This window comes from Aythya fuligula, chromosome 2, assembly GCF_009819795.1.
Source record: "Aythya fuligula isolate bAytFul2 chromosome 2, bAytFul2.pri, whole genome shotgun sequence".
NCBI classification, from domain to species: domain Eukaryota; kingdom Metazoa; phylum Chordata; class Aves; order Anseriformes; family Anatidae; genus Aythya; species Aythya fuligula.
The window spans coordinates 140,178,976-140,467,333 of NC_045560.1; the positions used below are offsets into that span (position 1 = coordinate 140,178,976).

The following is a 288,358-nucleotide window of genomic DNA, read 5'->3' on the forward strand; positions in this document are numbered from 1 at the left end:
CACTACTGCTTGGTGTCTTAATGACATCAGTGAGGGGACAGAGTACAATCTTAGCAAGTTTGTGGGCAGTGGTCAGCAGTGGGCTAAAGGGCAGTACAGCAGCCTAGGGACCTGAGAGAAATAGACTGACAGGAACATCACAAAAGTTCAGCAAAAGCAAATGCAAGGTCTTGCCTGTGGGATGGAATAACCCTTTGTAACAGAGTGGGCTGGGAGCAGACTGTCTGGGAAGCAGTGCTGTAGAAAGGGATCTGTGAATCCTGGGGAACAGCAATTCGAGCATGAGCCAGCGGTGTGCCCTTGCAGCAAAGAAAGTGACCCACATCCCTCAGCTTCATGAGTAAGAGCACAGGCAGCAGGTCAGGGAAATGATCCTTCCTCTCCATTTGGCATTTAGAAGACTGACTGTGCAGTACTGTGTCCAGTTCTGGGCTGCCCACTACAGGAAGGGTGTCAACATATGGAGACCAAACAAGGTGGTCAGGGGCTGCAACACATGGCATACAAGGTGAGGCTGAGAGAGCTGGATCAGCTCAGCCTTACGAAGAGATGGCAACGAGACTGCAGTGCTATGACCAAATACCTGGATGGTAGATACAGAGGAGATGGAGCCAGACTTGAAGGTTCACAGTGACAGGATAAGGGGCAGTGAACACAAGTAATATGGAATATTCCCATTAGGTATTAGCAAAAATGTTTATACAATGATAATGGTGAAGTACTGGAACTCATTGCCCAGTGAGGTCATGGAGGTATTCAGGACTCAGCTGGAAATATCCCTGAGCAACCTGATGTGATTAGACCTGATTTGAGCTAAGGATTGGACTAGGCAGTTCCTTCCAACCTATATTACTCTTATATACTATAATATATATATATATTTGTTATATAAAAGTTGGCAATTCTTTTTGTTCATATAATAGGATTTTTGAAATTCATACTAATCACACTCCAGGAAATTTCTTATTCATATTAATGGTTTCTTTCTGAAAAAAAAAAAAAAAAAAAAAAAAAAGTGACTAATTTACTAAGATGGTCATTCAACAAACTAAGCACCAAAATGCAATTTAGATGTAAATTTATATGTCCATGTTCAGACCAGCAATTCATGATGGCCTTGTTTAGTTGATTTAAGGCACCTGAATTTCACTCAGGCAGATGAATTCCCCTTTCAGAGACGGGGGCTTTTAGATATTGCTCTATGAAATAGCACTATAGCTAAGTCATTTGTTCAGTAACCACCCTAACAGCCAAGTTTAAGCCGTACCAGTAGGAGTTGTTCTTAGATTTCTTAACCTTTATCTTTGTGTTTTGTTATTAATACTTACAATGTTTTGTGTTTGTTTTGCTAATCTATTCTTGTTTCCGTAAAACAGCCAGGTATTCTATGAAGCTGCACTGGAAGGTATTTTACTAATGTTCAGGATTTTAAAATCAAGGTCCTGAATTGCCTGGTCTAAAAATCTCTTTCTTCTCGTCCAGGTCAACAGAAACAGCCTGTGCAGAGAAGTGAATTCATAAATGTGAATCACGCTTCCCCCCATCATGTTTGGCACCAGGAGGTTAGTCCTTACCTTCATTATGCTTTTCATCCCCAAAACAATAGTATAGCTGATGGGACTCTAACCTCAAAATTTACCTGTTCTAAATGTCTTGTTATATAAAATATGTGAGCTGGATATATATATATATATATATATATATATTTTTTTTTTTTCTATTATATTGGTTGGTTTTTCTTTGCTATACAAATCTGGTCTGCTTTAATTGGCAAGTATGTGGCATAAAGGCCATGTAGCACACAGGCAAGCAGCACCCTGTGCCATTATGGGTCACAGCAAGACTGCCAAAGAAGACACTGTGCTAGTGTTGGAGGGCATCCCTTCTGTTTTCTGGGTAGAGAAATAATACTGGGATCACAAAGCACTGGTTTCACATACATTATTTTCAGGAGTCCATATTGAATACAAGATAACCTCCATCTTTTATTCAGTGCCAGTTTATGTCATATCCCAAATGTCTCAAAAATCAACAGTTTTGAATCTGTGCTGTCTACATCCTGCACTCTTTGAGTGCTTCTTTTAAGCCTCATGTGGTGTAGTTCTGCTCCTGTATCCATAAGCAGACAGCATGGCCTTGCTTTCTGCATGGTTCCTGCAGCCCAAGTTGTGGTGGCACACTGAGCCACCTTTCTAAGTTATCATTTTCTGCACCTATGGGTATTCCACAGGCGAGTCCAATTTTTCCACAGAACAGACATACTCTAGGTCATCCACCCTCTGTGTGAACTCCCTGATTTTTATGCTTGTTGGAAGGCTTTTAGTTTTTTTATACAAGCTTATTTGCATCTCTGCTAGTGAAGGGCTTTGACATTTGTGCCCCTTGTAGCATGGCAGCCAAGTGAAACCTGTGTAGCAGCAGAGTACCTTTCATCTTGTACCCATAGAAATAGCTCATCTTTTCTGAACTGTTGGAAAGGGTGGAGGCTGGCTTGCTGCTAAGAAGCAGCATGTATGAAGTAGCATCTTGCATGCCTGTGGGAATTAGGGGTGGCAAAGAGGAACTTGGTTTTCTGAGGCTTCATCTCCCACTCCAGCTTCAGAGTGAGCTGCAGCCCTGCCTGAGTCCGGGCCCTAGCAGCGGGCTGCCTGGGACTTCTGGTCCCCTGTGCTCCTGCAAATGCTGCTCACAGGTCAGCAAATTCAACCTGCTACTTCGTGTCTGTCTGAAGCACTACTGACTTCTGGTTCTGGACAATGTTACCTTAAATATTATCTGCAAATGAAAGATATTTTTTGAGTAACTTCAGGAAGGGCAACTTTGATCTTATTTGGATGAATACAGAGTATGCTGTTTTGGGAGTATGTTGTGTTTAAGGTAACTTTCTGAGGGTACAGTAACAGGATTGTGAACTTCCCACTTGAAGATTTGATTGTTTGACACTGAGGAGTATTAATGCTCAAGTTAATCAAAGACATTCTGCTAAGTGAAATAAATTATATTATAGTGAGCTGGCTCAGTTATTTTTGCCACTGTTCAATACTAATCTATAATCATAGAATCATTAAGGTTGGAAAAGACCTCTAATATATGTGGTCCAACTGTCCCCCTCCCATCAGTATTGCCCACTAAAGCATGTCCCAAAGTACCACATCTACCCTTTCCTTAAACACCTCCAGGAATGGTGACTCCACCACTTCCATGGTCAATTTGTTCCAATGTATAAGAACTCTTTCAGGACTAATTTTTTTTTTTTTTTTTAATCTCATGATTGTTTCTTAATTGTCTCTGTATCTCAACATTATAAGGAAATGGCAGAAGGAAGAATTGTCTAATTGGTAGCCTTGAAATTTGATTATTTATCTTTTTTTTTTTTTTCTCCCAGACATTTCTCTCCTGATTACTATGCAAATGAAAATTCCTCTTGTAGAATAATACAAAAAATGGAAAATTCCATTTCATGTCTGCAAACAAGAGTTTTTATAATCTGGGAAATGGAAGTTCTCTGCCTGTTTATGTAAAACTGTACTATGTTTTGCTACTTCTCACTTTACTCAGACTGTTTTGAACCACTTATAAATAGAAGGTTTCCTGCTTCCAAGAGTGAAAAAGGCAGAGCACATTCCATAATAATAGGCTCCTATGTGCAAACTGAGAAATTATGTCAAATATTCTTGAGATTGGTATCATATTTTTATTAGGTAGTGATTGAGTACTTGTCAGATATTTTGTTCTCAGAATTGCAGTGCACTTTGAATTTATTTTGCACAGATAACAGTTAATTGTGAATAAGAAAAGCTTGAGTTTTCATTGATCACTTTTCAAAGTTATAAGCTCATGCAAATAGACTGCCCAAAATTGAGAATTTTTTAAAATCTTGATTTGATACGTTAATTCTCTTCCAAAAAAGAAAGTGTATTTACTTGGAAACATCATTAAGTACTAAGCTATTTTTTGTAGGAAAAATGATTGAAGGTTTATTTTCTTCTAAAATACATTTTGAATTAGTTCTAATAATATACTGCCAATTATAATCTTTACAAAACATTTAATAAAATTACATAACTGACTCAAAGACTGAACTGTCTCCTGCCACCAGATTGTTTGAAGTTGTCAGGTGTGTAGTAGTGGCCCAGGTCCTTTTTGTTTTTACCTTTTTACATGTTTTTATGTTTAATTATGTTATTATTTTTTTTTACGTTTAAATGTTTTTACATTTTACGTGTAACTTTATATTCAGTTAATAGACCTTTTTGAATTGACTGAATAATGAAGTCGATAAAAGTAACTGTACTATCAGAACTACTTTGATAAAATTTTTGTGAGGAAGATATTTCTGAACTGCTTCATAAGAAGCTGTATTGTCAATGTGAACTGATGGTGCCTACTGAGAGGTGCATTCCTCTTGATTTCAGTTTAATTTGAGATTTCATCCTGTGCTTTTAAATGCTGAACTGTTGTGATTTTCCTCTGTTGTTTTATATTCTGCTCTCATCTTTTTCTCTATTGTGGTAATTTTTCTCAAATTAATTAGATCTGCAATAGTCACCAGCATGGAAATAGCAGAGGTCAATATGCATACTAGTGAGTTTCTGATGTAATATATTACTCATGTTGTGTACTCATTTTTGTCTTGGAAGAGTGACTGTCTTCCTGTGGAAGGAAAAAGTATGCAAAGGACTGGAAGGTACTTTTATTTTGTAGGAACCTACCTTATGTGTGACAGAAATGAAATTTGCTCTGCAAAGAGATAGGCCCCGAATTATCACATGCTCAGGATTTGCAGTAGACATTGGCTGACTATCAACCTGAAACTGGCATCATGATTTTCAGGGGTACTATGGTTATACACATTCTTCAGTTTGGAAACCTTATGCTGTAAAAGTCAATTAAATTATGATGAAAAGATTTGGAACGACACATCAGCTTTTTAGTCACTGTCATCAGTTACTGACTCTGTATTCTTGTATCTGGTGTTCTGGTTAGAAAGTCAAGGAAACAGTGGTCACTTACGAGCTCCCGATAAGACCTGCATGCAGTGTTTTCAAGATAATATAAGCCTATTTCTTTTTACCCCTTGGCTAATTATTTTGTCCTGTTCAAATATGACCTAGAGAAAGGCAATGTTTGCATATGTTTTCTAAATTCTGTCAATGTTTTTCAATTGGCATTAATCTTAAACCATTCCTGTGTTTGTTCTGATACCTTTGGCCGGTTCTAAAACACGGCAGTGGATGGCCAGTTAACTCTGGCCATTTCTGTACAGAGCTTGTGCCAAAGAGTAGGTGTCAGACAGTGCTTTTCATTGGGATTTTTAAGTGTACAGAAGTAATTATCTGCTTTGGCCTAAATTCACACAGTACTTTTATGCCCTTTTTATTTTTAATTGGAAGTGGTATTACTTGAATAAAGCTATAGCATGCTTTACTTCTACTCTGTTACAGAATTAACTTTGTTACTGCTAAAATTTGTTACAGAAGTGGATTGCAAATATCTATTGACGTGGACTCTCTTTAAGTTTGCTACCATTTCCCAAATACCACCCTCAAATATTTTGCACTGTTTTATTGCTTCGAGGCTTGGAGGCTGAATAATGGAAAATGATAAGGCAGCTGAGGGACTTGGTTTCTAATTTAACCAGAGCAAAGACAGTCTAGTATACAGATGTATATAGGGCAACAGTATGTGAGACACCCTATTTTGACTGTTTCTTTGTTCTCAAGTTTTATCTCTTTTGCAAATCTAGCCATCATATCTAGCCTGTACTATGCTTAACATTTATTAATGTTTATTATGCTTACTGTATCACATAACACTTCAGATGGGGTAACACAAGCCTTCAGTGCATATATATATATGGCTTCTCCACTGCAGAATTCATCCTTTCAACATGGAGTGCTTCTCTCTCTTCTGTTAGCTCACAGCTTCCCTCAGCAGCATTTGTTCCAGCTGGGGATAAACAAGAAGGAGTAGAAATGGAACTGAGCAGGTTGATCCTGTTATGAATGGTTGCTTGCTCACATCAGACAGTGTCAGGGGAAGACTTTTTTTCTTCACCTGCAGTGTTCACACTAACCCAGTGCCAACTGATCTAGGATGTATTTCTTGACAACCATGTATGCTTGTAGCTCCAGAACTTAACCATAAGCAGTGTTTCCTCTTTCAAGTCTTTCGTCTGCTTAGTTTTCTTCTTTCCATTGGATTTATTATTTGACACACACTACTTTCTCTGATCGCTTTCTGTTCAGTTTTGTTTTTTTCTGTTTCTACCTTATCTGAGCATCTGCTGTACATCTGCCTCTTGCATTCAGTTCACACACTTGGACTAATTTCACCAGAATTGTTAGTGACCTCTATGTCAGTCCATCCAGGACCTGGGTCTTTGTAACGTGGTACCTGCTTTAAATATGCAGTTCTAGAAAACGTGTCCTTTGTTAGCTTTCCTTTAGTCTCACTTCTCTGAACTGAGTTTTGATCTTTTCTGTTTTCTATGATAATTGTGAAACTAAACCCCAATGTAGCAATGTTTAGGTAATGAAGCAGTTAGATGAAAAAAATTGGATTTACAGTGATCCACAAAAAATATTTCAGAAGAGTTTATACATGTATGTGGTAGGCTGAGCTCAGCCAACCAACTGCACAGACGCTTGCTCATTCCTTGTTCCCATTGTATGGGGGGAGAAGAGAAGGAAAGTGAGAGGACTCAAGGACTGAGATAGCTTAACAAGTGAAGCAAAAGTATGCACAAGAAATTCATTCATTTCTTCCCACTGGCAGACAGATGTTTACCACTTTCTGGAAAGCATGGCCTCAGCATATTACTTCAGAAGACAAATTCCATAACCATGAGTGTCCCCACTTCCTTCTCCTTTTTGTTGACTTTTATTGCTGAGCACAGCATTACTTGGGTTTGGAGTATCCCTTTGGTCAGTTTGTGTCAGCTGTCCTGGCTGTGTCCTCCCAGTTCCTTGCTCACCCCCAGGCTATTTGCTGGGGAGGGAAAGGCAGAGTGAGAAAAAGAGAAAGCCTTGATGCTGTGCAAGCACAGTTTAGCAATAGCCAAAACATTGATGTGTTATCAACAGGGTTTTAATCACAAATCCAGAAGACAGCACCATGCGGGCTGCTGTGAAGAAAATAAACTTTATAGTGGCCAAACCCAGTACAATGTAAAAAGTTCAGTCAGTGTTCATGGAGCTTAAACACCAACAAAAGTTTTGGTTTCCTATATATACAAATAAAACCACACACACACACACACACACACACAAAAAAAAAAGCTATTTTGGGCAGCTTTTAAAATTAAAAAGCTGCAACCCCAATTACACATTGTTTATGAATATTTGGATATAATCTGTTTTACAAATGAAAATACAAAAGAAGATTAAGTCTCTTTAATCTTAAATGGTTAACTTTTTCTCAGTTATATCTTTACAGAAGTCTGTTATCATAAGACTTTGCCTTGCCTTGTCTGGAGCCTTTCAAAGACATATACATGAGTTAGCCAACCAACTTCACATGTTTCTTTTTGCCACAGTAAATCATCTTCATTTCTGCAATGACTTTGTGCAGTAGCTGTAATACCCAGAATTATTTAATTCTGCTGTTGAATTTCTTTGATATATCTTGGAGTTTTTGTGAGAGTGTCTGATTACTGCCTGCATATTCTATAATTACAGGATTACACTTACACTTCAGTTATAATATTAATATTATGAGTTTATTCTTCAAAAGTGGCTGACACTTGAAATTACAAGTGAACCTAACATCTCAGTAACTGTTTTTTTTTGCCCTTTTTTTATTGGAATGCCAGAGTGCTTATTCACTTCTCCAGTGAAGTGAATTAATGCAATTCTCCTGCAATTAATTTGTGAGCAAAACTGCAGACACCTTTCTTGTGATTTCAGTTCCCTTATGCTTTAGAAGATTTAGGAGGCAAAGAGGTTCTGAGCAAGACCTTTAAGACACGTAGTATATGTGGCTGGGCACTTCGGTATACAGGGATGTACCGTTATACCCATTATACCTCTGTTTCTTTTACCTCTGCTGAAGAGCCAAACCTTGGCATTAACAAAGTCAGTTGAATTCTGTTGCTCTTGTAAAAGTAAGGATCTCACTAGAATTTTCTAAAAACTGCTGTACAAAATGTATGTATAACTCTAAGATACACTTTGAATTAAATGACCACAAGGAAAGATGTGCTTATGCCCCCGTTCAGTCCTTTTCTTGCACAGGAAAGCAAGAAGATATTTCTCACATAAATTTTTTCTCATGCTCAGATTTCACAGTGAACTTGGGCCTCTTTGCCCTTCAGATATTTCCAGCTCTTGCTGTCTTTCCAGTCTTAGTAGAACTGCTCCTCTCAGATTCTGGCTGTAAAAATAACTGGGATTTCTCTCATTTTCAGGAAATGAAATCTGTAGGTTAGAGGATTATCAGTGCTGCTGTGCATGAAACCTAGTCTCAATTTAAAACCGCTTGTGTTTAATTTCAACTTAAATGTGAAAGCTACACATACAATGATCAGCACCTAAGAGAGATAAGGGGCATCAGCTAGACTCTGCTGTATTTTTCACATATAGGAGTAGCTACACTGGTAGTTAAGAGTGCTTCTTCTCTCATGTGTTGTTTGCCAGATACCTACCTGAAGCCTTCTGTTAGTCTTCCAAAGCAGAGCTGGTACAAAATAATGATGTCTTAAAGACTTTTTCAAATGGTCCTGGCAATTACACAATTTCTTAGATGTTTCCCTTCCTAAAGTCCTGCCCATAGTCATAACACTGTATCAGAGGCTTTTGCTTTTTTCCCTGTATCTTTATTTGCTAACAAAAAATCAGACATCCTGATAAAAACCAAACCTCATTTCATGATGTGATATGTCTACATCCTGCCTGTATGTGTAAAGCCCTGGGGTTAAATTTTCAAAGTGGTGAATAGTAGATATCCTCACAAATCCTTTTGTCTGCTAATGGGATTTGTTCATGCTGGTCCCTGACACCTTTTTAAACGCTCGTATTAGTGATTTATTTTATTATGGTGTTCTAGAAGCCACTTGGTAAAGCATGCTCTCATCCTGTGTTCAGCTACACGGACCGGTCTGAGGGAACAGGATCAGCTAAGTGGCTGTGTCTGCTCTGTGTTGCTGCAGATAGTGGTCATAGGTTGTTGGCTCTGTATTTATGTGGTCATAAATTGCCTGTTTTGCTGACACTCTAAAGTAAATGAAGGAAAGCATCAGCACTGCTGGCTTTCTGGCAAAAAGCCTAAGAGTGACTTGGTATCCTTGTGTGTCTAGCTAATACCACTTCGATGGAAAGTTTTAATTAAGTGCATGTCTCTGCATGCAGAGTAGAAATCAAAGGCACTTGGGAAAAAGAAAGTGTATCTGCTCCAGACTCATTGAGGAGTAATTCGGTGAGAGCACTAAATGACTTTCAATTAATTGGAAAGTATTTTTTTTAATTTTGCCAGAAAGTACATGAAAATCAGTCTGAAGGGAAGACTATAAAATTAGTCTCTCGATCAAATCCATTCGTTCCATACTTGTTGGAAGATGTCATGGTAGTACAGGTCAGAGTTAGGGATTGTGAAACTAATCTGATATGGTGGATTTAATTAGATCCCTAATTGCAATTATCAGAAGAACACTGGAAGCTGGCTTACCGAAGGTAATTATTTTTTGTTTGTAATTTCTGTAATGATTTCCAAACTTAAAATATCCAAAAATTCAATGTTAATACATATATAAATTTTATAGCAAATCTTCTATAACTAGGTAGATAGTTTAAAATTCCAGCTGTTAAAATTAAATTTATTAGATGGAAAATTTAGCTCTGTTCCCTGGTTTCCTGGTTACAGGAAAGAAAATTCACTCAGTTCTTTTCAGACTGTCCAGAAGGACAGCTCTTTATGAAAAGAACAATGCTGAAGAGCAGGGATTATTCATTTACCAATAGATATGATGCATGATTAATTCTGGATAATGTTTGGTATATGGTTCATTGTTCTGCCTGCAATATAGCAAAGTGAAAACAGCCAGCCCTGCACCCAGATATGTACAGGACATGTTATATTTTATGGTATTTGCCTTGCACTGTAATGTTTTTATGGACTCAAAACGTAGCATGCATTCTGCCATTTTATCCATTTTAACCAATGTAGAAAACCTATTTTATTATTCACTCAATTTTGCTTCCTGAGGAAATGGATGGGGACATGAGGGGCTAGGGATGTCTGCTCAGTCTTTGCTTCTGTCCTTATTTCATCCTCCATCTTTAATATAACTCTCAGATATTCCTTGCATTAAATAACCACAATAAAAGAACAACACTGGTGACTTAAGCCTTATCGTGGTGAATTTTTTGTTCCATTGTATGACAAGTGACTGGGCAGCTCCTTCTATTCATCTTTCTTTAAATGCATATCCTCCTGTGAACTGCTCTGTCAGATGAAACCTTTGCTCATCCCCAAAGCCACGTTTTGTTTGTTTGCTATTTTCTGAACACAGCATTATGGGTTTGATTTCCTAGTATCTTTCTCTGTTTTGCTGGTGTTTATGAAAAAGTGAATCTGAAGCTGGAATAGATAAGGCTGTTTTCTTAGCATGAATTATCAGATGCCATTTGAAATGTCTACAGCAGATGGGGGAGTCTCATGGGAAGGGGAGAAATAAATGCAACAGATGCATTATAAGAGCAAAAAAGCTATTTGTGAGAGTAGTTCCAAGAACAGAAGATGCCATCAAAAGGTTATTTACCTTTTGGCAAATAATTGCATTTTGCCTAACTTTTTCTAATCTGAGAGATGAGAAATAGTTTGGCATTTATTATCAGAAACTGGTTATAAACAGAGTTATCTTGTCTCTCTGGGTATTATGGAGCAATGCTAGATGCCTCCACTGCTCAGGACAAAGAAAGGCAAAGAAATGAATCAGTATGGACCACATGTAGGAAAGGACTCGAGAGCAAACTCCAGAATACCAAACCCAAATTATTTGAGAGTATTCCAATAAAAGTAATGAAAGCTGTGGCTTAAGACCTTTGCTGTTATTTTAAAATTTGTGTAAGAAGATTTTCCTTTCGGGACTTTACACTAAATTAGAACAGCGGTCCTAGAGAGAAGAGGCATGAGGAACAACAAGTCCCCTGTTGGACTTCCCTCCTTCATTGCCCAGGTTTTCCTGCAGCTCCTGGGGCAGTGCATAGGCAGGCTCTGGAGTCACAGAGTCACAGAATGGCTGAGGTTGGAAGGACCTCTGAAGATCATCCAGTCCAACCCCCTGCCGAGCAGGATCACCTAGAGCAGCACATAGCGCAGGATGGCCTCCAGGCGGGAGGCTGCTGCTCCATGCTGTGATGGCTCTGTCCTGCTGCCCGTCATCGCTCATTTCTCTCTCAGGGTTGTTCTTGGCCTCTCTCCAAGAGGATGCAGGGCTGGATCGACCCTCGGCCTGATCCAGTATGGATGCGCTTGTGTGTGTTAAGAGGATACCGGGCTAGACAGCAGATAAGGAGTAAGCCTGATTATGCAGGGGAGGCTATTTAGGAGAGGGGGATAAAGCAGAGCGGCTAGGCCTGCAGAGCACATAGGACAGCCCAGGGGGGAGTTATGAAATTTAGGTATCAGTTTCTCCTGCATGCGTTGTAACTCAGGGCTGGGATGCTGGAAATCTGGCTAAAGGCAGCATCCACAGCCTGATGCTCCCAGGCTGCTGATGGCACAGAGAAGCTGAGGAACAAGGCTCACAGGTGTCCTGTGCTTACCACTCCCTCGTGAAAATCCAGCACAGCATTCCTCTTAATTGTAAGCATGTTTAGTCCCGTTGCTGGGGACCTGACACTCTCCAAAGAGCTAAAGAAATTGGCATTTGTGACACTTGAGAGCTGGGCAGTTTTGATTTGTGTTATAACACTCAGTTTCACTCATTTAGCAGACAGGACTATTGCATTAAAGATTCACATCTTGTTAGGGTGTGTGCGGGGTTTGCCACAAGCTCTAAAGGCCACAATAGTTCCTTCCTCCAGGAGAAGGCAATAAAGGAAAGATTTGAGATTTGATACTTCTGAAGTTAGAAATGGAGCTGAAGCAAACTAAATTAAGAAAAATGGCAAAACAATGAAACCAAAGTTCCAAACACCAAAGAGTGCTCCTTCTTTGACTGTGAGTCCTGTCAGTTTCTTTATAAATAAACAGTTTGCTCTTCTAAACTGATGGGTGATGACTCAATAGCTCACCTTTCTTATTGTGTATTTTAGATATACAGACATCAGCATTTCTAAATCTGTGCTCTTTAGAGAAAAATAAGGCTTTAAACATCATCAGACATAGCCTGCCTTTCATCTGGTCGTTTACTTGCTTTGACTGGTGAATATAACTTTCTGAGCTCTATGTTTTGTTTTTGAACCTACTTGCCTACCTACATAACTTTCTTTATGCAGAGATTGTAATTTTCATTTTACCTTAACTACCATTAACTTGACACTACCATCGCTTGGGTATCCTGTGCTTTGCCCAGTGCTTATTGCCATAAGGCTGCGATTCAGCTCTGCTCCTAGTCTCAGGTAATGTGAAAGAAAGGTAGGAAAGCACGTGGTTGTGTTCTTGTAGAGACTGAAAAGGATAAAGCTTGTGGGCCCTCCCCTGTGAGGAGCCACTGCAGTACCTGGATGCTGCCTTTCAAAGGAGAGTGTGACTTTTGCAAGTGGAGCAAAACTGTAGCTTCCTGACAGACATACCTACAAATAAATACTGTTTGTTTGTTTGTTTGTTTTTTTTTTTTTCCAGTCGTTCAGATGTGTTATGCAAAGCAGCAGCAACAAAAAGGATAACAAGATGCCCCATACTGTGATGATGTCTGCCCGTAGGAGATCCACATACAAGCTTGTCTTGCAGCAGCTGGATTTTTGCCTGGGCTATCAGAAGCATATTTGTGCCATCAGAAACAGCTGTGTGCTATTTTTCGCATTCCTGGCACCCATGTTTTCTTCTGCCAGAGCTGCCCTTTGGGCCATGCCCCTCTGCAGTGTGGCTTATGCCAGTGGAGACCCAGAGCCCCTGAACTGAGTAAAGGGCTTCTGCATGCATCATCTTTAACATAAACATAGTGTTGCGTTGTCTGAATTGATTCCTGGTTCATAAAGCTGGCATTTAACTGACTTCAGTTAACCATCAATGTCCTCTGCAGAGTTAGTCCAGCTTTCATGTTTTAATAACTGTGAACAGCAGGGAGCCTCAGGTAGACTCCTTTCAAGGTAGATTTATTAGGGCAAAAAAAAGATCATTAGCTGCTAGTGATGGATTGTTTCTCAGTAAGAGAAAAGCAAATTCAAACATGCTTTGAACTGCAGTGTAGGCTTGTTGCGATGACAAAGGGAATAGGTGAGCCTTGGTATCCTGCTTATCCATTTAACTTATGATATTAAAAAAATCTTTGAAGACCGCAAGGTGTTGGAAATATACTGTCCTGTCCACTAACGAGCAATAGAATTAATGAGAAATCTCAAAACTCCCTCAGTGTCCACCTACTTACACTATACTTATCTGAACTTTATCTAATTCTTTTCAAAGTGACGTGTGGATTTGGTGTCAGGATAGAAATCCTGGACATCCAGTTACCACCCGTTTCAGTTGTTCAGTCACTCATGCTGAGTGATAAGCGCTAATGAAATTTGGGTACCTATTATGCTTTATGATGAGCATATAATGAGATGATCTCTGCCTTGCTGTTTTCTACTCTAGTCTGTAGGTAAAATTCATAATGCCAGGATGAGAAAAGATTTGTAATAGCCATTAATTTGTTGGAGAAGTTTTTGTAGAAAAGAGAAAATACTGTGGCAATATCCTCTCATGTATGAAAGTGCAGTGGTGGTAATGGTACAAGGTTGGCTTGTCCATAAAGTTACCTGTTTTCCTAAATTTCTTTCAGGTCACATGGGACGTAGTGATTGCCTCCTACAATCTCACTGCCCTTCTCATTGCCCGATAAGGGTTCTTCTCAGAGACAGTTCTGGCAGCAGCTTCTGCATAGGTTTATTATTCTGCATTGGTTTATTAAATGAGAGTTTGTATTTAATCAAAGTTTACAGGAAGAAGACTGCTCCTGTGGTAAAGCACATATTTCTGTGGCTTCTACTTACTGTTTGTGTCGGCATCCTGAACAACATGTGTTTGTTTGAAAAAGTGAGTAGTCTTCCTTTAGGAAAAAAAAAAAATAAAAAATTGTCATTTGCTGTGTCTTATTTACCAGAAGCACTCCCTTGTGTATCACTTCAGATAGATAAAAGACTCATGAGCTGCCTGTGGCTCTATAGTTCTTGTCCTGTGACATTTTCTCACATACATGTATTCACAGCATATATGAACACTAAGAGTTTAGTCTTAGTCTTTGTGACTGGCAATGACTAAGGCATATGCAATTTTAATCTCAGAAAAATCAATCATGTGCTTCCTTTAATAATGGAAGTTACTTAAGTCTAGCTAATATGATTTTTTTTTTTTTAATTAACTAGTGAGTTGAACATTTTCATGTGAAGAATTCGAACTTAGCCCTACTAACCATGTTTAATATAAAAGAATGCAGGTGTTGACATTTGATTATGAAAGAGCTGGCATACTTAATGATACCTGAATAATAATATATATATATATTTGTTTTAGGCTTCTTTTACTCACATATGTCTTTAGATTCTCTAAAGTACATCTTGTGAAAGTTTCTGAAAGCCATTTTATAGGAAGAGACTGTCTTAAAAGAAATCTTTATTATCAGTTAATGTGTTTTACCAAAATTCTGTGCATATTCTTAATACTGACTTTAGGCATCATAACATATTACCAAAGGATTTGGCAGATATTTTGTTCAGTAAAGGCCATTAATTCAGAATAAATGATCTTCTAGATAACAAGAGATTAAGCTTTCTACAGGGATCTCTTGATGAAATCCTATGGTCTTTGTTGTTCATAATGGACATGGATTTAACCATCGCTCTTCCTCTTTTGTTTTGGCTGTTATTTTAGTCTGTGAACATAGAAGAGTTGACTTGGCAGAATATTGTATTTTATTTTTTAATTACATTGAAAATCCAAATGAAATCTCATCTGTTTACCTAATTCACCCAATATGATGTGCTAGTAGGAGGGAAACGCTGTTAACCACAAGCTGTGTGAAGCTCTTGCTGCAGACATTTTAACCTGTAGCTCTCTGCATCCTGTTATGTTGCTGCTATTTCATAGGCCCAGCAACTCCTGTGCAGCTGTATCCAAAATGAGGATTTGAAATGGGGTGAAGTCATAGAACCACTGAAGTAGGCTCCTACTGGAGTTAGTTTTGGCCTTGTCCCAACCGGTGGCTGAAACCCTTTGCATTTCTCCCTCTGTCTCTCTGTGCAAACCTCTCAACAGGATTAAAGTAGTATAAGGAAAGGACTGTAGAGAAAAGCTATGGTTCTGGAAAGGTGTTTGAATTCATAATCTGATCAGTGAATGCCTTCTCACTAGTAGCTTCCTAGGATGCTTAAATCATCTCAAAAACCGTAGGCATATCTGTTCTAATGTATGTGGTGTCAGGATTCACATTATGATTGAAACAAAGTTAAGGAGGTTGTAGATCTCATAGTTTCTGAATTGCTTATGACAGATGAATGTTTCATGTTACATATATATATATCAATTTAATTTACATAGTTGCATCGCTTCCTCACCACACAGACATTAGGAAGAGTTTGCACCATCCGTTTGATCAAATAACTCATAATAATACTTGGATTGATGCCTCTATAAGGTAGATAATACAATATTATTGTAAATTACATTGTTAGGACTTGGAAGCATATAAATAATCAGGATGTTGATTTAAGGTTTCATCCAGAATGCATCACGCCAGGAGACCAATCAGCCCTGCACCCTGCAACTTTCAGTTATGGATTACTGCTTCAGGCAGCTGCATATGGATTTTTTTTTTTGTTTGTTTATGTCTGGCAGACCCAAACATGCCAGACTTGCTGTACTTTCATGGCAGGCAAATGTACTGCTTTCAGAATTCCAACAGTGGTAGGATTTCTGCATGGAGCACGGAAATAAATATGGATTTAGCATTAACAGTTTAGGAGCTGGTAATCCTAACATTGCTTTCTGCAGGGATGTTCTGTAAAACATCCCTGTTTGGGCTGACAGGTTGAGTAGTAATTCTGCTTGACTAGTAAGAACTGGTGGGTTAACACCACCCCATGGGTTAAGGATCTGGATAAAAGCATGTGTATATTTTCTGTGCACAAGGCATGGTAAATAGATATTTTGAACAGGTAAGCAACTCTAGTCAAGGAATGTTTGGTAGCTTCTGCAGATGAAAAGCATTATTTATTTTTGTCTTTGTCTATGGTAATAGTAGGTAACTAAAACACAATCTGCTTCTTCCTCAGAATAATTAATTCATCCATCTTTTTTAGCTGTAAATTTATAATGATCTACTGCCTTGTGTGTTCAGAAGTCATTACTGGGTGCCTGATGAGTGTTAGCAGTGCTGGATATTTAACATTTGCAGGCTGTGCTTCTAAAAATCGTAGTCTTCTGCTTCATTCATGGCAAGAGCATTTTTGTGCCTGGTGTTTGTGATCTTGTTTCAGAAATGCTTTGTATTCCAGAGTGTCACTTAATGTGTGCTTTAAATATGTAATGTGAAAGTTTAAGTCATTTACCAATTCATACATGATTTTGAGGTGTTTTAAAAATTTAACAGAACAAGAATATAATGCAATATCCAAAGCATTTGGAAGAAGAAGTTAAAAAAAAAAAAAAAAAAAAAAAAGAAAAGAAAAAAAAAAAAAAGCTAGTTTTCAGATAGAAGCTTTAGGAATCGTCTGGAACCAAAATAACAGCTCACCTCTGGCAAAAGGGGTAGGAAGGGAGGGAGGTTCTGTCTTCTCCCTCTCTTGCTCAGCTCTGCTCCCTCTGCATCTCTTTCCACTTCAGTAAGTGTCAGAGCTTTCCAGGTGATTGCGTGGCAGGTGGATCTGATGCCTGAAAGCAGCAGAAGACTGGCTTGGGGGAGTAACATCTTTTGCTACGGCAGTGAGTTACACAGGCTGACATCCAGCATCAGAGCTTGTGCAGGCACGGTGGCTGGTAGGAAGGAGGGGAACAGGAAGGGACCACCAGATTTTTTGGGGTTTGGATTCGGAATTGCTCTCTTCTCTATGCTGGCATAATTTAATCTCCCATTTTAAATACAGACCCCATTTTCTGTTGCTTCTGCTACTGTATAATTTGCATATATATATAGGTGTTTTCAATAATACTACATATTACTATTTTTTTTCACAGAGAGGATGTTCAAAAATATTCCAAACTAAAATGAATTTTGTGTTGAAACTGATGTAACCATGATAACTGATGTTAATTCGGTATATGCAGTTGTTTCATTCTGTACATACCTGAGTATTAGCATGTTGAGTCAGAAACTGGGGCTGTTGCACATAAATTAGGTATGCCAGGTAGCAGAAGTTTGAAGGTGTGCAGAAATTAATAAAAATGCAGTATGTTGCACAAGGGCATTGCTTAAGGCTGATTTGTTTCCTGTAACGGGTATGAAAATCCCCTTGAGACAGGTACAAGTTATTCACGGTGAGAGTTCTCTGACATTTCAAAGGGGACCGTGACACTGAAACAAATTGTATGTCCCTGCGCTGCATTTTTATAAAAGGCATTTGTGTATTTGAAAGCAGTATCCAGAAAGATCTAAACATACACATTTTGATAGGATTTGGGAATATAAGGGGATATGAAATGCATATTGTTTGGGATCATCACCTTTAAAATCTAATGGCTCTGCTTGGAATATAAATTTAACAGAAAAATCAATTTTTAGTAGGACAACTAGAAAGTGATTGTCAGACATGGCATTTATACCACTGGCCCCAAAATGTAATTATTCCCTAGAACTGTAAGGAATTGAATTTTCCCTGTGTCCCCGCCCATGGCAGGGGGGTTGGAACTAGATGGGCTTTGAGGTCCCTTCCAACCCAAACCATTCTGTGATTCTCTGAAACCAAGGGCAGAAATGCTACAGTGCCCACTAAATTGGTCAGAAATCGACACTGATTTGGTAATGGTATGGAAGGAAATCAGTTGGTACTAATGGGAGAAACTGGTTCTTCTGGCTCCAGTTTGTCAATGCCTTTCTTGTACTGGGGAGCTCAAAACACTGGATCCAGTACTTTGATGCAGTCTCACTACTGCTGAGCAGAGGGAAATAATGGCTTGTTTTGATCTGCTGGCAATATCCTTCCTTGGAGATACTCAAGAGTATCTTACTCAAGTAAGTCCCTGTCTTGTCCTGACTTACACAGTTAGATATTTAGATCTGTTTTCAAATTTGGCCTTGTGTTGAGCAAGGGGTTAGAGCAGGTAAGTGCCAAAGTTACCTTCATGCCTATATTGTTCTGCAATTCTACAATTACATGCCATAATTCTGAACAATTTTGTATAACAGCACTCTTAGGAGTTGCTAGTAATAATGCTCTATCTTGGTATACAGTTAATGTGTCCTAAACCTTTTTTATTTTAAACTTTATGCTCATTCTAGAGCAACAAGTAGTCTTCTTTGAGGCCTAACTCCATGTAAGCCTTAGCCTATATAGCCAGTATTTTTTCAAGATACTGGAAATGCTATGCTTGTTGTGATGGTGGGAGACGGAAGGTATGCTGTACTGTGTTTCAGCATTCCAGTCTTGAAGAAAAAGCAGGCCTGGCTGACTTATTGGAAAGGCTTCTTTGATGGACAGAGGTGCAATTTTCCCAAGCTTAGAAATAATTTTAAAATTGCAGAGACAGAAACTTGGTACCGAAGGTCCTCAAAACTGTTTATACGGAGTTAGTGTTTTTGTCCAGAATCCTAGTCAATGGGCTGGTGGTGGTGTTTCTCTTTCCCCTTTCCTTCTTTCCCTTTCTCCTTCTCCTTCCCCTTCCCCTTCACCCTAGTGGAGTCAACAGAAACAGATTTATCTCAGTTTTGGTAAGTCTTCCTGCCCACTGTAGTAAAATAGACAGAGTCTGCTGAAGAGAAATACAGGTGGCAGAGGTATGGCCATCAAAGTCTTCCTGGCCGTAGTTCATATGCTAACTCCAGAATGAACTGAGGTTGCAACCTAGACCCTTTCTCCTATCAGCACACAGATGTTTGGGTCTTCAGCCAGCAGCTCCATATCCTCGTTTGCTACTTGACACAGAGATGATGTAAAGCTTATTAAATGTATCTTCGGTGTCTGGAAAAAAAGGAACTAAATAGGTTGTAATTTAAATCAAGTCTAAGTAATAAAGATAACATTGCCCATTGGGTTCCAGCCTCACAGATCACACAAGGAAGTCTATTCTTGCAGAGCTAAGTGTATACCAAACGTACACTGATACCAAAACGGATTATCAGCCTACTCTCTGGACAGCATCAGTCTGTTTTATCAGATTTCGGGTGTATTGCCCCCAAATCTGATGATCTGATTAAATTGCTGGTCAAAACATAATAGCATTTGCTCTGCAGAGAGTGGACTCAGCCCCAGTTGCTGCCCCATGATTCAATTTCTGTAGCACTTGCTACACTGACTGAATTGTGTTCTATTAAGTAAACTGGAAACCTCAATGAAAATTAAGTATTTATAAAGATGTATATACATCTTTTGATGGGATCCAGCAAATGTGTTCCTTTGTCACTGGAAAGAAGTGCTTAGGATGCAGGGGGAATCAGTATTACCATTGGAAGGTCACTGCTGCAGGTTCCTAAGTGCATGTTCTTGTGATGGCAGGTGAAGAACCCGGAACTCAGTACTGTTGGGTATCCTTACTGATATTCCCTCACAGATCTTTATTCTGCTGCTCAGCCTAAAATGTCAGTAAAAGCCTCCATTCTTTCTGGATTTGGAGAAAACGGGATTCCATTTTGTATTATCTGTCTATGTAACAAAAAGCAGTGCAGAATTTGAGTTCTGTTTTCAAAATACCTGACTACAGCCAGTTGTTCTAGAAGGTTCAACGAGATAATGGAAAATGCTGAAAAATAATTTTAATGTGCATAATAAAATCCTTCGTAATGACTTGTCTTCTGGAAGCACATTTGAAGAATCAAGTGAAGAATAATGCTAAGCCCATAGAATCTAATGTGAAAGTGTCGGCAATGATCACGCTGATCAATGGAGCTTCAAAGTGCTGTTCACATTAGAGGGAATTAATGGATTTAATCAGAGTAACAGGAAACATTTTTGGGAAAACAAAACAAAAAAAACACCCTTCCTCAAATAGAACTCAATAAAATACAAGGATTTGTCTTTTATTTGTACTTTTTCCCTTTGTGAATTTACAGATATTGTGCCTGCCTGTAGTAATAGTCTCTAAGTTTTATGATTTCACAGATGTTATACAGTGCTTCATAAAACTCTTCACAATTAGAGAGGGAAACGGTGTTTCTAAATCCTGATTTTATTTGGGAAAAGTTCACTTTGGGAAACAAGAGGTAAGAAGAAAGGGGCTTCCAAATTCACAAGGGTGCCAGACCCCGTGCTTGGATGTGGGCTTGCAGTTTTGTTCCAATTCCGCTCCAGCTCCTGGTTATCACTCCCTAAGCTCTTCTGGAAAAAGAGATTTAACCCAAGATCTTTTACAGCTGAGATGATGGGCAGAATGGTCAGCTAAGCTGGCAGGTCTTGGGGCTGTAACCCTCTGACCCAGCACAGGTGGGAAGAGAAAGTATTACATCCTTATTGTCTAAACTTACATCCATACAGCCCTGTAAAAAAAACAGTGCAGCAGCAGGGGTCTGAGTTGAGTGGTGCTGTGCAGTTATAATGCTGAACTTGAAATTGTTCTCATAGCTGTTGTGGCGAAGCTTACTGTGCTGTAGTGATTTACACTGACGTCAGCGTACAAAAGCAGTTGATCTATTTAAATGCTCCAGGTCCAGCGTCTCCAGCACTGGTATAAAAGGCATCGCAACATATGCATGAATGTCAAGTGCCTCTCTCCTACATTTTCTGTCACTTTTCTGTCACTTGACAACCTCTCTTTAGCCATTCTGGGGTTCTGTCCTGCTTTAAGAAAAACCACTCACAAAAGTGAGAGCATTTTTTTTGTGCTGTTCTTGCTCTGAATAGGAGTGTTGTTTTCCTCCTTATGTTTCAGGGCTCTCGCTGTGGGCCCTGCAAGAAGTACTTACTAATTCAAAGGGAGTACTGAAACCTGGGTGGTCAATAAATCTCCTTCCAAAGAGCAAGAGGAGTAGGTTATATGTATGTAATGAGGTCAAATGTTGTTAAATGAAGATTTGCTTTAAAAATACAATCCTTTGTCAAAATTCTTCTAACTTAATATTTCGACCATGATTCTACAAATGCAAATTCGTTCTTTAAGGGAACTTCTAGTCCTGCTGTCAGACCTTTCTTGTTGCACAAACAGCAATGTAAAATGATGCAAAGACTCAAAATGTTGTCAGGAATCTGGTAAGCTTTCTTTCTGCTCCCTGTAATCTTTTGGGACTAGACTTACTCCTTTATATTAAAAATATATCTGCGTCAACAGCAGGAACAGATTGCAAGCTAGACAAAAGACTGCTGTTCATCAGATCCATGTTCTCTCAGCTGCCAGCTGTCTTTGCAGAACTTCAAGTCTTGCTGTGGTCACATGTAGGAATGGGCTTGACTAGGAATAAAGGCTGTGTCCTGGGCATATTCGAGCTTTTTAGTGGGAATTTGAGATTTGGGGGGGCAATTGAGGGGGAAAAAATATTTCTCTATTCATGCATGTCTAATTTATGAAAGAGCTGATCTTCAAAACATTTTATAAAGATGAATGCTCATAAATCATAAATCTCCTTTTGATTAAATAAATTCACTTAATTTGCTCGGACACAAATACACTTGAAGAGATAAAGCAGATAAAATATGTAACACCCTGTTGTGCATTGGAGATCAGGAATACCAGAGAAGCCTGGCATAGCATGTCTGTGATACTAGCCAAAATTGTCTCAGCAATACATGTTGTCAGCAGGATCCAGAAGAGATACAGCATCTCTGTACTTAGTATGTGGCAGGAGAGGGAGAAGAGAGAATCTATTTGATCCCCCTGAAAATGATGCAGGTATCACCTGTCTTTATTTCCTCCCGAGTCCTTATTTCATCATGAACTTGAGTACCAACTGGAAAACTTGTTGTTCTGTGATTACTGCCTATGTTACTGATTATTGCTTGATTATTGCCTATGTTCAGATTTGAAAAACAACACTGCTCATTAAAAAGATAAAACTCCCTTTATTTTCATGAGCACATCTGCTGGTCCTGAAAGCCGTGAGTATGGGTTTTTGTTTCGTTTGGGTATGGTATTAACAGCTGTGAGAAATAGCAAGCAGATTTCTTGTCCCCTTTAATGAGAACAAATTCAAATGAAGAACCTGATTCTGTCCTGTTCTTGACCTGTCCTGTTACTGTCCCGTAATCTTTCAACTCCCGTGGATATAAGTAGTTACATTTATGACTATAAATGTAGGGTGTGGGTGTGTATTTAACATGGCTGCAATAAAAGATAACTTGACAACTGACACCAGGGCAGAACTTGACCTGCAAAATCCCAATTACTAATTCATGAGTAAGCATTGAACCCGGCTTTCAGCTTGCAGCTCAAGTGTTCTAGCAATGAGAAGCATCCTTATGTTTGGGAAAGAAAAAAGTAGAATCTGTAAATCACTGAAAATCTAGCAAGCATGGAAACTCATACTGACAGAAGAACCACGTTGTATTATTAACTGTGAATTCCTTTTAATTTTTAGATGATAGATTGCCAAAATGTATCAAACACAATTGCACATTAATAGTGTGCTAAGTTCTGTCCTTAGGTATAAAGGCAATAGTGGACAAAGTATTGAACCCAAAGGAGCTAAGAATTGCAGCCTTGTGGTAATTAACTGATGTTAAAGAATATGAAGACATTCCATTTCCCAGACTCTCAAGTGGAAGGACCAGGGATGAAAGTATCCATCCCCTAAGCTGTGTTGGAGGCTCAATGTCCTCTCTCATCGCTTTCCAGGCAGGCTCAGAGGTTTTAGCTTGAACAGGAAAGAACAAGTTTTTTTTTTTTGTTAGACTCAGCTGTGGAGAGATGGGTTTAAAAGAAAGATGGGGACTTAGTGAGAGGAACTCAAAAACGGCTTGCCTCCTGCTAGCTAGAGGAAGGAGAAACCATATAGGATTATCTGGAGTATTTCAGGTGACTGGCTCTTCCAAGTTTTTGGAGGATAGTAAGCAACCTTTGAAGACAGGACTGTCAGCTGGCTGTGGCTTGGTTTCCATTTCCAGTGTGATAAAGCCACTTCTTACGTAGCAAAGCTCTATGAAAGCTGTAAATCCCGGTCCTGTTGGTACCTGCTTGCTAACAGTGACCAGTAACTCCACATTACATCCTCTCTGCCCTCTAAGGAGGGAAAGGATGGGGTCTGTGGCCACATGCTCTTGGAGGCACAAGTGAGTGGTGCTACATAGGTGTAGATGACAGAAATACTGCGTTTGTTCTGCAGCACTGACCTTCTGCTGAGGTTAGATGGGCTTATTTGCCAATAAATAATGTGTTACAAGTGCAGTGCTGCTATTTGTCATACAGTGATGATAAATAATAATGATATTATGTATATGTAATAAAAAATACAAAAATAATAATGGTTAGCATATGATAAAGTGTGGAAGATGTCTCAAGACTTTTATGTACATAAGGTGGTGTTATTTAATGTAGCTGTCAATACTAGATTCTTGTGATTGTGTTATACACTATGTAAAAGAAATAAGCAATGTATTGAGCGCAAGATACCTAGCCCTTCATATTGTACAGAAATCAGTAACCCAGTAAATGGCAAATAGACTTTAGTTATCTCCTTATATTTCCCTTTTTTTCTAGAAGCCAGACCTTTATACTTTTGCTTCTCTTATCCCAAAGAGAGGTATTATATATATATTTTTTTTCTTTTCCTCTAAAGACTTTCTCTTTGCATGATTAATATGTCCCTTGCATACTGTGAGGAGGGAATCTCTCCTTATCTCTGAGATCCATGCCAACTGCCCATCGTTTGCTGTCCAAACTAACCTAAGGACTATTTGTTTTTGCAGCAAAAAAAAATCATGCTGGCTCTGCACTCGGTTTCTTGATGTTTTAGAAACCGTTTCAGGCTCTTCTTAATATTTAGACAAACTAATAGGTTTGTTTTTTGTGGTGTTGCTGTTGACATTTCCTAAGGGAAAGATGTTAACTTATCAGTGCAGGCATGTTATAATGGAATGGTTCTTTGCTTGTGCTCCTGGCACAAATTGCTCTTAACTGATTTTTTTCTGAAAGTAATGGAATTGTGATAAGTTATGTGAGTTGGAGTAAATGTGAATGAGTCCTGGCTATTCTGGGGAGTGTAAATAGCTGCTAAACACCTTAGTGTTTTGCTTCTTGCAGATAAAACAAGCAGAAGGTGCAGATTTATTGTGTGCACCAGAGCTGTGATGCTGCACAAACATCTACAGTGCAGAGCGGGAAGAAGGTTCGTGAGGAGCATTGGTAACTGGCTGAGCCTGTAGCTCAACCAGCAAGAATTGGTCAGTTAGAGGCTTGTCCAATTTTGCAGCTGGTAGCCATGAAGAACAATCATGTAGCAGAACTTGCCCTTATACGTGTAGTGCGTGCCCCAAGGGCACTGTAGGTTAGACACAGATTGATGTTATTGTAAGCTTGCTTTTTTAAGCCATGCATTTGAACCTGTGCACTGCCGTGTCTTTAATATCTGGTCAGCAAGAACAGCATGTAATTGCATTAGCAATTAACACAGGACTAGCCATGCAGAGAATTTATTTAATGTTTTATGTGTGACTGTTTTGAAGACTTGAGGCAGGTTGGATTTTGTTCTGGAATGAGGCTTTTACATGCAACCACACAGGCAGTTTAGCCCATGGTCTGTATGAAATTAAAAATTAAAAAAAAAAAAAAAGGAAGAAAAAAAAAAAAAGGAAGAAAAAAAAAAAAACATGGTTTCTGTGGTTTTCTACAAGAATCAGCTACAGCTTACGATCTTTTAGCAATGCAGTATCATTTGCCGACTGGTTGCTGTGTACTGCAGCAATGGAACAAGTTTTCCTCAGAATGCATTCCTGTTTTAGGTTTTTGCAATTGGAAAAAAAATCTGTTTGTGGGGTTATCCTAACCACAGCTGTTATATCCTCTGTGTTTTCAGTGAAATTGTAGAAAATCTTGTTTGCAACCTGGTCTGCAGCAGCATTTTGGCCATGTTGTTTGTTACATTTCTCAGCCCCTAGGCGGGCAGAGGCTTGGTGAGAGGCAGTCTTTGTTGGGCTGCGGCTGTTTCTCTGCCTTGAAAAAGAACAAAAACTGTCAGGAAGAAAGATATTCATCCTAAGGGTAGACTCCAGTTACATTAAACAGAATAGCAGCCACTTGGAGATGGGACTGGAAGGCAGCCAAAAGGACACTGTGAAATTTTTCAATAGTCTGTCCCTATGTCTGTCTTCCAGTGATCGACAGAGAATGTAATTTCAACCTTCAAACTATTCACTATAACCAAAAGGAAGTGAATGCTGTTCAGACTCTATTTTAAACAGTGCTGTAACCTAGATGAGAAGATGCTCAAGTGTTGTTCTACTATTGCAGTAAATCATTGCAGATATTAGTACTTAGTAGCCTAAGTAAATTGTCTTCCTGACTGTCTTGTATATGCTTTGTAAATAAAAAAAAATATCCTTGACCAGTGGATCTAACTTAATTTCTGTGAATATCGTGATTAAGGGTTTCTCAGATGGTCATTGCTGCTTGTGGTGTCAGATGGAGGCGGACAGCCTGGAGTTGCCAAGTGAAGTCATGTTTTGAGGTGTTAGTGTGGTTACAAGATCCACAGGCCTTACTTGTAATGTCTGCAAATGGGTTTAAGTATATGCTGTAATTGCTTTTTTAAAATCTCTTAGATTTATGTATGTAAAGACAGATGGCCTGTGACTTACTGCAAGATCAGTCTCATGAATCTCCAGTAATTTGATGTGTTCCTTTGCAGTAATCTCTATTCCTGCCTACAGAGACATTTCTGTGGTCTCCTCACCTTGTACGTGAGGCATAACCCATTGAACCCAGTGGTGTTACAGGGGCTTTATCTCAGCGGAAGGGAGATCAGGGCCAGGTCTGTTACCATGTAGTTTCAGGCACTGCTGTTCTCTCTCCAGTGGGACCTGTAGGTAGGTCTTCTGAGGGAGAGGAGGAAGAGATGAGCCCTTTTTACTTTTCATTTGAGTGAAAGCAAGTGATAACAAGGATACATACATACATATATATATATATATATATATATATATATATATATAAAACCAACAAAAACCAAAACCTAGATTGTTTCTTAATAAAAGATTAATTTCTATTGTCAAAGTATTTGAGATCTTCTCTGTTGAATGTATTCTTACATTTGTTTAGTGCACTGTTTGTGTTTTCTATCTTGTAGAAATATATAGTTTCATTTGTAATACCATATAAAAAAAAGGTAACACCCCCCACCCCTTCTTTGTAGATGTACCAGTGGCATAATAGTTGCTTCAGTAAATAGGAAAGCAAAGAGGAGTGAGGTTCCTTCTGAATATGTTGTGGATGTAAAGAAGGAAAGACGACATTCAGCTTCAGGAAGGTGAGCGAGCTGTGGATTCAGGAATTGAAAATCATAGGTACAGTAGCTGCAAATAAAGGTTCAGTTACCGCTAAATAGTCCTTTCTCAAAACTTTCGGTGTATTTTATTCTCAATCTTTCACAACGTAAGCTGCTGGGATTTACAGGTAGGCAACAAATTACAGAGAAGGTAATTGTAAATTAGGTAAGGTAAATTTGGGCAGTACATCTGCCCAAAGCCTCATGCTCCCGCCTAGCCCACGGACAATCCCTGAAAGTGCCAGTAAGTATGGCACTTAATGTGATATATATGGGGTGTTGCACCAACGTAGAGTCATGGCTGAAGTCCCCAGCTACCACAGCTTGTAATTATGAAGAGCAGCAGTTATCACCGTGAGTAGTCCATTAGCTTCAACAGAAGCTGTGTCGGTGCATTCAAGTGTAAAATATGTCCTTCCATTTTTTCATTAAATGTAGGTAGGGCTGCATTCTGTGGTGCTACAAATCTGCAGATTTATGATGTGTTGGCAGATGAAGTCCTCTTCAGGCCAGGTAGTTTTGCCAAACATGTAACAAATTTTGCTGGGTAGATAGAGCCATTTACTACCCAGCTTTAATTTGGTATTTGGTAAAGGTGCTAGAATCTCATGTTCTGGCTCAGGCTTCTCTCTTTCATTGTCCTTGTGCAGTCTGTTGCTTTAAATATCTATGAGATGAAAATAATGACAAAAAACTTCTGCAGCATGGTTAGTACATCGTGGTAGTGGGGGGCTCCTGGGCATCACTGTTGGCAGCGTCTGTCCCCAGGGATCCTTCAGGAAGGACTCAGGTGGAGCAGATGAATGAACTATCCGTAAAGTTTTTGTGTATAACTCCTTTCTGAAAACATTTAGTTGGTTATAAATACTTTGCTTTCCTTTTTATTTTCCTTCCTGTGCAAATTAAGTAATTAAAGAGGGCCAATGAAAAGATTGAGTGAATAAAGGGAGGAAGTGATCAGGATAGAAGTGAAAGAAGTGGTGGGAGTATGAGTAAATGAATGATAACAAGGGAAGGAGCTGAGAAAAAAAATGGAGTTACACGTGTATAGAGAAACAGTTTGATGGCTCTAGGAAAATGAATAGATTCTGGATTATAGATTTAGGAAGGAGGCAGCATGACAGAAATTAAAATGTTTTAAATATGACAAAAACTTTCCAAGTGTGTTACATCATAATTATAGTTTCTTCTAAAGCATTTAAGCATAGCAAATCAAATTGAAGCAAAAATAGGAGAAGGAAAAGTTGATAGACTGTGGAATAATGTAGAAGGTGGTCAGGGAAGGAAGAAGAACAGGCTGCTGAGTTTGCCAGGTCACTGCTTAGGGCCCGAAAAGTTTTCAGACTGCTCCAGAAATATATATATTTCTTTTGAGAAAGGGGACAGCTGTTAGCATACCAGAAAAAGAAAGGGCTGCTTGTACCTTTGAAATTTCAGTAGGTGGTTTCTCCAAGGTTTTTCAGGCCCAAGGCTGCATACTCCTTGTAGACCAGGGGCTCTGGCCTCCTGAACATTTAAAAATCTTCTCTATTGCTTAGCTTATTTGTTTATAATGCTTCATCACTTCTATTGAAATATTATTGATCTTATTTGAAAGAAACTTCAAACATTTTAGATAATTCTAAAACCATCCTTAGTTTCTCTTCAGTCAAAGTTGGACTAGATAATAGTTGCCTTAGTATCACACGGTACCACTGTGATGCAACCTGCTTGGGTAGGAGAACACAAACAGCAACCCATAACAGAAGTCCTGCAAGGTCTTGCTGTGGAGACACAGTAGCACTTTTTGCAGGCGTATCATAAAGCCAACAATAAGTAGGTGCAATGCTTCCCAGAGTCAGAATCATAGAACCTATATGAGATGTCTGGGATGCCACTTAGAAGTCATCCCGCAAGCCTTCATACCTTATCCGATGAAAGCAGGAATTAAGGAGTTGCTTAGCACCTGACTCTCTTAAATTGTCTCTGCCTATCCCAAGCTGCTGAAACTATTTCCTCTGACACTTTGAATAATTCTGTAATATGTTTAGTAGATACCGCTTGTCCTTGATTTAGTGAGAATGCTTTCCTAAACTGAAACTCTGACGTTATACTCTCAAAACTGTATTTTTTTTTCCTTACAAGCGCAAGATTAATCTCCATGTTAGGCTTTTCTGGTTCTTAAATTTGTCTCCTGTCTGTAGCGATTTTCTCATTAATGTCTACTTTACACTATTTTGTGGTTCAATGTAAGTGGTATTTTAGTTAGAATGGCAAAAAATCCAGTGTGAAAAAGCTGATGCAATCATATGCCAAAAACCAACCACTTATTTCATTAGAAGCTTGTTTTGCCTTTTTCTAGAGGCAGTCTAATTTCAATCAGTAGTATTAAGAAAAGACAATAGAATAAGAATATAGGTCACTAATTACCTCATATACTCAGGGTAATATCAGTGGTATTGTCTGTCATGCACTATGGAAACGTGTGCCTGGTTGCCTTTATGCTGTGTTTGTATAGTGTTAGTTTCACAATAATTGTTTAATGTGGATGATCCTTATGCAGTGTTCAGGTTTTCAAAACAGCATATCTGTCTAATCCTCTGCTTCTGTCTGATCAGCTATGCCAATATATAAAATGCACATCTGGTTAGTGAATATTTTGTTGCCTGGGTCTGCTCTTCAATGCCAGTAGAGATAGCTGACCTATGTCTTTACAGGGAAAGCAAAGTCATGCTGGTTCTTGACGTTCACGATGTAGAGGAGGTCAGTGGGGAATATCCACAATGATATGTTTGTTTGAATCACCAGGAAATGGAACAGCAGGAAAAGGATAAGGTATAGAAAACACTGAGCAGCATTTGAAAAAATAATATAACATTCATACGACATTATATAAGGCAAAACATTGATTTAAAAGAATTTCAAAGGTGATGGATGATTTTATGCCTACCAAAATATATGCCTTTTTTTTTTTTTTTAGCACAAACTAATTTGTGGAAGTAATGCCAGAGGCCAAAGGACTAGTTGAGTTCAAAAAGTGTTTTGCATTCACTCAGTGGTAATGAAACACAATTTTGTTAAGATAGGATGTTTTTTTTTTTTTTAATTTTATTTAAGGAATTCTAGAAAAATCCTCATTGCTCAGGGAATGAAACTGCTGGCCAACTGTAATCTGGAGGAAACTTCCCTTGGGTTCTGCTCATTAGTGTTGGCCTAGTGTTGGCCACTTGTCCATAATGGGACCCCTATTCTCATCTTGGATTTCTAGTCTTTTTTTTTTGTTAGTGTTTTAATTCTCTGTGTATGATGGAACTAAATCTGGATACACAACTCATGACAAAAAAAAAAAAAAAAGTGGGAATACTGTGAAATATTATTCTAAAAGCTTTGTCTTCTGCCAAAGTTACTTCTAAGGTCATGGTCAAGCAAAGAAGAGAGTGCAGACCCCACAGCTAGGGTCCACCACTCCATTCACTTCATTCACTTCAGCTCTGCAGTGAAGGAAAGCATATTAGATGAAGGTCTAATGGGTCACACTGGCTGGCATTGCATCCCCCATAATAATGGACCACAGTCAAGTCACAATGATTCATATTTCTGTGTGGTGCTTATGTCCAAATAAACTAAAATTCACTCACAAAATTGTGATGTGTTGCTCTTATTGCCTCTGTTGTGTTTGTTGTTGTTGTTGTTGTAGTTTCCCTTGGAGCATGCTGAGGGTGTGGCTTTTTATTTCAACATAAAACTACTTTGTCTGCCAAGAGAATGGTTTTCTTTTTTTTTTTTTTTCCCCTAATTACTTTTGTAATGTCATTAAACAATAGCTAAATGTTTGCTTTGCTGTACTAATGAAAAGCCACGTTTCAATGTTGAAGTGCTGCTTTATCACTGGTTACTGCATCTCTATCTCCATTATCTATTCATTTTTAAAATATCAATTCTTCTACTGTGTTGCTTTTACACATCTAAATGGATCAATAATACCATGAGGCTGAGTGGGCTTGTACCAGTCTTCTCCATTTCTTTTGTAAAAAAATTATTGGCTTTTAAACTGTCTTTCAGGGCATTGTAATAGCCTCTTATGATATATTCCAAAAAAATAAGAGCCTAGACTTTTAAGACTATTCCAAACAGGCATTAAAACAGATTGTCAGATTACTGTTCACTTGAAATGATCATAGTGATAGAGGCTTGAAAAGAAAATTTGCATACATTTTCCAAACAAAAAAGAAAAAGACAAGCTTGATATCGCTGTATCAAATATGCTGAAGGGTCTTTCATTCATTGTCGTACGCCTTCTTTTGGCCTGCTGGGGTAGGATGATAAGTCGTGCTGGACTCAGTGTTCTAGGTTCATATTTCCTTTTTTCATGTTAAACTTTTAAGCATGAAAATTCTCAGCTGGTGAGAGGATACTTGAATTGATCTGCTTGTTTGATGGTTGCAAACAAATGGTTACTTCAAAGGATGATTTAGAGCTATGCACTGTAATGAAACTACATTCAAGCAGTCAGAAAATTCTTGGATTAAATGTAAAGATAACGTCACTTCGGAAGAGTTTAATGCCTGATGCACTGCTATTGAGTCTTAAATTCACCGTGTAATAGAAAAACAAATAATATAGAAAAAATATATAGAAAAAAGAATAACGAGAGGAAGAGCTGCATTGCCTCCTGTAAGCCAGCTAACAGAGAAATTCTTCATCCTTCCCCACATTTTATACCTGGACTTAAAATACTCACATACGAAATATAGAAGTCATCAAATATTCTGTATACAAGACAGAATTCAAAATTTTCTGAGGGACATTCCTCAGAATGTATTGTTGAGTATAGGATAGGAAGGTATAGGATAGGACGTGAAAACTGATAAACTGGTGAGAATTTGAAAGGGGAATGTGAAGAAGATGGATTAGCAAGTTATGGAGGTGATACACAGGAGAGGGTTTTGATCCATGAGAGCATAGTAATGCTTCTCTGTGATTATGGCCAGAGGATACTGAATGTATATACTCTCCATATAGTCCCCACCTGTGCTTCACATGCGTCACTCAGTGCTTTTAAATAGTTACCCGGAGTTGACAGTGCGCTTTCTGGTCATAGTATTAGATTCTCATTTTTACGGTTACATGAGCTTCATGCTCCAAAAAGTTTTTGCTCCAACTCCAAAAGTTTTTGTGTAATACAGGGATGGAACTCGTTTTTCTGTGTAGAGGAAGGTTCATTGAATATATCTTAAAAAAAAAAGTAATGACTGGAAGAGAAAAAAAAAAGATTCCCAGGAGAAATTGCTGGGACATCTAGATTGATAAAGAAGCTCCTATTTTTTTTTAAGCACTGAATGTCATCCTGTAAAATTTCAGGGAATTTTGCTGCTGGTGTTAGCAGAAGGAGGTTCAATGCCTCGGTGATCTCTTTACTAATTAACATTAGTGTTAGGAATTATCTTCTTCTTTTAGCTGGAGCTCATTCTTTCTCCTGTGTTCTTTATCACAGTTTATGAGAGCAGAGAGGCACAGAAAAGATTATTAAGTCTGTTCCTCTGCCACTTAAAACTGTTACCATGTGCTATCTTTATAACAATTGCTTAAATGCCCCTCTCTGTCATCCTCCATTTCTAAGACTTCCAGCATGAAAATATAAAATAGTTCGAAGGGAATGCACAAACATATTAAGGGAAGCTTTTTTTCTCCTCCATATCTCCCAGAAGCCAGCCTCACTTCTGAAGCAGGAGCAGTACGATAATGTATCGCAGGCTTGTTATATTAATTACTCTACAATATATCACAAACTGCAAAGTTCTTGTTCTGCAATAAGGCTACCAGTTGTAACGACGCCATGAGGAGATTTAATAGCATTCATGCAGAACCTACTTTGTCATTGCTTTATAGTACGTGAGATAACAGTTCAATAAATATTCTGGGCCAGCCTAGATGAATTGAACATTGAGCATGAAATTTATAATAGTTCTCTGGTTTCTTGCCAAAGGTGTTGGGCACATACTGCATATTTGCAACCCCTGCATGATCAGGGTTTGTTTTTTGTTCCTTAGACAAAGGAGATAATCGTGTTGCTGCATTAACTGTATGTTGACAAATTACATGTATTTTGGCACAATTATTACCTTTGTTGGAGACAAGTTTGAAACCAACAAACATGTGACCATTTGTTAGTCATAGAATATGATTTATTAGAATAACTGGAATATGTTACAAACTTAAGTGTTCCAACTTCAAAGGAAACTGCACATTTAGGCGATTCTATAATATTTTCTCAAAGCCGAGCTAAGCTGATCCCACATGACAGCAGTCTTAATGAGGCTCAATAAACAGTACAGTTTGTAACCTCAGGCCAACTGCCGAGCAGAAGCTGAGAGCAGCGCTACAGCTTTGGTGAACCCATTACTGTGAAAGATGCTGGATCCTAGAGCAGCCTGAGTCACTCATTGCACAAGAGATGAAGCTCCAGTAAATACAAATGAATATCCAAGATGACGGGTGACAACTTTGTGCATACGTGATTTTCTCTGATTTGACAGTGCCTTGAGATGGTCTTAAGGCATGCGGCTTACTAGCAGCCATTTACATTTTTAGCCGTTGAAGCTTCTGTTTCCTTGCAGACATTAATATTTGCAGCTTGTGGATCCATGTAAGCCTTAAAAATTTCCTTTGCTTTCTTTTTGGGCCTATTTCTCAGTTTCTCAAGATGTAGAACAACCTCTGTAAATTGCTAATATATTCAATAATGCTGAAATGTGTATGTTATTTCTGCCAAGTTATACTTATTTTCATTACATTCTTCTGAAGGTTAATTGAAATAGGAGCTTGCATCAGTCACTCAATGACAAGAAAGTCATCTTGAGCCATATCTCATCTGGAGCCATATCTTAAGCCCCATTCCAGGCCCATTCGTTCCTTTAAGTTGAAAACAAAGAGCAAATTACTCTACCTTGGTTTTTGATTTTGCAACTCCTGTAATTTTTCCTTTCCCTTTTAAAAAACATTTATTTTAAATAAAAATCTTGAATTTGTTGTTTAATTTGGAGGCTTAGGTACAAAGGAAAAATTATAATCACTTGCTGGAGTCAGGGATAATATTATCACGTGCTCCCTCCTCTAGCTGTAATGGAATACGAACTGGCTGACATTCTGTGGTATCTTGGGTAGAAATCACTAGAAGTACTGAATTATCATTAATTTCCCATGCGACTGCCTATTGAGGTATGTGATATGATTATCAACTCCTTCCATTTCTTGTTTTGCTTAGATTAAAAATTGAGTATGTTGAAACTCCCAGCCTTTTCCAGCGTGGAAGAAAGTATTCTGGGATTTTGACCCCCAGACAATTCGAGGCCAGTTTAACTCCACAGTCACCTTCTGAGCCTCACCTTCCCTGGTCCCACTGCGAGTTGTTCCCTAGCCCTGGGGCCTGATCGCAGCACAGGTGCTGGCCTGGAGCTCTGGGGGGGGGTCCTGCAGAAGCAGCCTGCACCCCCTGAACAAGGTAAAGAAGTTGGTATTGTACAACAAAGTAGGTAGAGGATTGTTTACAATGGTATGAATAACATAATGTGCTGGACTGTTTATTCATATTTTACTGGAAAAACAAAACAAAACAAAACAAAACAAAACATTTAACTATGTATCCCAAGTTTCTTAAATACATTTTGCCTGTCAGCTTTACGAAGTTGCTGAACCAAGTGGTTAACTGTGAATTAAACACTTATAACAGGTTTACCATTTATGCTTTTGATCTTCAACCTAGTAAGATGGCAGAAAAAGATGTTAAAGTAATACAGAGCTCATACAAAAAGATTATGCAATCAGATGCCATTCCTCATTTAGTGCTGTTAAATTACAGAATGGCAACAACAAAGCATAAGTTGTCATCTGCTGACATTTAATTCAGTGGAAAACAGGAAGGATGCACTGTTAGAAAGTGGTATCAGAATCCCTAGGGAATTGCAGAGATACAGAGAGACAGATAAACACAGCAAAAATCAATATGGTTTGTGTCCTGGGCAATGTCACCACTTCACAAAATGACACAGTTTGTTTTTACGGCTGGGAATGATGTCCTTAAATAGTGCTGGTATTGCAGGGAATGGTCTGGTGACCACGCCGTATCATTACTCAGACTGTGAAGGGCCCAACCACAGTTCATTTAATCACTGTAAGAAGGGAAGTGAATGATCCTGGTACGTTGTTTTTCTTTAGAAGGTGTCAGACATGCCACAGTTCAGACTGAGATGTCAGAGCCAAGTCACAGAGTGCAAACAGAGCTTGGTAGGTGAAACGTTTGGAGATCCAGGCAGCAGCGTCAATAACCTTGAGATTAAACTAATTGGTTATTGGTATTTAACAACTGGTTATTGGTACTGTAAGAGCCTGTTCATCATTATTTTTGTAGGAACATAGTAAAGGTTCCCTTCCAAAGGAGACCAGCATGAAAGTAGTTGTGTTACATAGAAGCAGTTGTCTAGTGCCATGTGCTGTGTGTCTCTGCTGGGTTACAGTGCAGATACTGAAGGAAGAAAGGTGTGGTCATCTTCCTTGCCTGTGACAAACCAGAGGTTTTATAGGCCCTACACGTAACTTGGGGAAATTTATTTCTTTGGAGTAAGGCTGTGTGCTTGAGGTCTCTAACTGCTAAACCATGAGTGACTTATGAGTATCTGTGTTGCCTTTTCTTTGATAAGTCTGCAGCTGTCTTTGTCACATGAATGTGAAGATGTGGCTTTGTGAAGGTTGAAATGATCTTGCATTCTAAAGAAATCAGCACTGGATGGTTGGTCCAGTGCTGCTGGTTCTTCCCTCAGGATTACGTGATCACTGGCCCTGGGAAACAAGCAGGGAGCTGGACAAAACTCCAGAACTGTAGTTGTTCCTCACTGCAGGCAACCAGCTTATTTATTGAGTCAGAATGTACTATTGTTCCCTATCTCTGTAGAAGTTTAAAAGAACAAAAGGCTAAAATGGCCTACAAATCCGTAAGTCAATATCTCATGAGACATAGTCAGCAGCTCCAATTTGCCTGTTGTACCTTGCAGTGCATTCCTGCTGCTGTGATGGCAAATCAAGGGGTGCAGTAACTGTGTTGTGACTGGAGATGGATGAGACACATGCCATAGTCCGTGCCAGCCCTCCCTCGGACATTTTATTACAGAGAAGGAGAAGCTCTCTCTCCTCCCCTCAAGTTTGTGGTGCCTGGGACGGATTTTGGGTGGGTGGGGGAAATGTCTTGGTCAGGGTCTCATTGCTCTGCACATGTGACAGTCGCAAACTCACTTCTGCATACTTCAGTTACTGAAAATTACATTCCAGTTTCCTAACTTCAGGCCACTGTGTTTCTGATTGAGTGCTGTAATACTTGTGATCCAAGCACTATTTTTTTTTTCCCCCAAAACAATATTCAAGCACTAGCAAATTGTTTCCATGCCCATTTAAGCTTCTTCTTTGTTCTGAATAACAGAGAATCAGTACCATAATCTGCTCTCTCTTTTTTTTTTTTCTCAGATTAGTTTTGCTGTTTGATTGATACACTTATTAGAAAGTAATTCGTGAATGAAAGGTGGGGGCAGTGATATTCTGGAAAAATGTATCTACTTGCAGTTTGTGCTGGTTACATTTTTCTTGTTAGTAGGTCTTTTTGGCTTGAATAAATATCCTAAGCTACCACAAATCAGCAGCTGGGTCAAAAATTAGGGGTATTTTGTTAAATTGTCACTTGACTCTTTGTTATCATCATTATTATTTTGGTTACATACTCAGAACAAGTGGTTGTTACATAGTACAGCTGTTGTTCTGCTGCTGGTTTTTTTTTTTTTTTTTTTTTTTTTTTTTAATAAAAATGTCTAGCTATTTAGATCTTGATTTATACATGCAATAAGTGACAGACAGCTTTTACTTGTTGGTAACCACGGAACTTCAGAATCAGTTTGGATACTTGGAATTATTTTTAACATTGGAGGTTCCTTTTTAGCCACAAGGTAGAGGATGCTCACGTGGCATCTCCGGAGTGCAGGAGAGCCAAACTCGGAGCATTGCACCCAGAAGATGTAAGACCAGCACTGTTCATGGAAGGCAACACCACCCTGTTACAAACAAGAGCAATTTCAAATTGAACTTGCTGAGAATCCTGTCTAGGGTTTTTGCCTTAATTTAAATTTACTTTTGGAGTACTGGTGGGAAAGCCTATTTTATTCATGGATAATAATGGCTTCATCAGAAACATTCAGTCCGATCATCAATTGTTAATTAAATTTCCAATTATTTCTAATAAGAATATAAAAAAGAAAAATGTCAAAGTAAAACCCCCTGTCATATTTTATTAAACAAGTAGACCCTCTAATTTTCATGTTTCTGCAAGAGCTATAAAAATGTCACTTCAAATTAGATAGCAGTTTATTGATGGTATGTGGAGGAAAGTAACCATTTCATTCCTTTTGTCTTAATACCACCATCTCCAGCTGCATCTAAACGTCTTGATTAGCATTTCTCCTGCAGCTAAAGCAAAGCCTTTATCACCAGTCTCGGCACAGAGAGCCGATTTAGATTTAGGATTCAGAATTCCTTATGCACGAGAATTCATAACTGAGTCAGTGCAAGATTTCCTCTGCAGGAGGGAAAAGGTTCTTTTGCCCTGTCTGGGCAAGGAGAGAAGGAGCCGGGTGATGGAGGCAGCTCCAGCACAGCCAGCCTGTGGCTCCAACGTGGAACAGTTTGTCAGAGCCTTGCAAAGCCTCATCTGAGGAGTGTTGTGAGAGGTAATGTTCCACTAAAACCTGAAATAAAGAGCAGGGAGCAAGTGTAATAGAATAGTTCAGCTAGAAGGGAACTGCAGAGACCATGGAGACCACTGGCCTGACCACTGAAGGCCCAAACACCACTTGAAGCATGTTTGTGAGGGCACTGTCAAAAGGTCTCCTGAACACTGATCGGCCACCTCACTAGGAAGCCTCTTCCAAGGTGGCAGCTGTTGTACCTGCAAAGAGTTTAATTAATTAATTTATTTTTGAAGAGGAACTGAAGTTTTTTATATTTTATTTGAGGTTTTAAAATTGTTTTCTGTCTAAGTAATGGCTGTTGACAGGCAGCAGAGTAGCAGGAACAGCATGGCTAGAGGAGAGGGCAGCTTAGTGTGCAATGCATTTGTTACTCCTCAGTTTTCTGTTGCGAACCCGTAAGTTATCATCAATAATGGGTGGGAATGCTGTCAGCCTGTGCCAGAGGCCAGCAGAAGCTTAGACTAAAGCAGCTGCTGCTATGAGAGCCTCTAAGATGTGGAGACAGTGGAGATGAAGTGGCATTGAAACAACATTGGCATTACCTGAAGACCATGAGGTATACACTGTAAACATTTAATGTACGATGACATGGAAACAACAGAAGCTCTTCTTAATTGTGCTGGTGAGATGGGTGACGGAGCCCTGGCACAGGCTGCCAAGAGGCTGTGGGGTCTCCTCCTTGGAGCCCTTCAGCAGCCGCCTGGACATGGTGCTGGGCACCCTGCTCTGGGTGTCCCTGCTTGGGCACGGGTGGCACCGGGTGGCTCCAGAGGGCCCTGCTGGCCTCAACCACTCTGGGATTCTATGAAATAAAGGCATGTATCACAGGCAAGGGGATTTTACTAATACTACTAACAATCATTGCTGGAGCTCTCAAGATTCACTTGATGGCAGTGGAAGGGGTGAGGTGAGGCAGAGCTGACCACAACAAGCCCAGGAACAAGCACAGCTACAGCAGTCAGGAAATGAGCAGCAGTAGCCAACAGAAGTGATGTAAAATGTGGGACAGGTTAGACATTTCAGTGCTGGCTTTATTGCCTGTTTTCCAACAGTGAAAGCTCCTGTGGACAGCCATTCCCTTCTCCCCTGCCAAACAACAGAATCTTTGGTGCTAGCAAAAGCCAAAGCTGCCACATTCCTTTATAAACGTCCTTCTTGACAGACATGGGCTTGGGGGAAAAAGCAAAACCAAGGAGCTGGTAGCTGGTAAGGTGAAACAGTGTCACTGATAACACAAGTTACAAGATACAAGCTGTCCTCAAAAGTTCTGAGTCAGATACCTTCTCTGACTTCTATTATTAAAAATGTTGTTATTGTCATATATGCAGATTTGGGTTTTAAAGGTTAAAAATAAGCAGTAATACAGGAGCAGGTGCAGCAGTGGCAGGAAATATAAGCCACTTTGTGAATTCAATACATATTTTATGTTTCAATAGCATCTCTTGGCAATAGGAAGATCAAGACTGTGGGGAGCTGAAGAAGAGTGCAACGGAGTTTAGTGTCATCCAGACCTCATATTTTGTACAAGATATTGGGTATTCTGTTGAAGTGTATACACTTAAATATGTCAATTGTAGTTATTCCATGATATATGAAAGGACAGAGAAACTGTTTTGAAATAGGCTCCTTTTAGCACACTCGCTGTCAGGTTGTTTTTTTGCAGCAGTACCCTAAAAATACGTTGAGCTGTTGTAGTGAGCTTCATAAAGGTACATGGGGATATCATTTGAGTAAGAAGCCCTGCATGTGTTCTGGCAGGAAGGTGTTAAGGTGCTTAATGACCGCCGTTGCACACTGCTAATTTGGACTGGTATTTTTAGTTGTACTCCCAGTAGGAACGGCACTGGGTTTTTGACAGCATCTCACCGGCAGCTGTGACTGCTGGCTCCCAGGGGAAAGGGGCACTACAGAACAGCCACCCCATAGCTAAGCTTGATGCTTGCTTTACCTCTGATAAACCCAATTTTCAATTACATAAATTTTTCCAGAGACAAAACAACCTCTGAAAACTGCACAACCTGTTCTTTCCTCTGAGAAATTTGGTGGCTGTTCAGGCGAAGGGATTCTGGAGTTAATTTAAAGCTGTTTTTATAAATCTTAGCATATGTCCTACCAGCCGTAACCTACACATTCTTGATTGGTGTTATCTTGCTAGTCGTGATTGAAGATTGTGGTGTTTTTCTCCATCTCTTTTCCTTCTGTTTTTATATTGTTGGGTTGGGAAATGGGAAAGGTACTTCACAGGAACATTGCATTGCACAAAGAAGAATGGGACTTAAAAGGATATATTTTTAATTTTTCTAGGTTATTTTTCGTACTAAGATAATGCCATGGTAAACTATTTGCATATAAAAATGTCATGTGGAATAATTCTGCAGATCTCTAGTAATAAAGATATAAAGAATCAGGGAAAAAATGTAATTTCTGACACCAGAAATCGCATTTTTGTGAAACATTATATCTATAGGATGAAAAGAAAGCTATTTTTGGTATTCATAACCAGAATCGCTTGCCTGTGAGTGGCTGTGAAATAGTCCTGTTAGGCATACAAGGGTTCTTAAAGAGCAATTCTCAGAGTTTCTAACAAAAGACTTTGCTCATTTTGAATATCTGAGTTTCAGATAGACAGAGCCATTGTGATAAGTGCTGCTGTATGGCCTGCGGTGTCTAGCCTGTATGCTGTGTAGAGAGGAGGACCGCTGTGATGTATTGGTAGTGGATTGCTAGTGACATGCAGAGTACATGCTGGGATTGTTTTGAAAAGTGCATAGGTTTTTTTTTTTTTTTTTTTTTTTTTTTTTTTTTTTTTACTGTGGTTTTGTTTTTAAAGCAACCAGTTTGTTTTGGGAGCAGTGAGGATACTCAATTTTTAAAGCATGATTTCAGGAGTCGTTATCAGTGGTACTGGGGCATTTTGTAATTGCATTTTTAGGGGAGGTGTGTTTTGAGCAACTAAAATACCCCCCAAATTGAGCACTATATTAATTTTTCTCCTGTAGTCTTTGTCATAAAAAATGCTTATACCACATCTCTGTTAGACAGTACAGTTTGGATATTAGCCTGTTTTCAGCGTCTACGGCATTGCATGACTTTTATTTCCAAAAAGTGCCCCCACTGGGGGCAGGTGTGGGGTATGACATACCCGCAGCAATGTGAAAGATGGCATGCTGTGTGCTGCTGGGAGGCAAAAGACAGAGTAAACAGTGGCTGGATGGTCTCAGAGGGCTGAACTGTGTATGGAAGAGCTGGAAGCTTTGAGCTAGATCACAGGTAGGTCACGAATTTCTGCACAGCTCTCCTCTAAAAATATTTTCTAGACCGGAAAGCACATGTGTTTTGCTTCAGACCTTTCTAACTCCTGCTGTGTTCAGTGCATCTTGCTTGATGAAAGCAGACCAGAAGCCACTGGGTGAAGAAACCAGGCTCCTTTCTGCGGGGACACATTCTGTGGAGGCACTCTAGGACAGGTGAATGTGCCGGGCAAACTCTGGGATTGTTCCGAAAAGTGCATGTTTTTGGAACACAGTGGGAATCTTCTCGGATAATGCATGCAGGCTGCTGCCAGAGATTGGGTGTTCAAAGACCGTGGGAGGCTAGAGGAGAGCGGGATGGGGGTGTCCTCAGTTTGGGGCTGCATGATAGCAATTTGTGCAAGTAGTCTATGGAGCCAAGAATTTCCTCAGCAAAAGCACCCTTTATTCATTTTGGGTTTTGCCTACATTTGTGCTTTGCAATAAAGGGTAATTTGTGTCATCTGTGGATACCAAGAGCCTTTGGGTTTGGTGACACCTGTTTGATTTCCCTTCCCTGCCTCCAGTATAGGCAGACATATGGCAGTACCACATTGCAATACATGATTTTACTAAATGACAGTGCTTATGATCTGGTGACAGCCATTTATCACAAACACAGCACCACCAGGGAGGCACATTTGCTGGAGGGGAGGCCGGGCAGGCTGCCAGTGGGTCACCCCTTGGTAGGCTTGGTGGTGGTGGCCAGCATCAGCCCACATCCAGCGGTCACCCAGCAAGCAACCCCCTGGCATGGGGTCTGGATCAGCACATGCAAAGGCAGGCACAGGCATGGCTGCAAGGCCACTGCAGCACAGCTCACCCCTGCTGGAGGTAAGTTATTCCAAATTTTAATTTCCCTTTCTGTCAGGAAATTTAATCATTTTAAGGTTTCATTCGTCTAAGTTTCATTTACAGCTGTTGAATCTTATGCCTTTGTTTGCAAGACTGGAAAGTCATTTCCCTCTAAGCGTTTTCCATATGTAATCATATAAATTCGATGACAGTTCACCTGTCATCCTTCCCTTATGAGCTGAATAGATTGAACTTCTTTAATTTAGCATTACAAGACCTTTTCTTTTAGCTGCAGGATTACTTTTGTTCTCCTTCAAAGTTTTCAGGAAGGAAGTGGAAAAAAAATTATCATCAGAAATGTTGTTCTAATCTGGTCGTGATTTAATTCAACCAGCAGATATATGAAAAGGATTTAACTTCTTTTACTCCAGAGTTGGACCAAGACCTTTATTAGACGGCAGACATGGCTTTAGATAACCAAGTCTGTCTTCAAGCCTTTGAGCCACATTATCTTGGAGTAGAAAAAAAAAAAAAAAGGAAAAAAAATGCAAGTGACAAAACTTCTTTCAAAAAACCCATGTTGACTGGCATTAATTAGTTTTCTTGCATCTAATTATTTGTCACTGTGATGACAACACTGAAAAAAAATCTTTAGAGACCCTATTTTTTTCTGTGGATTGCAAGAATACCTTTAAATATCAGTAAATACTGTCACATTTTAATGTTGAGGAAAGATTTTGAAGTAGCTTACTTCTAAATAGGAAGATTTACAGTCAGTTTTAAAGTGTGGGAAGGGAAGGGACCTTTTAGCCTATGCTTCTCTAGAGCAATTGTTTATGTTGCTAGCAAAACATTTGAGCAAAGTACTGTCAGACCTGATGCAATGTGCTCGTTCCTGTATTAGAGGTACTGTACAGAAAGCCTCTGTGGATGGATGGCGGGGGCTGGAAAGATGAGTTGGTGACTTTGACAGAATTACACAATAAAATTTATTGTTAACAAGAAATCAGATTCCTTAGTGCATGGCATTCAGTGACACATCTCTTCACATCCAGTTTGCTCAGTGATTCCTGGGCACTGTCACTGCCCTGTGCATCAAGACCCCTCTGGGGGCTGTCAGAGGAGAGGCGCTGGGCACTGCAGGGTGGTTCATTCCCAACTTTTCCACCATCTGCCTTCAGGAAATTGAGAGGGGAACGTCCCTGACCTTAGGGGTGGTTTTGCCTGAGGCTGCTGGATGATCTTTGGCAGCACCGAGCCCTGGCTCTGAGCTCTGCCTTCAGTCCCTTCTCCTCACTCCAGCTCCTGCAGTGAGCCCAAGGGAGCCTGAGCCATGAGACACTTGACAGCACATCCCTGCTGAGTACCATAAAATCAGTTAGAAAATGATAGAAATGGTAAATCAACCTCCTTATGCCCAGTGAAAACAAACCATAGAATCAAACTGGACATTTATTAATCAGAGTGAGCTGAGTACATGTCCCAGCTGCCCAGTCCTGTTGCTGGCACTGCATGTCTTGCTCTTTGGTCTGCAGGGAATGGCTAGAGGTGTTTTTTTTAACCCCCAAGATCCTTGCTAGAGGGCTGATCTCCTTCAAGGCTTACCAATTTCTGCCTTCTGCCCAGATCTCCTGGCCATGTAACTGAATTTTGATGAAAATAAACTATCTGTATTGCATAAACCCAAGTGCCCTTCCAGCTGGAGAAGGGAATTATTATCTTTGGGGTGGTCTCTTCTGCCTTTTTCTGTTGGGCACATAAGGCTGTCAGCAGGAGACCAAAATGGATTTGGGCTTTGTGCACATCTGCACTGCCCCTTGCACTTGGAGGATTTATTTTTGACTTCTCCCATTGTGCTTGGAGTGCTTTGAGTGTCATTTGCAAAATCATTACTTGAAATGGAAGAATAATACTCATACCATTTGCAGAAATGGAGTAGGGAATAAAAGCCTCGTTCAGCAAATATTGCAGATGTCATATTGTGCTAAAGAAAATAGCAAAATGTTAGGAATGGTTTTAGTTTAATTTTAAGACCGCATAAAAATTAATGGCCAGTGGACATCTGAAACCTGTGAGTATTGTGAAAAAAAAATCCTTTAATGGTCTGTATGGTCTGTAGACATTTTGAGTAAGAGAATAGATTTGTAAATAAATATCTTAAATAATATTTTATGAGCTTTTAAATTAAGTTTTGTTCTTTTAAACAAGAAGGTTAAACAAGTGCTAATGATGTTTGAGTATTAGCTTTTTACCATTTCCACTTGAAAAGGAGAAAAAAAGAAAAACCTGTCTGTATTTAAGATACTGGAACAAAATCTTTAGCCTTTGTTGTGAAAAAAAAATATTTGTTTGATATTAGAGGGACACATTCTAAAAGATATTTCAATCTCTTGTTTTATTTATTTAATTTTATTTTGAAAACTATATTATTTTCACTTGCATGTGGTGTAAATTTGCTGTGGATGATTTAGGGAACTGATCTTTGGAGCTGTTCTGTTAACACTGATGGATAAATAGGAGCCAAACAAGTAGTGGCAAAAGTTGAAGCCAAATACATTCCTCAATAAGTTATATCTTAATTGCTTTATATAATATTTCTTTTCCTTAAAGTCAGATTTTTATTATGTTAAGTGGTGGTCAGTATCCAAACAGCAACTCTGCCACCATAAAACTTCCACCCCAAAATAGAAACTTACTGTTATTAAAATACATTGTTTCTGCTGCAGTCACCATCATCATTAAATGATGCATTGAAAGAGTTTGATATTTGCAGTGCAATAGTATTTTTTAAGTTTGCATCCTTTTTTAGCATCTGAGCAAATTACTAGCCCTAGAGCACATGCCACTGTGTGAAATAATAGTTTAATTTGTGATTTTTCTCTAGTCTTTTGAGCGAAATGTAATAACCAGCAAAGATTTTGCATGATGCCTCAGTCTTTTAGCTCATCTGGAAGAAAAAAATGTGTTCTGCAGTTCACAAGTCTGACGAATATCCTTAGAAAAGGAAGTCTTTGACCGCTTTTATTGTCTGAAGGGTGTAAATATATGTAAATGAAGTCACTGCAACAATTACTGGTTTCTGGTTCTCCCAGAGGCAGCCCTGCAGGACCTGGGCAGCTGCTGCTGCTCTGCAGCACAGAGCTAGTGTCCCCTTGTAACCCTCAAGCCTTCCCTGATTTCCATATTCCTTCCGTAAATATTAATGTGGTGTCTTGTTTGAATTTTAAGAATGATTTTTTTCCCATCAGAGTAATTTTCTGTAATTAACTATGCTATTACCTATTTCTGAAAGATTTTGCTAAAAAGCCATAAATTCCATCTGGGGATATAAGACAAGGCATGTTTTCCTCATTTGGAGTGAAGACTAAGAAACGAGAGAAATTGTTATTTATTAAAATATAAATAACTTACTTAGAATTCAGACAGCAATTCCTGTCTGTTTGGAGAAGTATTTGTTTCTCCTGAGAGGGCAGCTCCTGGTGCAGTTCGATACACTGGGTGCTTGTGCCAGTCCCACTTCATCTGAGATTCGAAAGGAAACAACAGCAAGTATTTGGGCAAAATCATCTTGTAAGCGAGAAAGAACCTGCAAGATACCTGGAAACTTCCACTGCCGTGGTATCCTCCTCATTAACACTTTCAAAGAGGTAGGGGTGGTCTCATTTCATCTCTCATTGCAGCCAAAGATTTTCACCCAGTAAAGCTCCCTTTGGTGCACAGAGAAGCCAAATGCTGCAGTAGCCAAGCCTTCCTTTAGGCATTTCATCTCTTCCTTCCCTGATGGACAGCGCCACAGACCTTTTCCCTGCTTCTCTTCCCCTCTTCTTTTCTTCTTCCCAGTCAACTCTTCAGGTTGTATGTCACTCAGTGTGCAAAATCTACTGATATTTTAGTATTTATCTTCATTTGGTCTTTCTGTGCTGTTTGGATTTGGCCAATGCAATAACAACTCTTGCACCCTTAGTTAAGGTACTGATAATTTGAAGCAGAGGCAGCATCCCCATAATTCTTACCGGGGAATCTCAGGGTCTGCTTCTCTCAGGAGGCAGGTGTCTACTTTGCCTAAAATAATGCACAATCCCTAGAAGAGATTATGTGATAATCAAACTGAATATTCACAATTTCTTTTGTTTTCATAGCACTCTAGGGGCAAAATAGGTTGTAGATGACATTAGCAGTGCTTCTGGGTTTGGGGTTTATTTTGATGTGTTTTATTTTATTTATTTTTATTTTATTTTTATTTTTCTCTGTATTGTACTAAAAATCTCTAGGCACTTGTTAGTAAGGCCCTATTTTCTGAGTGAAGAACCAAATAGCACTTGACAGTTTAGAAACTAGCAGAATATGCTTTTAAAGAGGAGAAGCCATTACTCAGGCAATGAGTGATGGCAGCCAGGATGATCCTGACACAGTGTGCCCGACCTTCACAAGCATAGTGTTGGTCCAGCTGTCACAGGTTCTTCTGTCCCTGACGGCTGGGGTCTAGCAGCAGCAACAGGAGCGAGAATCAGAAGGCCTGTGTTATCTTCTGCCGTCAGAGAGTTTAAAGTGTTGTCAGGGAAAACAAAGACGGGCCTGTTTGGAAAGGAAGGGAGTTGGAGACAAACCGAGTGGGGTTCCCACTCCGTTCTGCATGTGAATGGTGTGACACGGCAGCAACAATAGCATGAATGGGAAATCTTTATTTTTAGCTATGTTACAGCAGTTCTGTTCATTATTCTGAATGTAACTGCAGGCTTCTGTATCTGTGTGGGCAGTAGGAATGCACATTGAAAGAAAATGCACATTAGGAGCAGAGCTGGAGAGGTTTTTAGCAAGAACAGGCTAACCTAGACAAACTTATTTAAAATGTACTGATTATGTATTTCTGTGAGTCTTCTCATTATAAGCCCCATTACGGTCATCTCCACTTGGGATGACGACAGCTGTCACCTTTTGTAACTCTCTCCAATTTATATTGCTGCTGTGAATAAGTTTCCACTGTGCTGAGGATTAAATCTCCTTATGTATCAGGTGTGCTAGAAATTCTGTAAGAAACAGTTATTTTATGTTTTTGCCATTCATGGTGCTTCTCAAACCTGTAACTACAGGGGAGGAATTTGGAAAGCACAAATTATAGGTCCTATGATTCCGGACAAAGCTATTAGTAAAATACTACTTCACTGGGGATGGATATTTATGATGCTACTGCTGAGGCTACTTCTCACCAGGAGAAGGTTTTTTTTTTTTTTTTCTAGAGTGCAATATCAGAAAAAATATATGCAAACTTGAAATGAGTAGTATGGTATAAAATTATTCAAAGGATATTTGCAACTATATCTCCTGCTCCTTTGGACTAGGTGTATTTCTGTGCTGTGCAGGTTTGTGTGCCCAACCAATACTTTGCTCCAGATGCCAGCTGCTGACACCTCCCCTGCTGGGCTTTGGCTTCCTCTTTTTTTCCTCCTTGTCAGTGGTCCGTTCTGTTGGCCATGGATATTTTGTCCAGCTGTTATATGTGAAATCTCAGATGACAGTTGAAATTAACATCTTTTTATCCCTTTATAATTAAACTTTTTTTTTTTTTTTTTTTTTTTAATGCACTGGGTCATGCAGCAGGCTGTGACAGAAGGCTGTAACCAGCAAAAACATTATATTTTTTTCCTTGGGGAGACCCTTTGAACATGAGAAGCTTGTAGGAGACACATGGCAACCAGCTCTGCAGAGCATCAGAGCCTCTCCTGTTCTTCAAGGACATGTCAGTTGGGCAACTCCATGAGTTACATCTGATATGTGGAGTTTTGTAGGAGGAGGGATGCTACATTACAGCAATAAAATGCATGAATTGCCAGTGTCAAAAATGAGAGGGGAGGGCAGCAGCAGAGGTTAGTGTCACATACCTCAAATCTGACAGGTTTATGTAGTACAGACATAAGGTCCAGATATAGATCTCAAGACGGAGAAGAATCCACATGCACTGCTTGATGGTGAAGTGTGGAAATACAGCCTGCGTTTCTGGAGCATCGCTCTTAACGGTTGCCTGGGCCACACGGAAGCTGTCAGAACAGCTACAGCCTTTTAACTAACAGCCTCTGAAGGAATGTCTTCATGTTTGTTTCTAAATTAATAGGGTTTAAAAGAAGACCAACAATCTGCTGTGGAGCATGCAAATAAAAAGGTGCCTACGTCAATGTCTATATGTTTCCAGCCACAGAAATGCCAGGCTGGCACAGATCTAGGATTTCTGAGTTGAGCTTTCTGAACAATGGCAATTTCATTTTGCAATGTGTTTCTGGTCTGTGCTGGAACAGATCCAAACCCTTCAAATCAGTGTCACAAGACGAAATTGTGTGAAAGTATCTGCTTTCAGATTGGAAAGATTAATTTTTTTATTTGGCATCTCCCTTTGCAAGTGACAAAAATGTACCATGAACTACAGACACCTTTCCACTGAAATCAATACATCCCCATGGAACATTTCAGCCTTGATGGAACAGCATAATTCTGTGGAAAAAAAAAAAAAAAAAAAAAAAAAAAAAAAAAAAAAAAAAAAAGAGAAAACAATCATTTTGTCAAGTTTTGATAACATCTAGTCTCTTTTCAGACCTGACTGACAATGACTTCAGGAAGTCTCAGAGCAAATGGATTAATTCAAGCTGTTTGCTTCTCTTTTTTATTTATAGGACTATTTTGCTGTAAAGATATTTTTGAAATATACCACAGCTTCCAGCCTTCTGACACAAGTATGCATCTAGCACTGCCTGCTAGGTGATACAAAAAATGATGAGCCTGGAACCAAATGTCTCACTGAAAACTAACACAAACAAAAATGTCAGTCAGGCTTACGAGTGATAGCTAGAAAAGCTAAAGGTCTCCCTAGGTGCCCTTATCATTTGTCTTTTTCTGATTTGGCAGCAGATGCTAGCAAAGTCTTTTTCCTCCTTTCTCTCAGACTGCAGACCTATGTATAGAAGAATGATTTGACAAAAGCATGCTTTAGTTCAAATGCAAACTGGGTAGTGGTACATAATTCCTAGACACAGGTGCTGTTCAGTGCTGTTCAGCCTCCAGTCCAGTGCTGTGGCTGTACAGTGCCCATGAAGAGCTGTAGACAGGCTCGTTTCCAAAGATGAAGAACACCCACCAAAAATAATCACCTATATCCTGCTACTCCCTCCCAACACACAATGTTTCTCTCTTATATGCTTACAAGGTTTGAATCAAATTTTGAAAGTCTCGTGATACAGAAATAAGTTTTTGAGTGTGTCTAGGTCAACTTTGATCTGCAGTAAATAAAAACTATATTTAGTGTTGACCAAGGGGAATACATTTTTATGACTTTCAAGATCAATAGGAGTAATATGCCACCTGACATAAAATTGCACTTGATTTAACAAAAGGCCAGTAAACCTACTCCAGTCTCAAATCCCTGCTAGGTTCCACAGAGCAGACAGCTGTCATTTGCCTTTGTTTGTGAGCTCCCACAAGACTGATTTTAACTCTTCAGCAAGTGTGGGCAGCAGCAAAAATCAGGTAAAACAATTCTTGAGACTGAATTGAGGATGACTCCTAGAAGTAATCTGAAGAAGGAAGCATGTTCCTCCAGGAACATGGGAGGGGGAACATTGGTTTTTATTAGCAAATGAGTGTTGCCTGTGCAAAGTGGAGCAGCAGACTACATCTTTCCCGCATGATATTAATGCTCTTCACTTCATGGGATCCTCCCAAAATTCTTAAGGCTTTCACTGAGATGGAGGCAGGACCAAGTACAATGTTGCAGGATAGACCTTGCTAGCAGAGGTGGATTCTGAGGAATAGAAGTAAATAATCCGTGTACATGCAATTCTATTAGCCCTTTAACTGCAGACTGTAGAACCTGTGATAGGTTTTGAAACGAACAAAGCATCTGCATACCCTTTCTCTAGATCTGTTTGAACAGAGCTACTCTCACTTAAGAGTTTCCAGCAACAGGTCTTAACATAGTCTGAACAAGGGAGATGTAGCACAGGTTACCTGAAGCCTGTGTGTTACTATGTGGATGTATTTCTATTTTCTTTGTTTATTTACAGATGTTTCTGTTACAGTCTTTCCCCTAAAGAGATAGTTATATAGGTTGAGTGGATGTTTCTCAGTCTCTGGTGGGGATTTGACTTCCTTTCAGGTGTGTACATATGAGGAAACGCTGAGCACTTGATGATGGTTTGGGGGATCAGATGCGTTGACATCCGCCATCTGTTGCACATATTATGGTCAAAATTACGTCGCAATTGATCCTTGCGTAACAGTAGGAGCAGTGCATGCTACACGCCTGTCCAACTGCTTAGTGTGCTTGTCAACTGGAAAATAAACTGCTGCTTTAATAATGCTGCATTGCCTCGTTTGAAAGTATAAGGTGATACGTGCTTGGTAAGTATTATCACATATTTAAAAGAAAGAAGAAATCATGACGAGTCATGGGCAAACTGCAATGAGCCAGTTTCATTTGTACAGAAAACATATAAAAAACTAGAAGCCTTATGTGCAAAACTACAGATTTAATGTGGCTTTCATCAGTAATGCCAACTGGGTGTGAAGTCTAGTGTAGTCTAAAAGAAAATCTTTTTTGAAGGTATGGTGGCATGTGCCGATTCTGTTGGCTGATGCGTGTGGTGCTGATCGCCGGCTGCTGAGGACAAATTCTGCGGATGTAGGTGAGGGCCAGCCCGCTCTCTCCTCCTGCTACGTGCACGCGAAGGGCCTCTGAAGGGGCTGCCCTCTCCCCATGGCTCTGCACGCCTCCTCCAGGCCCATTTTTAGGGGCAGGGAGGTGGCGAGGCTGCGGGCTCAGGGATCGGGCTCATGGCCGTGGGGCCCCGCCGCGGCCGGGGCCTACCAGTAGGGGGCGGCCCCGCTCCGCCTCATGGCGGCCTCTGCCGCCGGCTGCGGGGATGTTCGTGCTCCTGCGGCAGTTACACGTTGCCTGTTTTCGGCATAAATGCCTTAAAACGGGCTCGAGGTAGAAGAAATAACGCGGTCGGAGCGGGTGGGTGAGCGGTGGGACACCTCGTGTGTGCAGCCATGCAGCATGGAGAGCGAGGAGTTCCACCTGTGGTGGCAGGGGCTGGCCCGGGCTCTTCTGCTTTCCATGGGGAAAAAAGTGTATCTGGGATTGAGGGTTATTTTAAGTTAGTTTTTATAACTTAAATTGCTCAGTAGCATGCGTGTCACTGCCGTGGTTTAACCCAGTAGCACTGCACAGGTGCTTGCACATCATTGCCCCTCAGTGGGATAGGGGAGAGAATCAGAAAGGTAAAAGAGAAAACTTGCGACTTGGGATAAAGGCAGGTTATGAGGTAAAGCAAAAGCAAGAGAAGCAAAACGAGGAATACATTCTGTACTTACCATCGGCAGGCAGGTGTTCAGGCACTCCTAGGAAAGCAGGGCTCATCACATGTAATGGTTTCTTGGGAAGACACTATCACTCTGAACATCCCCCCCTCCCTTCCTCCTTTGACCCAGCTTTTATTGCTGAGCACGACACCACATGGCATGGGACATCCCTTTGGTCAGTCTGGGCCAGTTGTCCTGGCTGTGTCCCCTCCAGCTCCTGGTGCACCCCCAGCCTCCTTGTTGGCAGGGCAGCACGAGGAGCTGGAAAGTCCCCGGCTCTGTGTAGGTACTGCTCTACAACAATTAAAATACTGGTGTGTTACTGGCGCTATTTTCATCACAAATCCAGAACACAGCACCATACTTACTACTACAAAGGAAATTAACTCTATCCCAAACAGAACCAGTACAATCACAAAGGAGTATTTGATTATCATAGGCCTATTGATAAGAAATAGCTTGCAATTTATTGAGTGTATGCCTATTTTTTTTAAGTTGCATTTTCTCCCTTCTTAAAGTGAAAATACATTTATTTATTAGCACTGTTCTGTATATAAAATTGAATAACATTTTATTAATTTGAAGTAGATGATTAACATACTCCTGGCTTGTGCGTGTATTGCACTGGTAATAGACTGAGAGCTTAATGAAAGATTAATATCCGAGAAGTATAATCACATTGTTTCACTTGCGAATTGCTTTCAGAGGATGATGACTCTTCTTGTGAAACCACACTTTTTAAAATAAACCTTAGAAAGCAAATAAGACCTGTGTTTCAGGCATCCAAACCTACATGGTGGAAAGTTATAGCCTTACAAAGCTCTGTTCTGTGAACAGCTCTTGGTTTGAATAATTATCCAACGTTTGCTTGTTCCTCTTGGCTTGAACAAAAAGTAGAATGTTCATAAGGCAAAAATGTTTCTACTTCTCTTGAGATATCTTTTTTCCATTCCTTTCTTTGAACTCCAACTTTGTGTCATAGACATCCTATGGTGCTTTCATTTTTTTTTTTCCTCAAAATACAGCTGAAGAAAACCTATGAGAGTACTCTTTTCAGAAAAATCTTTGTAGGATTTAGATACTATGTCTGTGTTTCATACCTGCGTGTATAATTCCTGATGGTTTTACATGTTTTTTTCACAGATCTCTGTGGAGTTCTCTGGACACATCCAAATTCTTTAAGTAACTTAGAGGAAGTGTAAATTTATGTGGTTATACAATCCTTGCTTAAAGTTGCAAACAAGATTCAAAAAACAGCTGGTAATGTGCCTTAAGCCAACCACAAACACTGTTTAGCTTCAGGTGCCATTAAGAAGACTGGATTTTAAAACAACGTTTTCGGAAGGGGTTAGAAGATTTAAAAAATAAAAGAAACAAACAAACAAAAAACACATCTGGCATCACTTTTGGTATCTAGACTCAACATGAAGCCTTTAACCCTTTTTTTTTGTTTATATGGCATTCAAAACTTTAATTTTTCGGAGTGGAAAAAAATAAAATCACTGTGTTCTGCATGGTGCTTGTTCTGCTTATTGTTATATCCATTTAGAACCAGTCTTATATACTTTTTAATGACTTTGGCTCATTGGTTGTAAATTGCTATGTTTCACGGCCCATTGCTTAAGTTCCCTCAAATACTGAAAAATACATTACTAAGACCTGGCACTATGTCCAATGCAAAAGTGCAAGTTGTCAGACCAGTTCATCGGAGCTGATCTTCACATCAAGCAATGAGAACATGTAGTCACTTCAGACCAACAATAATCCCATGCACTTGGATAAACTAAATGTAAAATATTTGTTTTAATGTAACACATTTTAATGTATTTTATACTTCCAGTTCTATAACATGATAAATTTTGGGAAGTTTCTCAGTTACTTGTATTGATGCTTTGTTTTCTGTGTCTTTAGTGTTGAGAAATAGTTTCCCAAACACTCCTTGTAGGAAACTAAATAATGATTTAGTGACTGAGACAAACAGAATAAGTCTCTGCTCTGATTGCTGAACTGAGCATTTGGAAGAAATTATGCTGTTTAGAAATGTGTGTGTAACATCAAAGCCAGGATTTATTTCCACAAAATCCTATTACATTCTAGTGAGGCATCAAAGTGAAAAAAGTGCATCCGTTGCCCTCAAAACAATTTTTTTCTTTATGTGATCCATATACAAGCAGTGGAGGCATTAGGAAAGAAGATATATATGCATATCATCATATGGATGGCACAGAGCCTAGCATCTATTAGCTATAGACTGTTAATTTTAGTTAAGGTGTTCTTACTTCTGTTCATTATGGGTGTTTTCCTTTTTTCTGTCTGCTTTCCTCTGCCTTCTCCCTGTCCCAGAAAGCCAAATTTTAACTCAATGTTGCTTTATGGAGAAGGAAAATCCATGGAATATACTACATTGAAAATCAAGAAAGAAGAATACAAACAATAATATATGCTGTTTCTTCAGGTACATGTATTTGATCTTCTCCCATCCCCTAATTTTAATTTTGTCCAGAGAACTGCACGGTGCTCAGCACACAGCGCTGGATTCATTCGCACCACGCCTGTTTGGGACATAGCTGCTGTCAAGCTTCACCTTGGCTCCCCCCTCATCAACAGAGAGATTAAATCACCATCAATCACTTAAAGACAAATTAATCAGTAGGCAGGTGCTGCGACCCACCCTCCATTTCCCAACATTTAAACAAATGCACAGAGGCTAAGCTAGTCATGCCCTTTACAGGTTATAAACGTATACATGGATGACTTGATAACAAAATCCAGTTATCTCAGGAAGGATGTGAATTCCTAAAGTACAAACTTGGTATTTGGGCACTGGAAAAAAATATGCTTTTGACAGAGAAAGAAGAGTTCTCCAACATGTGTTTGCTGTAGGAAAGTATTAATTTGTATTCTCCTAAGACATGAGGGTGAAGAAGGAGAGAAAATTAATATCAGCCTGACCCATTTTTTCCATGATTCCTGGAGCAAAAGGAATTATTTACTTGGACTTATTTCTAAATAGAAATTAAATCATTTTCCCTAAGTGACTTAAATTTATTTCTAATCCTCTAACAACCTTAATCAACATGAAAATAATCAACAAATTTAAAATGTTGTTTAAAAACTATTTAAGGATTATTACTTTGATCTTATTGCCAGTAATCCAATATTACAATTCTTGATGAAGCCATTGCATAGTAAGTTTGTTTATCCAAGAGCATGTAAGCGATATACATATATATATACGTGTTTTTTTTTCAGGGAATTTTTATCTGTTTGTTGTGTTTTTCCATGATATATTTGGTCTTTCTTTTCTGGGGGCCCTTTAATACCTCCCTGAAATTCATCAGAAGTGCCCATGCTGCAGCAGTACCAGGTAGGATATCCAGCTGTGAAGGTGCTTGCACCTTTTCCTGCATGCCCTGCCCCAGATAGCAGGTAGCTGTGTGTGTCCCAGGCCCTGGTGTCATGAGCCTGTAAGCATTTGTGCCTTTCTGCAGTCGCCCTCCAGTGATAACCTGTAACTTGTCTGTGACTTATGCTCTGGGTTGGGAAGGGTGAGAGGGAGCATAAGCTGTGGTGGGGGCAGGCAGACACACCTCGGTGCTGTTGTATTGTCAGCCCTGACCCCAGGCAGAGACCTACAACAGCTGCCTGACAGGGCTCACCATCCTCAGCCCCCTTCAGGGAGTGTGAACCTGTTTGCTTTGAAGCTTTTCATGGTCACACCATGGTGGCCCCTTTGGTAAGAGAGCTCCCACTTGGTCAGAAGCGGCTGAGATCTCATCTGAGGACAGACGGCAGTACCCTGTTCTCCTGAGGATGCTGCCAGTAAGCAGAAGAGTGCAGGTGAAGCTTCCCATGACCAACTTGCCCCCTTCCCAGGAGAGACAGGCTGCTGTCCCACCTGACCCAGCATGGTGTTGGGTTATGGATATAAGAGCTGTGTGCCCTGCTGGTGTCAAGAATTTCTTTTATATGTGTAAAGGAGATGCAGTGTGGTCGTGTGAGCCAGGCTGTTTGGATGTGCTTCAGCAGACCTGGAGTGATTTATACAGAGATGTTACAGTTTTTACAGCTTCTTGGTGGCAGCAGCAGGGAGGGCCCTCTCTTCTGGTTTTCCTTGGTCTGTTCTGAGCAGGTCTCAGAGGCTGCTACAGAAGTTAGACATTGTGAGGTGGAAGAACTAGTTCTCAGTGACACTTTGGGAGGCACAGCACCAGGCTGATCAAGATGCAAAACTGAAGGGCTTTCTGCTTCCAAGGGCTGCCTTGGACATATGTTGGAGCTTTGTGCTGTTGTATTTTCCTTAGCAGCTAAGCATGACTCATGGAAACTCGACTGCAGTAACAAGTCCCTGATAGCTTCTGTGTACTCCTCAGAAGTCCTGCCCTTTAGAAATGAATGGATTGCTATTTCAATTTACTGTGGTCTCAGTATACTTCTCAGTTGTATCTGTGTTATTCTGTGTTTGTTTGGTTGTATTTTTGTAATAGAAGTACCTGCTTTAAAAGGTTGGGCATGAAACCACAATTGAGATCTATATTTCTTGTTCCTGTTTGCCTGCAATTCTCCTTCTGCTCCAAGATCAAAAGGGGAATAAATCTGAAGTTAGGTCCCTTGATAATAGCAGAATTAAGTTCTCAGTGTGACTGCAGTTTTTTGTTGAGACTGAGTTCAGAAATGTATTTGTAGAAAGATTTTCTGTTGCTGAGGTGTTGATTCAAGTTTCCTTTCTGTAGATTCCAGTTATTAAATGTTAAAATGATAGTTCTGACCTCCTCGTATCTTATGTCTTCCAGATCTTACACCTGGGGACTTAGTGGTTCCCTGGCTGGGCTCATCTGAGCACATTTCACCTAATTACTACCCTGCTAGCAGAGATGCCCCAGGCACTGGTAGCGTCTTGCTCATTCCTGTTGGCTATTTACCTTTTCAATTTTTCTTTTAGTGTCTTGAACTGGAATGTTTGAATTAAGTAATATCAAGCCTATAAGAAAAGAGTTCAAGAGAATTTTGATTAAAAAAAAAAAAAAAAAGAGGGACTTGCCTAATACTATTTTGTCTATTTGGCAAAATTCTGAGCTTTCTTTCCTTGAAAACAGGTTGTTTGGAAGGAAGAGAGGGCCTTTTCTGTATGCAAGACATGTTCTGCACATCTAGTTTTTCTCTAAAACCTGTAGATGCTACTTATTGGTCACAGAAGGGAAAGGTGGTGATGAAAACGCTCCTTAGAGTCCAGAAGCTCACTAAAGATTTTGTTTAGTTTGTAGTGGGTTAATGGCATGTCATCTGTCTCTCTGGGGGTTGTTATTTCCCCTTGTTATGCCAGAAACACTGGGAAAAAGGAACAGTAAATAAGGTGTCTATCAATCCACCCATACTTGGAAAATGAACAATTTGGATGCCCATTTGCTAATCAGCCGAAGGGAAAATTCTATACTGTATCCTGAAAAGGGCAAATCATATGCTCCATGGTGACAGAAATGGCTCTTTCAAGCAGAAATATCAAGCCTTTGGGCACTCTTATACTGTATAAATTCAGCTGTAGTGGTTTGTCAACCAGCAGATAGATCCACCCTGTGTATATGCTTGAACACTGCAAAAGACTACAAACTGTATTATTGTTACTGTTGCTACAATTCAAAATCTTAATAATGATTTTTACCATGTCACTCAAATTGATCTTTTTTAATTTCAAATGATGTTTTCCTAAGGTAGCTTGATGTTCAAAGTACTTAATTCACTTGTATTTCTATGATTTATCATACTTGTTTTGAACATGTATTCTAAAGTTGTGCTTTCCCGGGTTGTCAGCATATAGGAATATTAAAGCAAGCAAAATGAAATTACTTTGACTTGTTTTCTTGACTATTTCAGATACACAAACAATTCAGTAAACCTGAAAAGTTGGTGCAGTGCCAGCTTCATCTGTCTACACTGGTGGGGAAGATGTCCAAGCAGTTTTTCATGTTTGCTTTGGCAAGTGGTTACCAATGGAGATGGATGGTTGCTGGACATAGCGCAGTTTTGGCATTAGTTGGAGTTTTGTTTATTCAGTGTTTACCAGAAACAGGCAGAGAAGGGAGGGAAAGCTGCTCAGAGGTATGGCGTGGCCTCCCTGCAAGAGAAGAGTATGCAGGGGCTCTTCAGTTTGAGAGAGAGAAAAAATACAGAGATATGCAAAAGCCTGAACAGTGTGGAAAATGGAAGCTGATAATGTTTCTCATCGTATAATGTCTGTAGAGCATCCATTCAATGCAGCTGTCAATAGCTTTGAAACAGAGGAAGGTACTTTTTTCCCAAGCTGAATTAAATTGTGGAATTCATAGCCACAGGTTCCCATGAAGGCCAAAAGTACAGCTGAGTTGAAAAAGGGATTAAACACGGTAGTCCAGATATAATCACTTCAATCTACTCAGCAAGTTCCTAAGCTACCAATTTTCAGAAGGATACATACAGAAGGGTAACATGTTTGCCCTTTTTCTTATGCTCTTTTGGTAAGTTCCAGTTTTTGGCTACTCTTGGGGATAGGAAGCGAAGGGGAGTCTTTCTGGCCAATGCGGCAGTTCTGGTGCTGTCACAGTTGTGCTTGGTAAGTACACTGCAGATGAAACAATACTTAAATAAATAAATAAAAAGAAAACAAAATTTATCTCTTCTGATATTACAGATGCATCTGCTTAGCCAGGCTGTGCCTGCTTGCTCCCTTCTAAGGCTCTGCATGAAATTAGAGAACTCCGTGTAATATTGATAAAACTGTGCGCTTATGGTGGTAAGAAACTCAGGATTGCTGCTGATGCTCTTTGACACCGTGATTTACAGGGACTTCCTGGAGAGTAAGACTGGCATTTTTGTAGCTATTATAAATTCTGCTGTGGTTTTGACTGCTCAGCTGCAAATGCTGGATCAAAACAAGGATTTAATAGCAAATACCTATTCACATGCTGTTTTATGTGTAGAATAGCAAACTGCCAATTACTGCTCAATATCAGTGTTTGGAGATGCCAATTCTGTTGAAGATGTCAGTGCATTTAAATGTTTTGCAAGTGGACAGTAAATTCCTCTCATAGTAAGGTGTGTGCCATATGTTGCAATTTGCCTGATTTGTGGCAACAAGGTGTATAATCATACTGTTATGAAACTTGCATTGTTTTTTTCTGCTCAGGAAACTGGGGATATGTGCAGTATCCATGAGCTTTTGTGTGTTTAGTTTGAAATCAAGTTAGACATAGATTTTAAGAGTGATTCAAAGTAATATCAAAGAGATTTATTGTATTTTCCTATAGTATCTTTTACATCAGGTTTGATAATTATTCACATGGTCTCATAATACTAGAAGTTACTTCTGAATCTTGTTGCCTAAACATTTTAATGTGTTTCCTTAGCAAATGATACCCCACAGAGAGAGTAGCAGTAAAGCAGGTGTAATGTGCTCTTGTAAATGTTTGGAATTAACAGTGCGTTCTGTGCATAATGTGCCAGAAATTGTGGGAACTGAAGTAATTGCTCTTTCTAAAGTTACTAATGCCAGTTAGCCTCTGATTTAGTGTGGAGAGAAGGAGAATTGCTGGTACTGAAAAGTCTATTAAAACGTAAAAGAACATCTCATGCTTCTGAGTGATTGTTTTCATAGCATGTTCTTGCTCTTCTGTCAAGGCACTGAAAATATTGCTATCCTAAACTGGTGACTCCACTGCATTAATTTTTTTTTTTTCTTTTAAGTTCAAGATTTTTTTTTTTCAGAATTACAGAACAAACAAAACAGTAAACAAGCGAACAAAAAACTTAGGGGTGAAGAAATGCTGCTAAAATGTTGCTAAAACAGATCTGTCCAAGACTTCCATTGCAGAACAGGAGACAAAGGCCAAGGAAAGCATGATGACTCTTAACCTTTTGTTTTCCAGTTTACCTCGGTGCAGGATCTGGCCCAAATAGCTCTCTGGGCCAGACCATTTAAGTCAGCTGTGGTCAAGGGAGCTGAATGGCAGCAGGTTTTGGAGCAGATGCGTGATGGAGATGAAAGCTCAGGAATACTTAGATTTTTAGTTTTTGGTTTTGTTTTGTTGTTTTTGTTGTTGTTGTGTGTTTTTTTGTTTGTTTGTTTTTTGTTTTTCTTTACTGCTTTTAGGACGGTATGTGCATTGTAATTTATGTATTGACCTTTTTGTAAAATTTCCTATAGTTCACACCTGTGAAATGCTTTTGTATTATTATTTTTTGTATGCATTCAGACTGCAAGTGTAAAATGAGGCTTCAGCATAAGTATCTTTAATTTCCAGTTCACATTAGTGCTGTGAACAATTCTACTTATATCTGTTCTGCAGTGTCTGGCTATGAAAATTTTCATGACTGCCTTCCTTGCTTTTCTGTATTTAACTGCAGGAAGAAAAGAAGGAAAGTTAGTAAGATAGAGTTTTGTTGTTTGTTTTTTTTTTTTTTTTTTTTTTTTGTTTTTGTTTTTTTCTTCTTTTTTTATTCTGCCTAATTTAGAGTAAGAGATTGATTATTGCATATACCAGAGTTGATGTATTCATGCCCCAAGTTCTGAGAGTCACGCTTTGGGGATGGAAAGAATAAACAAGCAAAAACACTGGATAAAATCGGCTGTATTTTGGCTGCATGCCTAGTTTGTATATAAGGACAGTTTTATGTACCATTAAATTTAAAATGGCAAGCTTTTATACTTACCCCAGAATTGTGCATCTAACATAGGAAAAGTGAACCCTTTCAGTTAGTTCTCTCGAAGGGGCTACAGTGAGGTTTAAACATAAAACGGGTGCTCAGTGCTTTTGATCAGGGTCATGCCCTTCACAGTAAATGTGTAGAGAAGGAGCAGAGAAAATCTGTGAGCTTTAAGTCTCTGAGCCAGGAGTGAAGGCAGCGCTGTGCAGGACATGGACACCCAAACAGTACTCAGGGTCCTCCTGTGCCTTCCACCCCCCTGCCTCACTCAGTTGTTCAAGGAGGACGGAGCCAGGCTGTGTCCGGTGGTGCCCAGTGCCAGGACAGGAGGCCCTGGGCACAACCTGGCTCCCAGGAGGCTCCCCTGAGCACCAGGAGCCCTTCTGTGCTGTGCGGGTGACAGAGCCCTGGCACAGGCTGCCCAGAGGCTGTGGGGTCTCCTCCTTGGAGCCCTTCAGCAGCCGCCTGGACGTGGTGCTGGGCACCCTGCTCTGGGTGTCCCTGCTTGGGCACGGGTGGCACCGGGTGGCTCCAGAGGGCCCTGCTGGCCTCAGCCACTCTGGGATTTTGTGGTTCTGTGATATCAGTGTCACACATGAAGGACACTGCTTCCCACCTGATGAACAGTTAGGTATTTGTTTTCTTCCCACCACTGTTACAAAGTGCTTATATAAGGTGCTTATATAAGACATTACAGGCCTTAGAAAATGTTAGAAAGCCCAAGCCCTGTATAGTAATTAAGAAATAGACTATATGATCCTAAACAGTATTTCAGCATAGGGTAAAATGAAGCAGATAGTATTTTGGAGCTGACAATATTTTATTGTTCCGGATTCACCCTTCTGGACAAGGCTGACTTTACCAAATGCATGACTACAAGAAATCAGCACAGGATATTTACAAGAAGGAAAACTACAGCTTGGAGACAGGGATCATTTCCCAGATGCATTAGGAGAAAAAAACTCAATGTATTTTGTCATGTAAAAGTTTTAATGAGAAATTAATTCTTCCTTATTCCACGTGCTCCCTGAGACACACAGCTCCCGAAAGCCTAGGACCTCGTGTAGGTGGCACATTTTCTGAAGCCACATTTGCTTGACGGTGGCCAGAAAGTACTGCAGCATTGCTGCTTGCCTTCGGTGCCTCACCGAGTTTTTTATAGGCAGCCGTAGACTTGTGATTTTGAGTAACATGTTGGTGTGAGACAGCCTGCTGGCTGCAGGCAGAGAAGCGTGCAAACCGACCCGAATGTCTGCGCTTCACAGAGATGGAGGAAGTGTCTCAGCAAACAGCATAAAGCATGGACTTTCAGTTCTGTGCAAGGGAGGCTGTGCTTAACTCCTTTTCAGCAGGAACTATGACTAACAGTTGCCTACTTCTGGAAGGAGGGGGAGGAAGGAGACATCTTGTGATCAGTAAGATAGGAAGGTTGGATCAAGGCAAAATGGGTGGAGTGCTTGACCTTGCTTCCCCTCCTGGCTTAGCAATAGATTTTTTTGCTTGATGTTTATTTGTTTAGGTTATCTGTGCCGCTTATCTACACCATCCACAGTAGAAATGGCCTGCAAGGCAGCACTTTGTGTAAATGCAGTTTTCAGGAGAAATGTCTGCTAATCCTAGATAGCCTTTATGACTGTGACACTGGATTCATCAAGGAAAATGTCTTGCTGTCCTGTCTATCATGTGTGTTCTATAGATTCATAGAATCACAGAATGGTTTGAATTGTAAAGGACCTTACAAACCATTTAGTTCCAGCCCTCCTGACATGGGCAGGGACACCTCCCACTAGACCAGGTTGCCCAAAGCCCCATCCAGCCTGGCCTTGAACACCTTCAGGGATGGGGCATCCACAGCTTTTCTGGGCAACCTGGGCCAGTACCTTACCACCCTCTGAGTATAGAATTTCTTCCACTTAGACTCTTAATCTCTTCCACTTAGACTCTTGTCTAATCTAAACCTACTCTCTTTTAGTTTAAAGACATTCCCCCTTCTCTTGTTACTACATCCCCTGACAAATAGTCCCTAACCCAGCTTTCCTGTAGCCCCCCTTGAGGTACTAGAAGGCTGCTGTAAGATCTGCTCAGTGCCTTCTCTTCTCCAGGCTGAACAACCCCAGCTCCCTCAGTCTGTCTTTGTAGGAGAGGTGCTCCAGCCTTTCAGTCATCCTTGTGGCCTTCCTTTGGACTCACTCTAACAGGCCCATGTCCTTCTTGTGGTGGGGGCCGCAGAGCTGAATGCAAGGCTTCAGGTGGAGTCTCACGAGAGCAGAGCAGAGGGGGACAATCCCTTCCCCATACAGTGTTGTCGCCACAGAGCAGCATCACCTGGAATGTTACAGACTTGGCTGAGCAGCTGTGGTCCTGACCAGGCTCTGTGAATCCACATCTACAGACAAAGGAGCCACACTCCCAGATCTTCTCCCACTTCTCTTCTGAAGCTTGCACAGACCCCACAGCTGTGCGTGAGCTATGCGCATATATCAATGTGGTTGATGTGGTTTGGATGTCAGTAGGAATGGGCTCAGGCAAAGGCTTTTTCTGCCTTGCATTTTAGGCTTAAATTTGTCTCAGATCTCAGTTTTGAAATCTAAGAGGGGACAAAAATAAAAGCCTTTACTGAGGAGAAGGCTCTCTAAAAGGCAGATTAGTGCTAATTTTTGTAAAATTGGATTCATATTACATTGAAAACAATGCTAAGGACCAGGTATGTGTGTGGTAATTGTACCACATCTATGATGGGACATGAAACCCCTCCATATGTAACAGGAGAAAAGACACCTCACTAGATTTTTTGTGTGTGGGAAGAAAGATATCTGTCATAATGTGTAAGAAACCCAAAGTAAGCTTAGATGGAGGAGCTGACAGCTGACCTGATTAGAGAAGGGCTGACTGTAATGAAGCATGCTCCAGCAAATTAACTAGTTTGTCCAAGCTAAAGGAGTCTCAGCTGAGTTAGGTTTTAAGGAGCGATTCTTTTCTGTGATATTACCTTAAGAACAGTTCTGGAAAATACAGATTTTAACAATGAATTTATTATTAGTATCAGTGTTATGTTCACACATCTGTCTTAGATAAAGTACAAGTTAGTATCAAAATAACTGTGAAGGCTGGGGTATTATTTATGTAAAATGTTGCTAGCCCTGGTTTATATTTTCATTTTTAGACACTGGATTAGATTTTGTCAGACATCCAGATTCAGCCCCTTTTCTGTTAATAGTAACAGGTTGCAATTAATTGTCCTTCTTATCACAGGTGCAAAAGCTTCCTCCAGTTTTCTTCTGTCTTTCTAGCATTGCTTGTTCAGTCAGCCATCATCTGACTTAAGCTCATTTTAGAATATACAAATCCTTTATTTTGACAGTTGCCAATAATACTGTCAGATTAGTGTCTGTTTATTAAAACAGGCTCTTGTTTTGAAATCCCTTGGTCTCAGATGTCAGTAGATTTGTGGTATAAACAGTTCCATGTAAAAGAATTTTTGGATTGAGAAACGTTGAGGTAGTAAGACTTGCTGTCATATTTTCAGTTCGCAGCATTTTTCAGTGTCTGGTTTTGATCATCTTTTAAAGACTTAACTTTTAACATACCAAACTAAATAATGCATTATTAATACAGTGTTAGACTAGTGTATTCTTTCAGAGCAGAGCAAGAAGCATCATGAACAATTAGCATAAGGTACTAGTCCACAGTCATGTCACTGTAAAATGACCAAGGATAAATATATGGTCAGGATTTCAGGTTAGTCTTCCTAAAGGAAAGGTTAGTCAGATTTGCAGTAATGTAAGCATGACTTGCTCCAGACACAGTAGCACAAAACTGTAGACCTTTAGGATATTAACACCATTCATCTTTCTCTAGTATTGAAATACTTTAAGGTGGGAAGAAAAAAAAATAAAATCTAAGCCCCTTCAGGCAATCCTGACTCCTCTTGACTGTCAGATGTGACAAGCAAGCACTGCCATCACAGATATTTCTTTTTTAAGAGTTAGGTGTACTGGTTATCATGTAGCTCTTAAGTGTACTGTCTGGAATTCGGAGCAAAGCAAACTGATTTCCAAGTGTAATTCTCCATGACGGTGAACCAGGGAATATTCTTAAACCTGCCTCTCAAGCCTAAATAAGATCAGTGTTGCAGGAGTGAGTGCCTCTGCACCTCTGCCTCAGACACAGTGTTTAGGAAGGCTAATCAGTCGTGGAAATTTTTATTTTGGTCATGGGGCAAACAATTCAAATGAAAGTTAAGGAGGTGGTCAGGACATTGTAGGGTGGGCACCAAGCAGTGACACAGGATCAGCTACTAGCCCAGTTAGCCAGGAGCCAGCAAGTCTCCATCAGAAAATTGTTCTCTTATGAGACAGTAGCTCAAGATATTGCAGTCCTCTCTGCTGAAAGAAATGAGTCTTCATGGCCTGTTTCAGTGGGAAGGAAGACAAATTAGTTTAACACAGATTAAGAGAGCTCTGTGGTGAATTTTCACATATCAGCAGCAGAGGAGCAGCTCCCTTAAATCATTGATGCTGCTTATAGGTGAACGTTTCACTACATCCCTATGTGTGACAAGGATTGCTGTGTTGAGTACATGCTTTTTGGACTTTTTTTTTTTTTTTTTTTTTTTTTCTAAATTGAAGCAAATGCTTGCATTCTTAGTTGCATGCATTCTTTGGGATGGAGGGGACCAGAGCCTGGTTTGCAGTTTCCCATTCTCCAAGGACGTTTAGTCCCATTTAAACCAGTGGGCACTGAGTTCAGTGCCCCAAATTCCAGCTCATATGTTGTGTGTCCCGGTAGAAAACTTGCTCAAATTAAAGTAGCTTAAATATTCATATGACCCATCTTTTTAGACTAATTACAGAGAAAATGAATTAAAATACATAATCAGATCCTTGCATGAAGCACTGAAAGAAAGCCTTGCAAAAATTCCCCTGAGAAGAAGAAGTCAAGAAAGGTTTGGCATAGTGCTTTCCAGTCCCTTTAATCTTGAGAAAAAGGTCTTTTACTTATAGTGACAAAATTGTGCAAATTGTAACTAATTAATGTCTGATTAGTTTGCCTTTATTCAGCTTTTATGAAGTGGTGGGGAGGGGAGATTTAGCTCAGGATGTGCTTTGCTTTGCCTCCTTTGGTGGGGGTAAAAGAGGAAGGTTTGCAGTCGGCCCCAGGTCATCCAGTGGGTGAAAAGTATGAGGGTCTGAGAACTGTGGCATGCAGACCACTCCCATGTGCCATTAAAAACATTTTTTTCTGTCTGTCTTACCTTCTGAGGCTAGTTCAGACCATGCTGAGTATAGAACAGCAGAGACCAAGAGCAGCTGTTAGTGGATGGTATGATTGCAACCTTCTTTTTCTGGCCTTTGTACCCAACCAAGTTAAGCTGAAGAACCAGAGACACTAATGAATGTATCGCTGTGTGTGGTAGATAAATTGTGCTCCTCTAATTATACTGTCAGGACTAAGAAACAACCTTCCTCTGGGTAATTTCAGCATAATTATGGCAATCATGTAGTCCTCTCCACCACAGTTGCATGTCTTTGCTGTAAAATGGCAGTGCTGAGGTGCCATTTTTTGGGGTGTAACATCAAGACAATCCAAATCAATTTTTTTATTTGTTTAAACAATGGAAGTTTCTTTACAAACTCCCTGCTTTATATTTAAAAGATCTTTGTTAGCAAGTGTTGTGCACTGGTAAAATGATGAAGGGAAAAGCCAAGTGACTTTGATTTTAATGCTCAACTAGCTGCTCTCAGAAATTAATACATTAGCTATCAGTTCACCGCACCTTCAAAGAACAGCATTTAAACCTTCCTGACATTTTTTCTAACGTCATCCTTAACTGCAGATAATTTATAAACCTCTAAACAAGGATGACTCATCCTGCTTTTAAACTCAGTGACTTCTGTGCTGAATAAATTGTGCTAGCCGAGAAAGGAAATTCAAAGAGAGGCCGAAAATGTTTTTAGATTTATGCTGTCATCCACTACCTCAGCAAAGCCAGGCTTACGTATGTACATGCCCTAGATGTGTAATACAGTGTTTGAAGCATATGTATGTGTAAAACATTCGTCATAAGAAAGATGCATGTACCTCCAAGGAGCAGGGCTGCATTAAGCCTTGTTGGTGTTGCTGAGGTTGGTTAGCACTGTTGTACTCTCATGGTGTCATCTTCAAATCCATCACAAACAACATTGCCACTTGTGCTTGAAGATATAACTCTGCATGTAAGACATATATTGTATTATTTATATCACCTGCTCTTCAGTTTTGAAGTCACTGACAATAGGTGGTGGAACAAACTGCAAGAGCCTACTGCTGAGCACAATGAGAAATTGGAACCTGAGCATTGTTCTTAAACATGCTCCCCTGTCCAGATATGCTACAGGGTTTTTAAATATGTTTGTTACCTTTTAATTAGGCAAGTCAGGCAGAGAAGGAACTAACAATGCTGAGGAACAAAGAACTAAGACCACGCACTAACATTCACTGTAGCCAGGTAATGTATCTTCCAGTGCCTCTCTCATCAGAGCTTGAAGCTCGCTGTTAACCTGAAAGCCCTTTTCTGAGCTGTCCAGCTGGACACATGACATGAAGTGGCAGCAGATCTGTATCTACCTTTGCCTTCTCTCCCACAGCTGCCCTGAAGAACTCCAGCCTTGGGAAAGTTGTGTGGGGAGCAGCACAGAAGCACATTTTGTGTGGAGGGTTTCACTGGGTCAAACAGCATCCTGTTTAATATCCAAGATGTGTTAAAGGCTTGTGCTGTGCTGTAGTGTGTTCTTAGCAGCCTCTTCAGGTTTGAGGTGACTTGTTACATTTAGGTGTATGTAGGAAAGATAAGTAGCAGGTATTTATTAATACTTTTTAATAGGAGAAACTACTTGCAAGGTTGTAAGAATGTGAATCACCTGACCACCCAAATTCTCTGGAATTTGCTTTATTGCTAGATAAAGTACGTTCGGGTCGATACCTGAGCTCATTTCTTGCCATTTTCAAGCAGTACTTTGTAGTTTTTTCACAGTTGCTTTCATGCCATTGAGAGCTCATCACATACTGTCAGACAGAAGGCTTCTTGACTGTGTCAGACTGAGTTGTCAAGTTACTGCAGTTTCCCACAATTATTCTTTGCTTTACGTGCAATAAATATCAAAAAGAGTTTCAAAATCAGTGCATTTTGCCATCCTTTGATCTTCTCCAAAACAACACTATGTGTTGTATGTAAATGCTGTGTGTGGCAGTGTCACATACGGCCTTTGAAATCCCCAAGAAGGCAGTAAAATAAGCTGAACAAATTACCTTGTTGAGCCTGAAAGCTTGCGGCCAACCGAGCTTATGCAGGTGTGCAGAGAAGTATTTCACAGAAGTTTTGTGGGGCTTTTCCTTACCCTTTTAGGTGATCTTAGGAAGCTGCAAAGATAAAATTGGAATAGCAAGGGGAGAATAAGAAGACCTGTTTAGAAGCTGTTTCTCAAAGCTTTCAGATTTTCTAAAGAGATATGAGAAACAGATGGCCACATCCATCAACTACATTTGTCCACTTCAGGATTCTTTTTCTGCTATTAACTATGTATTCAGCAAAAGAGGTATAAAAAAACTAATAGCACTATATAGCTGGGTTGTAATGATGGAATAACAAATGAAATCTCTTTCTCTCTTTAAACAAATTTTATCAGCAGAAGTCTAAGTGGAAGAATTTCTGGAAACTTTGTGTTCAGAGAAAAATGCTGATCCTTCTCCTGTTAAATGCCAATGCAATAACACATTCTAACTTCATTAATACTTTCTGAGAAATCCAGACATTTTAGGATTATACTGCTCCAGTTAGAAGCAATTGGTTGCAGAGTAATAACTTCCATCCTGGAAATATTTCAGAGTCTGTGGGATGCTGTATTTTGTGAGCATTTTATCTAAGAGAGGTATGGTGCTGCTGGTGCAAGTTTCCCGATTTTGCCTTCCTTTGAGTACTGAAGATCCAGATTTGCTCTTTCGGAAAACAGCGGACGTATTACCACTGACAGTAGGTGGTGTGGAATAAAACTGTGCCAAATTGCGAGTCTGTGTATGTCTTGCATCATTTCTTAATTTGAGAAATCCTAGGAAATGGATTTTTATCTTAATTCTCATTTAACTTTTTATTACATCTTGTGAGATCTTTCTGTTGAAGTGTTCTTGCTAAGATAAACATTGTACATAGCTGAAAATATAGCTAGTATTTCAAAGGTACCATTCTTGCTTCCTATTTGTAATTTGGAGAGATCCACTGGGCTGTTGGAGTGCTGCATCCAGGTCTGGGGCCCCTAGCACAAAAAAGATGTGGATCTATTAGAACAGGTCCAGGGGAGGGGCATTGAGGGTGACTGAAGGGCTGGAGCACCTCTCCTATGCAGACAGGCTGAGGGAGCTGGGGTTGTTCATCCTGGAGAAGAGAAGGCCTCGGGCAGACCTTACAGCAGCCTGCCAGTGCCTAAAGGGGGCTACAGGAAAGGTGGGGAGGGACTCTGTGTCAGGGGGTGCAGTGACAGGGCAAGGGGGAATGGCTTTAAACTAAAAGAGGGTAGGTTTAGAAATATGTGGAAGAAATTCTATACTCAGAGGGTGGTAAGGTACTGGCCCAGGTTGCCCAGAGAAGCTGTGGATGCCCCATCCCTGGAGGTGCTCAAGGCCAGGCTGGATGGGGCTTTGGTCAACCTGGTCTGGTGGGAGGTGTCCCTGCTATGGCAGGGTGTTGGAATGAGACGGGCTCTAAGGACCTTTCCAAACCAAGCCATTCTGTGATATGATATTCTATGATATACATTAGTATGATTTGTTTTTTCAGTATGAAATCTGTCTTGACAAGTTGTAGATATCGAAATGATTATTTTTTTCTGTTGAAAAGCAAAACTATGGTGATTATTTTTACATTGATGAGATTCTGACCTCAGGCAACTTTTTGTGCAGAGGTAATTTGTCATTTTCAATTGACAATGAAGTCTGTTCAGGTAACCCTTCTTACCTATGGAGAATTTATTTAAAATATGGTTCTAAATTTGACCCTTGCTCACTGTTAGACCTGTCAATGATATGCGGATTGTGACAAGAAGACTAACAGGATTTTGAATGAGGGATGTTATTTCAGCAACGATGGTTTTTCCCTTTTGTTCAATACATTAAGATGGAGGTGCCTTCAGCTTGTACCCTGCAGGTTCTTGTACAGCCCTAAGGATCCAGGACTAAGGAAGCAGAAAAAACAAACAAACAAACAAAAAGGCTTATGAATTACACAAAACAGGAAAGAATTTTGCAGAGGAAATTGGACTCTAGTGCAGAATATTGCTGCTGTTGAGCACTGGATTCCCAAGAATGAAGTAGCAAGAAAACCAAAGTACTACACTTTTTTTTTTTTTTCTCTCACAGTAGCCATATGTTTCACTTTACTTCAAAACTGGCATGAGAGCTTCTGGAAGAGCCCAGATGTAATATATGGAATGGAAAACGCTGTATGTGCCAAAGCCACTAAAACAGGATGTTTTCTCCCTGACTAACCACTTTGCAGAAGTGCTTGCTGTGTTTTCCATTAGAATTGAGGAAAATAATACATCGAGAAAAATTAAATCACACACAGTGGTAATTATAAAAAGAAAATGGGCAGTGGTTACTACCAGCCACTAAAAAGAAGAAATTCAGGCTTTTTCAATAATTTCTGACTGTCACTGGACTATTTAATGCTTGATTTCTATTACTTGTATTACTTCTGCCAGTTTCTACCTCAGTGACAAACTATGAAATGAATACAGTCTTCTTTGGTTGCTTATCTCTTATATGTGAGAACTGCTAGGTTTAGGGCTTATGGAACAAATTTTAAAAATTATGCATTTGTCTCATTCTAATGTTATAAAGGTGGAATCCAGATAAGTGTTTTTTAGATAGGGGGGATGTGGAAGAAGTGAAATACACTTTTTTTGAATTTTTACTCTACCATGTGTAGTCATTCTAGATAAATGGAAGAGAAAGAATGTTAAGCAATTCTTGTAATACTGACTTTCTGTTCATAAGCAAGGAAGTAATTATGATTCGACTGGCTGTATTTCTTATTATAACAGCTTTCTCAAGAAAAGAGTTTGTAAAATGTGATAGAGTTAAACATAGTTGCTTATAACTTCGGTAACAGTCACACTGAAGTCCATCATGTGTAACTCCATGCTGAGTTGCGTAGGCTCATTTTATTGTCCCCAGAGAGAGAAAAAACAATCTCCAGGGAGTGATTCTGCTATCCTAAGTCCTGCATTGCAGTCTGGAGATGTCTCTTTTTTTTCCCCCTTAAATGGGATATCTGTAGGATGACATTTCTAGTTTCAGTTGGGCAGGATGAATGCAGACCTACTAGTGTAATACAGATTTCTCTCTTAGGCAATTTGAGCATACGGGGTACGTGTCTCCTGGTTTCAGAACAATTTATGCCTGTTGGTGGTTCCTGGGTGTGTATGCTGTGAGCAGCAGGTAAAGGAGCAGATATTGTACCAACTCTTCCCAGCCTACAAGCCTGGTGGGGCTTCTCCCATTCAGTAGTGAGCTGAAGAGACTTAGGTTGTGATGCATTGAAGCCCACGACAGGGAGTGGCATGTTTTACACATCTGAACACCTGCAGCCAGGACAAAGCAGCCCTATCATAGTGTAATTAAGCCAATTAGACTGCAGACAAAAATCTTCTTTACTCTTATGTTAGGTTTACAAAAGTCTTTCCAACAGAGGTGTTTCTGTGAAAAGCCGCTGCCAACAGAGCCGTCATTTTAAGCTTCTTCTTGGGCACCATGCCAATGGGCTGCCAGGTCCAGTTCTGTTTTTTGCTACTTTTTTTTTTTTTTGTAATGGAGTAAATTGAGAAGCAAGACGTCAATGCATGATGTAAAGCAGCAGAATGAGAAGAAAAACATCATCTGTATAATAAATTGTTGCATTTCTTTTTTTAACCTGGCCTTCTCCAGATTTTTATTAAGAAATGTTCCTGTTATGACAGTAACGATACCCTGTTTCTGTGGGAAAGGGTGTTCCCACAAGATCCTTCTGGACTGTCATATAGGAAAGACATGCAACGAGTGCAGTAGTGACAGTCTGAGCACTCCGAGCAGCCCACTGCTGCAGGCAGAATTCATCCCCGCTCACGTGCTGTTCTCTGACTGCTGATTATGCAACATTATGATGACAGGACATAAAAATGTTCCTGCGGAGAGAACAGAGGTTCGCAAAAAATTCATCAGTTCAGAGTTTTCTTTTTCTAAAGCATCCCTAAAATAGTACCAGTACATTGTAAAACTAAAGTTCTTGCAAACTTTCTTTCAGTCTGCTGCAAAGAGAAATAGGAAGAGAAATAATGTGGTAAAATAAAAGAGACAGGAGAATGGGGAGAACAAAGTCAAAAGTTATGAAGAAGTAGTCTTAAATATGTTGGAAAGAGACTGAAGAAAGCGATAATTTATTTTTCCATAAAGGGCCAGTATGATACTTGTGATTACTTAAAAACTGTGCAAAAAGCACAAAAAACTTTTAAAAGGAAGAAGCAAGGAAAAGATAGTGGGGAAAAACCACCACCACCAACAAAACACATAGAAAATGTATGATTCAAAGCATTAATTTCACGTAACCTTACATTCAACTGTATATAGCTTTTGTTCATACTTGCAGTGAAGTACAGAAGTATTTTTTCTCATGACATAAAGGTGTAGCATTAACTGTTTTGGGAATTTAAAGTACATAGACAGTATTCTTGACCAAAAGTAAACATGTTAAATAACTGGCCTGGGAGATTGTATTGGAGAGCAGAAAGGACAAGTTAGTTTAAAGAAAATCCAAAGTTTGCTCATTGCAAGCAGATGTGTCCTTACAATGTAGATGTTTGATTTAAATTTAGACTTGTGGAATCTTTCTTCAAAATAACATGATTAGCTAGCTAGGGGCACGTTTTACCTAGTGGTGCCATACGATGAATGGCCACATCAATCTCCACATATCAAAAGGTAGTAAATAAATAAACCCCCAGTTGTCCGAGCTTTCCTCGGCTAATATTTCATTTTATCCCTCATTTTGTAAAGGCAGGTGTTTTATTACTTGCCCTACTTACTGCAATGCACATTTCTGTGTTCCCAGAGAGGCCAGCCTTGGTCAGAGCAGGTCATGGCCGCAGGGGAAATGGGCCGCAATCTATGCTAGCACCACTGGCATCCAGCCTGTGAGCTCCTCTAGCTGAGCACGCTTTTCGTATTCCTGTAGAAACACAAGCCTCAGTTCCAGTGTCATGAGTGTTGTGCCAGATCAGGAAAATGGCTTTGCTTCTTTTTACAGTGGTACAAGAATTTGGACTGGACAAGAATTACAAGAAAGTAGTCTTCATGTCATCATCCCTTAGCTGCACCAAAGGAACCCATACTGAGTTGACAAGCATGATTCTCCTTTATTGCCACAACAGGATCTTAATTTCTGTTGTTTTGTTTTGTTTTTCTAGCACCTTTCTTTATTGCTGCCAGTCATGGTTTCTTATAAAGCTTTTTTAAGATGGGAGACAGCTGCTGTAATTCGGGACTAATTCTTTTAAAATCACCTTTAAAAAGCATTAAAGTCATCTTTAAAAAGCATTTAAAATAGTATTTATTTATTTATTTGTTTGTTTTACTTTTTATCATTTGCACTGAGGATTTGGGAAATATATTAGCAGAGATACATCACTTGAGGTGTATTTAAGCCTTAACCACTGCCAGTCAGGCTTTGCTTACCTTCAGTATCTGTTATCCTGCAAGGCACAAGAGGATGCATAAAGACGGAAAGCGAGAAGAAAGAATATATACAAAATAGCGGTATGTTGACCATCATAGGTACAAAAACGGGGATACTTCTGTGGTATTCCTGTCTGCTCAAAGGAATGGAAGGTCAGATATACTGACATGAGGAGCTGTGTGGTACTTGCTCTCTTTTTGAAGGTCTTTGAGGATGCAATATTACTGAGATGTCACTGCTGCCCTTCCTTGGGAGCACTTGTGGAAGCTCCAGAAATTTCAGAGTTCCTGAGTCCTCCTCTATGCCACAGTGCCAGTTCTCCTTTTGTCTTCCAACCTTAATGATTCTGTGATTCTATGAAATACGGCCCTGAGTAAGAAGGGATCAGCTAGTGTCACTCTGCAGGGTCTTTCTTTCTGGATTGTGGAAACGAACAGGCTCAAGGCTTGGGTTTACCTTTCAGCTGTGAGTGGTTGCCATGACACGAGGCTTTAGAGGACATTCCAGTGAACTGCTACTGGTTGGGAAGCTGTGGGTCAAGCATTAGGTTGGGAACACTGGAAGAGAGATTTTTGAAAAACAGTTCTGGGAAGTACAGCTCTGTGGAAATGGCTGTAAATGAAAGTGGCAGACTCTGAGTACAGACTGCTAAATAGAGTTGTCACAGCTCAGCTTTGCTACAAGCACAGTTTGGGGGGCAGTGAGGAGAGACCTGGGTGCGTATGCCCTTGTACCTCCAGACAGCTTCTGTGAGGTCATGCTCCGTGTCCTGGGCTCCCAGCTCAATTTGTGTTAATTAGCGAGACTGGAAGCTGCATGGCTAGGGGTCCTTATTTAATGTCATAGATTTCCAGCAATAAAAATGAATTTGTTACATCAGCTGTTAGGCTTCAGTCACAGAGAGACAACGTTTGCTCTAATTGCTGTGAATGTCAGTGTCCAGAGCAGCTCGGTGCCCTGATTAGCAGCCTTTATGTCGTACGGCTGGCAGCTCCTGTTTCATCCTGCCTTGTTTTACTTTTCTCCCTTTGTATTGGACAGCTACTGTGACCATGGAAGATACATGGCACTGGCAGATGCTATAGGTGTGCAGCACAGGCAGGTTTTGCACAGAAACCCTCCTGAACTCTGCTTGTTTCATTTCTGATTTCCAGGAGCCCTGCAGAATTAGCCCAGGAGCCTGCCCAGCAGGTTATGTCAGAAGCTGCCTCATAAAGATGAGTGTAATGTCGTTTGCTTTGTTTATGAACAAACTCAAATCCCAATTTCGGAGGTTAATGCTGGATTAATTATCTTGAATGCTGAAGTTAGACCCTTCATTCAGTGCAAAAAATTAAGTACTGTTTAGCTTTGTTTCAGTCTCACCAGGTGTTTCGGGGTGTTTGGTGGCTCTGAACATCAGGATGTTCCTCCAAATAGGGATACAGTTGTTTCAGTGTCAGTTCCTGCGTGCAGTGCAATCCATGGCCCGAAATAATAATTCCATTTTACCGCTCAGCATCTGGTTTCATTGTCTTTCAAAGCAGATAAATCTGCTGATGAGAAATATTTGTGCTGCAGAGAAAAGAAGACAACTTGTACTTTTTCAGTGGTCTGATTCTCAGTGTTCCTCCTGAATGCAGAGGAAACATGTCAATGTAAATAATGAGCAAAGAAGTACTGTACTTTATTGCATAACCGCTTTTTGTCTCCTGAAGTTGGAAAATACCTACCAGATCGGTATACTTGACAAAGATTTGCTTTCCAAAGTGCTGTGGATACAGCATGAGTGCTCATTTTCACAACAGGTTGATGCTAAAATTGTTGCTAAGACAAAATTAATCGGAGTGCCCACGCCTGGAATATCTCATAGTACAGCACTTTTTCTCTTACTTGCTTATTTGAGCTTCTTACATTTTAAAGTGCTATCTCCTGTCCTAGCACATGAGGAGCTGCAGCTGGAACATCTGGGATTGAGCACAGTGGGCTCACCGTGTTTCAGAGCAAGGCATGGAACTTGGTGGCTGAAGGGGAGCGGAGGGTTGTTGTTAAAGTATTAGTTGCAAGCATGGAGAAGTGAGCCCGTAGCTTTTCAGAGAGAAGGATTCTGGTGATCCAGCATGTTCTCTAGTGGAAAGCTGTGTTTAGGCATTCTTGAATTAATAGAGAGAGGTGGGTTCTGTATCAGTTTGCTGCTGTGTCCTCTCCTCTCCTCTCCTCTCCCTTATTTCTCTTCTTGTAGTTATTTCCTGTTCATTTACATTTTTTTAAAGTCCCTCAGATTCCATTTCTAGATGGAAAATTTAGACTACCAGTTAACCTTTTCCCAGCTGAAACCTTTATTTCAAGATACAGATAAGAGGCCAAAACAATTAAAATCATCCCTGAATGTCACTGTTACAGCCTTTGGAATAAATGTTTTATTATAGGAGCTGGGAACCAAATAGAAACATAAATGCTGTCTTTCTGTGTGTGTTTATGAAGCTTTGTTTTATAAGACAGTTGCCATGAGGACAGATCGCTCTTACAAGATGTTAACCATAACAAGTTTAGGTGTTGTCAATGATGCATCATTTTATGGGGTAAATAACCAAAATTCGTTCATACTTTTATATTCTTTCTTCCTATAAATGACAGCTAAATGGCAATAAATTGCCTATTTGTTTCCAAATGTCACTTTTAGCCACCTGCTTTCCGAACTTCGGAGATGCTCACTAACAGCCTGGTATTGCTTTGCCTCCCTGTGCTATTTATAGCTAATGTCAGTGCAAGAAGTTGTTTATTTCGCAAACTGGTTTTCTTCTGGGAAATCAGAGATACAGACCTCCTTTCAGAATTGACCTTCAATATTTCTAATCTACCTAGGATGAGAAAAGGAAGCATATTGCAGTTCTCTGATTTCCAAAAGGATTAAAATCCTGTTGTTCTCTAACACTGCAAAGTGTATCCGGGGGTATGTAAGGGAGCGACCTCTTTAGCAAGTTTTCTTTCAGATTGCAGTTTGGCAAGCTTGTTATCGCTGGTAAGGTTTGCGGCCGTCTACCTTCTCACAATTCCTGTGTCGAGCTGGCTCTAAGAGCTAGTTAGCACATTCAGCACCTGCTGGTGAGAGCTTAGAGCCTGAAAACAAGATGTGACTTGCAGAAAAGTACTGTCCTTGTGGGGAGGGAAGGCAACTGGCTCCAGGAGAGTTGTCATTACCCCCTGTCCTGTGTGACCTATGTGGTAGGAGGGACAGAAAATTCAATGAGGGGTAGGGAAGAGCAATTACTTAAAGATGGTCCTTCTCCATGGAGTATGTAGGGGGAAATAAACCAAACCAAAACCCTTTAGGAAAGATGTAGATCACTGATGAGTTTAAGAGCTTTGGTGAACGGAATTGGCTCTGGAAGTGGCAACATTACTTCTTTGATGCTCTTGAATCAGGAGGTAGAAGAAGGTCAAGAGACTTGCACCTGGAGGAGGAGATGTGCAGACCTTTTTTTCTTAAGTTTGAGAATCTGAATTGATGCCCATTCCTAAAACACCCAGTTTCATAGCGAGCAGGCGGTGCTAGGTGTCTGAGGTCTTAGCAGTGATCGAACACCCTCCTGATTTGGCAGTCGTGAAGGCACCAGTAGTTCCTGAGCGACAGGAGATGAGCTCTGGTGGTGAGAAACAGGCACTGACCTGAGAAAGGGCTGACGTCAGTGTCACGGCAATTGGTTGCTGAAAAAGTTGCTTAGAAAATAGATTGCTTTTTGCCAAGGGTTGCTTGGATTAGAGTGATTCTGCAGAGAAATGATTTTTGAAAGCTGCTGTAATTTCTTAATGCAGGCCTTCTTCTGCTGAGTACAGGAATATGTTAAAAAACAGCTTTTCCTTTTGGTACATGGTATCGGAAAGTACCCACAGCTTCTTAACTGAGTGAGCTTTTTGCAATGGCATTGGTGACAGCATCCCAACTGACAACAGTGTTTCTAACTTTGTGCTTTGGTTTTAAAGCTCTCTCCTCTTTTCATAGACAGTTTAATGGGAAAGAAGGTCCAGTTGGCTTACAAAGACACTTGCAGGTTAATACACTAACAGAGGGGATATAGGGGAGCAATGATCCTGTGAGATGCAACATGCAGCCAGCAATATGTTGGCTTCTTTGGGGATCTGGAGAGGCCAGGGGCATGCCTGCAGTGAGGGACTGCAGGACTTATACTTCAGGAAGCTCTGGTTCAGCATGAAGTGCGGCGTCTTCCAGGTTGAAATAATGGGAATGCTTCTCTGGAACCACCCTTAGGAGAAATGGGGAGGGAAGTGGGAGGAGTGAGAGGGCAGTTTTTGCCATATTGTGTCTCTTGTATTCTGTTGCTATCCAACAGTCATTCAGTTTTAGGATTTACCTGTATAATCATAAATCTTTCAAAATGACAGTGGAAATTCTGTCTCCTACAGACTTGTATTTTGTCATCCTAATTTTTCAGGCAGCCTGAATAAAGTGGTCATGCTGCAGAAACTAAAGCATACGGGCATATAAATAATCCGTTGCATTTTTATGTGTGTATAACACCTTGGTCTCCAGAAAGATAGAATCTGTCCTTTGGGTCCTGCTCTGCCTTGCATGCTGCTGGCACTCTATTTTTTCCTCCTGTTGCTCCAGCAGAATGGAGCAGATTCAGGTGGGGGTTCTTCAGTCAGGGCCATCAGAGGTTCAACCAGGAAAACCCTCCTAAATCTCAAGAGAGACAAAATGGGTACCCGTGTTCTGCAGTTTATTATTGCCTCAGAAGAGAAGAGAAAGAGAGGGAAGAAGAGAAGAGAAAAGAGGGGGAACTGAGGCAAGGCACACACGGCCCCCAGAATGGAGCTCTGGGGTTGGAGAAGAGTTGAAATGTCAAGCCAGGGATGTCCCAGCTCTGTAGGGCATATCTGTTGTGACAGAGCCCTGTCCTCCTGAGTGAAGGCTTCTGTCTGGGGGGAGGGAGGAGGTGGTAATTTCGAGCTGCTGCCAGGATGAAGGCTGAAGAAACATAAAGGAAGTGATGTCTTATCCAAGAGAGTTGTGTGCAGCCAGTTTAAATGGATTTTGTATCCATTATTTGTAATCCTGATTGAAATGCACAGGCTACTATGTCTGCAGTAGTTCTCCTGACATTTCTGCTCTTGGAAGCTTTCCAGGATCTGATTGATTATATTATTTCTCCATCCATCTTTACTTCTTAAAAAAATAAATAAAAATCTCTCTCCCACAGAGAAGAGTCCATGTAAAAACAGTGTTGAAATCGCTTAGCTCAATTCCACTAATTTTCTTACCTGATTTTTTCTTATGTGCTTCCTTATTCCTGTGATCATGGTGGAAGTGGAGCAATATTAATGGTGAAATATTAGAGAGAAACAAGGAGATTAAGATGGGGGGATCTCTGGGGTCCTGCCATCTGCTTGACAGGAGAAGGAGGAGGCAGCTAAGCATGGGAAGCAGGAGACTTGCTGTGTTTTTACTGAATGGTTTCATGTGGGAATGAAATTCAAAAGAAATGACAAGGTTCGGCCAGATGAAAGGCACAGCTTACTGTCTGCTGAGCTTAATTTCAAATCCCGAATCATGTGTCATTTGTGTGGCTGTGGGCACGGGGAGATGAAAAGAGATGCAGTGGGTTAACATTGCCTTTGTTTTGAAACTTTTTAGGTGCTTAGTGATACAGAGAGATGATAAATGAATTGCTGTTGTGTTTTTGCAGTTCTGATGTGCTCTGACTAAAGCTGGAAGCAGCACCTTGAATTTTTAGCTTTGTCACCTCTAGTGGGACACAGTTTTATCAATGACTGTTCCCTGAGAAGTAGTGAGTGACTAAATAGTCTGTTTGTGTGAGTGGTGAACTAAAACACTGATAAATAAGCTAGAATATCAACCATAAGAAGGTAACAAGATGGTTAAAGTGCTTCCTTTCAGTCTCCTGCAAGAAGCCTTAACATGTAAACTGAGGAATTAGTCTCAAAGAACGGTAAATCCCATTGTGCTCATGACTGGTGAACAAAATGAGAGGAGAGAGCAAATAATTGGACCAACATGTCTGTCTACAAATCTAGCCTCAAATATCTAGGAAAAGGTTTAAAATCTTACAATTTGACTGATGGTCTCATCCACAGCACAATTATGAACCTCATCTTAAAGCTTTGAAAATCCCTTCTCTGACAACCTTGGAAGCTTTATTTGTGGAAGAAGAAGCCCTCCAGGAATACAAGAGGTCATGCGATGCGTATTGAACGCATGTGTGCAAACATGTGTCTTGGCACAAAATTGATTTGTGCAGTCTCTGTCCCTGCAACCATTTAAAAAGACACTGAATTTTCCTTCTGATGTCTTGAAGATCTCAATTATGCATTTAATTGCTACCCAGAAGGCAGCGCTGGGAGGAGGGTACAGTAAACACTTGGCTGTTTTAAAATGCAATAGCTTGTTATTTCAAAAGAAGGAAACAAAGAAGGAAATCATATCATCAGATGGCAGTGGGAACTGTTTGGGAATTCTGCTTTTGGTTAGTTCTTTCCCAGGTATTGCAACTGTAGAACTTAACTGATAAGTTCTCAAACCTTTTAATTGTTTCTTAATAGTTATATCTTTGCTAGAAGCTGTATTTTAAAGAAATATATCCTGGCACTGTAGAAGATGAGAGTTCCAGTGCAGGAAACCCACAGAAGTAGCAATTTGCTGCATCACAATTTTCTCTCAAGGTACTGCTGCAGTTTCTCAGTCATTAAAATTCTGCTGTTTATGTTTGAATGGTGGGAAATCCTGAGATGGCCGAACAAAATGCAGTGAACATTTCTTTATCTTTATACTTCTAAAACATATTAAAAGTAATGCTTAGAATAATATATATATATTCTCATATATATTTTCGTGAAAGCAAGTTTAGCAAGTTCTAGGCTCACCTTGCAGCTGACCTGATCACTCTAAGACTATTGGTGAGACAGCTCTTTCTCTCCTGTTGGAAAGCATTGGGCAGCTAGGGAAAGCGCATGTTTCTCCTCATTTCTGTGCTTAAGAGTCTCAACCTTGATTTTATAAGAGACCTGCTAGCCAAAATACCTGTAATTTGCTGATATTGATTGCCAAGAGTTGTATCCCTTGGCCTAATCCTCTGTGCAAAGATTTCCTTCTCTGGGTGTGGACAGCGCTGTCTTTTGTCTCCATGCTGTTGAGCAGCTCTCTAGTTTGCTTACAGAACTGGATCCAGAAACTGAGTTTCAGTGCCTAAACAAGTGAAGACCTTGGTCTGGTGGGCATCTTCAGGAGCTGCTTAATGCACTGCCTGCTATGCCTCACAAAAAAAAAGGTGTCTGACATTTGTTTTACGTGGCAGGAGAGATGTAATTTCCCAACTTTGATAGCAATTCTCACTAAAGCTTATGACTCACTGAAGCTGAGACCAACTTTTGATGCGGACAGTGCATTTAACCTTGGCCATGTTACATTAGAGGCAGTGTCCCCCCAGAAGAAGCGAGGACGATTTTTGATGCCCAAGTCCAGAACTACCTCCTTCAAAGTCCCTTTAAAACAGCTGACAGTTCTGAATGGATTCGTCTCTGTAACTTGGAGCTCCACAGGCTCCCTCTAGATTTTAGTTTTTTCTTGGCTTGGTACTTCCCTGCCCTGTTGAAACTATGGCATTTTGCTGGGAGGAATTTAAGCTTGATTAGACCATGGAAGAGGTGCAGCTGATGCAGCTATGTGGTGAGTGAGCTGGTCACATTTAAATTTCGTTTTCAGTAATTTCCTATATTTTATCCAGTTGTTTTCTTCACATAAATTGTGTCAACCATTCTGAATTCCTGATTGTGCAATGCTGTCATTTTAATTTGGCTTCAGTTCAATGAATTCTCTTTTCATGTACTTTGGCCGTATTTTGCATTTGCTCATTTTTCTTCCATTATATGCATTTTACAGAAAATTTCTTCTTTGCTTTCCTCCTCTAAAATTTCACTCCCTTGTAAATACAAAAAATGAAAATTACCAGATTTTTTTTCCCCAGGTGGCCTATGTTTGTATGCATAAGAGATGAGATTGGTCAGTACAGGGAATAAAAAAAAGATCTGTTGTGTGGATTGCAAATGTTCCTGTATGGCTTCTGAGCCAGTAGGATTGTCTGTTACATTTTCACTTGCTGAGACAACTGGATATTAAAATAGATCTATTGACTCGGACTAACCTGCCTCCAATGAAAGATAGCTTTAAATTATATATATATTTATTTATTTATTGATGGGACTGTTTTCCTTTAGAAAAGTAGAGACTGATCTAGGTAAGGCTGTGTTTCCTGCTTAAAAAGCATATACTTCCCTTCAAAAGTATATGAGAATTGTTTGGCTTCCTTATTCTTATTAAGCTCTATGTTTATTTTGTCTATGTCTTTGTCTTTATTATGTCTGTTATTTTACCTATTTACTATTTGACATAAAAAGAATCAAAATGATAATTCATCAGAAGAATTTGTCTTTTTACTTCATCATAATAGCACCTTGAAATGATCTGGGATTATTCTGTTCCTTCTCTGCTCTGCCTGTCCCTCCACTTCCCTCCTACACATTCTTTTTCTTTAAAGTTGTATTGCTCATTCTTACTTAAAAATATACATATATATAGGTTATATTATGGGATGGAGATCTTGGTTCCTGAAAAGCTTTTTTTTTTCTTTCACATCCTGTAATTGATTTTCACACAAGGGGATTTAAAATGACACTGGCCCTATCAGCTTTTTACTGAGTTATATAATGTCTTGGCTTCTCAAAACTCTAAAAAGATGAAATACAGTCACTGCAGCACAGATGAAGAAGTCAGTTCTGATAGATAAAATACTGTCTACCCTTTTTCTACCTGTATGCTACATGCCCTGTATTTTTTATAGGAGCAGATGGCTAATTTCTACCATATTAAAATTAAAAGCTTTGTATTCTCAGAATATGTGTACTTTTATAAATTATTGAATTCTGAGCTGATTTTTTTTTCTGCAGTATATACTGCAGAATAAATTGAATGGAAGGTGGAGGAATTCAGTATTTTGTTCACCTAAATTATGAGAACTATGCTGTTCTAAATATATGTTATTTGAACACCCAATTATCTTGGAAAAGGTGTGGGACTGGATCTACAGGAGGTTGCTGTAATGATCAATACCAAGACAGACACTGGACTTGTTCATGTAATTCATATTCCTGCTGCAGAGTAGGAACAAGCTTTCTCTCTGATTTTAGGTATCTCCAAGCAAATCTTTTGCATTAGTCTGAAATATTTCTATAAAACTACAAACCCAGTATTAATCTTAGAGCCAAACTAAGTCAGTTCAATCTGGTTTTCATTTATCAAAAAATATACATTATTCTGGAGGAAAGTATTATTTTACAAAAAATTTGGAAAGCATTAAGAATTGCATAATCCAAAGGTTTACCTCTTCTGGGTTTTGACTTCAGTGGAAAGTTCATTTTTTAAGCCTAAACAATTCTGACAGTGGAAAGCTTGACCTTGACTGCATGAAACACTGGAGCTTTTGGGTGCTGTTATGAAGATGCTGTGGTGAAGGAGCTATAGCTAGCTCCTAGCTCTACCCATAGCAAGGGGTATAGCTATAGGTTTTTATGCAGCTGGGATTTGAAAGAGAGGATCCTGCCTGGCACATGGAGCTGGAGCAGGGCCATTCATGCACCCCTGCAATAGCAGGAGTGTTTGGTGCCAGTTGGCCCTTTCCCATTTGCTTTCAATGAGTGTTGGCTCCAAGCAGAGCCTGCTTCAGTTTGGATCAACAGGGGAAACTCTGAGAAACTCTACCTTTTGCCTTTTCTGTTCTGCTGAGTTTGCTACAAAGACTTACACAGGTTTTAATAGTTTTCTTTTTTGTAAGGTGAAAGAAGTTAGCCTCAAATTTACTGTTGTCTGAATGGAGTATAGAAAAATGCAGAGGGCTATTGAAATACATGTAGAGAAATAAAGGATACATGTTTTTTCTTTTTATTCTGTTGATTTATGTTCCTAAATTCTTCCTATTCCTCACATTTTTCATGTGAGTGAGACATTTTTACCTTTCCATTCAGAGGAGCAATTAGTAAGGCTTAGCCATAATATTTTGATATCCTAATGGTAACTTTTCATAGAGGATTAACCAAGGGAAAAAAAAAAAATATATATATATATATATATATATATATATATATATATCTTTAAACCCTGCCAATTCTTCATGAAAATAAGATGCAATTTACTGATTCCTATTTTGCATTTAGACTAAAAGCCTCTGATTTATATAGCAGGACTTTTAAAATCTTGACAGTTTTACTGCATGCATCTGAATTCAGCTTCCGTGTTTCAGTTTGTATGCTGTTTCCTTACAAATTCTGATCAGGTGGTTGTTTAACAATTCTGCCTTGGAGCTGAGCTCTAGTTAGACAGCTAAATGCATAAATGCCTCTAAACTCACTTGCCTCATTTAACATACTGCAGCCTCATTTGTCATCTCGGTTCTGGTTTTGATCACTTCCAGCTGTGTTTAAATCTCTCCTTGGCTTCTCTTTCTCGTTTTGTCAGACATGGGCTCCTTGTCTATTCATACCTGCCCTGCTCAGCTGCCTTGAGAGGCTGGTGTCTGATCATGGGGATCTTCACCTAGCAATGCCAGAACAGCCTTGAAGTGCTTTTTATTCTGAACCAAGGGGAAAAGAAGCCTTTGGAAAGTTATAATACAGTGCTTTTTGATCAGATTCTTTTTTAAATAATGCTATTTACTATGATGCCTATAGATTGCTAGTGTCTGGTAGTGGGTATATTGTAGTGCTTATAACAATTCTGCTCTCTGGGCTTATTGATTTGAGAATAATAATATAAAATCCTGCAGGGCACCTGTGTTCTACAGTCTCTTGTTTCTATGTTTGCCCATCTCTGTTTTGTGTCATCATGAGTGAAAAAAAATCAGGAAAAGATTGTTGCTTGTTACAGGCATAAATCTAACTGGTGGTTCAAGGGAAAGGTCACCTATTTTCTCTAGCAGGGACATGTCTTCAGGATGAAGCTGACTTACGGTTTTAGACTGTCTACTTGAATTTCAGTTTCATCACATGCTGCCTCTAAGTCCCACCTGCACAAGAAAAAGGAGAAACAAGCAGTGCTGAGGCTCATAATACCATAGCAGGTATGAATTGTAGCACAAGCAGCAGAAGCTGATCACCATTATTGCAGCTGCAGAAACATGTGTTTCAGTCTGGTCCCCAGAATCCTTCTCAGGCCCATGACAGACAGTGTTGCTACTGAAGACACAAGAGCTCAAACAACCCTGACCCAGGAGAGTTACTTAATGTACAGTAGCACAGATGCAAGACACATGCTGAGAGGAAGTGAGGAAAAAGCTGAGAGAAATTGCTTTGCTTTAGTGTTATGCAGGAATATTTTGCTTACCAGGAGCTGAGCCTTAGGACAAGGGCCTTCCCAGTCCTGCACCATCATGGGCACTCACCTACCTCTCAGGCATCAACTGTTTTGTGCTTATTAAGGCAGTGGCTGATTTCTCACAAGGGCTCTAGATGGTCTGCAACATGAATAAGAATACTGTGTAAGTGTTTTTATGGTGTAGTGGTTTGGTAGATAACTACAGAAGAATGCTAGCTGTCTCCTCTCGAATCTCAACATGTGCATGTGCCTACTGAGCCAACTGGGCCTTAGAGCCATAGAATATCCTGTTTTGGAAGGGACCCAAAAGGATCATTGAGTCAAACTCCTGGCTCCACACAGGACCACTCAAAAATCAAACTATGTGTCTGAGAGCGTTGTCCAAATGCTTCTTGAATGCCATCAGGCTTGGTGCCATGACCACTTCCCTGGGGAGCCAGCTCCAGTACCTGACCACCCTCTCAGTAAAGAACCTTTTCCTCATATACAATCTGGACTTCCCCTGTCCCAGCTCCAGGCCGTTCCCTTGGGTCCTGTTGCTGTCACCAGAAAGCAGAGCTCAGCACCTGCCCCTCTCCTCCCCTTGTGAGGAAGCTATAAGCTGCCATGAGGCTTCCCCTCAGTTTCTTCTTCAATAAGCTGAAAAAAACAAGTGACTTCATCTGCTCCTCATACATCTTCCCCTCTAGATGCTTCACCATCTTTGTAACACTCCTTTGGATATTCTATAATATTTTTATGTCCTTATGTGGTGCCCAAAATTACACAGAGTGCTCGAGGAGAGGCTGCACCACTGTAGAGCAGAGCATGACAATGACTTCCCTCTATCAGCTAGCAGTGCCATGATTGATGAACCCCAGGGTATGGGCGGCCCTTTTGGCTGCCAGGGCATGCTGTTGACTCGTACTCAACTTGCTGCCAACCAGACCCCCAGATCCCTTTCCACGGGGTTGCTCTCCAGCCTCTTGTCCCCCAGTCTTTACATATAAGCCAGAGTTGGCCCATCCCAGGTGCAGAATCCAGCACTTTATCTTGTTAAACTTCATGTGATTGGTTGTTTCTCAGCTCTAATTTGTCAAGATCTCTCTGCAAGGTCTGTCCACCCTTGAGGGAGTCAACAGCTCCTCCTTGTTTAGCGTCATATGCAAACTTACATAGTATATCTTCAAGTCCTGTATCTGAGTCATTTATGAAAGCTTTAAAGAGAACTGGTCCTAAAATGGAGCCCTGCAGAACCCTCTAGTGGCTGGCCACCATCCTGATGTAACCCCATTTACTATAACCCTTTGAGCCCAACCCACCAGCCAGCTGTTCACCCATCAAATTATGTTTTTGTCCATCACAACATCACAATATGTTTTTCTCTTTGGCCACCCATAACCGTCCTCCATAGATGCTGAAGGAGATACAGTTTTGATGTGCTGGGAGGCTGAAAAGCGTTTGCGTACCTTAATACCTGCAAATCTGATCCTTCTGATCCTTCTGTTTACTATTCAATTTCAAATTGTCAGCTGGAGATTTACATTGCACGTGTTAAAAAAAAAAAAAAAAAAAAAGTTGGATGCTGTCTCAATATGACATGCTATGTGCATTGGTCTCCTTCCCAGGACAGAGACAGCTGTGTTGTTCCCATGGTCCTACGGGTCCTAAATATGCTGCTAAGTCTGGGCTTCAGAAATAAACAGCTAGTTTATTAAGAATGAAGAGTAACACACTTCATCGTGCTGCTCTTTGTTTTAAGTTAATTGAATGGCAACACCTGTCTGAAGAAAGTTCATCTTCTGAGAAAATACTGACAAACCTGATAACTACAGCACTTGACTTCACGGTTGCTTTATTAATTACCAGCTTAAAAACAAACCCTTCGATCTATATTTAACCGAACTGTTAAACAGTTTTAAACAACTTTTTCAATATTTATTGTTACCATTAGTATGGATTTAAAATAAAAGACTCCCGTTCTCTTTTAAACTATTACCTTTCCTCATGTTAAATTTTTGCTTAATGGTGTAGAAAGAGGCTATTTATTTTTATGGTAGGAAAGACTGGAAAGTATCTTTTGTTATTTAAATATTAAATTTATAGAAATCATTTTTAATCATATGTTTGTTTGTTTGTTTTTAATCCCTACATCTTTATATAAATCTGAACTGCATAAGTACTGGACTATATGTTTATATTGTCTGTCATTCAGCTTTTTGCTGCAGCCATGTTGTCAGTGAAACGCCCACCCTATCTGCTTCAATCTCAGGCCACACAAATGTTTGTGCACCCCTACTAGCCCCAGTCCTGGAAGAGTGCACAAGATTCAGAGCACTTGCTGCAGTGTCCAGAAGGAGATCTGGTGGTGGCAACTTCTTGTGTAGTCTACAAGTGTCCTAATTCCAGTCAACAAGAAAAATCAAAGTGAATGCTGACAGGTTTTTAAAAGACAAATATTTTAAAACAGTGGAAGTCTGCTATCTAAATCTCCGGTGCCTTCCAACAGCCAGCAATATGCTTTGATCATTGTGGCACCAAAGAGCAGTGGCTTGATAACAGGGTGCCAGCAGAGAAGAAAACAGGATTACAAGGGAGGACCTGAAAGGCTGGACTAAGTTGGCTTAAAAGGCAAGGGGGCATTTCATTTGAAAAGAAAGCTGAAAAAAGAAATTGACTGTCATGATTCTTAGTTTAAAATGAAAGCTAAGAAGAGGAGAAAATTGCCCTGATGGGAATGAAGAGAGCCTTAACAGCCTTGATAAAGTTAGTAGGCATGGTCCGTTGTGAACCAACATCCAAGTAATATTTGCATAGTGTGGGATAAGTACCTCCTGCCTACAGCTGTGCTGACCTAGAAGTTACCAAGAGTGGAAATTTTTACTGTGATCACGACACATTGTTTTCTGTCCCTACAGTTAGGGTATTGTAGTCCTGTATGCCCCTATAGTAGTCCTGCATGTCCCTATAGTTAGAGCAATTAGTAGTGAAACATCAAACTTTCTCATGATGTAAAAATTTCATATTCATGAAGAGCTTTAGATTTCCTTCTTTTTATTTTTTATTTCTTTTTTCTTTTTTTCTTTTTTCTTTTACCATAGTTCATTGTGCCCAGAATAAGTTTTCTTAGGTTCAGTTTGCCCCTATCTCTGTGCTTGCCTGAGCCCTTTCCTTCCCACTGAGGGCTGCTCGTGCCCTCACTCCTGCAGTCCTTCTGCTCTTCCAACAGAGCTTCCCCAGGTTTGTGGTTGTTTGTGTGACCCAGTGGTGTATCAGGAGAAGGTTTTTATGGGCTGTGCTCAGAGGGTGCAGACATAAGGAAATGTCTTTACAACCTTTATGCTCTCGTGGGCCCAAAGCAAAAAGTTGTTAAAAACGTTCCTCCTACTACCACAGAAGTGAGAAATAAAACAGTCATGTGGGCTTTCTTTCACTTCCTTCCTTCTTTCCTTCCTTCCTTCCTTCTTTCCTTCCTTCCTTCCTTCCTTCCTTCCTTCCTTCCTTCCTTCCTTCCTTCCTTCCTTCCTTCCTTCCTTCCTTCCTTCCTTTCTTCTTTCTCTCTTTCTCTCTTTCTCTCTTTCTCTCTTGTTTGTTTTGGTTTTGTTCATTTGCTTGTTTTTATTTGGTTTAGTAGGTAGACCCAGTTCCACAATCTATTGTTCAGGTGTATGTTTCTTCTCATATAGAGGTTTGAGTAGTGTGGGTTGTTATTTATCAAATTACCTTGTGGCTTTGCTTACTTTTTGGGATGACATGACATGAAAATATAAATGCTCGAGAAAGCTTTTTCTCAATAGATGCAGTTAACAGTCTAATTTTCTAATTGCTTCTAATGAGACCTACACGTGGCTCTGGACCTCTGCCTACCATGTGGCTGAAGCATCCACATGAATATGGATCTGGATCCCTACAAGTCCATGGGTCCGGATGGGATTCATCCCCGGGTGCTGAAAGAGCTGGCGGATGTCATCGCGGAACCTCTATCGATTATTTTTCAACGATCCTGGGAATTTGGAGAGGTCCCGGTAGGCTGGAAGCTGGCAAATGTTGTGACGATTTTCAAGAAGGGTCAGAAAGAAGACCCTAGCAATTACAGGCCTGTCAGTCTCACGTCAGTGCCTGGTAAAATCATGGAGAAGTTGGTTCTCGGACTTACTGAGGCGCACCTGGGGGACAAAGCAGTCATTGGTCCCAGCCAGCATGGGTTTGTGAAGGGTAGGTCCTGCCTAACTAACCTGATTTTCTTTTATGATAAGATCACCCGTATGGTGGACCAAGGGAAACCAGCTGATGTGATTTTTTTGGACTTCAGCAAGGCTTTTGACACGGTTTCCCATAGGATCCTACTGGACAAAATGTCCACCATACAGCTAAATAAAAACATTATACGATGGGTGAGCAATTGGCTAACGGGCAGGGCCCAAAGGGTTATGGTAAATGGGGCTGTGTCAGGCTGGCGGGCGGTCACCAGTGGGGTCCCTCAAGGCTCCATTTTAGGGCCGGTACTTTTCAATATTTTTATAAACGATCTGGATGTAGGAATAGAAGGTATTTTGAGCAAGTTTGCTGATGACACCAAACTTGGAGGAGTTGTGGACTCAAATGAGGGCGTTAAGGCCTTGCAGAGGGATCTGGACAGGTTGGAGAGCTGGGCGATCACCAAGCGCATGAAGTTCAATAAGAGCAAGTGCCGGGTCCTGCACCTGGGACGGGGAAACCCTGGCTGCATGTACAGACTGGGCGATGAGACGCTGGAGAGCAGCCTAGAAGAGAGGGATCTGGGGGTCGTGATAGACAGCAAGTTGAATATGAGCCAGCAGTGTGCCCTGGCAGCCAGGAGGGCCAACCGTGTCCTGGGGTGCATCAAGCACGGCATCGCTAGTAGGTCAAGGGAGGTGATTGTCCCGCTCTACTCTGCGCTGGTGCGGCCTCACCTCGAGTACTGTGTGCAGTTCTGGGCACCACAGTATAAAAAGGACATGAAACTGTTGGAGAGTGTCCAGAGGAGGGCTACGAAGATGGTGAAAGGCCTTGAGGGGAAGACGTATGAGGAACGGCTGAGGTCACTGGGCCTGTTCAGCCTGGAGAAGAGGAGGCTGAGGGGGGACCTCATCACAGTCTACAACTTCCTCGCAAGGGGTTGTCAAGAGGCAGGAGACCTTTTCTCCATTAACACCAGTGACAGGACCCACGGGAACGGGGTTAAGCTGAGGCAGGGGAAATTTAGGCTGGACGTCAGGAGGGGGTTCTTCACAGAGAGGGTGGTTGCACACTGGAACAGGCTCCCCAGGGAAGTGGTCACTGCACCGAGCCTGTCTGAATTTAAGAAAAGATTGGACTGTGAACTTAGGCACATGGTCTGAACTTTTGGGTAGACCTGTGCGGTGTCAAGAGTTGGACTTGATGATCCTTAAGGGTCCCTTCCAACTCAGGATATTCTATGATTCTATGATTCTATGAATACAGGATAGCCTCGGGTCCTCAGTCAGCCCTGCAGGCAGTTTTAGGGGCTGTAGATAAAATGCTGATAACGACTTTGCCATGTTCCTAACCTTGGGTGGACAGAGAGCGTGCTGTTCGGGGTTAGTCTGAGCTGAATACTTAGAGTAGGATGGTCTATTGATGGGAGGGTAGGAGAATACGTTTGTTGAACTATAAAATATTCCTGTATCTTTGATGACCTTTCTCTCCCATCTGGTATAACCTTGGCTAACTGAATTTATGAATCAGAAATACAAGAACAAGACAAATATTTTTTCAAACTTTTATGGCTATTTCCCAGCAAAATTCTCTCAAGAGAAAAAAAGTGGCTTGAATACAATAAGAATATAATAAGAAAGTCAGTATGTTTTCAGTGGAAAGTGTGTTAGATAGAATAGAGTAGTTTAGCCAGAAGAGACTTCCAGAGATCATTGAGTCCCACTGCCTGACCACTTCAGGGCTAAACAAAAGTTAAAGTATATCAATGAGGGCATTAATCAAATGCCTCTTGAACATTGACAAGCATGGGGCATCATCCACCTCTCTAGGAAGTCTGTCCCAGTGTTGGACCACCTTCACAGTAAATAATTTTTGCATTATGTGCAGGCTGAACCTCCATGGTTCAGTTTTATGCTTTTTCCTGAAATAATACCATTGTGTTCTGCCTAGCAAATAATAGTTAAGAGAAAGAAAAGGAGAAGGAGAAGGAGAAGGAGAAGGAGAAGGAGAAGGAGAAGGAGAAGGAGAAGGAGAAGGAGAAGGAGAAGGAGAAGGAGAAGGAGAAGGAAATGATATCAAGCTCATTTTATACAATCTATACATTTACTGCACATTGCATTAAGGTGTTAAAATTATACTTACTATTCAAAATACTTGAATTATATATGAATTGAAAGGCCAAATCTGAATTCTCCTTTGGCTATGGTGATGAAAGATTTCTCATTTTGCCTAGCTTCTAACTTGTCTTTGACAAGTAAGGTGCTTCTGCAGAGATTTATCTGACATTATTAAATCCTGCAGAGTACTTTGAGAACCAGTTTATGTTTCCAGCAAGGAGAAATGCTAGATGTTTCATTCTCCTCAAGGAACAGCTTCTGTCCCTCTTCACTGTAACAAGCCTGTCCTTTGTGAGATGGTGTTAATTGCTTCATTTTATGAGCTGCTTTTTGTCATGTGAGGGCTTATGGAAAGATATATTATGCACAGATTGCAAATCTATGTAATATTTATTTCAAGACTAACCTATACTACAATACTATGAAAACATGGTATTTGTACAAATTGGGTAACTGAGGTGCCTCAGAATGGTGTTGTTTGGCTTGCAGTTCAAGTTTGTAGCCTTTGTCCAGTCTTGTCATTGCTCTTGACTCAGTGAAGTCAGGTGGGTGCTTCCAAAGACCTCTAGGTATTACATGTTTTTTCAGTCCTACATCTGTGTAATGTTCTTCACCAGGTTCTTAGAAAAGTGGAACAGCAATAATGCCTTCCACATGCATTCTTGTAGGCCCAGTGCCGGGTAGGACATGGATGGCTTTGGGCAAGGAGTGCCTTGAACCTCAGTGTGAGGAGCACTCTTATGGCTCTAGGAAAAGGAGAGGAGTCTCCATTTGGGAAGGACCACGAGGAGGGGTTGAGTGATTGCCTGTGAGGTGGGTGACTTCTGTCCTGGATTAACCCCGACAGTCTAGTGACAGCTCATGAAGTGTCAGTCTCTTCACTCTCTATACTGTGTCCAGTTGCTTAGGCTGAAGATGGTGGTTCTTGCCTGCTGCAGCTGGTCCCAGGACTGGTGGTCCCAGTTGGTTCCAGGCTGCCTGGCAGCCCTGTGTAACGTGAGAGAGGGGTGTCACGGTCTGACAGCACAGGTGCCCAGGTGCAGGAGGGGGTGCCACCCTGAGGATGGGGAGGATGCAGAATCACTGGTCTCCAGTTGTCTGAAACCACTCCAGCTGATGGGCTATTACACAGCCATGCCCCTGGCTGGGTGTCACTCACAGTTTATTTATTTCCTTTTCCTCTTTTACAAAATACCTTAAAAACTTACCCAATGATTTTCAGTGAAGAAATCAGGATGTTTAATCCCATGTATGTTTTGTGGAATAAAAATAATAATAAATAAATTGGTTCTATATCTTGAAAGAAGTGTTTAAGTTGTTTCACTGTTTACATTTCAAGTTGCATGAGCTACTGAGCAAGGCAGAAGAATGAGCAGATTTGTATTTTTATGTCTTAGGACAAGCGTATCCACAGTATTTTCTTTTAACATGAGCAGCAGTTGCCTGCTGTGCTGATGCTTATTTGCTGAGATGGTAGAACTACAGTGCACAAATCTGTGCTGCTGTATGAGTGTTGTAACTTCCAACCTCCTTTTCTGCCTCTTTGAGAAGTTAAAAGGCCCTTTTCCTTCCAAATTTGACTACATAAATGTATGCACGTTATGATTACATATATTGTGGCAATGCTGGGAACATTAAGTGCCCAGGGGTATTGCTGCTGACTTGTAAACAACTTGGAAAACAGTCAAGCCTAAGGTTGGACTCAAAAAGAAATGCAAATGCAATTGCCTAAATAAAAGGCTATGGATAAAGCAGCTTTTTTAATGTATAAATTACTTACAGTTAACACAGAAAACAAGAGATTTTATGATAAAGTTTAATAAATTATACAGAAAAATGCTACAAGTTTATATGGCTTCAGTGTAGGTGAGGTATTCCATGCATCTCAGAGTATGTCAAGCTGCTTTCAGACCACTGTCTCCACATTTTTGAAAACTTTGTGAATTCTGTATTTGGGGGAAAGATGACAGTAGTACAGGATTTGGTCCTGCCAGCCTGAAAACCTCATGTTAATGGTCAGAAAAATGGGATCTGGGGCTGGTTGCATAGCCTGTAACAAAGAGATTTCAGAAATAGCTCATTCTAATCAGGTGAAGTAAAGTCTTTTCTCAGTGATACAGCCTTAAAATAGTTTGGACTGTTTGAATCCAGTCCTTATATACAAGGTTGCATTGGAAATAATGCTGCAGCATTAATGAGACAAACATGAATTAAGTGGAAATTGCCATTACTTTAAACCATTATGCAAATTTTTCTGTGCAGAATATGACAGAGCTGGAAATTTCAAGACCCATGCAAATTTTACAAAAGTAGATTTGCATAAAGCATTGGAAGAGCTTTTGTGAAAATGGAACTAGTGGGAGTTATTTAAATAACAGTATAGCAGCTATTAACAAAATAGCAAGATCCAAAATAGTAATTTACTTTTCACATCTCTTCTAAAACATGTCCAGAGATAAGATATCTGTCAGCAAATAGTACAGTGTTGCAACCCACCCTCTCAAAATCCTAAAAGGAAAGATCAAGAAATTTTTATACCTGACAAAATACGCTGCCTAGTTGCTGAGCATATTATTTCCACCATGTAAAGCAGCTGTAAAATATTATACAGTCATGGTGAAGCCATATGATCTTGAGCTCTTAATCATTTCAAATGCTTACAAAGTAGAAAAATAATGATCTGTATACACTGTGACTATCTGAGTTATTGTGTATTTATCATGATTGCTGCCATCTTCTGCCCCATCATCATCATCATCACTGCCCTCTCCACTGCTGCCCTACCTCATCCTCCTGTGAATGCACATCTCCAGGACCATCTGTGGTGCATAGAGTGTGTTGAATCCTTTGCCAGCGGACTCACTAACGCTTCTCTCCCAGGCAGTGAGAATGCCTTGTCCCACTTGAGCCACAAGCGGATTCTGGATTCTCCTGCTTGGAGTAAATGGATGTAACCTGGCAGCAACCAATCTTTATGTCTTCTGTAAATGATCCTCCAAGGGTTTACCTGTAGCAGTGCTGTCATGCTCCCAGGAATAATCACAAGGTTTGTGTGCATTTTCGTAAATCTTTATTCTGTGGTGTGCCTTTGAAACCCATTAGGCACAAGCATTGTCTACAGAGCTTTGTTAAAAGGTCACATCATAAAAAATTGTTTTTCGACAGTTTGGGTATTCTTCATCTTTCCCCCTGACACCTTGTGGCAACTTGTGTTTTGGCATAGTCATTTGGTACGGAATGATGTATGGTGGTACTTTTCCTGCATGTACGGGACCACATCTCTGAGGCTGACTGGGAAGTGGAGAGAGGGTGGGCTGGGTTTGCTGTCTGGAGTTCTGGTGACTATCAACCCTTGTATTTGCATGGTAATGTTTGATACTGTGTGTAAAGGAGCAAAAAAAAGTGTTTTATATTGCTCTGCATGCTCGAATACAGATGGTGGGGGGACATTGAGAAAAATATAGCTGTTGTGCCAACACTGTTTTCTTTCCTGAAGCTAAGCTGGATGTTGCATTGTTAATAAATACCTACTGCTTTGAATTGCTCTTTGGGCTGTGTAGGTGTGAATTAAATTCTAATCTTTTCATAATGCCACCTGTGCGAAGGTCTTCTTGTTTTCTGCCATCAAATGATCTCATAAGCTGCTTGCGTTATCAGAAAGCTCTGCTGCATGGTCAATACCTACGGTAATATTTTGAAGGGCTTTTCTCTTTTCTTGTTTACTGTCAAGCATCCACTTCAGCGGTGTTGTATGTTCTAGCTGCTTTGTGTTGTTTGGTTTTGTTTCCCTCTGCAATTCGTAATGACCAATTCAGATTTGAATTGCAAGTGTGTCGCACTCAGCTGCGTGCAGTGCTTAGAGAGGAGTGGTACTCCGGGACAGTATCAGAGGCAGCGCATGTACTGAGTGGCTGTGAAACCCCTCTCTACCTTCCAGCCATCCTTGGTTCAAGGAATTTCCGAGCTGAAGGTTGCCTTTGTGTATCTGCATGCTTGATAGCCCATAATGGATGTTTCCTCCCTGACTTGTGTAATTCATTTTCGTACTGAGTGATACTCCCAGCCTGCACAATTATTGCCGTCATGCAATTATACACAGTTCAAAGAAGGACAACTGTTTGTTTATTTCAGACCTGCTGCTTGCTTTCATTTGGTGCTTCTTATATCTCCTGCTGTGAAAGTGGTGAAAAATCATTTCCTCCTGCTCGCCTGGTCCACTGCTGATGGCTGCGGAGATCCCTGCCCTGCTCCCAGCCATTGGCTCCTTCTTGCACTGAGCAGCCGCAGGCTGCTTCGTCTCTCTTTGTGAGCTTTGTGAGGAGCTGTCTCATCATCACTGCTGTTGGGTTTCTTTTCTTTTTTCTTTTTTTTTTTTTTTTCTTTTCTCTGTATCATTCTAATTCTGCCATCTTCTCTTTGCGAGGGCATGGCCAGAGCTGCAGGTGGTATTCCAGAGCATTAAACAAACCATTTTCCAGCAGACTTACAAAGCATTGCCTTCTGCTGCAAGTGTGCTGAGGGAGCCTCACATGGAAAGTGGAGCCAGTCTGGAAGAGCTGAAGCAGGCCACAGGTCCTTTACCTGATGCATTGCAATTGCCATGGCAGTCCAAAGTGCCAGCCACCTGCAAATGCAGATTTGTGTGGAGGCTGGGCAGGATAACAGGGAAAAAAAGTAACAAATAACTTGTCTCAGGCATTCTTCTGTATATGAGTTGCCAGATCTTTTCAGTGGTGTGTTGAAAACAGAGGACAAAGTTTGTGTTTTCCAGGATCAGATAAAGCCTGGCTGTTGACATTGCTTTAAATCACATTTCTTGCTAGAAAGAAATCAGATTCATAACCAGCTTTTCTGGGCACTCAAAAATACCACATGAAGAATAAGCATCACTTTTCAAATGAATGATTTTGTTTCTCCTATTAACTGTGTGGAAAAATCTCTGGAATAGTCACAGAGAGCACAGGGACTTGTTTTGTATTCAGTAGGTAAAAACAAGTTAGGCTTTCCTCCAAATCTTTGTAAGACATTTTTACTTAGAAATTCTTAAATAACAAATTGTACAGATTTCCAGCCCCTGGGATGCTTTGTATGCTTGCTTGTTTCCACCATACATAGTTTAAAAGCATTCATTTTATTTATTTATTTATTTTTCCCTTTGGATAGGACTGCCAGCCATGCTTGTTTCAAGATCTGTTTAGAGAATGATGCCTTATTTTTTCCATAATGCTTTACCAAAAAAAATCAGTTTGAAGTTATAAAAAGAAAACATGCATGGATTGCATTAGAAACCGAGGGAGTTTGTGACAGTGTCAGGACAAAATGCTAATGCTCTTAAAACCTATAGCAGACATCCCAGTAACTTCACCAGCCCCAGGATTTCTTGACTTTCCATATGTACTGACTGCCTAGAGCCCTCTGTGGTCAGTGCCTAACCACCTGACAGACTTTTTGCTTTTAGAGGGAAATGTTTAGAATCCATTCAAAGTGACCTGTCACGGGAGGTGCTGCTGGGGAGCGCGGGGAGCCAGCTGGCCAGGCAGAGGTAAAGCTGGAGCCATCTGTTGGGCTGTTCATAAGCTGTGGTGGAAAACTTTGCATGGGGAGAATGGAAAGAGAAATAAAGAGGAAGTTCAAAAGCTGGTCAGTGTATAAGTTATATCATGCAGCTTGGAGATGCACATCCCTCCTGGCTTAGCTAAATGAGCAGACCCTCTGCAATCAGGAACCGGCAGGATGCTGAGAGGCAGATCTGGGCGCTGTGCCGCTGCCGGGCAGGTCAGAGGCACCAAGGGGTGACTGTGCACAAGATCTCTGATGGCTGGAGCTACTAGGGTGTGTGACATCTGTTCTGAGGAAAATACAGGGAGATATAAATGGAGAAAATGTTTTTTAATGGGTTATTAGTAATAGTGCAGTTGAATTACGCTGATAGATGTGTGAAACGTGTGTTGTGACAGGGCTGTCTAAAAATGAGGTGCTGCTCAGCCATTAAATCAGCCATGTACCAAACAAACACTGTACCTCCAGACCCAGTCAGTAGCAGCTGAGTAATCCCTGCTATAGCCCTGTTTGAATGTCAGCCCAGGATGGGCTGTCTCAATTAATTGCCAGTAATCGGGCCTTCATACTCATTTGATGTTTCCATTGAACTTACAGATTTTGTTGTGAAGGTGCCTTAACACTGAAGTGAGACCACTGCCATACTTCACAGAAACCACCACTAGCCAAGGGGCGGCAGTAATGACCTCCTAGGGATTCCACACCTCAGAAAGACTGCAGATTTTACTTTTATTTGTTAATCATTCCCCCCCTTCCCCAGAACTTTTATAATTTAAGGATAGCTACAGAAAAAGAAATTTCTGACCTTTCTAATTCAGATCTCAGTGAAGTTAGAACTGTGCCCTTGCCACTGAATGTGCATTTCCAAGTCCTGCCCATGGAGTGCTGACTTTGAAATCCTTGCTGGCATTTTCTCTGCCGTCTGGCTGCAGCAGCGTCATTTGGGGTCACACCAAGCAATACTGCAAGACTTGTGTTGCCTGTTGTTGAAATCTTAGTTGAAGGCTGCTACGGAATACATGAAGTAAAAGATAAAAACACTTTGCACAGCATTTCTTCTATCTTATATTTGTTTTTCTACAAGACAGCCTGAAATAAATCAGGAACAGGGAATGTGATCCTGAAGCATTTCACGTTCAGATTTCTTTCTGTCAGAGAATAAATCGTGTCTCAGCCAGTGCACCTTTAAATAATAAATAAATAAATAAATAGGGCAGGGGGAAGCAAGCATAGCACAAGGCCAGTAATAAAGCAGGGTGCTGGAAAAGGGTCAGCCTTACAAAGAATTAGTTTTCCTGGCTTCAAAACATCCACAGAACTCAAGGTTTCTTTGCAAGGCATTGCAGTCCAGTGAAGATGCATTTCAAAGACAGAGTAAGTGGCTCGTTTTTCTAAAGACATTCCTATAAACTTCTGTCCTCACTTGAACCTGTGTTCAGAGTAAATAACTATTTCTTTTTGCACATTAATTTGCTATAGGCATTTGAACCCAGTCCTTCATTAATCATGTCACCTAATAAAGGTTGTGTGGTCTTTTGCTGTTCAGGTGACAGGTATTATCCCTTTATTCCTTGTTGATTCCAGAAGAACAGACACAGTATATTTGTAGCAATCTGGTATTCCCCCCAGTGCAGCAATCTATTTTATTAATTGGACTGCCCTTCAGATGGCCTTGGTGGCCAAGAAAGTGCTCATTATATTGCTGAGAATGTATATCATAATGGTATTTTTCCACTTCTACCATTTATTTCAATGTGCCTGCCGTCTGTCTTCCTCTGAGGCAGAGTATTGGCACAGGCATAGAAATACATAATGCGGAACATATGTACACTTATTGATCTTTAGGTCTCACTTGCCTTGGTTTGAAATTATGGAGGTAATAAACACTTTGTAGCTTCTTTGCACACAACATTTTTGCACAGCACGGAAGCAAGGCTCTGTAACCTACGGAAATAACAGTGGATGCTTGGGTCAGATGTAGAACATCATTTCTCAAAAACTAGTGATTTTCTTCTGCAAAGTCATCCTTTAAACCTCCAAGGGTTTCAAGTGGTAATGAATTTTATATATATATATATATATATATATATATATATATATTTTATTACGAATATGGCATATTCAACAAGGTAGCAGATTTTAACATCATAATAGAATACCAAGTTAACCAATGAGTCGATTAAAAAAATATATATTGCCTTCATTTTAGGTAAATACCTTTGATCATCTGTGATCACATGTGCTCAAATACTACTCAAAAACTTCTCAAAACAAGATTTCTAGAGTGTCATTTCAAATAACAGTTTTCTTTTTTTTCTCACACCATGTTAGTCAGAGAGTTTGCCCTGCCCAGTCTTAGTTATGGCAGAACTGTGGTGATTTAGTGATGGGACTGTATTTAAAACTTCTTCAAAGTGGGATTTGAGAGTTTTTGTGTGTCTCTGTCCTGCAGAACCCTGAGGAAGTGTTTGGGGAGCAGACGTCATTTTCCTTGACTTCAGCAAGGCTTTTGACACCATCTACCAAAATATTCTTGTATCTGAGTTATGATGTTATGTCTGGATGTGTGGACAACCAGATGGGTAAAATAAATAAATAAATAAATATGGTCAGGTTCAGAGAATAGTGGTTAATAAGTCAAATTCTGCCTGGATGCCATTAATGAGCTGAGCAGCACTGATTTCTTCTGCAGGAGAGAGTATTTCTCTTCCTCTGCCCACTGCTGTTACAGTGCACAAAGTGGCATCAGAGGTTAGTGGGAGTCTTGAATTTATGTGAGAAACAACACATTAAAATTACTACAGAGTGAGAAATGCAGTTGTAGAGCTACAACTGAATTCAGATCGTAAGTCAGCTCCTTTCTCTTGGGGCTTTCAGCAACTTTGTGCAAATGATTTAATTTCTTTGTATTCCCCTTGTCTGTGGAAATTTAAGCCAAACAAATGTAATGATAGGTTAATTGTATCAGCTCATCTTCTCTGGAATGGATTAGGGACTGATCCTACAAGCAGCTCAGCAGGCTGATCTGAGGGCAGTTCATTTGCAGCTACGTGTGAGCTGCAATAGGATGAGACGTAACTGCTGTAACTGATTTAGCAGGAGCTGAAAGGGGAAATTACTACAAGGCCTAATTTACCACTGCTATTCTTCTGTGTTGTGCTGGGACATGCATGAATTGTGTACAGTGAATATGGTGGTGTTATTCTATATTAAATAAAGCAGATTATAAAATCTAGCTGTAGAACAAAGATTAATAATACCTTACTGCCTTAAATTGTCTTTAGATTAAAGAAAAAGTCACAGTCGGTGGATATTAGTGGGCCAGGATGCAACCCAGTGGCAGCTGAAGCTCAGACTCCTCAGCCCAGTAAATCTTTGCTTGCCACTAAGGCAACAACTTCTGAGGAGGAACAGAACAACACCACGAATACCCAAAGGCGCAACACACGGAGGAGTGAGTTGAAGAGATATTACACCATCGGTGAGTTTTCTTTCACAGAAAAAATCAAATATGCTCATTAAAATCGCAGGGATTTCCTATTTACCTGTGCTTTATTTCTTTTAGTTAATTGTGTTTGGCTGTTAAGGTTTACAAATGCCCACAGCGAGCAATAAGATGTCATATCTTAATGCTGATGCCAAATTACCGTTAAGAATTAACCTGCTTTGTTTATCTTGCACAGTTTACAAGAATTCTTTCTTCAGCCTTTTTTTTTTTTTTTTTTTTTTTTTTTTTTTTTTTTTTTCCCTAAGAACAATTATTGAAGAAAACACAGAAGCAATTTGGGGAGGAATGTTATGGAAAGGATGTAATTGCCTTTGACAATCGATTGCATTAGAATTTAGGCAGAGATAATTTAGAATGCTCCTGCTTAGAAAGGATTTCCAGTTTGGAGAAGGCCTACTGAGCTTGGAGTACTTCTAGGAAAACGTAGCCAGGATTAATTAGGGGTTTCTGGATACCTTTTTCTGAATAATTTGGGTTTTTGGATATTCTCCTGAGATTTCAGTATCTACATGCTTCATAAAACTGTCTTACGCACCCTAGCAGGTGCTTCATAACTTGCTTCCCCATAAATCTTTTCAGGACTGGGCCTGACTGATTTCTTTGGTAAGATTTTTCTTCTTACCTGATTAAAACTGCACAAAGAGTGGCCTTCTAGTGTTTGTGCCTGGTACAGTAATGCTTCTGAGAGGCAGATATGCTAATGGGAGTTGTAAAAATAAGAGGGATGGATGCTAATGCTGTGCTTTGAACAGATAAAGAGTCAGCAGTTTTAAGAAAAAGAAGTTATGTATTTTAATTATGGGTTTGTTGGCTGTTGAATTACTGCAGAATAATGTGAGAATTTCATTCTGTTAAAGGTAAATATTTATGTGCCTTTAACTCATCTAAAAAGTAAAGAAAAATGTGTTGCATTAAACATTTCTCGTGTGTTACATCCGAATGCTTAAAATTGCCAATGTAGTTTCCTTCTTTAAAAACAATCTACACAACTTAATAATGAAGGATGTATTTTAAGTTGTCAATGGTTATATGTATTTGCAGTTTTTGATGTTCCTTGTTCAAAATGAGCTGTGGAATTGCCTTCCAAAAACTCATAGAAGCTTTGGCTATCTGCTTCCACTCAATCCTGTCTACCTCAACATAAACAAAAATGAGGCAAAGTGAAGTCATTGATGAGTTCATTAGCATCTTGGACATAGATTCCAAAATTATATTTAATACTCCCAGGTTTCACAGTCCTTCTTTGAAGGATATTCTATCCTATTATGTGTGAGAATAGCACCCTAAAATGGAATCCTTTATACATTAGTCTAGAATGTGTTTTCTGAGAAAGCATAGTTAAATCAGTGTACTTGAGTGATTCTTTTTTTTTATACTTTTAAATGTGCTAGGAAATACTGCTCTATGACTTTTTTTCTCATTCCTCCCAATAATCTCAAAGGCGTATCAAAGATATGCTGAGATTGTTTCATGCCTAAAGCAGGGGATGGGATGGGGGAGTTATCCTCAAGAGTAGTAATGAATGTAAAGATCCACCATATCATCAAAATGAGTTCTTAATTTAACTCAAGATTAAAGCTGTTATTGGAAAATTTACCATCAACCATTAAATGTTCTTCTGCCATCAACCAAATCCCAGTATTTGTATGGAGGCACTGACTCAGGTTTGCATTTATCTCCTTGTTAAATTTGACTTACCTGCATTTTCTGTTATGAACCTTTAAAAAATCATTGTAATGTGAACTCTACCAATATTAGAAACCTCGAGATGCTTCTAGTGATCACAGATTCTGAACACTAAATGCTCGTGAACCGATCTTGGTGTTGGAATAACAGAATGTTGCTCACACATTAGCTTAATTTGTCAAACATTGTGCAACACTTCCTTCAACAGACTTATGGAAGTGTTGATTGGACCTCTGAAGACCTCTGAAGGTTAGATAGTCTGATCTCCTGTTGGAAGTAGGATTTCAGCCAACAATAGATCAGAACAGCCAAAGCATTGTCTTGCCAAGTCTTACAAGTCTCTAGGGGTGGATATTGCATGGCGTCTCTGTGTACCCTGTTGCAGTGCTGGAACACAGACAGCGCGTCCACAAACAGCAACATTCAACAGGCAGCTTATCTGTAAACAGATGCTAACATTTGTGAACATCAGTTGTAGACCCTGGGGAAGTATAAAGGGAACAGACCGTAGAAAGTGGCCAAGCTTACATGTTTTTTTTTAAACAACATCTCCTAAGTACTGGACAAGGACCTACCCAGTATGGGAAAAAGGAAGTAAAAAGCTTGTGGGTTGAGATAAAGACAGTTTAATAGGACAGAAAAGGAAATGTAAAAATAGTAATAATAATAATAATAATAGTAGAATGTACAAAGCAAGTGATGCACAATGCAGTTGCTCACTGCCCACTAATCAATGCCCATCCCATCCCTGAGCAGTGATCCCCCCCAGCCTGACCAGAGAATCCATATTTATTGTTCAGCATGACACCGTATGGTATGGGACATCCCTTTGTCTGCTTTGGATCAGTTGTGCTGGTTCTGTCCCCTCCCAGCTTCTTGTGCACCCCCAGCCTCCCTGCTGGCAGGGCAGCATGAGGAGCTGGAAAGTCCTTGACGTAGTATAAGCACTGCTCTGCAACACAGAAACCATCAGCATGTTGTCAACATTGTTCTCATCCTAAATCCAAAACACAGCACCATACCAGCTGCTGGGAGGAAAATTAACTCCATCCTAGCTGAAATCAGGACAATATGGAACATGCCTAAATCACAAAGTGTCAGTACCAGCCAGTGTTACTTCATAGTACATAATGTTCAGATTTTACTGACAGGCAATCTGAAGAAATAAGAGTTTCTCTGTATCTTCACAAACATGTAATTATACATATTCCTGAATATTGTGAAAATGAAGGATTTCATCTTGGACAGCACAGTACTTTTATCAGATGAACATGTTTGCTGTACTGGCTAAATTGTTCTGGTATTGTCTTTGGACAGTATAATGTGAGAGAAACAATAGTTGTCTTCTTAAAGCTCCCATCAACTTCCTTGTCATTTAAGTTATGGCCTATGTGACCCCTTTGATTTAAACCTGCTTCAATTTCTTTGACGTGTCAAAAATTAATTTTAATACACAAAGTCTAAGCAAACAGTTTGTAGCTTTCTGAGTATGAAGGTAATGACACACCTGCAATGGGCAGGGAATCTGAAATAGGAAATACCAAATTCTAATGGTGTTTTGTGTACAGTTGGCTCTTAAATAGCTTAAACAAGCACATTAGACTTGTTGCTCACCTAATACAATTACACAGGGTTTTACCTTGTTTTGACCTTGTTTGCATGTTCTCTACTAAAAGCAATCAGTGTCCAAGATCAAGCAACATGAACTAATCATTACTGTGATAAATGGATTAAGAACATGTGTTGAAAATCTAATGATCTCAGATGGCTTTGCCTCTTTCATTTAAAAATTAGTATTCTGTTACATTAACCTCCAACCAAATTGTCAAATGACAGTATTAATGATAGTGACTAATGGAGCTTGAGTAAACTAATACCTGTTGTGTTTTGTGAAAAAACTCTCATTTTTCATGTTTGTTTTCAGTAACTATAATGATTTTCAAAGTACATTATAGATATAAGACCTGAGGTCAAATCTGGATATATAGAAGTTTAGTATTCATATTTATGCATGTATTTATATACATTTTTTTATGGTTTAAGATGTAAATATCAGCATATCTTTGCCTATTATACCTTTACTTCCAGGGTTGGCCTGATTTGTTAATGGCTGCCCATTGTATTTAATACATGCCAGCTGTGCAGCTTAATATTATGTGTAAAGAAATATGCAACCGGTTTTGCTTTACCAAGTTATGGAAAGAGTAAAATCAAAATTATTTATTTTTTTTTTGTTTGTTTGTTTGTTTTTGGATTTGCATGTGAAGAAAGCACTTCTCAGGTCTCTATATAAATTTCATTCTGCTTAACAGACCCACAGACACGTGGGCATTTACCTTGCACGCACATGCTTTGCAGAAGAAACTGTAGCAGCTTGTGTATGCTCTCATCTCAGTGAGCTGTTATAGCCAATTGTCTGACAGATTGTGTTTCTAAATATTCAGTAGCACCAGAGTTTGCTTCTCTCTTTCTCTTTCTTTCTCTCTCTGTCTCTCTCTGTCTTTCTCTCTTTCTTTCTTTCTCTCCTTCTTTTGTGTCACCTTATGCATACACAGATTTCCCTTGGACCTCTGGGAGTTGAATATGTATTGAGGAAGGAATATCCCGTCAATTCCAAGAAATTTTCAAATTTTATCAGCACTGCTCCTACTTGGTTCACAAGATACTGATTTTGCATTCCATCTTTCCCACAGGCAGCATCTCAGATGCTTTCCAAACTTTTTGAGTGCACTTCTAAAAAGTGGGGAACAAAATAGGTAAGAGAGGGGAGGAAGAAAAAGCAACAGGGAACAAGTTGTGTGCTTGGATGAAATGAAACAGAAAATGGAGAGTCAGTGAGGGGGAGAAATAACTCTTCCATATGGCAGGCTCAGCAGGCAGGAGGGCTCCTGCAGCTTCACTGCTGAACTGGTGTGAAGAAATTGAGTGGGAACTCCTAGATTAATAAGGCGAGTGTAGGAAAAACAGTCTGCATGGTGGCTGGTTAAAGTTTTTCAGAGAACTCTAGAAACAGTACCAAAGACACTTAAAAATAAAAACCTAAAATTAGAGTTTTTAGATGCCTCTGGCACTTAAAAATTCAGGCCAATTTATTTCTGAAGTGCTTGTTGTGGAGCAACTCCCCCAAAAGAGAAGAAGTAGGTATCTGTCTGGGTCTTCACCATTCAAAAAAGTGGGCTGGAATACTTTACAATTCCATACAATTTTATGGGTAGCTGAATTCAAAGCAATAAGGCTGTATAAGCTTACTGCCATGTCCAGGCTACAAGTAGCTCTTCCTAGCTGGTGTGCAGTTAGCACGGGTGCAGCATCACAGCTGTGTTGCTTGCAGGACCATACTGCAGGTCTCTTCATGGCCTGATGCCTAAAATATATGTTCAGCAGCTTGTTAAGGAGACTTAAGTACCTAATATTGTTGCACTATAAAGACACATGCTTGAGGTGTATTACCTGATTCCCATTTAGCCATGAATACTGTAGTGTGTAGTGCTTACATGCCTCTAGAGGATGCTGCCTGTCTACCTGGTAACCTGGGTCTTGTAATGAAAAAGGCCTCCTTTTATTCTGTTAGCTATTACAATAAACCCACAATAGGTTAGATCAATTATATAGCATTATAATGGTTGCATAAAGATTTTTTCCTGACACCAGGATTTGGGCGAAAGAAATCACAAAGCAAAACAATAGTTCAAAGTAGAAAATGTTGTTAGAGTACATGGCTGGGGGGAGGAGAAATAATGCAGCAATTTTTATTAGAACATAATTTTTTATAAAAGCTTTAATGCAAATGTTAATATGAAGACTTCTACTAGCACACCTTGTTTCAAGTAGAAGATAACTATCAACTATCTCAGGAGACATCTTGTGTTGGCATAGCCTCTATCTCCTATGGAAGGTATTGCTATTACAACTGCACACAGTGGTTCAGACAGAATGCATACACCTGTGTATGCACATGATATACAGAATGCTGACACTTGGGAAATATTAATTTCCAAGGTTCTCTTTGCTCCAGTTGTTCATTTGTTTTAAATTTATTACAAGTTCTACTTGAAAAAAATAGGAAAAGTCTTTTCTTCGTCAACCTCTCTTGCAAATGAGATTGCCAGGAATCTTAATAAAGAATGATTTTATGCTTGTTTGACATTACAATACTAGTACTCTTCTCTGCTGTAGGTATCTGTATTTATTTCTTGAATATAGACATTGCCTATTCAGAGCAGTAGAAGAATGCTGATATAAAATCAGTGTGGAAGAGAAATGAAGCGTTTGGGTTGAGCAGCTCTGAATAAATACATGTTACTTGACTAAGTCTCCAAAACAAATCAATACTAATTAATGCCAAAGTGCTAAATAGGAAAAGGCAAGAATTTCTTGTGAGTTCCCACTCTTCTGTGTGAGGGACAATGTTACAGTGGGCAGTCACTTCAAATTTAGTTGGGATTAGTTTAGTCGCTACAACTAATTTAGTACTTCAAAATGTATTGTTGTTAAAAGAAGATGAATCTTCCAAATAATGTAATGGGCTATAAATGTAAGTAATGACTTGTCACAAGGGTTGTTATTAATGCACAAAACAATATAATTGAGATTTTATACAGTGATATGAGAATCTAAAACAAAACTTTATTCAAGTGAAAAATAAGTTATAGTTCTTCCTGTTTTGAAAAGAAAAAAACAAACTGGAACTGATCAACTACTATTGATTGAATGTAACTATATATCTTACCCTTTTGATATGTGTTTTGGGTTGAGTCCAATTAGGTCATAAATTCTTGTCATGATTTGGAAGCATAAATAAATAGCATATTTGTTACATATGCAGTAGATACATTTTCTTTGTGCTTTCACATACATTCCAAGCTTCTTCCATAAATTTTGTATTTATTTTAAAATACGTCAAGGAAAACAGATAGTGTGATGAAGTGTAAATTTAGTAATAAATACTATAAACGTGGATGAATTCACACAATCTGTTGATATAAGATTCTTTGTTATGCAGTACATATTAGTACCTAATATGCCTGGACTGACTTTAGTTAGAGTCGTGATTTCTTATGTCATTTCGTATGGTGGAGCTTCATCACCCATGAATGAGCCTAGCAATGGTGGAGAGCCTTGGACCAGAGACATCAAGCTGAATCTGCTATTGGGTTCAGAACTGGAGGAGAAAATTACTGCACCTGAAAATACGTGTTTCCTTTTATCCCAGCTGAGAGTCTAATGGGGCTTATCTCATGAGACTAATTTCTATTGCAGTTGCTACATAAAAACATAGGTGGCTTCCTCTTGCCTTTGTCCTCAAAAATAAATACAAACCTTCTTTGGAGGTCAGACATTGTGTTTGTTTCTTTTTTTTAGTGCTCAAATTCCTTTCTGCTCTTAGAGATCTTACTTGGGACTCTCTTGAAATATCTTATTGCCCAGAGAAGCTGTGGATGCCCCATCCCTTAAAGTGAGGCTGGATGGGACTTTGAGCAAGCTGGTCTGGTGGGAGCTGTCCCTGCCTATGGCAGGGGGGTTGGAACTGTGTGGTCTTTAAGGTCCCTTCCAACCTAAACCGTTCTATGATTCTATGATTATACCTTTTATGGGACTCATTCTGATAATAATTCATGTGTTTACTGTAGAGAGGTTCTCCTGCAAAGAATACTCCACTTTCTTTCCAAACATATAATTGAAGGGATCTTCCTATTGTTTAGAAGTTGAATATATTTGCCTGTTCTCCTCTGCAGAACAAAATGTGGTTCATGTCTGTAGCAGCCTTCAAATTTTTCCTCTTTTTCACACAATCACCTTTCTTCTTTGGTGCTAATTCTAGCAAAGCTTGGCACGTAGGTAGGTATATTAGAGTTTGTTAGATGAGTGGAGTAGTTTGGTGCCGTAGACGCTGTAAATTTGATCTGTGTCCGCTTGCTTTCAGAGGAAGACAGATGGGAGATGAAGCTGCCAACTCTCTCTCACAGGATCCAGATGCAGATTGCACACATTTGCAGAGTCTGACACTGTCCCATTCAATGTACTTGCAAATTCCTTGTTGAATACTTGCTGCTTTTTGAGGAATATCATTCTGACTGCTTCCTTTCAAATACAATCTGAGAAACTTTTAGGAGAGGAGTCCATTTTCCAAGCACTTCATTACCTGTTTGTGAGTGATAAGGAAAAGGAAATAATTTGTGCAATGCGTGGCTAATAAGGGAAGTGGCTTTCATAGCAACAGTAACTATGCAAAGTTCTTATTCATTCACCTTTCATGAAAAATTGTGTTAGTGATTCAGATCACATAGCTACTCTGGATAAGCAAGCAAGCATTTGTTCATATCTTTGTTTTTCTTTTCTTTTTTTTTTTTTTTCCCTTTTTTTTAATGATTTAAAACTTGGAGCCATTTAAAGCCAGTTTTTAATGCCGTGTCCTTCTTTTGTCCTTTATATAGTCATGTATCTTTCGAATATAAATGAGTTCTGAGCTATAGAGACAGCATCCACCAGAAGAGTGATGTTTTCATCTCAGCACCTCCTGTTTCTTAGCATCCTGGTTTTGTTTTTAATCACATAGGTTGCTATCATATTATCTGCTAAGTCATTTTGTGCAAGATGTATTTCAGGATTTCATAATTTCCCTGCTTTACATCAGGACAAAGCTGATATCTTTTATTGTTCTATAGGCAACCTATTCAACTTACAAGGTCAGCCAATAGTACATCCTCTTGGGACACTAAAATTTGAATCTGAGGGAGAGAACTATACAGAAAGACTGATCTGACATGTAAGCTCTGGGCTAATACAGGGTGAATCACCTTCGGTCTCTCATTGGAAGTCTTCTGTATAAGGGAAAAATAACTGAAGAAAGGACCTGATTTCTCACACCTCAAATGTGCCTTGAGCACTGGTCTTTTGAGTATTGTGAAGCAGTGGAATCTTCCTTCTAGCAGCAAAAGAATGAACAAAGAAAATGAATGAATGAAAAGAAATGTGGGCTCATTGCAGAAATAGCTGGGTGATTTTGTGGTAGTAGATGCAGATAAGACTGAGGCTTTAGAGCCTGGAGAGAGGGTTCAGGGAAGACAGTAATTACTAGCAGTGGGAGAGGACTGAGTCAGAGATCACTTGAAGAAAATCTCAATCCATAGAAATTCATGGACACAATGGGATACATGCAAAGGATGCTGAAGAAGCTGGCTGAGGTTGCTGTGAGGCTGCTCTCTATCATCTTTGCAATGTCATAGATTTCATGGGAGATCTTTGATGATGGCAGAAAGTCAAATGCTACGTCTTTTGAAAGATGGCAATAAGCATTATCCAGGGAACTATAGGCTGTTCAGACTCACTTTTAGTTTCTAGGAAAATCATTGGGCAGGTCCTCTTTGAAGTTATTTCTGAACACGTGGAGGAGAAGCCCATGTGGAATAGCCACTATGCCTTTACTATGGATAAATCATGCTTGTTGAACCTTATTGCCCTCTGGGATGAAATAGTGAGATCTGTGGATGGTGGGAGACATCACAGAGGGTGCCTACCATTACTTTAGCAAATACCACATTTTGTCAGAGTCATCATCTATGGGGTATTGTAGTCTAGGTGGTTGGACCACCCGATGGTAATATAAGATTGTCATTTTATAAATAACAGCAACAAAAAAAATGTAATGAAAGGTAGCATTAATTTCTAATTTGTATGCAAAAATAAAATGTTATGTTTCAAGAAAGTTATTGGTAATGGCTTTTATTTGTGTTTTCATATAAACAAACTTTGAAATTCCAATAAGTGAATTTACCTGCAAAGTCTGAGGACTGTCCCTAGCTTCTGGCTTTCATCAGCAGAGAGTGTTCTCTTTAACCAATTATAAGAGCCCAATGTTTGCAGTCTTCAGCAAAGACTGCTAGGCTAAATTGATTTCCAGATATTTTATCTGGTAAACATTGCTATGAGAAGAAGAAATATTACCGTATCAAAGCATCTATTTTGATTATTAATATTTTATTCATTCTGAAGTAAAATGTGAGGTTCACAGACAGCTTGGTAATTCTATCTAGCTAAAAAATGCACTGAAACAGGTTATAAAAATATTTTTTTTAATTAAAAGGGAAAAAAATTAAAGTAGCTGAACTCATTATCTGTTCTTCAGATTGCCCACTCTAAATAAATAGAAATAAATGGAACATTTCAAATTTCTTGTCTTAAAATATCATAGAAGATCAGCTAGTGCAAGAGGAGTATGGTATTTCTGTTTTAGGGATCATTTCTGTTTTCCTTGTCAGTATTATTAAAGCTATGATTTCTGGGTAATAACCAGAAGCTCAAGATTACTGATAATGCCAAATGACTTGGCAAGTGTTTTTTTTTATTTGTTGCCTTAAACTTTCTCTACATCCATAAAAAAGCCTGGAGGAGTGAAGAAAATAAATAAATAAATAAATCTGGTGTGGACCAAAGCACAAGTACAGAAATACTGCAGTTTATCATTGCAGAATTGGAATTGACTTCCCTTACCTCTGAAGTTACCACTGAGATGGCAAAGCTGTCTCCCTTCCTTACAAGCAGGTTGTTTCCCTGTGAGTCTCACAGTGACCTAATCCCAGCCATACTGGGATTATACTGGGACAGGCACTACCAATGGATTAATATTTCTGGGTCCTGAATGTAAGGGATCCCAGATATCTCCATGCACATACTGGCCTTGAGACCAGCTGTTTGAAAATCTTTTTCCTCTTCTGTTATTATTATTTATTTTTTTTTAAAACTAATTTTTGTTCTTTCTTGGCTTCAGGCTTTCTCGTTAGATTACTAGATAAATCAGAATGAGACAGTCTTCAGGAGACAGAGCTGCTGGGTTAAGTTTGTCTCCAGGGCAGCTTGCTATGAAGTTCCTTATGGATTTTAAGAAACTGGCTTGTTGTTATTCTCTTCCCACCCCAGAATCCTATGGGAACTGAGTGTTGTTGCCAAAACTTGATTTTTGTGTTGGACTATGAAGAACAGTTGGATTTTATCATGAAGTTATTGTACTGATGAGTGTTCCTCAATTACAGAGCATTAGTATGCACACAGGAATATGTAAAGACGTTACAAGCATAAAACATTCAACAATGAAAGAAGTCTTTTTATAAATTTAGATACTAATTGGCCAGATATGTTCATGAAAACTAAACAGTGGCAGCAACCCCACTATATTTCCAGTGAATCTCAATAATTAATATGCTTGAGAGATTCTCTTATTCTTTTAATTTGCAGAAGATAGAATTACTGTCTCTTTCCTCTGGCAGAGGAAATATGGCAAGCATGATTTGTTCAAAGAGCTGTTGATTTGCAGTTTCTCAGCCACCTTAGCTGAACATTTTGCTTAAAAACATGTGACCACTTGGGTATGTAATTAGATGCTTTTGTTATCTACCTACAGTTTAAATTATATTGTTCCCTTTTCATTTATGTGCAAGACAGTGCTGAGATTGGTTGTTCAGTAGTTTGCCAAGATACTGATATTTATTCTCTGAATAAGTTTGAGAGAAAACAGGGCCTGTGTATAGTCATTTCTGAAAACATACAATTTAAATGTACTTAGAGAAACAAAGTTTGATGGAAAGTCTTAAACTTACTCTACAAATCAAACTTCTTTTTTTTTTATTTTTTTAAGTACTGTTATTATTTGACAAGAGGAAAGTTTTGTTTTAGTAAAACACAAGGCACAGATTGGCATAGGTCAAGACTTTCAAACCCAGCTGTTGTAGTTAACCATGTTAACCATGTGGTATTGACCACAGCTGGAATCTCAGAGAGAAACCAGGGTCACGGTGAATCCTGAGAAAATACTGAATACTCAGGGCACTGCCAGCCCTGAGCTGACAGAAAGCGATCTGATGGTGTGGCCCAAACTCAGCTCTCGTGGAAGGATGTGAATCCCACTAGGGTCACATCTACATAATCTGTGGTGAGTCTGATCTGGTATTTTTATGTGAGGGAGAACAGACTTATGCTGTCTGGCATTGATCTAAACCTATACTGATTAGTTATGTGTTTTCTTCTTGATACTTACTATGTACATTCCGGACTTGTCAGACAGAAGAGGATATAGTATCAGTTGTAAAAGACAAACCTTATTTCTTATGAGCAAAGATTTTGTTGTCTGCTTGAAAACAAACCAAGCCAGGTGACACAAGGAGTTTGGCCTTTTTTTTTTTTTTTTTTTTTAACATATTTCATTTCTCTTGAAGGGTTACAGATAAGATTGCAACTCATCACAACTAAAAAGTATGAGAATTGAGAGGGCTGATATGAGAAGACCTAACACACCATTGCTGTCTCGTGCAAGACAATGTTTTCCCATGACAAGGTCACTCTGAGAGACTGTCTTTTTAAATGAGAATGCATCCAGCACATTCTTAAGAATAACATTTCTTTATTACACTTGATTGTAACTAACCTGCCAGAAAAAAAAAAAACTTTTTCCAAAAAGCTCCACTGATAAAGGTGGTTTGGGTTCAGTTCAGTGCCTCGGAATTCATTGAACAGGATTCCTGCATTTGATGGTCTTTTAGAAGTCCCATTTCCTTCCCAATTTCACTGCTATAAATACCATCAGATTGATTTTCTTATTTAATTTGCGGAGACAAAAATGCATAACTTCATTTTCTTTTGGATAGGTTGCCAATTTCTTCCTTGAAGCATTTTTTTTTTTTTCCCTACACTGACAAGAAAAACATGCTGCAAATAAGTTCTTTTGTAATGATTTAATTTTTGTATTCCTCTGTAAGGGTTTCCTAAATGACAATTAGTGGGAACTTGCAAATGGGATTTTTAATTTTTATTTTTTTTTTTTAGTGTGAATAGTGAGTCTGCCTTAAATTAAGAAGGAACAAGAATTCTCTCTGAGAACTTGTATCTAAATTACGTAGAAAAAAACACATTTTATGTGTTTGAAATCATATGGCTGAGGGATCTGTAATTCATCTGCAAGTTTGTTTTTAATTTCACTTCAACTTGTTTGAAAGCTGAAGCAAAAAACATGAAAGCTACACGTGACTGAATTACTTATTTATTTTTAAACACAACATATTCGTTGTTGTGGATTCTCCATGAATTAAGAGCCAGATATTCTGCTGAAGAATGTTCTACTTCAATCAGAGGCCACAAGCGTTGTTGACTCAAATGACAAGGAGAAAATGAAACCCTGCTGTCACTCAGCCTAGACAATGGTGATTATGCCTCACTGCTACTACCAAGGTCTCCTTGGGTATTGGGAGAGATTTCTGATTGCAGAGGGGAAGATGTTGGATGGGAGACAGTGCAGATATGAAGTCAGCGAGACACCAATATAAAAAGTAAAAAGCAAAGAAGTAGGAGTGCAAGCAAATGAGAAAGGTGCCAAGAGAGTGAGAAGGAGAGAGCTTACAACAAAGTTCACTAGGGAAGAGCTTCAATAATGGCACAGTATACCAAAAAGCCCTGTCTCATGCAATAGTCCCATGTTCTGTTAATAAAATCAGCCAGTTCATTTCTGATTCTTGTCCTGTTGAAGATGTTGTTGTCAATTGTATTTTTGTATTAAGTTATTTTTAACTTTAAAGAACTGGAAGAGAATTTCTAGCTCATTTACTTTATGTAAATATGCTGATGAGAAATGCTTTTCTGCAACTGTATACTTGTGAAGTTCTCTTAGCATGTTTTAGGTACCCACATCCTCTCTAGTAGACTTAATATTTGCCCTTTTTCTACTGTCAGGATGACTTATGTATGAAAATGAGGTAAATATAAAGAGTAAAAATACTAAATATAATTTGACTTTGAGTTGCTAGAGATTTCAGTGAGATCATGATTTCATAACCAGTGCACATAGTATATGAATGCAAAACCATACGTAGTGATATCTAACCTCATACACTAAAGAGATGTTGGTTAACAGCACAAATGATTTGTCAATTTTGAATGTTTGTAAGCTAGCTGTAAATTAATATAGTGCCTCCATGCACTGGCAAATAATAGGTGCACAATGAGGCAAGGGTCTCATTGAACCCAGACTTGAACACCTCCAGGGACAGGGCACCCACAGTCTCTCTGGGCAATCTATTCCAGTGCCTCTGAGTGAAGAATTTCCTCTAAACTGTAATCAAAATCTCCCCCCTTTTAGTTAAAAATCATTCCCCCTTGTCCTATTACTATCTGCCCAAGTAAAAAGTTGTTCTCTATCTTTTTTTATAAGACGCCCTTTAAGTGTTGAAAAACTTCAATGAGGTGTGCCCAGAGCCTTCTCTTCTTGAGGTTAAACATCCCCAGCTCTCTCACCCTTTCTTCATAGGAGAGGTGCTCCAGCCCTTCAGTGATCACAATCTTCACCTGAACCCTTAAAACCACCTGTGGTAATACTGCAGCTTTCTTCTGATACTTACCCCATTAAAACCTCCTAGGCCTTCAGTTGCCTTATTATTTGGTTGGTTAAGGCAGAAGAATCAGAAACATGGAATGTGAGTGCAAATTGCTATTATTTATACCAACACCAGCTCTGAGGTGAAATGTAGGTATTTCTTCTTCCCCAACCACCAAGGCAGCAACACACCTGTTTGTGGAGGACTACTGTGTTTTATAGTCCAAAGACAAAGACAGTGTCCAGGTCAGTTGGCTTCTTCCATCGTCAGCCTTCCCGTGGAGGGTCCATGTAGCCCCAGGGCAACAACAGCATGATGTGGCTTCCGTGGAGCTGCCTGCTGAACACAAAATTTAGACTGTGTAACAGTGCCACCAGGTGATAGCATGGATATAGGATTTACTGCCAGCATAATTCTGCTAAGCAACTATTTGCAGACTGACTATACTGTAAAGCATAACGCATAAAGCATAAGTAAAATGCATAAAGCATAAATAATTTCTTCACTAAGCAGGTGTATATAGATCTTTGGACAAAATTAGCTTATATTTGCTGTAAGATCCATGGTAGAGGGAGTGCATATGTATGGGGGTCTTATTGTTTTTTTATTTGTTTGGTTTTGTTTTGGTGGGTTCGAGAATATTTTGATTTGCTTTGGACAATTTTTGCAATTTTTGTAGGTTTTGGGGAAGCACCTTAAGGTTATGGCAGAAGGAGCAATCTCTCTGAGCTTGTTTACTTCTTGTATATTATAAATGAAAAAATAATCAGGACAGTATTCCGATGAATATTGGTCTAATGTTATTTATGTGAATCCCCAAGGCATATGGGATAAATATATTAATCGTTACTGATGCCAGTTTGAATCCAGCTTATTTAGTATTAAGTAATGTTATTCGGAAGCACTTTAAATTTATATGTGAAATCGGCGATGATCCTGCTGGAGAGAATTCTGTAAAAAAGCTTCTCAGAATATGATCCCATCCTAGTAGAAAAAGCCATATTAATAAAAGAAGATATTTGCATCTCTGAGGAGTTCTGCTAACATTCAAGACCTTTTAGTATAATGGGAAAGTTGCTGTCATGCAGCCTACTGTCATAAACAGAAAATTAAATAAACAGGAGTCCCTAACAAGACAGAATATTCAGGAAACACTGATAAAGGTAATACAGAATGATTAACAATTTAAAACCTTTTCCTCTTTCACTATATTCATGTTTGTTGATTAAAAACTGGGTTTTCCATTAAAGTGTAATTGGAATTCATTGCTTGAAGCTGCCTGCCCCAGATGCATGTCCTAGTCAAGGAAATGCTGTGAGCTGCTGAGTTGCAACCAATGTGTTTTCCATTTAATGCTTGTACTCCCTCTGCCAGAGCTTGTGCTCTGCTAGGGTGTAAGGGTGTAAAGAAGCAGAGTAAAACTGCTCCCACTCTTTGTAGTTACTTTTCTTGTTCAAGAGAGGGAGGGAAGAAGAAATTTTATTTTATTTTTTGACTACCTTTAAATTCACAGTAAAGAACTGATGTAAGATTTCACTTAGTTTAATCTTCTATAAACTGTATAATTCCTGCTGTATACGAGGCTCCTTACTTGTCATTGTATTTCCTGTGAATTTTGGAGCAGATCTTTCTTCAGCTGAAAACTTGATTGTTTAAGGATTGTATTCATGATAAATTTTGAGAAATCTTCCTTGTTTCAGTAAACACAACTTTAATGGCATTAAACTAAAAGAGGGGAGATTTAGACTAGAGGTTAGGAGGAAAATTTTCACTCAGAGGGTGATGAGGCAGTGGCACAGGTTGCCCAGAGAAGCTGTGGATGCCCCATCCCTGGATGTGCTCAAGGCGAGGCTGGACGGGGCTTTGGGCAACCTGACCTGGTGAGAGGTGTCCCTGCCCATGGCAGGGGGGCTGGAATGAGATGGTCTCTGAGGTACTTTCCAACGCAAGCCATTCTATGAACTTGATAGAAGCATAATTTGTGAACTGTGACTTAGTCAAAGCCATTTTGGTCTGTTGAGGCTATAACAGAGCAAGCAGTTGTAATCCCACTACTGCCCATAGCGCACCGTCAGGTTCAGCCTCAGAACTGTTCAATATTGAACATCTCTTCTCAGTACGATTTCAAATTTTGTTTCAGATGATTTCGCTTCACTGATACAAGCAGGATCAATCAATTTGCCACCATGTTTCCTATCAGAACGCAACCTAAATGGCCGTTCAGATCAGTAACTCCATTTCTTTAGAAACCAAGTGCCTGTCTTCCAGTTCAGTAACGCTCTAAGTTTTGTGTGAAATACACACAAATTCCTGTTAAAGTAAACTGAGCTACTCACCTGAAACTCATATTTGGGCACAGTGGCCTGGGTTAAAGTAAATAGGTAGCTTTCTTCTGTTGTTTGAATGCTGATCCCCTTCATTTTCATAATGGCAGCAGTGCTGGTAGATAAATCACTTGTTTTGCAAGACAGATTATCTGCTCTGCTATTTTACAGTGTTCGTTGTTCCCAGTTCTAGCTCACATTTCTGATTTTACTGTCTGTGAACAACTGTATGGATATGAGAGGGCAAACTGTACTATTCAGAGAAGTAAAATTTCATGGTAAATGGCATTACTGGCAGTCAGTTTGTACTGACTGGAAATCCCATCAAAGCTTACTGAAGTTGGTAAGAAACCACACCAGCTTCAGAGATTTCATGCATGCATTGTTACCAGCTAAAATAGTTTTTTATTGCATGTGGACTTTATAATAATTAAATATGACACCAATCCAGTTATTAGTGTTTCTTAACAACAAGTGATTTAAGAGTTTTTCAAGTGTGGCAGATATTTATATACATGTATTGCTGCTGTTCTAGGGGAGGAGAGGGTAGTTAGTGCAATTCCACATCCCACAGGGAAATTAGCTGTTCCCCTCTTCAAAATAGTAATGCCTTCAAATCTGATTATCAAATTAGATTAAATGTCTTCTACTTAGCCATGCAGAATTTGGGAACACAGATAATTTAAAAACAAGAGAGCTTCATAAAACTTAAGGAGAGATACAAAAATGTGTATATACAGTACAATACATATATATACAAATATATATATGTATATACAAATGTGTATATACATATATACACAAATATGTATATACATATTTGTATATATATACAAATGTGTATATAAAGTACAATACAAATATAATCTACACTGCTACATTCAGTCATGATCTCTAGGCAAAGGTGTAAATCTGCATGAGCTCTCAGTGTTTGTAAAGTTTGCTCTGAGTTTGTTTCATCAAAGTTTTAAGCAGAATCTGATCCATCATTTCTGCAAGATGGTGTTCAGTAGGCTGTGTCGGGTAAGAGAGAAGTTGGCTTTGACTTACATAAAGGTGTTGTGTAAGGAATTTCTGTGATTCAAAGACAAGTATGGAATTACGTTGGCAGCAGGAGCAACTCAATGGCTCCCTGCCTTCCCAGCAGGGTGTGTGTGTGCACGTTGCATTGCTCATGCACAGAGAGACTGGGATGCAACTTGCATGTTTCTTCCCCCGCTTCTCACCCCAATAGATCTGCACCTACAGTGAAACAGTATGTTAGCCCCACTGAGTTCACAGTCTCAATCCAAGAAACAGATTTTCTCTTACAACTTGCATACTTTGCTAACTTAATTAGAAACATTAATTCTACTTTCTTTAGCAGTTGATCACTGTGTTGCCCAAATATTGTCCCCATCTGCTGTAGGACCCTACAAATGGTGATAATCTTCAATAATCAGGTTCTTTTTGATATCTTTTTGTGCATTGTGTTATTTTTTCTTTAAAAAAAATGAACTTGAGCAATGCTCAGGAAATAATTCAGCTAAACTACTTGGTGGTGTTAAAGCTGACCTATGAAGGATCTACTGTTTGCAGAGATAAAATGTGCTCCTTTTGGAGACCAGTGACCTCTTTTCAAATAAAAAACATGCAGTGAGAGTACCAGCTGTGAGTTTCTAATAACTTGGTGAGTCAGGATGCAATCACTGAAGTAAAAACTTCTTGGGGCACAAACTGGAGTGAAAATTTGGTTCTTGTTGCTGTGCAGAGTAAGCAAAGGCAGCAGCAAAGGCAACAAACATCCTCACTCCAGGTCTCTTGCACACAGTTCCACAGTTGTTGCACTTTGAAAGCCATCCATCCAAAACCATCTGTAGACATCTGTCCTGTGTCTACGTGTAATTGAATCAAAGAGATTTTAACTTCTGCAGTAACATAATTGTTGCAGCAAAAATACGTTCTCAAGATTTAAGTGTAAGTCTTCTGTTGCCATTCTTTGATGATTAACGATGTAAAAGTATAACTTGAGACAAGCTCTGTGTTTATCACATAAATAAATGCTGTGATTTTCTTAGCATTGATAAATATGAACAAAAACTAATCCTGTTATCTAGAAGAGGGATGTAAATGGCTCATTCCAAAGCCTAAAAATCATTCTCTGTGTTTCATTCTTAAACCTTCACCAATTTTGATTAAAAACATCTCTCTAAATACTGCACTAATGAGCATGTAATGAAGTTAACTACTGTCCTTATCATGCAAAGTTTCTCAGATATTGGACACTTACTGAGATTTGATAGCGAGGACACCTTGACATTGATAAAGTACATGATTTACTTCTGCTCTAGTTACAAGTTTTGACTGACTCAAACTAATTATAAGATAACTGTAATAAGCAATGACAATGTCCTCATGAATGCAGTGTTTTCCCAGTAGCTACAGGGAATAGTAGTGTAGCAAGAGATCAAAGTGTTAATTACTGGTGCACCTGGGACCCCACCAGTGAACCTCATGTGCTTGGTGCATTACAAGCAGGACAAAAGCCACCATCCCTGTTTCAAAGGATTGCCAGGCAGAGGTTGCTGAAGGGTGGCTTGGGGATGAGTGGCACAGAGGAGACAGTGAGAGTGCAAACACTGAGCTGGGGATGGCTCTGTGGTAGCTCGGGGCTGCACCAAAGACTGGGCTGAAGGCACCTGCCCCGCCTGCGAACATCCAGGTTTGCATGTGTCGTGGTTCCACTCGAGTGGGCAGCCGAGCTCCACCACAGCCACTCTCTCACTCCCCCTCCTCAAAGAGGAATGGGGAGAAAATATGTGAAAAGGGCTCAAAGGTTGAGATAAGGACGAGAAAATCACGCAGTAATTGTAACGGGCAAAACAGACTCAGCATAAGGAGATAGTAAGATTTATTGCTTATTACTAACAAGCTAGAGAAGTGAGAAACAAAGGAAAGAAACCAAAAGCACCTTCCCCCCAGTCCACCCTCTTCCACCTCCTCCCCCCGAGTGGCGCAGGGGAACGGGGGAATGGGGCTTATGGTCAGTCTACAGCGCTTCTTCTCTGCCTCTCCTTCTCGGTCACTCTCGTCCCCTGTGCTGTGGGGTCCCACCCACGGGATGCAGTCCTTGATGAACTGATCCAGCGTGGGCTTCCCACAGGCAGCAGCTCTTCCAGAGCTGCTCCAGATATGGGTCCATACCACGGGGTCCATTCCTCAGGAGCAAACTGCTCCAACCTGGCTCCCCCACAGGCAGCAGCTCCTGCCAGGTCACCTGCTCCTGTGTGGGCTCCTCTCCACAAGATACAGGTCCGGCCCGGAATCTGCTCTGGCAGGGGTCTTCCACAGGCGGCAGCCTCTGTTGGTGCAGGGCCACCTGCTCCACCGTGGTCTCCTCCATGGGCTGCAGCGTGGAACCCTGCTCCACCGTGGTACTCCATGGGCTGTAGGGGGACATCCTGCTTCACCATGGTCCTCACCACAGGCCACAGGGGACTTCTGCTCTGGCGCCTGGAGCACCTCTCCCCCTCCTTCTTTACTGACCTTGGCACTTGCAAGGCTGTTCCTCACTCCTCTTACTCTCCCTGCTGCTGTGTGGCGCAGCGTTTTTTTCCCTGTCTTAAATATGCTCTCACAGAGGCGCAAAGCAACATCGCTTATTGGCTCAGCTCTGGAAAACAGTGGGGCCCTTACCAAACATGTGGCAGCTTCTAGATCCTTCTAGAAACCACCTTCACAGAAACCACCCCTATGGCCCCCTGCTACCAAAACCTTGCCACGTAAACCCACTACAGCATGTACGGTGATGAACTTGGCCATGGGGATCTGAGTGCAGTCACTGAGGTTCACGATCATGCCTATGCAGCACTACAGCTCTCCTGCTTCCCCCTTGCCTTCTGTTTGCCTGCAGTGCTTTGCTATAGCATACAGGTTTACCAAAAGAGAGGAGAAAGAGCAAGAAGAGGTGCGCGCAGAGCTGCCTCCCTGCCAGGCGGGACACAGCCTACGCTTCTACAGCTCTGTGCACCAAGGGACCATGCAGCAGCTTATTGGAGTTTGGAAGTGTGCTAAAGTCCTTCCAAATGCTGAAATAACAAAAGTACTCGGGAATTAGAAGTAGCTAACTGAAGCTGGCCTACTTGGCATATCCAAGGCAGAAGCCAGTGTCCTCCAGCATGGGCATATGAGAGTCAGGAGGCAATAACTTGAAGGTTTTATACAGTATTCAGGACTAAGGAATGGATTGTAAAAGATTGTTACAAGTTTTGAGGATATTATTTTGCTCATTTTTATTTATTGATAGAAAATATCAATTAAACAGAAGAATTTCTGCTTTTTTACCTGCTTAAAACATTGAGTTATTGTGGGAAGGTAAGTTGCTTCGTCTGGATATCTAGATGCATCTGGAGTGTTTTTTTGTAGTGAGCTGAATAAGACCTTTAGTTGGCCTAAATACTGAAGTAATGAGATGGTAACTTGAACTGACAGTTTTGATGTTCTGACCTTGTAGACATTCATGATTTCTTAGGGTTTCTTTATTATTCATCTAATGTTTTTGTACTTCTCTGAAAAGTATTTAAAAATACCTGTTGTTAATATTTTGTACAACAGTGTTATGTTTCATATGAGATCTTCAAATTGGTGCAGACTAAGGAGTACGCTAGGAAAATGTTCTGCATCTGTCCTGCACTGTGAAATGACAAACAGCAATTCACTATATAATCTCATATAACATAGCCATGCAAATCTTCTAACATCATTCTTTCTTCTGAAATATTAAACTGCAGGACTTGTGACTTTTTTTCCCCGTTGTTTAATAATAATTCAGTGTTGTGATATTTTGAATTTACAGAAATACTATTTATCATTGAGAGGTCAAAAACTTCTCTGTGATTCTGTAGGGAATGTAACTGTCTTCACAACTCAACAATGAACATTACTAAAAACAAATACAAAAAAGGTAGAAGTTGGTAAAAATATTATTCCCCTTACGTGAGCTAATATGTTGCGATTATGCTACTAAGAGCTCATGGAATTAACAACATGTTATAAAGCTTTTCTGCTCTGGTCCAGCACTAATTTAGACTGGATGAGTTCTGTGGAGCAAACTGGTGATATGAAGATGGTTTCTACCGGTCAAATGTGTCATAAAAGACTGTCCCAATTAATGCTAACTACCTGCTGTAGTAGCAGTTCTAGTAGCAGCCATAGTTCAGAGGCCGAAAGGTGAAGAATCGTATAGTAAATATTAGTCTCCCACCTATGGAATGCTCGCTCCAGAGCTGTGTTTAATCTGATTTGTAAAGTGCTGGGAATACGCTTACACTGTGATAGTGTGGCCTATCTGCCATGTTAATAAAGCAAGCTCCAGTCTTCAGAGCTCCAGTCTCATGTATGTTGCAGGAAGCACGGCCAAAAGCACGACAGACACCAGTAGAGTCAGATCATGCTCCTCCAATTTATTGCCCGAATAGCCTAACTTTTATAGTGAACTTGACAGGGGCGGACAGTGTTTCACACACGATTATTGGTCAAAAGCACTCAGACAAACAACTATAAGAAAACAACCCCACCTGCAAGAAAACAACCCCCCTTGTGATTAGCGGTCATGTAGACCTAGTACTTGAGGCCAGCTGCTGGTAACAATATTTTTCTGAGTTCCTTAATTGGGCGATGTGGGAAGTATTGCCATGGGAGCTTCTCACAGTTACTCTGGCAGCTTGGTTTGCTCAACTACAGCAGGCCCTGAGATTTTCTAAGGCCTGCTTCTGGTTGCTTAAGGCAAGCTCAAATCGAACAATTGTTCCACGGGCACATGTCCACGTCCTGTATGCCAATTCCCAACACATGTATCCATCATTTCCACTACATTCAACTGCAAGTCATGGAGAAGAAGCTGCAAAACCAGTTCTCTGTGGCACAAGGAGACAGTTCAAGCAACGAAATCTGCAGATCAATTTGAAGAAGATTGCCTGTGCTGATACCTCAGAGAGATAACAGGCATAGTTGATGTTGGCCCAAAGTTTGAGTGTATAAACACCTTAAAAACAGGCAAAAACTTACACAACATGCCTTTTGTTCCCTTTTTCTAAATTCAGCTACAGTAGGTTTCACAGAAAGCATCTATGCTTTTATGAGATTGGACCTGGCGCTTAGGGACATGGTTTAGTGGGTGATGTTGGTAGGAGGGTGATGGTTGGACCAGATGATCTTGGAGGTCCCTTCCAATCTTAATGATTCTGTGATTCTATGTTTCTATGACTGTATGGTACATTAATTCATAAGTGATGCATCATTCATGCAGAGATGAATAATGGAAAGATGATTTAGAATTAAAAAAAAAAAATCTGTCATGTTTGTTACATGTATCTATGAAGCAGTCAAAGCTTGACTGGTTGGAAAAAGGTGCAGAACATGTCACTGGCTGAAAATATTTTTAGCCCTTAAAACTAACATACAAACATTCCATGTTTTTGTGAGTGATTCCTTGCTGGATGTTCTCATCCCACTTTCTCTTTTAGTTTTGTGCTTCTAATGAGATCCTTACTGTTGGCTTATGAAGTTCATATACCACAGGCAATTGCAGTAGTGAATTCTGGAAAAAAGAGAAAAAAAAAAAAAAAAAAAAGAAAAAAAACTTTTATGGTGACTGATTCTTCCTGGAATAGCATTTTAAAGGGCACAATGTGTTCAGCAAGCTTTCGCCTTGACATATTAATGCGGATGACTTTCTCAGACACAGGACAGGCATAAATCCTGCTCTTTTGACACGGCACAGCCCCTAAGCAGCATTAATGTCATATCTGCAAATACAACAGGGCCAATTTGCTAATAAAAATCGCTAGTGACATCTATCAACTGGATGGAATTAATCAGATCATTGCCGCTGTGGTAGAGAACATAATTACTCCATGGTGTGAGCTCTGGGCCCCCAGTTACATAACCAAAATGGCACTTACCCACAGAGGCTTCTTCAGATTTCGTTTGCACGCCTACATTCCTAGCTCTGCCTGATTTCTCTCCTTTCTGAGCAACGCTGTATGAATTGTGTGTCAAGCAGAGATTTGGCACTTCCAGTATGTTTTGGGGAGAGTTTATAAATACAGTGTTGTGCCTAAAATACAATGTTGTGACAGAGCTTTTCATTTGCTAAGTTTGTTTTACCATGTTAATCATTCAATTTTGTATGAGATCTTAGCAGTATAATAATTCTTACACAAGAGGAAACAATCATGTTGCAGTGTTTTAAATAAATCTATGATTTAGACTTCTAGAAACATAGTAAATAATCTGCTGTTGTCTTTCTTTCAAAATCTGCGTACAGTAGTAGTATTTTACAATGAAACATGAATTGTTGAAAGTTGTATGGCTTGAGAATCTTGCAGTTTCACTACTCAGAACTACAAGTTTTTTGTTTGTTTGTCTACAGAATAAAGTACATGAAACAAAATCAGGAAAAATGGTTTGATCAAATGATCAAATTCGTTTGATTTCTCACAGTAGTTTTATTTGGTTCTTTATTATATATTTTCTTGCATTGATAGACTGAGATGATTTTGAGCTTTCAGAGGACCATTGAACATTTTACTACTCCACTTTAGCGTAGGTGTGAGATTTTCTGTTCAAATATTGGCAAAAACAGGAGGTTCTGGAAGAACAAGGAGGAAAAAAGGAAATGAGCTTGACTCCAGAAAGCCAAGCAGCCTCTTCTGCCTGTCCAGCAAAGCAGCTGATTGAGGAGTGGGCTCCAACAGCCTGCTTTTATCTCCCAGGGAGGGGGAAGAGAGGAACCTGAGGTGTGTGGATAGTGGAGGACCTGGGTAGGAGGTGTGGCGCAAAGGCATGTGAGCAGAACCGAATGGGGCTTCTTGGGATGCAGCAGGAGCAGCCTGCCATCCTTGCCAAGCACAGCTTGGTTCTCACAGAGCCCTTTGGTATCTCTGCACTTTACTTCTCAGTGCTCCGGTTCTGGAAGACTCCGTTAGTTTGAATAGAGATGCACTCAGCTGGCTTGGATCCAGCTGAGAGAAGGCTGATGAAACTATGCATGCTGAGAAAATTTGTGGAAAAAAAATAAAAAATGATTCAGTTAGGCCTAGCAGAGCTAAGAAAATACCATTGGACTTAGCTGACTATGCATAGCCATTTGTATCTGCGTGATATCCTGTTGTCTAGCGTGCCTTGGTTTTGCAGGATATGTGACCGTGCGTAACAAGAAGTGGTCTGGTTGTCCACAGACCCTGGAAGCAATTGGAGTCTGTTGCATTTGCAGAGCGTTGCCCTGCAGTTAATCAGCTGTGCTCTCATGCACATTTATTTTTAGGCAGTTTCAGATACAGTTTAAGCTAATGGGTCTGCTGACTTCTCTTCTCCCTGGGTAAATGGAAGAACAAATTAAAATTTTTTTTTTTTTTTTTTTTTTTTTTTTTCCCAAATAAGATAGTTGGGGATATTAAAAGTATCGCCTTACTTAGGTTTTATCATGTGCATGATTGCCTTGGGCAGTAGCTTCTTTTGTCTCGTTATCTCAGTCTGTTGAAGTATTCAACTGCTGCTTTCATGTAGCCTGAATGAAGGCTGTTAGCATAGCCATTAAATTTAAGAACTGTCATTGCTTAGAGACAAGATCTAATATTGTCTAGAGATCAAAGCCTTGACTGATGGCAGCCATTAACACCATCTCACGTTAAAGATATCTTCATGTCCATGTTGTCTGTGCAGACCAGCAGATTCAATATCTTTTCAGTTAACCTATGTGATCCTGCTTCTGTATTCACCCCTGGATTGGGAAGATAGCTGAACTGTTTCATTAGCATTGTGGCTGATTTATACCAGGACTGTCAGCTGGGGCTCCACCAGCAGCACAAATGTCACTCATTCAGGCTCTGTCCTTTCATCTGCAGCAGTAAGATGCTTTGAAGTCAAGCTATGGTGTCCTGCTGTGGAGGAACAGGTGTCTATGGGCAAGGAAATGATTGAAGGATTCTCCATTATTTCTTTCTCTGTAGTTGTATATAAATATATAAAAGGCATCTCATTAAAGTCCATAGATTTAGAGTTCTTGCAGTACTGTCATCTGAGCAAACTGATTGATTGCATCCTCTGGTGGGGATGGGGCTCACTGGATGAGGGGAAAGCAGTGGACATTTTGGAGTGACCTCCAGAGGTTCTTTGTGACCTAAATTATTCTGGATTTTTCAGTTTGAATAGTCCACAGACTCTTGTGGATCCATCCAATGCTCCTAAGATGCTCATTCAGCAGCTAAAGCCTTAAATCATATACCTGAGACTTGTTCTTCACCATGATATTGATCCTGGTCCACCAGTGAAATAAAAAGCTAGCATTGTGTTTTGTCTTCAGTTGAAACAAGTTTTGCAGTGAAACAGCTATATTTAAAACCCAATTCTTCTGTCATGTCCCCATCCTACTGTTGTGATTAGAGAATACCTTGTTGTGAAAAGCTGGTTGGTCACACTGAATTTTACTGGTGAGGACTGAAAATACTCAGTCTGCTGAATAAAGACAGCAAAACTGCAGGATTTTATGGCCTGGGACAGAGGATCCCAACACCTCCTGTTTGTAAAGGTGACTGTGCTCACAGTGACAAATCCAGAGTAACTTGAAGTCCTGTGGCTGCAGAGCTGGGACAAGACGAGACTTGGTGCCTGCAGAGACTTGGTCCTGCGTGGCTAAAGGGCATGGTGCGTTGTCCATATTATTCTAACTAGAAAGCTCTCAGCACTTCCTTACATCAGTGATTTCAGTGTCAGCACTTCCTCCTTCAGAAGGGGAGAAGGAGAAGGCTTTTCAGGGCTCATGATGAAAAGAGACCTGCCACTGAGGCTGGGAGCAGTCAGATTTTAAGGAGAGGGGTATCACATACTGGAGCTATCCAGCAAACAACACACGGTATTTTGGTCTCTCTTAATGATCCTGAATCTCATCGTTCATCTCGTGTTTTCAGGTGATAACTGCAGCTGGAAAATAGCAGAACTAGTGAAGCTTTAACTAAATAATGTGGGTAAATAAAAATTAATACTAGAAAGAGAATAGCATACAACCACAATACACTCTCCCCAGGTGTTTTTTCAATAAAAAAATGTTTCTTACTCTTCCTTAATAATCTGGATTTTGAAGTTGGATTTTTACTTTATGACTTTCTTTTATCATGTTGTCTAATTTTACTCTGTTCCCAGATCTAAAGCCATCTCAAATTTTGTAGAAGAACTGAAACAGGAAAGTATGAATGCCCAGTGTTAAATAGTCCATTTAAAATTAAATACTTCGCTTCTTGTATTTCTTTTTTTAACCCCCCAAAAGACTCTCTAGAGATATGTGGCATATTAGTGCTTTTTTGTCAGGGAGGAAATGCTAACCTAGCGCATAAGAAAAACTTCTAAAAAGAGGAAGGACCAGCTCATTCCAGAAGGTTGGAGTTGTGCAAGTGAGATTTGTGCAATGTTTAAATGTTGGTTAGTGAGTTCACCTATGTTCCTTATATGTTGATTTAGATTGACTCTCAAGTGTACAGGATATAATTTGAGTATATAATGTGAAAATACGAAGTCTTTGGGGTTCCCTTCTTCATACTTTCCCAAGCAAATGAGAATCAAAAATATATATAAAAAAAGAATATTTTGGTCTATGTATAATACATGCTGTCTAGACAACCACTTTTATAAAAGGAATGTTTTCCTACATTTTTTTTTTCTTTTACCATACAGACAAAGTAGTTTTCTCCTGGGGCTAGTTGTTAAACAAGGGAACCAGGGCAGCACATGTGTAATCCCTGAAGCTGATATCACTTTGTCTGTAACTGATACTGGAGTGTAAGTAGGAAGCAGATTTTGGCATTCATTGCAGGGCTCAGTATGAATGCAGACTGATAATCATGTGCATGTAGATGGGATGCAGTCTTGTTATAAATAAAAAAGGCAGACTTGTGTCTCTTTCTGTAGACTTCTGTGCTTTAAAATATGCCAGAAATGTTTGTGACCCTATTACTTTCTGGGGGAAAGTTTGCTATCATTCAGGTGATAAATGCAAGGGCATTACTGTAGCCCTCAAACTTAATTTAAGAGGGTTTTAAGGTGCACAGACCCTGTGTTAGATCACTGCAGAGGAGTGAATAATGTCTGTTCTCTTCAAAGTTTCAGGTTGAAATCCTGACCCCAATAAAATGGATAGAAAAATTCTGTTGATTTTCAGGAAACTGGGATTTCAACTTTTGAGTTCCATCATGTGCCCATCAAAGTGAATGAGTAATGCCATTGATTAGGGTGAGATCAAGAATGAGTCACTAAACCTCTGTAGCTACTAATGGTAAGATGTAGATGATATCTTTTTAGGACCTTTTAGGGTCTTTTTCACATCAGCTTCAAAGACTTGATTATAAATGTCTATGTGAATAACCTTGGTGGAGTCAGAAGAAAACGGTTTTCTGTCCTCATGAAAGTCTAGGGCAGATAGGACAGAGTTACTACTGAGCAGAATGTGAATTTGGCGGGGTCGATGGTGGGTGTTTTTTGTTGTTGTTGTTTTCTTTTTTTAATGAGCATCAGCTGTTTACTAAAGACTAATTAGAAGAAATTTGTCAGCATTTGTGGATTTGTTCCTTTCATGATTCAAGAGGTAAGCCTGCTTTGTTCTTTCTCTCTTCCTCTCTCTCTTTAATGAAGTGTTTCTTAATACACTACTAATTAAAATCTTCTGCACCCATGTTTGATGGCAGCTAATTTGGGAGAGAGAGCCCTGCTTACTCAATCTGCCCCTGCCATGAGGACATCTTATGAATGTATTGGCCAAAAGGATCCTGAGCATGTAATGCCAAAATCGATGCATGTTCTTGCGACACATCAGACAGGGATGAAGGGTCAGTGTCCAGCATCCAGGAGGCTCCCAAAACTGAGTCCTGGTGCTCACAGCCTCGGGAGGCTCCCCCAGCTGCTGCAGTCTTTGGGCACCTGAAAGCCCCTGCTCCAAGAGGCAGAGATCTCTGGCCCAAAACTTTTCACTAAGGTGCAGAAAGGTATTTTCATGAGCATAGCAGTGCCTGCAGTTGACTCTTTTTTGCACCATAATTATGTATTTCTGCAAGGAGAAGTGAATAGTTAATTTCCAGAAAAAGATTTCTGGAGCCACAGTGGGTCTTATTTAGGTGGGTGCCTTTCTGTCTAATTAGTGTGGCTGGCTTTGCTTACAGCTGGCATGCCTTACCCAGAGGTGCTCAGACAAATAGCATGCTTTATACAGGAAAAAGATTTCTAGCCTTGATTTCATGAACTGAACCATTACTTGTATTTTGAGTGTTTACTTGTTGAAGATCTTATTTTTTGATTATTCCTGACTCGCATCCAGGAGTAGCCCAGTTGTGTTGGAGGGATTTGGTTCAGTGAAGCAAGTGAGCTTTCTGAATGTTTGTTATCCTCAGACAATGACCATCCTGGAATTTTTGCACAACAGGCAATGTGTACCCATGACAACCCAGGCTTTCCTCTACATGAATACACATCAAGTTTTGCTGCTTGAAGGCACAGTGTACTGTTAGCACGGGAAGAAAGCTGGGTTCTTCCCCCTCTGTCATTGTTTGTCTGACTGCTTCTGAAAAGTGAGAGGAGCTAGGGTCTTTTGCTTTGTAATTTGAGAGACTCAGGCCCATTCTCTGTGTTAGATGGTCACTACCAGGCTGGTGTTTCCAGTGTGCACAGGAGGTGATGAGGAGGGACATGCAGCCCCTGTGGGGCTGCCACTGCCACCTCACAGTGGTCGGATCCCTCCCAGCTCATTTAAAAAACATTGCCATGAGCTCTTTTCAAGCAGTTCTCCCATACATAAAGGTATAGATACATAAAGAAAGCAAGGGAAAATTACTTCATTTTAATTATGAATCTATGTTTCCTGATGTGCTGATACTGTTAGAGAACTGATTTAATGTAGCTCTGAGTATTTTCATTGGCTGCAGCGAAGAAATAAAAGTCTATTTTCTTTTCTTTTTGCGTGATGCAAGAGAGCTTTAGGCATTGATTTTCAAGGTAGATAAAATTGTTTTAAGCTAAGTTGGAATTTTTATTAATACCAAATAATTCCTTACTGTGCATACTCAATCTTCTCTTTTCCTGTTCAACCCCAGCCTTTAACTCAGCAAAATAACACAAATAATTACACCATTTTACAAAGCAGAGAGTGATTTTGATAACTCTGCAGTGAACTCGTGCACTGTGTGAGCCTACAAAAGCCATTTCTGCCTTGTTCCTCTGCTTTTATTTTAGTTTTAGGGAGGTAGGAGGGGGACAGAATGTTTGCTTTATATTGCAAAATTGGGAAAACAAGTCTAATACAAATAAGCAAATTAGCAGCCTAGACTACCCTCACAAAATATACACAGTTAAAGGAAAAATGTGGTGGCTCCTTTTGTACAAACTTTGTAACTCAAGATTGATACAAGAAATCCTGGAATGCTGACTGCAAGCCTACCTTTTAAATTCTTGAGAAGAATTCTAAGTTCAAGTTCAGTAAGTTGATTAAAATGGATGCTTTTGTCATACTTTTCAGTATGGACACCAAATTCCCATGTAAAGCAGGGCCTCTACTTTTCTTCATGCTTGTATACCACTGTCTATTTATTTTTCTGAGGTGGCCTCCAGAGCAGCCTGGCTCTGAGGTCTCTTCTTTCCACTGCGCTTTGGTCAAACTTCCTTCTTGGCCTGTACCCCTCCATGGGGTTGATGCCCAAGGGCTTATTTTGTCTCTCGAATATGCTGTAGATGTTAACCCAATGCGGTGAGAGAAGGTATCCATTAATTTTGCTATGTCCCTTCCCTCTTCTCTACCTGTTATAATCTCATGTCTTGTTCTCCTCCCTCCTCAGGACAAATGAGTGGGTCAGTCTGCTGTGGCTTTCTTCTCTGGCCTGGCAGCCAGACGGTTTTCTTTGTTGAAGGTGCTCTGGAGGATTAAATTTGGCTTTTGAACATGGCTTGAATTGATCATTGCTTATAAATATTATTCAGGCTAAGAGTGTCATAAGGGTTGCCTTTAACACAGATCTAATTTTAGGGAAGTGAAGTGTGAGTCGCAGGAAGAAGTTCAATGTCCATCAGCTGAGTGCAGACAAAATACTGTGGTTTCTATATTTTACAGGGAAACTTCCTTCTGCAGAAATATTCTTAGGAAAATAGGAAGAAATATCCTGGGTCAACTGTAATACTCACTACTTCTGTGTTTCTGCCTGGGCACGCTCATTTTGTTTACTGCTTCTAAAAAGCAGGGGTGTATGATTTTGGGTTTCACCTCCAGTGACATAGGTGGATGCATTAACAATACATTTGTAATGTCTAAGTGGCACTTAAAGGGAATTTAGGCAAGTCCTAGTTGGTGTGTAGTGCTATCTTGTCTGCCTCCTTAGACTACAGATGGTACCTACTTCTACAGCAAGAATAAATTTGGCAGTGAGGCAGAAGCCTAGCAGACAGTATATGTAGCTTCTCAGTTCCTCAGATAACGCAGACATGTTGTAAAAGTGTCTTGTCAAGACATCTTCTGCATGCTGCTGGCTGTTGGGTGGATCCCATTTCTTCAGCAGCTCCAGCCGTGTGGCTCATGGCCCGTTCCTCACCTCAGATGTGTGCTGAGGTGGCCACAGCCTCCATCCCTGCTGCATCCCCCGGGGGATGTGGTGGGGGCAGCTCCTTCCTCCCTGCACGTCCCTGTCACCGCCAGTGCGATGCCTGTGGCCTGGCAGGTGGCTCTGAGCACTGGTGACTCTGTGCTCAGCTGCCATTTCCTGCCATGAGCATTCCCCCTGTGAGCATCTTGCTGCCTCTGATGTAGGATCTGAAATACAGGCCGAAGGGTTTTGCTGCTGTGGCTCTCCTGAGGCATGAATAGGCACTGAAAGCAGGGTGACAGAATCATGGGTTGTGCTCACGGCGTGCTGGTTGCCATCCACTGCAGCTGTTCCCTGCCACGAGACCAATGGATAGCAGATTTCTTCCTGTGTAGATGATACCAGCTCTTTTTAAAATTACTTGTTGATAACCCCTTTGTATCTGTTAACAACTGAAGTATCTCTAATTCAGCTAGACTGTTTTGACTTCTTGCTTATCCTAAATTTTTGTAACAACTACAGGAGTAGTACTGACATGTGCTGTGGTTAAACCTTGAGGGAATATGAACACTAAATATGAAGTGAATGACTTTCCCTGTATATTTCCAGGGTTTGAACTATCTGCCCCCTCATAGCATGTCTCTCTCATGCTCTGCCAGATTGTTTCTGATGCTACTTACTGATTTGTCTGGTGATTCTTGGTTTCATTGGAGATATTGTTATTTTAAGAGAACCATATCCCTTCAGATTAGTCACTTAGAATGTGCTGGATATGTATATATTTATATGTATGTATATAAGCTGGCATTTATATTTTTAACTATCTTCACAGGCAATACAGGGGAAAAAAATGAAAAACAGTGTTTTGTAAAAGGCACAAAGAATGAATCATTACAAAAAGTTACCACTGTTTTCATTCTAGAAAGTAAATAGGTACATGAAGGCAACATAACTTACCAGAAAAATAGTACAGGTCATCATATCAGGTGATGGCTAATGCCTTCAGATTCTAGGGTAATTCTAATTAACAAAAATTGCTGAACACTTAAGGATCCAATAAGATTTCATTATCATGTATCTATCACTCATTGAAATTTCTTTATGACTACATCTTTCAAACCTCTATCCTTTGCTTCAGGTCCTATATAAATTGGCAAATCCTGGTTGGGAGCCATTGTGTTCTGGTGTCTTCTGCTTCCCTCCATTTTGCTGGGTGTCCGGGAGGTGAAGTCAGTCAGCGCAGAATCAAGCCAAAGATGTGCTTACAGCAAAAATTAGTTCACATGACCCCTATAAGAATATGAACAAAATCAAATACAAACAGGGCTAACGTACCATGAGTAGGTGACACTCTAAGCAGTATTGGCACCTCTATGTTTTAGCCAGTAAGACATGCTTCAGAAATGAAGCACCAATGTTATGCCCTCCTCCTCTTGCTGAGTCATGTTCCTCTGGACATCATCTCTACCACTTTGTAGCCATCCCTCTCAACGTGCATTTGATTGCCCTGAGCTGGTGGCTGTTCCCTACCGCTTTGTCCAGACACAGGGAAGGACAGGCCAGCTGGAGGTCACTTCTCAGGAGGCAACCAGTGTTTCAGTCCTGGCTCTTAGTGTTTGCCCTGCAGCCTGCCATACGGCAGCCAGCAGTGCATGCGATGTTACAAGGAAACTGCTGCACTGAAAATACTTGTGCCATAAATAAGAGGTTTTCTTGTGATTCTGCTGCTGCTTCTTCATGCTGAGTGAGGAATATTGAAAACTTGTTGCTGCTACACGTGCATACACAGTGAATGGCTCGCCTGAGTTTTTGTCAGGAAGCAGCTAAGACCTAGCTGAGGTGCAGGAATTGGACATGTTTTAATCCCAGGCTGATGTTAAGCTTCTTCCCTCGGACAGTATTTTAGTTGCAAAACCCAGAGTCTAGACAAAGAGTCACAAACATTTATCAGGGCTGCTCTTGTGCATAAACACTTTGCATTTTGTGGGCTAGCTGAGTTTAGGGACTTGTTTTGCTAAGAAGAGCTCACTGTGTGTCAGGAAAAAGCCTTCTAGAAACAGCTCTGTGATGTATGCTACACTGTGCAGGGCTTGGGAGCAATCTTTTCTTGTTCAGAAAAGGAAGAAAAAGCAGAACAGCACAATTTTTGTGGTGGCTTTATGCTGAAAGATGGAAAGATTAAAAAAAAAAAAAAGACAATTTGATTAAGCTAAAAAAAGAACTAAGTGGGAAATTTCAGAGATTTGAATGTAATTTATCACTCAGTCGTCGGTGGGCAGGAGAGATGTACGTTTCTCCAGCAAAACTGCAAGAAGTGGCTGTCTTTATCAAGGACCTTTCTGGCTGAAGGAAGATAATATTATGCAACTTTCATTTAAAAAGTTGAGTTATGCATTTTCTTTATTTTTAGGTATTATAGCCAATTTTAGTATTTTACAGAATGTGCCAAACACACATTATCCTTCAAAAATCTGGAAATCATTCAGTATGTGCCCACAAAAGCAGTCTGCAGCCTGCTCTGCCAACAAGTCAGCAAGTCCACTAATGGCAAATTTAATGGCCTGTGAACAAAGATCAAACGACATTGTGATTGATTTATTATTGCTGGTTTTCTAGTCTTGTTAAACAAAACAAGACAATATCAGTTCAATACTGCTAACTTCATCCTCTATTTTTGTGCTTGTGTTTCACCTGGCTCAGCATCTGTTTCATTTCCAAGGCACAAAATACATTCTTTACTAATAACTCTGTGTATATATACAAGAAAGTGTGATTTTACCTTGTATTTCATGGAAAGGAGCATTGATTTTGCTGTTCAGTGAACTTGCCTATTCATTCTAAAACATATATTCCTTCATATGATTTTTAAATCTGGAAGTTCTCATCTTTGGGTGTGCAAGACATTTTGGCTACGGCAGCCACAGGTATTGCACGATGCTTGTGGAAATTACTCAGCTATGAGGAGAGGGGAAAGGATGTTATGTTGAGTTTGTTCTCTATGTGTGCATAATTGACCATCTTTCCTCACTGCCAGCGCAGTGCTGGTGCAGACCAGGGCACTGCAGTAGCTTCAGCGGGATTCTGCCTCATCCTGTGGCCATCTGCTTGGAGTGCAGACCAGTGTGCTGGGATATTAAAGCTTCACTACCCTGAAGGACACTCGGTTCTTTGCAGAATGAGTTTTCTTACATAAAGTGAAGGTTGTTTTTTATGCCTTCAGCTCCATAGACACCTATTTGGGCATGACAAGCTCCTTTACACAGTGTATACAACCAGGAAATATATGGTGTTTGTAATAGATTAGTTTCTTGTCAAACACATTGCTGTTATTTCATATCTTGATAACAAGAATTAAGTTCAGAATATCAAAGAGTGAATAGCTAATGCATAAACCTGTAAAAGAACTCAATTTAAATGTGTTAAATTGATTGGTTTTGATATAATTGTATATCAGTACTTTCAAGCCCCAAGGCATGTGATGCATGATGGAACAAAAAACAGTTACAAAGCAAGACTCCCTGCTTTTGTGGTCCCTTCCCTTCCCTTCCCTTCCCTTCCCTTCCCTTCCCTTCCCTTCCCTTCCCTTCCCTTCCCTTCCCTTCCCTTCCCTTCCCTTCCCTTCCCTTCCCTTCCCTTCCCTTCCCTTCCCTTCCCTTCCCTTCCCTTCCCTTCCCTTCCCTTCCCTTCCCTTCCCTATGATGTTTTGTCCGAGATGGACCATGTCAATATGTTAAAGTGTTACAGATGACTATGAATTTTGGAAACACGTATGACAAAAGATAAAGGCACTGTAACTTTACATTGGATTCTACCTACAAGTCTCTTGTTCAGACCACAAAGACGATTTTAGAGAACACTTAAGTGCCTTGAGCCAGTGGTGAGGCATTCAGTAAAGAAAACATATCTTTTCCAAGCCCACTTTAAATGCAATTCACCGTTCTGTATGTGACTCATCAGCAACACCAAGATCAGCCTCCTGCCCTGTGCAGAAGCCCTGCCTTTCCCATGAGGACATGAGAACGTGTTTGTGGCAGCAACTTTTGGCTGTGCCAGCACAGGGGCTGTCCAGAGAAAACCAGGCTGTACTTTTCCATCAGCCTCCACGTGAAGATTGAAGGGAGGGGAAGAGAAGCAGTGCGATGAGTCCCAGGCCCAGCCTTGCCAAGTGTGTGTGGCCAGTTCAGAAGCATCTATTCCAGCTCAAAACCAGGCTCTTTTAGGGCTAGCTTTTGAGATAGCCCAAAGCAAGCCAAACAAACTCTTTGTGATTAATATAGTGAAAAATTGTCTCAGCCAAAACTGATTCAAGGTGAAAGACTTGGGCCATTTCATTTTTTTCCAAGAACACCCCTTTGCAGGAAAGTTGGGCAGCCCTGAGGGAGCACAGGGTGGGTCATGGCACTTTGTAGGTCACTCCATAAAAGTGACCTAAGTCACTCTCACACCCAGACTTTTATATCAAGATGCCAATGAGTATCCAATAGAGAGTACTGCAAAGGATTAGCAGTCCTGGGGACTTCGTCCCTTATGTCTGTTATGACCTTCTGCTACTGAGAGCACCCCAAATCCATGCATAGCATAATATGGATGGCCAGGGATGTGACCTTGAGGGTGCCGCTGGGTGTCTGTAATTGAACTGGTGTGGGTGAAGACACAGACATAAGAGAGAACAACAAAAAAGCTGGCGATAACTTGGAGACAGTCAAAATAACAAAAGATAGTTTATAAAGCTAGACAAAATGCTGAGGGCATGTAATCATAAATTAAATAATAGTAGATCCCCACCATCCCCCCTCCAAGAAAACTGGGAGAACAGAAAGGATCAGAACAGTAGCTACTGAGCTTTAGCTGTTCCCAGCTGGTGGCAGGCACTCAAGGGGTATTCCCAGCAGGCACACTTCAGAATAGCTGTTTGATTACCGTACACTGGGGCTTTTGATGAACCAGCCTTAGAATAATAAGGTAGCAGAGATTCAGATGACTGTGGATGTGTTTTAGAATTTAACCCTATTTTTGTAAAGTGCCTAGCATATGCTTAATTTCTATAAAGGTCACTATGATAACCATAGCTTATTCTGGGACTGCACTCAAGTTTTTCAAGAATATCGCTAGCATTTCAAAGTTTTGCACAGAGATTTTGTCTCCTACATAAAGCTATGTAGCTGTAAATTCCCCTCCCCCCCCCCAAAAAAAAAAAAAAAAAAAAAGAAGAAATTGAAATCATTATTTCCAGCACACCAGGTATTACAAAAGATTAGCACCAAAAGAGTTTAGTGCTTAAAATATTTTATTAGTATAATTAGCAACAATCTGCTACAGGAATAAAATAAAAAAGATTAAAATATGAATCATTCTGCATGAGTGTATAATAACCTCACCATAAATTATTATAATAGTCAGTTATAAATGATACCTGAAATGGCAAAGAAGGTCTTGAGGCAGAAGGAGGCTTTAATGAATTCTTGTTTAAGTTTCTTAATTACAAGTAGGAAACGTTTCTCTTCTAAATCTTCTTCATTCTTTCCCATGAGGAAGTGTTTATTTGTTCCTCAAACAACCATGATGTACTATCTATGCTTCTTTATTATGTTCCAGTATGAGTAAGTTTCCTTGAAAAATGATTGCGATGCCTGTATACATTATATTTTGGGGGCATTTCCAATCTGGGATAGTCTGGGGTAGATGGCCATCATCTAGAGGCATTTTCAATCTCTTTGGCTACTGGCAGCACGTCTCAGTCTTAGTACCATGTATTAGAAGGAATTCTTCAGAACAACAGAACTTTCAAATATGAAATCCAACTGTATGGAAATATTATCTGGAAATTCTTTTCCTAAGACAACAAGAGAATGAAAATGGCCTAGTTATAAAAGTTCAGGCAGGTCCAGCATTCTAATATACAAGTCTCAATGAGGATTTTCTTTCTCATTCCTTTGCACATCTAGGAAGTACATTTTCACTGGAGAAGTATTCAGTTTACCTTTTAAGAATTACAATGTAACTTGGGGTTTACTGAGGTATCTTTTTTGCAAAAAAAAAAAAATATAAATAAATAAATAAATAATTGCCATCTACTGAATCACCAGGAATGAGGATGTCAGCTTTATAAATATGAATTAAGGATTACATTGCTACTGGTATCACAAATATCTGTCAGTATATAGTCACTCCAGAAAAAGCAGTTTGATTGTAATGTGTAATTAGAAAAGTTGTACTTGTGCCTTTTAATTCCTCACCTGTATATAGATGTTTTCCTACAAGTCTCTATTCTTATGTTCTTCATTTTATATGCCCAGAATATTTGGATTTAATTAGGATGTCAGCAGTGCTACATTCTGTTACAGAAGGAAGTCTGAGGTCGAGTTTGAATATTGGAGTTTCGGCTAGTTAATGGAATTGATGTGCTTTCTGGAAAGTACACTAGAGATTCCCTTGAAAGCAAGCCTAAATCTAAAATTTCCAATAAAGGATGTAATTCTTGAAGCCAGAAGAAGAACAAACCTACCATCTGTGGAGCTGAAATGCAGTTTTGTGGTATTTGCAGTACACACACTAAGGTCACGAGAAGAGTCTGCATACTGTCAGAAGTCCAATGAGGGGAATCTGAGGCTGAGCTTGATGGCAAACTAGTGCTCGCCTCAGTGTTTCTCACACAGTTCCTACATTACCTGCAGCTTTTATCTTGTATTTTCGTGTAGCTCCAAGGTCTGGCCAACCTTGGAGATTAAAACATGCTTTGCTTCAACTGAATTTGTCCTGATATTCATCCCTTCACATCAGTAATGTGCCCATGAACAATTCGCTTGCAAATTTTACAGCTTTTATGCAGAATATCTCTGAATCACAGAATGGTTGAGGTTGGAAGAGACCTCTGGAGGCTGTCTAAAGCAGCTTGCCAGGACCATGTCCAGGCGGCTTCTGAAGAGCTCCAAGGAGGAGACCCCACAGCCTCTGGGCAGCCTGTGCCAGGGCTCCGTCACCCGCACAGCACAGAAGGGCTCCTGGTGTTCAGGGGGAGCCTCCTGGGTGCCAGGTTGTGCCCAGTGCTTCCTGTCCTGGCACTGGGCACCACTGAACACAACCTGGCTCTGTCGTCACTGCACCCTCCCCTCAGGGATTTACAGACAGTGATGAGATCTCCCCTGAGCCTCCTCTTCTCCAGGCTGAGCAGTCCCAGCTCCCTCAGATTCTGAATATATGTCAGGCACACCAATCCCTTCATCATCTTCATGGCTCTATGTTGGACTCTCCAATACGTCCATGTCTCTCTTGGACTGGGTGGCCCAGATTTGGACATAGTACTCCAGAGTACTTGAAAGTCATTGTTGGAACCAGAGTTACACCAGCATCACAGGGTCAGCTTGCTCTCGCTGTTTTATTATAGGTTCTGTTGCACTGTTTCATCTGTTATGGGAAAAGGATTCAATTACCTTTGTATCATCTCTAATGAAAATGACAAGTCAATTAAAATGAATACGGTGTTTTCTTTTAATGCCAACTTAAATTTGGGGCTTGGAAAGTTATCAAAAAAAGTTGCTTGTTGCTTTTATTTAAGATCATAGTTGATAGAGGGGAAAAAAACAGCTTCTGTTTTACAGTGCGCTTTCTTCTTGTAGTTCTGCATACCCTTTGCCTTCTAATGCTATGAAATATTTTGTTAACAAATTACTATTTAAAGGAAAAAAAAAAACACACAATATGATCATAGAGAAAGTAAATACATACTGTTAAACACTCTTCTTGAGAACTCATGAGTTACTTTTCATCCTGGTAAAGCAATGAAGTTAAGATTTGAAAATCTCCAAACAAAGAGAAGCTGTTGCACTCGGGCAGTTTCTGTGGACTCCTGAATGTCATTTTTCAACTACTGGCAAATACAGGCCTCATCTGTAGGCATATGGTTGTAATGCTGAACTTTAAGGGAAGTAACATCAAAAGGATCACCTGTAGACTCAGCCTACTCTGAAGAGTTCTTGTCTGGAAGGTAATAGGGAAGGGAGCAAGGAAATTAATACCCTTCTCAAAAGCCTCTTTGAAAGTTTGTGTATTTGCTTACTGACAAAATCTCGGGAAGAACATAGCTGGTATAGCTTGTGATTCGTTTCTTTATGTAGAACTGCAATTGTTATGGGATACTCCTTAAAAGACTCTGAAGTTGTATTGGGCTTAAGTGACAAGGTTTAGATTTTGGTAGCAGGGGCTGCAGGGGTGGCCTCTGTGAGCAGAGTCCAGCAGCTGTCCCATGTCAGATCAGAGACAGTTCGAGATGGCTCCAAAAGAGACCTGCTGCTGGCCAGGGCCAAGCCAGTGAGTGATGCTGGGTGGGCCTCTGGTAGAGCAGAGTTAAGAATGGGAAAAAACACCATGCAACAGCAGCTGGGAGAAAGGAGTGAGATCCAGCACTGCAGCCCCCAGGTCAGTGCAGCAGGAGGGCAGGAGGTGCTCCAGGCAGGCAGCAGCAGTTCCCCTGTGGCCTGTGCAGGGAGAGGCCCCTGGTGGAGCAGGCTGTCCCCCTGCAGCCCATGGGTCCCACATGGAGCAGATCTCCACGCTGTAGCCCGTAGAGGAGCCCCTCATGGAGCAGGTGGATGTGTCCTGGAGGGGCCTGTTTTGCTTGTGAGGATAATTGTTGAGTGATCTTCCTGTCCTTATCTCAACCTGTGAGCCCCCCCACCCCTCTGCCTTCAGGTTTCCTTTTCATCATATTTTCTTCCCCTTTCCCTTTGAGGAGGTGAGTGAGAGAGTGGTTGCGGCGGAGTTCAGCTTCCCAGCTGGGTAACACCACCACAGAACTCCAGAAAACCGTGGTGCCATGTCATTCCTGAAGGATTTACCTGTGCTGGATCAGAAATTTCTACAATAACAGACTGAAGCCAGAATTTATAAGATTCAGACCGTTAAATCGAAGTGGAGTCAGAGATGTTTGCCAGCTCCTGCCTGTGTGGCAGGAATACTTATCTGCGCCCTTTACTAAGGAAATCAGAGAGCATTCTTTCTGAAGCACAGTAAATGAGAACATTATGTCCTTAGAATACACTTAGACTTTGATAAGTGATTGCTACCTCAAAGCCAAGAGGAGAACAAATATATAACTTCTGCTTTACAAGGTGTTTGTGTGTGTTTGTGTAATACTGTCTTGTATATACAAACACCCTTCATGTTTTTACCCTCATTCTTGTCTGATTTTGGAACATACCTCATGCAGGGCTTTGGCTTCAGGGTCTTCTCCTTTTCTTCAGAAGATTAGAGACATGATTAGAATCTGAAGGCTTCATTCTTTTTGAAGCTGATTGCAAGCAATATAATTTGCTGGTCTTCGAGGAAGAAAAAATAATAAAAAAAAGAGGGATCACTAGTTAATGTATTTTGAGGACAAATGAAAGGACACTGCATAGGCCTGTACTGCATATGTGTCCCTGAATAAAATAATATGCACTTCAAGACTTTGTGACCTATACAGTAGGGCATGAAGGAAAAATGGAAACACTTCCAGAAAAATGGTATTTGATTTACTTTACCCTTTGTTTACTATGTATCCCAGTGTCCAGACCTATTACAAACTCCACACTAAATGAGATATTAGTGGAACTACTTTTTGGAGGCTGTGAAAAAAAAATAAAAATAATGCACTGTGGAAATGAGGGCAGGTGAGGTCTATGATTTTTCTCCAAGTACAGACTTTCCACTATAACATGGATTCAACTTTCTTCATTGCAGTTAGAAGGGACAGAGGATTTTTCCTTCCCACTGAGACTCAGGGGGCTTCCGAGGTTTCTCATCTGTTGTTTTAAAAGCCATGGACTGGCAGCCCCCACGGTGTGGCTTAGAGTCTCAGGGATTTCTAAGAAATTCCTTCAGACTTCATGCCTCTAACTGAAAGAAGCTTCTAGCTGGGCCTCTGTGGTCCCCACCCTTCACAGCTGGGTGGGGACCTCAGCTGGGCACTGGCTGGAACGTGACATGGCAGAAGATTTCTCAAAGTACATCTCAGCATAGCCACTTTTCCTTAGGGCTGGCATCCTGGGGTCTCTTCTCTTTGCTCATTCATTTCTCAGAGGATAAAAGAGCATCTCTTCTGAAGGCTAAAATTATTGTTGAGCATTTTTAAAGATAAAAACTTTCCGTCCAGTAAATAAATATTTTGTTAACTTTTTAAAAAAATTCTCTGCAAGGTCTGTTGCAAAGTGAGAACCATATGTATGTATGACCTGCTTGGAAATGCAGAATCCTGGATGGTTCTTCCTGAGGGGTTCTTCATTTCAAGTTCAGAGCAAGATCTGGTCTGTCTCTGATATGGCTGCAAGGAAAGATGCTCAAATGTGGAAATGACCTACAGGAAACATCTCTGGAACATCCAGAATCCTTTGTACTTTTTCAGTTCATGATCATACATGCTTATGGGTACTGGAGAGATTTCCCTGTATATTCATCCAAGCAATCTTTCCCAAAATATGGGGACAATGCTGTACTACCTGTAGGTTGAAGAGTTAGCCAGGATTACAGTCAGTTTCATGACAAAAGACGGGGAAAAAAACAAAACAAAACAAAACAACTGAGCACGGTCAGCTAAACACCACTGAGTTTTCACAGTTGAAACTGTCAAAGCCTGAGCCATGGGATGACTTGCAGGTTTGCTAAGTGCTGGTACGTACTAATTTAAGTGATGTGCTAGCATTTTTCTTTTCAGGTCGTGCTATTGTTTCCGTGTGTGACAGGTTTCTGGTAACCCATGTGGATGGAGGCTGTGACTCCCTCCACAAAGGTCAGCCCCCTGCAAGTCTCAGTGTAGGACTTCCAAAGAGGAGCAGGATCCTCTGAGAATGAGTTTGGTGCCAAGGGTCAGATCAGGGGTCTTCCTAAACATTTCTTGCAATATTGGCTGAAGGAAACTTTCAATTCAGTTTCTGTCCTTGCTTTCCAATTCCCCTGCTATTAACAAGTGCTGGTGGAAGGCAGGAGGAAGCCCCCCTTTTCCTCCTCCCTCCCTCCTTTATGGTTATGGATACTTAATTTTATCATTGCTATATTGAAACCCAGGTTGTATCTCCAGCTTTGTTTGGTTGCTGCAAAGAAAAGTAGTAGAGTCTTTGTCATAGAGTGCAAAAGTCATCATACCTACTCCTAAGTATTTTAAAATCTAAAATCTCATCTTAAAATTTAAGATGCCATGAAATGCACTATTATGGTTCATCACTGCTGAGATTTCTTCTCTGTCTTTATCTCTTTATCATTTTTGTGTTGCTATCATTTGCTCATTCTCATTCCAATAGGCATGTACTGTATCACAGCAATGCCTGAAGAGCTGTTTATGCAATGTGAACAAAAACCTGCTCCAGGGAATATGTAGCTTTAGAAGAAAACCAGAAAACACAGAGAGGAAAAAGAAAGTGTTTTCTAGGTACTCTGATGAAACAGAGTACGTGCCTGTGGTCATAGAGGAAGAGTCAAAGGCTGTACTGAGAGCTCCAATGAAGTGTGAACAATCACAGTTGGTCTTCCTGCAGGAGGTGGTATTTGTCAGGAGATCCTGACCTGCTGGTTACTCCCTCTGTGCTGTTTCCCAGAGGTCACCTTCTCCTGCTCAGGGGGTGCCATTAAAAACAGAAGTTAGGAGAGAGAATGAAGTGCCATGGGTGAATTCTTTCTTTGCACTAAGTAAAACCTTCCAAGTAAGTAATAAACATTGCGTGGACATGCTTCCTCCCTCCTTTGTCAGTAACTGTGCCAGTGCCTCCACTACCCCCTACAGGATTTCATGATATTGTGAAATCTTGTTTATAATGAGGAAACTCATGTTGTTGAAAGCACAGACGGCTAGAGAAAGTGGTCTTTTCCGTAGTTCTACTTTTTTTTTTTTTTTTTTTTTTTTTTTAACTTGAAACTCTGCATCTTTGATATTTGTGATTTCAATGCAGTGGATTTTTAGACACTGAATTTCCATGCCTCAGAGATTTGCTACATTCTCCTTTTTGCCTGTCCACTATAAGGTTTTCCTCCTTCTGCATAAGCAGATGTTTGTGAGTTGTGGGTTAGAATACACCAGGGAAAAGCTCTGGAAATAAAGTAGTTAACTGGACTTCTGGTGCCTCTCAAGGACATAGATCTGTATGCATCACAGAAGAGGAACCAGTGAGTAAACAAAAATGAAGAAACAAAATAGTAAGTCCTCCTGCTCCCCAGACTATGACAATGTTAAATACGAGCCTAAGGTCCACTGTGTGCCTGTTTGTGAGACAATCAGCCCATTCTAATAGCCCCACGCTAGTATTATTTACATACAAAATCCCCATTAATTAAATGGTTTGCCTAGGAGCAAGTAGCAAGGTATAGTTTTGAAAAGATACCCATTGGAACATTCTTTTAAACAAAGTTTGGCAAAAGGTACTATATTTAGACTTGTACTTTTCCACTGTCAAAACCTTACATCTCAAATCTCTGCAGAATACCCTCGGGGAGACACACATCTCAGTAGTAAGGAGGCAAGAAAAGGTGTGTCTGGCATTAACAAATCTTGGTCAAGTGCTTCAGTTTAATTCTCCTGTGTGCTGGGTTTGCTCTGAAAACAGTTAACAAGGAGAGGATATTTCACTGTCAGTTTTATCTTGATTAACCTTATACTAGTCAGTTTATTAATGTTTAGAAATAAAATTTTATTTTATATAAATAAAGAGTAAGAGAAGCAAATTGCAGGACTTGCAGTAATGCCAGAGGCATTCTGCTGTAAAATCTCATGGATCCCTGCTCAGTGCTTTCCAAACACCCCACTCTGTGCTCTTCAGACAACCTCCCTCTTGACCCAAAAGCAAGGCTGAGATGAAAGCATGACCTAAGAAGCCAGAAGGAACTGGCCTAAGCATCTCTTTCATTTTGACTGTGCACATTCATTAAATTCATGTGCCTTGGAGTTAAGGCATTACACCAGTGCCCTCTCTGATCAAGTACTTCTGTACTGGAGGACCATACTGGCATGATACTGCCCTTCAGAGGAATTACAAGGATATGACTCATAAAGACTCACTGGAGATTGTGCCTTCTTAGAGGTCAGCAATGCAAGATTTTTTCCTGTAAGGAATTCTTTTAGAGCATGTGAATTGTGATACCATATCCCTTGTGTGGAAAATCATGTCAAATGTGGTAAATAATTGCTTCCCTTTTAAATTTCGTCCTGCAGCACAATAGCCCTGGATTGTAATGGCAGTTGCAACCTTAAATGTTCATACTCTTTGTCGAACCTTTTTGACAGTAAAAAAGGCCACAGAACTCCTTTTCTTTCTGAACAAGTTTGTGATCAGAGCAGTTCTTAGCTTCTTTCCCCCAGCATCCCCACTGAACTAGCCAGTACACAGACCTTAATATTAAAAGTGAGGCTTATTAATATTAAAAGTGAGGCTTAGCATTTAAGCAAAGCAACCATTAGAGATGGTATCTGATACTAAGCTAATGTACACTTTCTGAAGTGTCTCTTCAATGCAGCTTCAGGCACTTTATGCATATCTATATCATCAGCTGTACCAAACTACTAGTAGTAGTTCAGAGCGGTTACAGAGGAAAAGAGACTCTTCTCATCAACACAGACATAAAAGATAAGGGAGAAAAAAAATAGTAATGCTGTTTTTAGTAGCAACCTTATTTTCAAAGGTTTTTTGTTGTTGTTTGTACACTTTCTTTTCAGTATTTTGTTCACTGGTTATGTAAAGAAAAATTCCCAAGCAGGCAGTTTGCAATTTGTTTATTGCCATACATGCAAATATCTTACTTTGTCATTTACAGTTTTCTGCTGACTTCTTGCTGTGATAGCTCGATCGGTTTTTAGAGAAATAAATGTTCTCTCCCCAGCAGTGCACGAGCTCCATCTCAGCTTGTGTGATGCCCTCTTTTCACGGAGTGCACTACATTACAGAACCAGGCCACTGAACATTCAAAAACTTAGTTTAGAGAAGTACAACAGCATTAGTTAAAATCCTTCATATGTTTTATAAAATTAAATCATGAAAGAGGAAAAATACTTCAGAGGAATGGAAATTAGCAAAGTGTAACAGAGTCGATTGCATGCTACTTTGTTGTAAGCAATGAAATAGCTCACAGGATCATTCAACTGCTAACTAATGGAAGGAGAATTTATTGTTCTTACTGATTGCTGTTTGCTGAAATTCACTTTTATTTTCCACTCCTAAATCATTACACTATCTATAACAGATAGTAAATGTAAAGAGAAGTATCTCAAATAAGCTTGGGTGTGGTTGTGTGACTGCCAATACAAAAGAAAGAAAAGAAAAGAATAAAATGATTTGGAGATCATTCCTATAGATCTATGTGCAGTTAGCCTTACACTACTGTTTGGATTTTCTTCTTGAAGGATGAGTTTTTCTGGAAAACAAGAATCAAACAAAGTGCTCTCAAACACTGGTGATAAGTCAGAACATTCTGATATTAAGGAAATCCAGCTTCCTGCCTTCAAGATGTTGATGGCAATAAGATTATTTTTATTTTTTCTTATGGAGTGCCTTTTGATGGCAGGGCTGACTGGCCAGTGTGAACCATCATTGCCTCAGATGCTCTGCTAGATGCTGCTTGATAATAAGTCCAAAAGAAGTGTTGGAGGAACATCTAATGTAGAGGGGAGGGACCTAGAATGTGGTGATCATCTGCTTGTAAGAACATTTTTGTTAAGAAACTAGAAATATTTTGGGGGAGGAAAGGACAATATTGCTGTGCAATACAAGCAACAACAGCTCTCCTTTTTAATATTTATAAGATTTGTAACCCTCAAATGATGCAAAATGCCCTGGTAAAATGCAAGAGGCATAGCAGACCACAAAATTGTGCAAGATTTTCCTATCTGCAATATGCTATGGCAGTCTGCCCTCTAAGGTCTATAATTACCTCTTTCAAAAGACTGATGTGATTGTGCAAGTCGCACACAAATTCTGTTCCTGACTAATTCTTTTCCTTTTGGGTAATAATGCTGATACTTGAAGAAACATCTTGCTAGTCAAACAAATGGAAAAGCATTTAAACAGTCAAAACACTGCTGCAGATAAGAAACATATCATAAATTGTATTTTAAAGCACAGACTATCATCCAAGCTAACCAACCAGCATTGCTGCTTTGTTGCCTGACACACCATTTCCCTGAGTCAGACTGGCTTACAAAATGGAAAGACAGCTTCCACATCCAGACCTTTTTGGTTGTACTTTGTCACGGTAGCACTTAACTACGGTGAACACAGACCATTACATTGGTCCTGAAGTCTCCATAACATCATCACTAGAGGCTTACTCTCCTGTGCTAATTCATTCAGCACAAATATTTTCTGCGCGTCTGCCAAACCACTCAGCCAGTGCCCTGCAGCAATGGCAAGCTTGTTTTGCAGGCTTACGTGCAGTCCGTGTAGGAGGGGTGGGGAATATTTACAGTACCAGCAAGTCCTTGTGGCATCCAGTCTGAATAACCTTGGAAAGGGAATGTTGTAGCTCATGCTTCCCTTATGTCATCACTCCTATTAAAAGTAATATTCAGTGCTGAGTCTGTGGAGAAATACTGATTTTTAATATGCTGGATACAGGTTCTGATTGACCTCAACATTTATGTTCACATCACTGCATGCATAAAAAGCACAATGCACCACACTTCTTAAAATCAGAGTTTTTGCTACCTTGTTTTCTACCTGCTAGCTTCAATATGTAAAGGCAAAACAATTAATTTTCATAGAAATTAAGCAAAGGCTGATAGTATACAATATCACGTTTACTACATATCTCATTTGAAACAATACTATTTTTCTGTGACTTATAAAACAAAGTACATCAGAGACTATAAGAATAGTAGCTTGAAATAAAAATTTAATGCCAGGAGAGGTGTTGAGCTTGATGTCCTTATGCAGAAATTACTGCATAATTACTGCAAACAAATTACACTGTAAAAAGCATTGGAGATTTTATGGTATTGAGGCTAAAAATTTATAAGAGGAGCATATCTTAATTTAAGAATTGCTCATTACATGTAAATTAAGCATATGTCACGTATGAGAACAAGTGGTACACTTATATTAAATATAATTATATATTTATTTAGGTTTCTGACAGTCAAATTTCACATACACAGAGGAAAATACAAATTAATGAAAAATAAAAAGTCAATCAGTCAAATAAAGAAGGACATATAGAATAGTAACGTAGAACCCTTTAATGCAGAGGTCAAGGGAAGCATGGAAGATAATAAGAATTTGAAGTATTTGTAAGTAAGTGGACATTATGCAACTACTCAATCATACCCACTTCCTTCGTCTATATTCACCTTTTAAGCAAAATCATTCCATCAGAAAGGACTTCAGCATCAGGAAGCCAGCTTTTTTTTGTTTAGGTTATGCATTGTTTGGGGCACTGGTGTGTTTTTTATGTGTATTCTAAAGACCTGAGGATAATCTCAGTGCCCAACAAGTCCAAATTATCTGCTTCCCTTCACTTTTCCTAGACTTTTGTAAACAAAAGTCAGAATAATTAGGGTATTTAAAAAAATGCTTTACTCAGAGAGTAAACTGAAAGGCAATTTCTCAAAGTGCTGAGCAATCAGAGCACCTGGGTATTGATAGTTTAACTCACAAGTGTTCATAGATGTTTGGCATAAAGTCCTCAGAAATCACTCAGTTTGGGCATAGGCACAGGTTTTTTGGAACAAAGAAACACACATGGTCGTGCTTGTAGGCTGTGCTTGGCCAAGGGAAACAAAGTAATTGATCTTAGGGCTTTGTGCTGTGTGTCAACAGTAAAATTATTCTTTCCCTCTGGTTGCATTTTAAAATATTTTAGCTCAATCCTGTACATTTTGTAGTTAGAATTTCTATGGCTTATTAGAGGACTGACTCTGACACAGGTGTAAGACTTTGGCAAGCAAATCTTGGGTATTGCTGCTGCTGAGAAGTTAGACCATGATATCTGACGATAGACTGTTTCCAGGTTCATTTTTAAAGAGATGAAATATTCTCACTGGGTTATTTTGGGCTCTTCTCAGTAACGCTCTCACTGTAATCCACTTAATCTCTCAATTGTAACAGTTCTTCCATTCCTGACGGTAACTTTGCATGAGAGTAAATCATTTGGACTACAAACAAACGAAAAATAAATAAAAAAGGATTAATTCTCCTAAAAGCCTCGAATCCTAAAGGTTCAGTTTAATTTCTTCAAAACTAAAGAATCACCTACCATACATGGAGGAGCAGTGCTATAACTCCTGTGCCAACTATTTGTATTACAGAGGGCAAAGCAGCATCTGCAGAGTCAGGGTGTGGGCAGGCTCCTCTTCCTGGCTGCCAGCAAACATGGCAGTGCAGCTGCACCAGCACAGAGGGATATTTGTTAGCTAAATCGAAAGCTGCTGTAAGATACATTCTCTGTCCTTTCAGAGTTCTTCTCATGCTGGTCTACAGCCCCTATAATATACCTAGGATGTCTGACAGAATCTGACCGTTGCTCATCAGTTCTTTATTTTTTTCCACATTTGCTTTCCTGTCTAGACCATAACTTCAGAGCCCTTAGTGCTTAGACATTTTAAAATTTCCTGTATTTGGATTATTTTCCTTGTAGGTTCCTGACTGCTATCCCATACTCTTTTTGACTCCTCTCTAAATGAAGTTACTGACATTGGCAGTGGGTGACATTCCCAATTTTCTGCATATGGCAACTGAAGAGAAGCCACACCAACTTCAGTTCACAGAATCACAGAATCACAGAGTTTTCTAGGTTGGAAGAGACCTCAAGGTCATCGAGTCCAACCTCCAACCTAACACTAACAGCCCTCCACTAAACCACATCCCTAAGCTCTACATCTAAGCGTCTTTTGAAGACTTCCAGGGATGGTGACTCCACCACTTCCCTGGGCAGCCTGTTCCAGTGCCTCACAACCCTTTCAGTGAAGAAGTTCTTCCTAACATCTAACCTAAAACTCCCCTGGCTCAACTTAAGCCCATTCCCCCTCGTCCTGTCACCAGGCACGTGGGAGAACAGGCCAACCCCCACCTCGCTACAGCCTCCCTTGAGGTACCTAAAAAGAGCGATAAGGTCACCCCTGAGCCTCCTCTTCTCCAGGCTGAACAAGCCCAGCTCCCTCAGCCGCTCCTCGTAGGACTTGTTCTCCAGGCCCCTCACCAGCTTCGTCGCCCTTCTCTGCACCCGCTCAAGCACCTCCATGTCCTTCTTGTAGCGAGGGGCCCAAAACTGAACACAGTACTCGAGGTGCGGCCTCACCAGAGCTGAGTACAGGGGGACGATCACCTCCCTAGCCCTGCTGGTCACGCTGTTCCTGATACAAGCCAGGATGCCGTTGGCCTTCTTGGCCACCTGAGCACACTGCTGGCTCATATTCAGCCGACTATCCACCATCACTCCCAGGTCCTTCTCTGCCTGGCAGCTTTCCAACCATTCCTCTCCCAGCCTGTAGCTCTGCTTGGGGTTATTGCGCCCCAGGTGCAGGACCCGGCACTTGGCCTTGTTGAACTTCATGCAGTTGACCTCAGCCCATCGGTGCAGCCTATCCAGATCCTCCTGCAGAGCTTTCCTACCCTCAAGCAGATCGACACACGCACCTAACTTGGTGTCATCTGCGAACTTACTGAGGGTGCACTCGATGCCCTCGTCCAGATCATCGATGAAGATATTAAAGAGGACCGGCCCCAGCACCGAGCCCTGGGGGACGCCACTAGTGACTGGCCTCCAACTGGACTTGGCTCCATTCACCACGACTCTTTGGGCCCGGCTATCCAGCCAGTTTCTAACCCAACGAAGCGTGCGCCAGTCCAAGCCAAGAGCAGCCAGTTTCTTGAGGAGAATGCTGTGGGAGACGGTGTCAAAAGCCTTGCTGAAGTCAAGGTAGACCACATCCACAGCCTTTCCCTCATCCACCCAGCGCGTCACTCTGTCATAGAAGGAGATCAGGTTCGTCAGGCATGACCTGCCTTTCATAAAGCCATGCTGACTGGGCCTGATCGCCTGCTTCCCCTGCAAGTGTTGCGTGATGACTCTCAGGAGGATCTGCTCCATGAGCTTCCCTGGCACTGAGGTCAAACTGACAGGCCTGTAGTTTCCCGGGTCTGCCCTCCGGCCCTTCTTGTAGATGGGCGTCACGTTTGCTAGCCGCCAGTCGATTGGGACCTCCCCCGATAGCCAGGACTGTTCACGACACTCAGGGAGAAAAATTAAGTTTTTATCCTTTGTGCTTCAAGATCTGTAGCAATTGAGGTGTCTTGTATCTCTCTGAGCCTCCAGACTGGTTCTTGTGAGCTTCCTCAGTATGTATAGGTTGCCCAACTCTGCAACATAAATGACTGAAGGAAAGAACGTGTGGAGGACCCCTCCTGGTTCCAGAGTAAGGGAACTGGGGCAGTGTTATGGCATCAGAACAGCTGGGCAGGATGAGGTCAGTGCTTTAGCTCACATCTGGCTCAGTATCCTGTTTGCCACAGTGCCCAGAAGCAGGTAATTAGAGAAAAAATACAGAAGAGAACAAGTATGGAATGACACTTTGCTGGTATTTTCTCTGAGCTTTAGGGAGTCTGTGGCATAGGGACTTCCAAAAGCCAGAGTTTGCATCTGCATTTTCATGCATGATGGTTCTTGATAGACTTTCTATGAATTTTTCTAATTACTTTCTGAATCATTCATAGTTTTGGCATATACAACATCCTGTGGTAACGAATTCTGTGATTCATTTATGTTGTATAACAAAATATTTCATTTTCTTTAAATCATCTACCAATTAATTTTATTAGGTGCCCTTCTTATTATGAGAAACAGTGGGTAGCTTTTTTATTTATTTATTTATTTATTTTTCCTGAGTTATTTTCTACTTATCTACATTGTATTTTTCTTTTGCTTTCCTAGAGGGAAGCAGCTTGACACCTGTGTTACTCTGTTCAGTACATTTTCTGGATACATTACATCCTTTTTGAGACAGGATGACCATTGGTACAATCTATATTCATGAAAAAATATATATTTGATACATATTTTTTCTAATAGTTTTTTAATATATAGTTCATATTTATTTTTCTTTTCAGGTGTCTGTTGACTGACATCTTCATAAGTCCCTTTATTGAACGGTAATAGTTCATTTAAAGTTCATCGCCATGTGTATAAATAAACATAGTTGTGCACATGGGAAAAGAAAAGGCTTTACTCTGCATTTGTCAACAGCGAATTTCAACCACCATTTTACTTATGATCTGTATTATAAAATACTTTTAATTACTTTCAGTAGATTTGACTTTCCTGCATAACTGTGTATCACCGGCAAAAACCATCACCTTTCTGTTCGCACCTCCTTGCCTAATAATCCAGTAAATTGAAAAGCATGAATCTCTGTTGGGCTACCCTGATAATTTTTCATCCTCTGTTGTGTAATCCAACCTCTTTCTTACTGTACTTTAGAGGATATTAAACGATGAGCCCTCTCATCCTACAATGTCTTTTCTTCCTTGGCAAGGGACTTCGTGAAAAGCTTTTTTGAAATATGAATATGTTGCTATCAACTGATTATTCTTATCCATATGTGTTATTGACTCCTTCAAAGAAAAGTACTAAATTTACAAAACCAGGATCTAAAACGTTTGTTAATACTTTGTTATTGTACTTATCCAGATGTCTTTTAATTCTATTGTTACAATTAAATGTCTTCACAAAGTTTGGAGTAACACCAGGGACCCTTTACTACTACCAAGTCTACCAAAGCTTTTTCTGCAAGAAAGGAAAATTACTGGGGATCTGTAACAAGTCTAAAATACTAGTTTTAGTGCAAAATTGGTTCAGGCTCCTAATAAAGATGATATTTAATTACAGCAATAAAGAATATGTCAGCACTACTGAACTTCAAAATGAACAGCTGTAATTTTAGTGCTTGAAGAGACAGATAAGAAAGAACCCAGTGGCACATTTAATACTCTATATTTAAGAAAAATTGAGCTTTTATAATCAGACAGTATTATGGAAGGTTACTAACAAAAATTAAGCAATTGCATTTTATGCAGAGTGAATCTTACTTATATGGGCCTGGTTTCCTGCAACACTATCAGCATCTCAGCACTCAATACTACTATCTCATTTCTGCACCAGTGCATTGTGCGTTGAGCCCAACTGATTAACTGGGATAGTTACTCAAATTTCTGGAACAAAAATGAGAATGTTGCACTACACTAGTTAGGGTACTCTGATACTAGATGTCACACCTTACTTCAGTGACCTTCAGCTATGAGACATATCCAGCGTGTGACTTCAACATCATATCAGCAGCAACTTAGGAGGCAAGTTCCATCAGTGCTCAAATATGTGAATTTATCCTTTTGTATTTAACAAGAAAACAGATCAAAGCTAGACAATAGATTTTTTACCCCTTCTGTTGTCAGCATCACCTTTCCATTCACTGAGGTTCATTGGCCCTGCTAAGATTCATGGCCAAAAAAGTAATCTTTATATATTTCTAGCCTTGAACTAGGCTAGAATTCATTAATATTATGAACTACAGTTGGAAGAAATAAGCTTTTGACTTCTACAAAAGAAAGCAACCTGTTTCCTTGACAAGAAGCACGCCAATAGCACTTCACATTTAACTTCTGTGAGCCAAATAACTTACCAGTTTTGAGTCTTCATCCTAAGTAAAGGTAAAAAAGTAAAAAAAAAAAAACCCTTGACAGATAATTATTACTTACCTATCAAAATAAATATGTTTCCTTGTTGTTATTTTTTTTTTTTACATAGTATATGTATACAATATTTCATCCCCAGATGAAAAAAAAAGGAAGACAGAGAGATATTCCATTAGGCATTCTGTATGAAGGCTGCAGAAGAGTCTATCTAAACAAAGAGAAGTAAGTGAATTGGAGGAAAATATAGGATCTTTAAAGCTGTGTATGTGCATAGGTTCTCAGTGGTGTATACAGCATTGCAGCTAAATGTGGCTGAATGCAAGAGAGAAAACATTGCACATGATCTCTGAGGAAAGCCATGATGGTAATCAAAGACAAGATACTAAAATGTGAGGGAGAGGAGAGTACTGTAAAGCTGAGAAATGTTAGGTGAAAAAAAATAACATATATATCTGATAGTTTCTTAATGCAGCGATAACACAGTAATGGATAGCCTTCAAATGTTTTAGCTAGCTAGAAGCAATGTATCTAATATTTCAGGATAAATTGTAGTAATTAATCCCAAAAGGACAGAATGACTAACCTCCATGGGTTTTATACATGATTTTATGGGAGCAAATGAATCAGGCATATGCTTGTGATGTGGTGCCAGTGGGGGAGGGAAGGAGAAAAAGAGCAGATGTTCCTTAAGAAGGAAGATTTAACAAGAAGGAAAAAGCAGAACTTCCTCCTAATAATCAACATACTCCTTCTTGGTTTTCATTCAAAAGGAAATTTCAGGAATGTCCCACACAGATTTATACATCTCAGGAAAAGGTATGTAAAAAAGGCTTTCACTTACTTACTCTATGTAAAGAAAAGAGTGACAACAACAAAGAAGCAGGTAGCAAAGAACGGAACAGAATTCAGACTTTTTCATCTAATCCTTAATTCTCGAATGCACTGCCTAAGCAGGAGCAAGTAAAAAAGAAAATCAGTAACTCTTATTACAAGAAGAAAATTGCAGCCAGGATCAATTGTTGCCATTAGCCTTTTATTCAGGCTCCTGGTAAATTCTGATGATATTTTTGGCCCATTTATCTCAATAACATCATTCTTCTTCAGATGGCATTCCTAGAACTGGCATTATGAGGCTGCTCATCAGCTGTTCTTAACTCTGCTTTTTCCAGGTGTCTGAGTAGAATAATTTTGTTCAGAACCATGAGAATGATCCTTCTATCTTCATGTCTGAAAGCTGCAACTAAATCTCAAAACCTAGAACTAAAAGCCAAAATCCTTTCTGAACTAGTAACTTGATTTGGTGCCAACTGAATATGATGTGAGCATGTGACAAGCAGTCAATTATGTCTTCAAACAGATAGAACCTTTTCATCACTTCAGCTACTAATGTGAGGTTTTCATCCCAAGACAGGCTTTCTAAAGTATTTGAACCTTGCTCTGAATATGTGGAATACAGATGGTCAGGAGGTGACAAGACATTGATCATAAAGCAGATATTTTTTATGTTAATGATCTGAATCAGTGATTTGGTGTGAAATCTCAGTTATATCATGATTGCTTAGTCTTCATAAATGGTATACTACAGAATGGAGCTTCTACAATGGTAAGTATCCTACCAGAGGGACATTCTATGTTATTATGAACCAATCTGGCAATGCAAAAAAAGTCTATGGCGAGTTGGAATCTGGTTCTATCATTTCTGAGCAAGTTTCTGTAACCTCCTTAGGGGGATACAGTACATTAAAAATATGATAAGTATTTAATATGATAAAAATATGATAAGCATTTAAGAGTGTTAAGGAAAGAATTGTTATAGTTGTACTGCAAAAAGGAAAAAAAAAAAAAGAGAGAAGACTGTATAGGATTCAAATACACGATGAATAATCAATTTTCTGATCTGCTTTCATAGGCAGTATTTATCTTTTGTATAAATTATGTCTGTGGAGAATGGGATTAGCTAGTAAATACTACAGTTACCAATTACATTGTCAGTGTTTTCCACACTGAGTTTCAAAACTTATGATGAAAGAACAAAATGCCAGTACGATGATGACATAAAGACAGGGACACATCTGTGCCTACTGAAAATTAACTTTGTTCCACTATTATTCTACCTATTGAGCATCATTAAACTGCATGGGTGTCTGTATATGCATGCCTGTGCATGCATATCCCTTAGGGTCTAAATTAATTTTCAGAAAATTTCCTGGACAGAACAGAATGTTCCCTTCATAATAAGCTATTATTATTATTAAATAAGTATGAACTGAAGACCTGGAGGTTATTTCATGTTTATTTGATAATGTAGACTATATATACAGCTGTGTAATTGCACTGGAAACTGAAGTTCTGCCATAAACATGGAAAAGTCACAGCAAGATATGTGTTTGTCTTCAGGGACAAATTTGAAAACCTCCATGTTTGTATCTTTGGTATTATAACAAATGCTGATATATGTTATTGTAGTGCAGAACAGATATTATAACAAATGCTGTTGTATGTTATTGTAGTGTGGAACATTTCTACATCTAAGCATCCATAATATTCCTTGGGAAAATAAGGAAAATACAGATTTAGTTTTAGAATATACATTTTAGTTACACTAATTCTGTCACTTTTTATTTTGAAAAATACTTTTAGCATAGATGAGAGTTGGATAGTGACTACAGGATATCATTTTTCAGGGAAGGTAGGTAACTGAAGGAAACAAAGGTTGTTATCTACCTAATTGCTCTAAAAAAAACAGGCCACATGCAGCTGAAAATTTGTGCTTCCAGAAGTGTCAAAAATTGTGGCATGCTTTTGAAATCTGAATTATTTTGAAAGATGAGACTACACTTATATTATGGAGTAAAATACACTCACTTTAGATTCACTTCTGTTGAGTTTCATATGCTTAATATACATTTTCAAGACTATGTCACGTGTCAGCACAGGAAACTTATTAATTCTGCCCTTTTTCTATTTCAGTAATGTCTTAGATTTGATTGTATGTTGTATTTGTATGGTGTTTCTACCTTTACTATCTAACTGAAGTTATGGCATCAAGATTTTAAAAATCTATCTAGAAAAACAAAAATTGCTTTCTCCTCAGAGGTTACTGTAATTAGTCAAAAGGATTTGTTGGGCTGTCCTAAATAGTCTGACTTGGATTAGGATAGATACCAACCTAACAAACAAAAACATAAAATTGATGTAACCGCAACCTTTATCAGAACAGACAAAGCACAAACAGGTCAGGTGTTGCAGCAGCATCTGACAGGAATGACTTGTCTTCTTTAAACTTCTTAATTTGATAAGACAAAAACTAAACACAACAAATGTTATAGTACTTAAATATTATGAAATTAAACCTAAAAGGAGCAGTGCTTAGGACTGTGTACTTTCATGTTTAAATGCATTTTAGGGGGAGACTGAGGTACCTAGGTCCAAGACAGCTATCCAAATGTTTACCTCAGCCTGGAGAAACTTAATGTGCAGTTGTCTAGACATGTTTTGTTTTTTGTTTTCTACAAAAAGAAATTAAAGATTTATTGAGCCAAGTTTCAAATACAAATAAAATAGGTGTTTGACTCAGTTTTGTACTGAGAAAGCCACTATCCTAAGAGAGGCTGTAATGGGGTCCTGTCTTTTTCAATGCTATTTCAAGAATAATCAAATACACAAGCTATACTGGAAGTATTGCAGTCCACAACAAAGGAATGCCAAAGTCCCTTGTTCCCAATGTTTATTCTGTCTTGTCCTTTCAGTGCTACATATTCTAAGGAAGAGTGATCAGCTTCAATGGCTGAGATGGAGACTCATCCCCATTTCATTCTAATCTGATAAGGAGCTGATTATGAAAAACTAAACTATATCCCTACCTGTTGAAGCCTGAGACTCCAGGTTTACCATTTCTGAAGCTATTATGTAGATGCTGGTAGCTTCCTTCTTGCTCAGTGTCTAGTCTGAGAAGAGCATGTAGCATTGTGAAACCCCATATGGACAGACACACCTAACCCACGGTTCTCAATAAAGAACCTGTTTTCATCATGCCCATTTACTCAGTGTCACCTTATCAACTTCTCCCGAGTTTATAGGGACACTGAACTTTGGAACTATTTGAACATTCTAAAAAATTGATTTGTGTAACCACTTTTGCTTCTAGAACTATGTAGTTCCATACTTCATCATTCAAACTAGTGGGTTAACAGGGAAATGTGCCTGAGAATGTGGGAGTTCTGCATGCCTCAGTTCTGGTTCCTCCTTCAGGGACCGCATATGCATTCCGCATTGTACTTGTCTTTTACTGAAATAGCATTGGAAACAGACTGCAGTCCATGATTTTCTGTCTGAAGAGTTTATCCTTTTCATTAGGAAAGAAAAAAAATAAATAAATCTTGAATTACTTGACATTAATTTTTAATGAAATCTATTTTAGTAAGAGAGAGGCAAAACTTTTATGCATGTTCTAATTCAAATCCCTATTTTAGCCACTCATTACAGGTTTTGTAACCATGTAAATGGGTAGGGTCTTGACCAGATATGGTAATTTAGAATACTTAACAAAGGCAAACAGCATCATCATAGCATCAAATGAGAGCAGGTGCCTCCAGAATGAGAAATAAAGCTTAAATGAGACATTTGGTTCAGACTGTCAAAATTACATAGTTGCATATAGGTTGCTTATATACAAATGAACACTAATTCTGACTGATTGCCAAATTACTGAAGTCAAGCTTTTCTCCTCAGAAAGCATGCATAAACCTTGTTTCTCACAAGATAAAATAGGGGTTTTGTGTTAGAGCCTAGTGTCATTTTGTCTGCAGCTTGGTAGCACTGTAAATTTGGCAAGATGAACAGCAAGAGGCCCATATCCTATACACCAGGCTTGTGAACTGTCTGAGACCCAAGGAAATTTGCACAGCATCTGCTGGCATTTTGCCTGGAATTAGTTGCTGCAATTAGCACTTATTTTCGCAAGCAACAGATCTGTCCCCAAAGAAATTATAGGTCACTACCACTTGCTGTTACACAGTTTTATCTTTCTTTTTTTCTTGTTTAAAATATTTTTATATATAATTCTATGTTCACACCTTAAAAATATTTCTTTCCTCATTGTGTTATTTTCTATTGGATCAAAACTGATCCTTGTTCTCTCTTCCCTACACCATCAGTTCTTTTAGTATGCAGCTCAAGAAGCTTTCTGCCTGCTCTCACTGTGAATCTAGTTTGGGACTTTGGAAAATGAGATCTAGCTACAAGACCAGTTGTACCTTTATTTACAGAAATAGATTAGCATACTACATTATTAGGTGTTGCATCATAAATATAAACATATTCTGTCAGACATTTCTGTAGTTAATGAAGGTATTTTTCTGCATAATACTGACACGAAGGTATCACCACTCATGCCATACTTTCACTATCACTTTGAGCTAACAAACACTGACACTGAAGATAGAGTGGCCTGCAACTTCCTCCCTCCCCTTGTTATCTTCCGGCCTCTTCTAGTTATTCTTACATTACATTATAACTTGTGATTCCACAGGTGTTTACACACAGTTGCAGGATGAAACAGATCTGGAGATCTAGCTGGTGATAATATTAACCCTGAAAAAAAAAATATTTATATATATGCTTAGTTACTTTTGACTAAACTAAAAGATACTTCTAAGTGGATCTGTTTTACTGTACAATTCATTCACTGGCCAAATGAACACTGGTGCTCACATTGTAGTGTGGTAACAAGCACAAGCAATTAAGAGCAGGTAGGACCAGCTCTTACTTTTGGAGGGCCAGTTTCAAATGATTGTTGAGCTACAGAGATACATGTTCTGTGCCAATACCACAGGCTAGAAAATAATCCTTGGGGGAAAGATCCTTTTTGCACACCTAGAGATCATATACAAACTCATTAGTCCTTTTCAGCAGAATTCTGTTATTTCTAGACATTGAGAACATAAAGATATAAAGGAGCGTTATTCTGTAAAGATGTTCAAAATCAATCTAAGTGTAAAAATTATCAAAAATACCATGGAAAATATTTATTTGATTTAGCTTAATGGCACACATTGCCTATATAATATAATAAGTCAATATATGTCATATATAACAGAGGTGCATATGTGGCTAGACCACTGGTAAACAAGCCAGCTCAGTTTCAAAAGGGCTGAGCACCACAGTTGTAAGCTTATTCCTGGTGCAAAACATAGGTGAATTTTCTTTAAAATAGAATCAACACGGAAAAAGACCAATCATAGTTTCTTCAAAGCAGACAGTAAAAACACTGAAATGAAATGAAAACTAATTACAGTGTTTAGGGCAAGACAGATCTGGTAGGCAGGATAGTTTATATACTAAACACTTGGTGGTACTTGGACCATGTAGTAACTCTGTAGTTCCTTATTTATTCATTAGTACTGGAACAGACAGATTACATGTTCATCTCTACTGGCAGGTTCTATGGTGAGGGGAAGAGGGTAGAGGGAAGGAAAGCAAATTCTGCTGCAAATTTCTTGTTTTAGTGAAAAAGTCTTATTGGGGGAAAAAAAAATAATAAAAAAGTCTTGAACATCAATATGAACATCGTTATCTCCTGAGAAAGAACTGATTTAAGTAGTAAGTAGAAGGGTTGATTTGAATGCACTATTTACATCAAGTAACTCTCAGAAATCAGCACTCCAAAATGCTGACATTAAACTCTGATTTAATTGAGCAGCTGCTACAAGTGAATAGGAGTTGAGATAGCTCAGCACTTTGTTCCTCTGTTCTGCATGTACACAATAGTTTTGGCTCAACAAGAGCATTTTTTATTAAACAATGCTTTCATTTGCAGCTATAATTACATCATACTCTGATTGGAACTGAAGCACATTAACTTACAGTTCTGTGTTCTTAGGGTCTATGGCACAGGTAGTAAATATAATGATCTTACTGTTCTTCTGGCCTTGACATCTGCAGGATGCACATCTTAAGCCCTACGTCAACCATCAGATACAATGTCTAGAGATATCTTTATCTACAAAAACGTTGGAGTATGTTCTAACCGTTTTTACTTCTTCAGACCCTAAAAGTCCCAAGAAGTGCAAGCACAAAGAATGCAAGAGTCAGATGAACACGACAAACCAAGACATTTTCAAAAAGAAAGAAACATTTGTGCATTTATTAAGTTCTGCTAGAAGACTGAAGTGGCTTGCTGAGTTCAAAGGCTGAGTGGGGGTATTGCAGTTAGCTGCCACTTGAAGGGGAAAAGGGTGAGGGTGACAGGGCACTGGAACAGGTTGCCCAGAGAGGTTGTGGAGTCTCCTTCTGTGGAGATATTCAATCCCACCTGGACACCATCCTGTGCAATGTGCTCCGGGTGATCCTGCTCGGCTGGGTGATGGGACCAGATGATCTTCAGAGGGCCCTTCCAGCCTTGGCCATCGTGTGATTCTGGGACCTGGCTGGCCTAGCACAATGAGGAAAGTGGCTTCCCAGGCAATAGGAAGGTGATTAGAGTATCAAAAGCAAAACAGCAAAACCCGATAGCGTCACAGCTGCAGTGCTAAAGTACCCTAACGTCCACAACTGTCACAAGATGTAAGGGACTGCCTTGATTCACGGGTTTTGTGCTTCCTAGTGAAGGGAAGCAGAGACACGAAAGTTTTGAGTAAACAGAAAGCTTCCTGGCACAACACCGTAAAGCAGCAGGTTTGCACAAAATATAACTAACTCCCCAAACTGCAGATAAGTTCATAAATATGTGTAGGTGGCGGTCAGTCAGCTTGAGACCCTGTCCTGGTTTCAGTTAGCACAGAATTAATTTTCTTCCTAGTAGCTGGTGGAATGCTGTGTTTTGGCTTAGAATGAGAAGAGTGCTGATAACACCCCGATGCTTTAATTGTTGCAGAGCAGTGCTTATACTAAGCCAAGGACATCTCAGCCTTTGCTCTGTCCTGCCAACGGGCAGGCTGGGGGGTGCAGTAAGAGCTGGGAGGGGACAGACCCAGGACAGGTGACCCAAACTAGCCAAAGGGGTATTCCATACCATCTGACGTCATGCTAAACAATATATAGGGGTGGCTAGCCGGGGGGAGGGGGCCGGACTGCTCGGGGTTAGGCTGGGCATCGGTCAGCGGGTGGTGAGCAATTGCATTGTGCATCACTTGTTTGTACATACTATTATTACTTTCGTATTATCACCATTGTATCATCATTATTATTATTGTTATTATTATTTTGTTATTTTTTTTTCCTGTCTTATTAAACTGTCTTTATCTCAACTCACGGGCTTCACTTTCCATTTCTCTCCCCCGTCCCAGAGAGGGAGGGGGGAGGGTGAGCGAACGGCTGCGTGGTGTTTAGCTGCCAGCCGGGTTAAACCACGACAGACCCCCAGGAAGTAAAGTCCCAAGCGTTCTGGCAGCGGGACAGCGAGGGAGCTGCCGGCACCGCTCCGCCTGTGGCTGCCGGGGGCCGGCAGCAGCGCGGGCCTTGCCGGGCACCAGGCAGCACAGAAAAGAGCCCCCAAACTCCCCCCGTCCACCTCCTGCGGGAAAAAAAAAAAAATGAAGAAACCCTGAAGCATAGTGGGGGGATATACCCACTTGTATCTCCCCTTACGGCTCCGTGCCGTCCGTACTCCCCCCCCGCAAATGGCGGCGCCTTTAAATGGAGGCGGGGCCGGGCCCCGAAGTTTGCCCAAGTTGTGGAGCGGGGCCGGCGGAGCTGCGTGTTCAGCCCGGCCCGGCCATGGGCCCCCCCGGCCGGTAGGAGCCCCGGCGCCATGGACTACCTCACCGCCATCACCGGCAAGGGCAGCCGCCTGCTGCGCGGCACCGCCGGCCGCCTCTGGGGGGTCGTGCCCGGCGGCCTCCGCCAGGTCCGCTTCCAGGACGGCCTCGGCCGCGGGGCTCCGCACCCCGCCTCGGAGCCGCCGCCAGGTAGCGGGGGGACGGGGGCTGAAGCGGGAGGCCAGGGGTGGCTGCCGAGCTCCGTGAGGAGGAGGAAGGAGGAGAGGGCCGCGTGGTGCCGGCGGTGTCCCCCCGCCAGGCAGGGGGAGGCCCCTTGCCCTCAGGGAGGGGGGCGGTGAGACCAATGCCCCCGGGTTTGGGGGCGTTGCTGCGGTGTTTGTGTTCCCGTGTGTCTGCCTGGTACTTCTATTAAGTGTGTGTGTGGTGGTGGGGGTGACTGGGGAAAAGTTGCTTGGTTTGAGCTCTCCCGGGTGTGTGTAAAGTGGTTTCTGTCTTCCAGGTGGTCCTGGAGAACTTGCAGCACTTGGAAGCAGTTGGGGTGCTGCTGAGGGCAGAAATAGTGCGTCTGCCTTTTGGTGGTTAGGTGGGGTGGGCAGGGCTTTTCTTTGGTCCTGTGTCACCCCAATCTTGATAATGCTGTCTGCTGTCACTGTGGGACGGTAACTCCCTCGTGGGAGGTGGGCAGGGGGCTGGCAAGAAACACTACAAAGACCCAAGAGGGGTGGGCAGTGGGTGGGCACTGCTCGCCTGGTCCTCCTCTGCCTCCACCACGAGGGCACTAGGGAAGTAATGCTGCCAGCTGGAGCAAAGAAACAAGCCTTGCCTCGACTAGTAAAAGTAGCACACTCTAGGGACTGCTGGGGAAGAAAGCCACATGAAGCTGAGCTTGTGAAAATGCTTCCTAAAAATCTGAGGAGCAGTATTCAGGGAACGGTAAATCTGTTTGTGCTTTCTGTCCTCAGCAGCCCTGCCCTAAGTGGGTGATCACTTTTGCCATAGTCTGTAGGTAAGTGTGAAGTCAGGCCTCTAGTGAAAAGTAATGCTAAAGTAATGCCGAAGTTTTATTGTTCTCTTCCTTCAGGTTATTTGGAGTAAGTAAAATAACTTTTTTATCAGAAGCAAGTTCTGCTACCTACTGTAATAGGCAAGGGAAGTGCCCATGCAGCATGAGATGTGAAGATAACATCTCCTTGTATGCCTTGGATCATGCCTTTTGTACGGAAAGGGTAATACCTGACCACTGATGTTTGCAATGCTACCTTGTCTTTCTTTGGGGGCCCTCTCTGGCCCCCAGCCTAAAGGTGTAACAGGGTGTGAAAGAGACAGCAACCTGTTTCAGCAGTGAGATAAAGTACCTCCAATAAGGTATCTACAAAATGTTAAGGGCTTGTTAACGGAGGCTATTGTTCTTTCACAGAATCAAAATGACAGTGAAACACTTCAGACATGTTTTGATCTTCAGTCAGTTACAAGGCCAGGTGTTCAGCTGCTGATTCATGTGAAGACTTGGAGGAGGAAGCTTTCTATGGCTATTTTTTCCTCCTGCTCTGGCACAAAAGATTAATTTGGACTGCATGATATTGTTCATTTCCACCCCCCCCCCCCCCCCCGTCTTTTAGCAGAAAGTGTATTTCCTCATTCTTTTATAATATAATATTTAAAGTTAGCATCAGTGAGAGTATGGTTCTAGAATGTGAGATGGATTTCTTCAGATACAGAATCTGATGTGTCTTTCTGACAGAACCATACTTTGGGTTAATTCTAGGCCAAGACTACTGCTGAAGGTATTAGATCTTGGCTCTGTACTTTCCCTTCACAGGGTTTCAGTTGCTTATAGGCAGAAGCAAACTCTTATGGAATTCAGAAGTCTTCCTGTGGCAAGCACTTGCTGGGTTCCACAGACTGCCTGTGCTATGGTGGTAGGTGCTATGGAAGCTGTGACAATGATTACAACACTTATAACAGAGGTTGGATTTAAATTTAATTAGAGATGGGTCCCATGACACTAACTCAAACTGTAATGGCAAACACTAACTACTCCAAATGTTCAGTCTGTATGCAGTGCTCTGGAGTCAGACTTATTACTCTAGCATTTTTCCCCCCACCTGTGACTTTTAGAAGGATCTTTTTGGTTATTTTCTTTACATGGTTCACTAATGACTCTGTTATTTCTTAGAATAGTTCTTCTATAAATATGCTTATTCATACTTCCTTGTGAAATGTGAAAACTCTAATTTTGGAAACAAACCAACCTTTTAAAATAATTAAAAACTATTTTTATTTTTACATCTTAAAGTATCTCAATTTTGTTCTTGTAATATTAGTGATTCTACAGCTTTTTTTGTTTGGTTGGCTTCTGAAGCAGTTTAATAGCTGCAGTGCACTGTAAGGTTTCTAAGTTCTGGGAAGTTATCCTGGCTGAACGCTGTACCTCAAATCACTGCTGCAAGCCTTCTACAGGTATGTGCTGAACAGTTTGCTCTTTCTTAGAAGGGAGGAAGGAGAGGTTGGGAGGCTGAATAGTGCTGTGGGAGGCTGTAAACCTGTCTGACCAGTTGGTTGTTTGTGTCAGCCATGCTGGTGGAATAACTTGATGAAGGCATTCTGTCTCTTAATGAGTGTCATGGAGGATAAAAATGTAAGGAGAAACGCAAGTGCTGGAGAAAGCATCCAGCTCTAACAAAGGTGCTACCAATAATTTGAGTCTGTAATTACTTTAAGGAAAAAGTCATGTAAGCTTTAAAATGCCACTTCTAAAGGTAGTTGATAATAGTAATTGATAACTTCTAGAAGAAGCCAGTTTATGCGTATGGCCTGGATTTACTGGGAAGCTTTAGAACAGAATCAGTCACAGAATGGTTTGGGTTGGAGGGAACCTTTAAAGCCTGTACAGTTCCAGCCCCCTGCCATGGGCAGGGACACCTCCCACCAGACCAGGTTGCCCAGGGCCCATCCAACCTGGCCTTGAGCACCCCTAGGTATGGGACATCCATAGCTTATCTGGGTAATGTGTGCCAGTGCCTCGCTACCCTCTGAGAGAGGACTTTCTTCCTTATATCTAATCTATAGATATAGATCAGATAATTTAAAACAACTGCTGCTTGTCCTGTCATTCCACTCCCTGACCAAGAATCCCTCTCCAGCTTTCCTTTAGCCCCCTTTAGGTACTGGAAGGCCACTATAGGGTCTGCCCCAAGACTTTTCTTCTTGAGGCTGAACGACCCCAACTCCCTCAGCCTGTCTTCATAGGAGAGGTGTTACTTGATCACTTTTGTGGCCCCCTTCTATACTTGCTCCAACAGGTCTGTGTCTTCCTTGTGCTGGGGGCTCCAGAGCTCAATGCAGCTCTCCAGGTGGGTTCTCATGAGAGCAGAGTAGAGCAGGAGAATCAGCTCCCTCACCTGTTGGCCATGCTGTTTTTGTAGCTCAGAAAACCAAACGTATCTTGGGGTGTAAGCATGCACATTGCCAACTTATGTTGAGTCTTTCAACAACCACCACCCCCAGGTCCTTTTCTTCAGGGCTGCTCTCCACCTGTTCTCCACCCAGCCTGTATTTCTGCTTGGGATTATCCTGGCTCAGGTGCAAGACCTTGCACTTGGCTTTGTTGAACCTCATGAGGTTCATGCAGGCCCACCTTTCAAGCCTGTCCAGGTCCCTCTGGATGGCATCCCTGCTGTCCAGCCACGTCAACCACATCACACAGCATGGTAGCTGTGTATCTTTTTTGTCTTGTTTATTGGTGTATATATTGCAGGTGTTAGTGTGCTGAAATTGCATGTGTTTTTCTTTGCTTTAAGATGCAACTCAGGGCTTTAGGGAATGTGTGATTAAGGGTAATCCTCAATGCAGAATTAACTTGAGCATCCAGTTTAATTTGAGTCTCAACCATACAAACATTACTTAAATGAGCCAACAGCATGTCCCATAGCTTAGTATGCTGTTTCCTTTATCTGCTGTGAAAGGGAGAGCATTGCTCAAAGAGTTATTTTGCTTCCTTTCTGTAGCACTGGTGAGATTGTATGCAGACTCCTGTTTTGTGCAGCAAAGTTCAAGAGGCTGCTGAGGAACTTCAGAGGGTACAGCAGAAGAGTGCCAGTATATTTAGGGGTATAGGATATACAACCTGTGTGGGGCTGAGGGAGCTGGCCTTTAGCCTTGCAAATCATCAGGGTGGTTTAGGGGCAGTCTGAGAGTGACATACATCTGCTTAAAGGGCCATGCTCTTCTCAGTTGTAACAGATGATAAAGGAAGGCACAACAGCCACAAGTTTGGGCTTAGGAGGTTCAATCTGGACATAACAAGAACTTCACAAGGAGGGTGGAACATCACTGGGACAGATTACAGGGTAATTTACGTAACTCAGAAATCTTACTGGCTTGCCTCCACCAAGCCCTAGCTGACCTGATCTGATGTTGACAGTAGTCCTGCTGTAAAGTGGGGGTTGGAATAGATGTACTTCAGATTTCTTCCAGGTAACACTTTGATCCTGAGTGCAGGCTTCTACACCTGGAGTCCTTCTCAAGACATCCTCACCTCGCTTCTCTCTGCAGTCAGTTCATGGAGGGAGAAGGTGAACTGCACATGCAGCTTTCCTGCAATATATCTTTTAAGTACAGAAGTTAAAGAAATGAAAATCAGTCACTGAGAACATCCTCTTAGTTTGTCAGAAATTGTTCTAGTTGCCTTCTATTAAGAGATTGTGATTATTTCCTCTTTCACCCAGGCTGAATTTGATAGTTCGTTTTTTCAACCATGTGGCCTGTGGGTTTATTTACACTTCTTGTCGTATCAGCTCTTGACTGATAACAATATGCAGTATTTCCAGTAAGCCATGTATCCTGTAGGTGCTCTGTACTATAGTGAAGGTAACAGCAGTGCAAGTAGAAAGAAATATTCAGGGCCAAGTTACAGCGCATTTCTGAAGTCCTGCTGTGAAACTTAGTATCTAACTTATTAAATCTCAGATTAAAGCCCTAAAAATAATAGAGTAAGTTATTTTTTCACTTAGTCTTTTAAAAGTTAAATGTTTAATAGGGATAAAGATTAACAGATATATGATAAAGCATGATAGAAGCTTCAAAGTGGAGAGTTTGACACAGTTCTTGTGTTTTCTTGTACACACTGATCCAGATGAAGCACATGTAAAATGCACCAGCACCCTTTACAAATACATTAATGTTTCTCTATCATGTCTGAAAATACTTCAGTTGATACATTCAGAGATTACATTTTCTTATGCCTGTGTTGGGCTGGTGACTCAGTCATCTTGTGATATGTTAATGTATGCACAATCTTCCAACTGTGCTCTACTAGTTTATATCAGAAATTCTTCAGTGTTCAGTGGATATGTGATGTTAAATGTTCTTTCACTTCACCTTATGCTTTGTACTGCTACATTTCACCTTGCTTCTTTTCTCCAGGATTTGGGACTACAGAATTCTTAATGTTATTTTGACTTTTGTTATTGACTTGCTGTTGGCTTCCAATTTTGTTTGCTGATATGTGATTGAGTTGCTTTTAAGGCTAGTCTATTGGGACCTCATAAGTATATCCCTCCATTCTGCTAGTTTCTGTTTCACTTTCCTGTTTAACTAGTTTTTGGCATAGGTAATAATTCTTAATTGAGTTGTTACTACTCATTAGGGTTCTGATATATTAGTTGTTTTACTAAAGTTTTGTTTCTGTTTCAGTTACCTGCTAGATTAGTTTATAATATAGGTACAATTTATTCTATTAATTATATCCTTTGATTGTATTGCATTTTTCTGTTTTATTGTGTCATGTTGCATTGCTATCTTTCTGATCAATTCCAATTTCTAACATTAGAACTGTTCTGCTGAGGTCAGACCTTCAGTGCCAGCCTTTATAACACAAGGGACTCCTTCCTCCCACATAGAGGACTGTTGTCCAGTTGAATTTCATAAGGTTCCTTTCAGCCTGTTCCTCCAGCTTGTCTGTGCCCCTCTGAATGGCAGTCCAACCCTCTAATATGTTGACTGGTCCCCCCAGTTAGATGCCATTTGCAAGCCTAATGCAATAAACTTGTACAATACAGTATTTACAGAAGCACTGATTATAACTTCACATGCACAAGTAGATCTATTTCCATGATTGCAGAGCAGTTTTAGAGCACGTAATTTTACAGCACATCATCTGCTGCATCATTAGGATATGCTAACTGATTCTGAGCTCCTGAAAAAAGTAAGCACCATTGTCTTAAATATGACAAGGTGAAGTGTAAAATCATGAAGATGTGAGCTAAGGTTAACTGGATTTATTGCTTGCCCTTCAAGCTGTGTATTTGCTGTTGTGTTGATGTACAACTAAACAGTTTTAAATGTCTGAAATTAAAAGACTATTGTCAGAAATGCTTGTAAGTTAACTTCCTTTTCAATCTCAGAGTATCATTTTCTGACTTGCATGTTTTCATTATTACATACATGTACATTTATTTGGCCTGCTAAAAGGTTCTACAGTAAGTGGAGATTGCAGCTGGTTAGGCTCTGACATATTAAACTTCATATGTATATATTTAGGTGAAACATTGGAGGAAATTTACTGTTATTAACACATTCTATGGCATAATCAGAAAACTTGGTGAAGTATTCCTGTTTACCCTGAATATGAAACATTTTTTTTAGAAAAAGCCAGTGTGATGTAGGTAGTAGGAGTGTCATGCATGGAGCAGGCTCTGTCTTCTAACCATTTCAGGAAGTGGCCTGCCAATACAGGATACCTTAAATCTTACTCTACTGATTCTTCTTCTGTCCTGAAATCATGTAGTTAATTATTTCTGCCTATGTGCTATACAGCTGACTAGAGGGTCCTATGTTATGAGGATCACAAAATGAACTTAAATCATGGTTGAATCCATGTTGCAGGAAAAAGTTATTTAGATATGTTAATAACTGCAACATCATTCTGAGGTCTCGTGCATTTAGTTTGGGCCTGTGCATTTAAGAAAAATGAACAAAATGGTCATGAGATTTATCATTTATCTTAGTGGTTTCAAGAACATGACTTACTAGGAAAGACTGAACCACACAGTGGCAAGCAGTTGCTTAGCATAGGGAAGAAGATGAAAGGGGGCATTGTTTATGGTGCTGCCTTGGCCAGAACTGCTAAAACTTCAGCTAGAAAGCTGTAGACTAACATCTTGTAGGCTACTGTTTGTCTCTTGTTCTTCACCCCCTCACTCTCTCCAGCTTCCTAAAATTTTAGGATATAACTGAAAATAATAGTTCATACTTAACTGCAGGAGGAGGAGAAGGGTCAATGAGACAACTGCTCTGCTGAGATGTAGCCCCTGCTGTTAGGAGCTCAGGGGTTGGGAGAAGGAACATGTCACCAAGCCTTCTGGAATACAGAGATTTCCTATTTTAATCTTTTTGGCTCTTTATAAATAGATTACAAAGATCTAATTGCTACTGAGCAGAACTAATCTAATAAAAATGTAGCATCTATTCTTCTGTTTTATCAATTAGGAAATTGTTTCATGTGGTGCTAAATAGTAACTTATTAGGTAATCTTTCAAGGGAGGGTTACTTTCCTTCCTTACTTCCTCATGCGATTCATTTTTTAAAATTTCTACCACATGCTGTTTGCTTTTTTAATATTCTCTAAAAAGATTTTTCTCGATAAACACTTAACAAGTCTGCTGCCTCTTTCTTAAATGCATACGTATCTGTTGTGTAATGCACAGTTCTTTTTTGCAAAAAAAAAAACACTCCACCTTTTTATTACATCTTCTTGACCATAATAAGCTCAGTGACTAACTGCAAGTAATTTGAATTAATTGTTGACTTGTTCAGCTTGTTTCCTTTTTTAAAGGATTCTTGTTTAGCTTATAAATTCTTCTGGAAAAAGTTGTTTGTGTAATTGTTGATAACAATGACATTAGTAAAAGAATAAAGTTTGGATATCATTGAAAGCTATTTAATATTTTAAAGTTTGTGTTTTAGATATTGCAGAAAAACAGTGGAGTAAAGAAAGATTAATACATTTTACTCCATGGAAAATTTGAAGATATTTGTAAGCAGTTCTACTTTGGTGTATTTCACTGCATTGTTTCTTGGTTCAAATCTTGTTCTCTTTATCAGCACTTACTGCAAGAAGTCTAAAGGATGTGCTAGAAGCATGAAAACTGAAAATGGGAAGTTTGCAAGCCAGGGCAGATGGTTTAAGAAATGAGAAATGCCACCCTTGTCATACTGATTTGAAATGGTGCCACATGGAAAGTACTTTTAGTCAACCAGAATTCAATGGTGAGGGGCCTTACAGAGGCAATTAGTAGAAGCCACCTGTAAATGTTGGAATTCAACTGAAGTTGTCTTCAAATATCATATGAGTGATGCTACTATTACATATTTTAAGACTCAAGTTACCTTATCTGAAGCTCTGTTCCTAAAAACCCCTTTCCTAATTTGTATAAGTAAGTTAGAAAGCAGGACTCTTATTCTAGTTCTGTTGATGATGAGGTAGCAGTTCTTATGCTTGTGGTGGTCTTATTCAGGTGTGCAGGTAAGCTCAACCACAACTCTCTCACTTACCCTTTTCAAAGGGAAAAGTGGAGAAAATACAATGGAAAGCACTCAAGGCTTGAGATAAAGACAAGGTCATCACTCAACTCTTGTTATGGGCAAATCAGACTCAGCATAGGGAGATTAGCAACACTTACTGCCAGTTACTAACAAGCTAGAGAAGTGAGAAGGAGAGAAAATAATCTAAAAACACACCTTCCCATCCACTCTCTTCTATCTCCTCACCACCTTGAGTGGTGCACAGGAATGGGGGCTGGGGTCCCTCTCTGCCCCTGCTCCCTGTGGGGTCCCTCCCATGGGATGCCGTCCTTCCCAAACTGAGACTGCAGGGGCTGCCCACAGGCAGCAGCTCTTCAAGCACTGCTCCCACATGGCTCTGTCCCACGGGGTCCATCCCCCAGGGGCATACTGCTCGAGCACGGGTCCCCCACAGGTGGCAATTCCCCCCAGACCTCCTGCTCCTGCGTGGGCTCCTCTTCATGGGCTGCAGCTCCGGCCCAGGGCCTGCTCCTGCGGGGGCTCTCCATGGGCTGTAGCCTCCTCCAGGCCACATCCACCTGCTCCACTGGGGGCTCCTCCATGGGCTGCCGCGTGGAGATCTGCTCCATGTGGGACCCATGGGCTGCAGGGGGACAGCCTGCTCCACCAGGGGCCTCTCCACAGGCCGCAGGGGAACTGCTACTGCCTGCCTGGAGCACCTCCTGCCCTCCTGCTGCACTGACCTTGGGGCCTGCAGGGATGGTTCTCACTCCTCACTCTCACAGCTGCTGTGGCACAACAGTTTTGTTTTGTTTTTTCTTAAATCTGTTCTCACAGAAGAGCAAACATCACTCATTGGCCTGGCTCTAGGAAGTGGTGGGTCCCCTTTGGAGCTGACTGGAACTGGCCCTTATCTACCATGGGGCAGCTTCTGGATTTTTCTCTCGGAGGCTACCCCTGCAGCCCTCTGTTACTAAAACCTTGCCACGTAACCCCACTACAATGCTTCACTGAACTCGTCGGTTTCTCTATACTTGCATCCATCATTCAGACAAAATATTGTTTTGGTGTCATTTTAAATGCTGTCTTCTCTACCTATCTGTCTTCTAGTTGCAGTCTTTTAAGTTGTACACAGTTCAAGTATTCTGTTGTTACTTATGGCTCTGATGCGTGTACTCTTTCTCTTCAGGGTATCAAGCTGTTGTAGAGACCCAGTCCTACTAACTGGTAGTTCAGAATTAAATAATCAATTTAGATGTTACACAGTGTCATCTTGTTTGTCTGAAACAGCATGGCTACAGACCTGCTAACATAGCACCACAAAGCCACTTGTTAAACATGTTTAGGCTGACTCTTGAGGTCCCATGTGATGCAGCACGATCAGTAGTCTCAGTCTCTTCTTATACCTGTGGTCTGAGAACACGAAGTATTCACGTAAGTAAAATGAGTGATTCCCACTGCTGCTGAGGTCTTCTCAGACCACTGCATCCTATGCTGACAGCTGTGTTGGCTTTCCCATGTCTCGTATCACACTAGGAATACAAGGATGGCTGGAAGATGAGTTTACTTTCATTCAGCAAGATCGCTGGAGGCTTTATAGCGTACCACCAGGGAACTAGAACGCATGTCCCTGCTACTCTGACCCATTTTCACAATTAAAATACTGCCCGGTTTTGCTTCTGATGCTCTTGGTGACGTGCACAAATTCTCAAAGATCAGACAGCTCAAGTGCTTGGTGTGGGCAGAGGCTGGGAGTTTGATGGTGATGTCCTGTGCTTGTCTGGCTGAGTGGGGGGCGCACATGTAGCCCAGCGCTGCCTGCATCCATCGCTTCTAGACCCAGGGGACTTGGGTCAAAGTAGGATGTGAAGCGTTTGCATCCTGTATCCATGTAACGAGGAGGAAATAATGCTATCAGAGGGAAAGAATCAAAGTGGGCACTGATGGATGGGAAGGGGTTACTGCATTAGACATGGAAGGGGACATAAAAATTGTAGATCATGAGCTTTTGGGTGCCTAGTGGTGGGAGTTCTCCTGGGATCTGCTTTCCTTACATGTGCCTTCAATAGGCTCCTTCCCTCCCCCTGGTTGCCAGTATTTTCCTGAAATGTTGTGAATATAATGCACAGTAGATCCATCTGCTCTGGAAAGGAATTGCCTTTCTGCTTTATTTCTGGCAAAAGGAACAGAGCTCGTTATCTGAGCAAGGCTATATTCTTCTATTCCCTTGCCAGAAGGGTAGAGAATAACTTAACTTGACCTCCTGAGGGGTACCTGTCTGGAAATTCTTTAGACACTTGCATGCACAAGCTAGAAAAAAGAGAAAGGAAACCTAATTTTGGCGGGGAGGTACATACAAATGTAGTATGTATATAAGTTACAGTATGGGATTTCTGTATTTCTAGCTAATGATGGGGGCTGAGAGAATTTGCTTGTTCTAATAGAGGCCTGTTCCATGTATAGGTTAAGGCCTGTATGGGATCCTAAATGACTTCAGCCTGTCTTCCAGTGTTTCTTTTGACTTGTGTAAGAGTATTTGAACCAGCCTTCTGTGGCAAGAAATGATTAGGCTGCTGGCAAAGTTTTGATAAGATTGGAAAATATAGCACAGCCATAATTGTAATGGCCTTGCAGTCTTCAGCAGCATGACAAGGAAGCATGTGTTGTATTGCAAGGTTGGGTAGAAACTTTGGCAACAAAATATTTGATGTGGAAGAGGAAAATGTTGTATGCTGTCATTGTAGGTGCAACTTCCAGTGTATTTTACTCATTACTGGTTGACTCAACTTCCCTTGGAAATATTTGTGACATCTTTAAAAGTTTTTAATATCATCAGTAATGAAGGCTTCTTTTAGGTATTTTTTTAATTTTTAAATCTACAATTAGTAAATTAGGGAAGAAATGTCTTTTAATGTCTTGGATGAAGATGGCAGGATGCAGAGCTACAATTTTCAGACTCAGAATTTCTAGAGGATGTTTAAAAATCAGCTTAACATCTTGATTATTGTTTATAGCTATTAAAGCTTATCATAATATAATCTATATATCAAACTTCATCATGTGGGCACTCTTGTACAGACTTGCTTTTTAATATATATATAAAAATGTAGAATTAGTTCAATGTATATTTCCTTGTAGGAAGAACACCCCAGGAAAGTACTTATGTTGTTGGCTAGAAACCACTTTTATTATTGCCTTCTACAGCTTGCCCAGTGTTGCAATGTAAGATAATTGCTGAGGTGTTAGATCTTGGATGTTTATTTTTTCCTCACTGCAGAACTTTCTATGTAACTTGTGTATTATTTTTTTTCTCATGTCTTGATAGTTTCAGCTACCTATGCAGAAATTTGTGGGGCTGGGAGATGAAATTCATACAAGCATTCTTCTAATCTTTTTTCTTGTGTTGCTGTCAGGATACTAATTAAAAGTTGTGTTATGTAGAAGCTGCTGTAAGTTTGTAGCAAGCTTACATATTACCTCAGCTTATGTAAACATAAAGCATGCTTTCTGCTCTCAATTTTTGCATGTGAAGCTGTTTTAAAAGAATATATTTTGTAAAGTTTTTCTTATGTCCAATTTGGTTTGAAATATTCAACTGAATATATTCAGTTATAGTACCAGCAGTTTGTATCAAAACAACAGTAACTAATGCCAGTGTGGTGTGGAAACATAACGTCTCGTGTAAATATTTTGGGTTTCTTAATAGCAGATATTCAACTGTTGAAGGTGGAGACCTTGTGACAAACTTGTAAGTTAAGGGATTTGTTTCAAGACTTGTTCATAGGTGGATATATTAAAAATTCTTTTTAAAGACATAGTATTGAATGCGTCTTATTGAATCATGTGATTACACTCTTACACTGTCTTTATCATAAGTATATCAAGCAGATTATTCAAAAAATAAAAGGTACTTAGGTACAAATTGTTGATTAGCTTACAAAATGGAGGTCATCAAAATAAGATGTGTCAATAGAAAGAACAGTTCTTAACATGTGTTATATAGAATCCTGCTATTTATGCATAGGGTGTACACACTTCACATGTTTGCCACAAACAGGATAATTCTGAAGTTAAGTATGAATTCCCTTTGTTTTACGTAGAAACTTTAAATACTCTGTACTTACCAAACACCATTTAGCTTAAAAAAGCTGATTAGTTCATACACACGGGGAATGCTAGATCATCTCCCCTCTCGACAAAAGCAGACTGGGTGCAATAGAAAACCAATTAAAAACAGCAGTTCCAGAAATGTTGCTTGCCTGATAGGGTAGGTCACCTATTTAGCCTTCCTTCATTAATAGCTTCCTGGTTACTAGCAAGTACTTACGCAGTTAATTGATTCTCAGTTATCAGTGGTTTATATTGGTCAGATTCTTAAAGCATTGCAGGGGAATGAAGTCGTTATTCTAGCAGCTGGCTGGCTGTTCGAGAGCAAGCTGTGTAACTGGTGAATTAGATGTCTGCCCACGGGGCTGTAGTCAGCAGCCTGTGACAGTACTGAGAGAAGAAAATGAATTTAACACGCACGTTGCCTCAATTTTTTTCAGACACTGGCCAGAAGAAGACCCCAGACAAGAAAGATGGGCGACGAATGTCTTTTCAAAAGCCTAAAGGGACTATTGAATATTCTGTAAGTTGCTGTTTGATTATTAGAATGTCATTGCAAAGCAAGCGCAGACTTACTTTCAGTACTAAATATAAGCAAAACAGCGATGTGCATTACCTTTAATCTTATAATTTGGTATATCTGGCTTATTTTAACAGAAATTAAATCAGCAATTAGACAGCTAGTAGTACTTGACTAATGCTTTTATAATACTTCTTTAAGTTGCCTGCTTTCTTCAAAAATAAAACAAGACAAAACTAAAAATAATACTACTATCAAGCTAATGAATGTGGTGAATGATTCAGTTTTATGTAACTAGTTAGAAGCAGTAAATAGCATTAATTATAAAATCATGTGCAAGCTGCCTGCTTTCAGCATTGCTAATAAACTGTTGACACTAGGATTAAAAACAGGATGCAGGAATGGGGGAGGGTTGGCTATATCTTGATACTGACCTTCCAGCCGCCTTCTAATAATTTTCATAGATCTATACCTTCTACAGTATGGATCTGTTCTTCCAGCAGTATCTGAAAATGGAGCCTTTCTCTGCCTGTTCTGTTCTTGAAATGACCCTCAAACTGTGCTGCAGTCAGCTTTTCACATTTATGGTTACTAAGGGAAACTGAAGTGAGAAGTATCTGTCTTGTGCTATATAGTGGAAATATAATTAAGCCTTTAAATAATGCTTATAAGGTTAACATCAAAACAGAGGAAGTTATTTTTGAATGCTTTTGAAGCTGGACAGGATAAAATAAAAATAAGAACTTCTATAAATGTCTGTACTTGATCTCTTGGTGTTCTTATTTCAAGAATTAAAGATGGGGAAGACTTAACTCTTAATGTTACATTAAGCTAAATGGCTTAACTGCTAAGAAGGCTGTGATACTAATCTGGGGAGAGGCACAGGATATGTGTAGTGAAGCAAGATGAATTTCATTAGCTTGCCTCTTACTGAGAACTGAATTCTAGCCTATAATAAAGGCTTTCTTGAAGCTGAAATTCAGAACAAATTTATGCTGTTCGAATTCCAGCCGCTGAAAAATTGTAAAGTAAATGTTGATTTGGTTTGTTCAGCTCTCTGGGGGATTAAGGATGTGTTCCTCTCCTGAAATAACAGATAAGTGTACGTGGTCCAGATCATGAGAAGAACCTGCTACCAATAAATGAGTTCCATGCAAATCTATAGTAGAGCAGAGTCTTAAGACAGGGTCTTCAGCTGGAGTTCTCACCACTGAACTGTCACACTTCTGAAGTGATCATTTCCCAGTTACTTAGTGCGAAGTCCAATCTCTAGATATTCTTTACTTTGGTTTGTTTTAGTTAGAAACCAGTTGGACTGTATGCTGAGAAAAAAACTGCAGTGTCATATGAAGTCTGCTTCTTAAGGTAAAATTAGGAGGAAATTCTGATCCTTTCTTAGCTCAAGGGTTGTGGGTGGCAAGTGCTTTTATGGTGACCATCAAACAGATGCAAGTTTGTTAGGCTTAAATTCCAAGTATTAATGTAGGTTTAATTGCTGTAATGATTTGATGAATGTGCTTATTTTGAGAGTAGAGTAGTGGTCAGTGTGTGCTAATACCTTTCAAGAGTAATTGTAGATTGTGCTTTCAGTTCTGGGGTAGCTGTGAATGGTCAAGGTTGTCTTTTCTGAGGCAGCTATTTTATTGCTATCATAAGCCTTTACATCCTGTTTAGACTCCTACATATGTAGGAATTTTTGTGCTTTTATTTATTTATTTATTTATTTTCTCGTGATGCTTCATTTCAAGGCTAGGGTTATGTTCTCATCTGACCTCTCTTTACTTGCTGCTGTCATAGTCTTTTTCCCAATCTGGGGGGATTTGGAAAATGTACATCATAATGTGTTACTTCATCTGTTGTATGTTCTGACTAACTTTAAAATGATGTTTGGAGTTGTTCTTACCTTATTGATAAGTTCCACTTTCCTGATGTTACATCTTACAGCAATTAGGCCTATTAAAACTTAGTTGATCTGATATTGCCAAAAGTTTGGGTACAACACCAGTCAAAGTTCTTATGTCCTCTTCTCTCCTTTGTCCTCACCCCTCTTCCTGGTCTTCCTGTCTCTACTTTTGTTAGTTCCTTCTAATATTCTTAAACTATTGTTTTGCTTTCTGGTTCTCAGACAACTAGCCCTGAAATACTGCATAAAACAAATTTTTGCACTCTGATTCATATATATTAAATGTATAACGTTAATGGAAGAACAAACAAACTTCAGTTGTAGAAATGCAATGACAGTTAAGTTCATTCAAATATCAGTAGATTATCTGATTTTAAATAAGGCTTTTAAGTAAATTTGCTAACAATTTTGCCAAACTGTTAAAATGAAAGAAGGTAGAACCTTAGTCAGGGGTGACTGAAGCCATTTGTCTACTGGTGCATGTGTGGCAAACATGAATACAAGTGGTGCTCTGTAATGGGAGGTACCTCTGCTCAAATGGGGCAGGATGATTTGGAGAGTGTTTCGATTGGGCTGTTACTGGAGAAGTGAAATAGACTACTCGGATCTTCAGTGTCTCTTGCTGTACCTAGTCATATCTGTAAACTTTTTTTTTTTTTTTTTTTTGTATGTAAGTGACTGCATAAGGCAGAAGAAACTGCAGAAAAAGGGCTTTTGTTGTATAACTTCATAGAGAGTTGATGATTAGAAGCCTTGCTGCTGGCCATAGGAGAGCTACTTACACTTTAAAAAAGACCTTTAATAGCAAAAGTTATTAAACAGGGTTTGTGTGTGTTCAGCCTCATGCATCCCAAATAAATGATTCTTGGGTTTGGATTTTCATTAATCAGTACCTTTCAGTCTTTATACCTGAATCTATATATTGAAGGAACAACTCTAATTCCTATGCACTGAACCACTTCAAGGCGCCAGCTAGCCTGCTCAATTCCCTTTCAGACTGTTTGTAGGGGAAAAATGTTTTAATGTGTCACGTAGTTGTTGGTTTTTATCAGGGTTCTATTTGTATTTGAACAAATCTTGCTGTTCAGTGAAAATCATGAAACAACTTAACCATTGTTCGTCTTCCCTTAGAAGGAGAAACTTTCCCATGAAGATGAAGCATAGGACTTTAAGTATGCTTATGGAAATATTTTAATATTAATATTCAGAATAGTGTTTGAATAGCTAGGCACAATGTACAGAAAGCTTTTTATTTATTTATTTATTTTTTCTCCTGGGAAAGGAGGAATTTGTTTTTTTTTCCCCTTTCTTCCAGTATTGATTTAAGAGGGAGGGCAAAAAAGGATTAAAAAAACTTAAGGGTGGCTGTGGCATGCCGTGGGGAGTTTCTTCTTTGCCTGTTAGTTATTCTGGTGGTTTTACCCTGCTGGGCAGCTGAGCTTCTACACAACCGTTCTCTCATTCCCCCTCCTTAAAAGAAGAGGTGGGAGGAGAAAGTATGCTGGAAAGAAAAATGCTCATGGGTTGAGATAAGGATAATTTAATTAAAGGGAAGAGAAAGAGGGGAGGAACCACATAGAAGCAGAGGCTGTGTTGGAAGCAAAGAGGAAAAAACAATTACTCCCTACTTCCCATCAACGACTCATGTTTTGTCACGTCCTGGGAAGCAGGGCCTTAGTACGTGAAGCGGTTGTTTGGGAGGACAGACATCTTCACGAGAGCCCCCCTCCTCCTTCCCCTTTTCCACTTTTTATTGCTGAGTGTGACACCTTATGCTGAGGAATATCCCTTTGGTTGGTTTAGGCCAGCTGCCCTGGTGATGTTCCTTCCTCACCTCTTGCCCACCCCCAGCCTGCTGGCTCTGGAGGGGTTGGAGGGAGTCCTGATGTGGTGCCAGCACTGCTCAGCAGCAGACACAACACTGGTGTGATACCACTGCTGTTCTAGCTCCAAGTGCAGAGCACAGCACTGTATGGGCTGCTGCACGGAAAGTTAACTCCATCCCAGCCAGACCCAGAACATTTTTTAAACTACTCTTACCCACAGTTACTCTTTATGCTTTTAGATGTTATGTTTTTTATTATTTATTTATTTATTTTATGGCAGAAAGCCCGAGAATTGGAGAACTAGACGGAAGTTCAGGCACCAGCACTGATAAACTTAATGTAGCATTTAGATTCACCTGTGCAAACCTTAGAACCAGATAAGAAAAGGAAGCTTGGTTATGTTTGCCTTTCTCATGATCATGATTTGAAGATCACCTTCACTTGCTCAGTGATCTCACCAGCCGGTCTGATCTCTGAAAGCTGAGCAGAATGAATGCACTCTTAGCAGGCTTAAGTGTTGTTTTGAAACTGAACACTTTTGACTTATTAATGTTAGTCTAAAATTTCAAATATTTTCATTACGTGATACCCATGGAATATCTACTTAACAACTGAGTCTTCCTCCAACACTGACGTGAAAGCAAACTTCTGAATTAGGCAAAGTTTTGAATCTCATTTAGCAGTTTCAGCAAACTTGTCAAATGTAGAACTTCTGATGGAAACACTGCTATACTTTGTAATTTGGCTGTCCGTTTTGTTGTAGTCTATGGAATAAGTAGTAAATATATGGTCTGGTTAGGTTTTTCTTTTGCTTTCTGCCTTAGTACCAACTAAAAGTCGCATATGAGAATTTTGTGACTTATCCATAACTATGTGATCATCTGGTACTGAATTGCTGTGGTACAGTGGTCTTTTCAGGCATGAAATATACCAGTAGAGAGGTGTTTGGGGCTCTGTGTACCTTAATGGCTTCCTATACAAAGAATTGTCCTAACGCAGAAGTTATTCCAAAATAGTTAACTGCCATTTCTTTGGCAATAACTACCCATTTTAGTGAATTTAGGCTGACATGCACATTTACAAAAAATAATGTCAGTATTCTTCTAGTATTCCAGTAGTATTTGACTCCCATTTGTGAGTGTTAAATATATTAGTATCCCAAACTGACCTCTGTTTTCACTTGAAGCATGATAGTCTGCAAAGTACATGATGTTTCTAGCACTTGTTACAGGACAACTTGCTTCCCTATTTAAGGGATATATTTTGTTCCTTTTTATCTGTCAGTTATGCTTTTTTAATTCCTGTACTGTCAACATGTGTTTGCTAACATGATGTAACTTTAAAAAGTTAAGAACTTGAAAAATACCCTTTATTTTGGGATTAGTGTTCTGTTCAGTTTTAAGCTCTGGAACATTCAACGGGGAAATGTCTTTTGAGGAACAATTAGTTAACAGTTTACATGCTGCTTTTGCTTTGCAGCAGATAGGATATGTATTTACCAGCTATTCTCACAACGTAAAATGTATGTGTTAGTATTGGGGGATTAAATATTTAACACTAAATTATGTACGCTTGCATTCTGGCAGAATGTTTACAGCTTCTGTGAAGAATGGATGTGTCCTGTGATACTTTACTGGTTACCATTAAACATTATGTTATGCTATGTAGAATATGTTAATTTAACTGGAACAGTCCAAACTAGACTATGGTTGGAAGCAGGCTAACCTAATGTATTCTGTGCTACTTACGTACTTGTTCAGCCTGGAGAAGAGAAGGCTCTGGGGAGACCTTATGGTGGCCTTCCAGTACCTAAAGGGGGCTACAGGGAAGCTGGCGAGGGAATCTTTGTCAGGGAGTGTAGTGATAGGACAAGGAGGGATGGCTTTAAACTAAAATAAGGGAGGTTTAGGTTATATGTTATGAGGAAATTCAGTGCCTCACCACCCTCTGAATGAAGAAAGAGGTTGCCCGGAGAAGCTGTGGATGCCCCATCCCTGGAGGTGCTCAAGGCCAGGCTGGATGGGGCGTTGGGCAACCTGGGCTGGTGGGAGGTATCCCTGCCCATGGCAGGGGGGTGGAACTGGGTGGGCTTTCAGGTCCCCTCCAGTCCAAACCATTCTGTGATTCTATGATATGCTGCAGTATGGTTACTGAAATAGAGTGCTTTGGTCTTTCAATTCCAAACACGTTTTCCTGTGTGATTGTGTATAGGGTGGAGCTACTGTCAAACCAAAAGCTATTATCATGTATATTATCTATGACCTTTCCTTCATACTCATCCCCAGTTTTTCTGCCCCAGCTCATTCATTCAAGCAGAAGTGAAGGATATTTACCTTTTAGATCTAGCAGCAGTTGATGGGACATGCAAGACATGGTGCTCTTCATGTCTTTAAGGAAGAGCGTGAAGAGCAGGAGATGAATATGCAGTCAGCTAACAATATACATGTGCTTTTTCAAAACAGTTGTGTATAGAACATAGTAGAAAGAAAAAGGTAGTTTTGTCTTCCCCACCTTTACCTTCTTCCCCTTTGATTTTTTTTTTTTTAAGAGAACTTAGAGGAGAAAGCATTCTTTTCCATAGCTGTCAAGATAATTTAAACTTCAGTGAATAGACTGAAAATGGAAGGAAAGCTTAGCCTGTGAATAATTAATCCATATAAATAGTGAGTATTAGAGGTATATATCATGCAGATGTAAGCTGAGGGACAAATGAGAAGACATTAAGATTCTGTTAGTGGAGTTTTCCTAGTTATACTCTGTGTTTAGACCCACAAATATGTCTTTGCATAAATTGCTTTATCTTTTCTTAACTGATAGGAGATTAGTTCCCTGATACAGTGGTTATGAAACCCAGTGTCATTGAGACTTTTTACTTCTTTGCTTTCTTGTCATATGATTATCACTGTTCTTAAACGCTTCCTATAAATTCTTTAATTCATGGATAGATTTCAAAATCAACTTCTCCCCTCGCTTTCTTCTAATTAGTTCATATTGAATATGTTTTGGGAGATGGGGAGGAGGTGTAGGAGTGAGAAGAAGAGCTTGCAAAAATCCTTACTCAGAAATCACCTACTCCATAAAGCGTGTATTCCATCTGTTGTCATACTAGTTGACCTGTTTTTCTTTATTTTTGATCTAAGTGATGATTTTTAACTTGAAAACCAGATTAACATAATTTTGTTCCAATAGGAGAATAGTACTAACATTTATGGAGATTTGTTTTAACTTTTCTATAAGTGAGGAATGGAGAAGTGAAGCTGAAGAGGGAGGCTGTGAGGTTCTGTGAAATGAGTTGATCGTGTATATGACCAATGGTACCCAGCAATGAATTTATAGACCAGGAGTTCTGGTGCAATGTCTGAGCTGCAGCCCAACATGTGTGACCAACTCTTTTGACCACCTGGAAACTGGGTGGGAAGGCAGGTGTCTTTATACAGGTTTGCAGTAGACAAATATTAATGAGATAGTTATCTTTTGGGGCAAAGATATAAAGACTTTGTTTATGAAAATCTCTGTAAACCTACATATGATTAAAATTTATAAACCACTATTTGAACTAACTGCTTACAGGTTTGTTTTTGTTTTTCTTTTTTTTTTTTTTCCCCCAATTGATACAGGTGGAATCAAGAGATACTTTAAACAGTATTGCCTTGAAATTTGATACAACACCCAATGAACTGGTTCAGTTAAATAAGCTTTTCGCCAGAGCAGTCGTTCCTGGACAGGTACTATTATATTATGTAATACTTACTTAATAATACTTACTCAGCAAATACTTTTTTCCCCGTATTTCTCATCTTTATCAGAGACAGTGTTAAATTACTTCTCTTTCTAGTTTTCATCTTGGCTTTGTAAAAGGCTTCTTCATTTGGTGGTTTGGATTAGATTATCTTTAAGTTACCTTCCAACCCAAACCATACTGTGATTTTTCTGTAGTTTGTGAGTTCCATCTGATTATTAATAGCTTCCAGAAAAAGGATCAACTATTGAAACTACCTCTCTTCTAATTATATTGAGGGACTTTAAAAAACAAACAAAAAACCTAAATATGCGTAATGATACAATGATACTTGGGTAGAAGCTAAATTGCTACTTTGCAAATATAGTAGCCTGTTTACAATCTCTTGCTCAGAGGTTGAATTCAGAGTACAGCTTGCAAAGAGTATTTCTGACTGCATGATACTGCCTGTAAGTCACTTAATAAATTGAGTAATGTTTCCATGCCACCCTTAGAACTTTCTGTCTTTTTACTGGGGGTACATGAACTATTGTTATTTCTTTCTTTATTTATTTCTAGGTTACTGTTGCTTATAGTATTTATTTATTTATTTACTTATTTCTTTATTTATATTTATTTATATTTATTTTTTATATTTATTTATATTTACTTTATTTATTTATTTATATTTATTTATATTTATTTATTTATATTTACTTTTCCCCTAGCCTTTCCTTCTCCCTTCTTTCAAAGACAGGCCTGGAAAGAAGTGGTAGGTTAGCTGATGACACCATTTGGTATCAGCCCTGTATTTGAAAGAATCCTAGAACATGTCCATAAGCTTCTTCAGAAGTCTGTCTCTTGATTGCTCAGATAGTAGAATGATAGCAAGAGAAGTCAGGCAGGCTTTCCTTAAATACTTTATTGGGCATTTCTGACATGCTGTATATTTCTAAAGCTTTCTATCTGAATATTTTCTCAGCTATAACTAAATATCACTCATATTCTAAGATGATAGTATTTTAAAATTTTTAAACCTAAAATTGAGACTTATTTTGTGTTGCTTTGTTTATTCCCTGAATTTATAATTTCTCTTAAAATTAGCTGGTGCAAAAATAACTCTGTTTAGCTTGTTTTGAGAAAGCGTGACAAATAGATTTCTCATTATTTCAGGTATAAGTTAAACTTTGAAAGCACAACTTCTAACTACATTATATCTTCTTTATAGATTTTGTATGTTCCTGACCCAGACTACATTTCTAGTGTGGACAGCTCCCCCTCTCTAAGCCCTATAAGTCCCCTATCACCTACATCTTCAGAAGCAGAGTTTGACAAGGCTACAATAAATGTAGGTATACCTGATGTCCTTGAAAATAAATAATTTTCCCTTATGAGATAAATGTTACAAATGTTATGCTTTCTTCTTAAAGTATTCGCTCGTTTTGGGAGAAAGTACTTTACAGAACCTGGAGTTGAAAGCAGAATAATACCTTTTATAAAATCAAATCAGAAAGTTGCTGTATTAGACCCTCAGCTTCTCTGCAATATACACAATTCTTACCCTATTCAGATATTTCCTAACATGTCGCTACTGTTCTTTTCCTGTTATCTTTTATCTCAAATAACTTCCTGATAGTGTGCAGTCATGCTGTCAAATGACTACTCCAGGATTCTGTGTGCTAAAAGCTTAGGTAGGCTTGAGACTTAAAGCATTTATTTACTTCCTTGCATGGCTTGATCCAGTGAAATTTAAATAGAGGTTACAGCTTCATTACTGAAGAGGTTCCTAAACTGCATCAGGCTACAGTGCTGCTTGTAGTGAATTTTTTTTTTTTCTGTTATTCCTTTGCCCAGCTTCCTATGGCTATTGTCTTGGGATGTTTACTGTCCGTTGTAGTAAATAAATCTACATTTACATTTTATGGCAAAGTGGTGGTGGTGTAGTATTCTTGCAGACTAATCTAGTGTATTTACTTTCTTCCTTATCACTCTTAGAATGACTGTAAATGCTAGGATAGATCTACCCATACAGAATAAATATTGATTTCTCCCTTGGGTAACTTTTCATTAATTTTACTAATAGAAGTCAGTGCTCTTCCTGTAATACACTAGATAAGGTGTTTTTCCTGATACAACATGTTTTTAATCTTGTGAATCATTTTTGTATATGCTTGTTTGCATGTAGTAGATATGTGGGCTAAGTAGTATATGCTACTGTATGTTCACTATGTGCAAGTAATCAGTTGGAAAAAAAAAAAAAAAAAAAACACAAAAGCTTGAAGTCAAAGAAGAAACAGAATGGATTAAAAAAATATGAAGTTAAAATCCTCTTATATGAAGGGTTATTTTGCTTAGTGTAGGCAACTCAACGTTGGCAACATCTTGTGAGTTAAACTGTACTTGACATACTGCATTGTTGCAGAACAGTTTTGTGCATTTCATTACGTCTCATGGATCACCACAAACAGTTCTTAGTTTGACTTTTCTTGAAGTGTTTATGTGACAATATATAATTGTTCACAGAAGCTTTCGTTTCTGAGCTTTTTTGAGGCATGTGTAAGGAGGGGATGTTCTTGGATGACTTTTGTGAAATAAAAATGAAGAACAATAGAAGTCACTTGTGCTTGTCAGCGTGGACTGTGTATATGTGGCTTTTTTTGTGGTTGGTTTTTATTTAACTAGCAAGTAGTACATGACTTCTCTGTGAAGATAAGGCTGGCAGGTTTTGTTCTTTGATAACACCTGTTTTCCATGCTTTTCTTCCTTTCTGCCATTCCTTTGGTAATAGTGCTGTCACTCATGCATTCTCTAATGCTCTGTATTGATGTCTGTCTTCTTCAACTCCACAGTTTTGAATCAGCAGTTGCAGGTGAAATTTTAGCACATCTAAAGTTAAAGAGGATATGTTATTCTGCCTTTATAATGTAAAGGGATCATCTCTCTGTGGTATCATCATTGAAATGGATCACTTCTTGCCTGAAATTGAATGAGGCTACCATATTTTGCCTAAGCAAAGGTTAGGAGTTAGTTAGACAATGACTGTACCGTGTTTGTGCTTTTGCTTCTGTTTAAGATTAGTTTAACACTACCGTGACTAAATACAAGTCAGCATGTGGCCAATATAAGGCCTTTATAATCCCGTTTTCTTACCTTGCTATTCTTAAGCTAACATTTTGGTGTGTATTTCAGTAAGCTTGTTAGTGTCAGGCTTTTTATATAAAAGCTTGGCTTAGATTTTTAAGCCTTTCTTACACTACTGTTTTTCTTTTTCTTTTTTTTTTTTCTTCAAGTGTTTCTTCATCTAGCAGTCTTATGCACAAATTTAGGAAGATCAGTAAATTTTACTACCTGTAAAACTTAAAAATACACTTCAAAAATATGTAGTGACAAGGTTTATAACAGGATTATAAATTTGAAATTCTGCCACCAGTATTAGTCCTGCTGAATGCAAAACAGCTGGCTTATAAATGGTGGACTTAGATATCAACTAGGGACTGTTACAACCACATATAAAATTACATGCAGTCACAAAAGTGACCACATAATTTTAGGAGAAAGTCAGAGATGGAAGGAGAACTCATCCTGAGGAAGCTTGCCTTTTAATTGTATCTCTTACCTCTTTCTGCAAAATCCAGTTCAATATTCAGAACTGGACTTTGGTTCTCTAACCTTTATGTGCATCTTTCAATTTTATTTAAAGTAGTGGCAAAGACATGATGAACTGAACACAGTTGTAAGTACTGTCTTTAAGTAAGACTAAAAGCAGTTAGCTGCAACTTGTGCTAGTGAATAGAACTGAACAGAACAGCAGAAACCCAAAGGGAACATAGAAGTTCACATTTTTATAAGTTGTAGTAGTTTATTGATAGCAATCGTGCATGAAATGGAACTCCCTAAATGTTGATTAAATTCCCAAATGGATCATCTGAGACTATAAAATAGGCTTTGGAGCACTCTTTTCTATATGTGTAATTTTTATTTGTAAACTTTTTTTCCCCTCTGTCCTGTTCCTCGTAAGGTTCTGTGTTCGTATAGTAATTACCTTGTTGGATATATAGTGAGACAGCAAGATAGAAACTAATATCTGCCTGGGAAGGTGATGAAGGAATTCTTCTGGAAGCTATATCAAGGCAGACGAAAGATGAAGATGTTAGGGAACAGCCAGAGTGTTGGTATCATTCCTAACCAAACTGACGGCTTTCTATCAGATAATGACACGAGTGGCTCAGCAGATGAGAGAAGAAACATGGATATTATTTACCTTGACTAAAGCTAGACACTTGACGCACTCCCAGAGCAGCTTTGTTACAAAGCTAGGGAAATATGAATTGAATGGATGGGCTACAAGAGAAGGTGGAAAAGTTGGTAGGATCTTTGGGCTCAAAGTGATTCAGTGTCTCTGCATGCAGTTGGTTATTTTCTCCTGCTTTCTGGAGAGTGGGCTGTTGCAAATATTTGGGGCTTCCCATGAAGGCTAATATTGGTTAATCTGCTTTGCAGTGCCCAAAGTGTTGGGACAGAATGCACCCTCAGCAAGCTTAGGAAGGACCAAACTCTAGGGAAAGTCCTCAATACACTGGAGGGAAGGGCAAGGGCTGCTAATGAGGGACATCAGGTGGTTTCTGTTGCTTCATCTCTCCAGCTGCTTGAAGTTGAGTAGCAGCAAAGACCCACCTGGACCAGAACAGCCCCATGTGGCAGTACAGGCTGGGGGCTGGCTGACTAGACAGCAGCTTTGCAGGAAAGGAGTAAGGGCCCAGGGGAGGTGGGATCTGGTGTCCTGGTGGGCAGAGTGTTTAACAGTGGCTGCTTGTGAAGATGCGGGCTAATTGTGTTCCAGGTGGCAAATGAAAGAGCAATGCCAAAAGGTTAAGAGAGATGATTACTCCCGGGTCAGGGGAGCTTGTGGACCTGCATGTGCTGTGCTGTGCCTACTTCTGTCTTCTTCAGCCCAAGACAGGTGAACGTACTGCACAGAGCCCACTGGGGGGATAATTAGGGAATGGAAACATGATGCACAAGGACTGTCTGAGAGAGACAGTTTGCATAGCCTCAAGGAAAAAATGCTAATGGAGAACGTGATTTCTGTGTGCTACCACAGATAGAGAGGTTGGAGGGAGGAAAACAAACATTGGGAACTTCAGCGATTCATAGTGAAAGGTTAGGCAGCAACAGGTGCATGTTGCTGTGTAAGAGTTCCTGGTTAAATAATACAAAAATGTTTTTCATGATAAGGGTGGCTAATATTGGAATGGGTTTCTTGGAGAGGCTATGGAATCTTTTGCCTCTAAGACTTAAACTCAACTGAAAATGCCATGAGCAACCTGATCAGGTGTAGGCTTAAGCCTGCTTTCAACACAGTATTTGATTATCTGACCTTCAGAGGGCCCTTCCAACATACCGTATAATATTATGGAAGGATAACGGAAGACTTAATGAGGCTTTTATTTGTTGAAGTTGGAAAATAATCCTTTCCATTAACTGCCAGTTTCTCAAGTTTTGGATGTGAAAGCACATCAGATGATCTCCATATGTGAGTTCTGATGGTTATTTTGTTGTTTGTTCTCAGGTTGATTTTGAATACGCCTTCCTACTTGTGTTTCTTACCACGTGCTAGTTAAGCTGTGCCTTACTAGTGTTATATATATGCTCAGATCAAAGTTTTTCTTTAAACTGCAGTGGATTTGGAATCCTATTTTCACCTTTTCTTTCATTTCTACAGCAAAAATTACACAACGGAAGATGATCTCAATATTGAAAAAGGCAAAGCTGATAAGTTTTTTTTTTTTTTTAATATTCCCTTCTAGGATCCAGATGGAGTGCAACGGAAGGAGTCAGCTGCTTCACCAGCACATGCATGTGTTCGTCCTACAAGAGTGGTATCATCCACCTCCGAAGAGGAAGAAGCATTTACGGAGAAGTTTCTAAAAATTAACTGCAAGTACATCACCAATGGCAAGGTACTTAACGTTTGCATTTTTCATCTACTGTATGGAATGTAAAAAAAAAAAAAAAAAAAAAAAAAAAAAATACATATAAATCATAAACATGGACTTGAAACCATACGTACTGGCAAAAGCAATGTGTTAGAAGTTAGTAACAAGTTTTGTTTTAAACTTTGTAGTTAGCTTGCTTCACGTTTTTCACTCCTCCCCTAAGTGATTTTTTTAGGTTGATCCTAAACAAGGTTCTATTTCCAGGTTTTAAATGCTCTAGAACACTGGTGTGTAGGAAATAAGAACTGTCAGCCTCAGTAGAAACTTTGCTATACAGGAGAACTTTAAGCAAGGATTTAAATTTACTAGCATACTAGTTATGTGCTATAGTTCCTTGTCAGAATAATATGGAAAGTGTTCACAGCATTTGTCTTTGGCTCACATCTCTACAGACTATTTTATAAAACTTCAAGGAGAATGCTGGTTCTGAAGTTATATAATCCAACGCAGTATCAAACCCATATGGGGTGGGGACTGAATGCTAAACTGTTCAGACTTGAGTGTTGATTTCTGAAGCTTAGTGTGTTATTTAGCCTTTGTCACATGGTAGGAACAGCTTCTGGTGTCTTGTCCTCTCTCCTTGATATACTCCCTGATGATGAAAGATGATGATTCTTTAAAGCTTTTCTGAAGAAAACTTGAGATTCATCTTCTGCTTTCCACTCTAAGTGATTTTGAACCTCATGGTTAATGTTTTATAGGCCACAGATGTGAAATAACAGACTGTTCTTAAACTAAACCCTAGTGAAAGCCTATTTTTTCAACATACTGAATTCCACATGTGCAAGGACTCATGTTAAGATAAAACTGTCACTTTTTTCTCTTTGAAAAACTGTTTATTCTGTATGTTTGGTGACTTGCTAAGGATGCAGCAATTCTTTGATGTAGTGGTTGGAACCTGGAAGCATTTGCCCTGTTACAGTTCTCCTTAGACATCTAAGGCCACTGTTGGAGAAAAGCATGTTGGGCACAGTTAAAGCATTGTGAATATGCTACATCATGGTCAGACAAGAAGTCAATGTATAGTAACTGACTGTTGCACTGTAGGGTTGCGCCATCACTCACTGTTTATGGTGTAGGTAGACTTGCTCTTTCTAGCAGTCATATTTCTTGCTTCTTCCACAACAGGCTATGGAGGTTAAAATCTTTTTGGTATTTGTTTTGAAGACAAGTATGCTCTGGGTTTTGGTTCTTTTCACTGTTCGTTGGGAGGGAAAAAGGTATCTTAAACAGTCTACTTTATTGAAAGTGAAACTAATAGAAGAGCTTTAAAATTCATTGGTCTTTATTATGCCTGCTAGTTTACTTGTCTTGTTTAGAAAAGTAGTAGTTAAAGGTGAATTAGCAACACTGAGGCTTTAAAAACAAATCCTTCTCAAGTTGGGTACAAAAATCAGTGTTTGTGAGGTGAAAAGGAGAATACTGACAAGGTTAAAGACTTCGACAAGAAATGAAGAAAGAACTAACAAAATGGTTATCTTCATGTTTCACAAATTCTGAACTATTTTTTGTTCTACTGTGTGTATTCAATAAAATAATGGAATAATTTAGAGGCAACTTCTGGACAAAAACTGCTTGATAGTAATCTTCTCAAACCTCCTAAAAGCACAGTTTACTGAACTGCCTAATCTTAATATTTGGACTCAGCTATGCCATGAAGTTTGGATCTAATCCTCCGTTATCTTGCTTGTTCAGAATTTTGTACCTCAGATATCGTTGAGGATTTAACCCCAATGCTTACTGAGACATAACACTTCAATAGAAAGAAGTTAAAATCTATTCAGATCTTAGTATCTATGTACAGGTGCAATTTAATCCTCTTTATGTAAGTTTTTACTTACATGGATTACCTTTTTTTCTGAACCAGTTTTAAGACTAAAGTGTTCTGTTTTTTAACAACTTAGTGTGTCCAGATGGTTTTCAAAAAAAGTGGCTCACTGCTTCTTGAGGCTGTTAAACTCGAAGTTCACTTGAATATGAATTCATTTTGTACCTTTAGCGTCTTTCCTACATACAGGAGAAACTTGACTTCAAGTGATATTTTTAAGTTTTGGTCAAACACCATACTTCATATAACAGTATCAGATTGAACTACTGAATAGCTATATGCAGACTCTCATTTTCACTTCAGTTTGATAGTTTTATATCCTCTTCTACAATAACTACTTAGATGTATGGTCCAAAGGAGGCAAGCCTCCTTTGGATTATTTGGTCCCTTTTTTTTCTTCACTTTTTTTTTTTCTTTTTCCCCTGTAGGGGTAGAAGGAAATGGTTGCAGCATACAGGAGCACTGTAGGAGCTCAGTGTGCCAGCCATTGCCCAATCTTTGCTTATGCTGTTGCTCTGATTTGTTTATCTTATTTTTTGACACATCATTGGTACAAATAATTTTTTGAAAATAATTGTCAAGTCTGATTTGAATAAAATATTGTCTGAGCTGTTCATAAAAAGTTCAACAAATATTTGCCTTTGAAGGGACTTGTGCTCAAGCACGTAACAGAGTACTACCATAAGGGAGAAGCTAGGCTGTCACTCCCTGTGTTGGTATGGGTAGGTGAGGGCGTAGGGAGGATTTTATGTAAGTGAGCTCTTACACTGTTCTTCAGTTTGAAGAATATATTAACACTGAAAATATTCCAAGCAGCTTATTCAGGTCAGAGAGGGAGCTTTGGAACTTTCTTTACCCACTCTAAAAACAAAGAATCAAGATAATTATATGGGGCTTGAGTCTTGATGCTATCAGCCTTCTTCAATGACTTTAAAATAATGGAAGAGGTTAGATTATTGAAAGACAGACAAAAGACAGTAGGTTATTGGTTTTATCCCTACATCAGTGTTACCCATTTCTGGGCACTTTTGTAGAATAGTTGTGACTTGTTCTGTCATAGTATATACATGTAAATGTGTGAGTAACCAGAAAAGTCATTCTAGAACCTAAAATGAATTCATAGTACTAAAATGCTCAAAAATTAATCACTAACTTACAGTTGAGATGATAGTTCTGAGCTGTATGTATTGTAGGAATGCTGATACAGAAGTCTGTCTGATCCATTACAGCAAACTGACAAGGAAATAGAAGTTTCAGGTTGTATCTTTTATCTATCTCTATACAGAACTAGTCCACTCTCAAAAGCAGGAGCTGCTTCAGCTTCCATCATCTGGGGAGGACTAGCATAGTACAATTCTTGACCAGTGGTTGATTAAATGCATGTGTACTGTTCTATATTTTGTTCTGATACTGCCCATATTTTTCTCACAGTAGCATTTGATTTGCTCTCTATGCTGTGGAAACACAAACAATTGAGTAATGCATAATCCACAGGCTTCAAGGAAGCCTTTCTCCTCCAAACAAGTTTGAAGGCAGGAAAGACAAATTATTTCTTAGCCACAGATGTAGCTGAAGTGGTAGTAACACATGTTTGAAGGGAAAAAAAAGGTTATTGTTTATCTACCTAGGCTAGCAAACAGTAACTACTGTTAATAACAATGATGGAAGTATTAGTGATGTTTGTGTTATTAATAATCTAATTTCCAGCCCATAAATTTGGGGCAGCTGTTATTTTCTAGAAAAGCACACTCTGAAGTGTTTGTATAGTAACTGTGGATCATGTCAAGTAACTTGAGCCAGAAATGTTGACTTTATATATGGATAACAAAGAAATAGGTCTTCTCTTCTTGAGGAGGTATTAAGCCAGTGTTTTCAAGATACCAGTATGTATTTTTCTACTGCTTTTTGTCATTTCAGGTGCTTGAGCAGCTTCTTAGTCAAGTATGCAAAAAGCCCAGTAGCTTCAATGGTTTAATTCTCTATTTCTCCAAATACAATAAACTTTTAATCTGAAAGTGTATTTCCATTTATTTCTCTACTGAGTATTTACCTATTGGAGTCAAGGTTTTCTTCTAAGGTGAAGATTGATAGCAGCTGAAAAGCTTGCTTATGTGTTCAATTGAGGTTGCTGAGGTAGGCTTTAGAATCTTCCGTACTTAACAACTGCCTGGTGTGCAGGTTAGTTATTTTGTTGTTGTTTGTTTTTCTACCAGAAGTAGAAACAGTCTGACTGTTCTATAAAGCTTCCACTTAAAATAGAAGGTCATTTAAACTTGTTTTTGTTATTTAGTCAGTCTTGCACACTTCTTTGCCTGGACATTTGCATGCAGATGATTAGCTATCTACTGATCCTCAGTGTCTGATGTGTCTGAATTAACTGGATGTTGTGTTTAGACACATTCCCTTTTTGTCCTGGAAACAGACTTTTTTTTTTATAATCCTGAATATGATGACATTTTGTTAGGATATTTATTGACTTGCCAGACCAGTAGGAGCTGGGCGTTTGTGTTGGGGTGGTGGTGGTATTTTTCTGAACTACTACAGGAAAGCTGGAAGCAATATAATTGAAACTAGGATAAAATATGAAAATTCCTTCATACATATTATGTGACGCTAGTCTCCAGATCACTTAAAATGTGTTTGTGGACTTTCTTTGTCTTTAATATACTTATCCGATACAATCTCTTATTCTTCAATATAAGTTAAGTGCCTTTCCCCATATCTTCAATAAGTTTCTACAGTTAAGTTGAGCCCTCTTAATTTCATACCTACTGTTATCATAATGATGTACTCTGTCATTAAAAATGGTTATGGCCTTGGCTTCTGTAGGTCAGAACTGGAGAATATTATTAAAATTCAATTTTGTGTTCTTTAATGGCCATACGTAATTTAGGAATGATGCTGCTTTTTGCTTTGCATTTTTAATTTATAGAGGCCATATCTGTTTAAAGAGAAACAATTGTTCTTATGATTACAATTACAGATTTTTGCAGTCATGCTATATTTTTTTCTAGACTACAGTGAGGAGAACCAAATTCAAAAGGATGACTGTCAACAAAAGTTGGGAATTCCTTTTCGCACCCTGAAAGCTTACTTCCAGAATCCATGCATGCTTGGAGGAAATACTAGCAATTGTTTCAGTGTCTTAAACATCTTGAAATTATGTAAATATGTTCTGACTTCTGAAGTCCTTAGGATGTTCTTTGTACTCTGGCACATGTGAAACCTGACTAGGCACTGAACTACTCAGGACTTACATGTAGACACTTGAGCTGCTTTTGAGACTGTTTCCTTTTTTCATAATGGTGATATCGTTGGTCATTGCTGTAGGCTTTAATTCTTCTTTTGGCTCATTTTCTAGTAGTCTATAATTTCCTGTTCAATATAAGGCATCTTTGTATTTCTACTATGAAGATCATCAGTCATCAAAGTGCTAGGGACAGATTTCTGTCAATGGAAGGAAAGGTAGTTCTATTTTATGCTGTGCCGGTATGTGTTCCTAAAACTACAGAGCAACAATTCTTCTCCAATCTAATATGCAGTCTTGTTGGTCACTGTGAACAACTTAAAAGGAGTAGAATAAAAACCAAGTTCACTCTAAGTTTCAGCAGCGAATAAAGCAACTTTTTTTTTGTGATTTTGCACAAAAGTTTTCAGTGTGTTCTTTAATTTGTAAAGCTCTTAGGATTCACAATCTATAACTGAAGGATCACTGTGATCCTGCTTCAGGTTGTATTTCTTCTAGTTCGTAAATTAAGCTTAAACTTTATTAATCTGACATGAACTGAACGGAATGAATTCCCATAGTGAGCAGCTGTAGTGTTAGCAGTTGCACCGCTTTCTAAGTTGGGTGGGGAGTTCAGAGAATCCTACCACTTATGAATATTAACTTCTTAAGCTTTTCAACATTAAAAGTTCAAAATCTACTTGTATTAATGTCCTGTGGTGGTATCATTTGTGATAAAACTCATCTAAAGGTGCATCTTAGTGCAGCTGTATCTTTTTTAAAAGAAAGTCTTTCTAGAATGAAACTAGACCAAAAATATTAAACACTTGTCCAGTCAATCAACAGGTCAATTAAGTTGGAATGAGTTGTATCGAATACTGCTGTCACTTCTGTGTGAGAAAATGGAGACAAATTTCTGCTTATGAGACTTTTTTTCTTGAAAAGAGGAAAAATAAGAAGAGTTAAGAGTTAGGTTTTATGAAAAAAATGCTTGAAGCTTCCTACCAAAATAGCAAAAAGCCCTATGGTTGTCTAGAAAAGATAAATCTTTATCTCAGAGGAGCCTCCTAGCATATTCTGTAGGTTGGAAGAAACATGTTTTTTCTCCTTAAACTAATCATTAGATAATTGTTAAGAATGAATAGGGACAAAACTATTTTTTTTTTTTTTTTTTTTTGTTGTTGTTGTTGTTGTTGTTTTTTTTTTTTTTAGGAAGTAAGGGGTCATTAATTTTCTTCCCCACAACAAGTGTTAGGTTTCCAGGTAACTGTAAGAAAACAAACTGTATAAAGTTGCTTAAAGATTTAAAAAAAAAAAAAAAAAAAAAAAGCTCAAAAAAAATTTAGAAAACACTTTTCCCTACGAAAAAGTGAATAAGCTGAAATATAAAGGAGAAAATTTACCACTTTTTTTTTTCCTCTCATTTTAGGGTACAGTCAATGGTGTGCTGCTAGTGACGCCAAATAATATAATGTTTGATCCTCATAAAATGGATCCTCTGGTCCAAGAGAACGGCTGTGAAGAGTATGGCATCATGTGTCCCATGGAAGAAGTGATGTCAGCTGCTTTGTATAAGGAAATTGTGGACAGCAAAATTAAGGATTCATTAAGCATGTAAGATAGAATAGTATTTATGAAGCTTTGAGTAAATATATGGCTGACCATGCAAAACTAGCACAAACACATTCTTTTTTTCTGTTTTACTTTATGAGAATGTCCAAGATTGGCTTGGAGAAAACATGGAGAAAGCTTGCTTTGTTTTAAGCTCTCACATTCATTAATACTTTGAGAATATCTCCTCTTCTATATATGTGTATTTTCCTTTTATAGTCTCTTTAAAAAAAAAATAAAAATAAAAATGGGGGAGAGGGTACCATAGCACTTCCTCTTCCCCTTTTCCACCATGTAACAGATAAACCTGAATCTTTGAAAATGTGGAAACTGCACAAAATAGAAAAGCTCAGCTTAAACAACTTTAGGTACAAAACTTTGTGTACCACTTTCTACTTGCTTCTCAAACTGGCTTCCTATACCTTCTTTTTGTTCTGCTAAAAAAAAAAAAAAAAATTAAGACTAATTTTCAGAGGTTTGTGTATATTTTTATGGCATTAGGAATTTACTTTTTTCCTTTTTGACTGGGAGAAAAACTGTGTTCCTAACCCTAATCTAGAATTGTTTAAAGTGAATAGAATGGTTGGCAACTCTTAATAGCCGGTGCTTTTTGTGGTAGGCATTTAAAACTGACTTTAAACAGCAGCGTGAAAAAAAATATCTTTGTTCCATTCTGTCTTTTTCCTAATTTTATATGATCCTCAGGAATAGTATGCATTCTAATATTAAATCAAAAGAGACTTTTAAAAATAGCATGATTTTTATTTTACTATCTGTCACTGTCCATACAGCATAAACATTTGCAGACTACCTTTAATCATCTAACTGCAGGGAAGTATACAACTGTAACCAAGGTATTTTCCTAGGCAGAGCTCATATATACATGTATATATTTGAGTAAAGCTGTTTTCCTGATGTATAACTTTTTCTAAATATGCAACCATCTTCTGTAAGGAGGTGCTAGTTGTCCTATACTGAGGCCTAAGTTACGAACCCATTCAGTAGCTATGAAAAATGCTCTTTTAAACTTCTTACAGGTAGCGTGCCATTATATTTCTCGATAATCATAAATACTTTGACACCTAGAAGAAGTAACTCTTACATCTCTTTTTTTATGTGCAGATTCAACAGAGACCTAGTAATAGAATGGCATATTGACATGGCCTTGTTTGCTCTCTGAAGTCACGTGTTTCCTGAAAGTAACTAATGTATGTCTTGCTACATTAGTACTTTTGGGGTTTTTGATGTACAGTGATGCCGTTGGTTTGACTTCTGGGAGTTTAAAAACTCCATCTGGAAAACAGTCATCTAATTTTCATAATTTCATTACCTGCACTAGGAACTACAAGGATTTTTTTTTAATCTACCTTTTTCAATCATAATATTGCAGTTGCAAAAAAAGTCTTTCCCAGCATGTTTAGCATTTCAATGATTCAACTTTGACTTACAAATTTATCTTCAATATTCTATAGATTTTTGTGCTTTTATAGCACATGCATTTGTTTTTATTTTTGCCTCTAATATATACGCATGTGGAATGAAAACATACCTGATAAGAAAAGGTTACACAGCATTTGAAGTCTTGGATGTCTGGCTTTCTTGTCCAACTTCTATAAACTATGCATGGTAACTTTTAACATTTTCTTTGGTCCCAGCACTTTTATGCTTCAAAATCTGAGGCATGTTTGTGAACTTTTGGTAAAACACAATGCAAATTCCTGAAGTTTGTAACCAAAACTCTTAACAGCTACAGCTAAATCAGACAAGACCTTCTGTGTGTCTTAAAGTATTTGAGACTTCTTGTGTTTCTATATTTTTTTCTAAATATTTCACTGCTATGGTTAACTCTTTTACCAACTGTAAAACCAAAAACAAATTTGGAAAAGCAACACGAATACTGAAAGTAATCTTATTGGCGTAATGGAAACATATCATAAAACTGATGCGTTCTTTAGTTATTAAATGTCATGCTGTAAGGTTTTTATATATAAACAACAATCCATACTGAAATTGCACATTTTCAGATATATTTTTCCACTTTTTCTCATATTTCTGGTACCTTAGATTGTTATCAATGTAATCTTGAAAAATTGGAAATAGCCCAATCTAACAAGCGATAAATCCTAAACTCTATTCCTCAAGCTTTGTAAGCAAAATTACTATGTTAGCACAATCTTAGCATCAACCTCATATTGACATTTGAGTAAGAGGATGTATGTTTTTGCAAACATCCTGGATTTTAATGATGTCTAAGTGACGTTAGTAACTGAATAAAAAGTTTTGTAGAAATGCAGACTGGAATTATCCCTTTTCAGTGTGGGAGATTAAGGTACAAACTTCTTAAAGGTACTTGATACTAGGTAATAGAAGTTCTCTTGTGGTAACTGGTCTTCATTTCACAACTCTAGTCAAGAGTAAGCTTAAGCATGAGAAACTCCTAATTAAGGTTGTACAACACTAAATTTCTTTGAAAATACTGATACAAGCCTGAGTCATATTGGTATAGTTGAACATATTCACAGTCACCTCAAATTAAACAAGTTTTAGAAAATGTTTATCTTATTTCTAAAGGCAGGTTTTAAATAATGTAATGTAATGTCACGGAGAAAGCAAGTTCATTTTTTATGCCTGCTTTTATTTTTTCATATGTTATTTATCAACATTTGATGTCTGTTCTTTCAAATGTTCTGTTGTACCAAGTAGTTTAGGATTTATTTATCTTAACAGTGGTAAAATGTCATACCTGACTGGTGAGCACACTGTTGGATATTTTCCAGAATAGTAAGATCTTGATACAAATCTACCTTGATGGTTCCTATTGTTCTGTATTGACTTGCTTAGCCACGATTAGACCAGGTGATTTAATGCTGATATATTACCAGTGAGCTAGATTTCAACTTTATAATAAATGGGACAGATCTATGAAATTATACTGGCCTCTTTGGTAGACAAAACTTAAAAGATTGTGGAGGACTTCAGCCATTGGATTTTAGGGTTGCTTGTAGCTCTTTGTTTTTTTTTCTTTCTTGTGTTTTTTACTTCATTTTCTACTTTAAGCATCTGAAGCAGTTTTGATGGTTTCATAAGAATTTCTGCTTGCAAAAATAAGGTGAGACTGGGAGGTCACATCTATGTCATATAGCCAAAAGGTATGCTGTAAGCTTACTGCTACAGAGATGCATTATGTAAACATATTGGTGCTTGCTTCTACTTGCTGATACTCTACAGGATTAAGAGGGATGGGGTGGGCATGGGAGGAGTTTATTTTTAAGACTAAAAGAAGTAATTTTTTTAGCATTAAACTTACTAAAGAAAAAGGCTCTGCAATAAAGGGCACCTGTTATTGTAATTACTCTTATTTGCTCAACAGAGACATAGAACAGCTGTCTGTAAGGGAACTTGGCCACTCCAAGAAAGCTGCAAAGAGCAATACAGATGAAATGGATTCAAGGATCCGGGATACAGGCAATGACAGCGCTAGCACTGCCCCAAGGAGTACGGAGGAGTCTCTTTCAGAAGACGTGTTCACAGAATCAGAACTCTCTCCAATACGTGAGGAACTTGTTTCCTCGGATGAGCTTCGACAAGGCAAATCTTCTGGAGCATCATCAGAATCTGTCCAAACAATAAACCAAACGAGTGCAGAATGTTTAACAATAATTTCGGACTCGAAAGAAGCTGACAGTGACTTAAAACTCAGTGCTGAAATGGTTGTAAATGTTAAACAGTTTAGTACCCACAGTTTAGGTTCAGAAAGCGCAGAGATGGCTGTAAAGGGGGTACAGGAATCTAGTGAAAATACTGGGAATGTGCTCCAGCAGTCGAGGCAAGACCCACATGGTAGCAAAGAACAGAACAAAGAGACAAAAATGGACCAAGGTCAAGATTCTACGCAAGCAAAACAGCCAGAAATACAGAGTAAGACAGAAGAAAGTCCACATTGTGAAGATACCACAGACTCTCCAAAGAAAGCGACTACTAGCAAAGGAAAAGTAGTGAAAGAGCGAACTCAAGACTCCGAGACAGAAGTTGAGGAACTTCGCAAACTCTGGAAGACCCATACTATGCAACAAACCAAACAACAAAGAGAAAACATGCATCAGGATTCACAAAAAGAAATCAGTCAAAAAACTGTGGCTGCAGGAGAAGGGCAACCAGAAGGTGAGTCAGTATTTATGGATGGTGTTAGCCTTCAGACTTGCAATGCATTTCTCTTCAGCTCTTGAGAATTTTCTGTTTTCTGCTCTGCAGAACACATCGTCATGTATTGTTTATTTCTCACTGCCTTGAAGATCTACTTAAGCTATACTTATTTAAACCAGTGGGAAAATTTTGCTCAGGAAATTGAAAACGTAAATACCTTTGTGACTGATACTTTTCTTTGTTGAAATTGTTTAAGATCATATTAAAATATGCAGTATATTTGTAGGGGACACTTCAATGAACCTGTATGATTAGATTCTTGATACATTGATCTCTGTAGAGCTCAAAATCAAAAGTGTTCCTTAGCAGTCAGCTAACTGTTGCTTAAATTTTGCTCCTGTGTATGAATAAATTTCAGGGAATGAATTTAATTTCATTTATGGTACATACATGTATACCTTGTGGTTAAGGTTCATGATGTGAGCAGCAAACATTGGAGGCTTAATATAAGACTGAGACTTAAAATGGTTTTCAGACCATTCACTTACAACTTGTAATACTTTCATGCTGACCAGATCAAGCTTGAACATATGAAAAGTACTTCTCAGGGCAAATAAGAGCTAGATGGTAAAACTAATGCTATTAATGTGGGGAATATGTAGATTTACAAAGGAGTATCCTTACTCCTCTGTAAGATCAGGCTATAGGATTATTAGTTAGAAGCTATTTTGAAAGTCTGAAGTTATTCAATTCATATATTTAAAAAAAAATAAATGTCATATTTAAATAGCTTAGATGTTTCTGAATATACTTCATTATGCTTTACAAAAACTTTTTAGGTCACTTTCTGATACCCCACTATCTTACTAATGGAGATAAACTAGTCATTTCAATTGTGCAGTATTTGGAGGTGGCTATAAAGAAAGCCTAACTTTAATGCCTGCCACATACTGATAGAGTATGTATGAAATGCATTTGATGGTTGTATTGTTTTCTTTTAGTAACTAGAAGCTGAGGTTATATTGAATAAAAATAAATTCTTTAGCAGAAATTGTTACATTTGAGGTTCTGAAATTATTCAGATTTTTTGTTTCTTCTCCTGTTAAGCAAGTAGCTTAATTTCAAAATCTGGAACAGGCTAATAGTTGCATCACTCTGAGAAGTTTGGTTTTTACATCTTAATACTTAAGACAATCCTCTGGCAAAGATGTCAGTTGACATAAGTTGCTCTTTATGGCTTTAAAAAAATAATAATGCAAGCACAAGTATTCTCTGCCACTGTAGCTGTTCTCCTAACAATTGAATGTTACCTGTAATTTAGCTATATTGAATACTTATTTTTTTCTGGTTTTACTAAAGATTCTTATTTAGTAATACTAAGTTTTTTCCATGCAAGATGAACTGTACAGTCACAGAGTATACATATATATAATCAGTGTCTCACTCAGAGGGATACAAGCTAGAAGCTTGCTTTTTGGAGACTTGTGCTAATGGCTTCACTCAAAATAGTACATTTTTTACTAGCATTTGAGTTGTATTAACAATTTCTGCTGATTTTATTTGTGTTCATGAATATTTCAGTCTAGACAGATGTAATGAAACATATACTGGCTTCATCTATAGGCAAACTTAAATAGAGCCAAGGTAGAAGTATAGATCTATTCCTTGACTTCTGAAGATCACCAAAGACTACATTTAAGACAGGTCTACTAGCGATAGATCACATCTCATGGGAAGAGTGTGATGCTATAAAAACTTCTGTGTTCTGTCTATTGTACTCCTTAAAAGTGTCTGTTTACCACTTAGCTGGATATTGGTAAAAAGGAAACAAAGCATAAGAGCCAATAACCACTACTAGAATCTTATTTTTCTGTATTTAGTGTTTTTTTTTTTTTTTTTTTTTTTTTTGTATTAAATACAGAAATTAGGAGAATACACACACACACACACACAAAGAGAATTGCAAAATTGCAAATAGCCCCTTTGACATTTTGGGGTAGGGACAGATTATTAATTTTGGTTCTCTCATCTAGATGAATATAAATCTTACTGATTTTTCTAATTTAAGGGACTATACAAATCCCATTTCTTAGGGCTCTAGATCAGATGTAGCAGTGTAAAACTTCTAAAGGACCAAAATACAAATGTCAGATTGTTTTGAGTTTCTTCTCTTAAGCTGCCAGAAAATTCACATGCCAGTCCTGTGGAACTGGGGAAAACCCCGCTATGAAGTGGGGTTTTGTTTGTCGTCTTTTTAAAATCTGACAATTTATCTTACAGTTTATAGGCTTATAAAATATTTCTGGATCACGCGTGCTATAACTATTCTACCATACCATATACTGTAGGTATAATCCTAAAATATAAGTGTAATGTCAGTACCCATTTAGATACTTACTGGAAAAAAGCATACAAACAGAAAACATTATTTTATGAAACAATACAATTCTAAACTTTGTGTTGAAAACTAGATTCAAAGCATACAGTAGAGATATTTATAGATGAAGAAGGTGATATTTGCTCATGTGCTCATTGTATTGGTAGTCTGCATGGTCACACTGATGGTAAGCTTCAGCTGTAACCAACAGATGAGTCTCCTAGAAAGCTGAAACATGTCTGTACGTACCTTTAACAACAGAGACAGGCTAAATCCTTTGTGATGATCAGAACTCTGAAAACTTGCACTTTCCTTCCTGCTTTAAAAAGTCTCTTGTGGCTGTAGCTCATGTTCTAGGATTTGAACAATTATTCTGGCAAAGAAATAATTCTGAGAAGGCTTCTTCCGTAACCCTGTGCTGACTTGACAATCCAGACCTTGAGGGTAATCATTTAATTTTGCTTGTTCAATTAAATACAGTACTGGCAGGAAAAGCCCCATACTGCAACATCTGGTATACTTTATCATGAAGTGGTGTTCATACCTTTGAAGTGTTTGAAATATCTAACAAATTAAAACTTATCTTAGTTGTCTATTAGCAGTACTGGTAATTTTCTTCTTTAAAGGAAAAGTAATTACTGAGCAGCTTTTACATCTGTAAAGTACTTATTTAAGTGTCTTTTGCATGTGTGTGGAGGCTTTTTAAGTGTGGTGTCTGAATCAGTGTTGAGGGATATGCATTGAGAACATCTTCTGAAAGCCTTTCAGGCATGGCTGAAGGATTGAAGGTCAACTGGGGTTGGAAGTAAAAATGTAGAGCGCAACATATTTGAATATTAAGTTAATTCTGCTAATGGTATAATTTAGCACAACTTTTTTTGTGTTTAACTGACCTTATGTCGGGTAAACATCTTATCTAGTTATTTCCTATTACAAAAGTGGTCAATCATTCTATTAAATCCTATTGTATGTTGTGGATAGCTTATTTTTCTTTACTAATAGGTTCTTCCCATGTGAAAGAGAAACGAAGACATCGATCTCACAAGTTTTTGCTTCTCAAGGTTGGAAAACCTATGAGAAAAACATTCGTTTCACAAGCAAGTGCATCAATGCAACAGTATGCTCAGAGAGATAAAAAACATGAGTACTGGTTTGCTGTTCCACAAGAAAGGTAAGAAAGGTAGACTAGAAAAAAAAATATGAAAGTTTCCTCTGTGTATTTTGGGTTTTTCCCTACCCCATTCTTTTGGTGTCTGTCTATAAAGAAATAGAGCCCAGGATATTGATGATTGGCTTTACTTAATGCCTGAATACCTCATTACCATATTGAAGTTTTCCTTCGTTATTTGCAGGTTCAGTCAATAGTCTCTCATTATTTGGGCTTTTGTAGCAAGTAAAAATCAAACATTCATGTAAATGGGGTCTGATGAAAGAAGTGAGTTCTGCAGGGAAGGATATATTTATTTTTTTTTAATTGCCGTTATCTGTGCTTCCCATTGCTTGGAAAAAATATTTCTCTCTAGAGCTCTGAGTTGAATAGAATTAGCTGGGGTACTTCTGTTTTATCGTTATGGAACAAAAATATTTTCTAGGAAGCAACTTAAACACATCTACTGGAAAAAATGTCTAAATTAGCTGCAGTGACATGAGATGTCCATGCTTACTAGTAAAGTCTTGCATTTCTTAAATGATCTTTGCTACTAGTAAACTGTGACTTATTTTCAACTTGAAAATGTGATTTTTTTCCTAAGGTATTGGAGTTTATTATGACAGAAGAGATAAATAAATAAATAAAAAGCAACCCAAACAAAAAGCAATTATCAGATGTCATCTTGTATAAATACCTACACACAATGATGAAGTCACTTTTCCATCTTTTCTTTTGAGCTGAATGGCATAGAATGTCCAGTTGGGGCACTGCAGTTGAGGACAGATATCGATCAATTGGAGAGAGTCCAGAGGAAAGCAGCAAGACTAATTAATGCCTAGAAAGTGTAACATATAAGGAAAATTAGAAGTAAGTGGGGTTCTTTAATCTAAAGGAGAAAAGATTGATTACAAACACAAAAATCATTTCATACTTAAAAGTTGTCTGCAATGAGAAAGGCAGTAGTCTTTCTTCATGTCCATTGTGAATGGAGACATGTAACACACTGAAATGACGTCAAAATACTTGAGTTTTTCAGCAGAGAGAACTGAGTCTAGCACATTACTAATCTGGTTTTAAAATCACCCTCACTACCCTCAAGTGGTATAGATTTTTTCCATTTCTTGACAGCTGGTAAAAATATGTCTTTGGTTTATTTTCTAATGTAACAGTGCAAGTACTTACTTTCAGGAGAAAGCAGAATGTGTCACCTATTTCAGAAGTAGTTCTTAGCTGACAGTCTCTGACCTCCTTGGTAATGACTCCACCCATACGTGGTTTCTCTCTCTAACTGTATGGCAGATCAGTGATTTGTTTTTTATCCATACAGTGTGTACAATGTACACTAAAATGTACACATGTAAATGTACACATCTGCATGTGGGCAGATTTTTTCAGTGCTTAACTTGTTTAGTGCTACTCTGCATAGGTCAAACTATTTAGTGTCAAGATAGGTGAAAGAAAACTAGTGATAAGAAATAATGCAGGATTGTGAGAACTACTTTTCTATTTCATTGTTCGTAATCTCAAGTAAGCCTATCAGGGAAGGAATGTTCTGGATTTTCTTAAACGTTATTTTTTTTAATTATTATTTTTTAACTGCTGTTACTATGAATTTAAAGCTGTTTTAATAGCAGAAGGCCTTGCTTTCATTTTTTATTTTTCCTACTTCTTGTAGGACATTTGAAATGGATACATCAGTGCATGAGGAACCTGAAGCTTCCCTTTCTGACTTTGTCATAGAATTTAAGCCTTATGCATCTGAAATGTTTTCTCTTTTACTGTCAGAGAACAATTTATCTTTTTCCTTTTATCAGTGTTATCTGGAAACCTTTAATTTTAACAAGAGAGCTGTCTTTGAATAACTGACCATGTTCAGAGGCTTTTAATACGTACCCATGTTACACATCCTTTTAGACGGCTGCACAGGCAAATTATAGCTGCATTTTTTGAGGCTTTGCTGCCATGTATTTTTTGCTATTCCAGTTTTATAGGTCTTTAGTAAGAAAGGAGGGGGAAAATGTCCAAAGACTTTTCTTCACACTAATCCAGTGTGCAGACCAACTGTAACAAATACCTCTGAAGAGAGACATGGGAATACCCAAACTCTAGAATTTGTGTCACTGGTCACTTAGCTCTAAAGCTGTCTCTTCCACGATGAGATAAGTGCAATGAATCCAGTAGTTCTTTTTTCTAAATGCTCTGTGTCCATTTGGGAAATAATTAAGCAACATAGACTGGCACCTGTCTAAAGAACTTTCTTCTGGGAATTTGTGCATTTTGTTTTTCCAAACTGGAAAACCATACCATTTGTGGTAGGTAACTTAAAGGGAGGTAACTTAAAAATTGGGTATTTACTGCAGTGCTACAGACCAGGTAGCCTCTAGCTTCATCTAGTTATGTATATGCACATTTTCAGCCTTACTTTCTCACATAAGTAGAGATTCTCAGTCTATGTGACTTTGGTTACATTTCTAGAAGTCTTAAGCTCTTTGAGGGTAGAGAAAACAGACATACAGACTTCTTTTAAAATCCTGTTTGTGTTTATATTTCATGTACTTTTAAAATAATATGAAAAATATCTTAAAACTTTATTTTGGAAGTTATTTCAACTGGAATACTGTTTCCAATTGGATGGTAATGGTTGGAAGGTCTGTGCTCTTATATGAGAACAGCTAGTCACTTGCCAGTTTTTCATTTTCCTCCAGTGTGAGCTTCTTATAATTAATATAAAAACCAAAGCCCCCGCACTATTATAATGGCTAGCTTTTTTCAAACGTATTTCTAGTATTTAATAAAATGTGAAATTGTAAGTATTTTTATTTTAACCCCAGGTATTTCATATTATTTGATACAGCCCAAATGTTTACCATGTTTTTTCTTCTCTGTATCATTACTTGACTTCTCTAGGACAGATCACTTGTATGTCTTCTTTATCCAGTGGAGTCCAGAGCTATATGCAGAGGATACTGGGGAGTCTCTTCGAGAGCCTGGATTTATAGTGGTAAAAAAGAAGGAAGAGCCTGAAACAAGTGAAGAATCTACTACTGAAGATGCTGCTAAAGAGTGGGAGGTAAGGAAGAATGGTGTCACTCTTAATATTTTCATAGGAATATTATTAAGATTAGTTTTAAATATTTTCTCAATAAACGAACAAAGTTTAGTCTGCTTACTGTAATCATGGTTGCTTAATTTATGCCATCCTGATGCTTTGCTCTAACATCAGTTCAGGCAACATTTCACAATTAGAAGTCCGTTTTGTTTGGAGCAAATTGTAAGTTAAAACTTGACTTGAATATGAGTAAAGCAGAGAAGCTTAACTTTGAAGCAGACTATTTGCAGTCAAGAAACTTTTTGATTTTCTATCATGCCTGTGTATATAATGTTGAATATTCATTGGTAAGACTCATAACAAGGATAAGAAAAAAAAAAAGGAAAATTAATCTATTAATGAAATGTTTTTTCTAATAATCCGATAAATAACTTTCAATTATAATATTTTCATACATAACTTTGCTGTTGCATGGATTTTAGTAATATGCTGCAACTGAAACTATCTTTTTATTTTTTATGATGAACACCTTACTCTCATGTGAATCTGTGTCCACTGTGTTTCTATGGACACATCTTTACATGTCTGTGGTTTTGTTTTTTAGTGTGCATACAACTAAAACCTTGTAGTCTTGTGCATTCAAGTGTCAGTCAAATTTGATTCTTGTCATATATTGTAAAAGTATCCCATCAGCACTGTTTAACTTGAATCTCAGGACAGCAATTGCAGTATATATCTTGATTTTTATTTTTTTCTTTGGTGGAACATGCCAAAATTGAGGAAGTCTATATTTGTGTTCTCTGAAACATTTTTGTATAGTATGAAAGATGAAAAATAAAATAAAAAAAAATGCAGTAGCGTTAGTTTTCTTCTACTAAAATTTAAACTTTTGGGACTAAGAATTCTGTTTTCAAGCTGTCACTTACTTAGCTGATGTATTAGGCTAGTGCTAAAGAACACTACCTCTGCAGCTAAATAATTGTGTGGAGGAGTTTGCTGATAAATTAATATCATGCATGCCTTCTAAATCTTAAGTTTTTCAGTGTGTATATTGCTCAAGTATTGACACCACTAACTTATTTTGGTATTGGCTCTTGCTCAAAGGCTTTTGATATCTTAAAACCTTGCCTTCTGGAGCACAGAAAACAGACTATCAAGTGATCAATTTTATGGTTCAAGGCACAACATACGTCTTTTAGTGAACTATTCATTTACTCTGTTTTACCCATTTGTACAGAACCATTTTCACAGGAAGTAGCACAATGATTTCTTCAGGATGAAACTTTTTAGGAGTTCTTTCTGAAGATAGCAGAGGCAGTCCTTTTCTTAAATGTGTTAGTTATTTGCTTAAAACAAAACAAAACAAAAAAAATAATTATTTGAGCCTTTATTTACATTTAGCTGGAAACAGTTGTAGAAGACATTTCAAAAGTAGTTATTTCCATCTGTGTTGCATGAAATTATTTTAAGTTTGTTTTTCATAATCTAATCCAGAATTTTTTAATGAAGTTATACATCATACTAACTTTTATATTAAGCAAAGTTGTGCACATACAAGAAATGTGCTGGTGTCATCTTCTAGGCATTTTAATTTGCGTAGTAAGACTTCTCTTACTCGACTTACAGCACAAATCTGAAAGCTGTTTAGAAATTAACTTTCCTAATCGGAAATGCTTGACAGTATCAGAGTTACAGTGTTTTTTAACACACGTGCTAGAAAATCTCAGCAGACACAGAATTGTAGCTGTTGTCATGCCCATTATTCCCATTGAATTTCATTGTTTTCAGTCAATGCACTTCCTTTAACCCAGGAAGCTTTTACTGTCAGCTCTTCATCTAGATTTCATGCAAGATAGCAGGTAAACAGCATCACTGAAACTTTTTGATTTTACTGCAAGTTTTGGAGGACAATAGGATGAAAAATAGACTGCCTTGTTCAGAACATACTGGTGAGAAAACTCAGGGTGGAACAGAAATGAAAAACAAAATCTTGATTTATACATGTATGGCAAGGAACTCTTGATTTACTAGAAGAGAAAGCTGGTGGAATAGCTTGCTTTTCCAAAAAGTGTACATTCTTTCTGCTTTTGCTGTCCAATATGATAAGACTAGAGAAGCAGGGAAGAGGAGTAGTTGTTAACCCAGGTGTTGTGCTCTGAGATGGTCATCAGCTTTTGCTTCTATGCCTGGTAGTCCTATATTCACACATTCAGCTGCGGCTTTTTATCAAGAGACTTTAAGTACTGTGATTTCTTTGGAAAAAGAATTTCGGGAAGAAAAGGATAAAGTGAAAGCGAAGACCAATACCATAAAAAAAAGTGCATAAAAAAGCATGTGCTTTCCTCTACTTTCCTCTATCTGCACATAGTTTTTTGTATCAACCTTTTCCCTGAAGTAATTTAGTAGGTACAATCTCTGATCTAGCAGCAAGAAAGTCAAGACTCCTGCAATCAGATAAAACATGTTTTTATCAGATAACTACATTGCATGAAGTATTCAAAAGAAAAACACTTCAGAAATTACACTGTTGGGTTCTTGATTGGTGTTATCCCCATCAACTTACCTCAAGTCTCTTTTTTAACTTTCTTGAATTCAAGTGAATGTGTATATTCATCAGGGAAGAGGGTGTTGTTTTTTTTTGTTTTTTGTTTTTTTTTTTTTGTGGGGGATAGGGGAGGATATTCTATCTGTACTGAGCCATGGAGATTTAAGGCTGTATTTATCGTGGCAGTATTTTTTTATTTTTTGTTTAGAGTGTAGTGATTCAAGTGCTAGTGGTTCTCTCCATCTGTTAGCACAAAGAATTATTACTATTTGGAAGACTGTTGATAAACAAAGTTTTTTTCCAAAATGCATTTTGTTCTTACATCTAAACGTAACCAGCTTTGAAAGCAAACTGAGCATTTCTGTTGAGCTGCAACTCAGAAGCAACTTCTGTTGGTACTTAATGGTGTATTTGTTTTGTTTTCTTTTTAAGTTTTATATAATGTTGTTGTGGTTTATCCTGGCTGGCAGCTAAGCAGGACAAATATAAATATGTATAGGAATTAATGAAGTAGTAATGAATTAAGGTACTTGCTCTTACTTGCTGATGCCTAGTATCATTTTGGTGCCAATAATAGTGCTGTAAATGTTAAGGACTGGTCTTAAGCTTGAAGAATCTAGAGATGAGTGGAGAGGAAAAATTGTTTGAAATGTGCAGTCTCCAAAGCCTGGCTCAGAAATGAGTTTTCAAGTCGTGCAACTACTTTGTTATTTCTATTAAAAAAAAAAAAAAAAACTGCTAATAGTTTCATATGGCTGCGTGAGAGCTTGTCTTCCTGAAAGATGTGTTGTTGACATTCATTGTAAAGATTAATAAATGTTTTTTTTTAACATTGTGTATACAATTCATTAAAAAAAAAAAAAACGGAGCGCGTGTTACAGTCTATATTTGGTCTTATAATCTTCGCTCAAGTTGTTTTAAGATGTGCATTACCTACTATACATCATATCTGTAAGTTTTCTTGAGGATTTCTGCAACTTTTCTGATTTGGCAGTCTAATTCTTGTATGCCAGAAACTCCAGTTCTACTATCTGTTACCTAGCATGGGTTTTAAAATCTTGACAGATTTGTTTCTACTGCTGCATTTCCTATATGAAATGGCAGGCAGCAGTTTGAAGTTGACTGGAGGAAAAAGACTTGGAAAACAAGTATGCATGTAAAATATTTTTAACCATATTAGGATTCTAGTGCAGAATTGGAGTGCTTACATTCCACTGAACTTGTATGCATTTCAAGATGCTGCTTGTGAAAGTTGCTGATAAACTCAAATATTTTTCTTTGAAAGTGAGGCATAAATAAGGCCCCATCTGCCGAGACCTTTAAGGGATCAATGAATCATATTTGGAGAGAACAGTCAACTGAAGCTAACTTTCAAGAAAAGGTTTTAACGCCTCTGGTATTGCTAGATAAAAAGGAAATCCCTATGTTTTTAGAACATAGAGCAAGGAGGAAGGCATTCGAAGGGAAACGACTGAAATGATTATTTGAGTAAGAAAGGGTGCATAAAGGAGAAATTACGTGATTTGTGTTTTCCTGTGTGCAGTTTTTACTATACAATTTTTGTACGTTTTCTTTATATCTAACTAAAAGACTAATTGATCTCTTCAGAGGTTTCTAGATTTGATTCTGGAACAGTATATATGTGAGGTACCACAATTAAGTGCCTGTCATTATGCAATATTGGAAATACAGAACTTATGCTGAAAAATCAGATCTCTGGTCATCAACCAGAGTACGGACACAAAATAAAATTACTCACTACAGACAGAGATGAATATTTGTGAGATGTTGAAGACACTTCATTTTATGCAGTTGTGAAGAAATCACTTAAGGAAACTGGTTCCTGTTTAAGTCTTAGATCCATTAAGTAAACAGAAGAATTACTCTATAATAGAACAGTGGATTGGATAAAGTGTTTATTTCCTTCACATATTTCCCCCTGTCATCAGGTGTCATTAATTGCTATTATCCAAGATAGTCATGCTTCAGATCTATATAAATCTAAATACTAAATAAGAATCCTGAAAACAGGAAGCTCGTTGTCAGAGAACTTGAAAGCTCTTCTTACAGTAGTTGGTAACTGGCTCAGTTTTAGAAAATACAGAAAGCCTGTCTGATTTGAAGCCGTCTAGATGTCAGCTTTCAAAGTGAAGCATGAGTTGACAGATGTTTGCAGCCAGTTTTCCCAGTTTCCTGATTGTTTTGGATGTGTTCTAGTCTTGCATTTCACAATCATTACCTCTAAATGGAGTGTTCAGAAATTCTGTTTGTGTTTTTGTAGAAGAATGATGATCACAAATAGTGATTGTCCCTGGGTCAGACAATAGATTTTCAGTATTTTCAGGTTTGGAATATTGGATATAGGTGCTTAAGTTTTCTACTGGATCTGGACTGTACCCTATAACACTACTATACTAAAATGAATCTTTCTCTTTCTGTGTGCATTGCTCTTTCCTTAAATAGGGCTTACATTTTTGTATACTTAATAGTATTTTTCCTATAAATTTGTTTTAGCTCCCTGCCCTATATTTTGAGTGAAATAGCTACCTGCTATGTCTTACATTTTAAAATGTGGTGTGATCATATGATGCCTGCCACTAACAGTCCTCAAAATAGGAGTATTTTCGCAATGTTTCTTGAAATGCTGTCTCTTAGTCATCTAACTACTATACACAATACACTCTCATAGTGTGGTTTTATGTTATGTGTTGTCTGTTTGGAAATTACAGGTATGTCACTATGCATGAGTCACTAAAAAGCATATTTAATAGGCTTTGCACTTGGTCTGGACAATGAGATTCTTACGAACTTCTGCAGTTGTGCAATACTAAAAGTGTTGAATTATTTTTTGTGATTGAAGAGGCTGGTGGCCATAAACATAATGTGATGCCTTTCCGAAGGACAAGTAGCTCTTGTTCTTGCTTTTGCAATTAGCTTGAATAAATATTGTAAAAATCTCAACTTCATGCTTAGGACACTTCTTTTCCTTACAATTTATATTCTCTAATCTATTCTGAAACCCCTTATAATTTGTAAGGGAAAATTTGGATGTAATTCAATACATAAAACTGTCCTTCAGTAATTGGAATCATTTATGTGGAATTGTAACTGATAGTTATTTCATATATCTGTTAGAAAGAACTAGGACAGTCTCTCTTCTGAGACGTGAAGCAGAATCATGCAACTAAAAATCTTGCGCTTTTGTGACTCTGGCTTTCAGAGTGCCTCTGGAAATCCAGAGGAAATCTTTGGATGGGGAAATGCCTTCTTATTTTTTCCTAAGCTGTTGAAAGGAAACAAGGGATAACTTCTTAAATTAGACTTCCTTTCTTAAGAAAACACTATCAGCCAACTAAGAAGCTGTGCCATTCCTTGTTGTGCAGGATACCACCAAAGCTGGCTATTGTGTTGTTTGGTGTGTTTTGTGTAGGCAGAAAGGGAGAAAAATCAGACCTCAGTTAACCATAATCCCATATCAGCTTTACATGTTAGTTCATGCACTGAAACACCTTTGTTGCCATAACTTTTTGCAAAGATCTGCTTGTTCTAGAACAAAAGTAGTTATTTTACTTAGGTATTTACCAATACCTGCTTTATTTTTTTAATGGCACTAACTTCATTGTTTCTGAACTCAGGACAGTTTCTGCAGTCATCTGATAGGCTTTTTTTTTTTTGTACAAAGTAGAACCTGCCTACCTCCTATTAAAGAAGATAAATCAGACCTCTTAATTCAGCTATATTCTGTATGTCTTCTATTATGAAAATTGTAAACTGCCTTTCTTTCACCTAGCAGAATCTCTGCAAAAGATCAAGCAACTGAGTTAGGTGCCTTTGTAATTCTGAAGTTCTTGAACACTTGTGCATAAAAACTGTAATCATTGAAATACACCTGTTTGATGTTAGTAAGTAGCAACCCCATCTCTTTAATATATACATATAAAAGTAGATATGTCACTGAAAGTGAAATTAATGTCATTGATTATTGATTTTTGGTTTTGTTCCCAGACAAGGCAATACAACATCATAAAAACAAGCTTTCAGCTCGTCAGTCAGAAATGCAAATGACTTGTGCATTGCATTGAGGCACTTAAAGTCATCCAGTCTGGTTCCTGTGATTTGTATGTTTTGCTCAATTTTCAGGATTGCTTCTGGAATTAAAGTATTAAATTCTAGAAACAATCTTATTTCATGGGTATGCCTCATATAATCTTCCCAGGAATTGCTTGGGGATGCTTAGCTTATCTTCAGGGTAACACACGTGTGGCTTTTCATCATGAAACATGGTCCCCTACAAAGCAGCATACTGTGGAAATTAACAGGAATTGCTAAAACAAGCAATTCCTTCCCAAAAAAATGCTCCCCAGTATCTCTCAGGACTAACCTTGTTCACTTAAGAGGAGTCTTTTTTACTAATGTAATATTGATTAAAAAATGTGTGCATGTTAAATACAGGGATTGTGAAATTCAACATCTCAACTTTTCTGTCTCTTCGGTAGTAAGAGGTTGTGCTAGCTACAGAGAGAAACAGAATGACGCCATCTAGCCAGACTGCAATGATGTTTCACACCCTGTATCCTGTTTTTTTCCTACACAAGTTTATGAGGAGTTGCTGTAGTTGTTATCCTGTTTCTAGATTATGAGATCTTGTAAATTGGTAACTTTAAATGTGATATGGCAAAGCTATAAACTGACCTGGAGTGAGAATAAGACATTTCATAAATGGTGTTGGTTTATACTCACATTTTTCTGTTACTTTTTAATTTAGGACAGATTGGTTTATTAGGAAAACCAGCATTGTGTGCAACAATTGCTGAAAGGCCTATTTGCTTCTGGCTTGAACGTTGATTGTATAGAGATGTTTGGCTTAGTTACAAACTAACAATGACAATAACAAGATTAATATTCAGTGTAATTAGATGCACTTTGTTTTGTTCTGTTGTCTAGGTAGCAAATAGACCTGCTCTTAAATGCGTGCTGCTGTTCTGCAGTTATGTTAGGTCTGAGTTAATATTCCATCTGTCTGGAATCTTATTAATTATGAACTTATGAAGGAATGTATTAACAAGATGAGTTTCTGATTCAATTTATCAGATCAGCAGTATAACCCACAAATGCAGAAAAGAATAAAAGGAAAGTTTATCTTTCATCTTGGAGATGCTCTGAGGTTCTGAGATCCCTGGATGGCCTTTTTTTTTGTCTAACATAAATTTGTCTTCCACCAGTCTGGAAAAAGTGTTAAGGGGCTGGGTGGAGATCAAGAATCACAAGAGAAAGCTTTGGTCACTCTTATTACTGTTTCATGATGATGATGCTATCCTGACCTGCCTTCCCCCTCCAACAGATACTCTCAGCTACAGGGCAGCTCCCAGTTTGGGAGTTGCTGCTGCTGCTGGAAGCCTGAACAACAAAACAGATGGGCAGGAGGTCTGATTTGAAAAAGTTACTACTGCATTTATTCCCATTAAACTTTGCAAATATAATTAGGTGGAAAAAACAGGTTTTCAGATCTCACCAAGCAAGTTTATGGCTCTCCTCTTTTGAGCAAATTTTAAAAATCCTTCTGAGAAGCTCTGGGTGGGAGCCACTTTAACTAGAAGCTGGAAGCATCCTAGTAAGTTGAGTTAAGATTTAAAATATATATTCAGTGTACTAGAATAAAAAATTATATGATGGCCTAAATTCCTAGGTAATTCCTCCCCCCCTTCCCCAGTTTTGGAGAAGCTGTGTGTTGGCTACTGTTTGGGAAGAACTTGGGTTTCTTTTTTTTATTTATTTTAATTTTTTGGGGGAGGGAGGAGGGAAGGGAGGAAAACAATGCTAAAATAAGCTGAGGGGGAGTTAGTTATGTGGCTAGCTTTCTCTTTTGGTTCAGAAGATGCATCTCAACAGTCTGAAATAGATTTTCTGCATACTTTCCATTCCTTTGAGTTTGGCCTGGCTGATTTATTTTTGTAGCTGTTCTTGTATTTATTGCAATTATCTCATCTGAAGCAGTTTTAATTAAGTCTATGCAGTGCGTTTGTTGCTTTACTTCAGTATTGGCTCTTATTGATTTTAAAAACATAATAAATGGGTGTATGGTTTGTTTGAATCTTACACTAGATACACAGTCAGTATGTTATTGTATGAGTTTCCCAATTTTAAGTTTTGAATGGGCCACTGATAAAAATGTTCATAAGAGAATTGCTAAGAAGAAAGCTAAGTCAGAACAAATTGATTTTCAGAGTTACCAGCTCCTAAGAAAGCTTTTATGGAGAAGAAACACTTTATCATTCTGAATTACATTGTTAGACACTAGAGCAAGGTGAGGAATTTCAGTGGAGTTTGCTGTGTACTTGAGCTCTGCTGCTGGTTTCCTCTGCTTAGGCATCTTGGTTTTTAGATTGGTGCAATAGCAGAAGTGATCAGTGTTTAATGTTATGCTGCTGCTTGTCACTACCTCTGCTTATTCAATATTTTAACCTAGAACTAGGAGCACTGGGTGTTTTGGGGAGGGGGAATAAAGCCTGCAAGTGCTACTACAAGGAAGTTCTCAAAGGGGTGCATGCTGCACATATTACTGCTGAACACACCTGATTAGATAAACGTTCCTTCCTTAAGGAAAAAAGAAATAAAACATGATTCTGAGAAATGTGGAGAGTATTGCATCCTGAATGCTTTAACCTTTAATATATTACATATACACACACATTTATGGATTACTGACCATTATTTAACCAGTCCTGGACTCTAAGAAAAAAAAAATGAGTCTATACAGACTTATGAGCAAAAGAAAGACAAACTTATTTTACTATGGAGTGCAAATTTGTTAATGAATATTAGAATAACAATTTCACAAGCAGCTCTTTATTTTGTATTTTTAAGTACTGCATACAAAAAAAAAATGAAGTTCTGTATCTTTAAATATTCTAGCCTTTTCAACAAACTCCTGCTCTGCAACCACCCTTGAATACAGGAAACCTTTCTTCTTCTCTACCGTCATCATTTGGGATGCAACCCCCCTACTGTACACTTGTTCATTTGTTCCCAGCCACGTCAGTCAAATCTGTGCCTCTAGCAGCCTATCCTGTCACCATTGTGGGGCTCTGTCTGTGCCTGGAACTGACAGCAGGTAGAGAGAATGCTTTCAAACAGCCTTGAATGATTTTTAGTCTCGTTTTATTTTTAGAAGGGAAATGTCTCGGCTCTGGTATGGGAAGAAGGGAGGAAAGCATCAGCCAGTTAATCATAAATATGCTCTGGTAATTTTCAGCACAGTATGTTCATTTCTGGTATTGCATTCTCTTAACAGTATGGTGCATAGGCAGTTTCTGGAAGTTTAAATTTTGAATGTGTGAACAGGATGCTAAGTCAGATTTTTGCAGTTTTCATGTACATAATTTAATTCCTCATATTTCATCGGTACTAGTTAAGAGAAACTACTTTGAAGGTTACGGAATTTTAGTAGTTTGAGTGTTATTGGTTTTTATTTTTTCCCCTTTTGGAGTAATTCATCTTATTTCAGCAACAATTTGCTTTATAGCTAAATATATTGAACAGTAGATTCCATTGACATTTACTTAGAAAGCTATAAATCCAAGCTGCTATTTGGTTATAGCTTCTCAGAAGTCATTCAACCATATGAAGATCTTCTAACAGTTCTGAATTGATGGAGAAAAGTGCTGTAGTCCCATGACCCTCTCATACATTTATAAAAAAAAAAAAAAAAGGGGAGCGAGGACATGCCACTGTTTTTACAGTTCACTAAATCTATGGAATTAACTATTTGTACTGCATTGTTTACCCCAGAAAGGCTTAAATTTGTATAATAATAATAAAATAGTTCTCAGTGAGACTTGCAAAACAGTAGCAACTTGGGAATAGGGAGGAAGCGATCTTGACAATATGCTTGTGCTTTACCAGACAGCAGATCTGGAGATACATAATTCAGATTCTGATAAGCTTTTCACCTTCTTTGTAAGAGTTGCAGATCTCTGGTTTCTGGTGCATGTGTCTTTTGGAGGTGCTATTGACTTCGCTTTTTTATTTTTATTTTTGTCTTTATTTGTAATCAGGTTACTTGCAGAATATTAAATCATGTCAAATGGCAATGATTGTTTCTCTAAATGCATTCCTGACTAAGAAAATTTTTCTGAAAGAATAGGCTCTTACTTTTCTATAGAATAGAGGTACAATAGCTGAATTAATTCAAACGTAATTCAAGCATACCTTTTACACTGCTGCAGGGTATCTGGAGGTTAACAAGGGTATTATTTAAATATAGATATGGATGCTTCTTGCCCAGCTTACTTAAAAAAAAAAAAAAAAAAAAAAAAGTTTTATTCTTTGTTACAAGTATTTCCTTTAGGACCAACGTTTCATGTTAGCCAGAGTCCAACTACTCTAACAACTACTCTAAAGCAATAGTAACTGACTTGTATGGAGAGGTTAAACTTTGAGAACCTTTCCTATGGAGAGGTTGACAATATAAGGAGAATTTTTCTTTGCTAGAAAACAGTTTTTTTCATGTATAAAACAAGTCTGATCAGAAAAAGGGGTGTAGAAATAACTACAGAATGAATATATCTTACAAATCTTATTATAACAACAAGTTACTCTGTATTTTTTTCCCTTCAATGAATGATCATAAAGCTAATGTGCCAGTGTAACCTTCGTATGGAAAAGAGAGGAGGAGTGTTGGAACCATTACTTGTGTTATGTGAGACAGTGGGAAGCATGTTAGACTGGCAGCAAATATGAAGTATAGGTTTTTGACTAAATGTTTTGTTTGTTCATCTGAAATTCAGATGAAGACACAGCTGACGTGAAATAACATCATTCTGTTTGGTCCAGCAACTATAATAAAAGTATGAATTAGGTATAAGTCATCTGGGTTTATTTACCTACAAGGTCTTTAGTATACATGATAGAGTAAACTTAGACCAGGCATTTAAGGCATCTCATGCTTTCCTAGGGTAAGAAATCAGTCTTAATGACCAAACAAAGCATCATGCTCCCACTTCAAAATATGCTTCCCAATTTTTAGTAAATCTCTTTGGTACTAACTCTTCATTGTACTGCAATAGAACCTATGATGGTAAGTTTCTAGAATGTTAGAAATGTAGGCAGCCATTCTTCTGTCAAAGCACTTCAGACAAAGGACACCAGGCAATACAAGAGAACAAAAGGTGAATTTGCTGCCTTTGGGAAATGCCTGTCATGGCTGGAATGCTTTGCAGTGTTTCTATAGGGGATGCAGCCAAAGGGGATAAAACCACTAAAACCTTACCTTTGTCTTTTATATTCTGAAAATACAATGCAAAGGGCATTAAAATAATTCTGGTTTTAATGGTTTGAATGTCTTGACTTGCACAAATTCTGAGATTCTTCATAGAATCATAGAATACCCCCAGTTTGAAGGGACCCACAAGGATCCAACTCCAACTCCTGGCTCCACAGAATGTCTACCAAAAATTCAGACCATATGACTGAGAACATTGTCCAAACACTTCTTAAACTCCAGCAGGCTTGGTGTGTTCTTGATGTGTTAGCAATAAGTTGCTAAGCTGATGGTGTAGTTCTTTGGCTATGTTTAGGTTCTGGGGATGTGTTAATAAGAGTATACACGTGAAAGATGAGAAGTTAGTGCTCACCACTATGGGTACCAGAACCAGATTGCATTAATCCAATAATACTGCTACAAAGATCTTCAGAAGGCAGTTTTCCATGCTCAGTTTTATTAGTTATAGTAGTGAACTGATCTGAGTATATTGGGGAAAAAAAAAAAAAAAGAGTGCAATCCAGTACTTTCTTATAGTGATTATTGCCTTGAACCTTGTCCTGATCAGGTGTGTGCCATACCCAGTGTCCTAACTTAGAGTACGTGTATTAATACTTGTGAAATATGTGATTTATCTGCTACTGAACTCACTACAAGTGCAGTTCAGTAGCAGATAAAGATTTGAAAAGGTTGTTTGTAAATTGAAAGAAAATAAGTGGGTATTAGAGGCTTATATTTTGTGTGCATTTAATGGTCTATGCAATCCAAAGTTGATTCCATAGCTTTTCTGATGAAAAAGGGCAAAGCTTTCCACAACTAGGGTGGGATTCAGTTATCTACTTCTAAGCATATATGACGTGTTATAATACACTTTGTTCTCACACCTGAGAGGAATCTCCATGGCGTGATCAGATTTTATGTTTATACTTGGGGGTCAGTTTTGTGACTGGCACTGTTTGTCATCTTTGTTGGTGACGTGGATGGTGAGATCGAGTGCACCCTCAGCAAGTTTAGTGATGACACCACGCTGCGTGGTGCGGTTGACATGCAGGAGGGATGGGATGCCATCCAGAGGGGTCTGGGCAGGCCTGAGAGGTTGGGCCTGTGTGAGCCTCTGAGGTTCACACAGGCCCACAAAGCCAAGAGTGAGGTCCTGCACCTGGGTTTGGGCAATCCCAAGCACAAATACAGGCTGGGTGGAGAATGGGTTGAGAGCAGCCCTGAGGAGAAGGACCTGGGGTGTGTTGGTTGGTGAGCTCAGCATGAGCTGGCAATGTGTGCTTACAGCTCAGGAAGCCAACCATACCCTGGGCTGCACCAAAAGCAGCGTGGCCAGCAGAGCAAGGAAGGTGATTGTCCCCCTCTGCTCTGCTCTTCTGAGACCCCACCTGGAGCTCTGCGTTCAGCCCTGGGGCCCTCAGCACAAGGAAGAAATGGGCCTAGAAAAGCAGGTAGACTTAGAATAGCTGTTAGGAAGAAATTCTTCACTCAGAGGGTGGTGAGGCACTGGACCAGGTTGCCCAGAGAAGCTGTGGATGCCCCATCCCTGGAAGTGTTCAAGACCAGGCTGGATGGGACTTTGGGCAACCTGGTCTGGTGGGAGGTGTCCCTGCCCATGGCAGGGAGGTTAGAGTTGGATGATCTTCAAGGTTTCTTCCAACCAAAACCATTCTACAGTTCTGGAATGGCAGCTTGAGGTCAGGTACTGGGTGCTTTTGGTTTAGATAACTGAAACTCTGGTTTCTTTTACTTGCTAGTTCTGAAACTTCCTTCAATTATTTGCAAGATAAATCAACTGGGTCAGAAGATCTAGGTTTTGTTGGTAATAATGCTAATTTCTTTTCTTAAATTTTAGATTCTTTGACAAAACGAGTCAACTTGCATGACATCTCTAATATTCATAAATCTGATTCTTAACTCTTTGTACAGACATCCTAAGGTTTATTTAATGTTCCTGTTAAGTTTAACTCTTGCTGGCATTATCTTTCTCAAAGTAATGATTTCTAATATCTTAAATAGTTTGTTATAAAGGCTTCGAGAGTTGCTGTAAGCACTGTGTGCTTAAGGCTTTGATTGCATTCTTCTCAAGTGAATTTATTAATTCTGATTATTGTGAAACTTTTAATTTTTCTTCAATACATGTTTATTATGTCAAAGCAGATACTTAACAGTCTGTCCCGTGGTGCTGTGGAGACTGTACTGATCACAAGGCAAATGCTGTTGTCTTGTAAGATACTAAGCTCTTCTGTCACAGCTATGGAAAATATCCTGGTATGCAGAACAGCTCTGAGAGACTGCCAGTTTTAAAGAGAACAGCAGTGCCTGAGAGTTTAGTGGACTGCTGCTATTCTCTGATCCCTCTCCTTTGCCTAAAATGGCTAGCTGTTCCTCTTCATCAGCAGTGACAGGAAGCTGGTTTGGCTGAAAACCACTCCGATGGGTTCACTCTGCAGCCACACCTGCTTCCTGAGCTGACTTGCATGGCCATAGGCAGGTCCAGAGCCATGGTTCTCAATAGCTCTCAAATAGCTGTCCAAAATATTCCAATAGCTCTCAAAAGCTATTGGAATTCAATTTTTTTTTCAATTTATCTGTTTTCTAAACTTTTCCTTTAGCAAAGGGCTTAACTTGCATCTACAATCATTTCCATCTGTGATCTATATTATGGGTCCTACCTCAGAAGATATATAGGAACGCTTCTGATGGTATGAGCAGGTAAACAGTCTGATAGATGCAGCTAAATTTTTGATATTAGCCTTGGTTTAGTGAAATAGGTACATATATCTGCAAGGAGGCACATGGAAACATTTATGCAGGGATTTTTTTCTCATTAACATAAATTAAATTTGCCTTAGATATTTTTTTTTTTCAGAATGATACTTAATGTTTATCTAATGTAGTAATTGTTATGTATTAATACATTATTTTAATGCAGTTAATATATCATAAACACTCCTTTTTGTAACAGAAGACTGCTTCAATATTGCTTCCTTTCAGGCAGTATCTAAGAATTTTGAAAGGATGCTAAATTTGTCTGAAAAAAGGAACACGAAGTTTTTCTCTTAAAATATTCCCTAACAGCATTTGGTTCATGAATGTACCTTTTATTATCATTGTAACCTATTTGCAGCCTTTATAAAGGGTTTGATACTTTCTTACCTTTCTCCAGTTACTAATGAATTAGTAGTAGACTGATAGTTTGGAGTAACTTGTAAAGGGTTTAATAAAATTACATTGATTTCATTTTTATTTTAATCAAATAACTTGGCACAATTTGTGAAGCATTCTGGAGTCTGTTCACAAAGAAGCTTTCAGTTCACCTGATTTTGAGCAGATGTACTAAGGTTCAGAGTATAATTGTTCAGCTTTCATTCTCTTTCATATTCGGTTAATCATGAGAGTATAGATAACTGATGCTGAAGAAAACTGCTTAGGACTTTTACACCTTCTCCATTCTTACCTTTCAGAAGCACTGTTCAGCTCTGATAAGACAGAGGACATCGTTTCAGCTATTTGTTAGCTCCGAAAGTTCAGCTGTACTTGGTTTGAGAGCAGCAGTTAGACAGTGGTATTAGCAAACGCATCAGGTGCATGTGTTGGTCACTTTACTTCATTAAACTGGTAGAGGTTTCCCTCCTTGATGTAAACAGTGTGGTTTTTTTACAGCACTATATTGCAGCTGTATGGAACCAGTGGCTGGAAGTGTTGATGTGTCACTATGCATGTGGCAAACTGTCCTTCAAGGGCATTCAAACAATTGTAACTGGATATTCATGTGGATTGCTAATGGACTAATAAGTTCCATATTAGGATCTATCATTTGTGCTTTGCTTTTTGGGTATGCCAGCATATCTTGCAAGAGGAGGTCCTCTGACATACTTTCAGAAAAGCAGTGTTGCAAAACATGAGTTTCTCTAGAAGGACAATCCTAAGTCCCCTGCTGAGTTGGACAGTTAGCATGTAAACCCTCTTTTTGACTTAACAGCATTAAATATTCAAACTCCTGTATGTTTTACTGAGTGGTTAACTCATAACTGGTATGAAGTCAAGCTGAAAAGCATTCGCACTGGTCATACAACTTATCCCATGTTTTCTCAACAGTATTGGTTTAGAATAGAGGCTACAGAATCTCTTTTGTCCTGAAACACTAACTTCCCAGTTGTACATTTTCTTTGCTTCAGTCTATACCAACCAGTGCCCAATTTAACCATGAGAGATTTAGCTGTCCTTGTCTCTGCCTTAATTCTTTTTGAAACAGTATATAGCTAGAGAGTCGGCAGAGGGTTCTTCAGGAACACTTTCTGACCCTCAAAGTAAATTTAAGTGTTCAGTAATCTGGATGCTGGCATAGTGAAGAGTGCAGTAAATCACACAGCAATTTCACATAGGTAGGTCTGCACTTTAATCCTGGGCAGAGTACCTAGATCAAGACAATTTGGGGCATACTGGCAACTTCTGTGTAAGGACGTGGTCTGTACTGGAATTTTGATAGCTTTATCCTTTCAAGCTTAATGACTTGAATGCAGAAGAACTTATCTAAATTTTCTCTGGACTTTGCTCAGTATTTGAAAGCCAGCAAGGATGGAGATATTGTGATTTTCCTTGGAACCCTGTGTCAGTCAGTCAATCATCTCCACTGTGGAGAATTATTTCTTTCATCTGATAAGAATTCGCCTTGTTGTGCCTTGTAACTAATGCCTTCCATCCTTTTAGTGCCCAGATTGGAAGCACAACAAAGGAATCAAGTTATTTGTTAGTATTGTCTCTCTTGCAGGCTACACAAACCAGCTCTCTCAGACAGTCCTTGTGTATCATGTTTCCACCCCTAATCATCCCCCCCAGTGGGCTCTGTGCAGTGTGTCAATCTGTCTTGGACTGAAGGGGACAGAAGTAGTCACAACATTGCATGTGCAGCTTCACAAGCTCCCCTAACAGGGGAGTTATCATCTTTCTTGACCTTTGGCATTGCTCTTTCATTTGTCACCTGGAACATGATTAGTCTTCATCTTCACAAGCAGCCACTGTTAAACACTTTGCCTACCGGGACACCAGATCCCACCTCCCCTTGGCCCTTACTCCTTTCCTGCAAAGCTGCTGTCTAGTCAACCAGCCCTCAGCCTGTACTGCCACATGGGGCTGTTCTGGACAAAGGTGGGTCTTTGCTGCTACTCAACTTCAAGCATCTGGAGAGATGAGGGATGTCAGGAGGTTTCTGTTGCGTCATTATCAGCTCTTGCCCTTCCTTCTAGTGTATTGAGGACTTTCCCTAGAGTTTGGTCCTTCCTAAGCTTGCTGAGGGTGCATTTTCAGTGCTACTGAGCAGATTAAACAATACAGAATACTAGTGACTCCTATGGCTTATCAGTGGTTAAACTTTGAATCACTAGCATCAGCCATTGAGCCCAGCAATCCAGGCAATTTTTCGGTTTTGTCTTCATATGCTCAAGACGTAACTGATTTGACTGCAAGGCAGCACAGTGTTAAAAGCCTTTGTGAAATACAGATAAATGGCATCCACTACTGTCTGCCCAAAATGAAAGAATTTTAGTACAAAGAAACATTCTGTACTGAAGACCAGAGTGCAGTATGATGCATATGAAACTGCCCTTGTCTTTCATGGTTTCCATGTATTTCTAACAGTGTGTGAGTGAGAAAGTGAAAGCTCAAAGTGGAATGAGGTAGGAAGTATCTTCTGCAATGATCAGGATAGTAGACAGCCAGTACAGAGGCATGGGGAAGAGAAGAAATAACCAATTTATTTGATGTGGTGAAACTGAATGGAGGACTAATATGGCTATAAAAAAGGAAAATGAAGAAATCTTGATGGAATAGGACACTGCATAAGCAGAGTATAGATAAAACCAAATGTAAAGCACAGGAAGCTTCTAACTAATTAGACTACTACCATTTCAAAACAGCCCTCAGACCTAGCAGAGACAAAATGGTAGCAGTTTTCAAGATACATCTCACTTCATGGATGAACTAGTAGAAGGTAGTTGCCAGTAAGCTTAAAGATGTATCCGATTGCATGACTAAATGAGCTACAGAATCCAGAAATACGTAGTTTTGTCCACTCTAAAGCAAAAATAAATGATGTTGACCTGAACCATAAGCATTTTGTAGGTCATGCACTATAGCTGAACTATTGAGCTACTTTAACATACTCATTTCAAGCCCAGTTCCCATCTACTGAAACGCATAGTGATGAATAGCTAACCTTGAAACATTTGTCCTTTTGGCTTACTCAGAATGCTAGTATGGACTGTATGCTTAAAATAAATACTAGACTTGAGAGGGTGGATCCCTCTATTCCAGGCCTCTAATTTTCTTGTTTGTAGTTTGAAATTCTGTGACATGATTTTTGTGGTGATTGTCACTGCATAGTCACAGACTGTGGTATGCAGGCTTTTGTCCACAAGGCAGATATGAAGGTCCAAGTGTAATGTGACGGTGCATAATGTGTTCAGGATGACGAGATGTTATTATGGATACTTACTCAAATAAATATATGTTTCTCCTAGGTAAGAAATCTGTCAGAATACCTTGTGTGCACTGTTTGAGGTTGTAGGCTTCCCTATGGCATATGAACAGACACGTCAGACTTGCTGACACTCTTGCTTAGTGATCTAAGGATTTCGCAAATGAAGGGTTGTGATAGAGTATTCATTTGACAAGTTGAAGGCAAGATGTCATTGCCTATAAAATTGTCAACATTACAGTATGTGAAATGGCATCTATATAATGGTTTCAGGCACTATGAGATTTTTGGGGGGGGGCAAGAGTCTCCTTAAGTAACCAGGTACTCACAGACTATTTGAAGTTAAACATCTTATGTGGTAGGGACTGTGCTTGAAGAAGTGGTAAGACTTACAAGTCCTTACTGTCATCATGAAAAGCAAGAAGTTTATAAGTTGATGGGAAGAATGATGTAAAGATGTAACAAACTGTCACAGCAAATAAATTGATCCAGCTACGCTATCATTTGTATGCTTGGGGAATACTTCTAAAGCTTTACATGTAACTACTTGACTCTGAGAATGCACAAAATACAATCTATTCTTTATCTTTTATAAGAGAACAATGGAAAGTAGTGGACATAAAATGAGTGCTAGTAGTTTAGTTTATTCAGTTATAAAACTGGATGTTACAAATATTCCTTTTTCCTTGCCTTGCAGTTGCATGGGTAGAGTGAACCATCACTACTCAAGAGCCAGTCATGTGTGACTGGGCTCTGTACTCAGGACAGTGGCGAGTATCTGGCCAAACTCCTTGTAGTAGGGGCAGGTAGATGGGGAGCTGCTGGACTTGTGGTTATCTTCCTTTGCATTGTGGTAGGATCTCTAGAAATTTTTAATATGCTCTTACTACATGGGACATCCATTTAATCTCTTCACCAGCTGTTTTAAGATGCTTTCATATAAATGATGATTTTGAGTCTTTCTCAAAATCACATTATCTGCTGTAGTTACATCCAAATGACTGTTGTAGTCCTTTAGCCAGCTTGTTGCACCCAGAGCAGCATGTTCTAGAGCTTTCTGACTAAAGGCTTTCTGTCTGTACACCTCCTGCAAAAATGGAGGTGGCATTTGGAGTGAATGTGTTGATGCGCAGCTGTGTGATGGACAAGCAGCTCCTGAAGCTTTGGAAGTGAATGGAAAGTACAGGATAAAGATATTGCGGGGGTTACTGGCCTGTAGTCCTGCTACCTTGTTTTTTTACTATCTTTACTGACAGATAGAAGAGTTGAACCTATTAAGAAATCTGAGGTTTGCTTCTAGTTATTCTGCTTCTGAAAGCAAACCAGGTTCAAAGGATTCATTTAATCTGGATGTAAAGAAGGTTTGAGAGGACTTTGGGGGTGTAGAGTGTGGGTTAAGGCATGCAACTCAGATTGATTTATAACTTAGCATCCTGATACTGGTAACTTTGTGCTTCTTTATCAGTTCTACATTCATCCTAGAACACTAAGATGCATCAGACTGCTAGTGCCATTGGTGTTTAATGTGTAAGTTTGCTATGTCTACTCATAAGTCTAAAATCGCCTACGTGTGCATTGTCCTTGCCAAAACAAACATCTTTTAGCACTTCTTGCTTGTTATCATTGCCCGTTTTTCCTTCATTATTCTCCTCCACTTTTTTCTTTCTTACCTTTTTACTTTTCTTCAACTGTCAGTGGAATTATTGTCTTCCTGTCTCCATATTCAGGTAGTGTCAGTGGCTGAGTATCACCGCAGGATCGATGCTCTAAATAGCGAAGAACTGCGCACACTCTGCAGACGTCTCCAGGTGCACTCTTCAGTAGTTTAAAACCCATCTCCAGATACTAAAGACATCTTTCTTTGTAGTGTCTTTGATCAGGGCAAGCCCCATATTAAGTGGGTTTGTCTTGTCTACAACACTACAAGGATCCAGCAGAAAATTCCTTTGTTTTGGATGTATTTAATTGTACAATGCTATGATGGAATGCAGTAACTTTATGATGAAGTTATTACTTCCAACTCTTTCAAACAGGAATTTTCTGTCAGAATTTGAAAACTTGTTCTCAGTACTGCTTGGAGTGATGTGTTTTAACTTCCATTTTAGACTGGTGTGTTGTGTTAGATAGAAACTTTCCTAAAAAGAATGCAAAACAGGTGAAGAATCTAAAAACTGTTGCATAGTTGCATGGATGTTTAATTTTATATAGGGATTATTCATCAAGAATCTCTTAGTATTTGGCAAGTATGAAGCTTCACTTCTGTGGAATAGGTAAGTATTTATTTCATTATACAAGCAGGTAACTGAGGCAGTTCAAAATGACAAAGGTTATACAAATGGAGCTGATAACGGAACTTCCTTTATCAAAACCAGTATTTTATTTTGGATTTTTGAAGGCTTACTGATGTGGACTGGAACTGATACTTGCATTCTCTTTAGGTGTTCCTTAGTTTGATAGTTGTACATCTCAATTCAAAGTTTTATATCATATCTAACTTACTGATGGAAAGCATAACACAGAACTCTTAAGAGCTCAGTTGTTTTTTCCTGTAGTAATTGGCTGCTGAAACTTTAGAAAGTTCATTTCATGTTTATTTTTTTACTTTAATCTTGGCTTTTTAAACCATTATATAATTATGCAATCTCTTCTTAGTTCTTTTATTTCAATTTATTTAATACTTAGTAATTTGCTACGTAAGCATTTTATTAATAGCAAGGTTGTGTAAATTGATAGTGAGCATAAACCCAGAAGTTGCACTTCTACAGGAAAATCAAAAATTCTGCAGAGAAGATAAATTCCCATTTGAGAACAAAACAGTTGTCTCTGACAAGTATTGGTGGGGAATCTTTGTATTAATATCCTGGAAATGCAACAGTTCTTTTCAAATAACTCTCACCTGGGATGCCCCAACTCAAGATTTAAGCTGACTTGAAAAAGCTGATGTGATGGCCACAGCCTGGAAGTTGTGCGTGCTCCAGACTCTGCTCTGAGGCTGTTTTTTTGGTTTGTGGTGTAGACAGCCTGACAGTTACTAACTGCAGTAGCCCCTGGAATGTGCACATAGGTCAGTCTGCTTAATGGAAATTGAGCAGGAAATACATGTGCAGGAGCTGCACTTGGTTCTGTCAGATAGATAGCCTTCTACGTCTGCTTCTACAAAGCAGTATTTTTCCTAGAAAGTTGCTCTCCTGTTTTCATACAAAAACAAGTCTTTAATACAAATTATTCATTTTTGCGTGGTGTGCTTTAATCAATATTGAAGAATAACAGGGAATAAACTTTCTGCTGTACTCTTGAACATTGCTGAGGCTTTTACAGAGGTGAAGCAGTATAAGATGTATGAGAGGTATGTAAGGTAGAAAAGACTGGGCTACTAAATAACATCTTCTATAGATAGCACAAATGCAATATGTGTGTCATCTTTGTATGTGAGAAGTGCAGATACTTTTTTTCCTCAGGACACAGAAATTAGTGCATAGTTGACACTAGAAACAGTTGTCACCCTCCACTGAAAAATGGAAGGCCTGAGTTTTTTGCTTACTTGATTGTTGCTTTTTAAGTGTACCTTTCCTGGAGCTTAGAATTAATGTTGCAATTAAGTTATTGCACGCATATACTTAGAGTGTGTATATATACAACTATTTTTAAGTAACAGGAGTTCATGATAGGAACTTTTTTTCATAGCTCTTAAGGGAAAGAAAGGTGATAACATGGGGTTGGATTTCTTGCTGTGGTTTTCTTGCCTTCCTCCCAGGTGGTGTATTTGTTTAAATACTCCTATGTGTATTCCAGTGTTTTCTTTTATCTAGCTTTTCTTTAGTTAACTAAGAAAGTTCTTTCTGAAAGGCTTGGCAAAGTTTATCACAGTGGTACATGAAATACTGTAGTTTTCATGTATGTTTTTAATATGAGCTATATGGCAAACACAGGTGTTTTTTTTTGTTTGCTTGCTTTTTTTTTTTTTTTCTGGAAATGGCAGGTATTTCCTTAAAATTTGCAGGATTCAGGCTTTGAATATTTCAGTCTGACCTTTACTGAAACTTAATTGAGGCTGCTAAATTTTTCAGGTGTACTCGTTCTTGTTAAGGCTTCTTTATTTATTAAATCTCTGTTATAATAAGTCTTGCTGCAGTGGTTTATGTTGCTAACTTCCTTAACTTTCAGTCCTGCACTTTTGTCAGATTAAGCTATTCCCACAATAAGCTTTAACTACTTCTGTAGCAAGATTTATAAAAGGAAAACTGGTTCTTAGTTGGTCTAGTTTTTGTTGCATGGCATTTTAGCTTGAAAGTGCTAATGAATGCAGACTAAGCTAAACAACTGCTGTGATCTATGAAATCTGATGCATTTTGTGGCCTTCTGCCATCTCCAGCAAATGGTGGTCATCAACTGATTAGGGTAGGTGTATGGGCAGGGGATTTTAAACTACTGCAGGAGAATTGAATAATGCATCTCTGCCAGATCTCCCAAGATCAATATGCAGCATTAAGTGTTACTGCTTTCTTCTCCCCACCCCTCTCAGCTGTCAAATCTTTCTTCTTTTTCCCATAAGTACTCTAGCAGATCAGCTCATAAAGTAGCAATGTTCCTAGAGCTCAATTCAGATGCTTTACTCAAGGTGTTTGACAACAGTCTTTTCAGATACATAGTAGAGATGTGGAAACTTTCACAGGTACTCTTAAAAAAAAAATTGATACAGAAACTGCTGAGATTTTTTTATTAATATTTTGAAGTTTAAATTCCTTTTCTGAGCTCTTTAAATTATATTTAATGTGAATGATACAATGGAATTAAAATGCAAGCGTGTGCCTTGACCTCAGAAAAGCATTTGACTCCTTCACCTGTCTGAAGGATTTATTTTAGCATAAAACCGTGGCTTCTTTCTGAGTAGGTAACCGTGTAATTTAATATTAATATATTGTTGAATATTGGCTTGCTATTGGAAACAGTGACAATCTTGCTTAGATCAAATTAATGGATTTTTTTAACTTTCAAAGGAGCTGCATAACTGTAAATTGGTAACTGCATGGTTTTAAACCTGCAAATTGTATCTTCCCTGCTGATGGTATTGCAAATACTTATTTTTCTGTGATTCTTTTTGTAGATAACAACAAGAGAAGATACAAATTCAAAACAGGCAACAAACATAAAAACAGACCTGGAGCCTGAAGCATTCCGGCCAAATCTTAGTGATCCCAGTGAATTACTCCAGCCAGAACAAATAGAAAAGGTATTTACTTACTTACAGGATTTTTTTAGTGTTGTATGTTGATGCTTCACAAATGATATGGCATTGTGTAAAACACACCAAATAATTTAAGGCCTTGTGTGGTACAAATGCATAAGTCAACACTTTCGTAGCAAAAACTTTAGTTTTCTCCTATCACACTTTTAATATATCTTGCTAACATTAGTCTCTTTGCCTCTGTTTCATTCTTTTTGACAACAGTGTGGTGATCACTGCAGTTCTCACTGTCCAGTCCAAACTCATCACACTATATATGGTTATTGAAGGTTTGCATCAAGGGTTATGTTCAAAGGCATGGGAACAGGAGAGCAAGCATCTTTTATTCTTCAGTTTGTTACCTGTTGACTTGAGTAATATACATGTAGTATACCAGTACTGAGATGTAGTATTGCTATGCAAGAATAACTACATGCCTTTACTGTCTTTAGATAACTTCGAGACTTTACCAAACATGTACTCATTTGGTGAAACCATTCTTCTCCTGTAGGTCACTGGTAGAGCTGGGAGAATAAACTTCCTTGAGAGATCAAGGATAGAAAATGTGGGTGAAACTTGTAGGCTGACTGGAGTTTCTTAAACTAGCTGTTAAGATTGCTTGTAGTAGCTCAGAAGAATATTATCAGCCTTTACTGGTATGCAGTATGTTTTTACAAATAGTAAAAATAAATAAGTAAAAGGATTGTCATTATCCTCTTAACAGCTTACAAAGTCTCTTCCACCGCGGACTATTGGATATCCATGGACTCTTGCCTACAGTACTGCCAAGCATGGCATGAGTTTGAAGACTCTGTATCGAACTATGCTGGGATTAGATACACCTGTGTTGTTGGTTATCAAGGACAGTGATGGACAGGTACGAAACTGTGTGAAAGTTGGAACCTGCAAAATTGATTCCCAATTTTGGGAATTATAAAGGAAAGGAGGAAAACTTATGTGTATCAAAATGGTTTCCTTCTTAGTAGTTACAATAGAGGCTTTTTAAAAAAAAATGTGATTCACCATCAAGGAGTACTCTGACATACTGTAGTTCTGGGAAATACTATAACGATACTAGTTCACTGTCAAACTGTGACTCTTATAATATTATTGAATTTACTCTTACTATTCTTTTTGTAACATACTTACAACACTAGAAATGATCTCTAAACTTCTGATGCCAGAAGGTCACGTTGAGTTGGAATGTCTTTGCCAGCTACTGCTAGTACGTTCTGTGTCTGCAGCCAACATCTCTCTCCCATTCAAGGGCTATGGGATCTTTACTGCATGACGTTATATTCCTTGATTCTCTCTCTGTGGTGTAAATTTGAGAAACTGGATCACATCTTGCCATTTGAGTAGCAAGCATGCTCTCTTGAGGATTCTAATAAAAGATAAACATTACAGGCAGCATGAGACTTTGATTCTTTCTTACTGAATGTCCTGTGCTCTCTCATGCAAGTGACACAGCCACTGCAAAAGCTAACATTTACTTTACTTACCTGTCCCACTTTGGTAACAACTGTTTTTATTTTCAGGAAGCATGGGCTCATATCACCTCATATCATTCAGGGGGGCTGAAAACTGTAAATAAAGGGTATGTTTTCTAATTCGAGTCCCAACTCATTTTTTTTTTTTTTCCCATTCTGTTTCCTGCCTCATGGATTCCCTTATTTAAAAAAGAAAAATTTCTTCTAAACCTCTGTGCTAATACAACATTTTTTTTCAACATAAATTCTTTAAAAGAGAACTTTTCATTACTTCTTAATCTTGAAGATAAAAACTATTCAGTAGACTTGATGTCTCAAGAGACCCGTCAGCCTCTTCAAATGTACTTTGGTAACTTTTCTTCTCTAATTCTGTTATTAGCTTCTCAAGATTAATTTCTGCATCCTACAAGTTACCTGCTTCCTGGTACCAGATTATCTGGCCCAGAGCCAAAATGTTCTGTTTCAGAACATTCAGACTGTCCTACCACCACCATGTAGTATTGCAATGCTGTTGAAACTATTCAGATAACTTTTCATAAGTATCTCAACTTGCATGTTGAAAAAGCACCCTGTTTGCCCAACTGAAACAGGGAATTCATAACTATGACAATTTTATTTTTTTTTCTTGTTGTTGAAGCAAGCCATGACTAGTGTTCTCAATTTACAGGCTCTAGTCTGGGAAAATTGATGAAAGTGTTTGGACTTTTGAGTCAAGTAGGCACCAGAACTTAACACTTTTCATAGTACTCAAAGCTTGACTGGATGAGACCCTGATCCAAGCCAATATAGCTTCAGAATTAGTCTTCCTTTGAGCAGAAAACTGTACAAGATAACTATCTGATGTCCATTACAATTTAGGTTATTCTAATCCTATATAAATTATTCCTGTATTTATAATGAAGCAAGCTTTAAAGTATCTCAGTCAAAAATCTGTAAAGTTCTCCATTTGGTTTGGAGGTGTGCTAGTTTTGTATTTTACAGGTATACGAATAACAGCACTGAGATGATCTGATACGGACACAAATAAATGCTTTGTGAAAAGTTCATATCTGTGTAGAGTCTGGACTAAGATGTTTTAAGATTGGCCAAACTCTTTACATTATTTTAACTGTTAATTCCTGAGAAGGAGCATCAGTTTTTAATTAAAAATCTCATATTTACTTCAGAGCAGGATGTCAAGTTAGTCCTGAATGGACTAACTTGATGTGAACTAAATTGACTAAATTGATGTGAACTAAGTCATGCACTAGCTTACTTGTTTCTTGTGACACTGAGGTAACAAATGAAACCCTAGAAGAAGGTTATGTTACTAAAGAAACGTATTGCTGGAAACTAGGTATTTGGTTACTCTAATCTTCTAGTATTTAAAGATTATCTCTGATATTTGGCCAGTAGTCTCTGAAGGACAATGAACCAATACTTCTTAAAGTTCTGATGGAAGACCTGATTTGTATAAAGAATTAAGCCAGTAAACTCCTTTAGCCAAAACTAAATAAAGCATGTAGAAAAGAATCCTTTTTCCAGCCTTTACTCAGAGTTTTCAGTAATACCCAAAGTACCAATTTAGAATGATTGACTACTGTAAATTTAAAATATCATTATCTAATCTGAATCGTGTGTTAGGTGAGGAGATATTATAGACTCAAACTAAGCTGACTATTTTTAGAAAAAGGATTTTAGAGTTTGTGGTCTTTATAGTAAGATATCACTTAATTCTGAAATCAAACAGCAATTTTAACTACTTTTTCTGTAACTTAATTTTAGCATTCTTCACAAAATTGCAGAGGGAAAGTTTTGCATGTCTTTGTAGCAGTCGACTGAGTGACTCTAATTGATTAAGCCAGCTGACTTTCCACTAATATGAAACAACAATTTCATTTTTATCTATTTAATTTTTATTTCTTTCTGTATTGATGATGATCACTTCCTCAGCCATCATGCCATAATTGAGAGATGCACTTCTCTGATCTCCTTCTGTTTTTAATCTTGTTGCTGCTGCTTGAGCATATGATCACTTAATATTCTGCCCACAACTTACTGTATGTAACACCTGCATCGGATGTTATACTTGGACAGTTCTCATATGAACTTTCTCTGACCTAGGAGGCTATCAAGCCAGTAATGGGCTAACAACAACAAAGAGCTGTAGGTTGTAAAAATATTGGGAATATATAATTTCAAGTATAATTTTAATAATTTCAAATTAAAAATAACCAACCAAACAATATTTTCTGGAAAGTAACAGGAAACTTTTTTTTTTCTTTAGTGTTCCTTCATTTTGGTCTAATTTGGTTGATTTCCCCAGAAAGTAAAATGTATATATCCATTTCTTTATCTCATACAGCTGTTTTGTTCATGCTTAAACTGTGGGATAACAAAGAAAAATGTCTTTACATTATTTGTTCCTGTATGTTCAATGAAATAACTACCTATGCAAAAGAAGTATTGACATAGTTCTTCTGTGATCTTGGATTAAAACTTCCTTCCACATTCTTGAACAGCAAAAAATCCAACTCAGTTATGGAAAATTGTACTTCAGTGATTGAAACTTGACGTTTTTAGACTGAATTTGCTATTTAACAATGCATTTAAAACGTGAAAAGTGAACACCTTTAGCTGACTATAATATTTTGTTTCATCTGCTTGTTAAGTAAGCTTAAAAACAAACAAACAAAAAAAAAAACACTACAAAGAATCTGATTTTAGTGTAAATATTTGTCAAAAGTATGATCCAAGGTAAAGTATCTTGTCAATGTAGTGATGTTCTTAATAAATTAAAAATAAAGTAGTAAGGAAACCTCTTCAGGTATTATGGTTTAGAGGAAATTCAGTGTGTAAATCCTCTCTTCTGCTCCATAATAATAAGTTGAGGGTCTCAAAATTGACTTTTAAAAGTGTGTAGTACTACCTGCACCAAAGTAATTTTGTTTGCTGTTTTGCGTAATTCCTTCAAAATTATTAAAAGTTTATTGTAGGAAATTAGTATTTGAATTCAATAAAAATGTTTCAGAAAGTGTGCTATTGACATGATTGTTCTCAGTTACACTTCTAAGACATAATCTTATGTGCGTTATCAGGACCTTTGAAAATTATCCCTAATAATCTCCTGAAGAACAGTAAATGATGTCTTGGGTGTCTCATAACCAGTCGAAGATTATGTATCAAGGGGAGGAAGATGCTTTATTTTATAATAAGCACATCATTCCCTTACATTATTCTCCTTTAAAGCTTGCTGCCTTTTATTTCAACTAGAAGTTTGAAGTTTCTGAACAAGAAACTTTCCAGACCACAAAAAATTCCTGAGAAGTACAGAATTCTATAACAGCAGTTGTTCTGAACTGGTATAAAAACCAAGCCAACTTTAAAACAGTCTTTGCACAGAGCTATCAAATATATAATCTTTGAGTTCCTGGTCTGAAAGTTGTGACTTGAAGGAGCTTGAACTAGTTTCATATATATTAATGGCTACTACAGACCTCAACATGGAATGTAATGGTTGGAAAACCTACCTATGGCTATGGAGCTTCTTAGGATGGGCAGAAGAAAATACCTTGATTTATATCCCAAACACTGGATGTCAGGACATGAGCTTTAGTGCCTCACTCTCATGTGTCATGAGATTTACTGTTTAACGTGAATAAAAAAAAAAAATCTTTTTTTTTTTTCTTATACAGGCAAATAAGAAAGTGCTAGTGGACTGCTTTGATATTTGCATCTAACTCTGCTTTTGCAGATGCCGAAACAAGTTTTCTACTAGCAACAGAAACACTAATTTTGTGCTCCATGTTGTGCACTTGATTTTGCATAATTATGTAGGGTGTTTTTCTAATTCTAGTTCCTGAGAAATTGATACTATTTAAGTCCAATTTTAAAATTTGGTAATGAGTCCTCCGACATTTAACTACTGCTGAAATGTTCTTATTACTGAATATATATTCAGAAATATACATACTGAATATACATACTGAAAATACTCTTACTACACAAAAAAAGGTTTAGATTAAGTCTGTCTCTACTGTAAGACAGGGTAACTGGTGCTTACCTGCTGGAAAGAATAAATCCTATGGAAAAAAAAAAGGTACAGCTAGGAACTTGCTGATAATAGTGTAGTTGAAGAACAAGAAATGCATATATAGAACCTTATGATTTGAAAATATGTAAATCATTTCTGAGAATTTCCAAAGTTTAGTTTCTATCCTTTTTTTTAAAAAAAAAAAAAATGTTTTTTATTTTATTTTTTTTTTTTTTGGTATTGACTTAGCGAGGGAGAGTCCTCTTACGTTCTTTTGTTTATTGTATCACAAAGCACCACAACATAAATCAGTGCGCTCAGGACCATGATAATGTTTAAAGTTTATAATCCTGTAATGAATTCAAAATCTGGCAATGTTTACAACATGACTGATATGCTTATTAGTTAATACCAATCATCATTGACTCTCAGATGCTGTGCAGTTTTTCCTCAAGTATTTTCTTTTGTGTTTTTATTGTTACAGATTTTTGGTGCACTAGCATCTGAACCATTTAAAGTGAGCGATGGATTTTATGGCACTGGGGAGACCTTTTTGTTCACTTTTTCTCCAGATTTTGAGGTAAGAAGATATACCTTGGTATGGCTTAACTTTCCCCCTTCCCCCATGTGCATTATCTCCTAAGATACTGAATAAGTGTAACAGTAAATAATAATAATAAAAAAAAATACCTAGGATTTGGCACAAAAAAACAGCATACTAGCTTTTCCACAGAATCAGTAGGTGCTCAGTAAAATAGTAGCGTTTGCATAGTGAAAAGCTTCCTTAAGCTGACTCATCCGCAAGATTTTTCTGCTATTTAAAATTCTGCTACATTTATCTAAAAAATTCAGAAATGATGACATCATTTTAAAGGCTGTATCATCTAACCTCTGTGTGATTTCTTGGCATTTTTCATTGTGTAGAAGCCTTATTGCTCAAGGAAGAGATAGTCTAGTGTAGTGTTGTTTTAAAATAGTATAAAAAATAGACTTTGTTCTGCTTCTGTGTCTGCATTTATCTGTTCCCAGAGTTTTTGTGTGAATTTGGTAACCGTATTAAATTAGTATATACCATGTTTATTATTGTTTGATTTTCCTCAACCCAAACAAAGTTGACATATTCTAATTTGCTAGTCTGTTTTTTTTCATTAGGTTTTCAAATGGACAGGAGACAACATGTTCTTCATTAAAGGTGACATGGACTCCCTTGCTTTTGGTGGAGGAGGGTAAGTTAAAACTCATTTATCATTAGGAGGAATATTAACTGTCTATGTGTATCTTCATACTTTTGAAAAGCAAGCTTAGAATTTGACATACGAGCTTTCAATAGTTATCAAATGTGAATGATTGGTAAACTTAGAAGGTTTGTCTTCAGTGTAGTGTAACATCAAGTTACTTGCATGAGTCTTGATATATTCCAAATGGACACAAGATAGTTGCTTCTTAAGGCATGTAAATATGAAAAATAACCACAACTACAAAAGCCCTGCATTTAAATGGTACCATTCCAAGATATGCTAGTGTCTTTAGAAACTGTTCTATTCCTTTTTTTTCCGCCGTGGAAGTACGTAAGCTTATAGGATATTTCCTATATTCATTATCCGTATTCTTCTCACATATAAAAGTAGTGGTATACCTTTTTCTTAATGCAAATGGAAGGGGTTGATTACTGTGGAAATCCGGTTAGTTTTTTTTATTGCTATTTCAGAATACTAAAAATTAATGAGGAAAAGTCCTTTGCAGCTTTAAATTTATCAACAGAAGTACTTGTGTTGAAAAAGAGTTCTATAGTTCTTGTTCCCAAATTCTGAATTAAAAGTAAAATCAAACATTTAATATTAACCTCCTCAATCTTTCATATTAATACATTGTCTGTCTTGCAGTGGGGAGTTTGCTCTTTGGCTCGATGGTGATCTCTACCATGGAAGAAGTCATTCGTGTAAAACATTTGGGAATCATACACTTTCTAAGAGAGAAGACTTCATTATTCAAGACATAGAAATTTGGGCTTTTGAATGAGTATATAACTATTTCTACAGGGTATTGTCCCAAACCTGAAATTAATCAGTGCAGCTCAAAGTCCTTATGAGCAATATAATGAACCTGTTTACCTTTTTTTTTGTAAGTTTTCAGCATGACCATCAAGTTGTTATTTTGCAGTAGCAGACTTTTTTTATGCTTTCATGTGTGTAATATACTGTCCTACTTTTTCTAAGCTGTAGACACTTTTACAAAACACTGACTGTAGACTAAAAAAAGAAATCAGTTACTTCGAACCTTGCAGCCTACAAACTTTATCATCCTTTTTACAGTTGCCTCCCATGTTTACCACACACATCTTTCTGTAATCCTGCTAGGGGGCTGCTTCATTGAGTATAGTTTATTATTTTTGTATTCAAATTATATCTGTGAATGAAGTTGCCCTCTGTGAACCTACATAAGAAGAAAGCTGTGTGTGGGTATTTGGCAGTAGTATTACAGTGATTGGTCTGGACCAATGATGGGTAAATTTGTATGGTGCCACAAACAGACAAGATGCCTAGCATTCCTTCTTAACACATACCAGGACGCATATGATCGAGTTAAGATATTCAAAGTCAACAGTGCCACTTGTCTTGTTTTTTTGTTCATGTTTAGAAAAAAGTCAGTTAAACAATGTGTTCTAGCTGCATGCTGATTGTATTAAAGAGTGATTTGCACATGCTGTTAATGATCTGCAGGTTTGGGACAATTACTGACAATATTGAGCTACATGGCAAAGATCTTTAAAATAGCAGGGTAACATAAGAATGTGATAGTTCCACAAAATTAAAAGGCTAAAGCAAGTAAAACTCAGACAACTTGTAGCTATAGTAGGGCATTAAAAGTACAAAGATTATGAAACAGATGCATCTTTCTTCAACATAGTCAGATATATACTGTTATACTGTTGTAGCCGTGTAGCACATCAACTCCAAGAATATAGCTTATTCCTGTCCAAAGAAAAAATAGTTGTGATGTTTTTTTGAGTGGGTCTATGTTGTAAATTTACAGTTAGCACCAGCTCTGATTAAGATGAGACAATGTACTATAGGTAGACAATATCGTAATTCAGTAGACTTGTGGAATATGCAAACTTACTGTCATGTGACCTCAAAAAAATGACAGGCTAGTATACAGTTCCAGTAGCTCTTGTCCACTTTTGTAGGAAAATTGATAAGCCATTGTGGCAATAACAGCTCAACAAAACTGTTTGTTTCAAAGCTTTTATTCTATGTTCTGCAAAAAAAAAAAAAAAAAAAAAAAAAAACACAAAACAAAAAAATTGCTGTTAAGTGTGACAGTGACTGACTTTGTGCTGAAATTTCAGCTATTTCAGATAAACATTGTATATTATCTTGTAAATTAATGTTTAAAGTAGTTTTGTTATAGAAAAGTGTTGATTGACGGGTTGCTTATAGCACTTTAAATTATTCTAGAAATGGAATAAAAGCCAAGTGGGTTGGCTTAAGTATATGTAGTTGTATAATTCAAAATAATTAGATCTTTGGGAAGTTTTAAAAACTTATTTGAAGACAGCTTACTGCTATGGTAATGAGAAAGGGCAGATGGTTCATCTTATAATATGCTAATGCTCAATATGAATAGAAATACAGGGCTTTGTTTCCTGTGTCTATGTATAGCTCTCTATCCTTATTAGAACTTAGTACAATGTGTAGACTAAATGTTTACAAAATAAGGAACTGTAAATAAATTAAAATGGCTTTTCTTCCCTTTGGTCTTCCACAGCAGTATTATTGTCTTTGTGGAGTTAAGACTAATTATTGCAAAAAAAATAAATCCTGTAATGGATTTTAAGTACTCTAAGGTCACAGTGATGTATAGCAAATAAATCTAAATATATGTAAAAAATAAACTTGAGTTGGAGTTTATTTAGAAGTTGGAGTTTACTTAGAAGCACAAATGTAGGTTATTGCTGTTAGTTCAAAAACTTCACTAAATATATAGTACTCATATACTCATCCTTAACTTCTTACTCTTTTGATGTGTGATAGGTATTTAGAAAATGCCTGGAGAATTTCTATAAGAGTGTGGAAGAAGAGGGAACAAAAATAAAAGTGCAAGGGGCTTGGGACTTGTTTAATTGGAATTACGTGCCTGCTTTGAATTCCTTTCTCCTAATAACATTGAATGATAAATGGCTAGTAATAGCATACTGAAGTGTCACACAGCTTTTAGAATTTCTTTGGTCCTGCTTTGTCAAATATGTATATAATTAGCAACATACATATTTCTTTAAGAGTACTAAAAACAATTAAAATAAGAAACTGCTTAAGTCTACCTTTTTGTCCCCCCTCCCCTCCACTATACACACACCCTACCCCTCTCTAAATGAAGAACTAGAACAAGTCGGGATGTCAGTGCTTTCCATAGAAAGTAAAATGTAAAAATGAAATACCGGATTGTTTTGATTTGAAATACATAATGCGACACCTAATCGAGGTTCGTTCTGTTCTTGAGACTTCAAACTGCATACAGTATCTACCTTTTTTCCCCTCTCTCTTCAGCTTGTGGACCATGTTTACTTCTTGAATTCTAACTGTGAATTTTAGTATAGATACTTGGCTTAACTGTGGGAGTAAATAGTAACTGTAGTAGTAATTGTGTGTGTAATAAACTTTCCTGTCAGTTATTTAACATCAAGGTAAAATTCCTCCAGGGAAGAGTATATTCACGTCAACATGGGAAAATTCCCAAATGTTAAGCATTTGAGTAGAGAGGAGCAGTTGGTACTCTGGAGAGAAGAGAAAATATTCAGAAGAAGCTTCTCAAGCTGAAAGAATGAGGTAACAAACCTCCTGAAGTTCTTTGAAGACAAATGTGAAACGTGGCAGGGATGGAATAGCAGACTGAGGACTGTTGAAAAGGGAGCTTTTGCAGAAAAGGACCAAGGTATGGGATGAGACTGGGACAAGTTGAAAATGTCAGCCAGGAGAAAGCCAACTACATACTGGGCTGCAGCAGAAAGAGCAATAACGGGTCGAGGGAGGTGGTTTTCCCTACTCTTATTGTTAGTGAATCTACATCCAGAGTATTGTCTCCAATTCTCGTGCACTTAGTGCAAGAGAGATTGGCAAACTGGTGTAAATCCAGAGGAGAGCATCTGAAATGAGTGGAAGACTGGAGCATGCATCCTACAAGAAGAAGCCAGGTTTGCCTAGCCTGGAAAGGAGAAAACTAAAGGAAGTTCTAAGTGCTATTTTCAATTACATAATGGGGATTTGAAGAGAAGGTTTTCTTGGACTTCTTAGGATCTTGGAAGTGTGCAATGAAAGGAGGAGAGGCAACAACCACAAGCTGCAGCAGGGGAAATTTTCACCTAAACAAAAGTAATTTGTTTTGTTTTGTTTTTCTCCCCACAGTGAGGACAAATAAGCACTGAAACAGGTTTCCAAAGAAGCTGTAAAATATCCTTGGAGGTTTTCAAATTTAACAGCATAAGGTCTTAAATTGCAATTACTGAGCTAAGTAATACTGTCAACACAAGTACTTCTTGTGTTCACTCTGTGCTTCTGCAAATAAGTGTGAGGTAATACTGATAGCTCTTCAGCTAAGAACCAGAGATCTTCTCTCCATGCGTGGGATGCTGCAGGCTCATCTATCATATGAAATCTTGTGTATAACATACCTGAAGGGAAGACTTTCAGAATTCTCCAACTTTGTGAATTTTGTTTTGAAAGCCCAATGGGAAGTGGTGAGAGTGAAATACACTATTGTCAGTATTTTCCAAAACAAACAAACAAAAACAAACAAAAAAAAGTGTCTTACATTATCCTTGGTGGCAAAAATCCTTTAATTCAAGTGCTTAGTCTTTATCTGAATCACATATTGCAAATAAACCCTACATTAGATTTTAAAAGCCATTATGAAGAACTCTTTAAAGAATTACTGTTACTCTGAAGGATTATACAAAAGCACAGCAACCCCTTAATATCTAAAATACCTTTGAATCTTGGAAAAAGGCACATAGTAATGGGAATCAAGAACAGTATAGTAAACAGTACAATAATAATATTTGTGTAAATACTAAATTAAAGGAGCAGAAACTAATTTGAGTTGAAGTATAAACGACAATGGTTATACTCAATAATGTGACCATATGAAGAATCCACAAAGAGTAATGCTGCATGTCTGTTAATGAAAGTCCATGAGTTTTGTTAATCAAAGAGCAGTTATAAGTTAACTTCTGTATGATACGTATGAAAGATTGTATAGGTAAGATCAAGAGCACTATCATTTTACCTTCTGCTTTTGATTCAAGAGGAATTTTTAGCAATATATTTCCTTTACGTCTTTCCTGGCAAGATTTGCTTCTGTTACTGTCAAGAGCTGAGCTTTGAAATATGCTGAAGGGCATATGAGCTACATTTTGAAAGAGTTTGGTGCTCGGAAACTGAGTCTCTGTCGCTCAGCATACTACTCTTGGATTTATTCATTAACTAACTTGATGTTTTGCTGAAATACCTGGATTATTACTACATCATCTTTCAGGTCTAAATCCTGTTTGTGTTAGATTATACAAATGAAGTAATTAAACTACAAAAGACCATGATTTCTCACATGTGGCTTGTACTTACATCCTACTGCACACCTATGTATACTTAGATTAGGTTTAATCTGTTTATGCAGGAGTTAGCATATCTGCATAAAATCCTGTGTTTGAAGAGGAGTAAAAACACTTGCTACTTAATATTTGAACTTAAATTTTATTTATTTTAAATCTCAAATCTTAAATCTCTCTTATGTTCTTCCTTTGTAAATGAGCACACTTCATGGGGTGATTGGTTATTGCCATGGCAATGGGGAACTCAAGGGTGTAATCTTCTCTTCTCTCACCATGAGAATGCATGCTACTGCAATATGAAATAGAGCTGCACTGTGGTACCTGGAACATGCATATATATGTGTGTGTATGTGTGTTATATATAAGACCAGCTGATTGAATGGTGTACACTTATTCTTACTGTAGTAGGATCAAAGTGGTTTTGAAGTTGACGACTTAGGCCCTATTGGCTGTCCCACTGCAGTGTCACATCTGTTTAAGCTCTGCTTTCCACTGTCATGCTTATGGCAAGGCTTGCAGTTCTTGTTGAGTCCATGTTGCAATGGTTGTGCTGCTAGTAGTACACATGCTTTTGAACACTAAACTTTCAGTGTGCCCTGTGGTGGCAGGGCACACAACATCTAACTTAGATGTTGATATGGTGCAATGTATGCATAGCAGCTCAGTAGCTGTGGCAACAGAGCTTGCCAACATTTGTTCTGTGGTCAATGACAACTAAACATCTCACCACAAATGTTATTTTCAACTACAGCTAACCTAATTTTATTTCAGTAGCCTTGCCTTACTTTAAAAGTGAGCTGTAATAGTGAACTCTGGCTGTTGAGAAATTTTTTAAAGAAGGAATTACTGCATTGGAGGAGGAAGCTAACTTGCAATAGATGGGATATGCATCCAGTGAATGATCCATGCACTTAAAACAACTGCAGCAACTGCTGTAAGAAAAAACAGAGGTGTGAAAGTGAAATTTCTGTTTAAATTGAATCTGTATTAGAATACATGGAAGCTACGTTCAGAAGATGGAAAATGTACCTGAGAGTTTCTACAGAAGAGGAGGTGAAGTTTTTTGATTCCAAGGAAGGAACTTTGCTTTCTTAGCACAACATTTTCAACAGCAAAACAAGCCTCAAACAGGAATAGGGAGGAGATGTACCTATCAGGAAATGTTCTTTATCAGAAATAATCAAGGGTGATTAAAGTCTTTAGGAAAATAATGTGCAACTGTAAGCTACTATAACAGTAGCTGTGTTGTTTACTCTATCTGAAAGGCTGATTGTTTTGTAAACATACAGTGTTGCTTAGCCCCTTTGAAAAACTATTTTAAGCAAGTCAGAAATAGGAAATCAGGTCTTAAAATCTACAAAGACTGCTTTAATCAAGCTGTCTCTGACTTTCGTCTTGCTATCTGGAGTTTAAGTAGAATATTTAAATTCAGCAAAGGTCATGCTAGTTTCACAGGAAAGGAACAGAGTTAAAATGGAGAATTTATGGAGTACTTTACATTTTATTCATTTATTTATTATGGAGTACTAAACACTTTATTCACTGTTTTTTAATGAATTTGGATTTATTTTCTTCATCTGCTTTGCACAGAAACTTGCCACATCTTTACTTCATGTAAAAGATCTTTTAATGAAACATATAATCTGTATGAAACACTTCTATATATCATAAACTATATCAATACTTACACTTTTTGTGCAAGAGATATTTAATACTTTGTTTTATCAGGCTTGCATGTTGCCTCCTATTTAAAGGTAAATGGAAGAACAGCATAAGACAAATCATTAGTCATTACATGTGTTATTTTTTTATCCAATTGGAAATAAATATTTTGAGTGGAAAAATTAAAGTGAAGGTCTTTCTTGTTGCAAAAAGCTGTTAACATCACCTTTGGGATGACTATGAATGTGGGAAGCTTAAGAAGTTACTTGCTGTGAGCTCTAGTTTTATGCTGGATGGTAGTGATTGTGTTGTTACAAAGTTGATCTAAGAATACAAAGGTGAGAGTTTTGAAGAGGGCTTTTGAGCTTGAAGACTAGTTTTTTTTTTGTTTGTTTGTTTGTTTTTTTCTTCATGCAAATTGTTTTAATGTTACTGTTCTCAACAAATCTTGTTTTTATCCCATATGATAAGTAGAAATGCACATATTTGATGCTATAATATGCAAGAAGATACCAACTAAATGAAATGCTGAGGTTCAAGAAAAAATGTAGAATGCCACTGGTCTTTTCTGTTGCTGAAGATGTATGAAAATAGAGGAGTTCAATTCTCTGCTACATTCCACAAAGATGACAGGAAGGTTCCCCATCTCCCTCCTTGGTCAATGCAAATTACAGGTCAGCTGAGAAGCTTTTTCCTGCAGCTTAGTCAGTCCTTGCTTTTCCTGCCTCCACTAGTTTATGTATTATATGAAACTGTTAAAATATGAGCTTGTCCATTATGATTTCTGGCCATAGAGGAGCCTGTAGAGAAGTCAAACAATTTATAATCTGTTGCTCTCATGTTTAGGTGGGTAAAACTTTCGAATCTCATTGTCAACATACATGGAGACATGTTTAAGTTTCAGACATTAAGACTGGATCGTGAGCAACTGTTACCTTCAGGATAAACACTTAATGTGCTGTAATTAACTTTGATGAAGAAGGCTGGATTTGAGAATGCCAGCACTTAGTCCAAGTCAGGTGTCTGCCCACCCTTCATTGTACAGGGCAAGAGCAGTAAAAGGTCAGAGATGTGCATCTGGTTGTGATCCAGTCAACCTAGCCTCTTTTTTCAGTTGGAATAGCAAGGCAGAGGTGGCTGCTGTGTGAATGAAAATTGTTGGCAACAATTGCCTTCTTTAAAGTAACAATTGCTTTGTTAGAAGCAGCATTCATCAAGTGGAAGGTACGGTAGAGGAGATACTCCAACTTCCTCATCCCTATCCAACAGGGAGAGGTGAAAAAAATAACTTTGCAGTTTCTACAGACTGTTTTTTATGTATGCTGGATGGCTTAAAATAAAAGCTATATTTTCTGTTTGCTATTTAAGCAGTACACCTGGTTGTATTCCAGCTGTTTTCCTGAACATGAAGTTGCAGATGGCTTAGACTTCATAGCAAAGCACAAGTTCTTACTGTGTGCTGTAAACATGCATGATATTGAAATTCACCTTTTGGTGGAATACCGTGTTTGAGTGTTTCAGTACAGAAATACATTGTTCCTACTGTCTAAGGACACCGAATGAAAGATGTATATAATTCCTCATATAATGGTGAAGTATTCTTGGCCTTTAAATCAGCCATGAAGATAACACCAAAAAAAGTATCTGTGTGAACCTAATCTCTGCTGTGTTGTCCAATAATAGGATGAGAGTTCTTGTGAGCAGAAATATGATATAATTCACCTAACATTTCACAGAATTGCAGGATGCTCTAGGTTGGAAGGGTCCTCTGGAGATTGTCTGGTCCAACCCCCTGCTCAAACAGGACCACCCAGAGCAGAGCAGGGTGCCCAGGACCACATCCAGGTGGGTTTTAGAGATCTCCAAAGTGGGAGACTAAAGCCTCTCTGAGTAGCCTGTTCTGCCTTTAGGGTGTGTTCTTTGTACAGATATTTAGTATGCTGTTTAATTTCCATATACTTTGAAATCTTGTTCTGGTGTTTTGGACAGAGAAACCTTCACTTCCTTCAGTACCTGTGAACAGGACAAGGTACTTGTATTTCAAAACAACTTAGTGATTTTATTTACTTCCAAGAAAAGGAACAAATGTATTTTTTTCTAGTGTGTGGGAGAAAGAACCAAAAAAAAATAATTGTTTATTTACAACTCATATATTCCTTTGACAAGCAACTTAGGCAGCTGTAAGTCATTATATAAAGATGTAAAGAATCAGGGAAGAATATTCAAGTAAACATTCTGATACATAAATATCACATTTAGAGGTCAGTTTTACAGATCTATTAAAGTAGTCTGAGAGATCTCAAGAAAACACTAATGTTAAATAAGTGCTATTGAATCCAAGTGGTAATACAATTTTTTCTTCCTTAGATTCACAACATATAACTGTGCCCAAAATACTGTTTTCCATCAACTTACAAGAGACACATAATAACCACTTCTTGTATCACTTGCTTATAAAAGATATAATTTATATATTCATTGGAGGATCAAACTGGAGTACCTGTACTCTTGTGATATGGTAGCAGTACTTCTTTTATCACAGAGGCAAGGTGTTCACACACCCTTTTCTTCTGTAAGAAGATATTTTTTCTTTCACTTTGAAAGAATCTTATGAGGGGAAGCAACATTGTTTTTTCATTATGCAAATTACTTGCCCAGGCATCTTGATCTGAATGTTACATGTTACTTTCCCCTATATTTATAAGAAAGATGCATAGATCTTCAGATGATGTATTACACAATGTTGCATAAGAGATTTTTCTCTGTGGCTATTTATTCAAAACTTCTTGTGTATTATATTCTCTTTGGTGTTTTCTGTTCATCAGCCATAACTCTAAAAATGAAACAATAAATTATATAAATACATTAAATAAAAAAAAACTCATAAAAGACTTTTATCTTAGTTTCTGTGATATGTATGAGAAAATTATCAGTAGTTGCCACAAGATAAAACTGCAATAGTATTTGTTTATACTGTTTATAACAAACAAACTTGGCATCCTTGATTGTGTTTAAATAAACCCTTTTTGCATGCCTTTGAATGATTAGTTAGGAAATATGCACACAAGATCGTTTTCACAGATCAAAAACTTGGCCTGAGTTTAGATCATCATTCAGCTTCTGCTCTGGCATGGTTTGTATTTGTGATATCCCAGTTTAAATAGTCAAGAGGATCCTGAATGTAAGGATAAGTGAAAATTTGAAATTATTTGTAGCTGTTTGTATTACTATGATTTTCTATGTTCAATATATTTTTGCTTATTGTTCAATATATTTTTTCTTTAATTATCTTTTGGTATAGTCATTAACTGAAGTGTCCTGCAAGCCCTCCTGGTACAGAGAAAAATCCATTTGGATGCTTGAGTTATCATGCACTAGTTATAAAGCTTCTATTTAGAAAAATGCTCAATGTCTTTTCTTGTCCAGGGGGTGGAAAAATATTGTATTCCAAATGTGCAAAAACTAACAGCAAGGACAAACAGAGGTTTTCCAAGGCAAGTTGCCCTTGTCCTCCTAGCATGCCTATTTTAATAATGTAATTATGACATTGTCATCCCTTCCTTGCCATAACATTTCTCCTTCAAAGTCTACCAGTCCATGTTTCCTGGCTCTCATGAGAATCCCAACAACCTTATCTGAAATACGAACGTATCTCTCAAAGAGCTCCCCGAAAGTGACTTGGATCTTGCTGTCACGCCGTGGTTTAGCCATTGACTCAATGATGAAGCACAAGTCCCTGATCTCCCGGTGAATGTGGGCCTCAGCTCTCTTGGCCCTTTCAGCAGTTTTGGTTCCTTCCTTTGGACGGCCATACCCTTCGTCTCCTTTGTGCAGGCGTGTGGACATGGCCAGGTCGTGGTCAAATTCTTCGCTGAAGGGATTCAGCTTCTGTGATGTGATGTGCTGGTCTGCCCATTCCTGCCACCTGTCCTTCAGGCTATTAACGGGGCTGTATTTCCTGTGAGCCTTAGTGCTTCTTTCCTCACTGAGCTTGCTTGCGCTGGAAGAAACAAAAACACTATTTGAGTTTTGCATTTCATCATTTAATTACAGTCCTGGTACTAGTCTTAATACTAACATGTACTGTGTTTTTCCAGACCAGATGCTAACCACCAGGTGGCATGTTTTCACCAGTTCTAAACTAGTACTTTGAGGGTTTTTAGTCCACGTTTCAGATGGCATTCAAAAACAAATTCACTGACAACAGCTTGATTTCATCTATGCTACCACCTTCTAGCTTAGTTTTGAACCCATTTTGGCTGAATTCTGTAGGGATATGAGACAGTATGCTGCTGATTGCCTGCACCTTCATTCAGTCACATAGCTCCCCATTTTTGTCTGCACTGCAGAGCCTGAAATCTGCCTGACTTAATGTTACAGGTGACAGTAACTGCAAGTGTACAGACTGGGGCCTCACCTATTTTTGACTGAAGCACAGAGGGCAGTGTCTGGAAAAATCTGTTCCTTCTAATAGGTGTTAAATTCAGAAAAAAATAAAAAATAATAAAATAATAAAAAAAGACAAAAGTACAGTAGCTCTGCCTATACATATTTTATCTATGATTCTGAACAATTTTTGAAGTACAAAATTCATGTTCCTTTAGGCAGGTGTATGAGGCTAGAAGAAACTTAAGGCTACTGAAATTTGTGTCAAGGTCAAAGGATGAAGAGATCTTAACAGATCTCGTGCATGTTCATGTTTGTAGCAGCATTTTATTACTGGATGGCTGCAGGCAGACAGATTCTTGATGCTCTTTCCTCTAGTGACCAATCTCACATGTTGCGGGGGAGTTATAGATAGTCTGAGCTAGTCTTTGTGCTGTCCACATCCTGTCACTGCATCTGTATAGAGCTTGCCTAGGGAGTATGTTGTGCTGTGGCTATGCTGAAGTAATTTGTTTTCTAATACTTTTAGTCCCCAGAAGGCCGCTCTGAAACCACCCCAGTAATATCTGCTGAATATTAACAGGAACAGTCAGAACAAAACTACAGTTAGCAAAACAGTACAGAAGACTACAAACCTGCTGCCTGCTGCCCATTGCTTTGTTTCCTACTAAACTTGTTGAAAGGAGAAGACAACCAAGTGAGATGGCGTGCTCTAAAGGCTTTGTTGTTCTTGTGTGTTGGTTTTTTTTTTTTTCTTGATTTTTTTTTTTAATTAAACTGTCTAACAAGTACTCTCATCTTTTCTTTCTGAACCCTATATTTCTTTTATAGCTGAATACTATTATCCTTATCACCTTTTCAGTGGTTGAGGAAAACATCGTATCTATCCTTTTGCTTTTATGATGCCCTAAGTGGATTTGGAAGTTCCATATTGTTAACTACCTTTTTTTAAATGCATCTTCCAGTTCTGATTCCCAAAGTGCAATTTTCCTTATTGTTTAGCTTGTTGATGAGCTAACACAGAAAGCTGTCATAGACCTAGAATCCTTTTTTGCCATGTCTGTACAGTGCCTAATACAATAGATTGTGAATCCAAAATGAGGATTGTGAGCTTAACCCAATGTAACAAGTCTGTTACCTGTAAGAGTCAAAGAAGTTTACCTGCTAACCAAAGTGATAACCAAATTGCATTCTGAACTTGTATGACAGTGTTGCCCATGCCCTGTGTTCCCTACTGTCCTGTCTCTAGGGAAAATGCATGAATCCTTTCGTAATGTTTTGAATTTCATATCTCTGCTGTGCCCCTTTGCCTCCTAAACAGAAATGAAATAGTATTTCTAGGCCTGTAGAAGTTAACATTCACTCTACTAAGGAAGCAGCCTGAGTGCAGTAAATGTTGCAGCTGGAGGTCACGAAGGTGCTGATGTGAGGGAAAAAATGCTGGCACTGATCCTTTTTTTTCCTGGGACATAGTGAGGAAAATAAGAGATGTGCTTTAAAAAGTCCATATACTTATGGACTTTTTGAAGAAGATTAAGCCAAACTGGAAAGTTCATAAAAACAGCAGGCTAAAATAATGTATTTTGAGGCTATAAAAAATAAATACATAATAATGGGTAGTTTAAAAAAATAAAATAAATCCAGTCCTGATAATAGCACTATAAATGTAGAAAAAGATTCCTGACAGATTTCTGTGGAAGAGATGTCTGTAAGTAATAGAGAGGGTGTTATTTCTATCATTTGCACCTCAGTAAATATGGCTAATCTATTTTTCCCTAGGTAGCAGCCCTAAAATGAGACATATGGAGAAAACATATGTAAGGTTTAAAGGAAAGATAGCTGCTTTGCCTCTACTATCAATTTTTTAGTGAGCAATTTATTTTAATTGGCATCATTTTCAGGTAAAATGGTGCTGTTTTCCTAATGTGTGAAATCTGTGTTTTGACAGTTCGTTTTTCTGCTAATTTCTGTCAAAGGACAGTGCGTGCAGTCCCTCCCAAAATTAGGGACCAGAGACTTTCAACCTCTGGGTTATTGGAGAACTTTTTCAGATTGACTTAACCATTTGTTCCTTGTGGGTGATGGCTGGTCAGTTATACAGCAAAGCATTGTTTAGTAACCAGTCTGAGTAGTTAAAATAGCTACCTGTGTTCAGGTATCTGTGCTGGAATTTACTTTGTGGTTGACGTAGTCCTGGTTTTAATGGTGGCCATGGTAACTGCTTGCTGGCAGTGGGGTACAAAACCTGGCTAGTTAGTGGGACTGGCAGAGTCTGTCATTCGCTGTCTGCAGAATGACCAGGAAGCCAGTTTTGATGTTCTCATTTGTGCTGGTTCCAGTTTCTGGTTTCTGAAATGGTGGTTAGGATACAGGATCGAGCATATAGGCCCTGGCCCTCTGATTCCTGCTGTCCTGCTGGTCTTTCCCACACGGGCTAAGCGAGCGGGTGACACGCCTGCCTTCTCGTCTCAAACAGCCTCGTGCTCATCTCACACGCATGCAAGGCAGAGCACAAGATGGCAGAGACTCAGACCCCACCACACCATGGCCTTGACAGGAAGGCCTTGGCACCAGCCTCTTCCCAGGGCTCTGCTCTGTGAGGGGAGCTCTGCCAGACCCTGCCCCAGCCAAATTTAGGCCCCGGCTGCCATCCCTGCCCCAGAGAAGCCTTAGCACACCCTGGTCCCAGAGGCAGTGCTTTCCTTCATCACGAATTTAAAGTTAGATGTGAAGTTTTGTGCTGGAACAGTTCAGGCTCAGCCGCACGTTCATGCCTGCTGGAACATTACAGAGTTTGTGAAGCAGAGCACTGGAGCAAATAACGTGCTATGTCTCTAACAGCTGCCTACAGCTTCCCCTCTCGCAGTTGGACATGTGGACCTTCTCATCTGTTCCTGAGAAGGGAGCGATGAGTGGGTTTGGCAACTATCTTCTGGCAAGTCTGGCAACAGCACAACTCTTTGTAGCCATCTTCTGAAAAGTTTGTTCTGCTGGAGGGGTCTGGGAAAGCAAACTGGGGAATTCCTACCAGCTTCTGCTATTCCTCTGCAGTTCTGGGAGGCTTCCCCAGGACTGCCTGTCTGTGGCTGAACCTTACTTGTTTACTACCTGGACTCTAAATTTAATATGCAGCTGCTGTAGTGTAGTAATCTTCAAGCACAATCCTCTTACTGAAAGAAGCCTTACTCAAAACCATCTGATACTATAATTTTGCTACTTAATTCTCTCTCTTTTTTTTTAGAACCTGTAATAACTACATCAGTAAGTAATATTTTTTTCTCCTTCTTTTCTGTTCACACCAGTTACAGGCATAAGAAAGTCTCTATGTCTGAAAGTTCCACAACAGACTCCGTGAGCATACTTAGAGAGAGAGAGAGTGTGTGTGTGTACCCACAGAGAGGCGCTGAATTTGAAAAATGAATTGATGATTCAAATGTTCTTTTTGTCAAATGACTTATAACATGGTTTAGAAATGATTTATAGCATGATTCAAATCACTCTTTCAGAAGTAGAGGCAGGCTAATATCTCAGGAACTGGGACCCTAAACAGAGAAGTTCCATCCTTTGACTTAATGAATTCCAAATCCATAAGGAAAGCTTCCAAAGAGAATCAGTGCACCCAGATTTTGTTAAGATGTACCTAGAAGTGATTTCCTCAATACCTGTTTTTGGACATTCTGCGTAAATCACTCCCAAGATTATTCACAATTTTTGCAAAGCAAAATAATGAATAAATATGTTGAAATATTATTTGCTCAGGTGTGTTGCTTTAGACTTAGTATTTGCTGAAATCATCATATCATTCAGGTTATAAAAGACCTCTAAGATCATCTGAATAGCTGTGGGTTCCTGAGGAACAAAAAGATGTTAATCTGAAATGTGGACTAAAATATTGAGAGGTAAGTAGTGATTTAGATGAACCAATAAACCTAGTGTCAAAATTAAATGGAATAACATTTCCCAAATATAACTTCCTATGTCTCTTATGCATATAGTACTTGAGATGCAAGACTGTAGTCAGAAGTTACTGATTAACCACTTAAGCATAGAGAGTTATGTGAAAGGTTTTCTGGATTTTATTATTATTATAATTGTTTTGCTTTTTCTTTAGGAATAATTATTTCTCGTTGACCATTTCCTATGTTTGTTTGTTTTTTCCTGATCTCATTTCACTTATTTGTTGTGGAAGCTTGTTCCCGTTTCAGGGTCTGCTGACCATTTGTGATACTGTAACAAAGGTGTTTTACTTACAAAGATGGCACAGGTCGTTTAATCCTCACAGCCGTCACCTCTCGGTCACTGTCCTCTGGCTCAAGTCTGTCCTCTGCTTCCCCATAGCCACTGTCCTCTGCATCCATGCTGTCATCGTGGCTGTTAAGCAGCAGTTCTTCCTTAGTCCCCACTTTGTCCTCTTGTTCCATCTGCTTCCAGCCCTTGGTCAGCTCTGATACCGTGTTTGAACACTTTCTCCTTATTGTGGGTGATAATTTGGTGCTAAGAATTTTGTCAATAGCATTTGATTCTTCTTTGAGCTTGATCATCTCTGAGCTGCCATTGTTGTTCTCGTATCTGTCACTGAGGAGGCTAACATCACCTCCTCGTTCATAGGCTTTGCTTACAACTGTCTTGGTCACCTCTTTGCTTCTAATGTTGAACTTTTTGAGGGCTTCATCCGATTCCCTGGATTTTTTTTCAGCATCTCTTATTGTAGTTGATTCATTTACTGAGGATTTTTCATTGTCTTTTCCTTGGTCCCTCTTGGTGGATGGAATTGGCCATTTTTCAAAGGGTCTTTCTTGCACTGGCTGAGTTGATGAGTCCACTGCACTGGGGACCCACCCGCTGGGTTCTTGAGCTTGCTTTACGTTGTGATCAGTTGCCCACTGCTGCCAACCTCGCGCCAAGCTGAAGACTAGGGTGGCTGTTCGGATCTTGTGGACAGCCCTTTTTGCAGGAGTTGTGCTCGCCTTCTTTTCGAGAGCCATGCTGCTGTCTGCTGCCATGCTGGTGCTTTGCCCTCTTATGTTAAGCACCTCCTCAATGAGCTTCCTTAAGCGAGTAATGTCCAGCAAAGAGAGCTGCAGAGATTTAAATAGATGTGGGAGCAGTTTGTGCCCATGGAAAATATGTGAAACACTTTGCACAAAGATAGAGTATCCTCACTATTACGGAGTTCTTTTTTTAAAACGTGGGATTGCATTTCATCACAGCAGATGAATGATGCGTGATGTAAACAGGATGACACAGACCTGTACTGGGAATAGTGAGAAATTCACAGCACTCTTCCCAGGGACTGCTCAATCCCCAATTTGTTGGCAAGTGCAGAATTTGGGTTAAAGATATTAAACAGAGTGTCTGAAATGGCTAAATGTTAGGTGCTGTCAGTTGTTGACAGAGCAGAGACTACTCATCATCACAGGCAAAACTTGCCCCTAGTTACGGAGTGTAAAGCCAGAAGCAGATTATGAATGAGAAATGTTTAGATGTATTTTGTAAAAATATGCTAGGTGATTTCATTTTATTGCTCACATATCCAAGAATATCCAGGTATGTTAATTTTTAAAAGGTATTTATGTGCTCTATTCCAAGTTATTCCCCAGTTATGTCTGTTTACAGCGTACCTTTAGGGGGTTTTAGGAACAATATTGCATTTGGTGTCAGTGCTAAGAATGAGTGAATCACTATCTCTAGTCTGAAGATAAATATAGTAAGTCTGACTTGATTGGATGGATGAATGGTCTCCTAATTTTTATTTAGGATTTTGAAAAAAAAAAAAAAGTTAAGTGTGACCATTTCTGACTGCTTTTTCAAGGAAGTTATCTATATAAACTAGTGTTTAGTTGTATGTTATTTACACCATAATTATGTTCAACATTTACAGTATATAAAAAAATAGTTTTCTAGGAAAAATCATAATTTCCTCATTCCAGAGGACTTCCTGGAGAGTGGTTATATTTGAATTTATATTTTTTTTTGGTGGGTTTTATCAGTTGTTACATAATAACAAACAGACGTTTTCTGAGTTACAGTCCTATAGTGTCTTATTTCTTAGTATATTGTTTCCTAAACAGGAAAGGAAACTGGCATTGCTTTTTCCATCTATCATACCTCACAGCTTAGCAGATGACTTGCCATACTCGCCATGTGGCAGTCAGGCAAACTGAACTTCAGGGTATTCTGTTGGCTTCATTGGTGTTATACCAGAGATAAATATGGACTCTTACTACTCTGCCTTTTATGATTCTCTCTATTAAAGGCTGGGCTTTTTCAAGTAGGTTTGATTATATCTATCTCTTGTTTAATAACAAAGCTTTATCATACCTTTGACTTCTAGGCAGAATTCCTCATTAATCTGTGGGGTCATTTCCTCTTCAAAACTGATGACATAACGTAGGTTAGTGTTGCTATTTGATATTTAATCACACTTTTATTTTAGAAAGAAATGTATGACCTCAGTATACTGTACAATCGTGGCTATTACCAGCTTCATCGTAACTCTGAAATGCCATTATGAAGTGTACTGGTGTAACCTGATTAAGAAGCATATGTTACTGAACGTTTATTTTGGTACTGCTTAAAGGCTAATCAGGAATGGGAGCTTCTTGTGTTTAAAAGTACGCATGTGCAGTCATGTATGCAGGATGGTGCATGTTCTGTAACAGCTAAGAAAGATGGAGATGAAAGAAGATGATAATGCTTGTGCAACATAGGAGTGCGATACCAGCTCATTATATCATTTCTTATGATTTCTTGAGGATAGGGGAGGCCAAGACTTTAGGAATGAATTGTTATTAAATTGCAATCTGAATTGTTCCGATATTTTTTTTTTTAATTATTATTTGGCATGATCAAACTGATTTTTAATGCCTGTTCCAAAGTTCTTGCAACTTCAGTCATATTTCCTAAATGTACTGTCTGATCCTTGTTTAGAAAAATAAGTGAAAATTGCAGGGAAGTATAAAGGAGAACCTGTTAGCGAGCACACTGTTTGATGGATAGCTATTGCTATTTGTTTTATGTGATTTTTCCAGTTAATTTTGTACTATTCCAATTTTGCATATGAGATAAAAAACAAAAAACCTGACCAACATAGCATCTGCTGCTCTTGTTCATCCTTCAAAGGTGGCTGCTTTGCAAAAAAAAAAAAAAAAAAAAGAACTTAGATCTTCTTAACAAAATTTGTCAAATCAAAATTGTGTGAACCTTGTTAAAAAGTTCTGCTAGGTTTACTACTGCAATTCCTGTTGAGGTTCTTGGATATTTTTATTCTCCTCCCATCTTTGCAAGTGGCTGTATTGAAATTTGTGGTCTCAAGAAAGAATTATACTCCTTCTGAAGGCTTGGAAATTACAGCCCGTTTCAAAGAATTTCTTAATAAAGATATATGTATATTTTTTTTTTTCCTGATGGGCTTGACTTTAATGTATTAATCATTGTCCCACAGACTTAAGGCTTACAGAGTTTAGATAAATGGCAACAAAAAGTCACATTAAATTAAATTGAATACCAAAATTATAGTTCTAAAGTACTATTAAATCCATGTTGCATGACAATATGTTAAACAAATGTTTAGTTTAAACTGGTCACTATTTTAAGCTGAAGTTGTAATACCATAGGCGTGTTCAAAGTTCCAGTGAAACTTTAATGTAATTATTCCAAGACAGCTGAATTTATTATGCTTAATTTTAGGGTGTACAATCATGTCTTGAAAATGTTGAATGATGCCTTATTTTACATTGTGATGTTGCCAGTGAGAAGTCTGTCATGAGAAAAGTATAAATAATGTTTGAGTCATCCAGTCAGATTCATACATTGTCCATTGCTTAGTTAATTTATGTTTTGCTCCAGTAAGATATTTTTATTTTTATTTTTTAATTTTTATTCTTAGTGGCCAAAGCTAGTGTCTAATCTCTCTATTGGCACTTCTGAAAGCCAATAGCCAACTATTGTCTGGGATCACATTTCCTATATGACTTAAATATCTCACAGGATGTGCTCCAATGGATTTTCCAAGAATTCTGCTTGAATTCAGTCTTGAGGGATAATTTATTGTAGGAGGTATATGGGAGTAATAGCATCTGGAGCAGATAAATAGATGAGTAGACATGATGTAGATGGAAGCTGTGAACTCCTTTTTTCCTTAGCCCTGACTGCATGCAGTTCTAGGATTCAATCTCTTTGACGTCTTGAGGCAAGTCTGTTGTTCCTATAACTTTGTTGCTCCTTTTGGATTGCTGCATTACACATAATACTTCTGATTTCCTGAATCTACAGTCATAAAAGACCATCTAAGAGGTTGCCACTGTTAACATTTAAAGTTGTTTATGGGTTGTTTTGTTTGTTTGTTTTCCCTAGATGAAATATTCTCTGTAGTTTCACTGTTTTTAAAAACAATTTTATTTTCTGTCCCATTATGTGGAATATTAACAGTCACTGAGGGGGACTGGTTCGTCTTCCTTTCTCCCTTCTCCTTTCCTTTCCATGCTTAATTTTAAAAGTAGGATTTATCCTTCATTCTTTTACCTTGTCAGACATTGTATGTAAGTTATTCAGTGTTTTTGATGCCTTAAAACAAGGAATTTCATTTTCATCCTGTTGTAAGCTTATAAAAGATGCTGTTTTTCTCCTCAGAGTTAGTGATGAATAATGAGAACAATCTGTGTTTCATGGTTAAATATAACCAGCTGCCATTATCAATAAGGAATCTCAAGACTGAGTTTTCTTTTCATCATGACACTGTTAGAGTATGTTGTGTCAGAGCACTATACATTGCCAGTGATCACAGAAAGCCTTGGTGTAATGGGTTAGAGTTCTGGTTTTCCTTATTTTTAGAGTTCACGTCAAACATATCACTTCTAGCCATAGTAATGAGCAACTCTGCCTCATTCAGTGTGCAGTCTTGTGTATAGTGCAGGTGTCCACTCTTAGAAATGGACCACTCCTGTGCCTTTGGACTGGATCCTCTCTTTCTGTTAACAGAAAACAGTCTACACATTCATTGGTGCATTTTTTATTTTTTTTATGTTTTCATCCTTTTATGTTTGCATTTAACCACAATCTTTTTTTTTTTTTTTTTTATTAAAAAAAACAAACAAACAAACAAAAAAGCCTGTTGTACTGAGTCAGCTCCTCTGTAATTAACAGGGAATCTTGAATCTGCATTTGATTATGTGTAATTTCAGAATTCAGCTATATGAGAGATCAGGGTTTATCCATGACCTATGATGACAGCTCTACTTTGTGAAAAAAAATACACCCAACAAACTTCCAAGAAAACCCTGTTTAGAACCAGATCTGAAAGAATCTTCATTATGGCAGGGTGCCAAGCGTAGAGAGGGTAGGCCCACCATCCAGCAGCAGCAACCATAGCTAACGAGTTGTAGTGTATATCCCCAAAGCTCATCTCGTTCTACGTGAAGCAGATTTAAATGTGAATCAGTCTAACGATAGAAAACAGCTCTGTGTAATCTGAACTGGGTAACGATGAGCATTCAGCATGATAGAGAGACCTGGGTGTTACGGCTCAGAGAAACCCAGCTCTGAGGTGTCTCCGTATATCTTCAAGATCCTATAGATGCACAGCTACTGAACTGGCAATGCATTTAATATACATGTATTCTTCCTCTAAAGGTGCCTTTGCTTTTACAGAAAACAAGAAAATAATTTTAGGATATAGAGCTGTAAATCACTTTGACACTCTCTTCCTACTTCTGCATAGAGTGCCCACTGTTTTCAATGGGGGTTAGATATCCAAGTACCCACAAGGAATCTGTGCAGTTTAATCAAATCTATACAGGAAAAGAAAGAGAAGGTAAGCTCAGATCCTTTTAATACCATTGTGCTTTCAAGCATAAATACATCTTTTATCTGAGTATCTGTGGGGAGTAAACAAACAAGGAGCAAACAGTAACGAAGCAAATTCATTTGAAAGTGTAAATAAACATTTGCAGAAAGGCATTTGCATTCAATTCTGTTTCCAGTATGAAGGAATTTTTGAAAATCATGAAACCAAGAAAGGCTTTAAAAGATACCTGAAAATATACTGCTCTTCAAGGTTATCTTGGTCATATCTCTTTGTCAGTGAATAATCTTTTTTTTTTTTTTTTCTGATAAGAAAATTATATAATACTATATTATGAGCAGTTTAACTTTGTGGTTCTAAATAGCTGACATATCTTAGTTTACAGTTTACCAAGAAATAGTTTTATGGCTTTGGGAATATGAAATTATTGGCTGCTACTGAAACCTGTCCCTGAACAGAACATTAGATACAAGGAATTTAAAGTCTTCACATAACTTTGCAACATGAGATGAATGGGAGCCATGCCAGAATAAGGAGAACCAGAAATCAGACACCTAGTTGTAATATGATAGAAGATAAATGTATTTTAAACATCTACAAGAAAGAAATAACAAATTTAAGAAAATAAAACCACCCGAGATAAGAGGTATAGTCAAATCACTGTCAACTATTAATAAGGCAGTGTTAATAAAGCATTATGGCTTTTTTTTTTGTCATTGTTTTGTTTTGTTTTCCTGTTAAAAATAACTGCACATCTCTGTATATTGGTGTTTCTCAGATTTCAGAGTGACAAATGTGGGAGGAAAAAAGAATTTTCACAATTTTTGAAAAAAAAAAAACTCCTTTCAGAGCTCTTGTTTAGAGCAGTATGCTTTAGAGCAGAACTGAATGGATATTTTTATTTGTATACTTTATCATTGGTCTGTTCAAAGAATATTTACCTCCATTTATTACTGGATATGCATCACTTTGTTCTCCTGTATTATCTTTAATAATATCAGGTATATTTAAAGGTATATCAAGCATGTTTAAAATTTGACAATACAGATTACAAAATGGACAAAACAAACAAACAAACAAAAAAAACAGACATAAATGTGCCTTTTCCATGTTACATCCAAAGATGCATATAGTCAATCTACCACAGGGTTTTGTAGGATCTTTGAAAATGTACATTTAGCTTCTAACAGAGTTGCTAGTTATTGATTGTCATTATATGCCAAAACTTGCAACTTTTTCTTCTCTCTCCTCTCAGGTTTGAAATCATGGTTTGAGGAAGGAGCAGAAAACAAACTGAAAGTTTTAGAAAACATGTTTCAAGTTCTTCAAACAAAGAAAAGCCTACACATATCAGGAAAGGAAAGTCACAGAAAAAAAAAAAATAGATAAAATCCAATACTTCAGTGTTTTCACTCAGGACCACACTCATAGCTGAGAAAACAGGCCTATCTCAATATTTATCTATAGTACTTAAAAAAAAAAAAAAAAGTGCTTTTTTGTTTGTTTTTAATAATTACTGAAGGAAATGCCTTGAATTAGACAAAAATTGTCTAATTGTTTTTTACTCTCTCAACTGGCTAAAGCAATTAGTTTATTTTTGGTGCTCCAGTCAAATTACACTTCTCTATTGTTATCCTTAAAGGTCCTGAAACAAATTCCCTTTTCCTTGTGAAAAGGAAATTCTAGGAATGTTTTTGTCGATTTATTTTTGAGCCCAAATCTGTGTACATATGTTGTCAAGGAAGTTGTAAAATAGGAACTGAATTTGGTGCCTTTTGTCAGGGAAAAACATTCTCTGCATAAAGCCAAAATCTGTTCATTCAAGGAGGGAAAATTTGGCATTTTCCTTTCACCCAGCCTGGTGAGAAGTGGGATGTTTTGTTGCAGATTTGGAGGAATCCATGGTAGAAAGCAGAAATCCTCCCAATAAATTCATCATGATGATTCTCATTTAAAAAAGCAATACTGATATACTCAGGCTTTAAACTGCAACTGTGGTTCTTGACCTTTGGGTAACACAAATGAAATCTCTTGAGTGCTGTTGGCTCTGTCCGCTCTCCCACTATCACATTCCACTGCACTAGGCAGGACACAACATTATTTATTATTTCTCACTTAACCACCAACTGCTTTAACAGCATGCAGCTGTGTTTTTGTTAGTAGAGGTAGACCCCTAACTCCGTGTGTCCTGAGCTGAGTGAACGTCCCGTGGCCAGTCTACTATGGAACGGCTGCCCCGTGGAGTTACTTGCATGAGCCCAGCTGACATCAGGTGTCAAGAAGTGAGCGATGGGAACTCCCAGGAGACCAGCTGGTATTTGCAGTGCTGCACGAGTATTTCCATGGCTCGCGCCTGGTCTTCAATTGCCAGGGAAGTTAGAGCAGATATTCCCAAGGCTTTCTGGGGTTAGTTTTGATCAAAGACTTTGAGAACAAGTTAGATTAAGTTACATGGCTACCTCCTTTTTAAACTACTCTTAAGTTTGTCTTATTTGTTACATAATGTAATGGTAATTAATAGCCTGATTTAGACTCAAAACTCTTTGCAAGAAAGAAATTAGTTGGATCTTGAGGACTATTCCTTGTGGGTGTTACTTAAAACTGTCCGTCATTAGACCGTAGAAAGGGAGAAAGCTATGTTTTCCCCTTGGATATAAGGATAGGTAATTGTTGGTAGCAGCATACACAAACTGGGATGAACTGTTCTGTGAGGATCGTGGGCACTTCAATTTCTCTTCAGTTTGGCACACAGACAGGTATGCTGATTAATCCAGTGGGTGATTTAAAATATAGGTCAGTGTATTAATAGAAATATAGAGGAGAAAATTGACACCCCGCACCCTTTTCTTGACTGAATCAGCATTTTTGCTGATTCACCAGTAACTTTAGCCTGCTTAACATAGAAGATTCGAGTAGATGGTGAATTTTCAAGAGTTGCATCTGATTTTGGAAAGTGTGTGGTTGGTTGGCCTGAGGTGGTTTGCTACTTGGACATGTATACTGTCCTCAGCTCTCACTGCACTAGACCTTTCTAGCTCCTTCCCTGAATCATTACTCATTGCTGACTTAGGCTAGATCACCTCAGGAGATGATCAGAAGATGAATGTGGAATGGGATTTGACTGAACAACAACAAACTCAGCATTATTTAACAGCCCCACAATACTGCTTCAGCTTTTCTAGCTCCTTTCTTAAAATAATCAAAGCACAATGAGTTTTTTACATAATGAGAAAATAAAGAGAAAAGAGAAGCACATGTTTATGTTTGAAAAGTGTTATATTACTCACATGACTTGACTGGATATGGTAATTTTGGAGCTACTGCATTCATCTTTTTTTTCTCTGTGGAGGCTGTTAAGGTTTGTGGCAGAGGCCATTGAATCTGTCCCTCAGGGCTTAACAGGTTTTCCAATGTAATAACAATGACTGAAACTTCAGTCAGACAGAAGTAATCTGTTTTTGCTCTTTCTTAGGCAGATGATTGCCAATAAATATTTTTGCTGAAATTGCTGCACTATACCAATATTGGCCTTTATTTGTCTCTTGGTATTTATCTTTGCATGTGATTTATAAAGTTCAAACTTTACTCAGGAAAGACAGAGAAAATGACTGGGAGATTTTGAATGGTCGGAGAGAACTAATAAAGATAAAAGCTTTCTTGTCATACATTTTGAAAACCACTGGGAATTACATAAGAGGCACTTCTGTGACTGGAATTCACAGGCAAAGACTGGCACCAGGAAACACATTGATCCAGCATCCCTGCTATAAGGCTGCCTTTTAACTCCCCTTGTTGGCAGTTGAATAGTCACAAAGGCAAGGTTTAGTTGAGCCCCAGGGCTACAATATTGCACATATTTGGCAACCATCTTAGGAAAAAATCCACAGGAAATATGTCTACTGTATATATATTAAAAGTACAATAAAAATAGTTGAACGTAGGAAGAAAATTTCTCATTGTCATTGTTTTGGACTTGTTTGTTATAAGCCTTCAAGGGCACCTTCTTATGAGTTTAATCTGATTTAATCTGCACCATTCATGGGATTTATGTTGCAGAAATGTGAGAAAGGTCTTGTGCAGTGACGGATGCTTAGTGCAGCTCCTATCTCTCCAACCCAGTTATTCCTTCCCCTCAACCCTGAAGGTCTTCCAGGAGCATCATGGAAAGAGTTAGGTACCCAGAGCATGGGTTCACAGAAACTTGTCAACCAGTGAGCTCAGGAGGTAAATGGGAGGAAGACCTTCTGCTGGTTATTAATGAGAAATGTTGGTTCTTAGTTTGTTACTAGGAAAAGTACTTAACAATAAAGGAGGTTAATGCAGACTTCTAAGGGAAGATTTGATTTCTATGACTAAATTTATTTGGTCATAGAATCTATTAAAATTGCTGAAAGAAAGCAGAAAGATTTGTCTGGCTTGAGGACTGTATTTCTCTACAAGCTTTCAAAATTAATAGTTGCTCTTACATTTTTCCCTGGCAAAAGAAAAATACTCTAGTAATTCTCAGCCTGCCTCTTAGATGTTCTGTCCTCAAGCTCCTATAAGCTCTAAATATTTCATATTTACGTCTTAATATTCTGATCTATTAATTTTTATTTTTATTTATGTATTTATTTTTTTCCCACTGAGACTGTCCGATAAAGAAATGACAAACTAGCTTTTTGCTAGTTCAGTCATTCTTCTGTTCCTAAGGTCTCAGAAGCCATCTGGTTTTCCTCTCTGTTTTGTGGAAGAAGCTGAAATTGTCTCCTCTTCTTTTAGTAAGCCTGCATTTGTTGATTAATGCCTTGGAGGAGGAGTAAGCAGCAGTTGCAAGAAAGTTTTGTGTATATTCCCATTTACCAGTGCAGCTGCCACTTGCTTCTTGTTTAATTTTGACAATGGGCCTGCACCCATGGGCTCCAGTCTTTAAAAGATAAATGTGGTCAGAGAGCATGGACTATGCTCATTATGGGCCAGTGATCCAGCAGGTCACTATCAAGAGCGCTACTCCAATTTAGTAGTGCCAAATTAGATTTCACATTAGGTTCTTCAGCGTTTAAAAGCACTACTGAAGCTGAAATGGTTCAAAGAAACATCTCTGGCTTACCAGGAGAGACCTCAGTCACCAACGGCTAGGAGGAAGGAATACCTCTTCACATCCCTCACGTCCTGTCAAAACTCTAACTCAAAATGTCCAGTGTTCAAGAGGTGAAGGAGAGAGTGAAGAATAACCTCCAAAAACCTGTACTATAAGGGAATATTTGCACTGGAATGGGCAACTCTGGGTTTTCCTCCATGTCTGATTTCACTAGTGCATTTTGTCCAATCGCTCCTCAGTGTAGTGTCCCAAACAAAAAAAAAAAAAAAAAAATTGTCTTCAAGAACCTGTTGTGCTTTCCATCAACTTGAATGGACACAACCCAAATGAACTAAAGTCACAGCAACTCAGTGCCAGACTTGGCTAGCAGCCTGCAGAAAGCACTGTTATCACCTGTACACTGTAAAGGATGTACTGACTGCTAAGGTACTCTCTCTGGATCTCCAAGGATGTCTATTAGACATGATTGTAGTCCCTATATAAGACTCTACAGAGATCACAGTGAGAGCTGCTTGCCTTGCCTACTGCCGGAAAGTTCCAACCAAATGTTCAAGGAAATGCTGCAACACTAGAGAAATATAATCTATTAAAAACTCTTTATTCCGTTGTCTACTATAGAAAAACTAAACCTAAGTTAAGGAATATAAATGCCCGGAGCACTCTTCTTTCCACTACTTTTTGCTAGTAATATATTTTCCTTACAGGAAGTCTATAGCTTATTTTTCAAGTAATTATTGGTGATTCTGAAACTTTAGTGATTAGTTTATCCTGTTTGGACGTGAGTTGCATAAGAAAATTTGGTATGTACTAAATATATCCAAACATTATTTTATTTCAGCTTTAGTAAAACATTATTCTGAGCCATTGCATTTCCTGTGTTTGGGCTATTGCCTCTGTTTTCATATGGTTTCTTGATATTTATTAAAAATAGACCAGAGATCAAGGTCCAGCTGTGAAACAGTGCTTTTAAGAAACTCAGTATTAGGCACAGACCAATATACTGTAGCTCTCAGTTAAAGAATATTGTGTTTTTTCTACATACAAATAACTTCAGATGTCTTATTTCATTCATATTTAATGTTCTAATACAAGAGGTAGCTCATATCTCTTGAGATTTGTAAGGGTAAAATTCTGATACCTATTGCTGCTGAGCTGTGATACTCAGGTATTCCAGATGATAATATGGAATCTTCTATATTAATTTCAGGAAAGTGCTCCTCCAGTTCACTAATTTAAAAATATTTGAGGATAAAAATGGCAAGTGTTTTAAAAGTACCTTTGTGGCACAGAAAATCAGAGGAGTAATAATGTATGTTGAGTTATTTTTGGAGATATCTTTGGAGGTTATGTGAGTTAGCTCCTGCTCACTTAATTTTCACAAAAAAATTAATTTGTCTATCTTTACTGCCATGAGCAATTTCCACACTATCCCGAACATTTGATATAGTGCAGTTAAATACTTGCCTAACTCTAGGGGCAATTTAGTCTTTCATCAAAATGAAGCTTTTGATCTGAGGTTGCTCAGGTACCTCTGTAAGGAAAATGTAGTAGCTTTCTTTGGACAGAATTTGTAGGAAGCATGTGGAGCTTTGAAGCAATATCCAGCATATGTCTCTGCCAAATGCATCCCTGATTTCACTTTAGGAGGTTTGCATCTTCTGTGATTCTGGGACAGAACAAGCAGGAATTACATGGGGCCCTCTTGCTGGACAGAACCAGTTAGGAATGTCCACCCATTCATGAGCGGTGTGGGTGACTTCCTAGCTGGTATCGTACTGCCTGTTCATTCTCATGGTTGGTATGTTCTGAGTACAACTGAACTCTAATCTAAACTTCACCTGCCTTCTTGAGCAAAAGGATTTTCATAGGCTCATAAGGACTAGCTCATATAACTGCATGACTGCAGTAATTGTTACTTTCAACACTTTTCATAATCTTCTGATTTGCTCAAATTCTGGATGACAAATTCACAGGTTAGATTTCTTTGTATTAACTGTCCTACATCTTCATTTTAGACCATTGCAACATCCAAAAAGAACAGATAATACCCTACTAAGTGTGACTGTCTTTAAAAAAAGATGCTGACCTCCAAGACAGAGTAAATAGATCATTTATGGAAATAAATTACTGTCGGAGTCAAGCTTGTCCTGAATTTTTCCATGAGTGGTGAGTTGGACATAATTGAGAGATCAAGAGTCATGAGGTTAATGAGGTCACACTGCCAAGGTTTCATCTGGGTTTACTATAACATGAAAGACTCAGCTCTGATCCTGACTGGCATGTTCAGTTAGCAGCAATACCATCCCAGCCCCAATCATTTCAGAAACACAAAACCATCTTTAGTGAGCTGTCATCTTGCTGCATGACGCTGTCAGAAGAGATATGTTCCTCTGCACGTAAAATCACTTAGACCATCTCCCTCCCTGCTTGTTGTAAACATGTTTGTTAAGCAGAAAGATTCACTGATAGAGCTCCTTTTTTTTTTTTTTTTTTTTTTTTTTTTAATACTGTGGAGGGGCTGTACAGTCCATCCAAAAGGATTATCAAATTTCTAGCAAAAGATGTTTGGGAAATCTTACTTAATTTTCCACTTAGCTGTCAATCAGCTCTATTCAAACTATGTAAAATGCCGTACTTTGCATTGCACCTTAGAAAGTGTTCTTACAGTTGATACCTTACCTGAGGAATGGGAATGATGTGCCTACTACTGCTACTACTGCTGAAGGTTTTATAAGAACTGACTTATATCAGTAGATGGCTGCCATGAGCATTTTCTCATTGATGATGTTCTCTTTGTAGTGTGTGGTAACAAATCTCAGATAACAAAAATAAAATATAATGGCTTGTTACAAAGCACTTTCTGTCCTGTACAGGGAATGAGGGGAGGTTTCTGTGTGGGGTAAGATGGGACAAAGATTTTGGGTTGAGACAAATTCCTGGGGCAGAGATACAGAAGCAGCATGTCTTTTACTGTTGTGAAGTACTCCTAATACTGATCTTGACTGCACAACTTCAACAAAAGCCATTATTTCCATGTCACACTTTTCTGAGAGTGCTGGAAAAATTTCCACAGGGAAATTTCTCTAATAGAATATAAAATTACCTCAAAATCAAATGTTTCTTGAAAACATCTCTGTTTCAAAATAAAATAATAAAAATAAATAAATCTGACAGAACATCAGGAATCTTCAAAACTTCATCTTTTGCTGCCAGATCAGAAGGATGCCCTCCACCTGTTCACCTTAAACCCTCAGTTTTTGTAAGGAAAAAATTAAAATGTTTTTTAAAATTTCAGTGTTTCCTATTCAGTGCTTAAAAATGAAAAATATAGTATTTCATTTTCTAGTATTTTGTTTCAGTATTTACTATATGTAATGTTACATGTAACCTCACATCTGCAGTGAAACAAAAAACAGCACCCAACCACACCCACACCCTTTTTTGAATAATTAATAAAATACTTCTCCTTCCTCTCTCAGTTTTTCATATTGGAAGTAAAGCAGAAGACTTTATTTTTTCTACACCTAACAAGGAAATTGCTTATTTTCTCCCTCTGCTCTGCCACGTATCTCCCAATGTGGCCGCTGAACTAAGTTACTGCAGTGGTTACAGGACTCGCTGCCAACCCCTTGACTGTCATGACCACACTGGCCAGTATTTGTCTTGCCAAAACAAAGCTAATGAGACTTCAGCATCTCTGCAGTTTCCTTGAAACTCTGGAAACAGCCTATTAATGTGTTTCTAGGACAACATAGCAGGACTTCATTTCCACACACATCTCCAGCCTTTGTCTTTTCCATCTTGACATGGTCTAATCCAGCTCTGTGAACACAAATGGTTGTGACACTGAACTTAGGCTGCTCTATTATTATGTAGACTAAGGGGTTGTTGTTGTTGTTGTCTTTTTCATGTCTTATTGACTAGACAGGATGGTTTTTCACCATTCTTGAATTAGTCTTAGAGTACCTTAAACTTCACAGTTCAGTGTGTATAGTGCTGTAATAGTTAATAAGATTTTATAAAGTGCTATGGTCAAGTTTGATATTGATTTTTTATTTTATTGCACCTTGCTGGTTCCCTCTATGTTTTTTACTGGCAATTTCATTTGATATAGTGTATCTCTGGACTGTTCTGCAACTTTGAGCAAAGATGATAGCATAAAAAGTTTATAGAAAGAATCAGCATCTAATATAAGGGGGAAATATTTTTGTTTTGTGTAAGTAGAACTTTCAGCTTTAAATTTCCTACCAAATACATCAGATTGTAAATGTTAAGCATCAGCACATTTCTTAATTGCATTTTACTCATAAAGGAAACTGGTCCTACTGTCTTCTGAATGCACAAAGCATTTTTTAAAGCAAACACTATGTAACACGATGAAGACTATCTTAACGTCACCTTGACCCAAACCTTGTGACTCTGTTCCATGATCTTTCAGGTAATGGGAGAATCATGGAGAACTGCTGCCACATTTAATTAAAATAAGCACAACGACAGTCAGGGGGAACTTTCCTGTTGCTGTTGCTTACACATCATAATGGGACCAACACTGAAGAAATGCCACCTAGCACTGCTATGAAGTTCTACATCTTCCATTCCCCAGCAGTCACAAAGAAAACGCTAAGATCATTTACAAGTTTCTCTAATTGAAGGTAGCACTTAGATCAGTCACAACATGGATTCAGGCCATGACAAGGAATGGAAATAATTTTAGAGTCAGTGATGGATGGTCCCCTGTTGGAAACAGATGCTGTGCAGGAACTGATCCTCAGCTCTTAGACCTCTCTGCAGACCACAGAAAAACAGTAAGACCTAAGAAATGTACTAAAATCTGATAGATTCTTCTTGGGGGTCCCCAAAAGGTTAAGAAAGGAATGTCTGCCATTAGGCCTTGTCTTCTTCCTACTGCCGTATTCTGTAAGTCTCTCTCTCTTTTTTTCTCCCAGAGGCTACCAAAGTGTGTATGAATCTGTGAGCTAAATGGATGAAGGCAATAGCTGCATGTTGGCAGCTGAAGGCTACGAAAACCATGGCTGGTGTTGGCTGTCATGTAATCATTCCCCCTCTTGTCCCATAGCTGTTTATCGCCATACTGGGGAAAGCAACTTGTGAAGGCTCCTTAAACAATAAAAACCTCCTCTCTCAGCTTGTATAAAATAACTTCTACCACTTGTCTTCTAGTGTGATGAACACATTTTTTTCCTCAGTTAAGCCTCTATGCTTATTTATGAGCTAGATGACATTAATGGACATGTACAACAACGCATATTTAGGAAGCTTTAGCCAGCGGAAAGCAATGCTGCACAGCTTACCAACACCAAATGTTTTTGCAAGCACCTCAAATCTCTCCTCTTTCTTCACAGTGACTTTCCACAGAAAAGAAGTAACATTGGAGATGTCGTTCTTATCTTGGTAAAACATTTGTTGTTGTTTTTGTTGTTTCTTGTTTTTTAAAAGATCCCAGTAAACTCTAGGATGAAGATCACCACTGAAAAAATCATTTCATTGGTACAAGGAAAACTTCTGTGGTAGTAATGATGTGAAGAATTTCCTGGGGCTATTCTGTCTGTGAAACAGACTTCCAGAAGAGCAAAGGATAAGCCTTGTTACCTTCCCCCTCAAATGACTTTGTGTTTTGCTGTCTCATATACAGTGCCAGCTTACCTAAACTGCTTTCCTAAGCAGCCTTTAAAGTTTAAAAAGCACAAGTCAAGGAAGCATGATCAATTTTGTGGAACCGTCAACACTGATTTGCAACTAAGGGCAGAACTTGGCCAACTAGCAATCACCCAGGGCTGTTAAAAGTGAAAAACATCTCAATGTGCTTCCTTGGAGAAGACATCAATTGTTGTTTTGCTGAAGGCAGGGAATGACTTCACCTCTTGTGATGACTGTGAAATTGTACCCCTGGGCAGATTTGGGCATGGCCATGCTACCTTAATGGTACTTGTTGCTTCATTGCTGTTTTCAGCGACTGAAGCTGGTGGCTGGAACAAGCTGCTCTTACTCCATTAGTGGCACATAACTCAGCACTGAGAGCACCAGCTGCAGCCTATCCTTTCTAGTTCTAACAACCTGAAATCATATTAAGGCTGAAGATTTGAGGACTGAGGCAATTTGACATCAACAGCAAGGTCAAATACTCAGCTGGTACCACCTGACTGCCTTCCTAAGCTGCAGACTGATCCTTAGAACTGCTCTTTTTACACTTTTGAAGACTTTTTTTTTTCCCATGAGGTTTTTTTTTTTTTTTTTTTTTTTCCCAAAAAAGCTAGGGCTCTGGTCTCTCTTTTCAGGCATCAGATTTGATCTTTGTCTAATTTTCAGAGAGAGAGGGCATGTGCAGCTACAGGAACTTCTCTTGAAAGAAGCTTCAAACAGATCAATGAGGATCTTGCAATTTGTGTAGTACTTGTTTCTTCATACTGGCTCCCACTGAGCATAACCAAAAAGAGTTTGATAAAATGTCACAGCTGAAGACAGTTGCCCAGGAGGTATTAGCTGCACCCCCTCCAGCTTGATTAATAGCACTGGACTACTAACGTGAAAATACATAGAGTCACTTGTTCCTTGCTGTGGCAGTTTTCACTTTCCTGCATTTTATCAAGAGGCTGGCAGTTGCAGAGGGGATATTTCACCAGCAACATGACAATCGATGTTGTCAGCTCTCAACCAGGGTAGTGGAGGATGCCCTACGGACAGAGGGAGTCTCCTGTGGCTGAGGCAGGTGGCTGATGCTGAGCATAATCTAGTTTATATTAAGCATCTTCACAGTTCCCCGAGGGAAGGGGCAGTAAATTTGCCAGATCACTTTAAAATCACTCTTTATGTGAAAAAAAGACTAGAAAAGGTGTTTAATTTATAAAACATGGAATGGAGATCCTAAATTGATCAAGAGACAAACAGGCTACAAATACAATAAATGTCTCAATAAATACTTGATAATTTGTCACAATTTTAGATTCTTCTTTTATGTTTTATTCAGCTGGAGGAGCTGAGCACCAAGACTGATTAACACGAGCCACCTTACATGTGCCACAGGTGGTCTCTGGTTCCTAAACAAGTCACATTCTTTCAGCACTGTCTTTGCAGATAATGATTAGAGGCATAGTTAGGATGTGTACCACTGCTCTGTGATAATATTCTCTTTGTACATCTCAAATGGTAGGGGAAAGTCTAGTGTATTATTTAGTACAGAAATGTGGTTCCCTGTAGAAAGAACTTGCTCCTGTCATTTGGGCAGGGAGTAGGCTGGATCCTGCTCATTTCCTTCTGAAGTTGTTCACACTTGGAAGGTATGCAATAATTTTTGAAAGCTCTTAATTGATGGCCTGTGACTTTCCAGAAGTTTTTCAGCTAGCAAACTATGCCAGTCGTCTGATGAGAATTCAGGTGAAGGGGAACGTGAATAAATTTGGGGCTATAAATATTAGGAATGGAAAACCGGAAAAGGTCACACCACTAGCAGTGCCTCTCTGTGCAAACTGTGCTGCCAAGCATTTCACCCTGCTGTGGCGTGCTTGGCAATGGCTTCCCTGGGATATTGCCTGTTAAATGCTCAGCAGTAGCAAGGAGAGCTGCTGGTCAGGGGCCAGGGCTTGTGCTGGCTTGGCGGTGGCATCCAGGGCAGCCTCACGACTGGGCAGCAGGGCATGGCTGCCTTCCCTCCCTCCATGGGCACACGGGGCACCCTGCTGAAATACTGAGTGGGAACCTGAAGCCCCTCGCCATCTTCTCTTATTATTAGCTTTGGTGTCCCAGAAATGGCTACCCAGGGTACTTGCATGTAGATTTACATGTCTTCGTTCAACAACAGGGCACTTCTGAAGATGGCTACCTAGCGCAGCTCCTGCAATGCTTGGCTAGCAGGGCTTGAGGAGGAAAACATGCAGTGTGCAGTCTCTCTTGTTTCTCAGAAGCAGCCAAAACAGTTTTTGGCACATATCACTAACTGCAGCAAACAGTAATGATAAAAGCAACAGCAACAACTACCAGCTCCAGCTTTTGATTTCCAGCAGAACTTAGAATGATGAAATATTTCATCTTTAGGGTTACTGATGTGTGACTGCTTGCCTATTCTTATTTTTCCTTCTTTCTGCAAAACCTTTTAACTAACTTTCTGGAGTAATTTTCCATTCCCATTTATTTTCTTCCCTGGGCACATTCATTGTGCAGTTTAATGTCCTCAGCTGTTGCCAGGGAAACAGAATTTTGAACCTGGCTTGTCAAGTAAATGAAGGAGCAATTATTTTTGAAGTATTTCTATAAACTTGGATAAGGAATGATCTTTTTTTTTTTTTTTTTTTTTTTTTTTTTTTTTTTTTTAGGTAGTGTTGGTAGCACTCTTTTATATCATTATATGATTACTCAACATTTCCAGTGGTAACCCCCTGTTTGGTATGACATTTCTTTTGCGTGCCTTATTTGGAAAGTCCCAGCAAACCCAATCCAGCTGTCTGCAAGGAAAGAGAAGGAAAGAGGCTCAATAGCTGGGGGAAATGGGGAGGAAACCTTCAGAGTGGTGAGCCACTTGGGAGTTAGGGAGAAAGCCTTGCTGGACACAGAACCCCGAAGACCCAGAAGCAATGGTATCAGGCACTCCTGTCTCCAAAATATTTGAAAACTCTCCCACAAATATCTTGTGTGCCATCCTGCCACACAAAAAACAGAGGCACATATAATTTTTTCTTTGGCTGGGTTCTCTTACCAAGGGAAGGAAAAGCTGGGTAGCATGGTCACATTGTCTTAGCATCCAGGAAGACTCAAAACCAGCAGACGCAAGAGTGAAACAGAGGTGTGGGCACTTCAGGTTGCTGCAGAGGTGGGCTGCAGCCCATGCAGTGTCTCAGGCTTGTTGAGACTCTTTTGGGAATGTGCAACATCCCTGAGATCAAGGGGTATTTTCAGCTTCTCTTTGAGTCCCTGCACATTTCCATACTGACTGCATGACCTTCTCCAGAAGTAGCAGGCTTGTGTTTCTAATTCGTAATGTTGCTATTTATAGTCTTCAACTCTAGCATTAAAACAAAGAAACAAACAAACAAACAAATCAAACAAATCATGTTACCTTAAACTTCATACAGTTATCTCGGGAAATGGATCTTAACACACTCTAAGACAGATATTTAAATGAAAACTGCCTGCACCATTTCTACAAGAACTTTCTTGTATTTTAAGATATTTATGTTAATTCCATGAGGATTTTTTTCCCCACCAGATTACTATTTGTCAATGAAAACCATTATGCACTCAGAACTTCATCCTACTAGCAGAGTTACTAAATTTTATAGACATTATTTTTTTTTTACTATTTGGTGACAAACAAAAGTTTCTGTAAAACAATGAAAAAGGGTAAAAATATATATATGCATAGACTGTCAATAACTTACGATTTGGTTAAAGTAGTTGATATAAGGAAACACTTTTCCTTTCCCAAAGCAATTAAACAAGTTGTGGGACATTTTTCCCCAAGCCCTGGTTACAGGATACATATGGAGTCAGACTGGCTCACCAGCATCCTGGGAATCCTAATGAGAAGTGATGTGGCACCACTTGCACTCTACCCCTACTCAGTCTTCTAAAAGAGCTTCTGGGAAATCTCATTATACTTACCCTCTTCTAACATGAAAAGTTAATCCCTAAATGTCAGCTCAAAATGTTTCAGGAAAAACATTTTTATTTCTGTGTTCATAACCTAAGATTTTTGTTATAGAAATGTTTTTGTCATTCTTGTGCTTTTCCCAAACTTTCCTTGAGATGTAATTTTAGACTACTTACTTACATGCTTACAGTAAAGCTAAACATGTGTTTTGGGTGGTTGAGATCCAAGTTAATAGCAATTTTTTTTTTTGTATTTTTTGTATTTTTTTACTTAAAGTGATTGCACTGCTGCCTTCCTATATTTCTATATAGAATAATGAAAAAAAAAAAAAAAGAGAGAGAGAAAAAAAATAAGAAAACAAATCAAAATTATTAATGATCAAAAGAAAGACCTGATTTAAATTAGAGTAAGAATTTTGGGAGGTACTGAGATTGATTTTCACATGATGAACTACTAATACACTGCAGTTGCTGGAGGGGAACACCACTGCTTTGTGGTGCTGAGGCACCCATAGGATCTTTCCCCAGTTTGGAACAAAAAATGAACCCTTTTGTTACTTGTTACTAGTTTATACCTTTGAAAGCTTGCTTACGTAAAGCATTGTATTAAGAATGCCTGGATCACATGCCTTTTCCTGAAAATATCTGAAACTGTGTTTATTCATAATTCAGTATTCAATATGTACTAGGCTATTTCTAGCAATCAATAGTCAAATACTCCAAATTAGAAAATTGTTTATTACTAAAGGCCCTTTCTGATCCTGTTGTGAGAATTAATTTTTGAAATAGCTCAAGTGTTAATTTTGTTCAGTACTGTTCTTTACTTTCAGTGCTTGCAGAAGTGAGAGCTGTGGTGCGGGACTCATGCAGAGGGTTGATGACAGACAGCTAACCTAAAAGGGCAGTAACTGTTGAGTCTTTCCAGCCAGACTTGTCAGGGTTTTCTCTAGGAAGGCAGAAATTTAAATAAAGACTTTGATATCTAAAAAGAGTTATCAGTTAAAGTCCTTTTTCCACCTGTGAGCAGGTTTTGCCTCTCTTGGAGTCCTGGGGCTGCGAGGAGCCATCCTATTCCCAAGGTCTTGCTGACACCTGCTGGTCTCCTGCTCTCACAGAATTCGGGGTACTGGGGGAAATTGGGGTGGAGAGGGTGGACTAGCCCTGTTGTCATGCCTCTGCTGCTGCTTTTTAGCCTCTGTGTTGTTGAGCCTCTAGAGTAACTTTTGAATAAATATTTATTGGATGAAGTCTACATCCCTCCAGGTTCATGGTGAAAAACTAGAGGATGTCTCTGCTCAGCACACTTGAGGGACCATAAGTAGGATCTTTGGTGCTTCAGCAACTCTTGGAGGCACTTAAAGAGGGACAGGCCGTGCCACAGAAGATGGAACAATGATCCACACCCTCAGCACCAGCCAGTGGGGCTGCTCACTGCAAGTGAGGGCTGTATCCTACAGCCTACCCTAGGTGCCAAGACCATCAACAGTGCAGAAGTTGTACATTTAAATTGATTCATCATTTTCTTTTGAAATGAAACAACTACTGGTACTGGCAATTTGGCATTCTTAATGACAGGTAATTACTAACCATTAATTGTTAGATCCACTTAATAGTTTCTGAGCGTACAGAGGCATTTGTACACTGTGCCAAGTTCCTTGTTGTCTTGTCTGAAATACTCCCACATTTTTAGTGTCCTAAAACAAACGTGGTATGGAAATAACTTTGCACTTCTCCAAATGACACTACAGCCAGGGTGCCAAAAGTTTCATCATAGATTTACATATATTTAAGTGCATGTGAATAGTCTGTAAACTGAACTGAAACAAGAGTGTTTGTGTTTTTTCCATTTACATGGCAGTTTCAAGCCTCAAAAACTCTAAAATGCCATGCAAACCAATTACAAACTTACTGGAACAATAAAAAATGAAGTATTCAGTAAAATATTGCTGCTTGTGACAAACTGCACTGTACTGTATGAAATGTTGTTTTGGAAGTGACTAATGTGGTCCTAGTTTGGTTACACTTGTGTTGCATAAGTACTTGCAGTATCAGGGTGAAAGGCAGATGCTTTGTGTGTGCTAAGGAACAGATAGCCAGAAGGAAAGAAGAGCTGCCATCTTGTGTGGAGAACTGAGACTGCACTAAAGAAGGCTAACATTTTAAGAAGTTTTCAAGTATTGTGTCTTCAGAAACTCTTTAGTAAAGATAATTTTCTTTGTAGTTACTACTTCCATTCTTTCTTTTCATTTGTTTTTCACTAATGTAAATGAGTCACTTGTCCATGAAATGTGTTTTTCTTGCTTTGGCAGTGCTGCAAGTTTGTTGAGAGGATGCCAAGGCAGTGGGAGCGGTTCTTTGTCTCTGTACCAGCTACCAGGGCTGACTGACAAGGAATAGGATATCTTGCACCCAGAACACCAGCCCTGCACACACACACACACAAACACAATATATATATTATTAATATAAAAAAATTATAACCACAAAAAAGGTTAAGCTGTGTTACATGGTGCTAATGAATCAGATATTAGAAGGAGTCTTCCTCTTAGGCCTCATGGTAGGTTCTTTGTAAGAGCTGGATTCTCTTTCTTTTGTTAAGGTTATATTACGATGCTAAGCACAACCAGGAAAAGGAATGTCTTTGCCAGTATGGAAAGCACATGAATGCTTCTTCACCCCCACCTGCCTTCCCCACCCTTTCCTTCCTGAATACCACAAGCAGGATTGAATATGGAAGCTAGAGTCACAATTTATGAGTACATCCAGATGAACAAGAGTGTAGGCAAAACTCTCACCTGCCCTCCTGGTTACCTCAGACATGGAAAGCAGGATGCTCTGTTTTTGGAGTCCTGCTATGGGCAGGCAGGTACTGTCCATCATCGCATCATCCACAGAGTAATTGACCCTGTGTGCACTAGCACTGGCTGCATTCCCTGTCTGCACCAGTGAACACAGTGAGATATACAGTGACACCAAAAGAGGCTATCCCAGATGTTCTGTCCAGAATTTATTACATCCATACAGATCTCAGATGAGAGATGATATCAGCATTGTCACTGACATGTAAGATAAAATATTCCTGATTTGTTTAGCCAAGGATCTTCCCCTGCTACATTGCACAGGAATGAAACTGGCATCTTTTCCAGCCACTGAGGCAGCAGCAGGAAGTATAGCAATATCCTTACTTTAGCTTTTGTTATTAGAGAGTTATCAGTTATAACCAAACTCAAGGACAGGAAGACTTTGTGAGAAAATGGAGCGTATGTAACACCCAAGCAGAAGAAAACTTTATCATGGGGCAGGCTAATGGAGTCTCTGATCATAAGCAGAGAGATAAAGGATGGTAGACCCACCTGGATTAAGGTTGGATCCTTACCACAGAACTCTGGATAAAAATAAGGCAAGGTGCATGTCAACACCAGTATTTTTATTCCTAGATGGAAGATTTTGTCTTGCAAAGCAAAATATCATCTTAAGTGAGAACACAGACCATGGTAGAAAGGTGAGCTTTGTGTCTGAGTTTGTCAGAAAACCCCCACTAGTATTTGAAGCTTGCTATTTTAAATACAAAACTGAGTATTACAAATGGATATGGAGATGACATTCATCTGAGTATTTCATGCCTGTATGTTCCCTATAGATATTCAGATTTGGTACAAATAATTGGCATGGTTTTGGCTGTGACAGAGTTAATTTCCTTTGTAGAAGTTCACTCAATGCAGTGCTTTGGACTTTTCATGAAAACGGTGGTGACAACACACCAATTTCAGTTGTTGCAGAGCAGTGCTCACACAGAGCCAAGGACTTTTCTTGTACTGCCCTGCCAGTGAAGAGGCTGGGGTGCACCAGGAGTTGCAGGAGACTGTGGTGTTTTTATTCAGCCAGGCATCTGAGCTCCACCACAGCTGCTCTCTCCCACTCTCTTCTCAAATGGAAAGGGGGAGAAAATGATGATGAAAAGGGCTCAAGGGTTGAGATAAAGACAGAGAGATCACAACAATTATCGTTATGGGCAAAACAGACTCAGCATAGGGAGATTAATATAATTTATTACACTACTAACATGCTAGAGCAGAGAGAAATTAAAAACAAAAACAAAACAAAACAACAACAACAACAAAAAAAGCTCTTTCCACACATCCACTGTCTTCTACCTCACCAACTGGCGCAGGGGAATTGGCAATGGGGGCTGTGGTCAGTCTATAGCACTTTATCTCCACTGCTCCTTCTCAGTCACTCTGTTCCCCTGCTCCACTTGGGGTCCCTCCCACAGGATGCCGTCCTTCCCGAACTGAGCCTGCGGGGGCTGCCCACAGGCAGCAGCTCTTCAAGCACTGCTCCCACACAGCTCCGTCCCACGGGGTCCATCCCCCAGGAGCAAACTGCTCCAGCACGGGTCCTCCACGGGTGGGTGGCAGCTCCCCCCAGCCCCCCTGCTCCTCTCCACGGGCTGCAGCTCCAACCCGGGGTCTGCTCCTGCGGGGGCTCTCTGTGGGCCGCAGCCTCCTCCAGGCCACATCCACCTGCTCCACCGGGGGCTCCTCCACAGGCTGCAGCGTGGAGATCTGCTCCATGTGGGACCCATGGGCTGCAGGGGGACAGCCTGCTCCACCAGGGGCCTCTCCACAGGCCGCAGGGGAACTGCTGCTGCCTGCCTGGAGCACCTCCTGCCCTCCTGTACTGACCTTGGGGTCTGCAGGTTCTCACTCCTCACTCTTCCAGCTACTGTGGCATGACAGTTGTTTGTTGTTGTTGTTTTTCTTTTTCTTTTTTTCCTCAAATCTGCTCTCACAGAGGTGCAAACAACATTACTCATTGGCCTGGCTCTGGGCAGTGGCAGACCCCTTATCTAACGTGGGGCGGCTTCTGGATTCTTCTCACTGAAGCACCCCTGCAGCCACCTGCTTCCAAAACCTTGCCATGTAAACCCAGTACAGGGACACAGCCAGGACAGCTGACCCAGCCTGACCAAAGGGATGTCCTATGCCGTATGGCATCACACTCAGCAATAATAGCTGCGTTAAAGAAGAAAGAAGGGGGGTGGGTTGAGGATGGGGACTTGTTGTCCAGAGCAATGGTGTTTATCTTCCCAAGAAACCATCACACGTGGTGAGCCCTGCTTTCCTCGGAGTTCCTGAACACCTGTGTGCTGATGGGAATCAGCGAATTAATTCTTTGCTTTGCTTGTGCACATCGCTCTTGTGGTCCCTCCCACGGGATGCCGTCCTTCCTAGTAAACTAGTACCTCGTAAACCATCTTTATCTCAAGCCTTGACTTCTCTCACTTTTACCTGTCCAATTCTCTTTGCCATCCCACCTGGGGAGAGTGAGAGAGCAGCTGTGTGGTGCTGAACTGCCTGCTGGGGCTAAACCACAACACAATTTTTTGTCATGAGCAGACTATGCTGTCTTCTGGTTACAAGCATATCTATGAGGTCTATAAACATCAGAAAAATAAGAGCTGTAATAGTTAATAGAAGACATTAGAAACTTTACTGGTGGGCACTGACATTTGAAAAACAGTATTTTTAAAGGTTAGCTCTACGGTCTTACTGCTAAGGAGATTGAGGGAAAAGCCTTACTTCAGTTTCTGGTTAAATCCTAACCTACGCAGCTGGGCGTCTAACTCAGCTACCTCTTGTGGAATCACATTGCTTTTAGTAGTTTGAAGTTTAAGCATGATACTTATGGTAGTCTTTGTCCTTACCCAACTGCCTGTGTTGCAACTGAAAAAATTGTCCCTTATTCTTGGGCTTGTGGAAACCATTCCAGCTGTCTGCTGTTAAACTGGGAGGACATCCAGCTGAGTTAGGGACTTAAGGTGTCTCTTATTTCTTGTTAAAATTGACCTTTCTGAAAATCTTACCCTGAGTAATTATGGACATTCTAGAACGTAGTCATCTCAACTCACAATGAGACATGATGTTTCTTCTAAGACTGCTGAGAAAAAGACTAGAGAGGAACCACTGGTACTGTTCTTCTGGCCTTGCTTTCATCAGTGATGGTTTGGCTTTTCTACACCTCCTTTCTAACAAATGATAAGCAGAAAAGAGAATCAAACTTCCTACCTTTGCCTTGTAATTTCCTGTAATTCTGCTGAGACCCACAACTGTCTCAGTACAAGCAAATAACTATCTTCAGTAAATCCTACATGTATTAATGAGAACTCTGGACACCAGCCACCTCAACCATGTAAAATATAATTAACTATGATAACTTTTTACAAAGAAACTTTGTTTTGCTAGGCAGACAACAGCACATTGGGAAAGGACCCAGTTTCTCTGTGCCTTACAAAGAGGCTCTATGCAGCCCTAGCTAGAATCTGCTCTTTCTGTCTATTCAGGGCTTGCAAGAATTTATCCTCCTGTCAGACAGAGTTGCCCTTCACATCTCATCGGTACCTTATGAAATGGCATTAATGAACCCTCTGTTGGAAAAAAATTGCCTGAAATCTATGTCGGAAGTTCACATTTAGAGTATAAAATTTGAAAGCACTTACTCATGTTATCATTGCCTGACAGTGTCTCACTGCATCTCATTTCATACAGTAAAACTGTCCCAGTTTATACCTGAAGTTTTTACCAGTCTTTATGTACATCAGCATGGACCCAGTCCCGAGTACTGTTCCTCGCAACCATACAATGCTAGTGATCACTAGTTCTTATATGATATTTTGATCTCTTTCAATGTTGCTTTCCAACTAGATGTCATTTACAAGTGTTACTAGCACACTACTTTTTGTGCCAAAATCTTTAGTAAAACTCCTCACAGAACAAAGCCTTGTAGGGCTGCATTGTAGTTCCTTTTCTTCTCCATGACTGATATTTCAGCTTTCAACACTACCTACAGCTGTTTTCAGCCTTTCATAACTCTTTTATTAGTTTCCATTTTTAATTGTCTTTTAATGTCTCATGTCATACTGTATCATATTCACTGAAATTCTGATAGATTAGATTTTTGCATTTTCTTTGCCAAGAAAATCAGCAAAGAAAGATACAGGTGCAATGTGGCACTGTCAGTCCTCAATGAACTTGTGCATGTTAACACCTTTATTTCTTTTATTATTGATCTCCAAAAGTTTTTTCTTTTTGGGTAAGAGAACACATTCAGACACAACTGCTTTTGGGGATAGGAAAATGAGGTCTGCTTTCTCCTTTTTAATCACATATATTGGACTTGTTCTTCTTACCATCTTTAGATAAATATATTAATAATCCTTGCTAGTCTGTGATTCCATTTTCTGATTTCTTCAGTGTTATAGGAATGGAACTCGTGTCTCAGTTTCCAAATGTAAGGTTAACAGAGTATGTTACCCTTAGTGTGGGCATTAAAGAAATATTTCAGGCTAGAACTAAAAGTAATTTCTACTGTATTATTAGGCAATTATTACATTGCTTTGCTCAAAGTGACCTGTACTCAAAACCATAGAGAAGCTCTCAGCATGCAGACAAACACAAATCTGCTTTATGTCTGTATATTACTCCATTTTCTTTTATGCTAATTCTTACACACATGAATCAAGGAACACTCTAATTGCAATCCTGACCACATACCAGAAACATCTACACTTTTAAACGTAAAGTATGTGTAATCAACCTATGCTATTTAAATTCAGTTCTAGAAGCAGATGTAGCTGGTCTATCTGAGTTTATGGAATGCTGTTAACCAGTCTCAATATCTTCACTTGCATATCTGGAAGAGAATAAAGGAAATTTATTTAGACTCACTTAAATATTTGTGTCTTTTTGTGAAGTTCCCTCCATGGATCAGAAGAGCCTAGCCAGCAGGAACAACCTATTGTTATAAACTCCAGCCTGAACTTTGTGTTGTAATCTGTGACAAGTTTTCAAGTGCTCTACATTCATATTATGTGCCATTTGAAGAAAGGCAGATGAATGGACAAAAACAAAACAAAAAGAACAACCAACCAACCAACCAAAAAAAACAACCTCCTCCTCCCCCCACCCCACCCAAAAAAACACCAAACCTTTCACTACTGAAGAAACCACTATGACCATTATGAACAGGAATACATATAAGCAGAAAATGCTTTCAAAACATGAATGAATGAAGTCTTCTATGTAATAATAGGCAAAGTAGCAAGCATTAAAATAAGGAATGTGAGAAGGTAGAAAGATCTAGCAGTGTCTATCACATTCCTAGTCGAGAAACAATATCTGGGGTTGTAATTTTTTGTCCAGATCTTTCAAAATAATGAAAACCTTACAATTTTCTCTCTTCCCTGATAACCTTGTATCGTGGTTCCGCTCGAGTGGGCAGCCGAGCTCCACCACAGCCGCTCTCTCACTCCCCCTCCTCAAAGAGGAATGGGGAGAAAATATGTGAAAAGGGCTCAAGGGTTGAGATAAGGACAAGAAAATCACGCAATAATTATTGTAACGGGCAAAACAGACTCAGCATAAGAAGATAGTAAGATTTGTTGCCTATTACTAACAAGCTAGAGAAGTGAGAAACAAAGGAAAGAAACAAAAAGCACCTTCCCCCCCCATCCACCCTCTTCCACCTCTTCCCCCCGAGCGGTGCAGGGGAACGGGGGAATGGGGGTTACGGTCAGTCTACAGCACTTCTTCTCTGCCGCTCCTTCTTGGTCACTCTCGTCCCCTGTGCTGTGGGGTCCCACACACGGGATGCAGTCCTTGATGAACCAGCGTGGGCTTCCCACAGGCAGCAGCTCTTCCAGAACTGCTCCAGATATGGGTCTGTACCACGGGGTCCATCCCTCAGGAGAAAACTGCTCCAACCTGGCTCCCCTACGGGCAGCAGCTCCTGCCAGGTCACCTGCTCCTGCGTGGGCTCCTCTCCATGGGCTACAGGTCCGGCCCGGAATCTGCTCCGGCAGGGGTCTTCCACAGGTGGCAGCCTCCTTCAGTGCAGGGCCACCTGCTCCACTGTGGTCTCCTCCATGGGCTGCAGCATGGAACCCTGCTCCACCGTGGCACTCCATGGGCTGCAGGGGGACATCCTGCTTCACCATGGTCCTCACCACAGGCTGCAGGGGACTTCTGCTGCAGCGCCTGGAGCACCTCTCCCCCTCCTTCTACACTGACCTTGGCACCTGTAAGGCTTTTTCTCACTCCCTTCACTCTCCCTGCTGCTGTGTGGCACAGCGTTTTTTTCCCTGTTTTAAATATGCTCTCACAGAGGCGCAAAGCAACATCGCTTATTGGCTCAGCTCTGGAAAACAGTGGGGCCCTTCCCAAACATGGGGCAGCTTCTAGATCTTTCTCACAGAAACCACCCCTATGGCCCCCTGCTACCAAAACCTTGCCATGTAAACCCACTACACCTTGCAGTTTCCCAAGGTCCATAATAATTTTTATTCTTCCCTTTCCAGAACTAAGCTTTCAACATGTTTTAGAAAGCACTCGCATAAAGCATGAGCTGGAAAAAGGGACAAGTAGCTCAGCAGGACATATATTATTATATTAGTAATCAAAAGATAAAGTTTCCTCATGGTGACATTTAGAATTCTGCTGTCAAGTATAATTTTAAGATGAGATGTATGGACTTTTCAACAAATATTAAAGCCACTAAGTCATGCTGGCCTTATTTTCAAAGAGCCTGAGCACTTAAAATACTCCTGACTTCAGCTCAGTGGGTATCTACTCAGTACTTCGAGTCTTCTCTCCATTTATTCCCTGATATGCTCTGCTAAAATGGAACAAATTGCTCTGTGATCTCTTACACTGGCAAAGATATGTGCTCGACTTTTTTGGGTAGAGGCAGTGATGCTGAATCACTAAGTTGATGACGAGATAAATTGGGAAGATGGAGTCTCCTAGTATATCTCTGTTTGTTTCAGTGCTGTTTTTATACACACAAGTTAGAGTGATGTTTCATAGGGAATCTCTAGAAAGGCTTAATGCACTTTCTTCAAAGCAATTAATGCTACCTTTGTCAGCTCATAACATTTCTGTGGCATAAATCAAGATTATTCATCCTACCCCAGATCATGTTATTTAGCTTCTACCAACCCTGGGATTTGGATGTGTGTCCTTGTTTGCAGCAAATAATTTTCTTAAGCTGCAGAGTTGTCTCTTTGTGAGCATAGTTTTGAAAATGTGAATGCAATGGATTGTGTTTCCCATGGGATTAAAATAACATGCAATCCTAATTTATTGCAAGCATGCAAAAAATATGTTCTTCTTTAAGTATTCAAATTGTTATTTATCTGCTCTTTCAAGACTGAATCTAGTATCCTTCTAGAAGGCTGGAGAAAAATCCTTCATTAATTATCACACATGGCATTATTACTACCTGTACACAGCTGGCAGAAAAAAAAGAAAAAAAGAAAAAAAGAAAAAAATATTCATGTTTCTTTGTTGTAATTATTATTTCTGTCTTGGCAGAAAATGTACTCATTGTTCCTCAAGTTTCATGAGGCCAACCAGCACTGCCACCATGTACAGAGTTCTGTACAAACCTCAGATTTCTATGGAGATCACATCCCTTTGAGTGTAGCATTTATTCCATTTGGTGAGAGGAACAGAGGACATATTAGACAAGATGGGTCAGGATTATTTTCCTTTTAAGTTGAGGCTGCAGTGCAGACTGCAGCTGGGTGCTGAACAGACTAGTGTCAGTGTGGTTAAATCACAACCGTAGCTGCAGTGGAGAATTATGTTTCTTACTGCAAAGTATTCTGTGGCCCCAATGAGGTGTTTTCAATAAACATCTCTTATGACTGCAGGCATTATTTGGTTTAATCCTAGAAAACTCATTTTAAATTCTTTCTTTGGCTTCCTTCATTTTTTTTTTTTTTTTTTTAATTTTTTTTAAGGTTTTTACACGTTGCTCTTAATGAATGTATCTGTCTTGCTCTGAGCAGCTTCAACAAGAGATATCCAAATTCATGCATTTAATATGCTAAGATCTTGCACTTTTGCTACAATGGCCTGACAAATTTGAAATAACTGGAACTGGAATATTTTATAGTTCTTATAATTCATTATGGAATGCTTGCAAAAATCTCAGTGCAAAGTATTTCACTACTGTTACTAGTTGTATTATTCTTCTCAGCTATAGATTATTTCATTACAGTTTCTTAGATACTCCCCTATGATTGTTTGGAGAGGCAGTTCCGTTTAACAAACTTTTAATAGTGCTTGGGCAGTACAGGTATGTTGCTGTAGGTTGTGTAAAAATTACTGTTTTCTTTCAGAAATCACCTAAATTTACAGTACAGCAGGGCATGCCCAGAATGAGGATAACAAAATGTCACCCTCCTTTACATTCAGAGCCCAATGTCTACTGCTACTGTCAGTAGACTTGACTGTCTTAACTATGTGGTGCATTTTTTGTCTAAGTTTTCATAACCTTAGTTATTTAGGAGCTTCAGTTTTTCTCTTTGTCTCCATTTCTGGCTGTGTCTTGATAAAAAGACATATCTTTCATAATTAATCTCTTTAATAATTGTATGGAAAGGTTAAAAATTATTCTTGAATATTATTCATAAAGTCTGAAGAACAATGGAAGATGTTTAGAAGGTATGGTCCATGTGGGCATAGCCAAAGCTTTGTTTGCTGGCAAAAAAATTGAAATGAGATGGTAATTTGAATTTTAAAACTATATTTAGCTATTTTTCATTTTTTCTCATAACAAAAAGAGTAGGATAATGGAAGGAGCTCAGTGCTGCTCCTTGCACAGAATGGTGAAGGGAAAAATGAAGCCGGTGACACCCTCTAAATAATGCACAGTTACAAAGATGTAGGAGAACTCAGCTTTTGTACAAATAATAAGTCCATGGACATTTTTAACATGCATATGTGTTTCCCTCAAAAAATAATAGGCGTACATATGAGATTTGCGGTTTTCATAAGGAAACAGTTTAGGACAGAAGGTGCTGATCTTTCAAGAGTTCTAAGATAAGTTTAAAAGCAGGGCAGGAGTCTGGACTTGCCAGTAGACTTTTCTGGGATCGCCAGAGGTATAAGAGGGCTGGAGTTGGCCAGGCTTCTCTGGGTTACTTGGGGGTTGGCAGATGTGAGAGCTTCTGGAAAAGGAAACTCACGTTTCTTAGGACCTGAGGCCATGAAGATTGTTTACATAGACTGATAATTGTATTTTGAAGGAAGGATACACTAAAAGCAGAACAAGAAAAGGAATTCTTCCTTCCTTCTTTCTTCAATTGTGTGGAGTAGGAAGTGAAAATCTTTGAAGTTAGGATTTGGTGGTGTATACATGTGTATCTGTTTTTTTTTCCAAGCGCATCCCTGAGGGGATATGCCATGTGCCTTTGCCTTCCAGGTTGAAATCCCATGGTTCTCCTACCCTTACACTAGGGTACTACAGTATTTTTGTGTTTGACCTGTGTTCATCCAGAAGATCAAACAGGTTATTTTTGTTCATTTAGGAGCTTTTATTAGTTTGGGAGTATGAGGAGCCACTTTAAACAAAGTGCTGTTTACTCTTGCTGTGACATAAAATGACAAAGTACTTTTTAAAAAATCTAAAGTTACAAATGAATACATAAATGCCTACCTGACTGGAGCTTTTCACTTCTGTGGGCTGCATGCCAATTTATTGCATAGTCATTTCTGTTGCTTACTCAGCATCTTTATAGCTCACCAAAGACACTTCCACATCTTGGCTGAGCCATATGAACTAGTTCAATAACACTCAGAAAGCATAAAAATAAATAAATAGATAAATAAATAAAAGAAAAACTAGTGACATTAACTGCATTAGTTTGACATATTGGCTAAAAACCTGTTATCTGATTGTTGCCTTTTTCCTTATTTCTGCTTTCATTTCCTTCCAGTCCTACTATTGAGTTAATGTTGCCTAGGCCTCTAGTAAACATCCTAAAAGACAGATCATAGCATTCTGATGCATTATTATGGAAAAACTGTCACAGGAGGAGGTGAACTGGAACTGATTTTAGGTTCCCATTCAATTTCACAAGAATGCAAGGAAAAGAAAAGCAAGGAAGGGGGCCCTTAAGGGCAGAAAGACTTTAAATAGTATTCTTGACATTTTGAAATAATGATCATTGGCACCAATGCCAAGAAGTTTATAAACCACTGCCTTATGTGGATTACAGAAGTAAAAAGGCAAGCTCCTTGTTAGACAGAGTACTTTGCAGTGGTACCTCAGTTTTGGGAATTAAGATGGATTTCAATTGGTTTACATCTCCTAACCAGCCTATGACTACCAGTCACACATCTGGGCCACCTGCAAGGTTAAAAAAAAGTCATCTGTCTGGTTGTAACCCCGGCCCAGCACTCACAGCTGAAAATGTTGCTTTTCTTGGGCTGTTATCTACATATATCCTTTACTATATGAAGTAATGTGGATTATAGCAGAACTGGAGAGTAGTGGGAACATTGAGAGGTTAGTCTGGAGCTCTTAGCAGTGCAGAAGAATACGGATATAAGCAAAATTGCTTCCTGTGTGAGGCATTGGAACAGGTTGCCCAGAGAAGCTGTGGATGCCCCATCCCTGGAACTATTCAAGGCCAGGCTGGATGGGGCTTTGGGCAACCTGATCTAGTGGAAGGTGTCCCTGCCCATGACAGGAGGGCTGGAACCACATGGTCACAGAATCATGTTGAGGCTGGAAGGGCCCTCTGAAGATCATCCAGTCCATCACCCCTGCTGAGCAGGGTCCCCTACAGCATATTGTGCAGGATGGCATCCAGATAGGTTTTGAGTATCTCCAGAGAAGGAGACTTCACAGACTCTCTGGGCACCCTGTTTCAAATCTCTGTCACTCCTACAGCAGAGAAGTGCTTTCTCCCATTCAGATGGAGTGATCTCTAAGGTCCCTTCCAACCCAAACTCTTCTATGATTCTGTGATTCCTTTAGTTTTTTCTCTTCTGCTCTAATATTCAAAAATCTCCAAGTTGCCCTTGATTTCTGTGATTTTTTTTCGAACACCTTTCAATAAGCTTTTGAATTACCAAAGAATTACACCTCTTACTCGCAGTGCCAGTCAGGATGTCTTCTCTTCTAGCAGGCCAATTATGGAAGCACTGGTGGGAGTGTAGTCAGCCACCGGCTTTGCAAGGATACAAAGCCCTGTCACAACAAAATATTTCTCACTGTGTGTAGGAGAGCTGTATATAGACATAGGAACTGACCTGACAGGGGGAAGATATGCATCTACAATGAGAACATGGATCTGACTGAAGGTGTTTTGCCTGCATGTAATTATAAATTCTGCCAGGGACCAAGTGCTGAACTTGCCAAAGTCTCAGAAGAATTTGCAAGGATGCTTGGTAGATTGCTGCCCTGGGCAGGAGAGCACTGTCCATAATGGACAGTCACAGGGGTGGTGGTGGTAGCTCTGGAATATGTGGACATCAGGCTACTGGGGCTGTGCTCCTTGGGGGGTTACAAACAGCCCTCGTGGTGTGGAGGTTTGGGCCACCTGGTGCTGTCAACTCAGCCCCAGGTACAAAGCTCTGTGTCATTCCTGAGCACCTAATGCTGGATTCGGAAGAGCCAAAGTAGAAAATAACGCACAGGGTGAAGTTCAGTAGTGCACAGGACTTGGCCAACACTGGTTTAGGAAACCCTTTCCTTCTGCCTCCTTGTCCTCATCCTTGGTCCTTGATTCCCATTCTGTATCACAGCTCACTCTCCCCTCAGCTGTGCTGCAAAAATTGCTGTTGAACAAACTGTAAACCTGTACTATACACCAGGATGTCTCCTTTTTGAAGTTTTCCCATCAGCTTTCCACAGCCTGTGCTCACAGATTGTTTGCACAAGCTAACACATTAAAGAAAAAGATCTGATGTATATTAATTTTCATCCTCAGTTCACCCCCAGCTGTTGGTTCTGCACCTGCCTTAGCTTCCTTCTCCTCCAGTTATGCCTTTCGTAAAAACCACAATAATTTTGCTATCAATCTGGTTCATTAAATGGTCAAATGATACTTCCTGCTGGCATGACAGAAGAAGAATAGAAGGAATGAGCATTATGGGACAGTCCAGAGACTGGAATGATTAAATCTGTACCCAATGCAATGGCTCTTAAAGCCACAGCCTGAGAAACAAGGTAGTCCCACCTGAAACTCTTAAGAAATGCAGTAACTTTATTGGAAAGACCCTGTAACAGAAGATGATGCAAAAAGAAAATAGCTGGTGTAGCAAGTCCTCACTCTGTGAACAATAGGAAACAGCAAAGGGGATATCTGACTCCCAGACCTCCTGCCAGGCTCATCTTCTGGCAAGTATCAGTGCATGGAAATGTCAAACCCACATCGTTTCCTTCACAGGTTAGTTGCTCATTAGTTCTTTCTGTGTTGGGATGATAAAACAGCAGTATCCAGAAATGGAAGGATAAATCAGTTTTAGTACCATTAGCTTTATGGTGTGAACTTCTCTGTAAATTTTCATAGTGTGAGCTTTTCTGAGTTGGACATGACTGAAGCAGACCTCTTTTCTGCTCCTTGATGCTGAGTGATTAGGTGGACCCTGGACTTTTTGTTTCATCCCAACGGAAAATTGGTTTTGTGCAGACTCACCAAGGCAAGTATGGCTGGGGAGAACTAGACTTGTGTAAAAGCATAATTACACAAAAGACTCAGACAAGGTGGTTTACCTTAACCTGGAATGAAGAGCCGACATCTGACCCGAAGCAGCTTGCATGTTGGTATTATTTCTTTCAAATAGCTATATCTGAAAGTAGCTATGTAGCTATATAGCTTTATTGGGCTTTGAAATAAAAGTCACTGCGGCTATGGAAGTCCAGTTAAGAAATAAATAATTCATTTCTTCTCTGCTATGTTATCCACGTAAGATTAAACAATGATGTTTCCTAGGTTGGGTTCATGTGTAGGAGAGTTTAAAAGCAATTGGCACAATATCAAAGGAGAGATCAGATGGGAAATTGTTCTCCTTTTCCATGGGAAAAAAATGCTTTGCCCAAAGGAATGGGCTTTTTAATGAAATAGTGGCAGACACTTTTCAATCTTCTTGTCTATTACAGGTAAATGAAACCAGGGATTTTGTTCACTTGTCAGACCAATCTGCAGTAGAACAGTACTATCCAGTGGGATATTGGACCACAATATAACAGATAAGTAATGTTAGCAGAAGAAAACTTAATTTCATCTTTTCTGAAGGTGACTTTTGAACTGGTTAACAGTTCCCTCTAGGCAATTTTTGAACTGTATTTTGCTCCTTCCAAAGGATTCAAAAGTGGTTTTTTTGTGTGTGTTTTCTTTCCTTTTTCTTTTTTTTTTTTTTTGTTTTGTTTTGTTTTGTTTTGTTTTGTTTTCTCAAATCCCTTAAAATATTGAGATATCTGTCTCAGAAACAGACTTGAGGAAATTTAATACTATTTTGATACTAATAAGCATGAAGATTTATTTAGAACTTCTGACCTGAAGCTCTAGAATAAAATGCATGCTTAGAGATAATGTTTCCCTGCCATTGCCTCAGTATGGGTTTGGCATGAGTCGACTTTTTTACTTGAGTTGAGATACTTAAGGCTGTAACATGTAATGTCTATCTGGCCATAAATGAACAAGACCTCTTTGCTAGGAAGAGTGGGGGGGGGTATGTGAATGATTAGGTAGGAGGTGAGAGGGAGAATTCCTTGAGGGGAAGCAATCAATGGATTAAGTGCAGTACCTGTGGGATCGTGTTTTCTACAACTGAAGTCCAGACCAGCTTTTTAAATTACAACAATATTTTTCCCTCTTCTGTGAAAAACATCTGCAACTGCAAAGTGGTTTGCAAAGTAGTGGTGTTTGTTTTCCTTAGATGTAAGGGAAAAAACATATTTTCCCTTGTTCCACTTCAGATTTGCCATGCAGTTTTTGCTGTGAGCTTTTTAATAGAATTCAATAAGTCTTAACTGAGTGAAGTTATCAGGAGTGGCTGTCAGATATAGATGAAATTCCTAGAACTGAAAAAGAACAAGTTACCAGAAATAAGTTGACATCCCTCTCAAATGAAAGATGGGAAGTCCATCAATCCCTTAATAGCAAATTATGAAATGTTGTGTTATCTCATTAGAAATCCGTGGTAGGTTTGGACCGTATTTGCAGTGCATATTTATAGTTTCAATTAGTTTGCGGTTAAAGACTGTGGTGTGATCATGGTGTTCATGTTGGGAAAAACTAAGTCAACATACAGAAGTTGTTCACCCACTTGGATGTGTAAGAACCATTTCTTCTGGAATTTACTGTATTTGTTCTATAAATATTTTAGATCAGAAAAGTTGGTGACAATCCCAAAGTTTAAAAAAGTCAGTAGTTAGGGTGTGAAAACCATTTTTCTTCAGTTGTAGAGTTTTTGTATGTGAACAAAGAGAAGAAACTTCCTTCCATTTACCTACAAAGTCTTTTGATTTATTAAGCATATATATATATATTGTATTGGACCTTTGACTGCTCTTTCACTTGTATTACAATTTGACTAGAAAAGAAGCACCTGCTTTTAAGCAACATGGTGTGTTAAAAATGAAGCTCTGGAAAAGCTGAGGGAATTGCAGAAGTCAGGAGTCTATTGCTTAAAGCTGAGCAAGAGCAAACTTAATCAGTTCTGCCTTCCAAAAGGCAGATACAACTTGAAAAGATAGATATAGAAGGCCTACAATAGTACTCTGAGATAAAAAAACGTTTCTTCTTTTCTTTGCATTGGCTTTGATCAATATCCATGCAGTAGAATTATAGATTAAAGCCTTTCAGATGCTTGGAGATGTTGCTCACTGGCCATCACCAAGCCAGTTTTGATTTTACATATGATGTTTTGGTTTTACATATAACTGTTAATAAAGCTCATGTGGATAAGCTTTAGTGTTAATGATAACTGTAAATAGTTTAAATTTAATCTCAAGTTCAAAAGATTTTATAATTTATTATTTTTATTTTTTTAAATCTGTATCTGTACAGTGCACACAGATAGACCATGGC

At 39.0% G+C, this 288,358-nt stretch overlaps 2 protein-coding genes across 6 annotated transcripts; one reads left to right on the plus strand and one right to left on the minus strand.

Annotated features, from left to right (window-relative positions):
- The first annotated feature begins 1,485 nt into the window (after positions 1 to 1,485).
- OXR1 (oxidation resistance 1) lies at positions 1,486 to 236,626 on the plus strand. 5 transcript variants are annotated; one of them, XM_032182428.1, is made up of 17 exons: positions 1,509 to 1,562; positions 92,863 to 93,028; positions 98,826 to 99,022; positions 173,423 to 173,505; positions 180,849 to 180,956; positions 182,178 to 182,297; positions 186,757 to 186,909; positions 193,429 to 193,613; positions 196,981 to 197,771; positions 201,133 to 201,301; positions 204,188 to 204,350; positions 224,339 to 224,419; positions 227,716 to 227,841; positions 228,560 to 228,712; positions 233,822 to 233,917; positions 234,490 to 234,563; positions 235,221 to 236,626. In XM_032182428.1, exons 2-17 carry the CDS (start codon positions 92,970 to 92,972, stop codon positions 235,354 to 235,356), a joined length of 2,694 nt encoding a protein of 897 aa, XP_032038319.1. In that variant the 5' UTR covers positions 1,509 to 1,562; positions 92,863 to 92,969; the 3' UTR covers positions 235,357 to 236,626. The 5 variants fall into 5 exon arrangements, with proteins under 5 accessions (XP_032038320.1, XP_032038319.1, XP_032038321.1 ...); XM_032182429.1 differs by lacking the exon at positions 92,863 to 93,028 and having other exon boundaries at positions 1,486 to 1,562; XM_032182430.1 differs by lacking the exon at positions 224,339 to 224,419.
- Positions 236,627 to 245,125: 8,499 nt separating this feature from the next.
- Positions 245,126 to 250,992, minus strand: ABRA (actin binding Rho activating protein). The gene is made up of 2 exons (XM_032183189.1): positions 250,241 to 250,992; positions 245,126 to 245,603 (listed from the first exon to the last, which is right to left on the minus strand). The coding sequence occupies exons 1-2, from the start codon at positions 250,990 to 250,992 to the stop codon at positions 245,126 to 245,128; spliced, it is 1,230 nt and encodes a 409-aa protein (XP_032039080.1).
- Positions 250,993 to 288,358: the final 37,366 nt, after the last annotated feature.

Excerpts from the sequence above, each read along its gene's own strand:
- ABRA (XM_032183189.1), bottom strand. The coding sequence starts at position 250,992 with ATGGCAGCAGACAGCAGCATGGCTCTCGAAAAGAAGGCGAGCACAACT. Across the intron at positions 245,604-250,240 it reads AAACGACCTGTGCCATCTTT|CGCAAGCAAGCTCAGTGAGG; the intron begins GTAAGTAAAACA and ends TGTTTCTTCCAG.
- OXR1 (XM_032182428.1), top strand. The coding sequence starts at position 92,970 with ATGATCCTCCAAGGGTTTACCTGTAGCAGTGCTGTCATGCTCCCAGGA. Across the intron at positions 93,029-98,825 it reads CTCCCAGGAATAATCACAAG|ATTAAAGAAAAAGTCACAGT; the intron begins GTTTGTGTGCAT and ends AATTGTCTTTAG. Across the intron at positions 186,910-193,428 it reads AGTACATCACCAATGGCAAG|GGTACAGTCAATGGTGTGCT; the intron begins GTACTTAACGTT and ends CTCTCATTTTAG.